The 243,793-nt window shown below is 31.3% G+C and overlaps 20 protein-coding genes across 29 annotated transcripts; 8 read left to right on the top strand and 12 right to left on the bottom strand.

Moving 5' to 3' along the window:
• Positions 1–507: 507 nt before the first annotated feature.
• Positions 508–11,840, bottom strand: LOC130894612 (BTB/POZ domain-containing protein 9). Its single transcript, XM_057801538.1, has 8 exons — positions 11,018–11,840; positions 10,830–10,965; positions 10,517–10,773; positions 10,203–10,464; positions 9,928–10,147; positions 3,443–3,834; positions 3,165–3,379; positions 508–1,001 (listed from the first exon to the last, which is right to left on the bottom strand). Exons 1-8 carry the CDS (start codon positions 11,195–11,197, stop codon positions 822–824), a joined length of 1,842 nt encoding a protein of 613 aa, XP_057657521.1. The 5' UTR covers positions 11,198–11,840; the 3' UTR covers positions 508–821.
• A 1,849-nt stretch (positions 11,841–13,689) lies between these two features.
• On the bottom strand, positions 13,690–23,338 carry LOC130894614 (ribosomal protein S6 kinase beta-2). Its single transcript, XM_057801540.1, has 10 exons — positions 23,207–23,338; positions 21,837–22,970; positions 21,548–21,588; positions 20,141–20,399; positions 19,932–20,065; positions 19,676–19,867; positions 19,533–19,623; positions 18,857–19,105; positions 16,759–16,866; positions 13,690–16,703 (listed from the first exon to the last, which is right to left on the bottom strand). Exons 2-10 carry the CDS (start codon positions 21,918–21,920, stop codon positions 16,356–16,358), a joined length of 1,506 nt encoding a protein of 501 aa, XP_057657523.1. The 5' UTR covers positions 21,921–22,970; positions 23,207–23,338; the 3' UTR covers positions 13,690–16,355.
• Positions 23,339–24,642: 1,304 nt separating this feature from the next.
• Positions 24,643–33,088, top strand: LOC130894602 (homeobox protein H17-like). Of its 3 annotated transcripts, XM_057801515.1 has the most exons (4): positions 24,643–24,769; positions 25,028–25,735; positions 30,851–30,881; positions 31,099–31,537. In XM_057801515.1, exons 2-4 carry the CDS (start codon positions 25,718–25,720, stop codon positions 31,470–31,472), a joined length of 423 nt encoding a protein of 140 aa, XP_057657498.1. In that variant the 5' UTR covers positions 24,643–24,769; positions 25,028–25,717; the 3' UTR covers positions 31,473–31,537. The 3 variants fall into 3 exon arrangements, with proteins under 3 accessions (XP_057657498.1, XP_057657495.1, XP_057657496.1); XM_057801512.1 differs by lacking the exons at positions 24,643–24,769; positions 30,851–30,881; positions 31,099–31,537 and adding exons at positions 32,330–32,547; positions 32,800–33,088 and having other exon boundaries at positions 25,679–25,735; XM_057801513.1 differs by lacking the exons at positions 24,643–24,769; positions 25,028–25,735; positions 30,851–30,881; positions 31,099–31,537 and adding exons at positions 31,580–31,752; positions 32,330–32,547; positions 32,800–33,088.
• Positions 27,558–29,231, bottom strand: LOC130894603 (uncharacterized). Its single transcript, XM_057801516.1, has 2 exons — positions 28,782–29,231; positions 27,558–28,232 (listed from the first exon to the last, which is right to left on the bottom strand). The coding sequence occupies exons 1-2, from the start codon at positions 28,797–28,799 to the stop codon at positions 27,912–27,914; spliced, it is 339 nt and encodes a 112-aa protein (XP_057657499.1). The 5' UTR covers positions 28,800–29,231; the 3' UTR covers positions 27,558–27,911.
• Positions 33,089–40,840: 7,752 nt separating the features above from the next.
• Positions 40,841–45,700, bottom strand: LOC130894601 (stromal membrane-associated protein 1-like). The gene is made up of 6 exons (XM_057801511.1): positions 45,412–45,700; positions 45,010–45,169; positions 44,609–44,958; positions 41,516–41,739; positions 41,151–41,336; positions 40,841–41,095 (listed from the first exon to the last, which is right to left on the bottom strand). The coding sequence occupies exons 1-6, from the start codon at positions 45,527–45,529 to the stop codon at positions 40,841–40,843; spliced, it is 1,293 nt and encodes a 430-aa protein (XP_057657494.1). The 5' UTR covers positions 45,530–45,700.
• A 21-nt stretch (positions 45,701–45,721) lies between these two features.
• Positions 45,722–46,944, top strand: LOC130894600 (RNA-binding motif protein, X-linked 2-like). Its single transcript, XM_057801510.1, is given in 3 exon segments — positions 45,722–45,954; positions 46,010–46,162; positions 46,357–46,944. Coding segments are annotated over 3 exon segments (708 nt in total). The 5' UTR covers positions 45,722–45,940; the 3' UTR covers positions 46,898–46,944.
• Positions 46,888–49,501, bottom strand: LOC130894598 (mitochondrial tRNA-specific 2-thiouridylase 1). Its single transcript, XM_057801509.1, has 5 exons — positions 49,323–49,501; positions 49,108–49,273; positions 48,868–49,052; positions 48,590–48,816; positions 46,888–48,542 (listed from the first exon to the last, which is right to left on the bottom strand). The coding sequence occupies exons 1-5, from the start codon at positions 49,396–49,398 to the stop codon at positions 48,012–48,014; spliced, it is 1,185 nt and encodes a 394-aa protein (XP_057657492.1). The 5' UTR covers positions 49,399–49,501; the 3' UTR covers positions 46,888–48,011.
• A 413-nt stretch (positions 49,502–49,914) lies between these two features.
• LOC130894597 (N-alpha-acetyltransferase 40) lies at positions 49,915–50,947 on the top strand. Of its 2 annotated transcripts, XM_057801508.1 has the most exons (4): positions 49,915–50,043; positions 50,098–50,423; positions 50,478–50,513; positions 50,568–50,947. In XM_057801508.1, exons 1-4 carry the CDS (start codon positions 50,038–50,040, stop codon positions 50,875–50,877), a joined length of 678 nt encoding a protein of 225 aa, XP_057657491.1. In that variant the 5' UTR covers positions 49,915–50,037; the 3' UTR covers positions 50,878–50,947. The 2 variants fall into 2 exon arrangements, with proteins under 2 accessions (XP_057657491.1, XP_057657490.1); XM_057801507.1 differs by having other exon boundaries at positions 49,918–50,043; positions 50,098–50,513.
• A 620-nt stretch (positions 50,948–51,567) lies between these two features.
• Positions 51,568–53,465, top strand: LOC130894596 (trafficking protein particle complex subunit 13). The gene is made up of 7 exons (XM_057801506.1): positions 51,568–51,683; positions 51,736–51,989; positions 52,039–52,163; positions 52,226–52,440; positions 52,614–52,840; positions 52,895–52,995; positions 53,049–53,465. The coding sequence occupies exons 1-7, from the start codon at positions 51,650–51,652 to the stop codon at positions 53,314–53,316; spliced, it is 1,224 nt and encodes a 407-aa protein (XP_057657489.1). The 5' UTR covers positions 51,568–51,649; the 3' UTR covers positions 53,317–53,465.
• Positions 53,466–54,138: 673 nt separating this feature from the next.
• On the bottom strand, positions 54,139–56,074 carry LOC130894595 (tubulin--tyrosine ligase-like protein 12). The gene has a single exon (XM_057801505.1). The coding sequence runs from the start codon at positions 55,974–55,976 to the stop codon at positions 54,180–54,182; it is 1,797 nt and encodes a 598-aa protein (XP_057657488.1). The 5' UTR covers positions 55,977–56,074; the 3' UTR covers positions 54,139–54,179.
• A 1,019-nt stretch (positions 56,075–57,093) lies between these two features.
• Positions 57,094–65,766, bottom strand: LOC130894594 (uncharacterized). Its single transcript, XM_057801504.1, has 7 exons — positions 65,603–65,766; positions 65,357–65,548; positions 65,076–65,300; positions 64,865–65,014; positions 64,680–64,809; positions 61,177–61,291; positions 57,094–61,118 (listed from the first exon to the last, which is right to left on the bottom strand). Exons 1-7 carry the CDS (start codon positions 65,711–65,713, stop codon positions 60,236–60,238), a joined length of 1,806 nt encoding a protein of 601 aa, XP_057657487.1. The 5' UTR covers positions 65,714–65,766; the 3' UTR covers positions 57,094–60,235.
• Positions 65,767–66,205: 439 nt separating this feature from the next.
• Positions 66,206–70,681, top strand: LOC130894593 (partitioning defective protein 6). Its single transcript, XM_057801503.1, has 4 exons — positions 66,206–66,432; positions 67,201–67,426; positions 67,482–68,075; positions 69,916–70,681. The coding sequence occupies exons 1-4, from the start codon at positions 66,376–66,378 to the stop codon at positions 69,969–69,971; spliced, it is 933 nt and encodes a 310-aa protein (XP_057657486.1). The 5' UTR covers positions 66,206–66,375; the 3' UTR covers positions 69,972–70,681.
• Positions 70,682–73,606: 2,925 nt separating this feature from the next.
• On the bottom strand, positions 73,607–123,987 carry LOC130894149 (transcription factor AP-2-epsilon). Of its 4 annotated transcripts, none has more exons than XM_057800756.1 (5): positions 123,617–123,987; positions 79,064–79,387; positions 76,920–77,112; positions 76,465–76,835; positions 73,607–76,131 (listed from the first exon to the last, which is right to left on the bottom strand). In XM_057800756.1, exons 1-5 carry the CDS (start codon positions 123,674–123,676, stop codon positions 75,778–75,780), a joined length of 1,302 nt encoding a protein of 433 aa, XP_057656739.1. In that variant the 5' UTR covers positions 123,677–123,987; the 3' UTR covers positions 73,607–75,777. The 4 variants fall into 4 exon arrangements, with proteins under 4 accessions (XP_057656739.1, XP_057656738.1, XP_057656737.1 ...); XM_057800755.1 differs by having other exon boundaries at positions 76,465–76,856; positions 123,617–123,964; XM_057800754.1 differs by lacking the exon at positions 123,617–123,987 and adding an exon at positions 88,181–88,452.
• Positions 123,988–204,914: 80,927 nt separating this feature from the next.
• On the top strand, positions 204,915–205,811 carry LOC130893820 (RNA-binding protein pno1). Its single transcript, XM_057800223.1, has 2 exons — positions 204,915–205,401; positions 205,450–205,811. The coding sequence occupies exons 1-2, from the start codon at positions 205,030–205,032 to the stop codon at positions 205,792–205,794; spliced, it is 717 nt and encodes a 238-aa protein (XP_057656206.1). The 5' UTR covers positions 204,915–205,029; the 3' UTR covers positions 205,795–205,811.
• Positions 205,812–206,044: 233 nt separating this feature from the next.
• On the bottom strand, positions 206,045–206,584 carry LOC130893944 (vesicle transport through interaction with t-SNAREs homolog 1B). The gene has a single exon (XM_057800404.1). The coding sequence runs from the start codon at positions 206,497–206,499 to the stop codon at positions 206,149–206,151; it is 351 nt and encodes a 116-aa protein (XP_057656387.1). The 5' UTR covers positions 206,500–206,584; the 3' UTR covers positions 206,045–206,148.
• A 234-nt stretch (positions 206,585–206,818) lies between these two features.
• On the top strand, positions 206,819–214,785 carry LOC130893938 (integrator complex subunit 8). The gene is made up of 12 exons (XM_057800398.1): positions 206,819–207,038; positions 207,093–207,284; positions 207,338–207,554; positions 207,604–208,048; positions 208,487–208,717; positions 209,845–210,082; positions 210,139–210,321; positions 210,373–210,588; positions 212,374–212,616; positions 212,668–212,896; positions 214,058–214,176; positions 214,305–214,785. The coding sequence occupies exons 1-12, from the start codon at positions 206,921–206,923 to the stop codon at positions 214,754–214,756; spliced, it is 2,883 nt and encodes a 960-aa protein (XP_057656381.1). The 5' UTR covers positions 206,819–206,920; the 3' UTR covers positions 214,757–214,785.
• A 608-nt stretch (positions 214,786–215,393) lies between these two features.
• On the bottom strand, positions 215,394–216,647 carry LOC130893939 (dehydrogenase/reductase SDR family member 4). The gene is made up of 4 exons (XM_057800399.1): positions 216,221–216,647; positions 215,919–216,164; positions 215,623–215,864; positions 215,394–215,570 (listed from the first exon to the last, which is right to left on the bottom strand). The coding sequence occupies exons 1-4, from the start codon at positions 216,386–216,388 to the stop codon at positions 215,456–215,458; spliced, it is 771 nt and encodes a 256-aa protein (XP_057656382.1). The 5' UTR covers positions 216,389–216,647; the 3' UTR covers positions 215,394–215,455.
• Positions 216,648–218,184: 1,537 nt separating this feature from the next.
• On the top strand, positions 218,185–232,943 carry LOC130894494 (terminal nucleotidyltransferase 4B-like). Of its 4 annotated transcripts, XM_057801375.1 has the most exons (7): positions 218,793–218,963; positions 219,240–219,311; positions 221,934–222,127; positions 223,315–223,904; positions 225,032–225,262; positions 225,325–225,537; positions 232,378–232,943. In XM_057801375.1, the coding sequence occupies exons 2-6, from the start codon at positions 219,274–219,276 to the stop codon at positions 225,520–225,522; spliced, it is 1,251 nt and encodes a 416-aa protein (XP_057657358.1). In that variant the 5' UTR covers positions 218,793–218,963; positions 219,240–219,273; the 3' UTR covers positions 225,523–225,537; positions 232,378–232,943. The 4 variants fall into 4 exon arrangements, with proteins under 4 accessions (XP_057657356.1, XP_057657355.1, XP_057657358.1 ...); XM_057801373.1 differs by lacking the exons at positions 218,793–218,963; positions 219,240–219,311 and adding an exon at positions 218,185–218,649; XM_057801374.1 differs by having other exon boundaries at positions 218,795–218,963; positions 225,325–232,943.
• Positions 232,944–233,640: 697 nt separating this feature from the next.
• LOC130894493 (phosphatidylinositol-3-phosphatase SAC1) lies at positions 233,641–238,154 on the bottom strand. The gene is made up of 5 exons (XM_057801371.1): positions 237,807–238,154; positions 237,524–237,747; positions 236,092–236,491; positions 235,628–235,911; positions 233,641–235,578 (listed from the first exon to the last, which is right to left on the bottom strand). The coding sequence occupies exons 1-5, from the start codon at positions 237,848–237,850 to the stop codon at positions 234,785–234,787; spliced, it is 1,746 nt and encodes a 581-aa protein (XP_057657354.1). The 5' UTR covers positions 237,851–238,154; the 3' UTR covers positions 233,641–234,784.
• Positions 238,155–238,270: 116 nt separating this feature from the next.
• LOC130893942 (protein FAM136A-like) lies at positions 238,271–239,055 on the bottom strand. The gene is made up of 3 exons (XM_057800403.1): positions 238,833–239,055; positions 238,512–238,730; positions 238,271–238,452 (listed from the first exon to the last, which is right to left on the bottom strand). The coding sequence occupies exons 1-3, from the start codon at positions 238,917–238,919 to the stop codon at positions 238,333–238,335; spliced, it is 426 nt and encodes a 141-aa protein (XP_057656386.1). The 5' UTR covers positions 238,920–239,055; the 3' UTR covers positions 238,271–238,332.
• Between the last annotated feature and the right edge of the window lie 4,738 nt (positions 239,056–243,793).

Here is a 243,793-nt window from a genome sequence, read left to right as displayed (position 1 = left end):
TTTAATGTTTTCATCCATAAACATTGTCATATTAATTGATTGTCAGGGTAGAACTCGCCCATTTAGGTCGAATTGAAGATTGAATATTTTCATCTATAAAAATTGTCAAATTATTTGATATTGTCAGGGTAGAACTCGCCCAATTAGGTCGAATTGAAGATTAAATATTTTTGTCTATAAAAATTGTCATAATAATTGATTTTGCCAGGCTGGGACTTGCCCATTTGGATTAAATGTTTTCATCTATAAAAATTGTCATATTATTTGATTTTGTCAGGGTAGAACTCGCTCATCTAGGTCAAATTAAAGATTAAATGTTTTTATCTATAAAAATTGTCATAATAATTGATTTTGCCAGGCTGGGACTTGCCCATTTGGATTGAATTGAAGATTAAATGTTTTCGTTTACAAAAATTGTATTAAAAAATACGATTTTCCAAACATATGATAAAATCGAGCCCGCTATTTCGAATTTTCAGGTAATAGGCAATATAAATAAAACAAAAATCAAAATAAAAATGATCTTTATTACAAAAAAGAAAATTTCAAACAATAAAAATGTAACGAACGAGGGAAAGTCACGAAAAATAAATCACAGGTCATTATAATTCTGTGGTAACTAGCAAATAATTTAATATTTTTCACCCGTTATGTCGTTATAAATTGCAGAAACGTCGGGTTTCCACTAGACCGTTCAAAACAAGAAAAACTTCGATACCCAAAAAACGCTAGACAGAAATTCATTCGATTAAATCGAACGGTGAGAAACCCACATAAACATTCCCCTAATGAGACCGAGAAACTTTCCGTCGATCAGTTTTTTATTGCAAAACATTATCGATGTCGTTTGGTTGCATTTCTTCGGCCTCGGTCGCGGTTTCAGTCGGTTGATTGTTGTCTTGTTCGGCAACGGATTCGTTTTGATGATTTTGCTTTACGGTTACAATCGGAGATTCGATTTCTTCCATTGACGGACATTCGAAATGTACGCAATGAAATACCTGGAAATAGTATCGGAATTGTTCACGCTGACGGAGATATTGGTGTTTTAAGAAACTTTAGTTGGATTCACAAATGTGCTTTATCGTTAAAAAACTAGAAATAATTTGAGCGATTTACTTATAAATCAAAAATTTCAATGGTCGAATATTATTTTTCTAGTTTTTCGGAGATTTTTTTGGTTATGTTGCTTTTTTTTCTTGGCATTGAAGATTAAATGTTTTTATCTATAAAAATTGTCATAATAATGAATTTTGTCAGGGCAGAACTCGCCCAATTAGGTCGAATTGAAGATTAAATGTTTTTATCTATGAAAATTGTCATAATAATGAATTTTGTCAGGGCAGAACTCGCCCAATTAGGACGAATTAAAGATTAAATGTTTTTATCTATGAAAATTGTCATAATAATGGATTTTGTCAGGGCAGAACTCGCCTAATTAGGACGAATTGAAGATTAAATGTTTTTATCTATGAAAATTGTCATAATAATGAATTTTGTCAGGGCAGAACTCGCCCATTTAGGTCAAATTGAAGATTAAATGTTTTTATCTATGAAAATTGTCATAATAATGAATTTTGTCAGGGCAGAACTCGCCTAATTAGGACGAATTAAAGATTAAATGTTTTTATCTATGAAAATTGTCATAATAATGAATTTTGTCAGGGCAGAACTCGCCCATTTAGGTCAAATTGAAGATTAAATGTTTTTATCTATGAAAATTGTCATAATAATGAATTTTGTCAGGGCAGAACTCGCCCATTTAGGTCAAATTGAAGATTAAATGTTTTTATCTATGAAAATTGTCATAATAATGAATTTTGTCAGGGCAGAACTCGCCCAATTAGGTCGAATTGAAGATTAAATGTTTTTATCTATGAAAATTGTCATAATAATGAATTTTGTCAGGGCAGAACTCGCCCAATTAGGACGAATTAAAGATTAAATGTTTTTATCTATGAAAATTGTCATAATAATGGATTTTGTCAGGGCAGAACTCGCCTAATTAGGACGAATTGAAGATTAAATGTTTTTATCTATGAAAATTGTCATAATAATGAATTTTGTCAGGGCAGAACTCGCCCATTTAGGTCAAATTGAAGATTAAATGTTTTTATCTATGAAAATTGTCATAATAATGAATTTTGTCAGGGCAGAACTCGCCTAATTAGGACGAATTAAAGATTAAATGTTTTTATCTATGAAAATTGTCATAATAATGAATTTTGTCAGGGCAGAACTCGCCCATTTAGGTCAAATTGAAGATTAAATGTTTTTATCTATGAAAATTGTCATAATAATGAATTTTGTCAGGGCAGAACTCGCCCATTTAGGTCAAATTGAAGATTAAATGTTTTTATCTATGAAAATTGTCATAATAATGAATTTTGTCAGGGCAGAACTCGCCCAATTAGGTCGAATTGAAGATTAAATGTTTTCATCTATAAAAATTGTCATAATAATGAATTTTGTCAGGGCAGAACTCGCCCATTTAGGTCGAATTAAAGATTAAATGTTTTTATCTATGAAAATTGTCATAATAATGAATTTTGTCAGGGCAGAACTCGCCCAATTAGGTCGAATTGAAGATTAAATGTTTTCGTTTATAAAGATCGTCATAATAATTGACTTTTTCAGGGTAGAACTCGCCCTTTAGGATCCAGTTTTCGTTCATTTTCGTTTTTTTCTTGTTATTTCTACTTTTTCTAGTTGCGATTGAGTTTAATTTCTTCCACCGTCTGCGATCTTTTCGTTTTTATTCACCCTGTCCCCCCAAATTTCCTTATTAGCTCATACAAACTCATCTCTTTCTTGTTTATTTTTCTTGTTATCGCTTTTTCTTTCGTTCCATTCTCTTCGATTATCATTTTTTCTTCTCTTTTCGCCGATTTATTTTCCATTTTTTTTTCTTAAATTTCCTCTTCATCATTCAAAAATTTTCCACGTCCGTCTTCTCCTTCTCCTCCATTCGAAACGCGGTTTTTTCCATAAAAATAATCTTTCGACTCAAAAAATAAAAACAAATAACAAACCCGACGTATTTAAACACTATAAGGAGGTCGAATAAATCAGTTCGAACGTTTTTTCGATAAAAATATGTCGACGCACTAGATAAACGTGAAAATATTCGTTTTTTTTTTTTTTCGTTTTTGAAATATTTTTACCTCGTTAGCCGTATTGTGCGTCCCGACGATCCTGACGAACACCACAGGCCTCGGCGGGAAACGTACAACTTGCCAAGATTTGCAATTCTCCCTCGTATTATCGACGACCACCTCCCATTCCCAAAAATTTATCGACGATTCTATGTAATAACTGTAACTCCTATCGTCGCAATCCCATAACAGCAACCTCAAGCTCGATATGATGTAAGGTTGACCTATTTAACACAAAAAATAAAATAAAAACACCCTTAGAGGTTAAAATCCGCCGGTGCGATTACCTAATTGGACGAGGATGGCCCCGGATCCCAATTGGTGGCAAGTGTAACCCGAATCCCAATCGTATCTTTTGGTGTCGCCGTTCAAAAGCGTGTTGCGCGATCGACTGACGCCCTCGATGACGACGGCGCTTTTGTCTAACGTGGCAACGTTGTAATTCGGACAGATGACGTCGTTCACCATTTTGGGAAGTTGCGATCGGCACATGGCTTCCAACGACACCAAATGGAATACTTTGTTGACGGTGTTGTGCGTACCGACTACTCTGATGTATTGTACGACTCTGTTTTCGAAATATAAATATTGCCAAGAACGGCAACTGTATTGGCTGTAGTCGATGACGCGCACCCAATCTTTCTGTTCCATCGATACTTCGATGTAGTACGAGTAGGATCTGGAAGTTTGCGATACACACTTGAATTTACCAAAATTCTGTGACCTACTGTTAGAAATACTGTAATTTCAGTTAAAATTATTGTCTCACACTGTATATTATTGAAATTTAGTGAGTTAATGGTACGAAAACTGTGATTTTAGTCTAAATTATTGTCTCACACTGTATATTATTGAAATTTAGTGAGTTAATGGTACGAAAACTGTGATTTTAGTCTAAATTATTGTCTCACACTGTATATTATCAAAATTTAGTGAGTTAATGCTACAAAAACTGTGATTTTAGTCTAAATTATTGTCTCACACTGTATATTATCAAAATTTAGTGAGTTAATGGTACGAAAACTGTGATTTTAGTCTAAATTATTGTCTCACACTGTATAATATCAAAATTTAGTGAGTTAATGGTACGAAATCTGTGATTTTAGTCTAAATTATTGTCTCACACTGTATATTATCAAAATTTAGTGAGTTAATGCTACAAAAACTGTGATTTTAGTCTAAATTATTGTCTCACACTGTATATTATTGAAATTTAGTGAGTTAATGGTACAAAAACTATGATTTTAGTCTAAATTATTGTCTCACACTGTATATTATCAAAATTTAGTGAGTTAATGGTACGAAAACTGTAATTTTAGTAGAAATTAATGTCTCACACTGTATATTATTGAAATTTAGTGAGTTAATGGTACGAAAACTGTAATTTTAGTAGAAATTAATGTCTCACACTGTATATTATTGAAATTTAGTGAGTTAATGGTACGAAAACTGTGATTTTAGTAGAAATTAATGTCTCACACTGTATATTATTGAAATTTGGTGAGTTAATGGTACGAAAACTGTGATTTTAGTCTAAATTATTGTCTCACACTGTATATTATTGAAATTTAGTGAGTTAATGGTACGAAAACTGTGATTTTAGTCTAAATTATTGTCTCACACTGTATATTATCAAAATTTAGTGAGTTAATGCTACAAAAACTGTGATTTTAGTCTAAATTATTGTCTCACACTGTATATTATCAAAATTTAGTGAGTTAATGGTACGAAAACTGTGATTTTAGTCTAAATTATTGTCTCACACTGTATAATATCAAAATTTAGTGAGTTAATGGTACGAAATCTGTGATTTTAGTCTAAATTATTGTCTCACACTGTATATTATCAAAATTTAGTGAGTTAATGCTACAAAAACTGTGATTTTAGTCTAAATTATTGTCTCACACTGTATATTATTGAAATTTAGTGAGTTAATGGTACAAAAACTATGATTTTAGTCTAAATTATTGTCTCACACTGTATATTATCAAAATTTAGTGAGTTAATGGTACGAAAACTGTAATTTTAGTAGAAATTAATGTCTCACACTGTATATTATTGAAATTTAGTGAGTTAATGGTACGAAAACTGTAATTTTAGTAGAAATTAATGTCTCACACTGTATATTATTGAAATTTAGTGAGTTAATGGTACGAAAACTGTGATTTAGTAGAAATTAATGTCTCACACTGTATATTATTGAAATTTGGTGAGTTAATGGTACGAAAACTGTGATTTTAGTCTAAATTATTGTCTCACACTGTATATTATTGAAATTTGGTGAGTTAATGCTACAAAAACTGTGATTTTAGTCTAAATTATTGTCTCACACTGTATATTATCAAAATTTAGTGAGTTAATGGTACGAAAACTGTGATTTTAGTCTAAATTATTGTCTCACACTGTATATTATTGAAATTTGGTGAGTTAATGCTACAAAAACTGTGATTTTAGTCTAAATTATTGTCTCACACTGTATATTATTGAAATTTAGTGAGTTAATGGTACGAAAACTGTGATTTTAGTCTAAATTATTGTCTCACACTATATATTATTGAAATTTGGTGAGTTAATGCTACAAAAACTGTGATTTTAGTCTAAATTATTGTCTCACACTGTATATTATCAAAATTTAGTGAGTTAATGGTACGAAAACTGTGATTTTAGTCTAAATTATTGTCTCACACTGTATATTATCAAAATTTAGTGAGTTAATGCTACAAAGACTGTAATTTTAGTAGAAATTAATGTCTCACACTGTATATTATTGAAATTTAGTGAGTTAATGGTACGAAAACTGTGATTTTAGTCTAAATTATTGTCTCACACTGTATATTATTGAAATTTGGTGAGTTAATGCTACAAAAACTGTGATTTTAGTCTAAATTATTGTCTCACACTGTATATTATTGAAATTTAGTGAGTTAATGGTACAAAAACTATGATTTTAGTCTAAATTATTGTCTCACACTGTATATTATCAAAATTTAGTGAGTTAATGGTACGAAAACTGTAATTTTAGTAGAAATTAATGTCTCACACTGTATATTATTGAAATTTAGTGAGTTAATGGTACGAAAACTGTAATTTAGTAGAAATTAATGTCTCACACTGTATATTATTGAAATTTAGTGAGTTAATGGTACGAAAACTGTGATTTTAGTAGAAATTAATGTCTCACACTGTATATTATTGAAATTTGGTGAGTTAATGGTACGAAAACTGTGATTTTAGTCTAAATTATTGTCTCACACTGTATATTATTGAAATTTGGTGAGTTAATGCTACAAAAACTGTGATTTTAGTCTAAATTATTGTCTCACACTGTATATTATCAAAATTTAGTGAGTTAATGGTACGAAAACTGTGATTTTAGTCTAAATTATTGTCTCACACTGTATATTATTGAAATTGGTGAGTTAATGCTACAAAAACTGTGATTTTAGTCTAAATTATTGTCTCACACTGTATATTATTGAAATTTAGTGAGTTAATGGTACGAAAACTGTGATTTTAGTCTAAATTATTGTCTCACACTATATATTATTGAAATTTGGTGAGTTAATGCTACAAAAACTGTGATTTTAGTCTAAATTATTGTCTCACACTGTATATTATCAAAATTTAGTGAGTTAATGGTACGAAAACTGTGATTTTAGTCTAAATTATTGTCTCACACTGTATATTATCAAAATTTAGTGAGTTAATGCTACAAAGACTGTAATTTTAGTAGAAATTAATGTCTCACACTGTATATTATTGAAATTTAGTGAGTTAATGGTACGAAAACTGTGATTTTAGTCTAAATTATTGTCTCACACTGTATATTATTGAAATTTGGTGAGTTAATGCTACAAAAAACTGTGATTTTAGTCTAAATTATTGTCTCACACTGTATATTATCAAAATTTAGTGAGTTAATGCTACAAAAACTGTGATTTTAGTCTAAATTATTGTCTCACACTGTATATTATCAAAATTTAGTGAGTTAATGGTACGAAAACTGTGATTTTAGTCTAAATTATTGTCTCACACTGTATAATATCAAAATTTAGTGAGTTAATGGTACGAAAACTGTGATTTTAGTCTAAATTATTGTCTCACACTGTATAATATCAAAATTTAGTGAGTTAATGGTACGAAATCTGTGATTTTAGTCTAAATTATTGTCTCACACTGTATATTATCAAAATTTAGTGAGTTAATGCTACAAAGACTGTAATTTTAGTAGAAATTAATGTCTCACACTGTATATTATTGAAATTTAGTGAGTTAATGGTACGAAAACTGTGATTTTAGTCTAAATTATTGTCTCACACTGTATATTATTGAAATTTGGTGAGTTAATGGTACGAAATCTGTGATTTTAGTCTAAATTATTGTCTCACACTGTATATTATCAAAATTTAGTGAGTTAATGCTACAAAAACTGTGATTTTAGTCTAAATTATTGTCTCACACTGTATATTATTGAAATTTAGTGAGTTAATGGTACAAAAACTATGATTTTAGTCTAAATTATTGTCTCACACTGTATATTATCAAAATTTAGTGAGTTAATGGTACGAAAACTGTAATTTTAGTAGAAATTAATGTCTCACACTGTATATTATTGAAATTTAGTGAGTTAATGGTACGAAAACTGTGATTTTAGTAGAAATTAATGTCTCACACTGTATATTATTGAAATTTGGTGAGTTAATGGTACGAAATCTGTGATTTTAGTCTAAATTATTGTCTCACACTGTATAATATCAAAATTTAGTGAGTTAATGGTACGAAAACTGTGATTTTAGTCTAAATTATTGTCTCACACTGTATATTATTGAAATTTGGTGAGTTAATGGTACGAAATCTGTGATTTTAGTCTAAATTATTGTCTCACACTGTATATTATCAAAATTTAGTGAGTTAATGCTACAAAAACTGTGATTTTAGTCTAAATTATTGTCTCACACTGTATATTATTGAAATTTAGTGAGTTAATGGTACAAAAACTATGATTTTAGTCTAAATTATTGTCTCACACTGTATATTATCAAAATTTAGTGAGTTAATGGTATGAAAACTGTAATTTTAGTAGAAATTAATGTCTCACACTGTATATTATTGAAATTTAGTGAGTTAATGGTACGAAAACTGTGATTTTAGTAGAAATTAATGTCTCACACTGTATATTATTGAAATTTGGTGAGTTAATGGTACGAAATCTGTGATTTTAGTCTAAATTATTGTCTCACACTGTATATTATCAAAATTTAGTGAGTTAATGCTACAAAAACTGTGATTTTAGTCTAAATTATTGTCTCACACTGTATATTATTGAAATTTAGTGAGTTAATGGTACAAAAACTATGATTTTAGTCTAAATTATTGTCTCACACTGTATATTATCAAAATTTAGTGAGTTAATGGTATGAAAACTGTAATTTTAGTAGAAATTAATGTCTCACACTGTATATTATTGAAATTTAGTGAGTTAATGGTACGAAAACTGTGATTTTAGTAGAAATTAATGTCTCACACTGTATATTATTGAAATTTGGTGAGTTAATGGTACGAAATCTGTGATTTTAGTCTAAATTATTGTCTCACACTGTATATTATCAAAATTTAGTGAGTTAATGCTACAAAAACTGTGATTTTAGTCTAAATTATTGTCTCACACTGTATATTATTGAAATTTAGTGAGTTAATGGTACAAAAACTATGATTTTAGTCTAAATTATTGTCTCACACTGTATATTATCAAAATTTAGTGAGTTAATGGTACGAAAACTGTAATTTTAGTAGAAATTAATGTCTCACACTGTATATTATTGAAATTTAGTGAGTTAATGGTACGAAAACTGTGATTTTAGTAGAAATTAATGTCTCACACTGTATATTATCAAAATTTAGTGAGTTAATGCTACAAAGACTGTAATTTTAGTAGAAATTAATGTCTCACACTGTATATTATTGAAATTTAGTGAGTTAATTGTACGAAAACTGTGATTTTAGTCTAAATTATTGTCTCACACTGTATATTATGATGAAAAATAGTGACTTGCAGCAATAATTTCTAATCTCACCTTGTATTTTATTGAAATTCGGTGATTTACTGATACAAATGCTGTATTTTCAGTAGAAATTAATGTCTCACACTGTATATTATTGGAATTTAATGAATTAATGATACAAATGCTGTAATTTTAGTCTAAATTATTGTCTCACACTGTATATTATATACATTTGGCAAATTAATTGATGAAAATTGTAACTTACAACAAAATTGTCATGCCACACTGTATATTATTAAAATTTGGTGAATTAATTGTAAAAAATCTGTGATATTAGTCGAAATTTTTGTCTCACACTGTATATTATATACATTTGGCAAATGTTCGCCCCACACTGTATAATTTAGTGAGTTGATGGTGTATAAAAAGTGTGATTTTAATCAAAATTGTTGTCTCTCTCTGTATATTATTGATATTTGGTGAGTTAATGATATAAAAGCTGTAATATTAGTCGAAATTTTTGTCTCACACTATATATTATATACATTTGGCAAGTTAAATTATAAAAAAATTGTCTTTCAATCAAAAATGTTAATCCCACACTGTATGTTATTGAAATTGTATGTTTTACTTGTAAAAAAGTCGAAATTTCAGTCGAAATTGTTGTATCATACTTTATATTATTGATATTTGGTGAGTTGATGATATAAAAGCTGTAATATTAGTAGAAATTCTCAAAGTAATTGAAAAAACAAAATAATTTCCCTTACCTTACATCTCTATCCCACAATAACATTCTTATATGGTTAATAATCGAAGGTTGCCCTAATTTGACGATAATTCCATGATCCCCGGGTCCGTTTATCCCATGCCTTGTATATCCTTTTTCCATATCGTAAGAATAATAATCCCCATCCAATAAATATTCCATGAGTTCTCCAGAAACAACTTTCGAACCGAACCTTGGCGAAGCCACATTTTCATCCAAAACTAAAAAGAAATTCACCCTCATAACCAAAGATTTCCATAATGAGGAGAAACTCACTCAATTGACCTCTGTGGGGCAAACTGCTAAGTCTGATATTAGTTCTTTCGGCTATAGCATCTAGTAAAGCATCAGGTTTCACTAGCCCCGCAGGCCTCACAACAGAAAGTAAATCCGCAACGCTCATCAAAGGTAATCTAACACATTTCATAACCAAATCGTTTTTATCTTCGTTAACTTTACACCAAGAGCAAACTCCTCTGAATATATCAACTTCTGGTGCAAAAAACGAATGTCGTTGTAGGAGTTTTACCAGAGAAGTCTAAAATAATCAATTGTTATAACGCTCCGTATATAAAGAAATATTATTGTACCTGTGAAAGTTGGACAAATGTCTCGTGCGTTAATATTTCAGATGCGTGTCTGTCCAAAAAACCATGACAAACCAAAACTAATTTTTCTAAACTATATAAGTGAGCGGTATCCAAAATAGCACAAACGTTATTTAACGCTAATAATTGTTTTAATATCTCAGAAATGGCAGTTTCTAACTCCTGAAAACCGTATTGATGGGCCAAGCCCAGTGTGTCGAGTATAACATCTTCTTTTAACGTTGTTAGAAACATATGACCTAAATTAATATCATTAAAAATTTATTATACAAATAAATAGAAAAAACAATCTAACCTGTATAGATATATTTCAACAGTACTTTGAAAGCTTTTAAAGGAGCGTCAGGTAACACAATTTCGTTTTGCGATGTTTCTTTAAGCCCTCCATACAAAAGAGCCCGAAAATAATCGCTTCTAGCAGCTAATATAACCTTTAAAAATAACAATAAAAATTTATATAAACTTATATATTTAAATACTTACTTTATGTGCATTTAATTTATGACCCTCGACTATTAATACGACATCAGAATGTTCTTGATTTAAACATAAGGCTGCTAAATGTTCAGACAGTTGCGATACATGTTCAATATCATTTGGTCGAACATTAGAAGAACTCTTTGAACTTGGACTTTGTAAATATTGGTGGCTTCCACTACTCATTTTCAAAACAAAGAATATTTCTTATGTAAACAGTATCGTCGTGCTATAAATTTAGATTTTACAGCAGTGGTTCTTCAATGCATTAAAACGTCAACAACTCCACGTAAAATATACATTTTCACACTACATTTAAACGTTTAATAAACTTTTATATTTCACAAAAATATTTGACCCGACTTCTACTTTTGGTTACTGAAAACTGATTGTTGATGATGACGGTTGTGTCTTGTGTCACAGATGGCGTGAAATAATTTAAAAAAAAAACCAATCACTTTTTTATTTATATTGAAAACTGCTGTCAATAAAGTAGATTTTGCGTTATAAATATTTTGGCTACTTGTTTCTATTGAATAATTTGAATTGCACACTATTATTGTCTGTTGTCAAAATTTCAAAGGTCAACTCGACTATATTTACTTTGGATAATATATACGATTTAACGAAACGAATATTCGTTACTCGATAATTGTCGAACGATTGTACTTATCAAAATTATTACAGGATTTTTTCCTCCTAAACAGAAGTAATTTATATTTTATTTGGTGTGATTATTCAGATTTCTTTGAAATATATTCAATATTAATCCCAACGGAACGCAAATCATAACCAAATTGTTTCAACAGAACTCGACTATGTTGCTTTGCTGTAAAAAAATAAATAAATACACGGGATTTTTTTTGAATATTTATTTATTTCGTATTAGAAGATTTTCGTGACGCTGTTTTTGCTAGTTGTTCCAAAATAAAATGGAAATGAACAAATTTATCGATATCTCGATTCATTTTCGAAATATCGATACATAAACAAACGTTAGTTCTTTCGAATATCTAATTAAACATACAAAAAGGTTTGTATGTAGATTTTTTATAATTTACCCTAATATTCCAATAATATATTAAAAAAAATGGTTGAAGCAAAATGAGTAATTGTAAACAACTTTCATCTCCTCGTGAATATTTACGATTAATATAAAAACGGTTGTTAGGTTAGACGAAGTTTCAGTAAGGGTGATGGGGCGAAAACAAAATATTTTATGTTTTACATCTCTACGTCAGCAAAATTATTAAAAACAGGAAATCTTAAAGTGTGGAATTTTTATTCATAATTTTTTGTTTACAACATTTGTATACAATATACACAATGAATTATTAAGATATTGTCTACAATCCCAAACATGTTTTTTTTCGTCAGCACTATTATCATAAACTAAATTTTGTTTATTGAATCGATTTTTAGAAAAGAATTATTGTATTGTATTTGAGGGGTATACGGGAACAAAAAATGATACAAAGTGTTGATTATTAATTCTCAACCACAACTATAAAATAACAAGTTTTGTAAAATATAACTATACTTCTTCTGATTTATGCACATAAATTAAATCTTCTTTTTCTGTGACCTCAGTTCGTATTAGTTTTTGTCTATCACAGTGACGCTTACGACAAAGCTTCTAATTTAGCAATCTTATGAATTGTCAAAATCAGCTGATTCCTATTTAAAAATACCTGCCTTATTTTTTCCAGTTTTATTGCAAATTTGCATATTAAAGAGTTACTGCTGAAAGAAGTGCGAAATGTCTTCTCGGAAACTTAGCTTGGTCGATTTTTTTCACTCTGCACTGTTTTGGTCAGGAAATGAAATCCAAAACGGATACTTGTGAAAAATTAACAGGATACTGACTAAACTTCTTTTGATCTAATGAAAAGGTATTAACTTGTCCTGAAGCTTTAATGTTTTCCTTGTACCTTTCAGCTGCCACTGGGTTATCACTTTGCAACCTACTCATAAACTTGAACCCAACAATGAAAATTAATGTTCAAAAAAAGTGTAAAAATACTCAGTTTCAGCTGTTTTAGTTTCACTGAAACTGATCTAAAAAGTATTTAGGTAGTTTTCTTAGCATCATGAAATAAGAAAAAAAAAACATATAAAACAACTTTTATTACCTGAAAAACTAAAAGCTAACACGAGTATATACGAGAAAATCAATTGTTTACCCCACGGCCGCTAGATTGACGTAAATCAGCTGTTTCCTTAGATTCCCTAATAGAAAACTGTCAAACTTCAAAATTGCGTATTCTGTAGTCTTTACCCTGCTCTGTGCTGCAACTATAGAGATATTATCGTATTATATTTGTAGCTGTAACCATAGACAAATACTAGATTGAGCTTTCAATAAAATTCATGTACCAATAGATTCAGACTGTTTATAAAATCGATACAACTTTTCAATAAAGAAATTATATATAGTGTATGCTGATATTATTATAATATGTCTATGGTTCTATCTGATCTAAATGTGATATCTCTATGGTTGTAGCCAATATGGTTTCAGCTGATGGCGAATGAAGTATTCGATTGACAGCGAAGACTTAGCGGGAAAATTCAAATAATTCAGTTAAATTTCTATATATTTCAATATTTAAAATACTTTTATCAATAAAAACATTTTTTAATTGTTATTGTTGATTGGTTCGGAATAAAAAGACACATTATTACATAATAAATTGTTTTATTTGTAATCATATATATGTCGCATCAAAATGAGAACATAAATTAACACGTTGATGGACATTTAATGCTACAGAGTAATAATACAAAATTATTTCTAACTTAACTATGACTGCAATAGCAGTAATATGAGAAGTGTTCATGAATGGATAGTCTGCCATAGCAGTAACGTGATTCAATTCTAAAACTCAAACAATAAACGAAATCTGTTACTTCCACATGACGATTTAATCATTCAATTTCAAAAAATACAAATTTTCAAAAAACGACTACTAATATATCGGTTTTGAGTTTTACGGGGGATGACGTACATTTAGGCAAATGTGGCAACATGATATCGAGTCACAAATTGGTGCCATAAACTTCTTGGGAAATATTTTCTCTAGATGTGTTGAGGTTATGTGTGAAAATCGACGAATAATTAATTCGTCATACGTCAAAAATCTCCTTTTAACTTCTGTCATTTGTCTCCTGTCAATATCATTTTACTTTTGACAGACTAAAATTGAAAGTGAGAGAATTTTGTGTGCTACTTTTGTATGGAAACCAACCATTACTAAATTCTAGAACCATGTACTATCAATTTAAGTGGTGAATTGAATTTGTTGTTGGTTGGGAAAGCTGTGGGGAAAGCAATTTGGTGCCAGAGTGTTTGGCATTGTTCAATTGGAATATAGATGAAATTTTAAACAGTTTTGAAGCCGTATATCCACCAAAACACCCCAGAGAACAAGAAGCAGTTAAAACATTTGTTTTTTAGAGTGAATCAACCCCAAAGTGAGATTTTTGTTAAAGCCACTGTGTTTTATGGGACCCACACGGTATTATCCACTTTCACAAATGTACCATAAACAATTTTGAACATTATTTCAATGTATTGAATCGGTTCAATGAGAATTTGAATTTCCATTTCGCAATTTGAAATTTGGTACCGATAATACATATTTAGATACCTTCGAAGAAAAATCTTTGGTTTAAATGCTTATAGACTTATCCAACTCCCCTCGTACGATAATTTTCCAATTTGGGGAAACTTTTTCGCGTTTTATTTGATTTTTAATAATGGAAGACTTATTGATGATTTGAAAATTTTGATAAAGTGTTTTTTAGGCAATCTGAACCTGATAATTTGAAATTACTGCTACGGCAATAGTTTTCGGGATTATAAACATACAAATTTCCTGCTAAGGCAACTAAAATACGATAAAAATCTACCCCCAGATTATGAAAATATCAATAAGTAAATCAAACACGTCCGTCAACGTGGTAAAATTACAAAAAAATGTTTTCACGACATAAACAATTTTTTTTTCAATAATTATATATATATAAATGGTTAAAATATGTTAATAAATATCTTTCAAATAACTTAAAACGACGTCCCGATGAGTAGCTCAAACGAAAAGAAAAAAAATGCCTTCCCAAAAAAGTAATGAAATTTTTTTCAAGCGTTCAAGTAAAAAAATATAAATAGGAAATTAAATATTTCTGGTAACAGATTAACAAAACGGATATTTGCAGCGGCGGTGTCAAATTTTCAAAAAAGCAATATTTTACCTCGCATTTTATAAACACGGCAACATTATTATAAACGAATACGCGACGTTGCCAAGCTTACAATCGTTTTTATGAAGAGTAGTTCAAATGTACCGAAACCACTCAATCAATAATAAGGGAGAAAGTTTTCGATTTAAACCTGTAAAAACCCACTAGAATAATTTATTTTAAACTTTTTCATCATCTATATATTTTCTGCCAAATTATATATACAGGACGTCCCTTAATAATATATCCACACTGTATAGAATATTCGAAAAAAATATAATTTTATAAACACATGACTATAAACGAATACGCCACGTTGCCAAGCTTATAATCGTTTTTATGAAGAGTAGTTCAAATGTACCGAAAGCATTAAATCAATGATAAATGAGAAAGTTTTCGATATAAACTTGGAAAAAGCGACTAGAGTAATTAATTTTTGATTTTTTTATTATCTATCTATTCTCTGTCAATTTATATGTACAGGACGTTCCATAATAACGATTCATGTATTATATACACATGGCAACATGACTATTGGTATTGCCGAGCTTATTTCTATTATATGAAGAAGAGTAGTTCAAATGTACCAATGATAAACAAGAAATTATTCGATTCAAAGTTGTAAAAAGCCCCTAAAATGAAAATTCCCTCAAGAAATTATTATATATATTTAAATATTTTCTCTTATCTATATATACAGGGTGTTCGAGACTAATATATCAAAGTTATACCTCTCAAACCAAAACAAATATTCGTACAGGAGATATAGCTCTGATAAATAAGTCTGGGACACGCTGTATATACAAAAAATGTTTAAAAATAAAACACAAATTGTTATTTTCACCTGTCAATGTCATTAACCGGCCCTACTAGATAAAACATGATCAACAACAATTATTTCTAATAATAAACTTACATTGCCAACATATGACATTGACAAATGACAACAGTCACTGAATTTAGATCACAAATTGAGATAAAATACGAGAAGTTTTGACACCTCCGGCCAAAATAATATTAAAAAAAAAACAATTGAACTAAAAAAATTCTATATGACTAATTTATATTTAAAAAAAAAAAAAAAAAAGATCTAGCATATATGCTATACATGAGGTAGTCCGGTACTAACTTCCATTAGTTCGTCGGTGCACGTATTCTGTGGTACGTTGAACGCCATCTGGTGTGTAAATTGATTGTGAGCCGCTAGCGGTAAATGCGTATTCATGATTTGATGGTGTCCGTGCATCGGATGCGGCACGTGATTGACTTGTACCGACGACATACCGCCGGAATAACCGCAATTTTGATCGGGGATATGGTGTAATTGTTGATGGTGAGTCGGAGTAAACGCGAAATGCGGTCGGAACGAGCTTTTACGCGGCGAACGGGCCTTTACGATCGTCGGTTTGTAAATTTCTTCCAATACCGATGGAGCTATATACGTAAATCCCTGAAAAACGATATTTTCAAAATTTTTTTTTACACTAATTCATTAAAAACATCACCTGGAAAATTAGATTGGCACTTTCGCTTAAAGTGGACTCGTCCGGCGAATCTACTGGAGTTTGTTTCGTAAATCTCGTATCGAATTGAGATACGTCATCATCACTAGCCTAAAAAATTAAAAATTTCGTTAAATTATACCGTCTAATAGATGTCAGTGATTTGACGTTTTGAAATTGCGCCGTTGCCAGTTATTTTCATCATCAAAATATTGATTTTCAGCACTGGTAACGTTCAACAGATGTCGCTACTACATTTCACTATTTTGACAAGATTTTTTGACAGTTAAATGTCGATTTTAGTTTGACGTTTGGAAATTGCGCTGTTGCCAGTGGTTCTCATGATCACAATCTGGCTTTTCAACACCAGTAAAGTTCAACAGATGTCGCTACTACATTTCACTATTTTGACAAGATTTTTTGACAGTTAAATGTCGATTTTAGTTTGACGTTTGGAAATTGCGCTGTTGCCAGTGGTTCTCATGATCACAATCTGGCTTTTCAACACCAGTAAAGTTCAACAGATGTCGCTACTGAACGTCACTAACTTGATTGATGTCGGTAGTAGTTTGACGTTTGGAAATTGCGCTGTTGCCAGTGATTTTCATCATCAAAATATTGATTTTCAACACTGGTAACGTTCAACAGATGTCGCTACTACATTTCACTTCTTTGACAGGATTTTTTGACAGTTAAATGTCGATTTTAGTTTGACGTTTGGAAATTGCGCTGTTGCCAGTGGTTCTCATGATCACAATCTGGCTTTTCAACACCAGTAAAGTTCAACAGATGTCGCTACTGAACGTCACTAACTTGATTGATGTCGGTAGTAGTTTGACGTTTGGAAATTGCGCTGTTGCCAGTGATTTTCATCATCAAAATATTGATTTTCAACACTGGTAACGTTCAACAGATGTCGCTACTACATTTCACTTCTTTGACAGGATTTTTTGACAGTTAAATGTCGATTTTAGTTTGACGTTAGGAAATTGCGCTGTTGCCAGTGGTTCTCATGATCGAAATCTGGCTTTTCAACACCAGTAAAGTTCAACAGATGTCGCTACTGAACGTCACTAACTTGATTGATGTCGGTAGTAGTTTGACGTTTGGAAATTGCGCTGTTGCCAGTGATTTTCATCGTCAAAATATTGATTTTCAGCACTGGTAACGTTCAACAGATGTCGCTACTACATTTCACTTCTTTGACAGGATTTTTTGACAGTTAAATGTCGATTTTAGTTTGACGTTAGGAAATTGCGCTGTTGCCAGTGGTTCTCATGATCACAATCTGGCTTTTCAACACCAGTAAAGTTCAACAGATGTCGCTACTGAACGTCACTAACTTGATTGATGTCGGTAGTAGTTTGACGTTTGGAAATTGCGCTGTTGCCAGTGATTTTCATCGTCAAAATATTGATTTTCAGCACTGGTAACGTTCAACAGATGTCGCTACTACATTTCACTTCTTTGACAGGATTTTTTGACAGTTAAATGTCGATTTTAGTTTGACGTTTGGAAATTGCGCTGTTGCCAGTGGTTCTCATGATCACAATCTGGCTTTTCAACACCAGTAAAGTTCAACAGATGTCGCTACTGAACGTCACTAACTTGATTGATGTCGGTAGTAGTTTGACGTTTGGAAATTGCGCTGTTGCCAGTGATTTTCATCGTCAAAATATTGATTTTCAGCACTGGTAACGTTCAACAGATGTCGCTACTACATTTCACTACTTTGACAGGATTTTTTGACAGTTAAATGTCGATTTTAGTTTGACGTTTGGAAATTGCGATGTTGCCAGTGATTCTCATGATCGAAATCTGGCTTTTCAACACCAGTAAAGTTCAACAGATGTCGCTACTGAACGTCACTAACTTGATCCAATGTATTCACCGCTAGATGTCGGTAATAGTTTGACGTTTTGAAATTGCATTGTTGCCAATAGTTTAAATTATTGAAATATACCGTCCTAACGTCAATAGATGACGTCTGTCATTTGTCACAATTATTATAACGTAGATAATACATTTAACGTCATAAAATCGATTAGTACTTGAAGCAATGTTGCCAAATGGAATATATGTTATTTTAATTGTTACTTACGAGGCTCGGTTTAAATGGAGGTTCGTATTTCCTTCTCAACACGTCATCCCAAACGATGTGCTTGAAAAATTGATGACGTTTGACGGCTGCAGCGTCTTCGGGAGCAGCACCCAATCTCGAAGGCACCTGTCTCTTTAGGAGTTTGCGCACCAAATCGCGCGCATCGGCCGTTAAATAAGGTGGTAAGTTTAATTTTCCTTTCAGAATTTTTTCTATTGTCTTTTTACGATTTTCCGCCGTAAAAGGGGGCTGAAATTAAAATCAATTTGATTTTCCCGGTCATACAGGGTTCAATAAAACCAATAGATTCATTACAAACAGAGCAAAAACACCTTTTATTACCCCCGGAGTCTTTGTGTAACACAAAAAAATTTCCAGAGTTTGGAAAAAAGAGGAAAATGGAAGAGAAACACTTTGGCAATGTCTTACGGTACTGGATCACTTCAAAAAGTATTCGGAACCCAGTTAAAGCCTCCCTTACAGGTTATGGCTCCCATCCCGAAGTGGCTATCCTCCTTACTGGTTCATTATACAGATATCGGGGGTTCAACTAAACTCCGGAAGTGAAACTAGTGCTTCATAGAGCATTTCTTTGGTTTTTTTTCTTCCAACCCCCAATTCTACCCACTATAATTGGAAATCCTAGTCGATTTAACAAATAAAATGGATTACTTACTGCACCAGTTAACATATCGTACATGAGAGCACCTAAGGACCACCAATCGACTTCTTTTCCATGACCGTGTCTAGTTAAAATTTCCGGAGCCCTGGAATTCATTCAAATTGTAAGCGGGTTTCCTATCAGACATAATAACTTACATGTATTCGATGGTACCGCAAAATGTATGGGTTAAAATACCCTCGTTGATGTGTTCTTTACAAAGACCGAAATCTGTCAATTTGACGTGACCGAGGGCGTCGAGTAAAATATTTTCAGGCTTTAAATCTCTATAAATAATTCCCTGTCCGTGCAGATGTTCTAAGGCGAGTATAATTTCAGATAAATAAAAGCTAAAAATGAAAAAAAAAAAAAACTGATAGTTTTCGAATGAAAATGAGAAAAAAGTTTATTTACCAAGCAGTGTCTTCTAAAAATATGCCTTCTCTTTCTAGGTGCATGAATAATTCACCACCGCTGAGGTATTCTAGTATTAAGTACAGTTTCCCACCCGTTTGGAAAGCGTATATCAAGTCTACTATAAAAGGATGCTAAAAAAAAACGGAATTTATTATTATTATTTAAAAAAATAATATTGTACCACACTTTTTCGTTTGACGCTTTACCTTAACTTCTTCTAAAATATTTCTTTCCGCTTTTGTATGAGCAGTATCTTTTTGGTTTCTAACAATGGAAGCTTTTCTGAGTACTTTCATGGCAAACACCGTATTGGCATCCTTTCCAGTTAATTTCCTAACCTGGAATACTTTTCCATAGCCGCCTTTTCCTAAAACTTTACGGAGTTCAAAGTCTTGTGGACCAGTCTTCTCTTGACCCTGGTTCACAATTTGCTCAGTAAGATGAACTGTCTCCGTATCATCTGTTCTGAAATAAAAAAAAAAACCACCATGAACATACGTCGTATCAAATTTATAGGAGAGCTCAGCGGAGATGCATCCGGAGGGCCACTGGTGCTTGCCTAATGACATCAAAAGGTTTAATCAAAAGCGCCTGATTAGCTTTTCAAGGACATCATCCTTTGGTAATGTCAAGTGGGGTACGACAGGCCTATCAGAAGGTTTATATCCTTAACGCCCTTCATCAGCCCACAATGCTACTATGAATAATTGTTTTGAAGAGTTAGAAGTCACATGGAGCAACTTATTCCATGGTGGATTGTCCATTTTCTGATATAAGCTCTCGAAATTGTACACTTTTTGCACATATGCATGGTATTTTGAGGTCTAAGGATGATTCTCAGTCTCCTCTTCTTTAAATGACTCATTTTCACTTTTTAATTTCCCATAAAACTTGTAAGCAATCTTCAAAGTCACATCCATAGGTAGATTTTAATATTTCGGAGCTTCACAGAAGCTTTTTTGTCAATTTGAAACAAAATTGTCAATGTGTTGTAGAAGATCCTTCTTACAGTGCAAGCATGATCTTACAAGTGCAGTTATAGTAGCAGACTGACAAGATCGTAGTTATTCAAACTTATCACTCATCACATATTAGTTAAAATAGATGAACAGTACTAGTAAAAAAATCATTCATTGTAGTTTATATCTCCCCTAGTATGTTTGATTTTGATAATTTGGCTTCAACATTTTTTATAAAGGTGATTTTAGGCACTATTTTCGCTTATATTTTTTCAATTACAAATTAATAATTTTAAAAATACAGGAGATAACTCAAAAACTAACTTTTCAATTTAATTAGATACTTAAAAGCAAGTTTAAGAACCCAAACAACCAATTAATTTTATTTTATATTTAATAGAGTTTTAATTGTTTTCAAATTGTGGTAAAATGCTCAATAATGAACATTCAAGCATTATTAATACTATTAAGGTGAATTAAACAATAAATTAATTCATATTTATCTTAAAGTTTATTTATTTCACTTTGCAGATTAGAATATTTGTATTGTAATTGACATTGCACACAATAAACTGTTAATATAAATCCTAAGTAAAAGCCACTGACATTCAAAATATTATTTTAACAATACTTATATATATTATAGGTACTTACTCCACAATTGCATTGATATTTGGATTCTGGTCATATTCATCCTGAAATAACAATGGAATTGTTAAAACGCAAAATAATCGTCGCCAATAAAATTTGAATATTAATAAAGAACATTAACAATGGACTAATTCATATACACAATAAAAGAATTTCGAACGTATGTTACCCCAAATCAGTGCAAATCTAAGGTGTGACATTGAATAGTTAAAATATCTTCCGAGATAACCTTTTTTTCAATAATAAAAGATGATAAAAAATAATTTGAATTTTTAATAATTAGTTCGTTTACCTCTTCAATTTCGATTGCATCGTCTGAATCATCCACTTCTACAGTTTCAACATCAGGCAGTTCTAAATCGAATACACCAGCCATTTTGACATGAAAATTTAATCTTACATCTAGAATTATAGTTTTTGGGCAATGTTTCCTTAAACCGTTCACAACTGTTACGAAATTTCGAGATAACTACAAGTATTTTTAAAAATTTGTGCTAGCACGACACCATAAAATAAGGTTATGTCTAATCAGTGTCACCAACTATCGCGAGTATTAAATATCATAACAATTTTAACCAACTGAGTTCGATAAAATATACTAAAATCCTGTTTTAAAAAAATTATTTATTATTTTATTGATATACAAACTCTTGTTCTTATAAGATGCAAGCACAAATTGATAATGATTAGCTTAATGTATATTATTTTCATATTTATTCCAAGTTTTTGACAATGATTGATGGATGAGAAAGAAATAAACAGTATCGTATTTTGTAGTAAGATTATATTGACACACTATACACATAGTTTTACATTTCATTATAAATATTAGATAAATTAGAAATTAATTTGCGGTAAAAAATTTCTTTGAATTATAAGTTAAAAACAATTGTATAAAACACCTTATATATATGCAACATGGAATTCAATGTAAGTGATGTTGTGGTTGCATACTAGTTAGTTATAATATAAAAATTAGTTAGAAAGGTTGGAATTAATACCAGCAATATTTGACTATATTATTTATTAATCAATTAACAATTAGTTTTGTACAAGTTAACTAAAATAATTGTAGTAATACTTTAAAAATGCTGTGATATTCACAAAATGTTAGATTCCGCCCCCTTCAAACCTTACATATCACAGTTATAGATAATTAAAAAATACAAACGTTATAATGTTTTTAAGCAAGGGTAGGAAATCTATCGTCGTCTCTAATGTAGTTAACAAAATGTCCAACTTGCGGGTTAGCTGCTCTGGCAACTCTGTGATGTTCGCCATCATTTTCGCTAATTTTTAAAATTTTCGCTTCGTTATCGGGTAAATCTACAGAAGGCTTAAGAATTGTAGATTTTTCCTCATCTTTAACGGTTTCCGGTGCTGGAAAACTAACTGCGAGAAAAACAGCAGCCCACAGAAAAACAATCTGGAATATAAACAATCGAATCCTTTATTGTTTCACCTAGTTTTTAGATCAAAAAAATATATTTTTTTGTACAGAAAACACCAGATATACAGGACTAATGGAAAGAGTTTTGATTATGGTAATAAAAATATATTTTAGGTGAATTGCATAATAGGCAACCAGTAAAACGCCTCAACGCGCGAAAATTCTTGAAATACAATATTTGAATAAAGTTAAATGGTTTGAATCTCACTTACCACATGTACCAATCCCATTTTTATAATATTTGTAGTTCTTAGGATAACACTGACAAAATAGAATACTTTTTACAAGAATGCCGAACTTTCCCTATGTTTTATATGATTTCTCTGTATGTCTATAATATTAGCACTATTGCATTTGTTATTGAATAACTTTAATATCAGTGTCAATAATTTTATTGAAATAATGTAACCTCTAATTAGAAAACCCTACAATTGCTTATTTACAAGAAGATTCTTGACGTGGATCAATATATCAATATTTTGTATTAAAATTTACAGAATTCTTAGTTTCTTCAACTATATTTAGTTTACCATGAAGTATGCTACAAGTTTTTAATATAAAATATGACATTGAACCAGTTGTCAATTTCGCTGCAACTTCTGACTTATTATTGTTCAGAAAAGCCAATTGTGAAATCGTGTACATAAATTAACAAATAAAATTTTATACTTTATTTAGAAAATCAATTGGTAAATGACCTGTTTACATATCAATTTAACATTGAACGAATTCGTTTTTAAATAATAAGTAATATTACAAAATCATAACAAAATGTATTAAACAATTTTTACTGAAATATTTAAAAATAATTATAATAAGTCACGATCGTATCGTCAGAGACTGGAATAGATGAATAAATGATAAAAATTATACATAAACATTATGTTTTTATTTAGAACGTTATGTCAATATTTCTTTGAAAACAGGATCTCGTTTAAATTGATTGAACACGACTGAACATTATATCGAATAGTATTATTAAAAAGCATTGGTATAGCATTGGGTTTAAATTAATATTTATATATAAAATATTGAAAACAATATTGAACTTTGTAATATTTTCATTAGTAATTTCAATATTAAAAGATTAACTACTCTATAAAAAAATATTTATATAGCAGCATACTATTAACGATATATCGAAATATATTGTATCGATCTTTTTAAACAGTATCGATATATTATGTATAATAAATGTGGTTAACTTTAGTCGTTAGTGTTATTTTGATGTGTAAGTGAATTAGTTTTGTGTTCTTTACGGCTTTGTTAAATAAAAAAATTGAACAATAAATTTTATTACATATACGAGGTTGGATCGAAAAGTTCATTTTATCGTGTTAAAGTTTGTGGTTGTTATGTATTAGTTTTGAAAAAATGTGTTAGAACGATCGCGACGTCCTTCGATTTCTAAAACATACGAAAATGTGCAAAAAGTGTACGAATATTTATCAATTTATATCGATATTTCGTACCCTTTCCTAACTACAGTCTATACACTCATCACAATTATTAGTGGGGGAAGAAGTTATTAGAAATGTTGCTCTTATGAAGGTATTTTGTAGGTTATTTATATCGTAAGGTATATTATTTGAATTAGTAATATCCTTTTTGATATATTCATAATATACGCCCATGCTTGACAATCGTAAAAAAAATGAAAGGTGAAGGTGCAAATTTTCTAGCATCTTCATTCGCAAACTTATACATTCAAAAACATCATCAATTCAATCATTGTTTTTACAATATAATTTTGGGAAATGTTGAAGTTTTATCAGGTGAATTTTTTATTTTTTATAGAATGTGTGGATGTGTGTGAGTGAATTTCGAGAATAGAAATTAATTTTCCTATCTTTATATCTTATTCATTGTTTTCAAACGTAGAAATTTTAATACTTGTGTGAAAAAATTTGATTTTGTTACATCTGGACTAACTATTCAATTACATAAATAACTGAGTCAACTGAGATAAACATCAAAATGGTTTCCTTTCCGTTTCCTCACGTCATATTAACTTCATTACTATTTTTTTACAGATATGTATTATACTGTTGATTTTTGAATCCTTTTTGGAGGCGCAAAAAATCGAAGAGCCTCCTTCTTACGAACCGAAGGATATTCCATCGGATTACGAAAAAGCTAGATCAGTTTTAGGGTACAGTCATTTCAAAAGATTACCTAAAAATGGTCAGAATTCAAGTGTCAAATATCCTTGGGAAAGTGATTTTCCTAACGTAAAATATAATTTTTAGAAGTTGATATATATTTTAAGGATTAATTAAAATAGTTTTGAGTTTATGTTTTTTATTTTATCATTCACGAGAAAATGTCTTTAACAGGATGAATAATCTATTCCGAAATCAGTTCATATAAATAAAAAACAATTTTGAATATAATTAACATAATTATCTCAAGTTTATTTAGATAGCAACAAAAAATTAAAATTCAAACAGTTTAAAATAATATTTAAAACTAGTCTTGTCTACCGGATGTAGGTGTAAATTCTCATATTTCTATAAATGTTGCCACAATTATAATTCGACCTACTTACACTTACTGATCAAGTAACCAAATCTGTATAGTTTAATACATATGTGTTTATCTTATGTATTATTATAATCAAGAAATATTATGAATCTGGCAACTCCGCTTAACCTTCATACAAACATCAACTGTCAACAAGAATATCGTGAATATGAAAGTGAATCTATAAATATATATCTAAAATGTCTTTAATTATTGAGGTATTTATCTTAATTTTTTTATTCTTTTTTTTGTATAAAACCACATCACGACTCTTTCTAAACATTTCTTAACGAAAATTTCTCACTGTTGCTAATATTCATTCAATTAAACCACTGTTACAGATTTGTCTTTAATTACTTTTTAACAAGCTCGTTTGATACTAATCTCTCCGAATTATTCCGTTTTCCACAATAGAAATCTTGAAAGTTTGACAACAAACTAAATAAAAACATCTGCCTATCTTCCAATCTAAAAATTATACAGTCGGTAGCCAAAACGAGATTGTCATCGAACAAAAATAGTACGGGATTGAAGTGGTGTTTTACCTATATAGTAAACGTTATTAGGTTACAATAAGATAGTGAATCTTTCTGCTTATTTTATTCTATTTGTCCATCCCTTTTCGAATGTTTCATGTTTATCAATTATGTCGATCTTTCCGGTTTTAAATACAACAGCATTTCGATGGGTTTCTACATACACAAACTGAATATTTTCTATAGAATTGAATGTTTATTTAAAAATTAATTTTTGTGAAGACGATTCATCAACAAAAAATCTACTATTTAAATATATACAGGGAGTATTCCAACAGTTAAAACTTATATAAACTGTGACTGCTTCGAAATGTGTTGACTAGCATGTTTTCGTTATGCATAGTCGCCATATTTAAAATAATACTCGCTCTAAACATTATATTAATAAAGGAACGTATAGAACAACCTAAATTTTAATGAGATTTTGCTTTTTATTGTGAAAATTGAAGAGAAACAATCTAAACTGTCACAATTATGGACGCCATTATTTTAAAATTATCTATGGTATTACGTCACAATATGGCGTCGGATTGTTGACGTAAGCACAATGAACTAATAAAATAATAATAATGATGCATACTATTATTAAAAATATATAGTGTACAGCGTTTTTTTTTAATACGAAAAGGTATTTCATCAGCTTTAATTCAATTATCATGAAAAAAATTGGTTATTTTCCAAAATTGTACACAGCTAACAAACTATTTATCATATTGTTTATGTCTTAACATTTTAAATTATTGGTGTTGTATTTAATATTTCAATTATCTAGTTCTACTGAATAAGTTGTGTAATATATTGCCTCGAAATTGTATTAGATTTATTAGTGCTGCATAATTATTATCAAAAATATCAATATCAAAGTGATCGACTTAAACATATATATCTCATATGAAAAGTTATTTTTAAGTTCCACCCTGTAGAAAGTATCGTCACTTTGGGAAACAAATTTAGAATGCGCAGACAATTTGTCATTTATTACGCATAGTTGTCGGTTGTTGTAATAAGTTTACAAATCCTTGAATTAGTCAAGTGATTTATCATACGTTGACGTAATATTTCTAGCATTCTCTAATATAGATAGATGTTTCTAATTATTTGATAATATAGTTTATCTTCTTACATTAATTTTAATAGAAACGTGAATTTTTCAACTTTACTATAGTTATATAAATAATTATTATGCGGAAAGAAAAACATTTGGCAACATCGTTACCTTGTTAACTGATCTGGTCCTTTCATATATTTTTTAAAGCTATTGTTTTGAATATAGCGAACAGCATGTTCTTTCATGGGCATAAATGAAGTTATAAAAACAGTCTATTACATTTTACGAGCTATAAAGATGTGATATTTCTTTAATAAAAATAATTTGAAATGTCATAATGATACTAATAACAAGTAATTTGTCGCCATCTATGGTTTAACTCTTGAATTATCGTAGATAAACCTTTTTTTACTGTAATTTTGAAGTGTCTGGTTTGTAACAAATAAAAGAAATAGAAAAAATATAATATTTTATTAAACAAATGCGTAAAAAGTAAAAAAAAATACAATTATATGTTAATAATTATAAATAATAAGTCTTCCGTAAAACATATTTTAATATAAGTGAAAATAACTGTCAAAAAAGTACGTGTTAGTAAAAATGTTTAGGTGAATGCTTCAAGGAAATAAATATTCTGAAATTATAACCTTGTAATACATACAGGATGTTTCAAGAATTTCGTAAGGAACCTCTCGCATCACACTAATACTAATACTCCGGAAAATATGCAACATTTCATCTGCACTTTTTCACTACACCCTGTATAAAAACATTTTGCTTAATAACTACGCAGTCGAATATTAATCACTCTTAAGCTAGAGTAGGAAATCTGTCGTAAGAATCGGCATAATTGGAAAGTGGATACTTGGGTTGACTGTAACGAGTCCTATAAATTCGTCTGACGCGAAAATACGGATAATAACGTCTGGTATGTGCCCTGTATAAGTCGTCTTCATCACTAGATTCAGATTCATCCGAACCGATGTCTGGTTCAATTTCTCTTTTCGTTATTACGTTTGGATAGTGAACTTCTCTAGGGTATAATTGATAGTACGTGTTTACTAGTTCTACAGGAGAACGATCTTCAAAAACTGGTAAAGAATACACTGATACGCACGCAAAGATAGCGAACTAAAATGAAAATAAAATATTTTCTCTAAAATTCAGTAAATTTTATTGAGATAAAATGATTAAATAGCCTACAATTTCCCACTGTTAGCCTCTGTCTTGTCAACAAAATGACACTAAGCACAGAACATTAAATAAAAGAAATGATTATCACTATAGTTATACAGCCAGTACAATAATTAAAATCAGGTACCTAATATATATTTTGTGAAAAATTTTTATATTTTCATATTTTTTAATATGTATAAGTAATTATAAAAGTAAAATATATTGAAACGAGTTCGTAATTTGATTAAATATCACACATATCAGGTGATAAAATGTTTATCGATGTACAAAAAAATCTGGCAACAGCGCCGGTAGCTATAAATGACTGTTAGTATCAAAACTAAAAAAGAAGTTACACAGAGGACAAATAAAAATTATTTGTATATTTTCACTAAAAATCGAAAATATAAATTCGAAATGTTTGTTCTATAGAATAATAATTATAAATTAATGTAACAAAAATGTATAGTTAAATTATACATTGAACCTTTGAATAATACTCACAATATAAATCACGTCCATATTTAAAAAAAAGTAAATTCAAAATTATAAATAATGTTACTTGTGTAAGGGTTGAACATTAACTGATGTTTTCCGTAGTTGTTGATTAATATTTATACAACATAAAAAAACATCTGGAAAATACTTAGTTAGTAGAAAAGAGGAATTATTGGTAATGTCTACAAAGATGAGGAATTCAGTTTACTTAGTATTTTTATTTTGATATACAGTTATTGTAATATACATTTACGACTTGTTATTTTTCGACAACTTAATTGTTTATTTAGTATGTGTAAAATAACTGAAGTCGTTAAAATGATCATTAGAGGAAATATTTGTGACCGTGGGATTATTTGTGACCTTGAAACTCGAAACAAATCTCATTTTTGATGACTAATCATCTAAAAAATGGAAAATTTACAATAAATCCATTCAATTTTGAAAAAGGTTCAATCGAAGAGACTATTAATTATTCTTATATGTATCATAAATGAAATATTATTAAGCAACTGTGTTTTAGCATCTATTATTATTTACATTGTTGTCAGATCGAACTATTCTTTATTTTTAACTACTGTGCGGTTCAACATGATATTATGGGAATTCCAATTATATAAAGACTAATTTTTTGACGTGTTTAACAATACCATACCACCCTTGTTACTTGCAGACGCCCCACTGCGTTTAATAGACTTTATGGTAGATCCAGTTGTATGTTTGGTTTTCTAATTATTTGCATGGACAATCTCTATTACATATAAGTATAGTTGTACGCCTACAGTCACAATTAATTAGCATTAAACTACTAAATACTAATTTCTTGTTTTAAACATTCATATTTTCTTATATTATATTCGTTTTCAATGTGTTTTATATTTAAAATGCTTTAAAAAAGTATTTAAAAATCTAAACATTCCATTACATGTGGATTTACTAGTTACGGTATTAAAGTTAAAAATATCTATGTGATATTTACTCATCCTTTCACACATCATATAGTACGAGGAATCGTCATGAGTCTAATTACAAATATAAATAAACTGTTATGATTAGACTGATTCACAGTCCACACAATATAAAAAAATTTCCACTATATAACCTAACCTCTAATATCCATGTTTTCAAATTGGGTCATTACTCTAAACAGTGCAATTATACCAATCTTTTATTATTATCATGATAATCATTATATTAAAATCTATTTCAAAATAACAAACAGGGTGGTCTATTATATCAAAATACTTTTTTATCCCATCCCATAAAAAAGAACCCGACGAATAAGATTGAGATAACATCTTTTGTGGGGTGCTCCATAAACGCAATTAGCCGTTCAACCACCATGCTACCACGTCTCGGTTTGTAAGGGACACCAAAGGGCGTTTCTCAATGGCAAACAAACAGGCCACTAGATTTTCCACCTAATTGCCCAAAAAGATGAAGATCTGGGGGATTAGTGTTACAGTTTAAACCATAGGTGGAGCGATAGGGGCAAATAGGACAGTTTTAAAATGTATATTTATTTTATTTCATTTAAAATAAAGTTTTATAATTCAATTATTAGTTGCTATATATCGAAATTAAATTATTGAAATCATAAATGATTCTTCTTTTTTAAATACTCGTATATATGTATAACACTAATCACTACAATGATGAACCACTTAGAACAAGGCCATTGGGAATTCATAAGTCGTTCTTGTTAAAAGAAGAAGATTAATTAGATACATTTATTTTTTCTATATTTATATAATTGGGTTACTTATTTAAAAGACGATAAATTCGAAGAAAAAAAGAAACCCTTAAAATAGAGATGATTCGGAACGGCATTGGGCGTGAGAGTGGGGTAGCACTCACATATATAATACAGGGGTTGAATGTTTTGACACAGTTAAATCTTTCCGAAAATAAGCAGAGGTATGATTTTGAAAATGGAAAACGATGGTGATATTACAAAACGTCACAGTGATTTTAGTATTGATCATATTCTAAATAAAGCTGGAGTCAATTTAAAAAATAACGACAATTGCGAAGATGCGTCAAGAAGAGATTCAAATAGTTTTTCTTGGTTGCAGTGTACTAGATTTTGTCCCCCGAGGGTACCAAGTGAGTATAGAAAATATAATTTTTCGAATATTTCAGTTCAACCATTATGTATAATAAAAAAAATTGATGGATTATATTTAAAATAACTGTATTTAGTTTTTGAGATGAGAAATGCATATTTTATTATGATTTCAAAGTACATGAATGGTAATTTGAAGTTTTTGATAGGTTATGTTTCCTCCAGTGGCGTGGTATCATTTTTTTTGTTTTGTTTAAGGAGTCCAAAAAAAAGAGCCTCCTACTAAGAGACAGCTTGGTCGATATCCAAGAATACCCTTCACCAACGAACAGATCGCCATTTTAGAAGAAAAATTTCAAGAGAGTCCTTATTTGAGCAGCGAAGAAGCTTCTAATCTCTCGAAGAAACTACAACTGACGGACGTCAAGGTTAAAATTTGGTTCCAGAATAGAAGAGCGCGAAAAAGAAGAGAAGAAATGGGACAAAGTAGGAAAGAAGAAGTGACTAGGCGCGAAAGTAGGGAAATAGTGGAAAGTACGACCGGTACTAGTCATTTTGAACGAAGAAGCGCCGCGGCGACTCCATTTTTTTACGTTAGTCCTTCAAATGTGCTTGAATTGGGACATCGGTGATATAATATAAATGTATATATGTAAAATTGTATATAATTCTTGTAATAAATTCCGTTTTTCAATAATTATTTGACGTTTTTCTTAACCTAACCTCACTTTTCAACTATACGTTTCAAAATAAATTTTGATTTAAAAAAGGCTGTAAATTAATATTGTACACCACTGATGTATTTTATTATAATCTTCTAAACAAACTTAACGGCTTTAAGTAATTCCGTTAAGAAAAGTATGTTAACTACATACAAAGCTCAATAGCTACAATCGTTTATTACTAAACATGGTAAGTACAATAATTTTACGTTTCATTTTATAAGAAAATTTCAAAGTACAATCATAACTTACTTTATAATCAATAATTACAAATAAATATACAATATAAATACCAATTGGGCATGTATGTCAGATTCTAAATAATTGGAAAATACAATCACTCTGTATACATCAAAGTAGTATCCGGTAATTAAAGTTTATATTCCAAATTTATATCAACATTTCCAACTTGATTCATATTTACAAAATCGTCACAGTTTTTTCATATTTTCCATTAGTTTTACTCGTATTTATCACTATTTGAATCTTAAATTAAAACTAATTTTACTGGTCTATTTTCCGATCTTCTTTTTTCATAATCAAAAAAGTCTTGTACGATACTTTCACTTAGTAATTATAGGTAATCAATCAAACAAATTAAAAATAACTCTTTTGTTTTTAAGTCTCTATGGATCACTCTACTTCTTTTTTATGTCTTTATATCATATTTCTAATAACCTCAAAATAGGTATTGGAATATTTTATTTAATTTTTAATTATGTATTTATTACATATACATATTTTAATTTAACAAAAAATAAATGTAGTTACAGATATCATTTGTTGTTCAGTTGATCTCGTTAATTTTATTTGTGGTTTGTGACGAAAAACTTGCAAAAGAAAATGAAAAAACGAATTTTAACAATACAAATATTAGTGGACAAGAAAGAGGAGGAAGACAATTAATCTATTACAACCCCATTGAGGCAGATCATAAAAGATATACGGGATGGGCAGTACCTAATAACAAACGGAATGATAACAGGTAAGTACAGTAGGATTTGTTGATTGTTATTATGTAATTATGTCATTTGTTAAATTTGTTCAACAAACTACGTTAAAATAATAATAATTTTGATCTAGTTAGTTCCGTATGCATAAAATTCGAGTAATATTCTACCATAAGTTCACGACCTTATTTACAAATGAAATACATAATATTTTTATTGCTTTCCTGTATACTACATCAGCGTCATATCAACTTCAATTATCATATGCAACTATAAATATATTTTAGATACAATCCATACAATCAGCTAAATTCTTATAGAAGACAAGCTTTTTTCCCAATAAAAAATAGAAATCCCGTTAGTTCATATACTAATCAACAAAACACTTTTCAAAATCGCATTCCTTCCAATCGGCGGCGGCCGACGGTTATTAGAAGACCCAGTGGAAACATTGATAGTACCAGGACAACGAAAAAACCCGTTTCCAAAAAGAAATTTAAACCTTCATTCATTATGATGTGAGATACTATTCTTATAAATGAGTTATTTCATATAATATATACAAATCAAAAAGAAAATATCGAATAAATTTAATGTTATGAAAGATAAATGTTGTTTTTTTTTTCAACACCCAAATTCAATTTATTCAATCATTACTATCATCATTTTATTTTCGTAGTGGTTGGTTTTACAAATTTTAATTAATTTATAGTTGTTTTCAATACATTTTTTGTTTTGTATTTATGTATATGTCAATATTATATTGGAAACAAATTGGTTAGTTGTATAACTAGCAATTTCTCTAATACTGTAGGCATAAACTGTAAAATAATTTTTACATAGTACGCCTATGGTCAAGCGGATATTGCCATCCGCCATTTACAACAGCCATCTTGGTCAACTCACTTTTAATCATTCATATTCCTTAATTTTTAATTCAATGGAATTACTATTGTTATAGATCATAGTTAGGTTTGTTTCACTGTAAGTTCTGTCCCGTTAATAACTCTGTGGTTTTGTCCAGTATTCAAATTTGTAAGTTTTGTTTATTTTCGTAAATCAAAAGGAATGAAATCCATAATTGTTTATTTTAGTAACGCGAATTCCACACAGTTTTATAGATAATTTTCATTTTGTTGTGATTAATTTATATTTTTAAGTAACATAGTTTCAATCTATTACATTCTGAAGTCGTATGTTTTGTGATATAAATAATTAAGGTTACGTATACATTTTACTCAAACTTGTTATAATATATTATCATTTTTCAACATTTTTAAAAAAATTCGTTATCAACACTTTCCAAAAGTACAAATACAAACAAAATTTCATTTTACTAAGAATTACCAGACACTTACACCGTAAAAGCTACTTAAAGTAAATCTGCTTCAGTATTATAAGTATTATGAATACTGGAATAAACAGATGCGAAAAGATCGAGTCTGTTTTCACAACAAACGGATCAAGTAAACCAAAAAATGAATAACTGCTTTTATTGAGCTGTCTACATCTTTACGTCTCATACTTTTCTCATTATCCTCTGCCGTAATATACTGATGTCATCCGTCAGTGACGGTACATCGACATTTCTAAAGGAATTTACCATAACGCAAAAATATGTTACAAATGTGGGATATTATCAAAAAATTTATGGCGTAGGAAACGTAATATACTTTTAAGTAATGTTTTGTATTATAAGTATATTTCCAATAATCTCGGAGATAGAGTTGAACTTGGTATTTGTAGAAAATAAAATTAGTTTTCACGGAACACACGAAAATAACCTCGCTACATATATCATAGAGTTATAGTTTCGGAGTACACGAAGTATATAGTAGAATTTTTTTTCTGATAGTTGGTACAATTGATTACGTTATTAATAGAATAAGTTACAGCGTTGTCAATGTGAGACTAATATATAAAATAATGTAACTTTTATAATTTTCATCCAAATATTTTATTCATTATGAATATTTCTAAAACTTAATCCTCAAACAAATAATTTGCATACATTATTAAAGTTTTAAAAAGTAATACTTTATAAATTCATATATTTTTGTCTTTTAAATTTATTATAGTACGCCAATGGCCGGCGGCCAAAAGGCTATCAATTACTTTTATTTAAAATTAATGTATGAATTTAGTCGGTAAATTGTTGTGATCATTCTTGCACAAAATCATGTTTATTCTTTATACAAAGTTGTTTTGTACTAGTTTGTAATTCGACACCACAGGGTGTACGTTACATAAAGAGGGCCGGTGGAACGTAATCACGGGATAATAAGGTTTAGCTGAGTGGATGGTCTCGTGCCTGGTGGGATTATACCTAGTATGTAATAAACTCTTAACAATTTTGTTTGAACGTTTTGATTTTCATGAGAATTAATAAGATATTGAAGAGGGTAGCATAATATTATATGAAAATGTTTGCCTTATCGTTATAACTAATTATAATAATCCCCTAATGATCTGAGTCGTTTCTGATCAAATGTAAATAATTCCGAATGGGGGGAGAGAATGATGTCTACTAGTACTTGGAATATTATCTGAGTCCATTTTTATGTTTCAATGAAATAATAACGAGAATACAAGAAAATACAAAATGGATACTATTTGTTTACAATTTATAGAATTGTCATTCATAATATATGTCAAAAGTGCTGTGTGAAACCGGCTGCGATTTGACCAATCAGGAATCTACAGAATTGCCAGCTTAAATAAAAATCAGTCCTCGTAGTTTGAAAACAGGGTATAGTAGCGTTCCTTCTACGTCTCAATTAATTTAATTCAAATCGGTTGAAATAACTGAGCTTATTTGACTGTTGACTGAAAAGGATAGATTTACTTGTTTTTTTTTATAGTGTGCATAGTACTTAGAATCCAAGGATTCTTCTATAAGGAATAGGACGGTCTACTTTCATTAACACTTCACAATTCAATTTTGTGACGTCACAAATTACAGCGAACGAGTAGCGATGACATTGACAAGAACAATAGTGATTTGAATTAATATATCGCGTTGATTTAATGTTTTAAGTGAGAGAAATCATATTACTTATTACCATGTTCATTATTTGCATTCTACTACAAAGTAATGTCATGTAATTTGTGACGTCAGAAGACAGTGTAACAGATTTGGTTACTTACACCGTCCTTTATGGAAGAATCCTTGGTTAGAATCGTAGTTAAGATTTTATTTTCATTTCACTTCTGTATTGACAAGTGAATTTTAGTTTAGTATACAAAGAGCTGAATGAATATCAGTTTGTCATTACTGAGAGCAGGTTACTGACAATTTCAGCTTAATTTGCACAAGGAAAATTATAATTTTCACATTTCCTTTTTCAGTTCTTAGTTTTATTTCGTTAGTAAGTTTCTAAACAATAATTTTTTGTTGTATATAACGACATAAGTAATTACAAAAATTGTTTACTATGATATATTGCCGTTTGATTTAGATATTTTGACGAATTAGGATAAGATTCATAACCAGCTGAAGAGGGAGAAACTAGCTTGAGTCCTACTGCGGGTGCAATTTTACAGCATTTGAACCCAACTCAATAGATGTAGAACCACGAGTTTTTAGTTTCTTAACAAGCATTGCCTCGACCTCCAGTTGAGAGCCCTGGGTAGAGGAAAGTTGGAGGTCGACACAACCTTAGAATTTCAGGTATTTATGCCATGAACTGCCTCAGCAGCCTCTCTTCTTTTCCACACCACTGCTGTTGCGGCATTTAAGTTGGGCTTTGTCAAAAGAACCAGTTGGAAAGTTTAAATAGGTAGAAACCAATGGTTTGGGGGCTAATGGTTTCTGTTTGTTCAAAATCCTCGGGAGTAGGGGAGGGTTTGTGATAATCCTTGCTCTTACAGGAATTAGGCCTATTAAAAATGAACTGTCCTTTGTAGCAGCCCTCCTCATACCCAACTAAGCTCCAGATGACGGTCACTTTAGGATAAAGGTCCAACAGTTCCTTGAGGGGGTAACTCGTGATGTTAAAGTCTAAGATCATGATTAGATATCACATTAACTAGTAGGTTCAGTTGCCTTTTGTTTGTTTCCGTATTTTTTACTGGGAGTTTTTTAGGGGGTAGTCGAAATAATTTTCAAAAAAATACTTCAAATTTTTTATTTTCAATATCAGCGGGTTGTTTTTAACAAATCCCCGTTCCATATTTTTGTTTCATACAATATATTCATATATGATAAAGAAAAAATTACATACAATATACATAAGCATTCAATATTTTCCATCATTCAAAAATTTACTTATTTTTTATCATATTCATAAAATAATTTGTTTAATACAAAGATCTTCACAAATATCAAAATAATAAACATAATTTGCCATAAATAATTGTACAGGGTGTGACAATACAAAATTTGATAATAAAAAAAAATTTTGTTTGAAAGCTAACCCTGCATACTAGATTCTAATATTGAAAAATTCGTTTAAAATAATACATCTGCATCATAATTTTGAAATGTGTATCATATTGCAACAGTTCCCTCGAAAAAAAATTCCCCAAACAAAAATACAAAATACATTAACCTTCGATGAAGTAGTTGAGATCCAAAATTCGAAAACAAAAAAAGTTTTTTTCGTTTTCGCAGCATTTAAAAGTTTTCCAATTAATTTTCAACAACTTTCCGGACTTGTAAACGTTATAACTGTACCATAATGTGAAAATCTTGTTGGAAATTACTTCGATGTACCAAATTCAATCAATCCGATGACTTGTAATTATCAAAATGTCAAAATTACACAAGAATAGGTATAATAATAGATATCTGCATGGTATAATGATGAAAATATCACAAAATCTATAGAATTATCAAGATATTAGACACAATCATCCCTTCAAACATCAAAAACCTTCACAATGACCCGGAAGAACCTTTCGTATCAACAACAGTCAATCGATTGTAAAGAACAGAGTGAAAAATTTCCAAAATTCATAGTGCAATTAACGGATCCATCTCCAATAGTATTCTATATATATATATATAAAAGTGGTTGCACTCGGTTTTTACAAACTAAAAAATAAAAAAAAATAAATAAAATATTCCATTTTAAACCCGAGCACCTTATAATATCTCATGTCACGCTCACTTATATTTCCTAAATAAAAACAGCAGGAAACAAATAGCAATTTCGTTTAATTTATAAAGAATCCATGAGGAATTACCATTTAAAAAAATCTACCCTGTCGACAGACATAAAGAACGTCAACGAAAGCAAAATTTCAATTCTGGGTCAAACTGTAACAAAAAAAGTTACACAAACGTCCGAAAATGAGGTTTCTTCACTGTAAAGTACAATTAAATTTTTTTTAAAATAACAACACTCATTAATCGATTGCTTATAAAAGTTTTTTCAAAAATGTAGTTAAATGAATGAATGAAAATCAAATATATGGAGGTAAAAATGGAATTATTCAAATTAGGGATGAAATTAGTACACTAAATACAAAAAAATCTACTGTATAACTTTCAGAAATAGTTAAATTAGTTTCAATAGAAAAACAATTGTAAAAATCAAAAAATTTTTACATAAATATAAAACCATATTCAAAACTTAAGTTTCATATGAAATTTGAAAATAAAATTTTAAGCCATAACAAATTTTTTCAACTACAAAACGCATTATTAGTTACTACAATTCCACTTCGTGTCAATATATGCACTTTTTCTAAACATATATATACAGTGTGATCCAAAAATGTTTGGAATAATTTGTGAAAAGAAAATTCTATACCTATCGATGATAAACGTACTTAAATAAATTTTCGACGTAATAGATACAATAATATTGAATCTTAATCTAAAGAAATAACTGAAATTTAACTTTCCCTTAAATAAAAAAAAATGTATATTCCTAGAATTAGATAGAAAACCGAATCCTAACCTAACTTTTCGTTTGTACGCTTGACCAAACAAAATAGTGAAAACTTATTTAAACTACAACAGAATAAAAATTTTATTTGTAATAATTATTTTATTTACGCTTTATTAGCCTAAATCGAATTAAACCTGTAAAACTAATTAACTAATTTTAGTAGGAATATCAAAAATGATTTTCAAATTATTACTACTGCTACTAAATTTAAATCGAGTTCAAGTTTAACTCGTAGTCGATGAAATAACCACAACTTAAACTATAAACAAACTTTTAATCCGAATATACTTTGTGGAAATTAGTTTTTGGAAAATTTGGTTGTTTTTGGATCACACGCAATTGGAAATTGCTGTCCGAAACAGACTATCGACTAAATTATTTATAACGAAACGAAAATTTCAAAGTTTAACTCTTAAATAATCGAAAAGGAAACTTTTGAATATGGACAAAAACATTTTAAACGTTATTTTTATTATAAAAGCTGTTGAATTGAAAAAATCATAGATAACAAAAAAAAAAACCAATTCGAAAAGTTATAACAGTAAGTATTCGATAGAAAATTAATGAAAATAAACCAAAAACTAAAAAAAAATAAGTAAGAAATAGAAAAGTGAATTTGATAAGATATGAAAATGTTTGCCAGAAATAGAAAAGCGTGGAAAAATTATGAATACCCTAATTGAATCTTGGAAAAGCATAAAAATAAGACGAAAAGAATTTTATGACCAAGTAGATCGAAAAACTAAAAGTTATACTAGTAGATATCAAGTAGAAAAATGAAGTAGTCAAGGAAACTCTGGAGGAAATGCATGGAAAATAGATGTAAGAGGATACATAGTCCCGGACCCTTGGGGATAAGGATAACAAGTATATGTAAACTCAATAGCTATGAAGGTACATATCGGTGGAAAAATAAGAGGTAAGAACCATCCAGGGGAATTCCCAAGCAATATGAATGACAAAAATTGTCAAAAATATAAAATAAATCAAGCAGATTTATACTCAAAAGTTAACAAAGTACCTTTCGGTCAAAAAATAAAAGTTAGGTCTAGCTAGGAACCGTCTAGAGACAAAATCAAGGGAAAATGGAAAGAATTAGAAAAAATTCTTTAGAATACATGAAAAATTTTATCAAAATCAAGACAAAAATGAATGGAAGTTGACACGGTATCAATCAATCACCTAAAAAAGGCAAAAGGGAAAGATAAGACAAAGAAAAAGTGTCCAAATGAAACTATCAATTTCAATTTCTTGAATTAAAGTTCAAGCTCCAACTTATTTTGTAAATTTGCAACTGATCCAAGAGGAAACTCTCAAAGTTTTGGTGAAAACCTACTTTTTTATCGTTTATTTTGAATCTAAAAAGGAAAAGATCAAGTAGATGTATACTCAAAAGCTATCAAGTACATATCGGTCAAAAAATAAGAGGTAGGTCTACCTAATAACCTTCCAGAGGAAATAGGGACAAAATAAAGGGAAAATAGTTGAGAACAAAAAAAGTGTCGACTCTGATTTTTTAAATTAAATCAATCAATAACAAAATTCATCCTTTAGAGTCTATATTAAAATCATTTATTGAATTGATGCAAATTTAATTACTTGAACAAGTCATTTTAGAATAAAAAATTTCCAAAAATTATAAGCGAATCGATACAAAGCAAGTTGATGGAAACTTCAAACTTAGTTAACGAATAGATAAACCAAGGAAAAAGCAAAAATAACAACCAAAAATTCAATACTTGTTGGGGGGATAAGAACAAAGTGGAAAAAAATCCTTGGAAGACATAAAAATATTCACTAGGGGTATAAAGCATGGAAAAATTAATGGAAAAGTATCGATAACTATAAGACTTTCCGACTAAGTAGATAGGCACCTAAAAGCTATAATAATAGACAATCTACGAAATGTTTATAGAAACCTGTCGTTATTTTAATAAAAAATCATTCTTGTTACCTTACAATTCGAAAAAACCAACCATCTATAGACAATTATACGCGCTACAGTTTCTTGACATGATTATTAAATACCGTAACACCCACACGAACTTTTTTCTTCTAAATTTAGTGTTGCAGTTACCCAAAATATACTATTTAATGCATTTCGTTAACGTCCTGTACATTTGATTTATCACCCTTAATACCTATGTCGATAATGTCGATTTTATAACTTGGAATCCTTAATTTGGAACAAACATAATTGGTACCGTCTTTTATCCCTTTCAGAAAGACTTCTAGTATTGTCAAATAGCCTAAAAAACGTGAAAAATTAAAAAAAAAAATGAGTAACGATCTTATATGAGATTAAAACAAAAAAAGACAACACAAATAACAAAAATTGAGCAAATAAATACATGACAATACCCTAAAAAATGAATATATAAATTTTAAATGATTAAAAATCGACATTATAGAAAAAAAAATGGTAATTTCCTCAGTTACTCCACAAATTTCCCATCGATGTCTGTGGGTGAGGGGATCTCATGTTCAAATTGCTAAATTGCTGCGGTAAAGTTTGATTAAAAAATGGATTTGGTGTTGATTGTTGACCCACTAGATTAGGCGATTGGAATTGTTGAGGAGGGTTGAATTGCGGGAAGGTCTGATGCGGCTGTTGTTGAGGGAAACCTCCGAATGAGTTATTAACAAACTGGTTACCCGGCGGCTGATTGGAGTTAGGAGTGAAATGCTACAATAAAACAAACATTATAAAACCATAATTGATAAGTGGTAAAACGCGTTACCTGGACTTGATTTTGTGGCGGGCCTTGCGGATACTGCTGCTTAAACCAATTTTGTTGCTGCTGTTGTTGAGGCCACTGACCAGATCCAGGCATTTGATTCATTCCGCCACCGTTTTGCAAAGGAAAACCAGCATTTTGGAAATTAGGCGAGCTTCCGAACCCTTGGAATCCCCCTTGAGGACCAGGCTAACGATAATAACAATACAAACCATTATTCGATAGTAGGGTTCATTACAATTTGATTTACAAATTTTTCTTTAAAGAAAATGATCAAATCATAAATTGAAACGCTTAGGAGACTCATGCAAATGATTTTGTTTGAATTAAAGAAATCACAATACGATAAATGACATTTAAATCTTCACCTGTGGAAATTGGTTGAAATTGTTACCGCCTGGTCCATTACCATATAAAGCCATAATACTATCTTTATCTAATTTAACTTTTTCCTTTTCAGTAGGTAATACTTGGTTGAAAAAACTTTCTTCCTCCTTTTTGACAGAATCGACTGTGTCTTTTTTTTCTTGTTTAACCGCCGATGTAGGTGCAGACACGAAATTACTAAAATTATCTTCGGGATTTTGTAAACCTAAACAAATAATATATTATAGTAGTGGTCGGTAAAACGCGGCTCCAGATCTCTTTGGTTCCTTTGAGTGCGGCTTTGGTACCCACAGAATGAGCAATATTTTCATATAGAAAAAAGTTGGTAAGAAAAAATCTTATTTTGGTAAATTGAACATGTTAAGTTAAAAATTGTTGTAATGATTATATTTGACTCTTTGGCTAATAAGTTTGCCGACCACTATGTTATAGGTATGAATAATCAGTAATGGGTGTCTCATAACATATATTTTTATGTACCGTTGTGGAAAATCAATTATTAACAAGAAAAATTTTAACCTAAAATAACTAAAAACCTTACCTAAAATTTGGGACAGTTTGAAACACGCACACAAAAATTTTTGATGACATAACGACACAACAAACAACTTTATTTAGAAATTTATTTTTAAGATGACTTGATTTTCACTAATAAATGCCATGGAAACTAATACAGCTGTAGTCTGTTTTTACAGAAGAAACATATCATATCACAAAAAATCACTAAAATAGTTATTAAGATAAAATACTAGCTATGATAAAATTATAGGATCTAAAAATGATTAATTAATCAATAATTAACATAATAAACACTTTTTTCGTTACGAGTAAGAAAGTCTATTACTTGAATTAGTATGTGAATCAATTTTTTTAAACTAATGTTTGAAAAAAACTAACTAAAAACGACAAATATATGTTAATACAAAATGGACACTGTTTGTTTACAATTTATGCAGTTCGATTTTACGTCAAAAGTATTGATTGCAAATGCTACGATCTGATTAATCGGGAATCTACAGGAATACCAACTTAAAAAATTCTGGTTTAAAAATAATTTAGTGATCAAATTCATTTTAATGTCTGCAGAAAATATCGATTTTTAATATATCGAAGTGTTCTATCGATATATTGTAGAAATGTATCGATATATCGTAAAAAATGTATTTTTCGTGTTTATAATTAGTTAATCTATAATATTAAATATTCGACAGGGATTAAGTTGTTTTAACAAGACGTCGTATAAACAAAATTTCCGTAATCCGGGGTTTTATGTTTACTCAAGTTCACGATATTTGGTATATAAATGTAAAAAATAAATAGATGAAATGTATCGATTGTATATATCGAAACTAGATTATTCGATATCAGGTGGAACCGATATATCGTATTCATATATCGATATTTCTTTATATATCTCCTATCTCCATAACCTCAAAATCCCTTATGTCAAACTTATTTATTGGGGGGATGATCAAATTTTTATTACTCATAAATATCAATTTGAAATGTGATTTTAGCCAATAAGAATAATGTTGTACTTGTTCATTTCCTTCACTTTTGTAACAAAAATTCAATACAAACAACGTTTTCAACTTATCACAAAAGCTATATTAAAACAAATGCATTTTCCAAACGTTTATTCGCGTTTTTTAAGTTAAGGATTGGTAGTGCTGCAAATAAGTGCTAGATATGTTCAGTAACAGTTGGAAAATATAAAAAATAGAATAAAATAAAAAGGAAATTAACGGGAAGTTGGAATAGTGTAACACAATTTAATAAAATCATCACGAAATATTAAAAGGTACATTTAATATTATTTTCTCAACTCGACAGCTAATTTTAACGTTTTTGAATATTAAGTTTATAATTAACGAACCTGTAATATTCTTTTTTGTAAGATTCAATTACTCCTGATAAAAATATAATCAGGAATATGACGTTTTTAATAAAAATTTACAATTAAAACAACTTTTATCAGATTTCCTAAAAGATAAAAATAATTATTGCTAGCAACAATAATTATATTCCAAGTTAGTAATATTTTTAATATTTCAAATGATTAAATAATCTTATCGCAAGTATATATATGATTAATAACAAGATATGTGTTATAACGAATAGAAAACTCTACGGGTGATTAACAATTACCTAACAATTAGAAAAAATTAAGAAAACTTGTAGTTACGTTAAAATAAAAATTTTATAGTATAGAACAATAGTATAAAAAATTATTGTGGCTGTTTAGGAGTAAAATATGATCATCTGTTCTATATATAGGAAACTGGTATATATACAGGGTGACAAATGGGACGTTGTCTAAAGTATATGCATCTTTTTCCCCTCTATTTTATTGTATAAGTCTGGGTAGGTATATTCTAGGTTCTACCAACAAGGCCAACGACGAAGGGAACGCTCTCGTCAGAATTAGATCAACAAATCCACTAAAGGGCATAGAACCCATTCTAGGTGTAGCCAAAAATGTTGCTCTCAACCATCTGCTCACAAGGCAGACTCCCAGGAGATGGATAGAGGGACACCTGGCATGAAACAAGCTACAGCACACATAAATAAACCTTCTGTCTATCTTTTACCAAACAACTAAGTACAGGTCCTCGCCCCCTACTTAGCTCTCACACATGTCTCATAAATGAAGAATAATTAAGAAACCATATGAAGCAGCACTGCTTCATATGAAGCTTAGTAATACTTTGTACAGATTTAGCTGGAAAAATTATTTCAAATTCGTACTAAATGACTTCAGTAAAAGTTATGTCAAAAAATTAATTAGTTAAGTTACAAAATAACAGGTTTTTTCAAATACATACACACTGTACATTTATATCTTTTATAATCATATAAAAACATGTTTTGTAGCAAAGATTTATTAGACAGATCTTAGAAATGGGGCCTTTTTATTAAATACTATATTAGTACAAACTGAACCACTATGTAAATGTGTTCAAACGTCTTACCATGTGAATTGCATGTTTTTTTTTCAATTTTTCTTTGTTTATTAAATTAAAATATCAATTTTTTTCTATTTAAAGGATGTAGAACGTAGTACAAACACTTACCTAATAAATCACTATCTTTCTTCTCCTTCTTCTCTTGTTTATTAGTATTATCTACACTATTGGCAGACCTGGTAGGTTTGGGACTGGGGTTTGTAGGTTTAGGTAATTGGGGTACTTCTACAGCCCCTAGGGGCTTCTTTTCAACTATAGTTTTCTTTTTACGTTTGTTCCTTTCGATTTCCTCATCTATCTCCTTTTCCCAATTGACTTTCGGTAATGGGGGAGCTACCCATTCGCGGGCTATGTACTTTTTATGTTCATATTTTGCTCTAATGAACGTCTCTAAACTAGAGTCACTTTGAGGACGTCGAAAATTATCTGGAAGATTTGCTTCATATACTGCTCGAGCTCTAAAATACTACATTGAAAACGGAATATTTATTTTAAAATTTATTATTTACCTAGAATTTCCCATTTGTTGTAAAGAAACCACTTGTTCAGGGGTCCAAGAATCTAAATTTACTGATTTTACCTTTGAAATATGTACCCCTAAATTTCTGTGGATTCCTGCACATCTTATACATAAGAATACCCCTATATTCCAAGAAGCCCATCTAGGTCCTGAAATTTAAAGCTTCCTAAATCAATTACCTTATGGTTATACATTTGAAAATTGAAAATTTTCATTCAAGAAACAATATAAAATGAATATGAACGCCCCCCAAGTGGTAACTATATTATTTACACTGATATCTATTCTTTAGTCAGCACGATGTATAATTTAATATTGAATATTTTAAATACTGATAACATTCTGTTATTTGATACCAAAAAAAAATTATAATTAAAAATATTAAAATTACCTTTAGAGTCGCAATCCACGCAATATTTATTATCCTCGTCCCTTAATAGAGTATTTAAAACTGACTGGCATTTATCTTGTAATTGTTTAGCTTTATCTTTTTCTGGTTTGGAACCCATTTTTTTTATTTAATTATTTATAAACACATAAAAAAGTTCATAAAATTGACAACTACGGGGTGGTTGCCATTCACTAAACGTCACTGATCAAAATACGCTTGCGTCATCATTTCGATTTCAATAAGAAGGGTGGGGAAGGAATGTGTTCAACAATAACCTTGGTTATCTTGTGGACCAATATTACTTTGGATTTGTTGAAGAACAAGTTACAATTTTATAACAAAAGTTTGTAGAATGAAAAAACCTCAGATATTATCGAATTAATTGTAAATCGAAATAAACATTCTAAACAATTTTATATAAAACCTGGCTGACATCATATACTTCTGAAGCTGCGTACAGAAGAAGAATTTATTTTCATATTGAATTTCAAAAATATAATAATATTATAATAAAAAATATTAAGTAAAAATGAATCCTTTAACGTAAGTTTTTCCCCATTAGATTCAATAATCAATATATTTAATATTTATTTTTTAGTAACATGAAAAATGTCTTGAAACTGAGCGAAAATGAACTGGTTACAAAAAACAAAACTTCTTGGCATGATCAGTATAAAGACAGTGCTTGGGTTTTTGTAGGCGGCTTACCATATGATTTAACAGAAGGAGATATTGTTTGTGTTTTTTCGCAGTGAGTATTCTATGAATTTTTATTTAAAATTAGCTCAAATTTTCATTAGAGATTAAAAAACGCTATAATGCATAAGTTTGTGTTAATATTTAATTGTGAACTGACAAAATTGAGTAATACACGTGGATTCAACTACGTAAACATTAATTAGAACCGCACAAATATGTCCAGTTATGAACGAGAATGTTTTTAAGGTATGGTGAAGTAGTGAATATAAATCTTGTAAGAGATAAAGACACAGGAAAATCTAAAGGATTCTGCTTTATTTGTTACGAAGATCAAAGATCAACGATATTAGCAGTAGATAATTTCAATGGTATAAAGTTATTAAATAGAACAATAAGAGTAGATCATGTATCAGATTACAAAGTACCTAAAGAAGGTAAAAAAACTGACGAAGAAACCAAACAATTGTATATTGAAGGCTGCGCCCCTAAACCTATTGCACCGAAAATAAGTGAAAGCCCTCCAAGAGACTTTAGAGAAACAATCGCAGACTAAATTGAAGCGGATATTAAACTACCTCAACGTTTACCTATTTATCCTATAAAAAAAGAAAATGAAGATGTAAAAGTTGAAAATGAAGATGATGGTGCTCAGAGAGATAAAAAGAAGAAAAAATCCAAGAAGAAAAGTAGAAGTTATAGCAGTAGTTCTAGTGAGGAGACATCTAAGAAACACAAACATAAGAGGAGAAAAAAGGATAAATATGAATCAAAAAAACAAAGGGCTTAATTATTTTATTATCGTTTGTATTTGTCTGTATTATAATTATAAGAAAAGCATGGACTTTGGCGTTTTTTTTTAATTTTAGCCACCCCTAAAAACTATATTATTTAACACCCTTTCCCTCCTCATCGAAGAGACTGAAAATTACCAAAAACTGATAAGAACTACCATGAAGCTGTTAAAAAACCACCACATGAGCTTATATTGGAGTATTTGAGGCTGGTACTGAATCCTCATCACCCCTAAGCACCCGAACTCCAAAGTCATTGAGTAAAAGCTGATATGGGAGTGTGAAAGAGAACATAAGAAGAATTATAGTTTCTTTAATCCGGGTTTTTTGGTTACTCGTGAATCAAAAAAACAAGAGGCAAATAGGTACACCAGGAAAGGATAATAAGTGACTTTCTTTGATGTAAGAAAATGCCTCTACAAGATAGGATATCGAAAAACTGGTAGAGAAGCAGAAAATGAGCTTTCAGAAGAACGTTGCCAAGTTGTTGAATAAGAAAGGAGACAAAATTATCAAAACTGAGAAGAACTAACACGAAATGATATATGGTTGATTCAAAAAGCAGCACATGAGCTGAAGTTGCGAGTATTTGGGGCTGGTACTGAATACTCATCATCCCTAAGCAACTAAACTTCAATGTGATTTAGTAAAAGCTTATGTAGGAAGGTAAAAACTCCTCACCAGGAGGAAAAGACCAATAGATAATTACACTGGTGTCTTTCCAAGCTGAATTTCTCCAAGAAGTTTTTTGGTACCAAAAAGTATCCACCTACCCTTCTCACTAGCTTCCTTGCAGGACACTACCACATCAAGAAGCAGAGTGAAGATTCTGTGGGGAGGAAGATAAAGCTTTGGTTCACCTAGTCCTAGAAAGCTTGGAAATTGCGAGCACACATAGAGGTAAAAGAAGGAAATACCAAACTTCTTTGAATCCTACAGGCACAGGTACTGGAATTTAATAGACTTACTAAACTGGAAGGTAAGCTGTAGATGAGAACAATCAAATTGGTGGAGTACAAAGAGATAAGATGAAAATAGAAGTTATAGTAGCAAAGATACCAAAAAAAAAACAACATGGACAATGAGAAAATGAGATAAATTAAATACATTTCAAATTTGCTCTGTAATTATTTCAGTTTCACTTTTTTCTTTATATTTATTTACATCATAATTATAAGAAAACCTAGAAATTGGTGTAGTTTTAATTTTGGCACTCCCTAAGCATTCCCCATTTTTTGAAAACACTGCATATTGTCCATTGGTTAAGGCTCTCATTTCCTCATCAAGTTTCACCACTAAACCATTTTCGATTTTACAAATTTGGCAACGTTTCCAATTTTCCGTGTGCTGAAATTTGAAGTTACATTCCAAAATATAGTTACATTGTAACTCCGAAGGCTCTGAATGGATCCAGTGAGGCTCTCCAGTGAAAAATAAATCACTATGGAGAAGAGAGTGGTCAGTACCGGATGCTACGTATATTATATTATTTTCCACATATTTCCTTCCCACGAAATAAGCTACAGGAAGTCCAGATATTCTCGTTCTTTGTCCTAAAGTCCATTTGTGTATACCTTCATGTTTTCCAACAACTTTCCCTGTATCTATATCAACGAAATCCCCTGATTTATCTGGAATATACTGGATACATTATTGGTTATAAATTAGATCAACTTTTATTCACTTACTTCTTTGATGAAGTCTTGAAAGTTTCTCGAGCCTATGAAGCAAATACCCATACTTTCAGGTTTTGAAGCAATTCTTTCTAAATCATTATCTACTGCCAATTGTTTTACTTCTAATTTCGTCAAATTTCCTAATGGAAACATTGTTTTTCTTAACATCTCTTGCCTCACTTGACAAAGGAAGAAAGTCTGATCTTTTTTACTATCTTTTGCCAACAATAGTTTAACAGCTGTAAACATTTGATTGAATACTTTCGGTATCATATTTTATTACAATTCACCTTTATTTGATTCATATTTTTCTAAAAATCGTCCAAAACTACTATTAGCGTAGTGACCGGTTGCGATTGCATCACATCCTAGTTCTCCAATTGCATATTTGTAGAAATAATTAAATTTTATATTTCTGTTACACAGAATATCCGGATTCGGTGTATTACCCGATTCATATTCTTTAATTAAATCACTAAAAAGCACCACGGATTAATGTATAAAAACTATTCTCCAAATAGATATTTTACCAAAACACTTCATTCCAATACTGTTTCACAAAATTTACATGATTTAACTTAATTCCCAGCTTATTACATACAAATTGAGCATCTTTAAAATCTTCTTCGCTGCTGCAAACTCCCTTTTCGTCTCTAATGTCCCAATTTTGCATAAATACACCCTGTACATTGAATCCTAAATCACATTATGGTGAAAAACCTGTTTTTTAACAATGAAAATTTACCTTTTCTTTTCAAAAGCAACGCCGCTATTGAACTATCAACACCCCCTGAAATTCCCACAGCAACTTTTTTAAACATGTTTAAAATATTTTCATATTAAATTCAAATGAAAACCCTATTTTCATACCCTAAGTCGATTACACATGCTCAGTCTTTATTGTCAGTTTCAATTGGCATATCTAATTGTCAGAACTGACGTAAGTCACGTTCATGATTATTCGTAAACTGATCACTGATCGAGTTATAGGCATGATCTTTTTGTTAGAATATTAAGTAAATGACGGGATGTTTCTTTTGTCTATCGTCTTTTGAACTTTAAAAATTATTTATTCCCCTTAGCTCCCTACTATTAATTTTCATGAGTAGCGTCATTTTTTTGGCTATGAAAAATATAATGTTAGTATCAGACTTTAATAACAATTATTAAACATCTAGAATCTATTACACAATCAAATACGTATCATGGAAGAATTAACGCAGAAAAAGTAATAAAAATCAAAAGTTTTTGTAGATCATTTAAATTTTCCACCGAAAACGCGACGTTTTCAACTTACTTTTATTAGATGATCAAGGCCATTACAGTTTAACCTTGAATTTTCTACTTGACATGAGAACGACAGCTAATTTTTTTTGTGGTGGTATTGGTGTCGTATTACCGCGCTTATTTTTATGTTTACTAATTAATTTTATTCAAACAATTGGTAAACAAATATAAAAATGGGGGTATGTATTAACATTATGTTTGTATATAATGTATCTAATTAATATATTTAACAGAGAAAAACAGCAGCTAGTAGTGCTAAAAGTAAAGAAAAACGTATGCAAAGAAAAGAGGAACAAAATCGGATAAGTCAAGCTATGGCCGTTGTTGCCCAAGCTAACAAATTAGAAGATCCTTTACAACCGTTCCCCGTATTTAGAAAATTTAATAAGAATGGTTTAGAAGCGGAATTATTTGCAAAGAAATCTACGAATTTAGATGAATTTATTAAAGAATGGAGTTTCAACTTGACTAAGAAAAATATGCAACTGAAGTATGAACAATGCTCTTGGGGTTGGTGTGATTCCAAGAAGCGCGAGGAATTATTTGACGAAGCTGCTTGGTATCTTGTAGCCAAAGGTCTAGATGGAACTTTACTCGGTTTTTCTCATTTTAGGTTCGATATAGATGAGGGTCAGGAGGTATTGTATTGGTAAGTCCAAGTTTACAATTTCGAGTGACTTGTGCAGAATATTTGCGTTTTTAGTTATGAATTACAATTGGATCCGTCTTATCAAAGAAAAGGTTTAGGTAAATTTATGATGCAGGTGTTGGAACTTGTAGCTTTTAAGAATAGTATGAAAAAAGTCGTTCTAACAGTTTTAAAAAATAATCAATCTTCAAAGTTCTTTAAAGCACTAAATTATGAATTAGACGAATCATCTCCTATAGATGATGAAGAGGAATCTTACCCCTACGAAATTCTTAGTAAAATAAATAAACGATTAGTGCCCCATCAGTCTCCGATGAAGGTGAATTCTCATCATTGTTGTTCAGGACACGATCACCATCACTGACTCATTTTTAAAAACTTATATAATTTCAAATTGTAATTTTTATAAAGTAAACATATTTTAACTTTGATAATTTTTATTATGACTACAGAAATTTAAATGGCATGAAAAAAATGTGTAGATTAAGATACTATTCAATAAATAATTTACAAAGGTCCGCCGTTATTTATAATAGCAATTTCTTGTTCATCGATGGCTTTCCTTCTAAACCTAGCGGGTAATTGGAAGTCCCACAATTCTACCTGCGATTGCTGCTGTTGAAGATTCCCCCGATCTTTTTGTTTCATAGCGGCTTCGGGTTGCGACTGCTCGAGTTTAGAAGCCCCGTATCTAAATTTAATCAGTCTATGCGATAATTTTGGGGTAAAAGATACCGATCTTTTTGCTACGTATGTCAGCATTCTCTTTTTAAACTTTTTTTACTTAGATTAATGTTTTTAATTATGTCACAATTACCTTGATCATATGTCATTCTTCTTCCAACGTAAGTATTTTGTGTCATACTTATTTCGTGTATAGACGTAACATAGACGAATTATAATAAAAATAAACAGGAATACAGTTTAAGTGAAAGTAGATATTATAAACTGCGTGTATTAATAAGTCAATAATCGTTTATTAACTCAATTATGTTAATTGTAAAAAAATTGAAATTGTATTTCCTCTATAATAATTGTAGTCATAGTAGATCATATCGACTCAATATGAATCAAATAGAAGAGGAGAATTTAACCTAAAAAAAATTATAAACTAAACTATACTTAAATAAAAAAAAATGGAATCAGAGGAACATTTATTATCATTGAAAGGTAAAAATTAAACACGCTCAAGGCTTTACAATAAGATTTTAATATATTATAGTTATGAGGTTAACAAGACCTACTTTAGCAAGTCCGTTTCCCATTACCTGTGACAGCAAAGATTTACCAGGAAATTTATTAAACAATGCATTACAACAAGATCCTACATCTGTAGAAGGTACAGAGACACTATGTGCAGGACAGTTTTTACTACTACCACAAACACCTGTTAATATATACTTGGGGGAAACATTTTCTAGTTACATTTGTGTGTATAGTGAAGATAATAAACCTGTGAACAATATAATGGTTAAGGTAAATTAAAAAATGTTGTATTTCAATTAATATCAATAATTTTAACTAGGTTGACTTGCAAACGAGTGTTCAAAGAATATCTCTGTCTTCTAACCCTCCAACTCCTCAGCTTCCACCTGATAAGACTGTAGATATTGTTATACATCATGAAGTTAAAGAAATTGGAACGCATATGTGAGTCTCTAATAAAAAACGTGTTCTAAATAATATATTTTGAACTTTTAATTTATATGTAGATTAATTTGTGAAGTTACATATCAAACAGCAACAGGAACACCTATGTCATTCAGGAAGTTTTTTAAAATTATGGTTTTAAAACCATTAGATGTTAAAACGAAGTTGTATAATGCTGAAAATGATGATGTGTATTTAGAAGCTCAAGTACAAAATATAACTGCCGGTCCTATTTGTCTTGAAAAAGTTGCTCTCGATGCATCACATTTATTCAATGGTGAGGAGATTATATTGATTTAATCAATTATTAATATAGGATTAATAAAACTCATGAAATTAGATTCCTTTCTAGGATTATCGAACATATTATTTACTACAACTACCTGATTCATATCTATCGTAATTGTATGAATATTAATGATGGTTATAGAACCTAGGAAATTGTTTTAGTGACATCTTTGAATTCAGATACGAAAGGTGACAGTATTTTTGGTAAAATGACAATGCTTAAACCGCAAGCAATTTGTCAGTTTCTATATTGTTTAACTCCAAATGAAAAATTAGCGTCTGATTTAAGATTATTAAGTGGAGCAACAAATATTGGTAAATTGGATATTGTTTGGAGGTCTAATTTGGGGGAACGGGGCAGGTTACAAACTAGTCAATTACAAAGAATGGTAAAAAACTTCTATATGGAAATTATGTTACACTACTTTTTTTTTATCTTTTAGAGCCCCGAGTATGGTGATATCCGTATGACTATAATAGAACTTCCTAATTTTGTATCCTTAGAAAAATTATTCACATTCAAATGTAAACTTATCAATAATTGGTAGGTTCATATTCATCTATCACAATTATTTTTTTATTAATGTTATGTTGTAGTGAACGGACTGTGGATTTAATGATTTATTTGGAAAATATTGAGGGTATTGCTTGGTGTGATATATCTGGTCGGAAATTAGAACCTTTGCTACCTTTGTCACATACCGTTTTAGAATTTAAATGTATACCTTTATTACCAGGACTAAGAACTATTTCAGGAATTAAATTACTCGATACATTCCTCAAAAGAACTTATACTTACGATGAATTGGGTCAAATTTTTGTTATTGTTGATGATGGAACAGAAAGTACTGAAAAATTTAACTAATATTCAATTTTATACATCAAAAGATATATTTTTAAATAAGCTTTTTTTCAGCATTAATTTTAATTATATACATGTATATATTAAATAAAAACTAGAATTTAATATTATAATTGTAAAATAATTATAAACCATTAAAAACTTTGAATTTTATTGTTAGTTTTGCAATAAAACATTTCAAAATCTTTAGTTTTCATGTAATAGTGTCGTGAAAGGCTAAGAAGAAATAGTTTGATGAATAAAATGCTGGAGTAGCAACCTGAAATGATCTCAGAAGACCTGAAAAAATTTAAAACTTAAAATGGAACATAGAGCTGTAAGAATCAGAAGTTACTCTCTGAAAATATGGCAAGAAGATGTGAAGAAATTTGAAACTTGAACGGAAGCTGTAATAAGCAGAGGCATACATTTTAAAAAATGCTCCAAGTACTGCAGAAATTTGAAACATAAATGGGAGCTGTAAGGAGGAAAGACAGACATTTAACAAGATGACCTGAAGAGATTTGAAGCTGTAAGAAGCAGAGGCATACATTTGAAAAGATGATTATAAATCCTGAAGAAATATAAAACTTCAATGTGATATAAAGCTGTAGAAAGCAGAGGAAATCAATCAACAAGATGGATAAATGCCCTGAAAAGATTTGAAAATTCAAATAGGACAGCATTCTCTCAAAAGAGTTTCATCAATATGAAAAAATCTAAAGAGATTTAAAGGAAATTTATTTTAAATATGTCAGAAAGTTTTTTTTCATGAATCTACCTCAAAAACAAATATTTAAATAAAAAAATTACACAAATAGGATGATTTAAGAAAAACACAACATGTATCTCAAAAAAATGTTAATATTTATGAAACAAAATATAATTTATAAAGGTAATATAGTATCACATTTACGATCCAAAAATAAAACCCCAAAAATATCATCATAAAAATCTGGGTAATAGTCGCAGGCCCTAGCACAATCAGGAACGAAGTTAACTTCTAAAATTTTCGGCTGAATTTCTTTGTCTTCCGTCCACTCCAACATAAGATCAACAGCGTACAGAGACCTCGATTGAGGACTGTGTGCTATTCCACAAGGAGGTTTTTCAATAATAGCACATTCTAATACTTCCTTCAACATTTTAAATATGGATTGTTCCACTTTGTTCCAATCATTATCTGGATATTGAATTTTCCAATTTAATATGAAATCGTTACATTTCATGTGTTTCAATTGAACGTTTTCAGTATAGTTCATAACAGTAAAATGCTTTTCGTAATCTTCAAATTCGTTCAACTCGAAAGGTTTATTTGCAAATCTTAGAAAGAAGTTTTTGTAAACAAAACATTGAAGCGGTTCTACACTTTTGAGTAATATAACGTACCTAATATCGAATTTAACAGTACCTTCACATTCAGGTCTGTAAAATAACACTGGATTTGTTATATATTTTTGAACTATTTTCGGACCTGTTATAGAAATTCTTAAAATATAATCTATATTATCTGTTATATGCATATCTAAGCTTCTGGCAAGATTGTAAGGTTTTACTATCCAATAGTTTTCCATACCGTCCGATTCCCTTTTTTGGTAGTAGCTTAAAAAGTTTGGAAGTTCTGTTAATAAATTGTAAGTTATTGGTAACCAGTTTTGATCGGTTTTTCTTCTACAAGTTATACATAACAGATCTTTTACTGTTAAAACGTATTCGAATGGAAATTGATTAATAAATTTGTGAGGGGTTTCACTTAACTTATTAAAATCTTTAAAATGCTCCGTAAACCACATAATATCAGTATCATCTTCATTATCTACTATTTGAAATCTATTGCTATGTAAATGTGAAGTAACTAAGCTATACTGAGAATACACTTTCAAGACATCACTTACATTTTTTTTGTTTTGTAAATTATCTAGATTTGGTAAACTTTCTTCACTATGACCGCTAAGAAAATATTCTTTTGAAGGTACCGGAGGGGTTATACTAAAATCTTCAAACGATTTATGTACCCATGGTAATAAAATAGCTTCTTTTCTACTTGAATCTTGTACACCTTCCGCATAATCTCTACATATTATATCATCTTCTTCAATATCTGTTATAGGAAATAGTAATGAATATGTAATTTTTTCATTTATATACACAAAAGGTACAATTCTACAATTTGGTTTATCACTATGTGTTACAGCAGTCCCGACTTCATCCATTATATACCAAACTGGCAAACTATCTTCCACATTAACAGTATTACGAATGGAGTAATAATTATTTATTTTCCACATAAGATTGAAGAGTTGATCGACGATTTCATGTTTATCTTGACTGGTATCCAAACCAAATACGTCGCAAAGTCTTTCTCTAAGACCGGTGTGCGATAAAAGTTGATTTCTTGCATCTTGGATTCTGTAGGTCCATGCGTGATCAATGAGATATATATGTTCAGATTCTGTAACTTTTATATGTCTTGTTGCTTGAAGAATTAACCTTGATTGGATAACGTCTTCTCCTCCATCGCTATCATCTTCAATTCGTAATAAATCAAAAGCGGAGCTGGCATCAAAAGTTTCATTCATTAATTTTATATATAAAGTTCTCCACAAGTATTTTGGAATCCCCGAGGACACTAACTGATCTTTGTGAATGTTAAGAAAGTCTTCCATTTTGGAAATATGGACCATTTTTTATTATTTTTTTTTCTGCAAATTTCAGCAAAAATAATTTAAATGTTAGCCATGTGTACAAATCTTCTAGTTTTATAATAATGGTCTCGATAGATGTGACGTAATTAGTTAGCTACCGAAACCGAGCCGTGAATTTATCGATGGACAGTTATAAAGATGAAAGTGCAATTTAACAACTGGAAATTAAACTATAGTTCAAACTAAGAATAAGCAAAGTTGCTGTATTTTATGGGTCACAGTTTAAACTGACGTTTTCGATTAAACTTCACTTGTAAAATTCAGTAAATAACAGTTCTTATTTAAATAATTTCGATATTGTTCGAGTAAAAGTAAATAAAATAAACATAGCACGCCAACAACAAATTCAAACAATATAATAGAGCGAATAACTTATTTTCTCGAAGCGTCGACAATATTAATAATCGTGGAGTTTAGGTTAGTTTAAACTACGTCGGTAAACGTTATCTATAAAATGCGAAAAAAAAAAACGGTATCTGTGGCTTACAGTGATGTTTGAGGTTAGAACTTTATTTGTAAAATTGAGCCTAATAATGTAAGTTGGCTTTTTCCAAAAAAGGCCAAATTATAAGTCGTTCCTCCGTACTTAAATGTTATCTATGTTCGTTTCAACTTCATGTTATTTTTACGTATAATTTTAGAAAGTTCATTTTAAATTTGAAGTAATTGTGAAACTGTAATTTAAGTTTGTATTGGTATATTTAAGGATATGTAATAATAATAATCCGAATTTATATTTGTTTCAATTATCATAATAATTATTTGATTTCAAGTCATGCTGTTTAAGGGTTATTACACCAAAGTTTACTCTACTAAATGGTGAAAAGTCAGTTATTTAACGCGATAAATACACGAAGGGGATAGTTTTATTAATTTTGAGGATGAAGCTAAAAAGTATCGGCTAAAGGTGCATTGCCTGGTTCTGGCGCACTTACCTTATATTGAACTCCGTAAAAAGGTTAGAAAGAAGCATATAAATTCAGCTCATTTTAAAATTTTCAAAAATAATTTTTTTTCGTGTATTCAATATCATTTCGATATTATATAAGGGATAAATAGGGAATAAATAAGGGATGATAAAGAAGGAAATAAAATATAGTTTTCAAAATTATTTAATTGAAATACGTGCATGTATCAACAGTGTTCAAAAGTAATATATAAGAAGTAAATCATAACAAAAATGAAAATAGTTTAAAAACTACAAGAAAAAAATTATTTTTCGTAATTTCATATTCAATTAATAACTAGTTTGAGCACATTATTCAATATTGAATAGTTTATTTCCTTAAGAAACATTTTGAACGTTTGAAAAATTAATTGTGATTCTTGGAATGGAAAAATTGAGTTACGTTAATCAATGGTGAGTACTGATGAATCAGTCACAAGAAGGCAAAAGTTTTTAACAATTATAAAAGATAAAGGAAGACAGTGTCAAAAGTATTCTTGGTACCACTGAAATTTGTGGCAACCAATGGATTGGACGAATTAATTGATATTAAAATTTTTTATCACCTAGTAAAAAAGAAAACCTTGTTTCAACATCAGGAAAAATAACTACCGTTACTAAGTTGGAATTTTTGGAACTTTGTTATCGAAATGTGTATCACATGGTGTAATTGTGAGTGTTGGTGTAGTGGTGGTGTAAACAGTGTGTTCAGTGCTACAGTTACTGTAATATATTGATAATTTTTGTGAGGAATAGTTGAAAAATACTAAGTAGAAAATTAGTTAATTGTGGAGTCGATATAATCAAATCAGATTAATCTGAAGAAAAATTTCAAATTATCAAAGAACTCATCAAATGAATTACAGACTTGAGAGGATCAAAAAGAAACTAATGTCAGTAAAAATTTGAAGAAACACCGAATGTAATAAATACAAGGGTCGGTCCAGAAGTATTTAATGAGAAAAATCGTCTTTTAGACAGTTATCCTTCAACTTATTATAGGTGGAGAAGATTAAGAAAAACTTCTGGAAGTAAGAATGCAATTTGTCAGTTAAAAACCATTTGAAATCAGTTAAAACTGGACAAGAACCAAATGTCATAAATACAAGGATCGATCCAAAAGTGTTCAGTGGAAAAATTAGCTTTTTGAGACAATTATAGAGTTTAAAATCGTTTAAAAAGAGATAAAATTTGATATAAAACGATTGTCATAAATACAAGGGCAAATCCAAAAGTAATCAAAGAGAAAAATATTTTTTTTATACACAAATTCTTTAGCTTATCGATGTACTACTGTAAGTACGAATGCATTTTTACAATTAAAAACAACTCCGATTAAACACAAATCGAATGTTATAAGTACAAGGGTAGATCGAAAAGTATTAAATCCGAAAAGTCCTTATTTAGACAGTTTGATAGTATAAAATGTAACATTTCTAAAACCTTGACGTTAAAATTATGGAAAAATGGACTATCAATAGTACAGGGGTCGATCCAAAAGTTATTAAAGAGAAAAATCTTCTTTTAGACACTTACACTTCAGGTTATCGCATCAATTAGAGATGTAGAAGATTAAAAACAAAGTACAGGGTGTAACGACGGCAATTTCTCGGTCAAAAATCGTTGAAAAACAGATGAAATTATGGAAAAATCGATTATAATGAGTACGAGGGTCGATCCAAAAGTATTTAATGAACAAAGTCCTTGTTTAGACAATTTGATGGTATAAAATGTAACATTTCTAAAACCTTGACGTTAAAATTAGGGAAAAATGGACTATCAATAGTACAGGGGTCGATCCAAAAGTTATTAATGAGAAAAATCTTCTTTTAGACATTTACATTTCAGGTTATAGCATCAATTAGAGATGTAGAAGATGAAAAACAAAGTACAGGAATGTAACGACTCAATTTCTCGGTCAAAAATCGTTGAAAAACAGTTGAAATTATGGAAAAATCGATTATAATGAGTACGAGGGTCGAACCAAAAGTATTTAATGCGAAAAGTCCTTGTTTAGACAATTTGATGGTATAAAATGTAACATTTCTAAAACCTTGAAGTTGAAATTATGGAAAAATGGACTATCAATAGTACAGGGGTCCATCCAAAAGTTATTAAAGAGAAAAATCTTCTTTTAGACACTTACACTTCAGGTTATAGCATCAATTAGAGATGTAGAAGATGAAAAACAAAGTACAGGAATGTAACGACGCAATTTCTCGGTCAAAAATCGTTGAAAAACAGATGAAATTATGGAAAAATCGATTATAATGAGTACGAGGGTCGATCCAAAAGTATTTAATGAACAAAGTCCTTGTTTAGACAATTTGATGGTATAAAATGTAACATTTCTAAAACCTTGACGTTAAAATTAGGGAAAAATGGACTATCAATAGTACAGGGGTCCATCCAAAAGTTATTAAAGAGAAAAATCTTCTTTTAGACACTTACACTTCAGGTTATAGCATCAATTAGAGATGTAGAAGATGAAAAACAAAGTACAGGAATGTAACGACGGCAATTTCTCGGTCAAAAATCGTTGAAAAACAGATGAAATTATGGAAAAATCGATTATAATGAGTACGAGGGTCGATCCAAAAGTATTTAATGAACAAAGTCCTTGTTTAGACAATTTGATGGTATAAAATGTAACATTTCTAAAACCTTGAAGTTGAAATTATGGAAAAATGGACTATCAATAGTACAGGGGTCCATCCAAAAGTTATTAAAGAGAAAAATCTTCTTTTAGACACTTACACTTCAGGTTATCGCATCAATTAGAGATGTAGAAGATTAAAAATAAAGTACAGGGTGTAACGACGGCAATTTCTCGGTCAAAAATCGTTGAAAAACAGATGAAATTATGGAAAAATCGATTATAATGAGTACGAGGGTCGAACCAAAAGTATTTAATGCGAAAAGTCCTTGTTTAGACAGTTTGATGGTATAAAATGTAACATTTCTAAATTCTTTAGGTTAAAATTAGGGAAAAATCGACTATCAATAGTACAGGGGTCCATCCAAAACTCATACTTCAGGTTATGGCATCAATTAGAGATGTAGAAGATGAAAAACAAAGTACCGGGAGTAACGACGCAATTTCTCGGTCAAAAACAGTTGAAATTATGGGAAAATCGATTATATTGAGTACGAGGATCGATCCAAATGTACACACCAAAGAAAAATTCCCTTTTTCCAACACTGGACTATTGAAAATCTTGAAAAAATCGAATCTACTTTCGGTTTTGGTCTAATTAAAAAAAAAAAATAACTCCGAATAAATGGAATATTTTCACATACCATCGACGTAATTGAAATCAGTCGTCGGTAAAACTCTCAAAGGAGTACTCCTAACCGTTCCCTTCGGAGTACCGCTTATCCTTTTCGGTATCCCTTTAACCGGCAAAGTTTTCTTAATCATCGGTACCGGCGTATTACAAACGGGATTATTTTCCTTATTAACCTCCGAAAATTGCCGTAAATCGTAATTGAAACATTTCTGTTTGACGTACGCTCGTTTCGGGGTCGAATTTCCGCTCCTCCTAACCGCCCTCCGTTCCTTCCTCAAGGAAGAATGCCTGGAGAAACTCTTATCCGAGATACCGGGCGAAGAGGAAATTTCCTCGGAACTATTCGGACCGACATTGACGCGGGCGTCATCGCCGTCGTTTTTGGATCGATTTTGTCGTCGTACCGAATTATTCCTCATCAATTCCCTGGATCTCCTTCGAATGTTACCGATTTTTCTAGCGCTGGGCGAGCGTATCATCTTCTGATCGCAATTTCTGATCCTCAATTCTCTGCTGAGTCTTTTGGCCAATTGGTCGGTGCCGGGACTGAGCGGTTCGCTGTTTCCCAAAGTTTTTTCGTATTTCGTTTGAATGTCTTGTATGACGTTCGCTTCGCGTTTCGCCGCACTCTCCAATTCCAAACTCAGTCGTTTTTCGATCGCGCTGACTCGGTTTTTGATCGCTTCGTATTCCACTTTGGGTACGCGCACGTAATTTTCTTGGGACGAATTCAAACTGTCCTCGCGCGATTTGTAAACGTACGAATTCCTCTTTTTCCTCTTCATATTCGTTACCGAGGTGATGGCGGACCATCTGCGTTGGAGGAGGGGTTTTTTGCCGGGTCCCGCTTCTATTTTCGGTTTCGAAAATTTGTGATCGTTCGAGCTGTAAAAAATTTGTCGTTAATACGATTATTTCGATAAACGGTTATCGGTGTACTTACTTCTTTTTTGTAACGGTTAGTATTGGAGTTAGAAGTAAATCTGGCGTGACTGTATTGACCGCTTGGTTGTCGTCATTTTTGTTGCCGACTATTTTTTTGAGGCCGTTTAAGATTCCTGGAAATAGAATTCTAGTACAACAACATTGTAATTAACCACTTTTATTGATATTCGCGTTGTTAAACTCCTTTTTACTCTAGACACAGTGCGAGCAAAACACGGTGAACTGGTTCTTTTGCACTGCTACTTAGAACAGCGACTCTAGCGATGGTTCTGCTACAAAGAACGCTTTAGTGTACACTGTTTCATCTATTATAACGGTAAAAAACCATTACCACAATTATTATTGCAAATAATATACAAAACGTCTCAAAACTAAATACCTAACCTAATACTTTTGAATCGACCCCCGTATTTGTGCTGGTTTGTAACGTTAACATTATTTTTTTCAGTGTATCTAGTTGTAATGAAATTGTTTCATGAGTAAATTTCATATTTCGCTTGATATTTAGAACCAAAACAATCTGGTGAAATTTTTTTTTCTTCATTTTTTATCAACATACTTTTCCGACAACACTCAAGACATAATTTCCGCTATGAAAAGACGTTTTTGATCCATTATAACAATATTTTCGTTTAAAAAAACCATTACTACAATTATTATTGCAAATAATATACAAAACGTCTCAAAACTAAATACCTAACCTAATACTTTTGAATCGACCCCCGTATTTGTGCTGGTTTGTAACGTTAACATTATTTTTTTCAGTGTATCTAGTTGTAATGAAATTGTTTCATGAGTAAATTTCATATTTTGCTTGATATTTAGAACCAAAACAATCTGGTGAAATTTTTTTTTCATTTTTTATCAACATACTTTTCCGACAACACTCAAGAAATAATTTCCGCTATGAAAAGACGTTTTTGATCTATTATAACAATATTTTCGTTTAAAAAAACCATTATCTCAATTATTATTGCAAATAATATACAAAACGTCTCAAAACTAAATACCTAACCTAATACTTTTGAATCGACCCCCGTATTTATGCCGGTTTGTAACATTAACATTATTTTTTACAGTGTATCTAGTCGTAATGAAATTGTTTCATGAGTAAATTTCATATTTCGCTTGATATTTAGAACCAAAACAATCTGTTGAAATTTTTTTTTTCATTTTTTATCAACATACTTTTCCGACAACACTCAAGAAATAATTTCCGCTATGAAAAGACGTTTTTGATCTATTATAACAATATTTTCGTTTAAAAAAACCATTATCTCAATTATTATTGCAAATAATATACAAAACGTCTCAAAACTAAATACCTAACCTAATACTTTTGAATCGACCCCCGTATTTATGCCGGTTTGTAACATTAACATTATTTTTTACAGTGTATCTAGTCGTAATGAAATTGTTTCATGAGTAAATTTCATATTTTGCTTGATATTTAGAGCCAAAACAATCTGTTGAAATTTTTTTTTCATTTCTCATTAACATACTTTTCCGACAACACTCAAGAAATAATTTCCGCTATGAAAAGACGTTTTTGATCTATTATAACAATATTTTCGTTTAAAAAAACCATTATCTCAATTATTATTGCAAATAATATACAAAATGTCTCAAAACTAAATACCTAACCTAATACTTTTGAATCGACCCCCGTATTTATGCCGATTTGTAACATTAACATTATTTTTTTCAGTGTATCTAGTCGTAATGAAATTATTTCATGAGTAAATTTCATATTTCGCTTGATATTTACAACCAAAACAATCTGTTGAAATTTTTTTTTCATTTCTCATTAACATACTTTTCCGACAACACTCAAGACATAATTTCCGCTATGAAAAGACGTTTTTGATCTATTATAACAATATTTTCGTTTAAAAAAACCATTACCACAATTATTATTGCAAATAATATACAAAACGTCTCAAAACTAAATACCTAACCTAATACTTTTGAATCGACCCCCGTATTTGTGCTGGTTTGTAACGTTAACATTATTTTTTTCAGTGTATCTAGTCGTAATGAAATTGTTTCATGAGTAAATTTCATATTTCGCTTGATATTTAGAACCAAAACAATCTGTTGAAATTTTTTTTTTCATTTTTTATCAACATACTTTTCCGACAACACTCAAGAAATAATTTCCGCTATGAAAAGACGTTTTTGATCTATTATAACAATATTTTCGTTTAAAAAAACCATTATCTCAATTATTATTGCAAATAATATACAAAACGTCTCAAAACTAAATACCTAACCTAATACTTTTGAATCGACCCCCGTATTTATGCCGGTTTGTAACATTAACATTATTTTTTTCAGTGTATCTAGTCGTAATGAAATTATTTCATGAGTAAATTTCATATTTTGCTTGATATTTAGAGCCAAAACAATCTGTTGAAATTTTTTTTTCATTTCTCATTAACATACTTTTCCGACAACACTCAAGAAATAATTTCCGCTATGAAAAGACGTTTTTGATCTATTATAACAATATTTTAGTTTAAAAAAACCATTACCACAATTATTATTGCAAATAATATACAAAACGTCTCAAAACTAAATACCTAACCTAATAATGTTGAATCGACCCCTGTATTTATGACAATTCTGAAAATTGTACACTGTTACAAAATCAAACTCTAACACGCATTGACAAAATTCTTGTATTTGTCAATTATTATAAATCAATATTACGCCTCAGTAAAACCATTTTCATTGGTATAAAGGGACTTCTCTGGTAAAAGACAGTCTTTCTATTCACTCCGAGCCTCCCTAATCTCTTTATCGCCATCTATCACTAACTAAACTAAACCAGGTTACCTTAACGGTCACCTAGATCTCAAATTACATCCACATATATATGTCCTGGAAATGAATCGATTAAAATGAGTTCCGGCAGCTATGACTGTTTCGGTTGGATGCCCATGTATAAAACTTGCTACAAACAGACCAGCGCTTGTATTAATCACCTTAGTACGCCCTTTTCCACGTTTCCATTTAACCCTGTTAGTTTCCTGGTACAAACACATTATCCCAAAGACTCTTATTATGAGAAACACGCTTAATCAACATGAAAATTGGTGTCTAAAGTTGTGGGAAATTGTCTTTTTCAATTATTTTTGGTTAGGTATCAACGGTAAAATGAATATTGTACAAAATAGGAATCGTGTTTTGAAAATTTACGAGGGGGATTCAAGAATTTTGGCTATTTAAGAATGTAATGACAAAAAAATTTATACACTGATTTATAGTAGATATTTTCACATTTTAAAGATGTAAAAATTGGTAATATGAATATAATACAATGAAATCAAAGATTTAATCAATACAACCATCCAAACTTCCCTTGTATGTTTTAAATATGGAATAGAATGCTATAAGAAGAAGTGCTAAAGTTAAAATATTAACTGTAAATTAAAAATAATTTTTTTTATTAAATATCCATTTTTAAACAATATTTGAGGTGATAATATGATTACTTACTTGTTAATGATGCACTACGTCTTCTTTTAACTTTAGTTTTAACTGCCAGTTCTCCAGGTTGTAAATTTCCAACTTGTTCCAAAATAGAATCCGGAATCAAACCTATTTTATTAGCATTTTCAATCATTATCTAGAAATATTCATTTATTAATTATCATAATGAATTAGAACCTCTAGAAACCTACTTTAGTTATTTCGCATGTTTTTTTTATCATTAGTTGATTTTTCGGGACCATTTTTTCATTCAAAGGAAATATATTTGGTGAAATTAAAAGAGATAAGTTGTAGGAATTCATTTTGTTGGATTTAGCGTGAAGGGCAATTTCATTAAAAAACTAAAACAAAAATTACTTATAGTTATAATAAAATAAGTGTAAAATTTTTTTAAAGTCTTACCTGCATGAGAAAAGTAAGTACGTTCAAATGCTCTGTTGGTACTAAAAGGCAAGCTAACAAAATTGCTTCGATTTTTTTTTCTATTATAGAACATCTTAAGAATAATTCGTGAAATGAAAAAGGGATTAAAGGTTCGGGTAATTCTCTCAAAAAACATTTTAATACCACAGCCACGTCTATTACGTGGTGATCTATACCCAACATACATCCCCTATCGAGTAATAACTAGAAGAGAACGTTAAATTATGATAAAATTTAATAATTATTTGATTTTAACGTACTTTTATTTCATTCTGTCTAGATCGGGAGCCTTCTTTTCGAAATATACCTTCAGTATCTACATTTGATAATATAAATGAACACATTTCGTACAGCCTTTTAGGTATAACCAATTGTTGGCCATTTCTAAGAGTAACAGTCTCATTTTCGAGATTCGCGAGTGGGACTTTAAAAAGTTTTTTTGTTTTTATTGTCTACAAAAGTAAATTATTAAATGATTATTATGAATGGGAAATTTAATATTTTACCTGTGTAGACGGCCTAAAACATTTTATTCGCTGTTTAACATCTAATTTACGTAAATTTTTTATTGCTATGTTTCTAATTTCCTCTTTTTTGTTAACATCGTTAATAAACATTTTCGAAAATTAAAACCATCACAAATCTTCACAGCACCACACCTGGCGATGACATTGACAACTGACTTATTCAAACGTTTCTTTCAAATTTTATTTTTCATATCTAAATCTACTAAATTATCGTTAAAATACATCTTAACTTTATTCTAAATATTGTGTAATTATTTTAAACGAATTTTCAGTATGTATATTGCATTATTAAATATATAAAATTAACATACTATTAATGGTGGTAAAGGCCATTCTATAACTAGAAGAAATAATGACATTACGCCGGACGGTATTGTCAATGTGATTAAAATAACTAAGAATTCCAGAATATATTTTAAATAATTCTTCTCTAAATTAAAATATCAAGTGGTGAAATATTTTCATATTTCACTGAAAGCATAGGATCACAATAAGAATTAACATTTTATTCATTTTCCGGCTTTCTGTTGATTACTGTACTTTTTTCATGAATAATTCATAACAAATATTGATGAGAAGCGTGGCAACAATGATAAATACTTATGGCTGATGGCGTAAAGTATGAGGTACAAACGTAAATAATTTCGAGATACATTTTCATTTTTCATTAATTTTTTATTGTTTTAATTGTGATTAAGCTTTATGTAAGATTTTAATAAATAGTGGTGCGTATAGTTGTTAATGTTACAGATATGTCTAAAAATAAGATAGTGAGATCCTGTGACACAAAAATTGAAGTGAAAAGTAAAGTAAGTGAATTTTCTTTTAATTTTAACGTATATTTATGTTCTTTATGAAACATTCTGTTTATTTTGATCACATTTTTGTTTAAATTTTTGCGAGAAATATTTCATTTTGTCGAAAAAAATGATTTAACATGTATTTTTAAGGTAGTAGAAGAATGAATCATTCATAACGTAGGATTAGATTTTTAATTACTATTTGTTTATAAACCTGTACATAGTTCATTGTTTAGCAATAATGTTCTTAATATTACTTATCGATTGTGAGCTAAATTCCAATTGAATTTCTCACATTTAATGATATTATTTTGCTAATATCAAGTAATAAATTATACGCTTTGAAACATTAATGTTAATTAATGTACCATACTAATTAAGGTGAAATTATGTTAATAAATTAAAGCAACATATCTTCCAAATTTTATTAATAGAAGCAATAAAATGTATACAATGTTTAAGCAAATATATCTATTAACTTTTAAAAAAATATTTACAAGGAGGATTATATAGATTAGTAGATATTTAAACTTCACATATTTAAGAATAATTACAACAACAGCATAGAAAATATTTTAATTGTTCTTGCAACGAGAATTTTGGGAAAGTAGATAATGTAGACATATAAAACAATGCAATTTTATATTCATTATAGGACACGTTTTTTTTTTCATGTTTTTGCGTGAAAAATAAGGAAGTTATCATGTATTTTAGTGTGTAGAAACAACATTGAAACTATTATTAATAACTTTTCAAATTCTTTCATTTTTTTACTAGTTTGATGCGGAATTTAGAAGATTTAGTGTGGAACGTAACTCCCAAATAAAATTTGAAGACTTTAGATCTCTTATTGAACGTTTACACGGCCTGAAAGAGACGCCATTTTTAGTTTCCTATATAGATCCCAGCGATCAAGATTTGCTTCCTATAAATAACGATGATAATCTAAGGAGAGCGCTTTTCAATGCTAAACCATTGCTCAGAGTTATAATACAAAGAAAAGGTGAATAATGAATATTTACAAATTTTATTTTTATTGTTTTAAACTTGAATTTTAGGAAATAGTTTAGAAGAACTGAATGGTTATGGTACGCTGAAGCCTAGAAATTTAATATCTACCATATTAGGTGGAACACCAGCTAAAACGAAAACACTTCCTATTTCAAATCCCCACGATTTTAGGCAAGTTTCAGCTATTATAGATGTAGATATTGTACCAGAAACATGCAGGAGAGTTAGGCTACTGAAGCACGGGTCAGATAAACCTTTGGGGTTTTACATAAGAGATGGTACAAGTGTAAAAGTTACACAAAACGGTCTTGAAAAGATTCCCGGTATATTTATCTCACGATTAGTGCCCGGAGGTCTTGCAGAATCCACAGGACTTTTAGCTGTTAATGATGAAGTCCTGGAAGTCAACGGTATAGAAGTTGCTGGTAAGACTCTTGACCAAGTCACTGATATGATGGTAGCAAATAGTTCAAATTTAATAATAACCGTCAAACCGGCAAATCAAAGGACAGTGGGGCCTCCAAGGAGAGGAAGTTTTGGAAGAAGTTCACATATGTCCAGTGGATCACATCACTCAAATACTACAGCCGGTTCAGATCCAGAAGATAAGTATGATCAGGATGAAATTGTCGATCTTACAGGTAAATCATTACATTCTATTTTTCTAAAAAAGTCCTTCTGGCAACTTCTTATCACTGCTTTTATAATCAATTTGTTTCTCAAAAATGCTTCTTAGCCGGAACAATGTAAAATTCTTAGGAATATTTAAAGTTAATGGAAACCAATTAATTGTTCAAAACGTTTTATATCTGGTCCTTATAAACCTTTACATTTGTCTTTGAAGAACTTTCAATTGCAAGTAGGTATAGTAACTTTTGGTTAACACTAAATATAAAATAATGTCTCCTGGATACTCAAGTCTTAATTACTGTAATAAACCAGTTTATATTGTTCACAACTCCTACAGACCAATTAGCTACTTTTCCTTTCTGCAGGCGAATTTAGTGTTCATGAGCAACGTCTGCCTGTCGTGCAGGTCTTGCAAATACTGCTCTAGCTGGTATCATAGCTCACAAAAGTATTTGCCTTGGTAGTATCTGTAAAACACAGTCAGGTTAGCGGCATTTCTTCTACACTCTAAGCTGTCCAAGTTTCTAGTCAACTCTGGATTGCCAATAAGTTGCATTGTACCATAATATCAATTTGGTTTTTGAAAGGAACACAGTGTTAGATAATTGTGAACAAAATCAAGTTGATCCTAGAAGAGAAGAAAATGTGCATTGCAGTTTTCTTAGATATAAAACAAGCCTTCAATAAAATATGAAGGTTCAAATCAAGCATAGGAAAATCTTGAAAACCATCTAACACCCCTGGAATATTGGATAAAAATTGAAAATACAAGAAAATCGATACTTTAGAGGTGAACTTGACGAAGAACTAACAGATTATCATGAAATAAATTCAGGTGTACCACAGGGCAATGTTTTGGGGACATTCTCATTCCAACCGATAAACCATCCACTCTAAGGACACTCATAGCAACATTTGCAGATGATACAGTAGCGATTTCATCAAATAAAAATCGAAATCAAGCCCTGGAAAATCTTCAAAACCATCTGACATGCCTGGAATCTTGGTTTAAAATGGAAAATACCAGTAAAAATAAAGAAATCAAGGCAAATTACGTTTATCACAAAAAAAACAGTGACCGTCTCCTAATTTCAATCAAAAACTCTGCGAATACTTCTCCACGCTTGTCTCAAATTTAACCACAATGATCTAAATATACCATTAAAAACAATGTCATTAGAATTAACTCAAAAAAATATAAAGACTATTGTACAAACAATAGCAAATTAAGACTTAATCCCCCATTCAAGACTAAAAAGACAATGACCAGAAGATCTGTAATATACTCTCAGAAAAACGATGAATGCTACCTGCCACGAGATACTCATCTGAATCAAACCATTTACTTATTACTTGATAGAAGTAGATTGTAAATTTGCAAATTAAGAAAAAACTAGATCGTTGACGATGGTTATTTTTTGTTTGTATCTAATTGCCACTTCCGGACTCTATGCTTTTGAATTCATAAAATACATTTTCATATTGGAGTCTTAAAACTATGACTACACACAGAAACAACTCTACAAATTTAAAACAAAGAAACGTCTTGAAATATTCAAAATTGAACGGTTATAAATAGGCATCGATGTTTGTTTATACTATAACGATTTTTTGAGGTTATGTTCGACAATGTAGAGTAGATAAAATGTATCAAAATATAGGGAAAGAAGAGAAGAATATATGGGACATGTAAACAGTCATTATTGTGTGTAAATAAGTTAATAATAATAAGAAAATAGTTAATTTGATGTTCTAAAAAATTCCAACCAGCAAATGTATATGTTGAAAATTACTTAGTACAATTGTGGTGGCGGTTCGTCAATTTTCGGGTAAATTTAATGTTTCTTTCAGCTGGAATAACTATAGAAGAGAATCAAACGAAAGATGATGGAATTCTTCACCTATGAGACGAGAAGATTGATGAAGATAAATTGTACATTCCAATTACACTGGCAATTATATCTTAATAGGTATTATAATTAGTAATATTTAAGACTTGGTATTTTTTTAACAGTATTTATATAGTGTCTTGACTTGACGATCCGTCCCTTATGTGCCTCTTTCGTGTACAGGGTGTTTTTATTACTTCGCCTTTCGTAAAAAAGATATTCCAAGCGCATTTTATTGAATATGTAGATGCTTGTGGAAGTTGATAACAGTCTGATAGCTTTTTGAATTTGAACGTAGTACATGATTATTCAGATTATTACTGAAGCTTATAGTTTTAAAGAATTTGTATTTTATAACTTTCTAGTTGGCTTACACACAGAATCTACAAAAATAATTGAATAGAAAAACCAAAAATCAATATTTTATGCCCCAATTTTATTTAATGTGTCTATTATTTGTTTATAGTATATTCGCAGTCGAATATGTACTTAATATATGTTATGAAAAGTAATTTTAATAATTCTTTGAATGTGAATGATTTTTAAATTTGTTTCTGGGGCATTACTTTTTTGTAAATTTTTAGTATTCAATTCAAATAAATATTATGAATACTGGGCGAATCTAAATTATATTATACTGCTGCTATATTACCACCTTGTACGTTTACAAAATTTTAAACTTGTGACGTCCTCTAATCCTTTTTATTTATTATATTGAATTTTAACTGGATGTGCCTTTCAATACGTAGATGTCACAATATCTTATGAACCTCGATATTTTCGAGGAAGTTGTTTACAGTTTACATAATCTCATTATAAAAAAATTGTTAGTAACGATCTTTGTATTAGTTTGATATGATTGAATCATAAAAATAAATTTACTTTAAATAGGAGGGTAGTTCGTTATTACACAAAAACAAAGACTGTTAGAACTAAAAATATTTCTGTTGATTAGTTAGAAATGAAATTTTCTAATTTAATCAATAATACATTACGGAATCTCAATGTTTCTTAATTTTGAATATTAATCAAGTCCTGAGATTCTTTTGTATTCAATTTTATCCATTAATCTTTCCTTGGAAATTTTATATGTGATCTGTAGGTATTCCAATTGTAGTATTGATGTCGGATGAAGACTCATGCATCTTCATCGATTAGCTTTATCGTTTGCTATAGTGAAGCATATTAAATAGTGAAACATTGGAAATCTGTAAAGTTATTATATTTTTTGGCTGAAAAGTGTCAATTTTCTGTCAAGTTCCTTAATTTGATCAGTAATATCCTAAAAAATATTCAAGCGTCTTAATTCATAATATTATTTATGCTTTGAGATTCTTTAACACCTTATTTTGTTTAATAATCTGGCTTTGGGAATTTCATTTGTAAACTGTAGCCAATCCTATCACTGTAATTGTACCAATTTTTCAAAAATTCATTTTTTTTCACTAGTTTTTGATTTTAAGCTTTCAAAACTTATGGTTTACTGTAGTAAAGCTTGTTAATTACTAAATACATTGAAAATCTGCCAAATTATTATATTTTTGAGCTCAAAAGTCATTTTCCAGTTTCCATTTTCTGTTAAGTTTTCTAATTTTAGCTATAACCCTTTACGGAATCTTGACGTTTCTTAATTTTGAATATTATTTCTCTTCTAAGCCTCTATTACCCTCTATTTTGTTTATTAATCTTTTCTTAAGCATTTAATCAGTGTCTATAATCACTTTTTTTACCCCAATAGTAGTATGTTCCACAATTAATTTTTTTAAAGACTTATTTTGCATATTTAATAATTAATTTTTGGTTCGAAGCATAGGAAACTCTAAATTTATTATAGTAAAGCTTATTAACTACTAAATACATTGAAAATTTGTCAAATTATCATATTTTTGAGTTAAAAAGTCATTTTCCATCATCAATTTTCTGCCAAGTTGTCTAATTTTATCAATCATACTCCATCGGATCTTATTTATGTCCAGGGTCTCTTTTGCCTTTTATTTTGCTTATTAATTTCCTCGTAGAATTCTTATACTTTTTTATTAGTGACCTGTAGACGTTCCTACTTTGTGTTTGTAGTATTTAAAAAAAAATTCATTGTTTTATATATATTTTCTCATGAATTAATGATTTTTATATCTATTTTAATAAATAATATTTTTTTATCCAGAACTACTGGCTTTCAAAGTTTACCATCCATTATAACGGATACTCTTCATGAAAATTAAAACATTTTAAATGATTTTAACGTATCAAACTTAAATACTCATGATAATCGGCATTAGAACCTTAATTTTTTTAAAAATATATATTAAGTTTTAGTTAGTATTTTATATAATTGTTATATATTGTTGAGAGTGTAAATTTTATGAAAAACCTTTCCAAAATGAAATTAAAAAGCAGGGTTTGCGAATTCAACAGTATATGTTAGTAATTTTTAGAAAAAAATTGTGTTCGATGTCAAAAATGCATGACCATGATGGTCATATTACTCTGGTTTTTATCTACTATCGTTTATAATGAATACTCACACAAACTCAAATGGTTTTATCGTTTTGAGTCTTATCAGTATTGTCAAGACCCCGTAATATCCACTTAGTCTAAGATCTGTTCTTTGGTTAACTCGAAATTTTTATTAAGTGATTTTATGAATTGTATTTTTGACATCGTATAATTGAATCTGTGAATTATCTTGTACTTAATTATATTTTCTCGCAGCTCGTCTGTTTTAAGGACTATTACATTTTTTTGTATCTTTATTATATTTATATCCATTGCTATTACTATTTATTATATTTTTCACAATTATATATGGAATAAATTGTTTTAGAATTAACTTGATCATACTGTATATTTAATATGGGGCAGTATATTGTTCTGCGAATTCCAAATACAAGAAACTTTATTTTTAATTTGTGTTTTATTTATTTTTTAAGCATTCCTTCTTCCTTTTCTAAATAAAACATTTTTTTTCATCTTACTTCAAAGGCATGAAAAAAAGGCTTCATTAGCAAGTAGTTCAAATGTCCCCTTATATATTAGGAACAGTTCATCTTCATGGGAACCAGCAGATAGGAACTATCATCTATTTAACCAAGAGGCTTCATCAACGTGTGAATATTGAAGCAATCTTGCTGTTAGACCACAAAGGAAGAGAAAAAAAAGACTTAAAAGGACAAAAACATTTGAATTAGTGCAGTGAAAATGTTAGCATGATGCTTACTTAATTTGGGTGTAACCCCATCAGACAGCTGTTGTTCGAGAAAGACATGGAAAAAGGCTTCATCAAAAGTAATTCAAATGTACCCTGGTTTATTCGTAACAGTGATTTTCATAGGAACCTGCATATGGAAACTAATGAACAAACTATCATCAATTCATCCAAAAGGAATGAAATTAAGCTTCATCATCAAGTGAATATTACAGCAATCTTGCTGTTAGACCTCACAGTAAGAGAAAGAAGACTTACTTAATAGGACCAAAATTTTGAGTGAGGATAATTTTACTAAATTGTACCTGTTCAAAATAGTCAATTTCTATGAAAACGATAACTTTTGACCTACTTTAACTAGAATATAGTCGATTTTAATTGCAAAAAAGTCTCTTTTTAGTCGCCGTTGGAAGTCCTATCCGGAGGGATTGGGAAATGAAAAATTCGGTTGAGATTTTTAATAATATAATTTTCCAAAATGTATATTTACACTGTTGGTATTGGCACTGTTTGAAAAATATATATTTATAAATATCTATGTACATAAATAATTAATTACATAATAAACAAAATAATACTCATAACAGTTTTAAACAAATTCAAGTTATAAGTTGACTGAATAATAAAAATTTAATTTATGCAAAAAAATCGATACTGTTAGTGAAATTACTATGATTAAAAACGTGGACTATAATTTGCACTAAAGACTAACCTTTTATTAATCTCGTATCTTAAGTATGAAACAAGATTTTGAACTGTTTATGATGTTAAATAATTATACTGATCATCGTATCATAAACCTTATTAATGGTTTTCCATTTAATGTACACCTGTTGTATAAATTGAAACTAATAAACTTAATTGCCCCCTAGACCAAATAATAAAAGTACAACTTTTGTAATTTTAAAATAAATTCGTTAGGAGAAAGTTATCTAATATTTTTAATCGTTATTAAAAAAAAACACCACACGTTATAGGGCTTTTACCAAATCGTATTGACCTAAAAATTTCGTATACATCAAAGATTATTATTTTATGAAAAATGTTTCATAATTCAATCAACTTAAACTTAGATACCAGTCAAACGCAGTTTTCAAGTATACATTCTGATTAAAACAGTTTGTTTTTTGGCACTTAAGATCATTAAAAAATTAAATTAACTAATTTGGCACTATTCAATAAGTGGCTTAATTGAGCTATTTTAACAAATGGCACTGTTTAAAATGTATTTATATTAAAATCCTTGTACTTACCTATTCTATAACATTGCTATGAACTTTTTTAACCTAGATATTATATGTGAAATCTTTAAACTGTATAATAACCCAAAAAAAAAAAAACGAAATTGGTGTTAACGGTTCGTTGAAAGAATAAGCAATCTGTTTAATACAAAACTAAAAGTTTTGACATTTGACAATCGAAAGCTAATTAGCCATTATTTCGAAATACACTTCAATATCCTGGCCCGCTAGTAATGACGTAATAAATTGACGCCATACTGTTGACTGATTCTGAAATATCAACCATCTTTTAATTCACATATTGGCGCCAAATTTGAATTTGCTCTTGTTTACAATGATAAATATGGCTGTCAAAGTAATAGAAAATTCCAACTATATTGCACAGAGTTTTTGTTTTACTGTTGTGGAATTCATGTGATTGTGTCAAATTTCTTGTTTTTCTGTTTGAGATAAAGAATGGTATAATGATGTTTTTTCCCTTTCTACCAGCAGTTCTCATACCTCACTCTCTATATATTTAATATTTTCTCTATTTTTTGAGTTCGGATAATCCAATATGGCGTTGCTTTACGTCGTTGCCACGTTCTAATTTTTTTCATGGTTTTGGTATTAAATGATATGGTAACAATATTATGTTTAGGTAATGGAAAACAGGCAAAAAATTCCGTCTGAATTACTAATTTTGACACCTGAGAACGATCTCACACGGCTGGCGCTACACTTTTGGTTAAAAGTATCTAATTTTCACAAAAATAAATTTTACAACGTCGCAGACCGATGTCACAAGGTTGCCAAAGTTCACAACGTATTTCAGTGATACTTTTGATATTTAGATTTTGTTCTGTTACGTATGAAAAATGACAGCTAGTTAGTCAGTTTTCTATTCATAGATGGCGAGAGAAGGAAATCTGAATTGAACTGCCAACTTTTCGATTATAATTTCCCCTGATACACGAGTAATGATTTCAGTCACACTTTTGTCATATCAATTTTGTTCTGTAGCTCCCAATTGTCATTACGAATGTCAAAATTGCTAATTTCAGGTAAAAGCTCCTCAATTACAGGTTATGTATGAAAAATAACAGCTAGTTAGTTAGTTTACCAAATATAGATGGCGAGAGCGGGAAGATTGAATTGAATATAAATTCGTTAATATACTGTATGAATCAATTATTGTGGTCCGTAACGTAATATTTTATATACCAGATTAGATTAAACGAAAAACCTTTATCAACAATGGAATTTTCACTAAAATATTGCACATATTTTTGCATATTCGCTTTAAAAAAAAACCTGCGTTTGACCACAACCAACTTTAGATATAAAAAAAAAACTAATCCGACGATTAGATCACAACATACAAGAGATTCTTAAGTCGTCACTTCTTGTCCTCCAGCTTCCCCTTGTCCAACGAAGACGTCACTAACATCGGCTGAGCGTTCTGGTTAGGAAACACTTTATCCAAATGTTTCAGGGATTCGTTTAAGAAATTCTGTATAGCTGTGAGAGCTGCGACAATAGCAGGACCCCCGAATCCGTGACTGATCAACGAAAAATGCGTCAGGTGTCTTTGGATGGATGGATCTAAGATTATTTGCGGCCTAGTATTGCATAGCGGCGAACGGTCCTGGTTCAGAAGGTCCATGAGCTCTTTCGTTATTTGTTTGGTGGCTTGGAGAAGTTCCTTTCTCCTCAAAGTCTCTCCATTTTGACGTAAGAAGTATTCCGCTACCTAAAACAAGTTTACGGTTAATTATTTACTGTTCGATCCATTATTTACTGTTTGGTTCAAAATTTACTGTTCGTTTCCACATTTTGATTCATTATTCACTGTTCGGTTCAAAATTTACTGTTCGTTTCAACATTTTGATTCATTATTTATTGTTCGGTTAAAAATTTACTGTTCGATTCAACATTTACTATCCGGTTCAATATTTACTGCTTGTGTACAATATATTCATTAATATTTTTTAAATGCATGGAGATACAAGTTAAAAATTATGAGAAAGATAATTAAAACCCCAAATAAATGAAAAAATAAAAGTTTAGTGTGTGTTATACTAACCTGCCTAGCAGGAAACTCAGTCTCGCATACATATCCGAAGTCTCTAGCTAAATGTACAGCTTCCCCTTCAACTAAGGAAGTAAGTAACGTGACATTGGCAGCTTTTCGCCTTCCGGCTGGTAAATTCAAACCGATTTTCTCCAATTTTTCCCTGAGGATGCGTCCACCGTTCTTACTTTTCGCTCTCCTGAGTACTCCTCCTAAAAGAGAAGCGTTGAGGCATTCCGGTGGAGATAATCGGCGTTGTACTTCCCCTACGGTTACTTTGTACTTTGACGTTGATGATAATAGTGATAATCTACCAGGTACCGAACAAAAGACGTCGTTGGACGAAACCATGGATCCTCCAGCATGGTCTTTTCCTTTTATGTCTGAAACAAATAGGTAATGTTCTGTTTTTAATTAAAACGATTTAAAAAAATATTTCAAAATGATATAACAAAATGTATACTTACTTTTAATTAGAGGTAAGTCGGTAATAAAACCCGCATTGTCATCTAGACCTCCTTGTGCGTCTTCTACTGCTTGACCAAGGGCTTGATGAAGTGAAAGTGGATCGTCGTGTCGTTGAGACGCTGTCGTATAATCGGGTCGTCCTCCTCCTGGACCGGTACTGTAGGGAAAACTCGTTCCATGACCTAACTGACTCTGAAAAAATGAAAAAAAGCATTAAATTAATAACAAGCACATTTTATTCAAATAACCAAATGCATAATTGTATTTTTTATCATTATAAATGAAAATCATTGAAATCAAATTAAAAAAAATTATATAAATACTTCCATACACTCTGTATTCTAATGAAAATTAAACCAGGAGTGCTTAATCAATGTTTTTGATGCATTTACATCATTTTTTGGAATAAATGAGAATGTTTATATTGAATTGTCTATAATTTTCATTTATTTATCAATAAATGTCGTCAACAAAGCAATAGTAAAACATAAAAAAGGAAAAAACTTAGAACAATGCATTATTTTATTTATTTTCGTAGTTTTAGATTGAGATAATTTCTTTTTTAGCCGTTCTTTTATGTTTTATAACATCTCTTTTATAATTTTTCAAACATTATTAAAAGAAAAATTAAAAAGCTAAGGCATAAAAGTCTCTGTATACGAAAAAATTACAGTAAGATGAATAAGGACGACATAACATAAAAATGTAAAACATTTACCACTTCACTAAAATCATTAGGTATAATTAACATATCACCTATATTTAAATGGTTTATGACTAAGCAGTTAGTTAATACATTTTCAAATGCATATTTTTTCTTAAAAAAGATCTCAAACTATATTCTCGTAAAAACGAAACTAATTGAGTTTGAATTTGATAACGTTGTTTTGAGTCAATTCCTCATAGTCGCTATTCAATATTTTCTTTCAGAAATTATCTTCTTTTTGTTAAAAACATAATTATATTTATATTGAAACATCAGTATACGTTCTTTGTTAAATAAGACGATTTTTATATGAATGTTAATAATTATAATAAAAGCTAAGGTATAAAAGTCTCTCAAGGACGACATAAACTAGAAATGTGAAACTTTTACCACCTGTAGAATTCATTATAATCAACAGATCACCTAAATTCAGATAGTTTACGACGAAGCTGTTAATATATTTTTTAATTAATCTTTGTTTTAAAAAGATAATTATTTTGAAAAATTGTAAAAGTATAACCTAATTGAAATCAAATTTAGACAAATAATAAAATAATTCTCAAATTAAATGTGATAATAACCCCAGAAAGGTATGTTTTGTTTATTTATGAGGTTGAAATGAAGCAATAAATGTGAAAAATTACAACCTTAATTCACCTTTGTTTATATCCAGCAGCCATCTTGTAGAAAGATTCAGACCAATATAATATCGAAATAAATGTACCACGTAATTTATTTTAAAAACTTCACAAATCTACAAACAGAACAGTAATCACCAATGCACTATTAATAAAAAATTATTTACTTTCGTGCCATGTTTGCCAACTTGATGTCTATTAATATTGGCAGACCCATCTAGAGCTCTTAATTTGAAATAAAAAAATAACTTGACCTTGATGGCTCGTAGGTGATTTATGTTATAAATGTTGCCAAATCTCAAGAAATCCTCGATTGAAAAAGTAGTTTCTTAACATGAATAATGGCTAGGATCCATACAAAAAAAAATAGATCTCAATGTAAAAATTCTAATCATATAATCAGAACTATCTTAATTATAAGATAGCGAAATGGTAAATAGCCGAAATTTGTGATGACCAGTTTCACTAAGATATCGATCTGGTTGTTATAAGAAGCTACTCAACTATTTACGCTACAATCCCGACATATTTCCAGCGTCTTGACATAGTTTCATCATGGAATATTTTCAAGAGAATTCCAACTATCTTTGGCCTCGTTTTAGATACACGATAGCCAAGACAAAATAGGAAACGGATTATGAATACACAGTGTTGCCAAATCAATCAAATAATTTTAAATAATACACTACAGACATTTTTAAAATATATAGAATAACATAAACACATATAAAGTTCACGAAGTTGATTAATTTACGATCAGAAAAAAAGGAAAATATTTAAAGATGGAATATTAACTTACAACGTGTGTATGGCTACCATCGCCATCTCTCGGCCTTAAACCCAACTGGTTGTAATGGTGTAGCCCCGAAAGACCCCCGTAGGGATCCGTGAGGTACTCTAAGTGCTGTTGTGGCGGTGGACTAGGTGCGTGATGAAATGGTGGTGGAAAATAAGGGGGTTGGAAATCCGGTTGCGGTAATTGATGCTGCATGGCTGCCGCTGCCGAATGGTGAAGGCCTGAGGCGGCTCGGTGGTGGGCGGCTGAACCCCCCGCGGAATAGCCGCCACCAGGCGAGCCGCCGCTGAGTGTCAGGGAACCATGCCCGGTAGCTGTAAGCCGGTCCTGCAAAAAATAATTAGCAATTTATAATTTTTCGTTAATTTCTAGTAACAAAAATTCATAATAAATATTTTTTGGTTTAGTAAATGTCATTGAATCATCTAAAATGAATAATATAGTAGAAAATCGAAAGTAGCTGGACTAAAAATGGCGTCGTCACAATTTACAAGCTTTTTTGACAATTTTTAGTGACCAAAATGATGATAAGTACCATTTAAAATAACTTAAAATATTTGTACTATTAGTAAATGTAATTGAATTATCTAAATGAATAAAAAAGTAGAAAAAAAACTAAAATGAAATTGGAGTAAAAATGGCGACGCAACAATGTATAATCTACAAGTGAAATAATTATTATTCATATCGACGATGAGAGTGAATGGGAGGTAGGTATGTTCTTATTGCTGATACTCCTCCTATATGAAACATTTTCAACAAATAAAAATAACATCCTTCATGAATAATTTATTTTAATAGCCTCTGTATCAAAGGTATTCGTCAATTTTTTTTAATCGTAATGTTATCCGCATACAGGACCGAACTCTTACACGTTTAAATGAAATGTCTCAATATATTATATGGAAATAAGTATTTAACACGAAACGTGTATTTTTCCGCATACTTTATCATCTGGTATCTCAGAAACTGATGAGAATCGAGAAATCTTGTATTTGAATATTTCTAACAGCTTCGTAAAATCAATTTACTTCACTTATTTGATTCACTCTGTAAACGTATGATTCATGAACGAGATTAATTTCTATTTTTACAACTTATAGAATCATTGATTGTAATAAATGATTCTGAGGTTATTTGATTTTGAAACCAGAAATATAAACGCATATTTTACTATTAAAAACATTTAGAGGATAATCGAATAGGATTTAGTTTGTGTAGATATTTATAAATTCTTCGTTTAAGAACGGCGTTAATCGGTCAATCTCGTACTTTCTTCTAAACAAATTTGTTTCCTGATTAGGGAGGAGCATTTTAAAAACCCGAATCACACCACTAAAAATCCCTACAAAAGTTATTATATTTGAAACGACGATATAAATTTAATATTAGTGATAATTGTGATTTATTTTCACGTATAATAAGAACTGTTTTTATTTACTTTTAAAACACTTAAAATTATGAGCACAAAACCGATCTTAAAAAGTGTTATGTAAAAACGGATGTGATATATTTAATCAGGAATCTTCAGAACTACCAACCTAACTTCAAATCATTTCTTGTTCAAAAATTCATACGAATTGGTTACAATTAACAAAAAATGTCGAGTGTGTTTTTATTAATACTAATAATTCTACAATATGTTAACAAAACAATTTTCAATTTTCTTTTTTACATTTTAATAAGTGTAAATGTAAACAACGGAATGACAGTAGATACAAAATTAAACGCGCAGGTTCAGTAACCTTGAACTAAACGGAAATCAAATTTTTACTGCTCTATGCTAATTGTTTCAAAAACAACGAAATTACCTTCTCAATATACTTTCCGACGAATTGATCTGTTTATCTATATATTACATATTTATCAGGCAGTAGGGAACGGGGCGAAGTTGCCAAAAGAGGGAGAATTCTAAGGATAGTTTCCTTGCAAGATTTTAGATAAAGGCATTCCTTCAGTTGCCTTTAGACGTAATACATTTCAGTATGTTACGTATATTTAAGTGTAGAAAAAGTGACAAGTTACATCAGATTATATATTTGGGTTATGCAAAAGGTGAGTATTTTCTTATTATAAATTGTGATAATATTTAAAACTATTTTTTTTTATAATTTGTTGTACTAAATTTGTAGTATGTGTCTAGTGGAAAACCTGAATTATTTACATTGTTATTAAGTCATATAATCGGTTATTGGAATCGAACGTTGCCAAATGTATAACTTTGTCGCTTTTAGTACCACACATACCGAGTTTTTATGTAAATCGTTTTATTTTTTTTAATAAAATAATATGGATGCTGTTTTCACTTAATGTTAATTATTTTCTATGGTTTTGAACCCACGTGTTAAATAATTTAATTAATATTTATTATACAACGAAATAATTATTATGTAGTATATATATATATATATATATATATATATATATATATATATATATATATATATATATATATATATAGGTATTACGTTTTAATCTTTTGATTAAAAACCAATCTACGTAATTCGTAATTTCATTACGTAATTGTATATGGGATTCTAACAAAAAGTTATTTATTAAAAAAAATTGTTTCGTAACGATCCAAGTCGAGATGGAAGTTGTATAAAAAAAAATTAATTAACGATAGAATTAAAAAAAATGCCACCATTAATGTGTTAGTTTAAAGAAATCTCATTACAATCAAAATTACTCGTTTCGGCATCGCGTCTTCTACGTATAACTGTTGGCTTTTCGTTTCAAGACAATTATTTATATTGTTTACCAGAAAGGACACGAAGAGAACGAGATATGTAGAGGTGGGAATCTACATATTGTATTTGCGATAAATAATTTGCAATAATCTGGTTTATAAATGAACAATTTATACTACGAAACGATTAATATTCATAACCTATTAGAAACCGATACAAAAATCGAGGTTATGTGACAGAATAAACAGAATATTTTCTTCTTATAATTGCAAAACAAGCCCAGGTTAATTTTGGTTTTGCATACGTGGTTTTGGACTTGCATAGTCCGAGCTTGGTCTTGGTCTTCCTGCCTCAAATGTGGTCTTGGTCTTCCTGCCTCAAATGTGGTCTTGGTCTTGATCTTGGTGCCTCAAATGTGGTCTTGGTCTCGATCTTGGTGCCTCAAATGTGGTCTTGGTCTTGGTGCCTCAAATGTGATCTTGGTCTTGATCTTGGTACCTCAAATGTGGTCTTGGTCTTGATCTTGGTGACTCAAATGTGGTCTTGGTCTCGATCTTTGTGCCTCAAATGTGGTCTTGGTCTTGGTACCTCAAATGTGGTCTTGGTCTTGATCTTGGTGACTCAAATGTGGTCTTGGTCTTGATCTTGGTGCCTCAAATGTGGTCTTGGTCTTGGTGCCTCAAATGTGGTCTTGGTCTTGGTGCCTCAAATGTGGTCTTGGTCTTGGTGCCTCAAATGTGGTCTTGGTCTTGGTGCCTCAAATGTGATCTTGGTCTTGATCTTGGTACCTCAAATGTGGTCTTGGTCTTGATCTTGGTGCCTCAAATGTGGTCTTGGTGTCTCAAATGTGGTCTTGGTCTTGATCTTGGTGCCTCAAATGTGGTCTTGGTCTTGATCTTGGTGCCTCAAATGTGGTCTTGGTCTTGATCTTTGTGCCTCGAATGTGGTCTTGGTCTTGATCTTGGTGCCTCAAATGTGGTCTTGGTCTTCCTGCCTCATATATGGTCTGGGTCTTCCTGCCTCATATGTTGTCTTGGTCTTGGTCTAGCTGCCTCATATATGGTCTTGGTCATATTAAGGAAAATAGAACGTAGAAGTTTCTCATTTGATCACCCAGATCTCCAGACCCAACTTGCTCGGATTTTCATAAATAAAAGATCTCGTTCACCCCAATACATGTGGTTTTCTTTCGAAGTTTTTGAAAATCGGCTAAGCAGAACCGGACTTACAGGTATTCCGGTTCCCACTCTCCCCCTCGCCATTTATTTGATGACATTTGTGGAATATGGCCGACATCCGTTTTCAGTTGCTCACCCCGTACCTTTTTTTTTTTGATAGCACCGCGTATTTGGAAAATTTTTTAGAGTATTATACGTCGAAATACTCCAGACTCTAAGCACCATATATCTTTCGTATTATTTTTTCTTTAAATCAAACGGTATCATTTAGAATGGCTACCATCAATTTGTACTCATTGTATTTAGTTGGCGTTTCCGATTAACAGTTCCATCTTAATAACAGAGATTCGTATAGTGAATCGAGCATGTGAGGCCCTGGGGGGGCAATATCTGGGTGTGCACTTGCCTGACGGCATTCCAATCTGCTCGGGGCGACTTAGTAAACCTCCGCACAGAGATAGAGAGAGAGAGAGAAAATATATACGAACGGACGGTCAGGTCGTCGTTATTAACTCGGTACTGTTATGTTTATGCTGTGATGTTCAAATCAAGATCCAATTTTACGAGGTTAAAACATTTTTGAAAAATTTATTTGTCTTTCATTTCGGTATATACTATGAAAATAAATACTAACTGATATCTAGTTTACTGTGAAAACCTAGACATTTGTTTTGTTTTCTTTGACCAGGTGTCTGTTTTATGTGATGTTACGATACTAATTGCTATCACAGCGCTGCTGGCACAGTTAATTGAATCTTTGAAAACTGTTTAGTTTTTAGGAACTACAGTTATTTATAATATAATCAATGAATTACCCTTTTTTTTCTATTTTTCTAATAGGAGCTTCTACAATGATGTGATTATAAAAAATATCTTTTTGTGAAATATAATACAGCGCGTGATCTATATGTCAACATTTGTTCCTGTAAATAACGCTCGGTTAAATGAAGGAACTTGTCATATGTCATTAGTATAACCCAAAGAATTTTCTTGCTATTTCTGTAGTGTAAACTTTTTCTAATTATTCTTATCTTTTTTTAAATTAGTTCTAAATAATTTTTTTCGAAAATATAGTTGGACATACCCACCCGATATATCTGTAAGTTTTCTATTTGTTTGTCCCGTATTAACACTAAACAAATCTGAAACGTCAAACATAAGCTAGTGATGAATTCTTTGAAAACTGTTTAGTGTTTAGAAACTACAGTTTATTTATAATATAATTAAATGAACCACCCTACTTATTCTGTTTTTCTAATAGGAGCTTCTGCAATGATAAGATTATAAAAAATATCTTTTGTGAAATATAATATAGCGCGTAATCTATATGTCAACATTTGTTCCTGTAAATAACGTTCGGTTAAATGAAGGAACTTGTCATATGTCATTGTCAAACTATAAAGAATTATTGAATGAAATATGAAATTTAATAAAAACCAAGTAATTTCGTTTGTTATTTCAATCGATACAGTACGCGTTAACATCTAATCATTATTGTGGTGAGAAAATTCAATATGGATTGGCCACTATAATTACGTTCGCCCGGTAGCTAATTGAGAACCGCGTGGCTCGAGCTGGGGCTTCACCGCCGCCATCGGGGATGACCTAAGGCGATGCGTGAGGCGTGTGCCCCGTTTATTTTGCTACTTCTTATATACGGTTCAGCTCGCGCTGAACCGCCTCAGGTACTTATTGCTACTTTACTGGAAGCGTTGCTACCGCTTCTGGCTATTAACGTATATCTTTTTAGTCCTTTTGGTCCATTACGCTATCTTTACATTTCGATGATTAGCGAGATCGATATCAATAAACTTTCCGTATCAAATACGGGGATCATACGATATGTTTTATTTTTATTTAATTACAATATGTTTATTGACAAATACGAGGATCATACGATAAGTTTTATTTAATTACAATATGTTTATTGACAAATACGAGGATCATACGATAAGTTTTACTTAATTAGAATATGTTTCTTGATAAATACGGGGATCGTACGATAAGTTTTATTTAATTAGAATACGTAGTTTGGGATTAGTTATTTGCAACGTTGTCACGTTTATTAGTTTTTCGAAAAAGTGGTGTAATGAGGATTAATTAGTTCTTAGACGATTTAAATTTTATTTACATCACTTTCTATCGAGGAAAATAAATTCGTGTCAATAGAATTTATTACAAATACTGGTGTGAATTGAAATAGTCAATAAAACATTAATATATTGCTTGAAAGTCTCTTTTTCGGATTGTTTAAACGAATATATTAATATTGGTGAGCGAAGAAAAAAGTTCCTAATGAAATTTTCAAACATTCGGTTTATTTTTAGACATAAATCGAATTTAAAACTATTTTACGATCGTCTTGAAGTTGAATGAATTGAATACGGTCACGAAATAACGACGGTGAACAGGTAGAGAAATACCTTTTGGTTTTTAATGCCGCCCCAGGTAAACTGGGGAACCCTCCCGCAGGGTATACGATCCAGACGTTGCCACAAACAAAATTCCGCGTGAAATACCAAATAAAGTATTCGTATTAGACAGAAAGGACACAAAATAAATATAATAATTAATATAATTAGATACAAATTCGAGAGAAATTACAAATAACACGAAATACGAGGATGGATCTAGGAGAAACTAGTCTGCAGGGTCGGATTAAGGTGGGGCTTTGGGGCAGCGGCTACAGCACCAGGTCCAAGAGGGTCCCATCATTTGGAAAACCTTCTGTATTTTTTTTGTGTCGATATGACACGGCCTAATCAAAATTAACCACCCTATTTGCCGGATTTAGCCCTCTCTGATTATTTTCTGTTCTTGGAGTTGAAAAATTAGCTTGGTGGTTAAAGATTTTCCAAGATGTCGGAAGTTAATGGTTATTTCGAGGATTTTTACGATTTTTAATATGAAAAGGGTATAAAACGTATTGAACATCGTTGGGAAAATTGTTAAGAGCTAAAAGGAGATTACGTCTAAAAATAAATATATTTTTTTCCGAAATTTTTGTGTTTTCTTTGTTGGACCAGGTACTTCTGGGATCATTTTGAATGTTTCCTATCATTTCCGTGTATAGAAAAAATTTTATTCAAGGTCAAAGGTCAAAAAATGAGTTTTTCGCGATTATCACCGAAACGGTGAGTTTTATCATAAAAATACATCAGATAAAAATTGTAGATAGTAAAATTATCTATAAAAAACGTATTAATACTTTTTTTCTACGAACCACCGTTTCTGAGATATAATGATTTAAAAAGTTGTAAAAGTTATAATCCGGTCAATTTAGACATTCGAAGTTACATAAATTCTCATCAAGTTGAAATTCAGTAAAATTGTTTGAAAATACGATTAAACGTAGATTTTGAATGTTTTCCATCATTTCCGTGTATGGAAAAAATGTTATTCAAGGTCAAAGGTCAAAAAAATGAGTTTTTCGCGATTATCTCCGAAACGGTGAGTTTTATCATAAAAATACTTCAGACAAAAATTGTAGATCATGAAATTATCTATAAAAAAAGTATTAATACTTTTTTTTCCTACGAACCACCGTTTCTGAGATATAATGATTTAAAAAGTTGTAAAAGTTATAATCCGGTCAATTTAGACATTCGAAGTTACATAAACTCCCATCAAGCTGAAAATCAGTTAAATTGCTCAAAATACGATTAAACATAGATTTTGAATGTTTCCCATCATTTCCGTGTATGGAAAAATTTTTATTCAAGGTGAAAGGTCTAAAAAATGAGTTTTTCGCGATTATCACCGAAACGGTGAGTTTTATCATAAAAATACCTTAGAGGAAAATTGTAGATCATAAAATTATCTACAAAAAACGTATGAATACTTTTTTTCCTACGAGCTACCCTTTCTGAGATACAATGATTTAAAAAGTTGTAAAAGTTATAATCCGGTCAATTTAGACATTCGAAGTTACATAAACTCCCATCAAGCTGAAAATCAGTTAAATTGCTCAAAATACGATTAAACATAGATTTTGAATGTTTCCCATCATTTCCGTGTATGGAAAAATTTTTATTCAAGGTGAAAGGTCTAAAAAATGAGTTTTTCGCGATTATCACCGAAACGGTGAGTTTTATCATAAAAATACCTTAGAGGAAAATTGTAGATCATGAAATTATCTATAAAAAAAGTATTAATACTTTTTTTCCTACGAGCTACCCTTTCTGAGATATAATGATTTAAAAAGTTGTAAAAGTTATAATCCGGTCAATTTAGACATTCGAAGTTACATAAATTCTCATCAAGCTGAAATTCAGTAAAATTGTTTGAAAATACGATTAAACATAGATTTTGAATGTTTCCCATCATTTCCGTGTATGGAAAAATTTTTATTCAAGGTGAAAGGTCAAAAAAATGAGTTTTTCGCGATTATCTCCGAAACGGTGAGTTTTATCATAAAAATACTTCAGACAAAAATTGTAGATCATGAAATTATCTATAAAAAAAGTATCAATACTTTTTTTCCTACCAGCTACCGTTTCTGAGATATAACGATTCAAAAAGTTCTAAAAGTTATGTTTTAGAGTTACTTTTACAACTTTTTGAATCATTATATCTCAGAAACGGTGGTTCGTAGGAAAAAAAGTAATAATACTTTTTTTATAGATAATTTCATGATCTACAATTTTTGTCTGAAGTACTTTAATGATAAAACTCACCGTTTCGCTGAAAATCGCGAAAAACTAAATTTTTTGACTTTTAAACTTGAATAAAATATTTTCCATACACGGAAATGATGAGGAACATTCAAATTTTGATTGATGGGGATTTATGTAGATACACTCTCATTTTTTGGTCTAATTAATGTCAGAACCAAAACATCTCCATTAAAAGTTTCAATAGTCCAAATAAATCGGAAACCGAAGAAGAGAATCGAAAAGAAGTAATCGAACAAGGAGAAAAGATAAATGAATCGAAAACAAAATCCCCGTCTCCAAATATTCAAATCCCACGTTTTTCTTGTAAACAATAACAATTTTCGACACGATTCAATCGAGAAAATCCCTTCTAAAATGTAGTTTACAAATTATCGATTTTCTTCGCGTCTCCCTCATTAAAATTTTCGGAATTTGAAGAATGTACGTAAAAGAAGATTATCACTTCCTGTTGTTTTAGAAAATATCTCGCCATCCAACCTGATTATCTACCAGCTTTCTAACCACTTGTACAACAAATCTAATCAAAATAATCATGATCGTTGTTAATATTTAATTAAATAATCCATCTTTACTTGCCTCTTCGTCGCCGTTCTCTTGATGATCACCATCCATAAGCACGAAATCGACATCGTTATTATTATTTTTACTAGTTATATCCGGCGATCTTCTCGCTTCGTTTACCGCGATCCTGTTTCTTTTCCTTCTGGAATTCAACAAATCAACCGTTAGCTGGTCGCTAGCCAGGGAATCGGGCGAATCTGGATGACTGTCCATATTTAACAGAGACACATTTTTCGTATTCGAAAGAGAAGAAGAACGACTCGGATTGATGGCAAGAAAGCTCGAGGCAAACTGACTATTGCGGTGCCCGCGAGCTAATGACCACTAGAGGGGGAGAGGTACACCGGTACCAGGACCGGACTCGCTCGATTATCATGGTCAAGGTAGTACCGGAACGCGGAGGTCATGTACCAGAGATGATGTCGGAGAAGTTTTTAATTCGGTTTCGATTCTTATCGATCGTAGGTATCTTTTAAAATTTGGCGGGCGCGCGCGTTATTTTTAAATTGTTTCGGTTAAAAAAAATTGTCGCACATTTCAATCTAACGGTACAAGATCCGGTCTAAACGATGGATGTGGATTATTTACCGGAAATTGGCCCAAAGTTCCGAAAAATCGATTTTTCGCCCATAACCGGCACTTGGGGGGTTCTTTTTGTGCTTAAAACGAAAATTAGTTCATTGTCTGATGATTTTTTTAGCAAAATTAATATTTTTCGCGAAAACGGGGCCTCGAAAATCCCCAATTTTAACAATGTCACTTTCTTTTCGAATTCGAGGACTAAGAGTTTGAAAATACACTGATTTCGATGTTTTGAAGTGTAAAGACCGATTGTAGATGGCGCCCCCACGTTCCTCCTGTTCGCGAAATTATAAGAGGGCCCCAGGAATATTCCGGGGTGCAAATGTAATTATTTCCTTCGGGAATAATCAATTGGAGTGATGACATGAGAACGGGGCGGAAAAATTGGTAAAAAAAAATTTCAAAAATCTGCTTTCCGCCAATAACTGTCGAAATATTCCAGAAAGAGAACTTTGAGCGGGATTTTCAATATTAAAAACGAATTTTTCGAAAAAATAATCAGTATGTCGTGATAGCTACGGATTTCCCCTTTCAATTGAATTTTGAATCATGAAAAAATATCAATTTTTACACGAGTTATCGAACAATTTGTCCGTCCGCTTCTACGACAACGCGTGGATACCAAATACCGGGATGCGTTTTGGGTTTGTTATCTCGAAAAAGATCAAATTTTCGAGAAAAGTTGTCAGAACAATTTTTGTAGATAATGAATTGACCTTGATTTTAAGCTCAAAAAAAAATTCCCTAAATGCCATATTTCGCCGAATTTGGACGACCTTAGTACGAGGGTTGCTACTTAATTAACTTTCTACGTGGACTTTCGATTTTTGCCGATCGAGCACCGTCTCGAACCACCGCGTTACGCTGGATATCCGGATACAATCGCGACCGCACTTCGCTACATGATGAATTCCGTTAAGGTCGTCCAAAATCGGCTATTGTGCCAGAAAATATCGTAATAGCTGAAAGAAAAAGCTCCGGTTCATTAGAGCAACGTAGAACGGTCAATTCTGAATGGTATACCAGCTAATGTTTGCCGGAATTATTAAAAAAACCCAGGGAAACAAATAGCAGAGTGAATCCGGATATTCAGCGTAACGCGGTGGTTCGAGACGGTGCTCGATGCAACCCTCGTAGTTTAATCACGTTTCTAATATATTTTTTTTTGTTATTTTGAATGTATATTTTCGATAGAATCCGATATTTTGAAGATAGTCGACGTCGAAGTCCATACCTGCCAGGTACCTCGCCTTTTTCTGTCCTGTCCGTTAGGAGACCTGTTCGTTTCGTTTCTAAAATTCTGTACCTCATTACATAATCTTTCTCTCTTCTCTACTCTTTGCTTTGATTGAATTTAAATACAAAAACGATCCAAGATGACTACGGCTGTTCTTAAACGAGTACCGGTGATGGACGTACTCGAGATGTATACGGTAATTGGTTGTAGTTTTTTAGACCAAGCAATTTCACCAAATTTGAGGAAAGTTTTTTTTTTTTTTTTTTTAATGAAACTTAAATTAGCTCATTCCACCTCAGGTTATCGCTTAAAAATTTTAAACTGTCTCTTACGGATTTAATTTATTTGATACACTATACACTACACTTATAATAATTCACTTGTCACTATCACTATCAGTAATTTATTTATAGTCTATTTCAGAAAGGTGTAGAGTAATAAAATGGGAAATTCCGACCGGTTCGGCTCGATCATAGGCGTGGTATTGTTTGTGATATTAAAATTTCAAGTGATCGCGTAATTTTCCGGCCTGAAGTGTCAATATCGAAATATTGTGTAGCTTAGGTAGTAGATTAGTGCCTCTGTCTAATTCCGACCCTAATTCATAAAATTATTTTTTCTTTTTACGAGTATCCTACCGGCACACTATTTTCAGTGTTTGTGAATAGATAAGGCTAAACCCTTATATTGATCCCAACCTGTCAAATTTTACAATAAAATCAATGCCAAACTATGAAAGTGACTTAAATATTCGTTGGGTCACTCTGTGATACCTTTGTATGCCTAATGAGGTTTTATTACTCTATAACTTTCTGAAATAAACTATAAATTCTTTGACTTTGCTAATTCGTTCTTTTCACTACGACTATTTATTTAAAACAAACTAACTGCGTTTACTCAAATCATTTATATACCTAAATAAAAATCTAGAAGGTTCTAGAACGGACAGAAACAAAATAAATTAGATTAGAAATTATTTAGAAGAAATACTGTAAATAAACGGCCTGATATAATAAAAAGTAGTTAAAAAGTACTGCGAAATTATTTAGAAGAAATACTGTAAATAAACGGCCTGATATAATAAAAAGTAGTTAAAAAGTACTGCGAAATTATTTAGAAGAAATACTGTAAATAAACGGCCTGATATAATAAAAAGTAGTTGAAAAGTACTGCGAAATTATGTGGAAGAAATACTGTAAATAAACGGCCTGATATAATAAAAAGTAGTTAAAAAGTACTGCGAAATTATTTAGAAGAAATATTGTAAATAAACGGCCTGATATAATAAAAAGTAGTTAAAAAGTACTGCGAAATTATTTAGAAGAAATACTGTAAATAAACGGCCTGATATAATAAAAAGTAGTTAAAAAGTACTGCGAAATTATTTAGAAGAAATACTGTAAATAAACGGCCTGATATAATAAAAAGTAGTTGAAAAGTACTGCGAAATTATGTGGAAGAAATACTGTAAATAAACGGCCTGATATAATAAAAAGTAGTTAAAAAGTACTGCGAAATTATTTAGAAGAAATACTGTAAATAAACGGCCTGATATAATAAAAAGTAGTTGAAAAGTACTGCGAGATTATGTGGAAGAAATACTGTAAATAAACGGCCTGATATAATAAAAAGTAGGTGAAAGGCGCTGCGATATTATTTAGAAGAAATACTGTAAATAAACGGCCTGATATAATAAAAAGTAGTTAAAAAGCACTGCGAAATTATTTAGAAGAAATACTGTAAATAAACGGCCTGATATAATAAAAAGTAGGTGAAAAGTACTGCGAAATTATGTGGAAGAAATACTGTAAATAAACGGCCTGATATAATAAAAAGTAGTTAAAAAGTACTGCGAAATTATTTAGAAGAAATATTGTAAATAAACGGCCTGATATAATAGAAAGTAGTTAAAAAGTACTGCGAAATTATTTAGAAGAAATACTGTAAATAAACGGCCTGATATAATAAAAAGTAGTTGAAAAGTACTGCGAAATTATGTGGAAGAAATACTGTAAATAAACGGCCTGATATAATAAAAAGTAGTTAAAAAGCACTGCGAAATTATTTAGAAGAAATACTGTAAATAAACGGCCTGATATAATAAAAAGTAGGTGAAAAGTACTGCGAAATTATGTGGAAGAAATACTGTAAATAAACGGCCTGATATAATAAAAAGTAGTTAAAAAGTACTGCGAAATTATTTAGAAGAAATATTGTAAATAAACGGCCTGATATAATAGAAAGTAGTTAAAAAGTACTGCGAAATTATTTAGAAGAAATACTGTAAATAAACGGCCTGATATAATAAAAAGTAGTTGAAAAGTACTGCGAAATTATGTGGAAGAAATACTGTAAATAAACGGCCTGATATAATAAAAAGTAGTTAAAAAGTATTGCGAAATTATTTAGAAGAAATACTGTAAATAAACGGCCTGATATAATAAAAAGTAGTTAAAAAGCACTGCGAAATTATTTAGAAGAAATACTGTAAATAAACGGCCTGATATAATAAAAAGTAGGTGAAAGGTGCTGCGAAATTATTTAGAAGAAATACTGTAAATAAACCGCCGGCTATAATAAAAAAAGTTCTAAAAGAGAACATCAAAGGCGCGTTCACCATTTATAAAAAGGAACAACGCGAATTCGCCGAAGTTTAAAATTCCATCGCAGCTGTACAGGGCCGGCCAAAAGACCCATTTCGCGAACTTTTTCCAAAAAAACTATATTTTCTCAATTTAATAAGGATAATAGTGATTATTTCTTGTCGGTAGGAATATTATTAGCAAAATTACAAAGTTTTTGAATCTGAGGGAGGCACCGCGCGAATACGGCCATCTAGAAAGTACTTAAACAAACAAACTGACCCAAATTTTTGACAAAAATATATTCATTTTTCCACGAAATCTTCTTTTAGCTCCATACACTTTTCCCAGCGATATCTGGGAACAGAAAATGATTGCAGGGAGCCAAATCTAGCGAATAGGGTACATTGGGAATGTATTCGAACTCTAATTAATTAATTTTGGCCATTACAATAAAGGATTTGTCACCTAGTGGATTGTCTTTATAAAACAACATTTTCTTAGCCAAATGTGGCCGTTTTTGATTGATTTCTTCGTTCAAACTTTACAATAATACTCGACGAGATAGTCAATGAAAATTATCCCACGGGAATCCCATAAAACCGACGCCACGACGTTTCCTGCTGATGGAACAGTCTTCGGAGCCGGTTCTCCCTTTTCAGTCCATTGTTTTCTTTGTTCTTTTGTCTCGATACGTGCAGTTTTAATAATTTTTCTTCTTTTTCGCGACTATTTTGTACGAAAACTTTTTTTTTTAATTATTGCCTGGACTATTTACGTCCAAGTAATTTTGTTTTCGGTGCCTTTTTCAATCCTGCGGTTTCAAGTTTGTTTATCAAGTGTTCTGCTCGATTCTATACAGTATAGTATAACGAGATTTTTTTTCAAATAACTTCCTAATGATTCGTTTCAGTTATTTTCTAATTCGTTTTGGTATTGCTCTCGTGTAAATAACAATTTTTTTATCATCATCATCGAATTAACGATTTAATAGCAAAATTATTTATATTCGATTCAATTAAGAAGATCCTTTTGACCTTAGAGTACGTTTCTCAACGTTTTATTTAGATATTTTTACAATTTATGATAATTTTTTTCAGAATGTTTCTTTATGGCGAACGATCTAAACATCCGAATATCTCCTAAACCATAAATTCTATCGAGTTTAACAAAGAGTAACGTTTTGTTGGAAATCGATTGAAAAATTCATTTTTGGTATCTTTGGATTGTACAGGTTGTCCTTGTAAAAGTTACCGATGGTTAACCATTGGGTATGAGCCGCCCCTGCACTTCAGATAGTACTATAGAATTATTTATTTCGTCAAACACGCTAAATACACGTACATAATCATCCATTAAAAAATGATAATGTTCGAATGTATAATTTTGAAAATATACTTGAATTTTGCAACTTTAGATGCCTATAATTCAAAAACGAAGGGTCGTATGAGAAAAGTGACAGTAGAAAATACCGAATTTCCTATTTCAAACGATACCTTACCTACCATAATTGCCCGACTAAATCGCCTGGATTGCCACCTCAAAATTTGCAGTTTAAAGTCATTATCACGAATAACGTCATCAACAATCATAAAAAGAAAATACAAATGTCTTTATCTCGCGTATACCGATGATCTACAATTCGATTTTGGACTTTTACAATTCCCGGTACGTCTGGCCTTTGCGTTAACTATAAATAAATCGCAAGGCCAGTCGTCGGAAGTTTGCGGAATCTACTTGGAGTTTCGCGTCGGAAAAAAGTTAAGATTTTTCATTTATCGATTGAGGTAGGACGAAGTTTGTCGGGTCGGGTAGTATATACGAGGTCTGGCTATTAAATAAAGAGACCGCGTGCCTAGAGGGCGCCCTAGTGCGTCGGGTATCTAAATATCTTGTCTGTGCACGTTGCAAAACACGTTTTCGTCACTATTCAAGTATTTGTGCGGTAGAAGTTTGAAAAAAACTCCCACTGAGTGCTATAAATTGTTGCAAGAGGTCTTTGGGGACAATTCTCTATCTCGTGCGCGTGTTTTTGAGTGGAGTAAACGCTTTAGTGAGGACCGATAGAGCGAATCAAAATTCAAGGCAATGTTTATCGTTTTTTTCGATATTAACGGTATCTTGGTGACCAAATGGGTTCCAAAAAGACAGACAGTCAACCAGACTTACTATTTGTCAGTTTTGGCGACGTGTTCGTAAAAAACGGTTCGATTTTGCACAGGACAACGCACCAGTCCATAACGCGCTATCTGCGAAGCAGTTTTAGGCGTACTCCATCCGCCGTATTCACCAGATTTGGCACCGTGCGACTTTTTTTGTATCCGAAGATAAAACCTGCTTTGAAACGTACTCGATTCGAGTCGATGGAAGCGGTAAAGCGGAGCTTCTCCAAAGAAGACTTCCAGCACTGTTTCGATCGATGAAAAAAACGTTTTTTGGCGAGGGGAAGGGAGTAAGTTGAAGAGGAACATTCGATTGTAAAATAATAACCATTCTTCGTAACCAGTCTCGTTATTTAATAGCCAGACCTCGTATATATATATATAAATATCTTTTTTTGGTTTCAACAATTTTTCATCGTTCGGAATTTCGTAGATCGTAATTTTTCTATCGTTTCCTTAAATTTATTCCGATAATATAAATCTTTTTATCGATTCTATAATTAATTATTAAATAAATAATATTCATTTTAATTTTATAAAACTTTCGACTGGTTATTACGATTGACATTCAAAATATGTCAAGTGGGCGCGGTTTGTTGTATCGAAGACAACGTTTTCTTCTTCTCTACGCCGGTCAACAACCGGCCAAATCGCCGCGGCCCACTCGATCATCGTTTGGCTTCTTCTTTACTTTGGTGGCTTCTTCACAGACCGCTCGCTATCTTCTGATGACCCACATCTTCATCTCCCGGAGATATTTTTTTGCGCTTTACCTAACAGTGTACCGAATCCCAATAACAGTACCGTACTGGGGGTATTTATATTTATTTCGTGATTAAATGCTCTTTAAATCTAACATTAACGGATCTCCTAGTTTGCCCAACATACTGTCGTTAGGAAGTTAGAAAATTAGTTCTACATGGTGTTATTTCGATTAAATATATTAAATCTCTTACGAGGGGCTTTACCAACAACGATTTCGTACATTTGCCGCGCCGCCCTCGTATAAAACAAGTGATAAATTTGCTAGATGTACTAAAGTCATTTCGAAATGATATTTCGAAAAATTTATCTCGCCTCGACTTCTTTTTTGAAAGGAATATGTGAACACGTCCTGGAAAGGACGATACACACACTCATCCAGGATATTGAAATATCTATAAGAACGTCCAGATAAGGGGTTGAATGCGAACAAGTCGAAGGGAGCTTCTATCGGAGATTTATTGATCGCCTTAAGGGTAATTTAGAACTGGGACTGTCAAAAAAAAATCGTGGAGATTAGGGCACCGAAAGGAAATGATTTCAACATAGAAATATCGATTACGTAATATTCGGTGCTTCTAAAACGAATTCCAACCGACCAAATCTTTATAATTCGCAAATAATTGCGGATATGTTGATTTTATGATGAAATTCGTCCATTGCGCACGTAAATTACCGGCGATAAACTCCTTGGACGCTTTTTAACTCCGAAATATCCTCAAACCATCGACTTATGTCAAAATTTTGACTCATAACCTCACAAATTTCTATCCCGTTGTCGGTGCGGTTAATTTTATGTTATTCCGTCCATTACAACCTCTCAACTTTATTTTGATGTCTCCAAACAAATTGGAAATTGGAAAAGGACGCTCAAACCATCGACTTATATCAAAATTTTGACTCATAACCTCACAAATTTCTATCCCGTTGTCGGTGCGGTTAATTTTATGTTATTCCGTCCATTACAACCTCTCAACTTTATTTTGATGTCTCCAAACAAAATGGAAATTGGAAAAGGACGCTCAAACCATCGACTTATGTCAAAATTTTGACTCATAACCTCACAAATTTCTATCCCGTTGTCGGTGCGGTTAATTTTATGTTATTCCGTCCATTACAACCTCTCAACTTTATTTTGATGTCTCCAAACAAAATGGAAATTGGAAAAGGACGCTCAAACCATCGACTTATGTCAAAATTTTGACTCATAACCTCACAAATTTCTATCCCGTTGTCCGTGCGGTTAATTTTATGTTATTCCGTCCATTACAACCTCTCAACTTTATTTTGATGTCTCCAAACAAAATGGAAATTGGAAAAGGACGCTCAAACCATCGACTTATGTCAAAATTTTGACTCATAACCTCACAAATTTCTATCCCGTTGTCCGCGCGGTTAATTTTATGTTATTCCGTCCATTACAACCTCTCAACTTTATTTTGATGTCTCCAAACAAAATGGAAATTGGAAAAGGACGCTCAAACCATCGACTTATGTCAAAATTTTGACTCATAACCTCACAAATTTCTATCCCGTTGTCCGTGCGGTTAATTTTATGTTATTCCGTCCATTACAACCTCTCAACTTTATTTTGATGTCTCCAAACAAAATGGAAATTGGAAAAGGACGCTCAAACCATCGACTTATGTCAAAATTTTGACTCATAACCTCACAAATTTCTATCCCGTTGTCCGCGCGGTTAATTTTATGTTATTCCGTCCATTACAACCTCTCAACTTTATTTTGATGTCTCCAAACAAATTGGAAATTGGAAAAGGACGCTCAAACCATCGACTTATGTCAAAATTTTGACTCATAACCTCACAAATTTCTATCCCGTTGTCCGTGCGGTTAATTTTATGTTATTCCGTCCATTACAACCTCTCAACTTTATTTTGATGTCTCCAAACAAAATGGAAATTGGAAAAGGACGCTCAAACCATCGACTTATGTCAAAATTTTGACTCATAACCTCACAAATTTCTATCCCGTTGTCCGCGCGGTTAATTTTATGTTATTCCGTCCATTACAACCTCTCAACTTTATTTTGATGTCTCCAAACAAAATGGAAATTGGAAAAGGACGCTCAAACCATCGACTTATGTCAAAATTTTGACTCATAACCTCACAAATTTCTATCCCGTTGTCCGTGCGGTTAATTTTATGTTATTCCGTCCATTACAACCTCTCAACTTTATTTTGATGTCTCCAAACAAAATGGAAATTGGAAAAGGACGCTCAAACCATCGACTTATGTCAAAATTTTGACTCATAACCTCACAAATTTCTATCCCGTTGTCCGCGCGGTTAATTTTATGTTATTCCGTCCATTACAACCTCTCAACTTTATTTTGATGTCTCCAAACAAAATGGAAATTGGAAAAGGACGCTCAAACCATCGACTTATGTCAAAATTTTGACTCATAACCTCACAAATTTCTATCCCGTTGTCCGTGCGGTTAATTTTATGTTATTCCGTCCATTACAACCTCTCAACTTTATTTTGATGTCTCCAAACAAAATGGAAATTGGAAAAGGACGCTCAAACCATCGACTTATGTCAAAATTTTGACTCATAACCTCACAAATTTCTATCCCGTTGTCCGCGCGGTTAATTTTATGTTATTCCGTCCATTACAACCTCTCAACTTTATTTTGATGTCTCCAAACAAATTGGAAATTGGAAAAGGACGCTCAAACCATCGACTTATGTCAAAATTTTGACTCATAACCTCACAAATTTCTATCCCGTTGTCGGTGCGGTTAATTTTATGTTATTTCGTCCATTACAACCTCTCAACTTTATTTTGATGTCTCCAAACATATTGGAAATTGAAAAAATGTTGTACATAACTCGCCGATTATCCTCACACATATTTCGGTCATAAATACGATGGCCGTTCGGCTTTAATTCCCGCGCAAATTCAATATTTCGAACTTTCAAGGTCAGATCCACTAAACGGACAGCTGTCAAACTTGAGTTGCGTCAAAAAAAAGCAACGTTGCCAAACGAAAATTGTGAATCTCCGAATAATAAACAAATAATATATTTCGTAGAGAAATTATCGAATTTAATATCAAAAATATGACATGTGTGAAAGGCGTGAAAAGGTATTTATGGAGCCCGTTAGCTCCCCGGGGTGGTCCGACGAAGGGTGACGGCACGCCGCGGGTGATTTCCTCCGAGCACGCCAATTAGAAGACCCCTCGGGGGTAATTCAACACAATTCTTTATTTGACTAATAATTAAAAAAAAAGGCGCTAGGTGATGTCGGACATTGTTCGGTGCCGTAGCATTGTATTTCAATAGCGAACGGGTGGGGAATAAATAATAAGCACGTATACTGAGTTCATTATATATATATAATATTTAACAAAATCCATAGAATAAAAATAAAAAAATATATTTGGTTATTAGCATATTTAACATTTCCATGCAAAGCCGGCTCTGTGTAATATATTGAAAAACGTTTTCTGTATGCACACGTACTCCATCTATCTAAAGGCGAGGAAATTGTGTCACTGCTAGCAGGTGACATTGAAAAGCGTTGCCACGAAAGATGTGATCTCGTAACGTTGCCTTCGAGCTAATCGTAAATTATCGAAATCTATGTACCTTATCTTTCTTTTACCGTCTATAAATCCATAAATTTGTCTTTATCTATAAACAATTGGAAATATATAATTCAATTAAACGTCGTAATTAATTATATACAGCATCAATAGCATTAGTGACATCTGTCCGTTAATAGCACAACTATTGTGATTAATAAATGGAGTGAAGGTGGAATCCATAATTAATTCAATAAATATATCAAATTAATGACGGACTATGATGTTTGTTTGATAATATCTCTGTTCGCAGTTTGAAATTTGTAATAATTAAATATATATTCAGAATTTAAAGTCCTTTGTTCGTGGAGCACAGATTTCCAATACAGGAGTGCTGACGTCATCCGCCGCCATTGTTAGCGCAGAACAGGGATTACTTTCCAAACAAAGTTTTAATTGCGTTGGCGATCGTATATATGTATAGTGAATTTTTTAATAGATTTTTCGAAAAAAATTATGCCCTCTGGCACAAAATTTTTGTTTTGAAAGTGAACTATAATCATATGACGGCCGTGACGTCACGTTCTGGATGTCTATTCTGAATAGGTACGTCCTGGAACACGGGTGTGGATTTTTAACCTGGCGCATGTGCATTCATCCTTATTGTGATATTTACCACGAAATAACCTCTAAACTATGTGGTTTTGTAAATAATTGTATTTAAAAAACGTGGTAGTTGACTTTATAGTTACAAATATCAAGAATTAACCTTCGGGTAGTTAATTATATATTTTATCTTGCTAGTTAGTTTGGAACTCGAATTATAATTTTGTTTGTTCATCAATAGTTCGTTTTTATACAAGTAACACGATGTACGAAACTATGCGGTTTATTTAGAAATGTTTGTGTTTTAATGTCTCCTGTAAGTATTTTATATAAATAATTACTATTTATGATAATTTTCTTCGGAATGTCTCTTTATGTTGAGTAACTTTTTGTTAAAAAATCGATTGAAAAATTCATTATTGCTAACTTTAGATTGTACAGGTTGTCCCTGTAAAAGTTACGGATTGTTTAAATCTGTCAAACATACGTCATCATCCATTATTATTATAATGAAACTGTCATTCATTTTCGTAGAAAGATTTTCTGTTTTCTTTTGCCTCGTACCCAACGTTTGGCCATTTTCAAGGTCTTTCTATAAACTAGCGACCGTTTTGTGGGAAAAAATATTGGCCAATATAGACCACGTTTGCGTGTCTAAGCTTATTTATGTTAATTATCTAAATTTTCGGTTATGTAAAATGAGGTATGCTTTCCAGAATTCCGGTCGTGTATAATCAAACACAGTTGGGTAAACTATGAAGATTATTGGGTGTCTTTATGGATATAGGGGGTTTATAGAAACATGCGAACGCTAATTTTACGTGAAATCGGTTAGAAACGATACAAAATTCGACAAAAATAACAGCGGGAGATGGGAAAATGGATTTTTGATCGAAATTTTTGCATACACAGTCGAAATTCGGTAATTGACGCGTATTAAATATAGATATTTGACAGTTTCCTAGTAGTTTATATTTAATTGAAGCTGTAATTATAATAAAAACGCATGAATAGACATTTGGAGTTTCTTTTTCGAGTTGGTCATTACATACTTCTATAAAATTGGCTAGACCAAGTCAAAAAGTGTCATTTTAGGTGTCGAAATTTGAAAAAAAAGATCCGATAGGTTTTCCTTATTCAAAATTCAACCGTTAATAATTTTTTGATTGACTTGTGCCGTCCGCGTTGCATTTAAAAAATACTTAATACAAGTAGACGTTTCTCCGAACGAATTCCGTCGATAAAACGATACCGATTTTAAGAAAAACCAAAATCTTCTACGTGTTCTTTGTTTCGAAGTCGAAACCTCGGTGAAGCTACGCTGTTTCCAGAGATTTAGCTCGCGCGACGCAGTTTAATATTCCGATGTATATGGTTTTGTCAATATCCAAACAGGATGTCCTCGATCCAAATAGAAAGAAGTGATATCGAGGTCTGGTTATTAAATAACAAGACTGCAGGTTACTAGAGGCCTACGGGGACAATTATCTATGTCGCGCGCTTGTTTTTGAGTGATTTACACACTTTAGTGACAGCACTGAAGATGACCAGCGTCCAAATCGTCATGTAACTGTTTCAACGCCGATAAAGAAACGGTTGGAAAGATTTTACACGAGGAATAACACATTTGACCCTGACCTAAAGCTTTTGCGTCAACGGGTCCGCTCAGAAAGGGACCCGATTCGAGTCGATGGAAGAGGTAAAGCAAAAAGCGGTTTCCGTCAATTCTAGACGTATAAGTCACGGTACACGGTACTAGAAGCGCTTTAACGAAGTCCTAGAAACCTCTGAAGATGACCAGCGTCCAAATCGTCCTGTAACTGTTTCAACACTGACCAAAATCAACCAAATCGTGCGTGCAGATCGTCGAATCAGCATCCGGATGTTTGCCGATGATATAAACGCCGATAAAGCAACGTTTTGAAAGATTTTACACGAGGAATAACACATTTGACACTGACCTAAAGCTTTTGCGTCAACGGGTCCGCTCAGAAAGGGACCCGATTCGAGTCGATGGAAGAGGTAAAGCAAAAAGCGGTTTCCGTCAATTCTAGACGTATAAGTCACGGTACACGGTACTAGAAGCGCTTTAATGAAGACCTAGAGACCTCTGAAGATGACCAGCGTCCAAATCGTCCTGTAACTGTTTCAACACTGACCAAAATCAACCAAATCGTGCGTGCAGATCGTCGAATCAGCATCCGGATGTTTGCCGATGATATAAACGCCGATAAAGCAACGTTTTGAAAGATTTTACACGAGGAATAACACATTTGACACTGACCTAAAGCTTTTGCGTCAACGGGTCCGCTCAGAAAGGGACCCGATTCGAGTCGATGGAAGAGGTAAAGCAAAAAGCGGTTTCCGTCAATTCTAGACGTATAAGTCACGGTACACGGTACTAGAAGCGCTTTAACGAAGTCCTAGAAACCTCTGAAGATGACCAGCGTCCAAATCGTCCTGTAACTGTTTCAACACTGACCAAAATCAACCAAATCGTGCGTGCAGATCGTCGAATCAGCATCCGGATGTTTGCCGATGATATAAACGCCGATAAAGCAACGTTTTGAAAGATTTTACACGAGGAATAACACATTTGACACTGACCTAAAGCTTTTGCGTCAACGGGTCCGCTCAGAAAGGGACCCGATTCGAGTCGATGGAAGAGGTAAAGCAAAAAGCGGTTTCCGTCAATTCTAGACGTATAAGTCACGGTACACGGTACTAGAAGCGCTTTAATGAAGACCTAGAGACCTCTGAAGATGACCAGCGTCCAAATCGTCATGTAACTGTTTCAACGCCGATAAAGAAACGGTTGGAAAGATTTTACACGAGGAATAACACATTTGACCCTGACCTAAAGCTTTTGCGTCAACGGGTCCGCTCAGAAAGGGACCCGATTCGAGTCGATGGAAGAGGTAAAGCAAAAAGCGGTTTCCGTCAATTCTAGACGTATAAGTCACGGTACACGGTACTAGAAGCGCTTTAACGAAGTCCTAGAAACCTCTGAAGATGACCAGCGTCCAAATCGTCCTGTAACTGTTTCAACACTGACCAAAATCAACCAAATCGTGCGTGCAGATCGTCGAATCAGCATCCGGATGTTTGCCGATGATATAAACGCCGATAAAGCAACGTTTTGAAAGATTTTACACGAGGAATAACACATTTGACACTGACCTAAAGCTTTTGCGTCAACGGGTCCGCTCAGAAAGGGACCCGATTCGAGTCGATGGAAGAGGTAAAGCAAAAAGCGGTTTCCGTCAATTCTAGACAGTCGTCCGGCCAGTGATTGGTAGTTTTGTGTAGAGGAATGTTACGCAAAACGAAGCTTCCGAATCTGTATATATATACAGCAAGCAGCCAACTTAAACTTGTGACAGAAATGTGTCGTGCTCCGAAAATCGGCTGTAGTTTATTAACCAATTGTCGTGGGATTTAGAGTGAGGGCTTAAAAGTTGTCTCTTACTGTGCGGAATAAAATGGCGCTGCTTTTTTTTCGGAAATATTTAGTCTTCTTTGCACGAATGGACTATAAACAAATTTGACTATTGAAATTCTGTCTTCCGAGTGTTATAAAACTGTTCCGAATGCTTGAAAATGTACGCACGAAGGGTCGTTTTGAAGGGAAAAGTATTTTCTTTGGAATGGATCCTCAAAAGTCCCAATTGAATTTGCACAGGTCGAAATACGACCGATCGAAAGAAAAATCAGCGCATTTTTCCATTTTTTTTTACATTACTTTACCTATAACTTTGGTTCTAACGAATATTTTTTCAAAATTCAAAAACGGAAATATTCGTTAGAAGATTTGCAACCGGACTGTTTTATCAGGAACCCCGTAACTATTGTAGGTGATAAATTACGGCCCCGTTTAGACAATTAAAGTGTTGGTAACAAAAAACTGACCAAAGTGCCGGCCCCGCAACCCCCAAAAGCTTTTTCCCTCGGATTTTTTTAAGGGTGCAAATTATTTAAGTATTTTCATGTTTTGTAGTGATGTTTCGAAGTGTACAGAAAAAGAAAAAAAAAACAAATTGCAAATACATCGTGGACTATAAAAATTTTTGTGTTATCTATTGTCCAAAAAATTTTTTATTGTTTTTACGAGGCCACCGTGCACCGCTCCAATTATCGTGGCGTGTATAAGATACTAACAAAAAAAAAGAGGAACGAGCTCGACGATCGTTAAAAAATTTCAGAAATATTTGTGAGGGCGACGCCCAAAACCTCCTCTATACAGGGTGTATCGCACAAAAACGTTTTCACGAACTAATTCATTCGATTCGATTCGATTGAATGTTGAGACCCACAGTTAAAGTTGTTTCTTCAATTTTGGTATTTATACATTCAGTTTACCATTTTGGGTTTCGTTCTTTCTTTGACCTGCGCACAAATACTCGTCTCTTAGACTCAAAAACCCGAATTTTTGACTCCATAAAACTCTTTCGTGCGTTCTTTGTGTGATAACTAGATATTTCAAATGAAAAAAACGAAGAAAGAATGTTTTCTGATAGATTAGATGATGACCAATACAGAAACACGCCACGTGAAAGCTTAAAAAAGAAGAATTTGTTAATTGCTTGACATTTTTCGCTGTATGGGGCGTATAATGAACGAAATACTTTGAATTACGAAAAAACCCGAATTTGTATTAATAAAAAAAGCGATAAAAAGATATTTCAAATGAAAAAAATGAAGAAAAAATGTTTTCTGATAAAGTAGATGACGACCAATACAGAAACACGCCACGTGAAAGCTTAAAAAAGAAGAATTTGTTAATTGCTTGACATTTTTCGCTGTATGGGGCGTATAATGAACGAAATACTTTGAATTACGAAAAAACCCGAATTTGTATTAATAAAAAAAGCGATAAAAAGATATTTCAAATGAAAAAAACGAAAAAAAAATGTTTTCTGATAGATTAGATGATGACCAATACAGAAACACGCCACGTGAAAGCTTAAAAAAGAAGAATTTGTTAATTGCTTGACATTTTTCGCTGTATGGGGCGTATAATGAACGAAATACTTTGAATTACGAAAAAAACCGAATTTGTATTAATAAAAAAAGCGATAAAAAGATATTTCTAATGAAAAAAATGAAGAAAAAATGTTTTCTGATAGATTAGATGATGACTAATACAGAAACACGCCACGTGAAAGCTTAAAAAAGAAGAATTTGTTAATTGCTTGACATTTTTCGCTGTATGGGGCGTATAATGAACGAAATACTTTGAATTACGAAAAAAACCGAATTTGTATTAATAAAAAAAGCGATAAAAAGATATTTCAAATGAAAAAAACGAAAAAAAAATGTTTTCTGATAAAGTAGATGACGACCAATACAGAAACACGCCACGTGAAAGCTTAAAAAAGAAGAATTTGTTAATTGCTTGACATTTTTCGCTGTATGGGGCGTATAATGAACGAAATACTTTGAATTACGAAAAAAACCGAATTTGTATTAATAAAAAAAGCGATAAAAAGATATTTCTAATGAAAAAAACGAAAAAAAAATGTTTTCTGATAAAGTAGATGACGACCAATACAGAAACACGCCACGTGAAAGCTTAAAAAAGAAGAATTTGTTAATTGCTTGACATTTTTCGCTGTATGGGGCGTATAATGAACGAAATACTTTGAATTACGAAAAAAACCGAATTTGTATTAATAAAAAAAGCGATAAAAAGATATTTCTAATGAAAAAAATGAAGAAAAAATGTTTTCTGATAGATTAGATGATGACCAATACAGAAACACGCCACGTGAAAGCTTAAAAAAGAAGAATTTGTTAATTGCTTGACATTTTTCGCTGTATGGGGCGTATAATGAACGAAATACTTTGAATTACGAAAAAAACCGAATTTGTATTAATAAAAAAAGCGATAAAAAGATATTTCTAATGAAAAAAATGAAGAAAAAATGTTTTCTGATAAAGTAGATGACGACCAATACAGAAACACCCCACGTGAAAGCTTAAAAAAGAAGAATTTGTTAATTGCTTGACATTTTTCGCTGTATGGGGCGTATAATGAACGAAATACTTTGAATTACGAAAAAAACCGAATTTGTATTAATAAAAAAAGCGATAAAAAGATATTTCTAATGAAAAAAATGAAGAAAAAATGTTTTCTGATAGATTAGATGATGACCAATACAGAAACACGCCACGTGAAAGCTTAAAAAAGAAGAATTTGTTAATTGCTTTATATTATTCGCTGTATAGGGCGTACGCGTACTTACAATGAATAAAATGTGATAATATTAAAATCGCCATTCGAAACAAATATTTAGAAATAATTTACGTTTTTAGTAGCGCCGCCTTGTATATAAACAGGTGCTCTTTCTAAATTTGTTGGGCATTTGAGAGACCAGGTATCGTCAGTAATATATGCAGATTAAGGTGTAGTTGTTGAGTTATAAAAGGTAATTACAGTTTCGAGATTTTGTTCTTTTAGCCGCGAGAATGAACATAATAAGAAATACCCGAGGAATGATCTTTTTGTATGACGTTTCGCGTTATACCAACTGTGTAGGTATCGCCGATCTGTCATAATAGCATTATATACTGGGAAATCGAAACGAATAAATTAATTCGACTCAAAATAGCCGTTAAACACCTTCCGCGTCTTCAATTCTCACAATATAGTTCTTTCGATGTGTCAAAATGACGTGTCCACCTTCTGCGCTGTCAATTTGTCACAATTAGGTCGGTTGATGATAGATTCCCACATTTCGGCGACATTTTGATGTGGTAATTGTCAATAAATCTCACCAAACGACGCCACTGCTTATCGCTGACTGTCTGGCAGGAATATTTCGAGGAAATCGTGTACATACGCGTTCCGACGGCTTCGGAACAATTATACGACGAACAGATACTTCTAGATACAAAATTAGCATTTTAAATTTGTCGCAGAGTGGAGTAGATTGTTTGTTATTCATCGATAGTCAAATTCTAGCTGATCAATTTCATTTTTAGTTTGTTATACAAAAACTATTCGACGTATATGTTAATTTAATATACGTACGAGTTATAAAACTCTTGTAATTAACAGATGGCGCAACAAAAAATATAGTTTTAATAATATAGCTATGAATGTACGTCGAAAAGGAACTAAAGACCCAAACAAAAACGGCCGTTACGAAGTTATTGCCGCTTTTTAGCTATAGCTAGATAATTAACCTACTCAAGTTTATTATTAAATTATGATGGTTACTACTAGTATCTCAAAATTAACGGTTTTAAAATGAAATTCTTCATATGAGGCGGCCGTGGGACGTTTTTCTCCTTTTGTAGACGATTCAAAATTTCCTCATTCATTCGATGACCCCCATCTTTCAATCCAATTAATCAGTCGTCTTCGGAATGTCTCCGCATCCTGTTTTTGTCCGTCTGACGATCATAGTCTTGCGGTTTTCTCACTTAATCGAGTCGGAACTTAATATTACGAGGTCTCGTAATATCGAGAATTTACTTGGGGAAGCTCCGCTTCACCGCTTCCATCGACTCGAATCGGGTCCCTTTCTGAGCGGACCCGTTGACGCAAAAGCTTTAGGTCAGTGTCAAATGTGTTATACATCGTGTAATCATCACCAGAAATCACCCGGACGGTGATTCGTCGATCTGCACGCACGATCTGGTTGATTTTGACGATTTGGACGCTGGTCATCTTCAGAGGTCTCTAGGTCTTCATTAAAGCGCTTCTAGTACCGTGTACTTCTTGAATACCAGTTTTTTCGTGATTTATACATTAAAAACTAATCAAAATTTGGAAAATAAAGAAGTTATATAGGGCGGTGAAATGTTTCGTGTCGCTTTTTTCGGTTCGACTTGACGGGGGCACTGTGGGGCGTGCCCCCATACGGAAAGACAACTGTAAAGAATATGAAATTTAAAAATTTCTTTTTACTAATCGACAAAAGCTTGTTGAACTACCAATGAACGAAAAAAACATCTGCTTTTTAATAAATGTATTCGTTTATCTCCCCGAGGGACATAAAATACCGCCATGTTGTTTTTTCCAGTGACGGATCCAGTAACTATTGTAAAATTTAAATATTGAAATCGTCGATTGTTTATTAATGTATTTACTAGTTCAACGAATGATATTTTTAAGATTTTGTTTGTAATTTAGATCCGAAACGTACTTTTCATAAATTACTTGTAGGGAGGCTTCGCAATTCGTAAAACCTCGACTCTAAATGGCCGAAAAGGTTAAGCATCATCTGTTGCACTCCAACATTTGAACTTCGATGATTAAGCAATGTTTGGAACCCTCAGACTTGATCTGCAGGGCTTAGCTTGTGCCTTGGCAAATCAATTATAGCCCAAGCTTGTTTGAAATGTTGGTAACTTAGCTCCGGCCATGTTTAAGGTCTGGTTTAGGCGTTGTTATCATCCCAGAGTCCCATCAAGTTTGGACCAATAACGGCTCCGAAGCTAGGGCCAGAGTTGTACATACTTGGCCCAAATCTGTACCTAAACTTGGCCCTTGTTAAAATCCTGTATGGGAACTCAATATTTACGTAGATTCCTCACAGGAATTCCAAAATACTCTGGATATCATTTTTAGAAATGGTTCACTAAAATACAAAGCTCCATTTTGTGATGGGTTTGTACGCGACAGTACAAAATGGCGTTCACGCTGCTATTCGCGGCGAATTCGCTGCGCGTTCGCGGCGTGCTCGCCCCGATCAAAGAAACAAAACAAACAAAAACTTTTTAGAACGTTTGCCATCCAATGATTTCTTCTTGAAGAAGCGGCCGGAGCGTTCAAATCACTTTTTTCGGAAGTATCTCAATCGGAATGGGAAAAAATGTTTCCGCGATTGGTTCAAACGCATACAAAAGACATAACCAATCATGAATATTTATCTATTTCATAATTTGAGTAGCAAAATTCGTAATCGTGAATAAAAATCATCGTAAAAACTGTGTTTACCATTATTGTTATGTCTGAACTGAATTTTCTTGATTGAAATACAATTTTTTGAACGAAAAATATCGTGTAAGTGTTTTGAGCTTTATAAAGTTTTGAATATCTCTATATACAAATAAGAATTTTGTATCAAGATTGCGTATTCCATTTATAAATGAACGTCGAAGCAAATTGAATCAAAATGATGTAATAACGCCTCATTTTATTCACGTTCTTAACATTTAAAAACACAGTTCTCTCAAATAATATCTATTTACTTAGTCACTAACTTTTTTAAAGATAATTTTAGTACTGTTGGTAGACATGCAATGATCGCATCATGTATATTTGGTATCGCGTGTTCAAATGGAATGTCTTAATTGTTTAACGCACGAAATTTGCGCAAAAAAACTCAGGAAACATCAGAATAATGAACTCGTTACAATGATATGGTTAATAACGATGGTTAAACGTAATATCGGACTTATAATTGAGAATAACCGAAGAAAAACGTACGTTCGATCGAATTCTAACCTACAAAACTTGTATTTGATTGTTTAACGCACGAAATTTGCGCAAAAAAACCCAGGAAACATCAGAATAATGAACTCGTTACAACGATATGGTTAATAACGATGGTTAAACGTAATATCGGACTTATAATTAAGAATAACCGAAGAAAAATGTCCGTTCGATCGAATTCTAACCTACAAAACTTGTATTTGATTGTTTAACGCACGAAATTTGCGCAAAAAAACCCAGGAAACATCAGAATAATGAACTCGTTACAACGATATGGTTAATAACGATGGTTAAACGTAATATCGGACTTATAATTGAGAATAACCGAAGAAAAACGTACGTTCGATCGAATTCTAACCTACAAAACTTGTATTTGATTGTTTAACGCACGAAATTTGCGCAAAAAAACCCAGGAAACATCAGAATAATGAACTCGTTACAACGATATGGTTAATAACGATGGTTAAACGTAATATCGGACTTATAATTAAGAATAACCGAAGAAAAATGTCCGTTCGATCGAATTCTAACCTACAAAACTAGTATTTGATTGTTTAACGCACGAAATTTGCGCAAAAAAACCCAGGAAACATCAGAATAATGAACTCGTTACAACGATATGGTTAATAACGATGGTTAAACGTAATATCGGACTTATAATTGAGAATAACCGAAGAAAAATGTCCGTTCGATCGAATTCTAACCTACAAAACTTGTATTAGATTGTTTAACGCACGAAATTTGCGCAAAAAAACCCAGGAAACATCAGAATAATGAACTCGTTACAACGATATGGTTAATAACGATGGTTAAACGTAATATCGGACTTATAATTAAGAATAACCGAAGAAAAATGTCCGTTCGATCGAATTCTAACCTACAAAACTAGTATTTGATTGTTTAACGCACGAAATTTGCGCAAAAAAACCCAGGAAACATCAGAATAATGAACTCGTTACAACGATATGGTTAATAACGATGGTTAAACGTAATATCGGACTTATAATTGAGAATAACCGAAGAAAAATGTCCGTTCGATCGAATTCTAACCTACAAAACTTGTATTAGATTGTTTAACGCACGAAATTTGCGCAAAAAAACCCAGGAAACATCAGAATAATGAACTCGTTACAATGATATGGTTAATAACGATGGTTAAACGTAATATCGGACTTATAATTGAGAATAACCGAAGAAAAACGTACGTTCGATCGAATTCTAACCTACAAAACTTGTATTTGATTGTTTAACGCACGAAATTTGCGCAAAAAAACCCAGGAAACATCGAAATAATGAACTCGTTACAATGATATGGTTAATAACGATGGTTAAACGTAATATCGGACTTATAATTGAGAATAACCGAAGAAAAACGTACGTTCGATCGAATTCTAACCTACAAAACTTGTATTTGATTGTTTAACGCACGAAATTTGCGCAAAAAAACTCAGGAAACATCAGAATAATGAACTCGTTACAATGATATGGTTAATAACGATGGTTAAACGTAATATCGGACTTATAATTGAGAATAACCGAAGAAAAACGTACGTTCGATCGAATTCTAACCTACAAAACTTGTATTTGATTGTTTAACGCACGAAATTTGCGCAAAAAAACCCAGGAAACATCAGAATAATGAACTCGTTACAACGATATGGTTAATAACGATGGTTAAACGTAATATCGGACTTATAATTAAGAATAACCGAAGAAAAATGTCCGTTCGATCGAATTCTAACCTACAAAACTTGTATTTGATTGTTTAACGCACGAAATTTGCGCAAAAAAACCCAGGAAACATCAGAATAATGAACTCGTTACAACGATATGGTTAATAACGATGGTTAAACGTAATATCGGACTTATAATTGAGAATAACCGAAGAAAAACGTACGTTCGATCGAATTCTAACCTACAAAACTTGTATTTGATTGTTTAACGCACGAAATTTGCGCAAAAAAACCCAGGAAACATCAGAATAATGAACTCGTTACAACGATATGGTTAATAACGATGGTTAAACGTAATATCGGACTTATAATTAAGAATAACCGAAGAAAAATGTCCGTTCGATCGAATTCTAACCTACAAAACTAGTATTTGATTGTTTAACGCACGAAATTTGCGCAAAAAAACCCAGGAAACATCAGAATAATGAACTCGTTACAACGATATGGTTAATAACGATGGTTAAACGTAATATCGGACTTATAATTGAGAATAACCGAAGAAAAATGTCCGTTCGATCGAATTCTAACCTACAAAACTTGTATTAGATTGTTTAACGCACGAAATTTGCGCAAAAAAACCCAGGAAACATCAGAATAATGAACTCGTTACAACGATATGGTTAATAACGATGGTTAAACGTAATATCGGACTTATAATTAAGAATAACCGAAGAAAAATGTCCGTTCGATCGAATTCTAACCTACAAAACTAGTATTTGATTGTTTAACGCACGAAATTTGCGCAAAAAAACCCAGGAAACATCAGAATAATGAACTCGTTACAACGATATGGTTAATAACGATGGTTAAACGTAATATCGGACTTATAATTGAGAATAACCGAAGAAAAATGTCCGTTCGATCGAATTCTAACCTACAAAACTTGTATTAGATTGTTTAACGCACGAAATTTGCGCAAAAAAACCCAGGAAACATCAGAATAATGAACTCGTTACAATGATATGGTTAATAACGATGGTTAAACGTAATATCGGACTTATAATTGAGAATAACCGAAGAAAAACGTACGTTCGATCGAATTCTAACCTACAAAACTTGTATTTGATTGTTTAACGCACGAAATTTGCGCAAAAAAACCCAGGAAACATCGAAATAATGAACTCGTTACAATGATATGGTTAATAACGATGGTTAAACGTAATATCGGACTTATAATTGAGAATAACCGAAGAAAAACGTACGTTCGATCGAATTCTAACCTACAAAACTTGTATTTGATTGTTTAACGCACGAAATTTGCGCAAAAAAACCCAGGAAACATCGAAATAATGAACTCGTTACAATGATATGGTTAATAACGATGGTTAAACGTAATATCGGACTTATAATTGAGAATAACCGAAGAAAAACGTACGTTCGATCGAATTCTAACCTACAAAACTAGTATTTGATTGTTTAACTCAAGAAATTTGCGCAAAAAAACCCAGGAAACATCGAAATAATGAACTCGTTACAATGATATGGTTAATAACGATGGTTAAACGTAATATCGGACTTATAATTGAGAATAACCGAAGAAAAACGTACGTTCGATCGAATTCTAACCTACAAAACTAGTATTTGATTGTTTAACTCAAGAAATTTGCGCAAAAAAACCCAGGAAACATCAGAATAATGAACTCGTTACAACGATATGGTTAATAACGATGGTTAAACGTAATATCGGACTTATAATTGAGAATAACCGAAGAAAAACGTACGTTCGATCGAATTCTAACCTACAAAACTTGTATTTGATTGTTTAACGCACGAAATTTGCGCAAAAAAACCCAGGAAACATCGAAATAATGAACTCGTTACAATGATATGGTTAATAACGATGGTTAAACGTAATATCGGACTTATAATTGAGAATAACCGAAGAAAAACGTACGTTCGATCGAATTCTAACCTACAAAACTTGTATTTGATTGTTTAACGCACGAAATTTGCGCAAAAAAACCCAGGAAACATCGAAATAATGAACTCGTTACAATGATATGGTTAATAACGATGGTTAAACGTAATATCGGACTTATAATTGAGAATAACCGAAGAAAAACGTACGTTCGATCGAATTCTAACCTACAAAACTAGTATTTGATTGTTTAACTCAAGAAATTTGCGCAAAAAAACCCAGGAAACATCAGAATAATGAACTCGTTACAACGATATGGTTAATAACGATGGTTAAACGTAATATCGGACTTATAATTGAGAATAACCGAAGAAAAACGTACGTTCGATCGAATTCTAACCTACAAAACTAGTATTTGATTGTTTAACTCAAGAAATTTGCGCAAAAAAACCCAGGAAACATCAGAATAATGAACTCGTTACAATCATATGGTTAATAACGATGGTTAAACGTAATATCGGACTTATAATTAAGAATAACCGAAGAAAAACGTACGTTCGATCGAATTCTAACCTACAAAACTTGTATTTGATTGTTTAACGCACGAAATTTGCGCAAAAAAACCCAGGAAACATCGAAATAATGAACTCGTTACAACGATATGGTTAATAACGATGGTTAAACGTAATATCGGACTTATAATTAAGAATAACCGAAGAAAAACGTACGTTCGATCGAATTCTAACCTACAAAACTAGTATTTGATTGTTTAACTCAAGAAATTTGCGCAAAAAAACCCAGGAAACATCAGAATAATGAACTCGTTACAATCATATGGTTAATAACGATGGTTAAACGTAATATCGGACTTATAATTAAGAATAACCGAAGAAAAACGTACGTTCGATCGAATTCTAACCTACAAAACTAGTATTTGATTGTTTAACTCAAGAAATTTGCGCAAAAAAACCGAGGAAACATCAAAATAATGAACTCGTTACAATGATATGGTTAATAACGATGGTTAAACATAATATCGGATTTATAATTGAGAATAACCGAAGAAAAACGTACGTTCGATCGAATTCTAACCTACAAAACTTGTATTTGATTGTTTAACGCACGAAATTTGCGCAAAAAAACCCAGGAAACATCAGAATAATGAACTCGTTACAATCATATGGTTAATAACGATGGTTAAACGTAATATCGGACTTATAATTGAGAATAACCGAAGAAAAACGTACGTTCGATCGAATTCTAACCTACAAAACTAGTATTTGATTGTTTAACGCACGAAATTTGCGCAAAAAAACCCAGGAAACATCAGAATAATGAACTCGTTACAACGATATGGTTAATAACGATGGTTAAACGTAATATCGGACTTATAATTAAGAATAACCGAAGAAAAATGTCCGTTCGATCGAATTCTAACCTACAAAACTAGTATTTGATTGTTTAACGCACGAAATTTGCGCAAAAAAACCCAGGAAACATCAGAATAATGAACTCGTTACAACGATATGGTTAATAACGATGGTTAAACGTAATATCGGACTTATAATTAAGAATAACCGAAGAAAAATGTCCGTTCGATCGAATTCTAACCTACAAAACTAGTATTTGATTGTTTAACGCACGAAATTTGCGCAAAAAAACCCAGGAAACATCAGAATAATGAACTCGTTACAACGATATGGTTAATAACGATGGTTAAACGTAATATCGGACTTATAATTAAGAATAACCGAAGAAAAATGTCCGTTCGATCGAATTCTAACCTACAAAACTAGTATTTGATTGTTTAACGCACGAAATTTGCGCAAAAAACCCAGGAAACATCAGAATAATGAACTCGTTACAACGATATGGTTAATAACGATGGTTAAACGTAATATCGGACTTATAATTAAGAATAACCGAAGAAAAATGTCCGTTCGATCGAATTCTAACCTACAAAACTAGTATTTGATTGTTTAAACGCACGAAATTTGCGCAAAAAAACCCAGGAAACATCAGAATAATGAACTCGTTACAACGATATGGTTAATAACGATGGTTAAACGTAATATCGGACTTATAATTGAGAATAACCGAAGAAAAATGTCCGTTCGATCGAATTCTAACCTACAAAACTTGTATTAGATTGTTTAACGCACGAAATTTGCGCAAAAAAACCCAGGAAACATCAGAATAATGAACTCGTTACAATGATATGGTTAATAACGATGGTTAAACGTAATATCGGACTTATAATTGAGAATAACCGAAGAAAAACGTACGTTCGATCGAATTCTAACCTACAAAACTTGTATTTGATTGTTTAACGCACGAAATTTGCGCAAAAAAACCCAGGAAACATCGAAATAATGAACTCGTTACAATGATATGGTTAATAACGATGGTTAAACGTAATATCGGACTTATAATTGAGAATAACCGAAGAAAAACGTACGTTCGATCGAATTCTAACCTACAAAACTAGTATTTGATTGTTTAACTCAAGAAATTTGCGCAAAAAAACCCAGGAAACATCGAAATAATGAACTCGTTACAATGATATGGTTAATAACGATGGTTAAACGTAATATCGGACTTATAATTGAGAATAACCGAAGAAAAACGTACGTTCGATCGAATTCTAACCTACAAAACTAGTATTTGATTGTTTAACTCAAGAAATTTGCGCAAAAAAAACCCAGGAAACATCAAAATAATGAACTCGTTACAATGATATGGTTAATAACGATGGTTAAACATAATATCGGATTTATAATTGAGAATAACCGAAGAAAAACGTACGTTCGATCGAATTCTAACCTACAAAACTTGTATTTGATTGTTTAACGCACGAAATTTGCGCAAAAAAACCCAGGAAACATCGAAATAATGAACTCGTTACAACGATATGGTTAATAACGATGGTTAAACGTAATATCGGACTTATAATTAAGAATAACCGAAGAAAAATGTCCGTTCGATCGAATTCTAACCTACAAAACTAGTATTTGATTGTTTAACGCACGAAATTTGCGCAAAAAAACCCAGGAAACATCAGAATAATGAACTCGTTACAACGATATGGTTAATAACGATGGTTAAACGTAATATCGGACTTATAATTGAGAATAACCGAAGAAAAATGTCCGTTCGATCGAATTCTAACCTACAAAACTTGTATTAGATTGTTTAACGCACGAAATTTGCGCAAAAAAACCCAGGAAACATCAGAATAATGAACTCGTTACAACGATATGGTTAATAACGATGGTTAAACGTAATATCGGACTTATAATTAAGAATAACCGAAGAAAAATGTCCGTTCGATCGAATTCTAACCTACAAAACTAGTATTTGATTGTTTAACGCACGAAATTTGCGCAAAAAAAACCCAGGAAACATCAGAATAATGAACTCGTTACAACGATATGGTTAATAACGATGGTTAAACGTAATATCGGACTTATAATTGAGAATAACCGAAGAAAAATGTCCGTTCGATCGAATTCTAACCTACAAAACTTGTATTAGATTGTTTAACGCACGAAATTTGCGCAAAAAAACCCAGGAAACATCAGAATAATGAACTCGTTACAATGATATGGTTAATAACGATGGTTAAACGTAATATCGGACTTATAATTGAGAATAACCGAAGAAAAACGTACGTTCGATCGAATTCTAACCTACAAAACTTGTATTTGATTGTTTAACGCACGAAATTTGCGCAAAAAAACCCAGGAAACATCGAAATAATGAACTCGTTACAATGATATGGTTAATAACGATGGTTAAACGTAATATCGGACTTATAATTGAGAATAACCGAAGAAAAACGTACGTTCGATCGAATTCTAACCTACAAAACTTGTATTTGATTGTTTAACGCACGAAATTTGCGCAAAAAAAACCCAGGAAACATCGAAATAATGAACTCGTTACAATGATATGGTTAATAACGATGGTTAAACGTAATATCGGACTTATAATTGAGAATAACCGAAGAAAAACGTACGTTCGATCGAATTCTAACCTACAAAACTAGTATTTGATTGTTTAACTCAAGAAATTTGCGCAAAAAAACCCAGGAAACATCGAAATAATGAACTCGTTACAATGATATGGTTAATAACGATGGTTAAACGTAATATCGGACTTATAATTGAGAATAACCGAAGAAAAACGTACGTTCGATCGAATTCTAACCTACAAAACTAGTATTTGATTGTTTAACTCAAGAAATTTGCGCAAAAAAACCCAGGAAACATCAGAATAATGAACTCGTTACAACGATATGGTTAATAACGATGGTTAAACGTAATATCGGACTTATAATTGAGAATAACCGAAGAAAAACGTACGTTCGATCGAATTCTAACCTACAAAACTAGTATTTGATTGTTTAACTCAAGAAATTTGCGCAAAAAAACCCAGGAAACATCAGAATAATGAACTCGTTACAATCATATGGTTAATAACGATGGTTAAACGTAATATCGGACTTATAATTAAGAATAACCGAAGAAAAACGTACGTTCGATCGAATTCTAACCTACAAAACTTGTATTTGATTGTTTAACGCACGAAATTTGCGCAAAAAAACCCAGGAAACATCGAAATAATGAACTCGTTACAACGATATGGTTAATAACGATGGTTAAACGTAATATCGGACTTATAATTAAGAATAACCGAAGAAAAACGTACGTTCGATCGAATTCTAACCTACAAAACTAGTATTTGATTGTTTAACTCAAGAAATTTGCGCAAAAAAACCCAGGAAACATCAGAATAATGAACTCGTTACAATCATATGGTTAATAACGATGGTTAAACGTAATATCGGACTTATAATTAAGAATAACCGAAGAAAAACGTACGTTCGATCGAATTCTAACCTACAAAACTAGTATTTGATTGTTTAACTCAAGAAATTTGCGCAAAAAAACCGAGGAAACATCAAAATAATGAACTCGTTACAATGATATGGTTAATAACGATGGTTAAACATAATATCGGATTTATAATTGAGAATAACCGAAGAAAAACGTACGTTCGATCGAATTCTAACCTACAAAACTTGTATTTGATTGTTTAACGCACGAAATTTGCGCAAAAAAACCCAGGAAACATCAGAATAATGAACTCGTTACAATCATATGGTTAATAACGATGGTTAAACGTAATATCGGACTTATAATTGAGAATAACCGAAGAAAAACGTACGTTCGATCGAATTCTAACCTACAAAACTAGTATTTGATTGTTTAACGCACGAAATTTGCGCAAAAAAACCCAGGAAACATCAGAATAATGAACTCGTTACAACGATATGGTTAATAACGATGGTTAAACGTAATATCGGACTTATAATTAAGAATAACCGAAGAAAAATGTCCGTTCGATCGAATTCTAACCTACAAAACTAGTATTTGATTGTTTAACGCACGAAATTTGCGCAAAAAAACCCAGGAAACATCAGAATAATGAACTCGTTACAACGATATGGTTAATAACGATGGTTAAACGTAATATCGGACTTATAATTAAGAATAACCGAAGAAAAATGTCCGTTCGATCGAATTCTAACCTACAAAACTAGTATTTGATTGTTTAACGCACGAAATTTGCGCAAAAAAACCCAGGAAACATCAGAATAATGAACTCGTTACAACGATATGGTTAATAACGATGGTTAAACGTAATATCGGACTTATAATTAAGAATAACCGAAGAAAAATGTCCGTTCGATCGAATTCTAACCTACAAAACTAGTATTTGATTGTTTAACGCACGAAATTTGCGCAAAAAAACCCAGGAAACATCAGAATAATGAACTCGTTACAACGATATGGTTAATAACGATGGTTAAACGTAATATCGGACTTATAATTAAGAATAACCGAAGAAAAATGTCCGTTCGATCGAATTCTAACCTACAAAACTAGTATTTGATTGTTTAACGCACGAAATTTGCGCAAAAAAACCCAGGAAACATCAGAATAATGAACTCGTTACAACGATATGGTTAATAACGATGGTTAAACGTAATATCGGACTTATAATTGAGAATAACCGAAGAAAAATGTCCGTTCGATCGAATTCTAACCTACAAAACTTGTATTAGATTGTTTAACGCACGAAATTTGCGCAAAAAAACCCAGGAAACATCAGAATAATGAACTCGTTACAATGATATGGTTAATAACGATGGTTAAACGTAATATCGGACTTATAATTGAGAATAACCGAAGAAAAACGTACGTTCGATCGAATTCTAACCTACAAAACTTGTATTTGATTGTTTAACGCACGAAATTTGCGCAAAAAAACCCAGGAAACATCGAAATAATGAACTCGTTACAATGATATGGTTAATAACGATGGTTAAACGTAATATCGGACTTATAATTGAGAATAACCGAAGAAAAACGTACGTTCGATCGAATTCTAACCTACAAAACTAGTATTTGATTGTTTAACTCAAGAAATTTGCGCAAAAAAACCCAGGAAACATCGAAATAATGAACTCGTTACAATGATATGGTTAATAACGATGGTTAAACGTAATATCGGACTTATAATTGAGAATAACCGAAGAAAAACGTACGTTCGATCGAATTCTAACCTACAAAACTAGTATTTGATTGTTTAACTCAAGAAATTTGCGCAAAAAAAACCCAGGAAACATCAAAATAATGAACTCGTTACAATGATATGGTTAATAACGATGGTTAAACATAATATCGGATTTATAATTGAGAATAACCGAAGAAAAACGTACGTTCGATCGAATTCTAACCTACAAAACTTGTATTTGATTGTTTAACGCACGAAATTTGCGCAAAAAAACCCAGGAAACATCAGAATAATGAACTCGTTACAATCATATGGTTAATAACGATGGTTAAACGTAATATCGGACTTATAATTAAGAATAACCGAAGAAAAACGTACGTTCGATCGAATTCTAACCTACAAAACTTGTATTTGATTGTTTAACTCAAGAAATTTGCGCAAAAAAACCGAGGAAACATCAAAATAATGAACTCGTTACAATGATATGGTTAATAACGATGGTTAAACGTAATATCGGACTTATAATTGAGAATAACCGAAGAAAAACGTACGTTCGATCGAATTCTAACCTACAAAACTAGTATTTGATTGTTTAACTCAAGAAATTTGCGCAAAAAAACCCAGGAAACATCGAAATAATGAACTCGTTACAATGATATGGTTAATAACGATGGTTAAACGTAATATCGGACTTATAATTAAGAATAACCGAAGAAAAACGTACGTTCGATCGAATTCTAACCTACAAAACTAGTATTTGATTGTTTAACTCAAGAAATTTGCGCAAAAAAACCCAGGAAACATCGAAATAATGAACTCGTTACAACGATATGGTTAATAACGATGGTTAAACATAATATCGGATTTATAATTGAGAATAACCGAAGAAAAACGTACGTTCGATCGAATTCTAACCTACAAAACTAGTATTTGATTGTTTAACTCAAGAAATTTGCGCAAAAAAAACCCAGGAAACATCAGAATAATGAACTCGTTACAATCATATGGTTAATAACGATGGTTAAACGTAATATCGGACTTATAATTAAGAATAACCGAAGAAAAACGTACGTTCGATCGAATTCTAACCTACAAAACTAGTATTTGATTGTTTAACTCAAGAAATTTGCGCAAAAAAACCCAGGAAACATCAGAATAATGAACTCGTTACAATCATATGGTTAATAACGATGGTTAAACGTAATATCGGACTTATAATTAAGAATAACCGAAGAAAAACGTACGTTCGATCGAATTCTAACCTACAAAACTTGTATTTGATTGTTTAACGCACGAAATTTGCGCAAAAAAACCCAGGAAACATCGAAATAATGAACTCGTTACAACGATATGGTTAATAACGATGGTTAAACGTAATATCGGACTTATAATTAAGAATAACCGAAGAAAAACGTACGTTCGATCGAATTCTAACCTACAAAACTAGTATTTGATTGTTTAACTCAAGAAATTTGCGCAAAAAAACCCAGGAAACATCAGAATAATGAACTCGTTACAATCATATGGTTAATAACGATGGTTAAACGTAATATCGGACTTATAATTAAGAATAACCGAAGAAAAACGTACGTTCGATCGAATTCTAACCTACAAAACTAGTATTTGATTGTTTAACTCAAGAAATTTGCGCAAAAAAACCGAGGAAACATCAAAATAATGAACTCGTTACAATGATATGGTTAATAACGATGGTTAAACATAATATCGGATTTATAATTGAGAATAACCGAAGAAAAACGTACGTTCGATCGAATTCTAACCTACAAAACTTGTATTTGATTGTTTAACGCACGAAATTTGCGCAAAAAAACCCAGGAAACATCAGAATAATGAACTCGTTACAATCATATGGTTAATAACGATGGTTAAACGTAATATCGGACTTATAATTAAGAATAACCGAAGAAAAACGTACGTTCGATCGAATTCTAACCTACAAAACTTGTATTTGATTGTTTAACTCAAGAAATTTGCGCAAAAAAACCGAGGAAACATCAAAATAATGAACTCGTTACAATGATATGGTTAATAACGATGGTTAAACGTAATATCGGACTTATAATTGAGAATAACCGAAGAAAAACGTACGTTCGATCGAATTCTAACCTACAAAACTAGTATTTGATTGTTTAACTCAAGAAATTTGCGCAAAAAAACCCAGGAAACATCGAAATAATGAACTCGTTACAATGATATGGTTAATAACGATGGTTAAACGTAATATCGGACTTATAATTAAGAATAACCGAAGAAAAACGTACGTTCGATCGAATTCTAACCTACAAAACTAGTATTTGATTGTTTAACTCAAGAAATTTGCGCAAAAAAACCCAGGAAACATCGAAATAATGAACTCGTTACAATGATATGGTTAATAACGATGGTTAAACGTAATATCGGACTTATAATTAAGAATAACCGAAGAAAAACGTACGTTCGATCGAATTCTAACCTACAAAACTAGTATTTGATTGTTTAACTCAAGAAATTTGCGCAAAAAAACCCAGGAAACATCGAAATAATGAACTCGTTACAATGATATGGTTAATAACGATGGTTAAACGTAATATCGGACTTATAATTGAGAATAACCGAAGAAAAACGTACGTTCGATCGAATTCTAACCTACAAAACTAGTATTTGATTGTTTAACTCAAGAAATTTGCGCAAAAAAACCCAGGAAACATCGAAATAATGAACTCGTTACAATGATATGGTTAATAACGATGGTTAAACGTAATATCGGACTTATAATTAAGAATAACCGAAGAAAAACGTACGTTCGATCGAATTCTAACCTACAAAACTAGTATTTGATTGTTTAACTCAAGAAATTTGCGCAAAAAAACCCAGGAAACATCGAAATAATGAACTCGTTACAACGATATGGTTAATAACGATGGTTAAACATAATATCGGATTTATAATTGAGAATAACCGAAGAAAAACGTACGTTCGATCGAATTCTAACCTACAAAACTAGTATTTGATTGTTTAACTCAAGAAATTTGCGCAAAAAAACCGAGGAAACATCAAAATAATGAACTCGTTACAATGATATGGTTAATAACGATGGTTAAACGTAATATCGGACTTATAATTGAGAATAACCGAAGAAAAATGTACGTTCGATCGAATTCTAACCTACAAAACTTTTTCGAATAGCCAGTAGTCACTGTCGCCAGATCTGCACTATACGGTGGATGTATGTCGTTCAATTTAACCATCGACTTGCAAATCGATGTATTGTCTGTCAATTTTTTCTGACAAATCGAAATGTCCTTAAATTTTACGCATATTATGTCGAAAGTTGGTACTTCGTAAACGTCATACGAATTTAACAATTTGCAGCGCCATCTGTGTGTCAGTCACATTATTGATGATCCAGATCAGAGGTTTTCTAGCGCGAACGATATGGATTTTAATTTATCGGAAAAAAGACCGAAATACGGCCAAAAAACGATTTAAATTGATAAAATTCCTCTCGAAGATAAGCCCATCAGACCTGAAAGAATGAAACTCGATCGGTTCAAGGCGTTGGTCATTAGATCATCAACTTCCTTAGTGCCTTTTACTCCCGAACCTCTACTTCCTTGTTAATTAATTTATACGAATGTCTGATCTGAGTTGTTGTATCGTTTTAATGCAAAAATCAAGAAAAAAACGGCCTCATATACCGGAAAAAAAACCACTTCGTCAATACAATACACCGATGGTTAAATTGAACGAAATACAGTTCGAATAGCTCCCTAATCCACCGTATAGTCCAGATCTGGACTCTAGTGACTAATGGGTAATCGTTGATCTCAAAAAAAGTAAGAAATTCATCTCAAATGAGACAAAAGACAAATCCTTCTACAACTACGACATCGAGAAGTTATAGAAACGTTTTAATGATTATCGTTTATTTTTTTGTTAGTCAAACGACTTACTCATATAATATTTTAATCAATTTTATTCGAAAAATTTAAGACTGGGTTTCTAAACTTACCGAATAACCAAAAATTCGGTGTCTCCACCTTCTAATAACCCAAATTTCCAAAATAAATCGACTTATTTGACAGTTCAACTGTCAATTGAATAGTTTAGTTGAAACTTAACCTAAAAATTATACGTCAGAAGTGATTATACTTATATTTGATTAGTTCGTTTCTGGAAATGGTTTTGAAGATTTATTTGATGAAGAATTGATTGAGAAAATACAGAAAATTACCAACAGCTTCAACATTAACCTCAACAAAACACGTGCAAAAATATATTTAAGCACAAATCTTTGTCACAAACACAAATCAACCGTCAATAATAGAAAGTTTTCTTAGTAAAACTTACCTCATATTGTTGATAATTAGCCAACGAAGAATTGGAATTAATGTAAAAACGTGACATCATTCCATATTCCAGAAAGTTAGTTCGTAAAAAAACCAATAAAATTAAACACAATCACTCACAAGATTTAAAAACACATCAGTCTCTATACGAATTTAATTATCACAGCTTTCCTATTAAAAAAAAAAGAATAAGTACCTAACCTCGTAAACAAAACCGGAAATTCACCTCAACAAAAATCGATTTACTTCGATTATTTATAAAAATACTACGACGGAGGATGATTGTTTGAATCTTGTACAATACAATCGCGATATGTTGGATTGAGGCGTTCTGTTAGAGGCACTGCGTGTGTGGAGATATGTTGTCGAGTCGTTTGGCTAGCAGCCGTGCTGCCGGGGGTAAGGCCAACGGCCATTGGCTACAGCGATAAGATACTCGCTTTGTGATTGGCTTACCGAGTTACGCGCCCGAGGGGACTGCGATTATAAACCTTCAATTTCATCTTTTGATTTACTTCTCTGGTCTTGCCGGTGCTGTGGGTGTATGCTGCTAGTAGAGAGAATATCTCTCTGTGTCCGTGTGGTTATGCACGAAGCAATAAGAAGAAGGGAGGATGAGAGATAAACATTGGCGGAATATCGGGTAGGGGATATTGTAATACTCGACGAAAATAAAAAGAATTTACTGAATACACCGAAAATCGTATCGACCGCTTATCTAAACGATTGTTTTTATTAGTTTAAATTTGATAAATTTATAACTGACAGTCGCCATATATGTCATATGTCAAATTATAATCAGTAGCGGCTCGCGAAAATATTTTTATGGGACTATTCGCTTTTCGAACAAACTTTTTTGTTTATTTTATAATTTCCTTCCAATTTGGCAACAAAGGCGGCTTTCTGAATGTCAGTTAAGTGAGGAGGTTCAATTAATTAATGAATTATCTGTCACCAGCGGTGGATTTAACTGCAGGTTGGTTAGGATGCTGGGGCTAGGGCGGCTGATTTGAGGAGGCGGCATATTTTGCTCAAAAAATTTTCGAAATGAAAAATAATTCATCCGCTACAGGGGGAAGACGAGTTTTGGTAATATTTGATCAAAGTTGCTGATCTTTATCAATCACAAAGTTTTTCATACAAGAAAATTTCGAAGAATAGGATTAAGCGTGAAAATTAGAAAAAAAACTGGAGGAATTGAAAAAAGGAGATTTGATGAAACAACTGATGAATTTTCATTTATTATAGATTTGAGTGAGTTGTTACTATCGGTTCTATTGGAGAAACAGACTCAGTAACTTTCAAAGTTACCTTTTAGCACGAAATCCCAAAACCCCCTAATCTCGTCAAAGCTATCCATCAAGGTATCCCGGAAAGGGAGGAAATTGATTTTGGCCAATTTTTTTGAAACTTGTGACAAAATGTAACCTCAAAGCTTCCTCAACGCTGCTTAAACTACTCCAGATGTGCCCGAAAGTACCCTGGGATGAAGGGAATTGGTATTGGCCAGTTTTCCTGCAGCTTGGTACCAAACTTCTAGTTCAAAGCAAGCTGATTAATAGTCTCGATGGACAGGCAACCACAAAGCTCCCTCAACGACGTTTAAACTACTCCAAAAGTACCTGAAAGAACCCTGAGATGAAGGGAATTGATTTTGGCCAGTTTTCCTGCAGCTTGGTACCAAACTGCTAGTTCAGAGAAAGCTGATTAAAAGTCTCGATGGACAGGCAACCCCAAAGCTTCCTCAACGCTGTTTGAATTACTCCAAAAGTGCCTAAAGGTACCCTGGGATGAAAAAAATTGGTTTTGACCAGTTTTTCTACAGCTTGGTACCAAACTGCTAGTTCAGAGCAAGTTGTTTAAAAGTCTCGATGGGCAGCCAACCACAAAGCTTCCTTAACGACGTTTAAACTACTCCAAAAGTACCTGAAAGTACCCTGGGATGAAGGGAATTGATTTTGGCCAGTTTTCCTGCAGCTTGGTACCAAACTGCTAGTTCAGAACAAGCTGATTAAAAGTCTCGATGGACAGGCAACCACAAAGCTTCCTTAACGACGTTTAAACTACTCCAAAAGTACCTGAAAGTACCCTGGGATGAAGGGAATTGATTTTGGCCAGTTTTCCTGCAGCTTGGTACCAAACTGCTAGTTCAGAACAAGCTGATTAAAAGTCTCGATGGACAGGCAACCACAAAGCTTCCTTAACGACGTTTAAACTACTCCAAAAGTACCTGAAAGTACCCTGGGATGAAGGGAATTGATTTTGGCCAGTTTTCCTGCAGCTTGGTACCAAACTGCTAGTTCAGAACAAGCTGATTGAAAGTCTCGAAGGACAGGCAACCCCAAAGCTTCCTCAACGCTGTTTGAATTACTCCAAAAGTGCCTCAAAGTACCCTGAGATAAAGGGAATTGATTTTGGCCAGTTTTCCTGCAGCTTGGTACCAAACTGCTAGTTCAGAGCAAGCTGATTAAAAGTCTCGATGGGCAGCCAACCACAAAGCTTCCTCAACGACGTTTAAACTACTCCAGAAGGGCCTGAAAGTACCCTGGGATGAAGGGAATCGGTTTTGGAAAATTTTTTTGCAGTTTGGGACAATGATAGTTTGAAGCAAATTAATTAAAAGTTTCAATCAACTCGAAATACCTTAACTATTTAAAGGTACTATAAAAGGAGGGGAATTAGAGGGGAATTTCATACACCTTTCCCCTTATGGTACCCTTGGACCCTTCAGGAGTAGTTTTGACGGGGCTTTGGGTTCCGTGCTTATAGAGAATAATCAAAAAGATTCTTTCATCCAAAATTTGATATATCATTCCGTATTGCTCTGTATACACCAGCGACAAATTGTCCACGTGAGAGAAATTTACTTATCTTACTTTTAAAATTATAAAATTGAATTTTTTTCAATATTAAATCTAATTTAAATAATTGTGAACTGAGGTATCGAATACCAGAGGACAGAAGAGGTTGAAAATCTGTACGTACGCCACTGTCTGTCACTGACAACGACAGTGACATAAAGTCTTCTTTCCACATTTTTCTTTCTTCTTTTATAGTATGCTCAACTGGTTATTTTTGAGGTTAGACTTCATCTACAGCCTCCGAAAACAATATTTTAACAACAGAATTATCTCTTCTAGAAACAAACATCTTCTAAATTCAGTGACAAACCCGGCACTGCCACGAGGCGTGATTTCTATAAAGGGTAGGGGGAAATCGATGGTTTCGAATCTCGTTCTGAATATATCTATATCATGCACACATTAAATATCTTCACCGTAAACGGTCACATAAATTAATTACTTACGATGCCAAATGCACAAATACACTTCGTATAGAAACTGTTATCAGATTGTAAAATTGCGAGTATCTACGATTCGAATGGTTATTGAAATATCGTTTCCTTTTTTATCGATAATAACTATGTAGGTATCTGTCAGTGGCGGCGCCACAATAACCCGTCTACTAAAATTCAAATAATTAGTTTTTTTTTTACGGTTCCACGCTATTATCAGTTAGATATCGTCAAAATAATATACGAGGTGTGATAAAAAAACTAAAAACATTATAATAGCGTGAAATTTTTTCCAAATATCACATTCGGTTTGGTAATCCAATTATTCTAACACGAAAATCCATTATCTGTTCTTTCATCGTATCTACTTATCACGCACACCTCGTATTCTCAACATTGACTATACAGGGTGATTGTTTAATGTAATAAAATTCGATTCCTTTTTTGTCCTTCGTGATATCGATTTGAAAATTGCAGGGATTATAATCGTTATTAGTCTTTACATTACAAAATTATTTACAATATTACAGGGTGTTCCAAAATGGAAAAATTATAACCGATTTTCCATAAAAATCGTAATACCCTGTATAATATAAGAGAAATACAAAAATGATGATTTGTAGCGGTCAAAATAGTATTAAAAATTCCGGAAAATTATTTATTTTAATTTATAATCATCGAATTTGATACAGGGTGAATCAAAATACTATTACATCATTTTCTAGGTTTTTTTTAATGAATCACCTTGTATTTTATGTATCGAATAGTACTACCAACGTGCGAAAAGTGTTATAATCAATCACTCAGTACAATTAACCCCAAAGGATCGATCTCGAAGGATATTTATAATATTTAAGTCGATGTCCTGGGACCTGTCCTGTTGGCGCATACTTCAGGCCGTATCGTTAGCGATGATCTTCAGAATGTTCAGTCCTCAAGAAGTTTGAGTCCAGGCTAACCGAGCACTCGACCACGTGTATAATTAGTTATGGTAATGTCCGTTGGGCGGCGAGGGCGAAGCCCTAATGAAGGGGCCCGATCACGAGAAAGTCTCAATCGCCTCCGGCTAAAACAGCACACGCACGCGATATGCACCGTCTATTTCTTCTTCTTTTTTTTTCCTTAATCGTATTTTTTCGGACAATTTGTCGTACCTTTCGAAAATTATAATTTTTTTCTCGACGGCTTTCTGAGTTGATTTATCGTTTACCCTTCGTAAAAACTACCACCTGCTCATTATAATCCTTTCGATTTTCTATAAACCCTTACAATAGAAAAAAAAACGTGGTACTACTTTTTTTTTGATATTATTTACTTTGAGGTACTATTATTGAATGTGATACACAGACTGTTGAAATAATTCGTTCCACTTCTAAGAATATAAAAAAAAAACGAGATACAGTTTGTGTTTGTGCGGTTTATGTTCGCGTAAAACATTAAAATATACGAGGGCGAGTCATAAATTAACTTCTACGATCGAAGTTCTTTCCGACGTAGTTAAATCTTCCGCCAGAGATTTATACTGCCCAAAATAAGGTTTCTGTTTGTTTTAATTTTGCAATACCGAAATAAAGGTCAAGATGACCTTTTCGTAGTAAGCCAACGTCATTACTGACTTTCTAGGATTTAAGATAGATCGAAAATGAACCTTAGAGGATTTTATGTTATATCGAAATATTTTTGGTACAAATAAAATCATATTTCTTCCATAGTGAAGTTCCTACGTACGAAAATGGTTCCAGAAGTACCGGGACTGATCTATAGATGGCGGTAGTTGCTTGGAAAATCCCACTGTATTAGAAAGTACACTCAATATGAAATAAATCGTTTGAAACTACATCAGAATCATAATAAATCTGGTTGTTGGTACAAATAAAATCATACTTCTTCTATAATGAAGTTCCTACGTACGAAAATGGTCCCAGAACTACTTTGGCTGACCTATAGATGGCGGTAGTCGCTTGGAAAATCCCACTGTATTAGAAAGTACACTCAATATGAAATAAATCGTTTGCGAAAGGAAATCCATGTAAAAAAGAAAGTAAATAAAATGGTTTTTCGATTATTTCATCGCGTTTTACCCAAAATGGCACCAGCAGATCAAAATATATGTTTCCATCGATGACATGATTAAACTGTGAAAAGGGATGTTTGATATACGCGAAGCATAGTCCACATACTCTAAAAATATCAGGTAAATAAACCAAATTATAAATATATAAAAAAAAGGTGAGTCAAATAGAGATTCTTCGGAATATAATAAAATTTCACGGGGATCGTTATGGTGAATGTTAGAAAAAAAATTCCGATGCAGGAACAAGTGCAAGTACAAAAGACTTTTCAAAAGTTCTTAATCCCTTTTATCGATTGAATGGGATCGATCGTGTTTTGATAGTAGAGGGTGGATTGTTCGCATGGACGAATCGGATACCGAAACGAAGAAAATTTTGACAATTGTGGGAAATATCTATTTTTTTTTTATAACAAATATTCTTTTACCGCCGTTTTTGATCCCCAAGAAGGTTTCTTGTACATCGTGGAACATCTTGTTCTTGATTTTCGAGCAACTGATTACTTGAAATGAGTTTACGAGGGGTACACCGAAATTTTGTTTAAAAACAAAATTCTAGAACTGAATTTTTTCACAGTTTCCGACAGTTTTCGGACGCTTTTTTCGTAAAAATCTCTCGGCTTGTCACTTGGCAACAAATCGGGACTATAAAGGGGATGTTCCTAAGTTTCCTAAAGCGCGTTTACTCTCTGAAATACAAGGTGTCCCACGATGAGTTAAAACTATGTGTATATCGTAAAATACTTATAGTAAAATTTGGATTTTCGGATATCTGGATAACGGTAAGGCTTAGGTATTGGAAAGTATACATGAATTTACCTCATTTTTACTCCCAAATGTATTAAAATAGAAAAAACCGGGTGGTTCTATTTAAAAAAATAAAGAATTTTAATATTTATGAAGTTCAAGTTTGAACACTTTTTATACACACCCTGTATAAAATGAAAAATTTTTCAACATAGATTCATATACGTCTGACCTTGCTTAAATTAATCGAATAAAAAACATTTCCATAAATTTAAGGGTATCCTCGTAAAAAAATAATTTATGAGGGTCTGCAACGGTAAAAAAAAATCAATAACTAAAAAACTGTGCATTTTTCGAAAAAAGTTTTCAGATAAAAGTATACTAAATTTCTACGTAGATTTCAAAAATTTATTAATACACTGAGTGTTGTATTCAAAATAACAAAGTTATAGTCAACTTCCGGTAGAACCGGAAGTCGGCCATATTTGAAAATATTTTGGTTAAAAAGATCGTATCCGAAAACCCAAACGTACAAATTTTCATGATTTTACTATAAGTATTTTGCCATATACAGATAGTTTTAACTCGTCGTGGGACACTTGACATTTGATACTTGACATTTGACACTTGACATTTGACACTTGACATTTTACGCTTGACATTTGACACTTGACATTTGACGCTTGACATTTGACACTTTTCCCTTTATCTGTGCCCATACAAAATTTAATTGTGTGCATGAAATACCTTGGAGAGTTAGTACAAAAAAATTAGTAGAAATTTCAGACAACTACATAACCTATGTTAGAGACTCTAGACGCTAGTTTATACGGGAAGCTATGAAATGTGTAAATAAAATAATTTTTTCGTATTTGCCATTTAGTTCCGTTGATTTCTATTATAAAGTGAATAAAATTTCATTCGTAACCATCCCTAAGTCCACTCTATTAACACGTTTGCCTTAAGGGAATGAAAACCGCCAGAGCAAAATTGATTTGAGTACGTATCTACCCTTAAGTTTTGACGAAGGGGTGAATTCTAATAGAGTTTCTCCCTACGTGTATTCCACATTAAATAACCGTATATTAATTTGGCAAAGGATAAATAATATTTTTGTTAATTTGTAATTGTGGAGAGAAAGAAAACTTTCCTTCGGCGAATTACTACTAAAATAATAAGAATTGCCGACTTTCGTCGTGTATAGGCTCCACAAGAAAATTAAACAGACCTCGAAGTACCAAATTACATATAAATCGATATTTAAACTGACATCTGACAACTGACAATTGACAACTGACAACTGACAACTGACAATTGACAACTGACAACTGACAACTGACAATTGACAACTGACAATTGACAACTGACAACTGACAATTGACAACTGACATTGTTGTATTAGGTAGTTAATTTCGATACACAGAGTCAATTACCAATGAAAAAAGATCTATGGAAACATAGAAAATGTGACAGATCAGATAAACGTGGAAAAATATTGGGAACGAACGAAATAAAAACCAAATAAATGATAAGCAAAGAGAGAAAAAATAACGGGATGATTATAAAAATAGGAACGTTCAGTTTTCAAAATCCTCCTTCGTTATCAACAGTAAAATATTGGGAGAAACGAGAAAAACTCCCGCGTTTGACTAACAAAAAAGCGTCCAATGCACCAAATCACACATCCGTAATTTCAATGGCCAAAATTCGTGAATTAAAAAGTCCGAATTGCTATTTCATACACCCTCTTCGCCAGATTTAGCCTCCTCGGATTGTTTTCTGTCCCCAGACTTGAAAAAAAATGACTCGGCGGTCAAAGATTTTCCAGAAATGTAGAGGTGACGACGGCAGAGCTTGACCATTGGAGATTACGTTAAAAAATATATTTTTTTCCAAAATTTTTGTATTTCCTGTGACCATCCGCTTAATGGAAGGTCAGTAAATCATAGAAACGACGGCAGAATTAAAATGCGACGTTGCCACGTCGTACAGAAAATCTTGTTGTCTCTTGTTTTTTTTATTGTTGTTTTTTTTGAGGTTAATAACATTTTCTGTCATATTTATGACGGTTTATAGTTGAATTCGTAAAGAACTGATCATAGTTTGGAACTTTTAACTTAATTCAGTAAACTGTAAGGCTATTCTCTCTCTTTAGAGTCGTTTTTGCTAGCAGATCACTTAGAGATGTGGTAGCTAAATCAAATATAAGTTTCTGGATACTTAAACGGTTGTGTCGGATCGAATTTCGCTAGCAAATCGTTTCCCGTTGCTCGAGTATGATGTAATATGTGAAATTGAAAATATTTCGGGTTTGTTTTTTCAGAAAACTCACCCGAACTATACTAAGTTTGTAACTGGAACCATTTCGAATTTATAATGAGTCCAACGACTGGAATTTTTCGGTCGGATCTATGAATAAATATTTAAAATTCAAAATTTTATGATTTTATTCGAGATAAACGTCTCTCAACGTTGTAATTAAGAAATTTCAAACAGTACAAAATTATAGGTATTGTTTCTATAAACGCGTCTGGGTCTACGACATACACTCTAAATATTTATAACGCGTCATCCATCTTATAATCGAACGAATTTTTATTATTTTATATTCTCTAATCCAGCCGATTTCTTATTGACTGCAGCGTCGATGTCGGTCGATTCTTTTTCTTCTTCTTCTTCCCTCCCGCCTTCCATTCTTCTTCTGTTCTTCTTGCCCCGTGGCTAACTTCGTGGTACCGAACAAAAACTGTATTGATCAATCGAAGTCGGCCGTGGAATATACCGGATTGAGCTACGGTAAAGCCGGTAAAACGTTCTTGTGATCAAGTACTTTTTCGTAGGCGTACGTCTCGAATTGCCCAAGGATAAAACATGGCTTCTTGAGTAGTCAACATGGCCGTCTTGGCATTGTCTTCTTGGTCTCGTTCCAATGCGACCATAAGCAACCACAAGTTCAATATACCCGGCTGACATTTTCTTTAAGGGCAGGTACGGATTCTACTTAATTTTTTCTATTCATTGAGGAAATTGTTACGACTAATTACGTCTTACCACGAAATTTATTTAACCTTATATGCAAGACATTGTCAAACTTCGATTTGCGGCATCTCTTTTTACGAGTATTCATTCATCTGACACTACGATGTCCGGACTAAATTTTGAATCAATACCATCGATTCTACTACGAATTATTCTTATGTAGAGTAATCTAGATATGAAAAAAAAAAGATGTTTACAATCAACGTCACGATCTATATACCGAATTTCGAAACTATAAATAAAAAAATAAGTTAATAACCTCAAATTAAAATCAAGTACGAAAGCGAGGACGCTTCAACTTCTGACGTCATATGTACAACCTAACCTAACCTAACCTAACCTTGTCCGAAGCGATCGAAAGCCGTTTCTTATTAGAATTAATAGAAATAAGCTTTATAAGGCGATCGCATTGGAAATATCGAAGGCTTTTGACAGGGTTTGGTATGTCTACTATCTAGATAAATTAAGATAGTATGGTTCGTCGTCCTATGTTTAAAATTATCGCTGATGTGCCCCAAGGATGCATTTGGTCTTTTTTTTACTGTAATCGAGTACTGCCTACAGTATTTATAATCATACAGGATGTCCTTAAAGTAGTTAAACCTAACCTAACCAAAAGTGATAAAAAACTCGAAGAATTTGTTCAATATATAAATCACCCTGTACGCACATTAGTCAGAATTTTCTGCTTATAACAGTATGAAAATCAATCACAGCATCATCTAAAATCATTTCCAACCATACAGGATGTCCCTAAAGTTGTTAAAACCCAACCTAACCTAACCAAAAGTGATAAAAAACTCGAAGTATTTGTTCAATATATAGATCACCCTGTACGTACATTCGTCAGAATTTTCTGCTTATAATAGTATGAAAATCAATCACAGCATCATCTAAAATCATTTCCAACCATACAGGATGTCCCTTAAGTTGTTAAAACCCAACCTATCCTAACCAAAAATGACGAAAAAACTCGAAGTATTTGTTCAATATATAGATCATCCTGTACGTACATTCGTCAGAATTTTCTGCTTATAATAGTTTGAAAATCAATCACAGCATCATCTAAAATCATTTCCAACCATACAGGATGTCCCTTAAGTTGTTAAAACCCAACCTATCCTAACCAAAAATGACGAAAAAACTCGAAGTATTTGTTCAATATATAGATCACCCTGTACGTACATTCGTCAGAATTTTCTGCTTATAATAGTTTGAAAATCAATCACAGCATCATCTAAAATCATTTCCAACCATACAGGATGTCCCTTAAGTTGTTAAAACCCAACCTATCCTAACCAAAAATGACGAAAAAACTCGAAGTATTTGTTCAATATATAGATCACCCTGTACGTACATTCGTCAGAATTTTCTGCTTATAACAGTATGAAAATCAATCACAGCATCATCTAAAATCATTTCCAACCATACAGGATGTCCCTAAAGTTGTTAAAACCCAACCTATCCTAACCAAAAATGATGAAAAAACTCGAAGTATTTGTTCAATATATAAATCACCCTGTACGCACATTAGTCAGAATTTTCTGCTTATAACAGTATGAAAATCAATCACAGCATCATCTAAAATCATTTCCAACCATACAGGATGTCCCTAAAGTTGTTAAAACCCAACCTATCCTAACCAAAAATGATGAAAAAACTCGAAGTATTTGTTCAATATATAAATCACCCTGTACGCACATTAGTCAGAATTTTCTGCTTATAACAGTATGAAAATCAATCACAGCATCATCTAAAATCATTTCCAACCATACAGGATGTCCCTAAAGTTGTTAAAACCCAACCTATCCTAACCAAAAATGATGAAAAAACTCGAAGTATTTGTTCAATATATAGATCACCCTGTACGTACATTCGTCAGAATTTTCTGCTTATAACAGTATGAAAATCAATCACAGCATCATCTAAAATCATTTCCAACCATACAGGATGTCCCTAAAGTTGTTAAAACCCAACCTATCCTAACCAAAAATGATGAAAAAACTCGAAGTATTTGTTCAATATATAGATCACCCTGTACGTACATTCGTCAGAATTTTCTGCTTATAACAGTATGAAAATCAATCACAGCATCATCTAAAATCATTTCCAACCATACAGGATGTCCCTTAAGTTGTTAAAACCCAACCTATCCTAACCAAAAATGACGAAAAAACTCGAAGTATTTGTTCAATATATAGATCACCCTGTACGTACATTCGTCAGAATTTTCTGCTTATAACAGTATGAAAATCAATCACAGCATCATCTAAAATCATTTCCAACCATACAGGATGTCCCTAAAGTTGTTAAAACCCAACCTAACCTAACCAAAAGTGATGAAAAACTCGAAGTATTTGTTCAATATATAGATCACCCTGTACGCACATTAGTCAGATTTTTCTACTTATAATAGTATGAAAATCAATCTCAGCATCATCTAAAATCATTTCCAACCATACAGGATGTCCCTAAAGTTGTTAAAACCCAACCTAACCTAACCAAAAATGATGAAAAAACTCGAAGTATTTGTTCAATATATAGATCACCCTGTACGTACATTCGTCAGAATTTTCTGCTTATAATAGTTTGAAAATCAATCACAGCATCATCTAAAATCATTTCCAACCATACAGGATGTCCCTTAAGTTGTTAAAACCCAACCTATCCTAACCAAAAATGACGAAAAAACTCGAAGTATTTGTTCAATATATAGATCACCCTGTACGTACATTCGTCAGAATTTTCTGCTTATAACAGTATGAAAATCAATCACAGCATCATCTAAAATCATTTCCAACCATACAGGATGTCCCTAAAGTTGTTAAAACCCAACCTATCCTAACCAAAAATGATGAAAAAACTCGAAGTATTTGTTCAATATATAAATCACCCTGTACGCACATTAGTCAGAATTTTCTGCTTATAACAGTATGAAAATCAATCACAGCATCATCTAAAATCATTTCCAACCATACAGGATGTCCCTAAAGTTGTTAAAACCCAACCTATCCTAACCAAAAATGACGAAAAAACTCGAAGTATTTGTTCAATATATAAATCACCCTGTACGCACATTAGTCAGAATTTTCTGCTTATAACAGTATGAAAATCAATCACAGCATCATCTAAAATCATTTCCAACCATACAGGATGTCCCTAAAGTTGTTAAAACCCAACCTATCCTAACCAAAAATGATGAAAAAACTCGAAGTATTTGTTCAATATATAGATCACCCTGTACGTACATTCGTCAGAATTTTCTGCTTATAACAGTATGAAAATCAATCACAGCATCATCTAAAATCATTTCCAACCATACAGGATGTCCCTAAAGTTGTTAAAATCCAACCTAACCTAATCAAACATGATGGAAAAAACTCGAAGTTATTGTTCAATATATAGATCACCCTGTACGTACATTCGTCAGAATTTTCTGCTTATAACAGTATGAAAATCAATCACAGCATCATCTAAAATCATTTCCAACCATACAGGATGTCCCTAAAGTTGTTAAAATCCAACCTAACCTAATCAAACATGATGGAAAAAACTCGAAGTATTTGTTCAATATATAGATCACCCTGTACGTACATTCGTCAGAATTTTCTGCTTATAATAGTATGAAAATCAATCACAGCATCATCTAAAATCATTTCCAACCATACAGGATGTCCCTTAAGTTGTTAAAACCCAACCTATCCTAACCAAAAATGACGAAAAAACTCGAAGTATTTGTTCAATATATAGATCATCCTGTACGTACATTCGTCAGAATTTTCTGCTTATAATAGTTTGAAAATCAATCACAGCATCATCTAAAATCATTTCCAACCATACAGGATGTCCCTAAAGTTGTTAAAATCCAACCTAACCTAACCAAAAATGATGGAAAAAACTCGAAGTATTTGTTCAATATTTAGTTCACCCTGTACGTAAATCTGTCAAAATTGTCGAAGCATTTTTTTCACACCGATTGGGATACTTCCAAAACACGTGATTTGAACGTATTAACCGCTTCTTCAGGTGTAAAAAAACGTTGATCTCGCAATTTATTTTTGACCAAGAGTCTGAGTACGTTCACAATTAAAAATGTCAAATATTGACATTTGTCAGATATGACATATTCACATCAGCGTTGCCATATGTCAAAACTTAAATAGCGGACTCGTATATTTGATTTCTCGCAATTTAAACCGTCATTTCAAATTATTTTAAGTCGGTTTTAATCTTCATTTTAAATCAAATTTACATAAAAATTAGATTAAACGTATTCGGTGGTTCGATACCCGCAATTAATCTTTAAAAAACAAGATGGACGCGATCACTTTTGACAGATTAAATTCGTTTAATCAATTCAACCAGTTGAAACTAATATTCTAAATCAAACTAAGACGTGCATTTTGTCATTACGTTAATCAAAATGGTGGCAAGCATTTTCTTGATATATTTCTATCTACGTGGGACTCTGGACCTTGAATTTAATTTTTTGAAAATATCCACCATCAATACGACGATGCTGAAACTATTTTCGAGTGGGCTGGAAGCGATTTGATTGAGTTGAATGCTACAAAAAACTGACACTGCAGTTGAGGAGTAGAATTTGAATATTCATAATTAACATTGATAAACAAGCTAAAATATTTCCAATAGCATATGTTATCAGAATAATCGGACGTTTTTCCTATATTTTCCATCGTTGGGTATAAATTTAAAAAAAATAAAAAAAGAATAATAATAATCGTTCGAACGAAAATGCCCTTTTAATTCAGGTTTACAGACACTCCGACGAAATAAGCCAAAAGATTTACGACGATAGTGTCAGATGGTACGGCGTTACGTTGTTTTTTAAGTGCCTTACTCTTTGATAGATGTCTGTTTCGAGATATAATCAGGTGTTTTATGTTTGGATTCTTTTGGTCGTATATTATTACAAAGAAAATGCTATTTATTATACGTCATAAATCATACTTTCATTTGTTTCAAAACCGGCACGATCGTTTGCTCTTGTTTTTGTTTATGGGAGATTTCTTCGAATTATTAGAACTACAATGTCACTAGAATCAATTTGGCGGTTTGACGAATAAGTGACTATTTAAAAATTTATTTCCGCCATATTCCTCGTGTCACATGTCACATTTTTTAATAAATTGACATTTGATAAGTGACAGTTCGAGGTGAAACGTTCTACGATGTTTTTAAACAAGTTTACCTCGTAAATTATCGAATTTCTTTCGATTTTATCGATTTCTATGATAATTTCGTGATTCATTCAGTTATTCATCGATCTAAATGCATTTCGTAATGTTGATTTTTTGTATTAAATGAATTTCTTTCAATTCGTGCATTCTGTTAATCAATCAGCTCTTTTTTTTTGGTATTCCGTAGCAGCGGTTATTTCGTAGTTGTACAAGGACGGTTTGACGAATAACTGAATATTTAAATTTTTATTTCCGCCATATTCCTCGTGTCACATGTCAAACTTTTTTAATAAATTGACATTTGATAAGTGACAGTTCGAGGTGAAACGTTCTACGATGTTTTTAAACAAGTTTACCTCGTAAATTATCGAATTTCTTTCGATTTTATCCATTTCTATGATAATTTCGTGATTCATTCAGTTATTCATCGATCTAAATGCATTTCGTAATGTTGATTTTTTGTATTAAATGAATTTCTTTCAATTCGTGCATTCTGTTAATCAATCAGCTCTTTTTTTTTGGTATTCCGTAGCAGCGGTTATTTCGTAGTTGTACAAGGACGGTTTGACGAATACCTGGATATTTAAACATTTATTTCCGCCATATTCCTCGTGTCACATGTCAAATTTTTTAATAAATTGACATTTGATAAGTGACAGTTCGAGGTGAAACGTTCTGTGATGTTTTTTAAAAAGTTTACCTCGTAAATTATCGAATTTCTTTCGATTTCATCGATTTCTATGATAATTTCGTGATTCATTCAGTTATTCATCGATCTAAATGCATTTCGTAATGTTGATTTTTTGTATTAAATGAATTTCTTTCAATTCGTGCATTCTGTTAATCAATCAGCTCTTTTTTTTTTGGTATTCCGTAGCAGCGGTTATTTCGTAGTTGTACAAGGACGGTTTGACGAATACCTGGATATTTAAAAATTTATTTCCGCCATATTCCTCGTGTCACATGTCACATTTTTTAATAAATTGACATTTGATAAGTGACAGTTCGAGGTGAAACGTTCTACGATGTTTTTAAACAAGTTTACCTCGTAAATTATCGAATTTCTTTCGATTTTATCGATTTCTATGATAATTTCGTGATTCATTCAGTTATTCATCGATCTAAATGCATTTCGTAGTTTTGATTCTTTGTATTAAATGAATTTCTTTCAATTCGAGCAATCTATTAATCAATCAGCTCTTTTTTTTTGGTATTCCGTAGCAGCGGTTATTTCGTAGTTGTACAAGGTCGGTTTGACGAATAACTGAATATTTAAATTTTTATTTCCGCCATATTCCTCGTGTCACATGTCAAACTTTTTTAATAAATTGACATTTGATAAGTGACAGTTCGAGGTGAAACGTTCTACGATGTTTTTAAACAAGTTTACCTCGTAAATTATCGAATTTCTTTCGATTTTATCGATTTCTATGATAATTTCGTGATTCATTCAGTTATTCATCGATCTAAATGCATTTCGTAATGTTGATTTTTTGTATTAAATGAATTTCTTTCAATTCGTGCATTCTGTTAATCAATCAGCTCTTTTTTTTTTGGTATTCCGTAGCAGCGGTTATTTCGTAGTTGTACAAGGACGGTTTGACGAATACCTGGATATTTAAAAATTTATTTCCGCCATATTCCTCGTGTCACATGTCACATTTTTTAATAAATTGACATTTGATAAGTGACAGTTCGAGGTGAAACGTTCTACGATGTTTTTAAACAAGTTTACCTCGTAAATTATCGAATTTCTTTCGATTTTATCGATTTCTATGATAATTTCGTGATTCATTCAGTTATTCATCGATCTAAATGCATTTCGTAGTTTTGATTCTTTGTATTAAATGAATTTCTTTCAATTCGAGCAATCTATTAATCAATCAGCTCTTATTTTTTGGTATTCCGTAGCAGCGGTTATTTCGTAGTTGTACAAGGTCGGTTTGACGAATAACTGAATATTTAAATTTTTATTTCCGCCATATTCCTCGTGTCACATGTCAAACTTTTTTAATAAATTGACATTTGATAAGTGACAGTTCGAGGTGAAACGTTCTACGATGTTTTTAAACAAGTTTACCTCGTAAATTATCGAATTTCTTTCGATTTTATCGATTTCTATGATAATTTCGTGATTCATTCAGTTATTCATCGATCTAAATGCATTTCGTAATGTTGATTTTTTGTATTAAATGAATTTCTTTCAATTCGTGCATTCTGTTAATCAATCAGCTCTTTTTTTTTGGTATTCCGTAGCAGCGGTTATTTCGTAGTTGTACAAGGACGGTTTGACGAATAACTGAATATTTAAAAATTTATTTCCGCCATATTCCTCGTGTCACATGTCAAATTTTTCAATAAATTGACATTTGATAAGTGACAGTTCGAGGTGAAACATTCTGCGATGTTTTTAAACAAATTTACCTCGTAAATTTTCGAATTTCCATTGAAAAAGTTTTTTTTTGTGTTTTGCTATAAAAATTTTGGAAATTTTCGATTGATAATAAATGCGTTTACATGTGTTGAGTGCGCCTCATAAATTTCAAGTCATTCGATCAAACCGTTTTTGAGATACGATGCAGGAAAGTTCGAAAAACACAATTTTGAGAAAAAAAAAGTTTCAAGTCGATTTTAAACTATGAAAATCTCAATTCACCCTCAATCGGCGATGCCTTATCCATTATGTATTCCTTCCTCTTCTTTTTCCTTTCTGTTTAAACAATAGACCCGGACCCCAACTGCCAATTCAGCGCTCCGAACAGCTCTTTCTTCCACCTGCTGTATCTTTAAAACGACTCCAAAATTTTCAAAAATCACTTTACCACCATATTCTAGACATGCTAAGAACGAAATTTATGAAAAAAAAATCGATTTTTTGAGCCCATAATGTTGCGAATCGCAAAGGAAATCGTCTGGTTCGATTACGAGCACTAGTTTCGAAAAAAATCTCAATAGTTTCATCCGTTTGATTCGGATCAAAGTATGCGAGACGAAAACCCGTTACCCCCGAGGGATTTTCAAATAAAAATATTTGAAGGCGCCCGTGGCGGACACCAACCACCAAAAGGCCAAAAGTTGAACTTTCGCTCTCCGATTAAACGCTAACGTATCATTATTTTTAGTTATGACTTTGTTTAAAATATATGTTTAAGGGATTCCAAATTTTGTGGGAGTTGTATACTTTGTGCTCGTGCACGAAACTAGAGTCGCCAAACATGGGCGGCTCGTTAAATAAATAATCCGATTTCCGATTAAATTGCAATATATCCGACAGAAAAAAATCCGAATTTCTAGCGTTAAAAGGTTTCATTTCGGTATTAAATACGAGTGCTGTTCTAAAAGTACCGAAGAAAACACTTTTCCAAGCTATATCGCCGGAAAATATTCAACCACGAAGTCTGGAAACAGAAAATAATCCAAGAGGACTAAATCTGGTGAATGGTTGCGAGATAATCAATGGAAGTTATTCCACGCGCTTCCCAAAATACCTACTCCATGTCCTTGCTCGCAGATGGAGTTGTCTTTGATCGGAAACGGTTCTCCCTTTTCAGTCCATTGTTTTGATTGTCTCGTCCATGGTTATGAAGCTGCACAGCTTTCCCTACTATGTTTGCCGACTCGCGAACTTTTAGCCGACGATCGTCCAGTGGATTTCTGGAGTCGTCACCTCATTTGGTCGACCACTACGTTGCTTGTCTTCGGATGTCGAATCACCTCTATTAAATCTGCTACCCGATATATTAGAAGCAACCATACCTAGACTAGAATGTAGTTCAGGTTGGGTTAGCCCTTTACAAATAAAAATTCGACCAATTTTTCACTGAAAACGCGGAGTCTCCAAACTTTGATCCAAATCGGTTCCATATCAAATAACCTTCTAATTGGTTATTGAGCGTATTCAGCTATTCGGAGCGAGGTATGTCAATTGGTATCCTGTTTTTCGATAATTTAGTCTCTTTGGATGGTTTCTTGTTAAGCGTCGAGGAGTTTGAAGAAACTGGATAAATCAAAAAAGCGTCAAAAATCTTCTAGAACTGTAGTGAAGGTAAACAGTGTTGAACAGTCTGTTCCAGACGATCCTGACTTTTCTAATCGGGATTGTGATGTTTTTCGATTGATTCAAAGATACCTAGATCATCGTATTTTACTTTTTTTTTTCTTTTTTTTCACTACACAGCAATAAGAGAACGTCTATAAGCCACGTATCTAGTCGAAAATAATTTTTTTCTTGAGTTTTTTTCTAACAAATGTAATTGCAGAAAGGACTCGTGATATTGTGAAAGAAAATCGTGGAAAAGGCTACGTTGGACTACACTCTGTTAATCAATCATATCATATTGTATGGTATTCCGTAGCAGCGGTTATTTCGTAGTTGTACAAGGACGGTTTGACGAATAACTGAATATTTAAAAATTTATTTCCGCCATATTCGTCGTGTCACATGTCGAACTTTTTTAATAAATTGACATTTGATAAGTGACAGTTCGTGGTTAAACGTTCTGTGATGTTTTTAAACAAGTTTACCTCGTAAATTATCGAATTTCCTTCGATTTCATCGATTTCTATGATAATTTCGTGATTCATTCAGTTATTCATCGATCTAGATGCATTTCGTAATGTTGATTCTTTGTATTAAATGAATTTCTTTCAATTCGAGCAATCTATTAATCAATCAGCTCTTTTTTTTTGGTATTCCTCAGCAGCGGTTATTTCGTAGTTGTACAAGGACGGTTTGACGAATAACTGAATATTTAAAAATTTATTTCCGCCATATTCCTCGTGTCACATGTCAAACTTTTTTAATAAATTGACATTTGATAAGTGACAGTTCGTGGTTAAACGTTCTGCGATGTTTTTTAAAAAGTTTACGTCGTAAATTATCGAATTTCCTTCGATTTAATCGATTTCTATGATAATTTTGTGATTCATTCAGTTATTCATCGATCTAGATGCATTTCGTAATGTTGATTCTTTGTATTAAATGAATTTCTTTCAATTCGTGCAATCTATTAATCAATCATATCATATTTTATGGTATTCCTCAGCAGCGGTTATTTCGTAGTTGTACAATGACGGTTTGACGAATAACTGAATATTTAAAAATATATTTCCGCCATATTCCTCGTGTCACATGTCAAATTTTTTAATAAGTTGACATTTGATAAGTGACAGTTCGTGGTTAAACGTTCTGCGATGTTTTTTAAAAAGTTTACGTCGTAAATTATCGAATTTCCTTCGATTTAATCGATTTCTATGATAATTTTGTGATTCATTCAGTTATTCATCGATCTAGATGCATTTCGTAATGTTGATTCTTTGTATTAAATGAATTTCTTTCAATTCGTGCAATCTATTAATCAATCATATCATATTTTATGGTATTCCTCAGCAGCGGTTATTTCGTAGTTGTACAATGACGGTTTGACGAATAACTGAATATTTAAAAATATATTTCCGCCATATTCCTCGTGTCACATGTCAAATTTTTTAATAAGTTGACATTTGATAAGTGACAGTTCGTGGTTAAACGTTCTGCGATGTTTTTAAACAAGTTTACCTCGTAAATTTTAGAATTTCCATTGAAAAAGTTTTTTTTTGTGTTTTGCTATAAAAATTTTGGAAATTTTCGATTGATAATAAATGCGTTTACATGTGTTGAGTGCGCCTCATAAATTTCAAGTCATTCGATCAAACCGTTTTTGAGATACGATGCAGGAAAGTTCGAAAAACACAGTTTTGAGAAAAACGGCGATGCCTTATCCATAATGTATTCCTTCCTCTTCTTTTTCCTTTCTGTTTAAACCCAACTAAGAGTTTCCAAAATCGGAGATTTCAGTTTTTAAATGAAATTTCTACAAATTTATATCGCGATTAGATTTTTATTTGGCTGCGACGCTGGCCGATGTTCCACCTATCATTAAGGAGATTTCATAGAATCGCTGGAATTTTTCGGATATTTTTCTCACACGGCGTGTTATATTTTCTTGTTTTTTCTTTTTTATATTTATTTCTCCACGCCACGTCGGCGTACCTACACACGGCAACGAGGCGGAGGACACGAAATATGTAATTTCGAATATTTTTTAAAATAATATAGATTTCGAAATTAACGATATCCGATTCGAAAAATAGGTAATATGTAGTTTTCGGAATCGAAATAACTATTTGATATACAGGGTGTCCCACGAAGATTTCAAAGATGACCGGTAGAACCTGAATTCGATTGTAACTTTGTTATTTTAAATGAAACACCCTGTATATTAATACATTTTTGAAATCTACGTGAAATTTCAGTATACTTTTGTCTAAAACTTTTTTTCGAAAAATGCATTCTTTTTTAGTTATTAATTTTTTTGTAAAAAATTTCATCAGTTGCAGACCCTTACAAATTATTTTTTTACGAGAATATCCTTAAAGATACGAAAATTGTTTTTATTCGTTTGTTTTAAGTAAGGTCAGACGTATTTGAATCTATGTTGAAAAATTTTTCATTTTATACAGGGTGTGTATAAAAAGTGTTCAAAGTTTAACTACATAAATATCAAATTTCTTTATTTTTTTTAATAGAACCACCCGATTTTTTCTATTTTAATGCATTCGGGGATGAAAAATAAGGCAAATTCCGATTTTCTTAAATTACAACGTTGCCATTCCACAACTGTAGGTACCATAAATTTATGTTGTTTTTCAAACTAAAATCACTTTTTCAACTTCTTTTATTTTAACCCTGTATATTTCTTACAAATAAGAAACTGAACGAATCCAATATAAACAATCGATAAATCACACGTTCTGTGAATCGATTCATGTCAAAAAGAAATCGATATTTCAATCGGCTTCGAATATATAGAATTTTTTATACAAGCATGTCAAAATTTTTTAAATTTGTGGATTTTTCAACAGAATTGTTGAAAAAACACTTTTATGGCAAAAATATTTGAAAAACCATGGTATATTTTGTATTTTTGTCCAAAATAATCGATAATCACACGTTCTGTGAATCGATTCATGTCAAAAATAAATCGATATCTCAATCGGCTTCGAATATATAGAATTTTTTATACAAGCATGTCAAAATTTTTTAAATTTGTGGATTTTTCAACAGAATTGTTGAAAAAACACTTTTATGGCAAAAATATATGAAAAACCATGGTATATTTTGTATTTTTGTCCAAAATAATCGATAATCACACGTTCTGTGAATCGATTCATGTCAAAAATAAATCGATATCTCAATCGGCTTCGAATATATAGAACTTTTTATACAAGCATGTCAAAATTTTTTAAATTTGTGGATTTTTCAACAGAATTGTTGAAAAAACACTTTTATGGCAAAAATATATGAAAAACCATGGTATATTTTGTATTTTTGTCCAAAATAATCGATAATCACACGTTCTGTGAATCGATTCATGTCAAAAATAAATCGATATCTCAATCGGCTTCGAATATATAGAATTTTTTATACAAGCATGTCAAAATTTTTTAAATTTGTGGATTTTTCAACAGAATTGTTGAAAAAACACTTTTATGGCAAAAATATTTGAAAAACCATGGCATATTTTGTATTTTTATCCAAAATAATCGATAATCACACGTTCTGTGAATCGATTCATGTCAAAAAGAAATCGATATTTCAATCGGCTTCGAATATACAGAATTTTTTATACAAACATGTCAAAATTTTTTAAATTTGTGGATTTTTTCACAGAATTGTTGAAAAAACACTTTTATGGCAAAAATATTTGAAAAACCATGGCATATTTTGTATTTTTATCCAAAATAATCGATAATCACACGTTCTGTGAATCGATTCATGTCAAAAAGAAATCGATATTTCAATCGGCTTCGAATATACAGAATTTTTTATACAAACATGTCAAAATTTTTTAAATTTGTGGATTTTTTCACAGAATTGTTGAAAAAACACTTTTATGGCAAAAATATTTGAAAAACCATGGCATATTTTGTATTTTTATCCAAAATAATCGATAATCACACGTTCTGTGAATCGATTCATGTCAAAAATAAATCGATATCTCAATCGGCTTCGAATATATAGAATTTTTTTTACAAGCATGTCAAAATTTTTTAAATTTGTGGATTTTTTCACAGAATTGTTGAAAAAACACTTTTATGGCAAAAATATTTGAAAAACCATGGCATATTTTGTATTTTTATCCAAAATAATCGATAATCACACGTTCTGTGAATCGATTCATGTCAAAAAGAAATCGATATTTCAATCGGCTTCGAATATACAGAATTTTTTATACAAACATGTCAAAATTTTTTAAATTTGTGGATTTTTTCACAGAATTGTTGAAAAAACACTTTTATGGCAAAAATATTTGAAAAACCATGGCATATTTTGTATTTTTATCCAAAATAATCGATAATCACACGTTCTGTGAATCGATTCATGTCAAAAATAAATCGATATCTCAATCGGCTTCGAATATATAGAATTTTTTATACAAGCATGTCAAAATTTTTTAAATTTGTGGATTTTTCAACAGAATTGTTGAAAAAACACTTTTATGGCAAAAATATATGAAAAACCATGGTATATTTTGTATTTTTGTCCAAAATAATCGATAATCACACGTTCTGTGAATCGATTCATGTCAAAAATAAATCGATATCTCAATCGGCTTCGAATATATAGAATTTTTTATACAAGCATGTCAAAATTTTTTAAATTTGTGGATTTTTCAACAGAATTGTTGAAAAAACACTTTTATGGCAAAAATATTTGAAAAACCATGGCATATTTTGTATTTTTATCCAAAATAATCGATAATCACACGTTCTGTGAATCGATTCATGTCAAAAAGAAATCGATATTTCAATCGGCTTCGAATATACAGAATTTTTTATACAAACATGTCAAAATTTTTTAAATTTGTGGATTTTTTCACAGAATTGTTGAAAAAACACTTTTATGGCAAAAATATTTGAAAAACCATGGCATATTTTGTATTTTTATCCAAAATAATCGATAATCACACGTTCTGTGAATCGATTCATGTCAAAAAGAAATCGATATTTCAATCGGCTTCGAATATACAGAATTTTTTATACAAACATGTCAAAATTTTTTAAATTTGTGGATTTTTTCACAGAATTGTTGAAAAAACACTTTTATGGCAAAAATATTTGAAAAACCATGGCATATTTTGTATTTTTATCCAAAATAATCGATAATCACACGTTCTGTGAATCGATTCATGTCAAAAATAAATCGATATCTCAATCGGCTTCGAATATATAGAATTTTTTATACAAGCATGTCAAAATTTTTTAAATTTGTGGATTTTTCAACAGAATTGTTGAAAAAACACTTTTATGGCAAAAATATTTGAAAAACCATGGTATATTTTGTATTTTTATCCAAAATAATCGATAATCACACGTTCTGTGAATCGATTCATGTCAAAAATAAATCGATATCTCAATCGGCTTCGAATATATAGAATTTTTTATACAAGCAAGTCAAAATTTTTTAAATTTGTGGATTTTTCAACAGAATTGTTGAAAAAACACTTTTATGGCAAAAATATTTGAAAAACCATGGCATATTTTGTATTTTTGTTCAAAATAATCGATAATCACACGTTCTGTGAATCGATTCATGTCAAAAAGAAATCGATATTTCAATCGGCTTCGAATATATAGAATTTTTTATACAAGCATGTCAAAATTTTTTAAATTTGTGGATTTTTCAACAGAATTGTTGAAAAAACACTTTTATGGCAAAAATATATGAAAAACCATGGTATATTTTGTATTTTTGTCCAAAATAATCGATAATCACACGTTCTGTGAATCGATTCATGTCAAAAATAAATCGATATTTCAATCGGCTTCGAATATACAGAATTTTTTATACAAACATGTCAAAATTTTTTAAATTTGTGGATTTTTTCACAGAATTGTTGAAAAAACACTTTTATGGCAAAAATATTTGAAAAACCATGGCATATTTTGTATTTTTGTCCAAAATAATCGATAATCACACGTTCTGTGAATCGATTCATGTCAAAAATAAATCGATATCTCAATCGGCTTCGAATATATAGAATTTTTTATACAAGCATGTCAAAATTTTTTAAATTTGTGGATTTTTCAACAGAATTGTTGAAAAAACACTTTTATGGCAAAAATATTTGAAAAACCATGGTATATTTTGTATTTTTGTCCAAAATAATCGATAATCACACGTTCTGTGAATCGATTCATGTCAAAAAGAAATCGATATTTCAATCGGCTTCGAATATACAGAATTTTTTATACAAACATGTCAAATTTCAGTATTTTTCGAAATCTACGAGAAACCATGGATTCTTATGAATGAAATTCGTGCTTTATTCATAAGGCACCCTCAATATTCCGTGTTAAATCGCGTGGGGTGAATGCGACGATTAAATCATTACATCAGTACCTCTAAAATAATCTTTGCACAGCTCCGAGGAACGTTTGGAATCGTTTTTATCAATTTTCTGACCTCCTGCAACTTCTAAAAAGACCAGCTCCTTTTCCCTTAACACAGATCCTTAGATCCATTGATCTGAGCTGCTATCTCAGAGCTCGAGTTTCAACCGATACTTCCCGGGTTTTACCCATTTTAAAACTTACAAAAAGGGACTAAACTACAATCATAAACACGGCGGACGAATTAACATTCCAAATAAACCGCGTCGAATATTTTATAAAAGTTTTTCGAAGGGAAAACGTTCAAAAACGAATGTTTTCCATGCCAAATAAATCTGGGCGACACTACAAACCCTTCGATTCGATCTCTAGTTAATAACGTCGTTTTCTTTTCGAGGTAACAGCATAAAATTTAATATATTAACGCCAATTGAAATATCAGCCGGCCGCGGCGTTAAAAACTAATCGTCTTCACCTGTTAAAGCGTTAAAAAACGGTGAAACGGTCCTTTGTAGTTTTGACTTTACCTGAGGCCGTACGGCGATCTTACGGACCCGTAAATTTCGATATAGACAAACCACTCCGAAAACAAAAAGGTCAAACGATGATGCTTGGTCTGACCACCCTCACTTTGGCGGACTCCGTCCAATTCCATATAATTTGGAACGTTTGACCTGTGATTAGACGGTCAGATCTTCAGATTTCGAACTTGAGCTCCATTTTTAGGCCAGTCGTTCACGTGTTATAAACCCCTCAATCGAATACAAAGCTTTTTGAAAAACTTTAATCGTCCGTATGCAGAAAACTGCATTTTAGATCGTACTTGGGTGTCTAAAGGTTCATACTTTTATCAAGGCTAAAAATATAAGATGGTAGAACGGTGTAGTTATATTGGTTTTTCCTAAAAAGTGTTTGGAATACAATAATTCGATTATTAGAACGTTAAGACGGTTACTTTGAATTTCCCGCGTCAGGTATCGGTCAATTAAAGGTGGAAGGTTTTATTAAGGAAGTTATTCGATGGAAACAAAGTTGTTTATAAAAAAAAAACAGTCTAAAAAGTGATTTCAAAGTTACGTTAAGAATATTATATAAAATATCGAGAAAAAAATGGATTAAAACTCGAAAGGAAGTTTGTGTTGATTTCGTTAATGGTTTTTTATAATTCGGACCGGATTTTTGATTTTTTTCCGAATCTCCAAGGACTGTCTTAATTTGTAGCGGCGCCGATGCCGCTAAACGTCTATTTATTAAGGTAATCACAGGGTGTGCGTTGATATCTGCTCCGAGTCGTCGGAAAAGAAGAAGAGAAAACAAGTGAGTGCGGCGTGCTCGCTATGGGCGGATCGAGAAGGCGGACTTGGGGGGAAACGCCCATACGTCACGATGGTACTAGTACATACTATATATTTAACTTTTAAGGATATTTTCGGTACTACCAATAAAGCGACTATAAAATATAATAACGGTTCCGAAAATTCAAGCTGAGATCCTTAAGGAAACAAGAAAGGACTATTGCAGCATATATCCATCAGATATTTCGATTTTTTTCTGTTATTTTAGGGAAAATTAAGTTTAACGATCCTTCAGAATACAAAAAATATAAAATTTTAACATGGTTTAATTCAAATACGTCGTCTTAACGCTTGTGGATGCTTTTAGTTACAAAATGTTTCTTTCCGGTACTTAATTGGAGAAAAAACTGCAAGTATAGGCTATTGTTTAATGCTGATTAAAAGTTCGCTTCCGTTAAAACCTTCCTAACGAATGTTTAGTTATTTATACACATGTTTGAAGTGAATTTTTGAATCGTTAATTCACTCGATTACACGTTTCATCTCCCAATAAGATTTTCAAGTTTTAAAAGTTTCATTTTCAAATCAACGATTACGACGAATGAAATATGGTGAAATAATAGAAGAAATGCAATTTAAAGTGTCCAAAGGGACAAAACGAGATCAAATCAAATAAAAATCGAGAATATTTTGAAAAAAATAAATTCGTATCCATTTATAATTATTTGTTTTCATTGGTCTACGTCAAAACTTATGTGGTAACCCTCGTAGTCTATTCGTTAAGCATCGAGGGATTTATTTGGCAGTTTTTAACCACATGAAAAAGAATAAAATGTACGAAAATTTCATCAAAGAAATTTATTATGTTACTATTAATGATACCGAAAAAAATAAGACAGATACTACGAGGGATTGTCCGTAAAATACAGTTACCACCTCGAAATATTTATAAACCAGTCTTACTAACTTTGATTCTAACCTTATTTAATCAAAGGGGCAGGTAGAATGATTGTTTCAGTGGTAAGTCCTCTCGTTTGTTGTGTGAAGTTACCTCGAAGTTTGCTTACCAGAAGGAAACGTGTCTGGTCGAAATTTCCTCCTCCTAGAATGACGTACCATGATTTTCTCTTTATGATCTTTCCTTATGAAGCACCCGATACCCATATTCCGTTCGAGTACCCAGTCCTTAACGCTTCTGATTATCCTGGAGGTCCATCGTCCTCCGGTTTCGTTGTTTGATCAGAGAGTTTCTTTCCTTCATCAATAACATTTTGGAAAAGTCGAAATGACGAAATAAGAATTAAGAAATGACCTTTGTAACATATATTCATCAAACAATTCGATTTTTTTCGCGGAATTCTGGTTATTTTAGGGAGGTAGTTTCATTGATGGACGTCTATTTGATGTCTTTACTCCGATCAACTCCAGTTTTGTATTTGGCAAAAGAATGAATCTTTTTGATAACTTTGGAAACATCGAGTTCCTATTTTATGTAAGGATAGATTATAGAAGATCTAAACAACTGCTCTGGATTTACTGAGACATGGGTGATTCCGTTCTAACTGTGATATTCAATGTCCTGTATTGTTTTTTTGTACTAGTCATTAATTAATAATCAATTAATAAAAATTTTGTGTTAATTGAATAATTCTTAAGATATTTAAACATTATTTTTATACAATATAACTTGCCACTTAAAGAAAACTTATACTACATCACTTGAATGTCAGTACCGTGTCATGTCCATTCCTAGAATTTACCGATAAATTATTAATTTTTTTTGTCGTAACAAATGATTTAAACTAATTACCTTATAAATTCTAATGTTTATGATCAAACTGAGGAAAATTGATGCACTTGTTGTTTAATATCTTAAGTTACCATGTCAGTACCGTGGATAAATGAGTCAGTACCGTGGAACTCAAAATTCGACATTTGTGTCTTGCTCGTGATACTTTGAAGTTGTAGTAAATTCCTCTTAGAGTTTTATTTTTACAGTAAAATAGATGAATAATATGCATAAAAAAGTTAGAAAAGTTAAATTTTAAAATCTTGAAATTTTGAATACAAAAAATCACAGTTAGAACGGAATCACCCACATTCCCTTTGGTAATGTCGACTTAGAATTATCTAAATTCATATAAACACTAATTAGTTTGACGTTCGATGCTGGTCCTTTCGAGTGGATTAAAAGAAACTCTGGTCCACTAAAGGAATACCTTCGAGGATGGTTCTGGTAAAGAAAACACAACAAAAGGGCGCAATTCAAACTTGAATTTATGAGTTTTGTCCATCGGAATGTGAACCGGTGCATTGTCTTGATGACACGAGACTTTCTTTTCAGCTCAATGCGACCGTTTTTGCTTGATTTATTCCCTAAAATGTCGCATAATCCTCGCCGTCGATGGTTTATCCTTTTTCAAGATAATCAACGGAAATTATCCCGCGCGCATCCCGAAAAACCGACGCCATGATCCAGTGGTAAAATTTATCTGTTTGGAGAAGATGCTAGTTGATTCTGTAACATATTTGGGGTTTGTTGTAGATTGTCTTGCATCTGAAATATTGGTTCAGAACATCAATTTCTTTGGAGAAGTCCGATCCTCTGGAATCAACTACCAAGGCTCTTTCTGGAGTAGTACAACCTTCAGAAGTTCAAGATCAATATCCACAGGCATCTCCAGGTGGTAGGTGTCACTAGAATGTAATTGGAGACAAAAAAATGAGAAGTTCTGAGTCGTTTGCCTCATTTTCATAGAAATAGACAACAAATATTAACACGATCAACAAATCGCGCTTCCATATCAAGTCTTAACAGATCTAGAGCAGTTTTCGAGATCCACTCGACGAGTAGACGTTGCTCTTGAACATCGATTTCACCTGCAGACGTCCAGAACATCAATTTCTTTGGAGAAGTCCAATCCTGTGGAACCAGATACCAAGGTTCAAGTTTACTTGAACATAGCCACCGTAAAATTGTGATTTAAGACTTTTCGACTAAATAAAATTAAACGGTTTGTTCCCAAAAAGAGAGAGAGAGAAAAATCGACGTGGAATCCACGCGAATCCACGTCAAGTAAGTGAAAAACGACGTAAAACAATTAAGTAATTTCGTAGTATTTTAATTTGTGGGGCGCTAGGCGTGAACAGGTAGCAATCAAATGCTGATTAAAGTTAAGTAACAGAAGGCTACCGGTTAATTAGGGGTTCACTAGAGGGCGTAACTACATCAGCAATCACTCCGCCGCACTCTCCATCCATATAGGACCTTCCTCTTTCTTTTCCTCACGTATTAGTTGTACGCTTGTAATTATTAGATTTTGGGCGGTTTTCGGGTTGCAATCTTAAATTGCTTTTATCAATTTCGTCAGTTCGGACAGTGGCGCGCCAGTCATTTAGAGACAATTACATTATGCAGTTCATAATTTTCTAATCGGACATCCTGTTGATATAATGACCATCATTTTGTTACACTTGACTGTATTCATCGTTTGTTGTAGTCATCGAGTTTTTTTGAAAAAGTGAATCTTTACTTTTGAAATTTAACTGGCGCTGCGAATAGGATAGTTTTAAAAAGACAATTACATTAGTACTCGAAATTTCGTCTTAAAAACTATCAATTTCATCAACGATTTAAGGATTTTTACATCGAAAATTCATTTTCAAACATCCAGGCAGAACTTTTGATCGATCTTTGCTGCTTAGTTTCGATTGAGTTTAATTATAAGTTTAGTAATGGACAGAATTGGACTCCTCCAAAGAAATTGTTGGTCTGGATGTCTGCAGGTGAAATCGATGTTCAAGAGCAACGTCTGCTCGTCGAGTAGATCTCGAAAACTGCTCTAGATCTGTTAAGACTTGATATGGAAGAGCGATTTGTTGATCGTGTTAATATTTGTTGTCTATTTCTATGAAAATGAGGCAAACGACTCAGAACTTCTCATTTTTTTTGTCTCCAATTACATTCTAGTGACACCTACCACCTGGAGATGCCTGTGGATATTGATCTTGAACTTCTGAAGGTTGTACTGCTCGACAAAGAGCTTTGGTAGTTGATTCCAGAGGATCGGACTTCTCCAAAGAAATTGATGTTCTGAACCAATATTTCAGATGAAAGAATTGTCTACAACAAACCCCAAATATGTTACAGAATCAACTAGCATCTTCTCCAAACAGATAAATTTTACCACTGGATCATGGCGTCGGTTTTTCGGGATGCGCGCGGGATAATTTCCGTTGATTATCTTGAAAAAGGATAAACCATCGACGGCGAGGATTATGCGACATTTTAGGGAATAAATCAAGCAAAAACGGTCGCATTGAGCCGAAAAGAAAGTCTCGTGTCATCAAGACAATGCACCAGCTCATAATCCGATGGACAAAACTCATAAATTCAAGTTTGAATTGCGCCCTTTTGTTGTGTTTTCTTTACCAGAACCATCCTCGAAGGTATTCCTTTAGTGGACCAGAGTTTCTTTTAATCCACTCGAAAGGACCAGCATCGAACGTCAAACTAATTAGTGTTTATATGAATTTAGATAATTCTAAGTCGACATTACCGAAGGGAATGTCTCAGTAAATCCAGAGCAGTTGTTTAGATCTTCTATAATCTATCATTACATAAAATAGGAACTCGATGTTTCCAAAGTTATCAAAAAGATTCATTCTTTTGCCAAATACAAAACTGGAGTTGATCGGAGTAAAGACATCAAATAGACGTCCATCAATGAAACTACCTCCCTAAAATAACCAGAATTCCGCGAAAAAAATCGAATTGTTTGATGAATATATGTTACAAAGGTCATTTCTTAATTCTTATTTCGTCATTTCGACTTTTCCAAAATGTTATTGATGAAGGAAAGAAACTCTCTGATCAAACAACGAAACCGGAGGACGATGGACCTCCAGGATAATCAGAAGCGTTAAGGACTAGGTACTCGAACGGAATATGGGTATCGGGTGCTTCATAAGGAAAGATCATAAAGAGAAAATCATGGTACGTCATTCTAGGAGGAGGAAATTTCGACCAGACACGTTTCCTTCTGGTAAGCAAACTTCGAGGTAACTTCACACAACAAACGAGAGGACTTACCACTGAAACAATCATTCTACCTGCCCCTTTGATTAAATAAGTTTAGGATCAAAGTTAGTAAGACTGGTTTATAAATATTTCGAGGTGGTAACTGTATTTTACGGACAATCCCTCGTAGTATCTGTCTTATTTTTTTCGGTATCATTAATAGTAACATAATAAATTTCTTTGATGAAATTTTCGTACATTTTATTCTTTTTCATGTGGTTAAAAACTTTTAAATGACTTTTGTTCTGCCAAATAAATCCCTCGATGCTTAACGAATAGACTACGAGGGTTACCACATAAGTTTTGACGTAGACCAATGAAAACAAATAATTATAAATGGATACGAATTTATTTTTTTCAAAATATTATCGATTTTTATTTGATTTGATCTCGTTTTGTCCCTTTGGACACTCTAAATTGTATTTCTTCTATTATTTCACCATATTTCATTCGTCGTAATCGTTGATTTGAAAATGAAACTTTTAAAACTTGAAAATCTTATTGGGAGATGAAACGTGTAATCGAGTGAATTAACGATTCAAAAATTCACTTCAAACATGTGTATAAATAACCAAAAATTCGTTAGGACGGTTTTAACGGAAACGAACTTTTAATCAGCATTAAACAATACCCTATACTTGCAGTTTTTTCTCCAATTAAGTACCGGAAAGAAACATTTTGTAACTAAAAGCATCCACAAGCGTTAAGACGACGTATTTGAATTAAACCATGTTAAAATTTTATATTTTTTGTATTCTGAAGGATCGTTAAACTTAATTTTCGAGTTCGTTACCTCGAATTTGATATGACGTGGCGTGTGTGTCTCGTTTTACCTATCATGAAAACATAAACAACTTTCAAGGATCTCGCGCCGTCCGATCGTATAATTTTTAACGAAGGACACGTGTCAGAAGCTTTTTTCAGCTTTTTAACGTCGAGACGATACACGTGACTATTGATGGATACATTGGTTACTTTGTACGTATTACGTAGTTCGTTTATTAGTCGAGAGTACTTGAAATTTGAGCCGTTAATTTCGTTAATGGATATATCGGCAATTTCGACATATGAGAAAATAGTTTTTTTCCATAGATTTTCCAAAAGATATTCCTTATGATTCAAAATAATCTTTTTTTGGAATATCCAGGTTATTATTTTTCATAAATATCTCTTGGAAAGTTATCAAAACCATTCTGGTTCCAGGCCAGCGAGACAAGCCATCCATACAAGTCAAGCAAAATCTTTTTCCTCCTCACATATTGATATTGATGTGTACGTGCTAGATACTTGCTTAAGGTGATGCAGAATCGCTTTTCGATGCATAAATTCGAACACAAGCTTTTGCTGAAGTTGGTAAATCAATGTACACGTTCCAACAAGTTAAAGAAATACCTGGTTAGCGACAAAAATCGATTTAAACCAATCAAGCAGTATCTTGTCTCTTCTAGAATCATTATTCTCCTTCTTCTGTCATTTCTTATCTATTTTGTCTCTTCTAGAATCATTATTCTCCTTCTTCTGTCATTTCTTGTCTATTTTGTCTCTTCTAGATTCATTATTCTCCTTCTTCTGTCATTTCTTGTCTATTTTGTCTCTTCTGGATTCATTATTCTCCCTCTTCTGTCATTTCTTGTCTATTTTGTCTCTTCTGGATTCATTATCTTCCCTGTTCTGTCATTTCTTGTCTATTTTGTCTCTTCTGGATTCATTATTCTCCCTCTTCTGTCATTTCTTGTCTATTTTGTCTCTTCTGGATTCATTATTCTCCCTGTTCTGTCATTTCTCGTCTATTTTGTCTCTTCTGGATTCATTATTCTCCCTGTTCTGTCATTTCTCGTCTATTTTGTCTCTTCTGGATTCATTATTCTCCCTGTTCTGTCATTTCTCGTGTATTTTGTCTCTTCTGGATTCATTATTCTCCCTCTTCTGTCATTTCTTGTCTATTTTGTCTCTTCTGGATTCATTATTCTCCCTGTTCTGTCATTTCTCGTCTATTTTGTCTCTTCTGGATTCATTATTCTCCCTGTTCTGTCATTTCTCGTCTATTTTGTCTCTTCTGGATTCATTATTCTCCCTGTTCTGTCATTTCTTGTCTATTTTGTCTCTTCTGGATTCATTATTCTCCCTCTTCTGTCATTTCTTGTCTATTTTGTCTCTTCTGGATTCATTATTCTCCCTGTTCTGTCATTTCTCGTCTATTTTGTCTCTTCTGGATTCATTATTCTCCCTGTTCTGTCATTTCTCGTCTATTTTGTCTCTTCTGGATTCATTATTCTCCCTGTTCTGTCATTTCTCGTCTATTTTGTCTCTTCTGGATTCATTATTCTCCCTGTTCTGTCATTTCTCGTCTATTTTGTCTCTTCTGGATTCATTATTCTCCCTGTTCTGTCATTTCTCGTCTATTTTGTCTCTTCTGGATTCATTATTCTCCCTGTTCTGTCATTTCTCGTCTATTTTGTCTCTTCTGGATCCATTATCCTCCCTGTTCTATCATTTCTTGTCTATTTTGTCTCTTCTGGATTCATTATTCTCCCTGTTCTGTCATTTCTCGTCTATTTTGTCTCTTCTGGATTCATTATTCTCCCTGTTCTATCATTTCTTGTCTATTTTGTCTCTTCTGGATTCATTATTCTCCCTGTTCTGTCATTTCTCGTCTATTTTGTCTCTTCTGGATTCATTATTCTCCCTGTTCTGTCATTTCTCGTCTATTTTGTCTCTTCTGGATTCATTATTCTCCCTGTTCTGTCATTTCTCGTCTATTTTGTCTCTTCTGGATTCATTATTCTCCCTGTTCTGTCATTTCTCGTCTATTTTGTCTCTTCTGGATTCATTATTCTCCCTGTTCTGTCATTTCTCGTCTATTTTGTCTCTTCTGGATTCATTATTCTCCCTGTTCTGTCATTTCTCGTCTATTTTGTCTCTTCTGGATCCATTATCCTCCCTGTTCTATCATTTCTTGTCTATTTTGTCTCTTCTGGATTCATTATTCTCCCTGTTCTGTCATTTCTCGTCTATTTTGTCTCTTCTGGATTCATTATTCTCCCTGTTCTATCATTTCTTGTCTATTTTGTCTCTTCTGGATTCATTATTCTCCCTGTTCTGTCATTTCTCGTCTATTTTGTCTCTTCTGGATTCATTATTCTCCCTGTTCTGTCATTTCTCGTCTATTTTGTCTCTTCTGGATCCATTATCCTCCCTGTTCTATCATTTCTTGTCTATTTTGTCTCTTCTGGATCCATTATCCTCCCTGTTCTATCATTTCTTGTCTATTTTGTCTCTTCTGGATTGATTATTCTCCCATTTCTTTTATCCCATTGCTCTCGTCGATTGTTTATATATTATAGATAATAAGCATTCGTTAAAACTTGTTTATTCCAAATAACAAAGTGAACGTTCAAAAAAATTTCATAAATATCAATTTGAACCATCAAACCGATTATTTTCCAAGATGGAATTTATAGTGTGATTCACCCTTAGAAGTACGTACCCTTGAAGGTCGAAACTAACAGCAACACAGTTCTATCAATCATAGTAATTGGGTAATTGACCAATCCAACTAATTCTGCTCCACAAAAGTAACTAAAGAAAATTATCTTTTGACAGAGATGTATTGCCGATGATGTTCCGAGAATGTTTTATTTTTTTTTTCTCCTCTTAGTGGGCTCAGGTATTTTCGTCTCTAATCATTGTTTATGACTAAAATTATCTCTTTGTATTAAATTCGGTTTCGTCCACGCGGCGTTCAAGTTTGGTTTTCTACAAACTTCATTTTAAACCAAACAAATTATTGTAATATCTAATTAAAGACCTTTTTTTCCTTTTTTTAAACCTGCAGGTACAATTCTAAGACTTGAGAACTACATGTAGACACAAGCTGCTGTAGATGTCCACCAGGTAGTGACCAAACAGCATCTGCGACTGACACCGATCTAATAAGGACTTTGAGTGCATTCTATCGACAGAAATCAGTGGACGGCAGACTCTAGGCCTCCAATACTAAATAAAGAAGCGACCTGGTACCTGGATGGATCATGGATGAATGGGTTTGCCGAAGTAAGCGTTTGGGAAACTTGTTTTCCTCTTCACAACCAAAGTATTCGCTTTGATGGATCTTCTAAGACTACTATGAAAGCAATAACGTCCGAGGTGGTGTGCTAGGGCGCAAAAAAGTCTTATAGGAGCTGGAGCTCTTTCTTGGGGTAACCAACTACGTTTCTCAACAGTCTGCTTGAACAAACTCTACGGATTTGGGTTGTATGAGGCGAAACAGTCCGATTCTTTCACCAAACGAATTTTCTACTTAAACAGATGGAAAATTCGACTGGTTTTAACAGAAAAAGTGTTTTTTAGGAGGGTAACGTACAGGGTAATTCACGACGAATTGAATCGATATGTATATGCGAATAGTTTTTGAAAATTTGCTTGCATGGGACGGAATGTTGTGGTTTTTATTAAATTTTCGGAATCTACGCGAAATTTTAATATAACTTTATATAAGGCATAGTATGCCTAAAGTCAACCATTTTTTAATTATTTCACATTTTGGAAATTTTTTGACACATGCAACCCTCAACTAAAAACAATTATACTTCCAAGTTTAAGTAAGTCAGGTCTAATATTTTTGGGATTTGGACAAATAACACTTACAGCTTTCAAAGTCTGTGAAAACATTGATAAAAATTTATATAGGGTGTTCAGAAAATGGTGCCGAATTTCGCCATCATAAAAGCTTCGAAAACTCAATTTTTTCAAATGGCAACCCCCATTTTCTCTTTACCATTGGATCCTACGCTTTTGAATTAAGGGTACTTTGTTGATAAATTCATATATCTCAAATTAACTGTTTTTGTAGAAACTTGTATAACAGAAAACTGAAATTATTTTAGTTGAAACTTTCGGAAAACCCATAGGCCCCAGTATGATTTTCGTGGTGGATTTGACTATGCTATTTTATAAATCGACCCGAAATGAGTCGAAAATAAAGAATAAAATTTTTCGATATCTCGCTTCGTTTTCGAGATATCGATACTTGAAGTTGGGAAAATTTATTTTTATTTAATATTTGTATATATCAGCCTAACCTAACCTAATATAACCTAACCTAACCTAACCTAACTTTCTCGTGATGCACTTTGAGTGTAAAAAGTTCAAAAATCGTGGATTTTTTACAGCCAAAATTGTCTAATTGTGTTCGCGTGAAAATTATTTTAGTTTTATTTTATTATTTTTTTCTTATGGGGGGCTTCGCCCCAAAAGACATAGGCCACGAGGGACGGATGAGTTTCGAGAAGGGTGATTGGGGGCAGATAATTCGGAGCGGGTAGAATTGGGAACGAATTTTTTAGCCATTTTTCTTATTCAGTTGATTTTGTTATAAAAATCTGTTTTTTTTATTATAATTTTGAAATATCAGGGTAAATAATAAAAAAATTAAATAAAAAATCTTTTGTTTATTGAATTACAAGATTCATATTGAATTTGAAGTTATAAAATATTAATTAGAAACGAAGTATTCAACGCCATCTGTTCGAATTTTGAACTAACGTTTGATTATAAATTTAAGTATCGATATATCGAAAACGAAGGGAGATATCGAAAAACTTCATTCTTCATTTTCGATTTATTATAGCGTAATTAAGCTAAATCCGTTATCAAATCGTGGAAATCGTACTTTTCTTGACCCATTCAAGCAAATTTTCAGAACACTAGTCGCAGTACTACCCTGTACAATGTGACACAAAAAAATCTATTGTATTGGAATTATTAATACATCGTTGCAGAGGCCTTCTAGGTCCATACCGTGGTAATAATTGTCTTCCATTGTTTTCTATTTTTTTTATTTCGTGTCTTCTTGTTCTCTGGTGGTGTAAACAGTCTTCAGTCTCGTCGAAACGCGCGTCAGAAAGTCTAATTGTGAGTTATGGTGTAGTAGTGATGTAAACAGTCTTCAGTCTCGTCGAAACGCGCCTCAAATAATGTAATCGTGAGTTTTGTTATAGTTGTAGTGTAAACAGTCTTCAGTCTCGTCGAAATCCGCGTCAGACAGTGTAATCGTGAGTTTTGTTATAGTTGTAGTGTAAACAGTCTTCAGTCTCGTCGAAATCCGCGTCAGACAGTGTAATCGTGAGTTTTGTTATAGTTGTAGTGTAAACAGTCTTCAGTCTCGTCGAAATCCGCGTCAGACAGTGTAATCGTGAGTTTTCTTATAGTTGTAGTGTAAACAGTCTTCAGTCTCGTCGAAACGTGTCTCAAACAATGTAATCGTGAGTTTTGTTATAGTTGTAGTGTAAACAGTCTTCAGTCTCGTCGAAATCCGCGTCAGACAGTGTAATCGTGAGTTTTCTTATAGTTGTAGTGTAAACAGTCTTCAGTCTCGTCGAAACGTGTCTCAAACAATGTAATCGTGAGTTTTGTTATAGTTGTAGTGTAAACAGTCTTCAGTCTCGTCGAAACGTGTCTCAAACAATGTAATCGTGAGTTTTGTTATAGTTGTAGTGTAAACAGTCTTCAGTCTCGTCGAAACGTGTCTCAAACAATGTAATCGTGAGTTTTGGTATAGTGGGGGTGTATTCAGTATGAATATCACCAACGGTTCAAGAAATTCCAAGCTATCTGATGTTTTCTGTTATAATTTTTGTGTGGGTATTTTCAAATGTGATTTTCGTGGGCCTGATCAGTTTCATTGGTACTTTGAGGTGTTTGATTGTGTCATACGCCTTTCGGAAGTCGATAAAATTGCAAATATCGTACCGCATTATTTGTGTTTGTTTAGGAGTGGAATTATAAAATTATAAAAAAAAAAAAGTTCGTTGAATTTATAAGTTAGTATAAACTCGAGATGGAATAATCGGGAACGAAAATAATTAAATTACTTCTAACAAAAGCGAAGTTTTTGTTTTCCAAAGGTAATATCGAATATTTTTACGCTCCGGTGAGTTTTTTTACTCCAGTGCTTCTTTGTACTTTGTAAAACTTGTTTCTTTAAATTACATTCCCATTTTCCAATTCGAATTAGACAATTTTTGTTCATGTACACGAAAATTTCGATTTAATTCAAAATACGAGGATTGCCATGTCAAATCTGACATTGACGTTTTTAATGGTGGACGACAGCACGTTCTAAGTACGTTCGCCATTATGTCAAACTTCATGATGTCAACGTCAGATTTGACATATTCACATCAGCGTTGCCGTATTTTAAAATTTAAGTAGCAACCCTCGTACGAAACTAGAAATTCGTCTGTTGCAAAATTTTAAATGGTATACTCGATAAAATTGGTCCTGGCCGTAGTACGCCCGCGGCAGGGCTAATAGACCTTTTTTTTCAGATTTTTTTGATGTGTAAACATGGGCATGGGTATTATATGGCAGGGAACAGCGCAGATTTCCCTTTTAAAACCATGCCCTCGAGAGATGAGGGATGTTTTAGACTGTTTGGCGACTTGCAAATGAAGCTCGTACTGAATTTTTTGAAACGAAAAAAATTATTGTTGCTACTAAAATTACGTATTATTCACTTCCACTATATAAAAAACAGACTGTCGTCGTTTGTAAAATGACAGAAAATAAATTTGGGATTCACCAATACAATTCGTTTAAATAAAATCATTTATTGAATAATTGTATGAAAGGATTTTCGAAAACCACGTTTTTGAGACGTTTGCGAAGGGAAAAATTCCCAGAAATGTTTTTCAAGAACAGTTTCTTAATCCTGAAGCCTTTCTACCTTTTCAGGAGTATGGCATCTTGTCCTTTGTCTTTTATCCTTATTTTATCGTACTTTATTATTCACTTGTTTGAGCTCTTGATGATCATAAATCATTTAATGTAGTTCGATTGTAATATTTTTTTTTTTCGTTGACGAGTCGCCTCTGCGCATTATTTTCGTACCCCAAAATTATTGTTGTGGTAGTTAGCGTGTAAGAATTCATTTCGAAAAAAATAATGTGAGGGTGTTTGGAGGTATTCGTGATTGTCCTTTAGGCGTGAGATCAATTGCTTCGTTCTCTGCGTGCGCCCCGAGGTCGTACTTTTCAATCTAGTCCGTACCAACATAACCATTGTCCACTTTTATTATTTACCAACAGTGTTGCCATTTCAACACATTTCAACTTCAAGCACTAGACTTTTGAATGCAGACCAAACCATTGAAGTGTGCATCGAGAATTTTGATTGTTGCAAATAACTCGGAATCTATGCCGAATTTCGAAAAAAGTGAGGGGATCAAAATTGTAGTACAAAAAATTTCCTACAAAAAAGATTTTTTGTAATTTTTTCCAAATTTCAAAATTACTCTTACAAAAAGCAAATTATTGTTACTGGATTTTTACAAAAATGCAAGCGATATATTTTTAAATTTTCATCATTTTGAATTTTGCAAATAACTCGGAATCTATGCCGAATTTCGAAAAAAGTGAGGGGATCAAAATTGTAGTACAAAAAATTTCCTACAAAAAAGATTTTTTGTAATTTTTCCAAATTTCAAAATTACTCTTACAAAAAGCAAATTATTGTTACTGGATTTTTCAAAAATGCAAGCGATATTTTAAATTTTCATCATTTTGAATTTTGCAAATAACTCGGAATCTATGCCGAATTTCGAAAAAAGTGAGGGGATCAAAATTGTAGTACAAAAAATTTCCTACAAAAAAGATTTTTTGTAATTTTTCCAAATTTCAAAATTACTCTTACAAAAAGCAAATTATTGTTACTGGATTTTTCAAAAATGCAAGCGATATTTTAAATTTTCATCATTTTGAATTTTGCAAATAACTCGGAATCTATGCCGAATTTCGAAAAAAGTGAGGGGATCAAAATTGTAGTACAAAAAATTTCCTACAAAAAAGATTTTTTGTAATTTTTTCCAAATTTCAAAATTACTCTTACAAAAAGCAAATTATTGTTACTGGATTTTTTCAAAAATGCAAGCGATATATTTTAAAATTTTCATCATTTTGAATTTTGCAAATAACTCGGAATCTATGCCGAATTTCGAAAAAAGTGAGGGGATCAAAATTGTAGTACAAAAAATTTCCTACAAAAAAGATTTTTTGTAATTTTTTCCAAATTTCAAAATTACTCTTACAAAAAACAAATTATTGTTACTGGATTTTTTCAAAAATGCAAGCGATATATTTTTAAATTTTCATCATTTTGAATTTTGCAAATAACTCGGAATCTATGCCGAATTTTGAAAAAAGTGAGGGGATCAAAATTGTAGTACAAAAAATCTAACATTAATAAAAGTAATTTTTTTCCTATCACAGAGTGAGGTAAAATTGAACTCATTTTAAAGGTAATCGTCTAATTGATAACCCCAAGCAAGGATTAGCTGCTGGGTATAGCAGAGTCCCAGATACATGTGTTTTAAGTACACCCAGGCAACCAGTAAAAGCCAATCTCGTTCGTGTTGTTTTTTAAGAAAATTTCACAAGTCCGAATTTTTTTGCAGATGCAGTTGAAAAGTAGAGACTCTAACGAGTAAAATGTTGAGGTTTCGAGGAGATAGAGCAGTTTCCTTTTCAGCCGGGGACGTAATTTCCCTCAAACTCTAAGCGGCGCGAAAACTTTTCAGTAAAATGCGACCCCGAAGTTTGAGCGCATTTTACAAAGAAATGACAGCTCTTAGAGAAAAATCACTACAAACCTTTTTTGTAGAAAATTTCTTAAACTACATTTTTTATTCTTTCACTTTTTTCGAAATTTGTCATAAATTTCGAGTTATTTGCAAAATAAACTGTAAAATTTCATTGGCGTTTTTCCAAGAAAATCGTAGATGTCTCTATTTTTTTTGCAGATACAGTTGATAAGTAGAGACTCTAAAGAGTAAAACGCATTTTCTTTCGTCTCGAAATGTTGAGGTTTCGAGGAGATACAGCAGTTTCTTTTTCAGCCGGGGACGTAATTTCCCTCAAACTCTACGCGGCGCGAAAACTTTTCAGTAAAATGCGACCCCGAAGTTTGAGCGCATTTTACAAAGAAATGACAGCTCTTAGAGAAAAATCACTAGAAACCTTTTTTGTAGAAAATTTCTTAAACTACATTTTTTATTCTTTCACTTTTTTCGAAATTTGTCATAGATTTCGAGTTATTTGCAAAATAACCTGTAAAATTTCATTGGCGTTTTTCCAAGAAAATTGTAGATGTCTCTATTTTTTTTGCAGATACAGTTGATAAGTAGAGACTCTAAAGAGTAAAACGCATTTTCTTTCGTCTCGAAATGTTGAGGTTTCGAGGAGATACAGCAGTTTCTTTTTCAGCCGGGGACGTAATTTCCCTCAAACTCTACGCGGCGCGAAAACTTTTCAGTAAAATGCGACCCCGAAGTTTGAGCGCATTTTACAAAGAAATCACAGCTCTTAGAGAAAAATCACTAGAAACCTTTTTTGTAGAAAATTTCTTAAACTACATTTTTTATTCTCACACTTTTTTCGAAATTTGGCGTATATTTCGAGTTATTTGCAAAATTCAAAATTATGAAAATTTAAATAAAAATATATCGCTTAGAGGCCAAAATTTCGGTGTTAACTAATTTTCGTGTGTCAGGAACTATGATTACTGGACTAGAATGTGAAAAAGTGAAAATAAAAATAAAAAATACATTCCAAAGTATGGTAATTTCAAGAATTTCATAACAGAACTGACCCTATTATAGAACATATCGGTGTTTCTACTAATTGCGTGTGAAAACCCGAAGAAATCTGTTATTCTTTATTAGATTAACATAATGCGTGATAAGGTGCAATTTAAGAAGCATTAGTCCGTTAATTTTATGCCGCAGGTGGGGTCCACCCTACCAAAATTTGCGAAATTCCATTACCACGATTTCGTGAAGTACGATTTTTATGAGAATCAGAACTCGATTGTAGTAAATTACGTTTTTTTTTCAAAATTCTTCGGAATTCGCCAATGGAACGTTATTCGTGGGACAAGAATTTCGATTCTAACAAACCCACGCGGTCCATGAAATCCTTACAAACCGTTTATTACAATTTAATTATTTCCACTTTACTCTACGAAACATTTGTTACTAATCTTCGACCACAGAGCCGTTTCTTCAAGTCTAGGAAACAAAAAATAATCCGATAGGGCTAAATCTGGCAAATGAGGTAGCTATTCATTCATTTTTGCGATTGCATTAACGCCGTTGATGGTTTTTTCCTTTTCAAGATAATCAACGAAAAATTATTTCGCGCGAATACCAAAAAACCGTCGCCACGATTTTGCGTGCCGATGGAACGGTCTTTGTCCTCTTTGGAACCGATTCCCCCTTTTCAATCCGTTGTTTGGATGGTTGTTTTTGTTTCAGGCGTGAAGTGGTGGCCCCGCGCTTGATGGAAACATCTTCACCAAGCCGTTTTTGTTCTACTACGAGCAAACGCGGCGTCCATCTTGCACACAGCTTTCTCAGGGTCAAATTTTCAATTAATATACGATTTACCGCGCTTTTTGAAATGTTTACATGTCCGCTAGCACGCGTACTTTCACTCAACTTCGCCTAGTATCTAGTTCAGCTTTTATACGCCCGATGTACTTTGTAATACAGTGGTTAATTTTTCGAGCAACTACCGCCATCTCTAGTTCGGTCCCGGTACTTCTGGAACCATCCTCTTGGCTCTTTCAGTCGAGAATATGCAACTACACATAAAGTTTATTGATTTTAAGTGAGTATTCGACACGGTTAGATAACAAAAGTCGTATGAAGAAAGATCAAAAAGAGAAATTCAAACGAACACGGACTTCAAGTTGGATAAACTTCCGAACATTATTGGATTGAAAATTCGATCAAAAAAGGCCTATTCGTGCCAGGAAAAAGGAAAGAAAACTAGAAATACGGTAGTCAACGCATTGGACATAACCTAGACGTGACTTAACCTAACCTAAACTAATCAATTGACGGAACATTGGATTATTTAATGATTATTTACATTTTTGAAAGTATTCCTTTTGATTTTAACTCAAAAAACCAAACCACAAAAGATGTTTTAAACTCGCAATGTTTTATTTACCACTAATAGAATGAAGTAGCAAAATGGCACGCACGAAATGACTGCGATTTTCAACCTTGCGAAGTCGCGGGAATTTCAAAAATATCGGCGACTCCGAAGTTTGAACGCATTTTACAAAGAAATGACAGCTCTTAGAGAAAAATTGCAAGGAACCTTTTTTGTAGAAAATATCTTAAACTACAATTTTGATTTTCTCACTTTTTTCGAAATTTGGCGTAGATTTCGAGTTATTTGCAAAATAACCTATAAAATTTCATTGGCGTTTTTCCAAGGAAATTTTAGATGTCTCTATTTTTAGACAGATACAGTTGAAAAGTAGAGACTCTAAAGAGTAAAACGCATTTTCTTTCGTCTCGAAATGTTTAGGTTTCGAGGAGATAGAGCAGTTTCTTTTTCAGCCGGTGACGTAATTTCCCTCAGATTCTACGCGGCGCGAAAACTTTTCAGTAAAATGCGACTCCGAAGTTTGAGCGCATTTTACGAAGAAATGACAGCTCTTAGAGAAAAATCACTAGAAACCTTTTTTGTAGAAAATTTCTTAAACTACATTTTTTATTCTTTCACTTTTTTCGAAATTTGTCATAGATTTCGAGTTATTTGCAAAATAACCTGTAAAATTTCATTGGCGTTTTTCCAAGGAAATTTTAGATGTCTCTATTTTTAGACAGATACAGTTGAAAAGTAGAGACTCTAAAGAGTAAAACGCATTTTCTTTCGTCTCGAAATGTTTAGGTTTCGAGGAGATAGAGCAGTTTCTTTTTCAGCCGGGGACGTAATTTCCCTCAGATTCTACGCGGCGCGAAAACTTTTCAGTAAAATGCGACTCCGAAGTTTGAGCGCATTTTACGAAGAAATGACAGCTCTTAGAGAAAAATCACTAGAAACCTTTTTTGTAGAAAATTTCTTAAACTACATTTTTTATTCTTTCACTTTTTTCGAAATTTGTCATAGATTTCGAGTTATTTGCAAAATAACCTGTAAAATTTCATTGGCGTTTTTCCAAGAAAATTTTAGATGTCTCTATTTTTTTGCAGATACAGTTGAAAAGTAGAGACTCTAAAGAGTAGAAAGCATTTTCTTTCGTCCCGAAATGTTGAGGTTTCGAGGAGATAGAGCAGTTTCTTTTTCAGCCGGGGACGTAATTTCCCTCAGATTCTACGCGGCGCGAAAACTTTTCAGTAAAATGCGACTCCGAAGTTTGAGCGCATTTTACGAAGAAATGACAGCTCTTAGAGAAAAATCACTAGAAACCTTTTTTGTAGAAAATTTCTTAAACTACATTTTTTATTCTTTCACTTTTTTCGAAATTTGTCATAGATTTCGAGTTATTTGCAAAATAACCTGTAAAATTTCATTGGCGTTTTTCCAAGGAAATTGTAGATGTCTCTATTTTTAGGCAGATACAGTTGAAAAGTAGAGACTCTAAAGAGTAAAAAGCATTTTCTTTCATTTCAAAATGTTGAGGTTTCGAGGAGATAGAGCAGTTTCCTTTTCAGCCGGGGACGTAATTTCCCTCAGATTCTACGCGGCGCGAAAACTTTTCAGTAAAATGCGACTCCGAAGTTTGAGCGCATTTTACAAAGAAATGACAGCTCTTAGAGAAAAATCACTAGAAACCTTTTTTGTAGAAAATTTCTTAAACTACATTTTTTATTCTTTCACTTTTTTCGAAATTTGTCATAGATTTCGAGTTATTTGCAAAATAACCTGTAAAATTTCATTGGCGTTTTTCCAAGGAAATTGTAGATGTCTCTATTTTTAGGCAGATACAGTTGAAAAGTAGAGACTCTAAAGAGTAAAAAGCATTTTCTTTCATTTCAAAATGTTGAGGTTTCGAGGAGATAGAGCAGTTTCCTTTTCAGCCGGGGACGTAATTTCCCTCAGATTCTACGCGGCGCGAAAACTTTTCAGTAAAATGCGACTCCGAAGTTTGAGCGCATTTTACAAAGAAATGACAGCTCTTAGAGAAAAATCACTAGAAACCTTTTTTGTAGAAAATTTCTTAAACTACATTTTTTATTCCCACACTTTTTTCGAAATTTGTCATAGATTTCGAGTTATTTGCAAAATAACCTGTAAAATTTCATTGGCGTTTTTCCAAGGAAATTGTAGATGTCTCTATTTTTAGGCAGATACAGTTGAAAAGTAGAGACTCTAAAGAGTAAAAAGCATTTTCTTTCGTCTCGAAATGTTGAGGTTTCGAGGAGATAGAGCAGTTTCTTTTTCAGCCGGGGACGTAATTTCCCTCAGATTCTACGCGGCGCGAAAACTTTTCAGTAAAATGCGACTCCGAAGTTTGAGCGCATTTTACAAAGAAATGACAGCTCTTAGAGAAAAATCACTAGAAACCTTTTTTGTAGAAAATTTCTTAAACTACATTTTTTATTCCCACACTTTTTTCGAAATTTGTCATAGATTTCGAGTTATTTGCAAAATAACCTGTAAAATTTCATTGGCGTTTTTCCAAGGAAATTGTAGATGTCTCTATTTTTAGGCAGATACAGTTGAAAAGTAGAGACTCTAAAGAGTAAAAAGCATTTTCTTTCGTCTCGAAATGTTGAGGTTTCGAGGAGATAGAGCAGTTTCTTTTTCAGCCGGGGACGTAATTTCCCTCAGATTCTACGCGGCGCGAAAACTTTTCAGTAAAATGCGACCCCGAAGTTTGAGCGCATTTTACGAAGAAATGACAGCTCTTAGAGAAAAATCACTAGAAACCTTTTTTGTAGAAAATTTCTTAAACTACATTTTTTATTCTTTCACTTTTTTCGAAATTTGTCATAGATTTCGAGTTATTTGCAAAATAACCTGTAAAATTTCATTGGCGTTTTTCCAAGGAAATTGTAGATGTCTCTATTTTTAGGCAGATACAGTTGAAAAGTAGAGACTCTAAAGAGTAAAAAGCATTTTCTTTCGTCTCGAAATGTTGAGGTTTCGAGGAGATAGAGCAGTTTCTTTTTCAGCCGGGGACGTAATTTCCCTCAGATTCTACGCGGCGCGAAAACTTTTCAGTAAAATGCGACTCCGAAGTTTGAGCGCATTTTACGAAGAAATGACAGCTCTTAGAGAAAAATCACTAGAAACCTTTTTTGTAGAAAATTTCTTAAACTACATTTTTTATTCTCACACTTTTTTCGAAATTTGGCGTAGATTTCGAGTTATTTGCAAAATAACCTGTAAAATTGGCGTTTTTCGGAAATTCATCCCTAAAGTTTTACCATTGATCCCAAATGAACGTGATCATTTAAAAGCTTTTCAGATTATAGAATCGGTTTCAGTAAGAAATCGGCTATTCTCTTAGTAAAACCATCAAAAACTTGTTAATAATTCAAAAATTAACCAACTTTGTAATATCAGTTAATAAGTAGGTAGTTTTCGAAAAAGATATGTTATTTAATCTTCAACAAACAGGGTTTTCGACCACTCCAAACCTTTTTAATTGTTCCGTGTTGTTTAAAAAGTCCATTAAAAACAATTTCTTTTCGTGTTAAATATTTCTTAGTTTATAAAATAAAGTTGTTGTTTACCATCGACTAAATATCTAAAATCTTTTCATCGATAGAAACAATGATGAATCTGTTGTCGGTGTATTCGTCGATTCTCGAGGTGCGATTCAAGTTTTTGTGTTCCGCGAGACTCGCCGCCAGTAGCTCGGAGCCCCACAGCGTCGGTTGGGGTCCCGCTGCGACAGTAGGAGAGCCCCCCGCTGATGCGACACCGCGCATCGATCGCGCCCCGAGGCCGCTCTCCTTCCCTCTCTCTCTCTCTACCCTCCTACACCTCTTCTCGTACTAAGAGAATTTCCCGGTTTCGCCAATTTAGGACGTTTACTGGATTTCCACCGCGAATTACTCTCCGGAATTGATTATAGCGATACACACCCCGCGCTCCGGGTCTCTATATAGTCGAGTCCCAAGGGTCGACGGCTCCGGCTCCAGCGGACGGAATAGTTGTAAGTTTGATTGTTACGAATTTTTTGTTGTTTTCATTCGATGCCGTCGAGTTTAGAAAAGAAAATTTTTAAAACAAAACTTTCAGGCCAGGTATTCAAGCATTTCCCCTCAGAATTCTTTAATGCGGCGCCGATTTATTTGAAATTTTTATAGGTGTGTATCCAAAAAGCGAGATCTACATGGTCCGAAGCGTGCAACACCCCCCGGGGGGGATGCAACCCCTTTTCCGGGGTGGAAAATTTTTTACACAGAAATCGAAATATCAGAAAATTTTAAGTGAAAAATGTTATATAAAGTTTTTTTGCTAGATCAATAGTTTTTGAGTTATTCGCAATTGAAAAAAACGATTTTTCGTCAAAAAACCGCATTTTTTGATAGTTTTTTAAGTATAACTCTGTAATGATGCATTTTATCGAAAAAAGTGTGATGAACAAAAATGAAGCTTATAAAAAAACAAAGAAATTGAGATATATTTTAAGATTTTAATTTTCTACCTAAAGCAAGTTATAGATACTTGAATAACTTTTGTTTTACGTAATTGAGTATTTAACCTCAAATAACTGGAAAAGGGTACATTTTTCAACAAAAAGTCATAGAATACTTTTTAAAGAGCTTAAAAAGACCTTCCAAATGACTACTGATAAAAGTCGTTTCGACTGAAATTTCAGTGAGATATGATGTAAAATAGTTGAAGTTGAAAAAAATAATTGTACTAAAACTAATGCCATTTCATTGAAAATCAAAATTGAAATTATTCCTCATCACAAATACTTTATTTGGATGTTATTCACGACATCTGAAAATTTGGCTGATTAAAAATGCATAATTTCCAAAAAAATGTGCATTAAATTTTGATTTTTTTAAAAAATTTTTTTTGCTCATTATTTTTTCTTCATCAGTATAAGACATACAAAAACAAATAAGGAGTCAAATTGAAGCATTTTTTATGACGATTATTTTGCTTTTTTTATTTTTTTTGTAGCTAAAAAATTGACGGAGTTATAACCAAATTTGTCACTATAGTGCGAGAATTGTTTATCCACAGCCCTTTGACCCTTTATTAATAAAATGTGGAGGACCTCAAACCGTTCTAACATACATAGGCTTGTAGCCCTTAAAATAACCTTCAAAATAGTTTTTTGTAGTATGTGATAGCTTCAAAATTAATGGAGTTACACGAAAAATAAGAATTTGATTTTTTTTTGGGAATTATAGGTTATGAAAAAATTTCAAATCTTGTGCACGGATTTTTTCTGTTGATACCTGTAGGTACATATGAGTTAATATACTTATAATCTCGGTAAAGGGGTGGTTCTTAAGGGTTGTCAGGGTGTAAAGAATGAAAAATCACTTGAATACCGAAAGAATTCAAAATCAAAACATTAACAGCCATTAAAAAATGTTTTTTTTCTTTTTATCAAAGGTTAAGGTTCTTAAGGGTTGACAGGGTGTAGAAAATTAAAAATTATTTCAAGTAGAGTCAAGAAACTTCAATACAAGGTATGCGAAATCTAAAATTTGGCAATCATTATATTTATTTTTATTTCATTCTCTGCAAAGGGGTAGTTTTTAAGGGTTTGGTAATAAAAATTAAAAACCAATTAAATTTTGTTAAAATGCTATGAATTTTCCACAGGAAAAATGAAATTGCAACGTTTTAAATCGTTAAGACTATGCAAAATCATCGAAGTGAAACTGTCAACTGTCAACATTGAAGTGGTTACTCCAGAGCGTCCCGGAAGTGTTTTGCAGTACGTAACTGTCAACTGTCACTTTTATTACATAGAACAGTCAAAACGTAATTTTCGATATGTAAATAAATACAGAACGAACTACTTTTAGATGGCGTCGTCTAATTATAACTATTTCTTTTCTAATTTTTACGAAATCGAAAAATTTAAACAAGAATCATTATGGAGTTTCGCAATTATATTGTCGGAGCAAGCGTCAAGCGAGAACAATCTTACGTCAAAAGATTTCCTGTGGTATTTTTAGCAAAATATTCATTAGAATCTCTCTCATTATTATTAATAGTATTCTGAAAACAAAAAGATATTTTCGAATGCCCCGAAAACGATTTGCTCACAGCCATAAAACATAAAATCCATCACGAGTTATGTTGCGAGAGTTCATTGAGGTACGCGGCGCGGCACTCTTGATTACGTCCCAGTCAAACAGAACAACAGACGATCAACAACCACATCAGCAGGTCACTCAGAAATGGGTTAGTTAATTAAAAAATGAATTAGTAAAAGGAATCTGTCATAGAGCAAATGAAATGCCAACCGAGGCTATTACATATAAACGCCGGGCCAGGTATAGATGTATACAGTGTTCGTTCGTTATTATTTCAATTATTACAGTGACGTACGCTCTGAATATTCAGCGAAACTCCAACATATTCGTTTCTCACAAACCGTCTTCCATGACACGTAAGTCTTTATGCAAACGCTTCCCCTGATCTTTTCTCATATCTCCTAAATGTTCCGAAAACTATACGAGAATACGAATGATAGTGAGCACGCAGTCCCAGAGGATAAATATCGAAATGCAATCGTCAACACAACTATTTGAAATAGCATCAACAAATCAGGGTCCATCTTGGGCTGACTTAAGAACCTCAGCGACTGCTACTTGTAAAAACTTGAAAAAACTTGTAAAAACTCGTAAAATCTCGTAAAAACTCGTAGAAACTCGTAAAAACTTGTAAAAACTTGTAACAACTGATAAAAACTCGCGAAAACCCCTAAAAACCCGTAAAAACTTGTAAAAACTAGTAAAAACCTGGTAGAAACTTGTAAAAACTCGTAGAAACTCGTAAAAACTCGAAAAAACTTGTAAAAACTCGTAAGAACTTGTAAACATCGCAGAAACTCGTAAAAACTCATAAAAACTTGTAAAAACTGGTAAAAACTCGCGAAAACCCGTAAAAACCCGTAAAAACTTGTAAAAACTGATAAAAACCTGGTAGAAACTTGTAAAAACTTGCAAAATCTCGTAAAAACTCGTAGAAACTCGTAAAAACTCGAAAAAACTTGTAAAAACTCGTAAAATCTCGTAAAAACTCGTAGAAACTCATAGAAACTCGTAAAAACTCGTAAAAGCTTGTTAAAACTTATTAAAACTCGTAAAAACTCGTAAAAACTCGTAAAAGCTCTTAAAAATTCGTAAAAACTCCTAAAAATTTGTAAAAACTTGTAAAAATCCGTAAAAACTCGTAAAAACTCGTAAAAGCTCTTAAAAATTCGTAAAAACTCGAAAAAACTTGTAAAAACTTGTGAAAACATGTAAAAGCTTGTAAAAACTTATAAAAACTCGTAAAAACTAGTAAAAACTCGTAAAAACCCGTAAAAACCCGTAAAAACTCTTAAAAACTCTTAAAAACTCGTAAAAACTCGTAAAAACTTGTAAAAACTTGTGAAAACTTGTAAAAGCTTGTAAAAACTTATAAAAGCTTGTAAAAACTTATAAAAACCCGTAAAAACTAGTAAAAACTCGTAAAAACTCTTAAAAACTCGTAAAAACCCGTAAAAACTCGTAAAAACTCTTAAAAACTCGTAAAAACTCGTAAAAATTCGTACCAGAAAAAATCTGACTGAAAAATTACCAACAGATTAATAAAAGATCAAGTCCTTAAAATATTAACCAAAGAAATAGTGGAAATCGAAAGGAGAGTTGTGTGAATAAGGACTTAAATTTTTTAAATTTCCTTTGCTGACGGAAAAAACTAGATCAATTGGTGGTTTTTAATACATTTTCCATTGAAATTCAAAATTTTCTTCCTAAAATATCAAAGCAGTTCCTTTATAATGATCTTTAAGCTATATAGGTATCCTTTTAGTACAAAATTAGTACTAGCATCGCCTTTTTTTATAATACCAAGCAACGAAGTCCATCCATCTTCGAACAATTTCAGATTAAACGTTTTTCACTTTCTGAATAGCCCTAGTGCCCTAGAATATTGAGTAAATTCATATCAATACATATAATGTAATGTTTTTCCTTAGACTTAATAAAACCGAACAGAACCGGCTGCACGTCCGTGTCGTGGACGAGTCCTTAACAATAAGAAACCATGTATGTCATCAAAACTAATACAAATTGCGTACAGAATCACAATTGCCAAAAAAACGTAGCTCAAAACTGTCTTCTTAACCCTTTATCCCTTTATAGGGATTAATAAACGGTTGTTCAACACAAAATTTGTGGTAGCGAGCAAGGAAGCCATCCAACAATTCAACAACTATAACTACCAATCCGTCTCAGTCACAATACTCCATTTCCATACGAAGCATTTAATTTCCAGTATTAAAATGACAGATAATCATTAATAAAATGTTCAATAATTCATACCAACTGATAAACTTAGCTGTCAACTGTCAGTTGCCGCTAAAACGTCAACACGATAACCGACCGAATTAAACTACGCCACTGATTCGAGTTAGTTCGCGTTGGTGGATTGGAATTAGATGTTTCTTCTTCGTGAAGTGTGGCCGTTGAATACAAGGATACGCGGCCGGCTATTCCGGTAATTGCCTGGCTTTAAATTAGCTTCTATGAAACATTTTAATGAGTTCCTATGTGTTTTTAATCTAAACACATTGGCCGGTATTAATTTTTAATGAAAATAACGAGAGGACTTTCAAAACGATCGTTAATAGTTATCGAGAGATTTATATATACACAACGATATTTCGTAATTTTGAATAAATTTAATATTTTAAATACTATTCTAAATAATCGATTAGTATTTCGAATAGTAATTCGATTGGAATGTATCAAGCTTTATGGTAATTTGGAAATAAAACTTCATCGTCAAATAATGACTAAAAGAGAAGAAGACAACAGCGGAAAAAGATGATAAGTTCAATATTATAACCAATCAACGTGTAAATTATGAAATAAAAGTAGAAATTGTAGTGGAAACTGTGGTTAAAAAATAATAAAGTCAAAAAAAATGAAAAGGGCATTTGGGGGGAACTTTGTTAATGTTGTAGTGAGATTCCGAAGGGTAGGGAGAAGAAGAACAATCTGTTTATATGTTAAATAGAGATAGACGCCATTTTAACATCTTAGTATATCTCTTTTAGGTTATATTTACTAAATTATTTCGTACAATATAATTAATAAAAATTATCAATAATAAACTGCTGATATTAAATTTTTTAACCACACAATTGCTCTAATTGTCTACACCAACGCCATTTTGGAAGGTTTTTGAACTGTTCTTCCATAAGGGAGATCCAGGAAGTGAAAGAAGAAGAGTAGGGCTCGAATCAAAGTGGTGTAAAGAAGAAGAAGTAGACCTGATTAGAATGAGGTTAAAACGATTGATATAGTAGACTAAGGATTGAACCGCAGAAAAATAATAAACTATAAGGAAGGTTGTAAAGAAAAAAAGGGTTGACCTACCCCCCAGACATGATGTTGAACGCGTTGGAGTGAAAAAGAGAATACAATCAATGTAAATTCGACTTTCTGGATAATATTTTTGAACTTTGGAGCTTTGGAAACACATTATTGGTGAAGAAAAAAAGGTTTTGCACTGTTTTTAGGGTATGCAAGGGCTGCTATTCAAGTTTTGAGATATGGCAACACTGATGGGAGTATGTCAAATCCGATATCGTCATCATAAAGTTCGACATTTTTAATGGTTTCGACTTACAAGATTGAATTTCGTGAAGGTCGTCAAAAATCGGCCAGAAAACATCGATGCAGTGTGGGTATACTTGGACATTTGGCTGTCAAAAAGATTTATTCGCGTTTTATGCCTCATAATTTGACAATCGCTCGTGTCGATTGGTGCAAAAAAAATGCAGAGTATGAGTCTTTCAACACGAACCAAATAAGAGCAGAAAACGAATCATTCAAACGAATGTAAAAATGTATTTGATTTGGGAGAATATTTTGAAAAATAATAAAGCCATATGCTATTTTAAATATTTGCTTTTATTTGTCTATCTAAAAAGTCGTAAAAACTTTCAAAAACTTGTTAAAACTTGTAAAAACTCATAAAAACTTGTAATAATTTGTTAAAACTTGTTGAAAACTTGTGAAAAATTGGCAAAAAGTTGTAGAAATTCCTAAAAACTTGTAAAAACTTGTAAAAACTCGTAAAAACTTGTAAAAATTCGTAAAAGCTTGTAATAATTTGTTAGAACTTATTAAAACTTGTGAAAACTTGTAAAAACTCGTAACTTTTATTGATTTGGGAGGATATTTCAAAAAACAATAAAGCCATATGCAATTTTAAATATTTATTTTTATTTATCTATCTAAAAACTTGTAAAAAATCGTAAAAACTTGTAAAAACTTGTAAAACTTATAAAAATTGTAATAATTTGTTAAAACTTGTTGAAAACTTGTGAAAAATTGGCAAAAAGTTGTAGAAATTCATAAAAACTCGTAAAAACTCATAAAAGCTTGTAATAATTTGTTAAAACTTGTTAAAACTTGTAAAAATTCGTAAGAACTTGTAAACATCGTAAAAATTCGTAAAAACTTGTAAAAACTCGTAACTTTTATTGATTTGGGAGGATATTTCGAAAAACAATAAAGCCATATGCAATTTTAAATATTTTTTTCTATTTATCTATCTAAAAACTTGTAAAAAATCATAAAAACTTGTAAAAACTTTTAAAACTTATAAAAACTTGTAAAAGCTTGTGAAAACTTGTAAAAACTTATTAAAACTTGTTGAAAACTTGTGAAAAATTGGCAAAAAGTTGTAGAAATTCATAAAAACTCGTAAAAGCTTGTAATAACTTGTTAAAACTTGTTAAAATTTGTAAAAAACTTGTAAAAACTTGTTAAAACTCGTAAAAGCTTGTTAAAACTCGTAAAACTTGTTGAAACTTGTTAAAACTTGTTGTAACTTGTTAAAACTTGTTAAAACTTGTTAAAACTTGTTAAAACTTGTTAAAACTTGTTAAAACTTGTTAAAACTTGTTAAAACTTGTTAAAACTTGTTAAAACTTGTTGAAACTTGTTAAAACTTGTTAAAACTTGTTAAAACTTGTTAAAAACTTGTTAAAACTTGTAACTTTTATTGATTTGGGAGAATATTTCGAAAAACAATAAAGCCATATGCAATTTTAAATATTTGTCTTTATTTATCTATCTAAAAAGTTAAGTAGCAACCCTCATAATGGTATAATCAAGTTCATATCAATAAAAAAACCATTTGAAATAGAAAAAATAATGATCCCTATCCTCTACCATCAAAGAACGATTAATAAGTTTTGTTAGCAAACCGATCATTTTCGTGGTTCGTTTATTTTTTTAATACAGTGCACACATGTCACTATTTTTTGCCGAAGTAAAAATAGTCACTTAAATAACCGTAAAGACCGAAGTAAACAGACGTTCGGCACGAACACACACACCCCCTCATCTTGATACATATCAAAATTACGCATTAATTGTCAGTCGGTGGTTAAAAGAGCTTGAAATTGTCCCTTGTCGATATTTACATTGTAGAATAGCTATAGCAGGACAGTATCCAGGAATTTTACCTATAAATCTAGTTGTATATTTAAAAAAAAACACCGAATAACGATGTTTTGACATTTCTAGGTTATGTTTTTGACGTGAATTGCCAGTTAACATTTCGTTTTTAGAAACTTTTTGACAGAAGACTTTCAAACGTTTATTTTACATCTTTTCCGATTGATTTCGATTGGAAAACAAGTGGATAACAACATTTAGTTATTTTCATCGGTCACAAAAACACCAGGCTAAAATATACGCTTTAAAATCTCTGTAGATACTAGAAACAATCGATTATCGATGTACAACTTGATATATCGAGAAATACGAATCGATTATTGATGCACAACTTGATATATCGAGAAATACGAATCGATTATTGATATACAACTTGATAGATCGAGAAATACGAATCGATTATCGATATACAACTTGATATATCGAGCAATACGAATCGATTATCGATATACAACTTGATATATCGAGCAATACGAATCGATTATCGATATACAACTTGATATATCGAGCAATACGAATCGATTATCGATGTACAACTTGATAGATCGAGAAATACGAATCGATTATCGATATACAACTTGATAGATCGAGAAATACGAATCGATTATCGATATACAACTTAAAAGATCGAGAAATATGAGTCGATTATTGATATACAACTTGATAGATCGAGAAATACGAATCGATTATCGATATACAACTTGATATATCGAGCAATACGAATCGATTATCGATATACAACTTGATATATCGAGCAATACGAATCGATTATCGATGTACAACTTGATAGATCGAGAAATACGAATCGATTATCGATATACAACTTGATAGATCGAGAAATACGAATCGATTATCGATATACAACTTGATAGATCGAGAAATACGAATCGATTATCGATATACAACTTGATATATTGAGCAATACGAATCGATTATCGATATACAACTTGATAGATCGAGAAATACGAATCGATTATCGATGTACAACTTGATAGATCGAGAAATACGAATCGATTATCGATATACAACTTGATAGATCGAGAAATACGAATCGATTATCGATATACAACTTGATAGATCGAGAAATACGAATCGATTATCGATATACAACTTGATATATCGAGCAATACGAATCGATTATCGATATACAACTTGATAGATCGAGAAATACGAATCGATTATCGATATACAACTTGATATATCGAGAAATACGAATCGATTATCGATGCACAACTTGATATATCGAGCAATACGAATCGATTATCGATATACAACTTGATATATCGAGCGATACGAATCGATTATCGATATACAACTTGATAGATCGAGAAATACGAATCGATTATCGATATACAACTTGATATATCGAGCAATACGAATCGATTATCGATATACAACTTGATATATCGAGCAATACGAATCGATTATCGATGTACAACTTGAAAGATCGAGAAATATGAGTCGATTATTGATATACAACTTGATAGATCGAGAAATACGAATCGATTATCGATATACAACTTGATATATCGAGCGATACGAATCGATTATCGATATACAACTTGATAGATCGAGAAATACGAATCGATTATCGATATACAACTTGATAGATCGAGAAATACGAATCGATTATCGATATACAACTTGATATATCGAGCAATACGAATCGATTATCGATGTACAACTTGAAAGATCGAGAAATATGAGTCGATTATTGATATACAACTTGATAGATCGAGAAATACGAATCGATTATCGATATACAACTTGATATATCGAGCAATACGAATCGATTATCGATATACAACTTGATATATCGAGCAATACGAATCGATTATCGATGTACAACTTGAAAGATCGAGAAATATGAGTCGATTATTGATATACAACTTGATAGATCGAGAAATACGAATCGATTATCGATATACAACTTGATATATCGAGCAATACGAATCGATTATCGATATACAACTTGATATATAGAGCAATACGAATCGATTATCGATGTACAACTTGAAAGATCGAGAAATACGAATCGATTATCGATGTACAACTTGAAAGATCGAGAAATATGAGTCGATTATCGATGCACAACTTGATATATCGAGCAATACGAATCGATTATCGATATACAACTTGATATATCGAGCAATACGAATCGATTATCGATATACAACTTGATATATCGAGCAATACGAATCGATTATCGATGTACAACTTGAAAGATCGAGCAATACGAATCGATTATCGATATACAACTTGATATATCGAGCAATACGAATCGATTATCGATATACAACTTGATAGATCGAGAAATACGAATCGATTATCGATATACAACTTGATATATCGAGCAATACGAATCGATTATCGATATACAACTTGATAGATCGAGAAATACGAATCGATTATCGATATACAACTTGATAGATCGAGAAATACGAATCGATTATCGATGTACAACTTGAAAGATCGAGAAATATGAGTCGATTATCGATGCACAACTTGATATATCGAGCAATACGAATCGATTATCGATATACAACTTGATATATCGAGCAATACGAATCGATTATCGATATACAACTTGATAGATCGAGAAATACGAATCGATTATCGATGTACAACTTGAAAGATCGAGCAATACGAATCGATTATCGATGCACAACTTGATATATCGAGCAATACGAATCGATTATCGATATACAACTTGATATATCGAGCAATACGAATCGATTATCAATATACAACTTGATATATCGAGCAATACGAATCGATTATCGATGTACAACTTGAAAGATCGAGCAATACGAATCGATTATCGATATACAACTTGATAGATCGAGAAATACGAATCGATTATCGATATATAACTTGATATATCGAGCAATACGAATCGATTATCGATGTACAACTTGATATATCGAGCAATACGAATCGATTATCGATGTACAACTTGATATATCGAGCAATACGAATCGATTATTGATGTGCAATCATTTAAATTAATAAAAATAATGACAAAAAACGCAGTTTTTAGAAACAATCTCAAAATGATCAACGTAATAATTATAAAAACCGTAATTTACTCAAATATTTTAAGATTTTGGAAAAACAAATCCAACGACATACGTTACGACATAACCTATAAAAATTCAACGTCATTTGTATCGATCTAAACAAACTTAACTTTCAATTTGACGAATTCCAATTTTAAAAAACAATCAAATAGCAACTAAGATCAATAAAAAATTAATATTTATGTAAATTGGAATGAAATATTTGCGAACTAGTTAATAAACGTTATTATTGTGGAACCGTGGCAACAAAACACCAAAGTGTACTATGTTTAATGTATATTACAAGCTTTCGAATAACTACGTATTCATCATCAGCGATTTATATGCATATACCTGATGATACAAGTTGAAAAATCCGAAAAAAAACAAATATTACGAATCCATCCCTGTAATCGAGCGTCCCCCATGCTTTTCCCTTCTGATCGGTAAATTAACCATGAGATGATTTTCTCTCCCGCCTCGGATCCCAAAGGACTTTACATTTGATATGGTTATTACGAAAAATGTCACGGTCTATGATATGGAAATTCATGCAGATTGCAGGCTACGCACCTATACCAGTAAATCATATCCAATTAGCGTCAGATCAATTCAGATCTTTCTTTATAATGAACTATATACTTTCTATAATCTATTTACTCTTATCTGTGACTAATTTATATAAAGAAAACTCCGGTTTCCAACTATAATTTGCTTAAAAGATACGTACAAATTTATTTAGGTTAGGTACGTCGATAAATGGATTCCGTCACTTCGAAAACGCGCAATTAACACATTAATTTATTGGAAAATTCGTTATTGAAGCTCGTCCCATAGTATACAATCTTCTGTATCCGAATTAGAGTCTCTACGGTTAATCTTTCAAGTATATATACCGCCATCTCTAGGTCAGACCAGGTACTTTTGGTACGACCCCCGTACTATACAAATCGAAGGCCATCTCACCACATATTAACTCATAACTTAACAAGAACTTTATGAAACTTGAGTAACCACCAATTGGATAATTAAGTGAATCATTTTTTGTTGATTTTTATACAATTAGGTTAAGTTAGGTTATGTTATTTAGCCGATATCTCGAAAAAAAGATATTTTTCTATGGAATGCGATATATTTTGACAATTAAGAAGAACTGTCGTTTCGTAAATCCGTTTCAAAAAGTTTACGAATCCAATTATTGATAAAAACGATTTATCGACTACGTGGTAGTCGATAAATGGATTAGGTCATCTCGAAAACGCTAAATTAGCGTGTTTTTTTTTAATATAATTTGATATGAATCCAAACCAAACACTTTTTACTTGCAATAAATTATATTTGGGCGAGTTTATGCGAAATTTCTGACTCGTACGGTATAATATCGGTCGTTTTTTTACTAATACCGCCATCTATTTTCCTATAAAACAACTGATGAGTAATAATGAGGTCGTGTTGTGACACAATTTCGAACGGTTGTACGCGGTTGAAAATTAATGTTCAATTTAGGGTCAAAGCAGGTAGATCAAATCCAAAACCCGTCCAAAAGAGCGAAACGAACCCCAAAAAAGAAAATATGCCCGACATAAATTATCGAACAACAATTAAATTCAGCACCATCCATTATAGAACCCAAATAAAATTTTTAATGGCTCTTGTCATAGGCAACATCATTTTGGGTTATTTTTTTTTTTTTTGTTTTAATTTCGTTTCCGAAAGGTAATGAATGAACCGAATCAAAATGTGCCATAAAGAATCGGAATTAATTGGTTATTTTATTTGTAATGAAAAACGAGTCGAAATTTTGGGATTTATGTTTTTTATTTTGAATTTATAGCGTTAATCAGTTTCTAATTACAAATTCCTCACTACCGCAAAGCGTTTTTATCATAATTTTTAATTTTATATCCGATCACTTCGATCCGAAATCGAAACTATAATCATCCGAATGGATTTCGGCCGGCGAACCACGTCGAAAGTCATTCGGGAAGGTTGCGGCTTCGTATTTTTGAACGCGCATGGTATATTGGTCATGACCATCAATACAAAATGGATCAATGCAAAAAACAACGCACCGATTCACAAAACGATGGTTAAATCGCTTCCTCATCCACCGTATAGTCCAGATCTAGCCACCAGTGACTACAGTGACTGAAATTTAGTTGAAATAAACAAGCAATTGATGAAATTGAAGCATATTTTGATACCAACGACGAATTCTTCTAGAAATCACGACATCGATCATTTAGAGAAGCGTTAAAATGATTGTTTGTTATTAAAATATAAACAAAATCGATTTTTTATAAAAAAAAAACAATGTTTTTCTTAGTTAGTCACTCGATTTATCAATTTATCTATTCTAGTTTAAGATCTGATAATTTTGATTGAAGAAACGATTATTTTTCTCAGTGTATTCGTCTTAACTTCGCCAAAACAACGCACCGATTCACAAAACGATGGTTAAATCGCTTCCTCATCCACCGTATAGTCCAGATCTAGCCACCAGTGACTACAGTGACTGAAATTTAGTTGAAATAAACAAGCAATTGATGAAATTGAAGCATATTTTGATACCAACGACGAATTCTTCTAGAAATCACGACATCGATCATTTAGAGAAGCGTTAAAATGATTGTTTGTTATTAAAATATAAACAAAATCGATTTTTTATAAAAAAAAAACAATGTTTTTCTTAGTTAGTCGCAAGATTTATCAATTTATCAATTCTAGTTTAAGATCTGATAATTTTGATTGAAGAAACGATTATTTTTCTCAGTGTATTCGTCTTAACTTCGCCAAAACAACGCACCGATTCACAAAACGATGGTTAAATCGTTTCCTCATCCACCGTATAGTCCAGATCTAGCCACCAGTGACTACAGTGACTGAAATTTAGTTGAAATAAACAAGCAATTGATGAAACTGAAGCATATTTTGATACCAACGACGAATTCTTCTAGAAATCACGACATCGATCATTTAGAGAAGCGTTAAAATGATTGTTTGTTATTAAAATATAAACAAAATCGATTTTTTATAAAAAAAAACAAAGTTTTTCTTAGTTAGTCGCAAGATTTATCAATTTATCAATTCTAGTTTAAGATCTGATAATTTTGATTGAAGAAACGATTATTTTTCTCAGTGTATTCGTCTTAACTTCGCCAAAACAACGCAACGATTCACAAAACGATGGTTAAATCGCTTCCTCATCCACCGTATAGTCCAGATCTAGCCACCAGTGACTACAGTGACTGAAATTTAGTTGAAATAAACAAGCAATTGATGAAATTGAAGCATATTTTGATACCAACGACGAATTCTTCTAGAAATCACGACATCGATCATTTAGAGAAGCGTTAAAATGATTGTTTGTTATTAAAATATAAACAAAATCGTTTTTTTATAAAAAAAAACAATGTTTTTCTTAGTTAGTAACACGATTTATCAATTTATCAATTCTAGTTTAAGATCTGGTAATTTTGATTGAAGAAACGATTATTTTTCTCAGTGTATTCGTCTTAACTACCTAATTAAATAAATTCTTATGGGTTACCTACTTATAATACACCTTCATCATCTTCATTAACATGATTTTCTTCCCACAAAATGAATGTATTCATCAAAATTGATGCTAGCTTTCGGGATTTTTTCTCTTCGTTTCGGCAAAAATGAAAAATTCATTGTCCACTCGCCAACACGCGGTACTGTGTGTTAAGTACATCTTGACACGCAAACAGAACCGTGATTTCGACCATGTGAATTGTTCCACGAGAAAAATACGAAAATGGAATGATTTGAATATTTTTTTTTGTTTTAGGGAACATTCCTTTATAATAAGAGGCTCGCGAGTAAAATTTTTCGTTTTGTTTGAGTTCGTTTACATATTACAAATATTTATCTTCCTACTCGGTTACAGGGTGTTTCGAAAACATATAAAAATGTAGAATGATTGAAAACTATGTAAAGAAGAAGACAAGACTAAAGAAATAGACAGGTACATTTCCGAGATGGTCGTAACCGCCATCTTAAACTTTTAACAATTTTTATATTACTGTATATTATAATATTTAATTAATTTAACGATCGGTACCTCAGGAAACTGCAAAATCTAAAAAAATAGAACTACTGCCATAAAGTGACAGCGTTTAAATCAAACATCAACTGTTACAAATATGATAAACTACTCCACGACGACCATTATTAAACTCTACACAAATACTATCGATTATACGAGAAATCGATTTATCATATCTATTCGATGCGTAAACATCCACTTCCGGTGATACCGGAAGTGGCCATTATCTCAATAACAGATCTATCTATGTGTAAAAAATTATGATGATTGACGCATGCGCAGAAGAGTTTCTGTGGAAAAAGTATGCAAATGCATTATTTTCACGAAAAATCAATGGATACAGTGAAATATTAGTAATTTTTGTAAGGCTAGGTAATTTTATGTCACTCGAAACAACTTCAGATATCACTAATATGCGAATGGACAACCCAAAATGGCTGAAAATTTGTTAGGTTAGGTTAGTTTCCATCTAAACGTAATGACGATAATTTGACAGTTATGGGAAGGCGTGAGGGGTGACCTTGGAGATGAAGTACAGAATTTCGATAAAATATTTTGAAATATTTCACGAATAATGACGATTCCTCATTTTTTAAGATAATAATTTTATATTTTCGCTTATTGTTTTATATAAATTACAATTAACAATTTTATGTCACTCGAAACAACTTCAGATATCACTAATATGCGAATGGACAACCCAAAATGGCTGAAAATTTGTTAGGTTAGGTTAGTTTCCATCTAAACGTAATGACGATAATTTGACAGTTATGGGAAGGCGTGAGGGGTGACCTTGGAGATGAAGTACAGAATTTCGATAAAATATTTTGAAATATTTCACGAATAATGACGATTCCTCATTTTTTAAGATAATAATTTTATATTTTCGCTTATTGTTTTATATAAATTACAATTAACAATTTTATGTCACTCGAAACAACTTCAGATATCACTAATATGCGAATGGACAACCCAAAATGGCTGAAAATTTGTTAGGTTAGGTTAGTTTCCATCTAAACGTAATGACGATAATTTGACAGTTATGGGAAGGCGTGAGGGGCGAACTTGGAGATGAAGTACAGAATTTCGATAAAATATTTCGAAATATTTCACGAATAACGACGATTCCTCATTTTTCAAGATAATAATTTTATATTTTCAGATATTGTTTTATATAAATTACAATTAACAACTTTATGTCACTCGAAACAACTTCAGATATCACTAATATGCGAATGGACAACCCAAAATGGCTGAAAATTTGTTAGGTTAGGTTAGTTTCCATCTAAACGTAATGACGATAATTTGACAGTTATGGGAAGGCGTGAGGGGCGAACTTGGAGATGAAGTACAGAATTTCGATAAAATATTTCGAAATATTTCACGAATAACGACGATTCCTCATTTTTCAAGATAATAATTTTATATTTTCAGATATTGTTTTATATAAATTACAATTAACAACTTTATGTCACTCGAAACAACTTCAGATATCACTAATATGCGAATGGACAACCCAAAATGGCTGAAAATTTGTTAGGTTAGGTTAGTTTCCATCTAAACGTAATGACTATAATTTGACAGTTATGGGAAGGCGTGAGGGGGACCTTGGAGATGAAGTACAGAATTTCGATAAAATATTTTGAAATATTTCACGAATAATGACGATTCCTCATTTTTTAAGATAATAATTTTATATTTTCGCTTATTGTTTTATATAAATTACAATTAACAATTTTATGTCACTCGAAACAACTTCAGATATCACTAATATGCGAATGGACAACCCAAAATGGCTGAAAATTTGTTAGGTTAGGTTAGTTTCCATCTAAACGTAATGACGATAATTTGACAGTTATGGGAAGGCGTGAGGGGCGAACTTGGAGATGAAGTACAGAATTTCGATAAAATATTTCGAAATATTTCACGAATAACGACGATTCCTCATTTTTCAAGATAATAATTTTATATTTTCAGATATTGTTTTATATAAATTACAATTAACAACTTTATGTCACTCGAAACAACTTCAGATATCACTAATATGCGAATGGACAACCCAAAATGGCTGAAAATTTGTTAGGTTAGGTTAGTTTCCATCTAAACGTAATGACGATAATTTGACAGTTATGGGAAGGCGTGAGGGGCGAACTTGGAGATGAAGTACAGAATTTCGATAAAATATTTCGAAATATTTCACGAATAACGACGATTCCTCATTTTTCAAGATAATAATTTTATATTTTCAGATATTGTTTTATATAAATTACAATTAACAACTTTATGTCACTCGAAACAACTTCAGATATCACTAATATGCGAATGGACAACCCAAAATGGCTGAAAATTTGTTAGGTTAGGTTAGTTTCCATCTAAACGTAATGACGATAATTTGACAGTTATGGGAAGGCGTGAGGGGCGAACTTGGAGATGAAGTACAGAATTTCGATAAAATATTTCGAAATATTTCACGAATAACGACGATTCCTCATTTTTCAAGATAATAATTTTATATTTTCAGATATTGTTTTATATAAATTACAATTAACAACTTTATGTCACTCGAAACAACTTCAGATATCACTAATATGCGAATGGACAACCCAAAATGGCTGAAAATTTGTTAGGTTAGGTTAGTTTCCATCTAAACGTAATGACGATAATTTGACAGTTATGGGAAGGCGTGAGGGGCGAACTTGGAGATGAAGTACAGAATTTCGATAAAATATTTCGAAATATTTCACGAATAACGACGATTCCTCATTTTTCAAGATAATAATTTTATATTTTCAGATATTGTTTTATATAAATTACAATTAACAATTTTATGTCACTCGCAACAACTTCAGATATCACTAATATGCGAATGGACAACCCAAAATGGCTGAAAATTTGTTAGGTTAGGTTAGTTTCCATCTAAACGTAATGACGATAATTTGACAGTTATGGGAAGGCGTGAGGGGCGAACTTGGAGATGAAGTACAGAATTTCGATAAAATATTTTGAAATATTTCACGAATAATGACGATTCCTCATTTTTTAAGATAATAATTTTATATTTTCACTTATTGTTTTATATAAATAACAATTACCAGTGTATAAATTAAATTTTTATTTTGATAAAACATCGATTTGGATGGCATAAAGGAACAGGTGATGTAATTATCGCGTAAACGTTCCCGTTTCGGTGGAACGAGCCCTTAGAACGCGACACAAGTATGTTGACTCAAATTATAATTAGTCGCGCCCCGTTGGGCGCTTCACGACTCTTTGCCGGTGTTTTCTAGCGGAAAATTACTGTTGCATCGCCCTCTTCTACTCCACTGCCGATTTCTATTCTACTTAAGCGTTGTAGGTGTCGATGATTTTCAAGTGGAAACCGAATCGAAAGTTTAAACAGTTTCTACGAACTTTTCGTTTGTTAACGTATCATCTTAAATCTAATTTCGATTTGGGTAACTAGCCCCTCCGTTAATGATGCCTAATAAGCCTCGATTTTAATCTTTAAAACCGAAAAGGGGGCTTAAAGTGATTACCAAATAACACTTTCTGTAAATCAAACAAATGTCGTATAGAGTGCTAGGTGATGTGACCATTTGTAATTGAAACGCGGCCCTTTGTGTCCTTTATATTCACTCCATTCTTCTTCTATTCGCGTTTTAAAACCGCGCTGTCTACTCATCCGCTGTGGCGATTATTGTGCACTAAACAAAGTAAAAGATGATAAGTTTATGTAGGTACCGGTAAAAAAACGTCCTAGAGACCAAAAAAATTAAGTTATCCTCCTATTTCGGATTATATAAAACTCCCGTTCATTCAGGTTTAGTTATAACATTGAATTTATGTGACGGCTGTTTGGAGTAGTAGACACTACGAGTTTAAAATCGCGATCGGCGAACCGAACCCTTCTGTAATCGCCTATTGAATTGTCATTCATCGTCAAAAGGAAGGGCAAAGGGGCTTTCGACAAACAATTTTCAGAAAGCCCTTTCATATGCAATAATTGTAATTTTGGTTTGGTTTTTAAGCACAGACCTAGACAGAGACAAATGCAGGCCCTGCTTATTTTTTAACGTTTGATGTTGGGGTTTAAATACGACATTCAATTAGTATGAAATTTGACGGAAAATGAATAATTTATATGGAAAATGGGCTTTCGATAGGTGCTAGTATCTATTTTTTGAATGTAGTTTTTTTACTTTTTATTTGGATGTCGATATATTTTGAAGAAATAGGGATATTTGGGTAGAGCTGACAACATTGCTATAATTAAAATATTTTGACGTAAGAAATTAGGAATGAGAAATTGTTTTGAGGAATTTCACAAATTTGAAAATGTTGAAAAAGGGAATTTGAAAAATTTGAAGATAATTATGGAAATTTGAATAATTTGTGAAATATCTGAAAAATTAACTGAATTAAAAATTTTGTAAATTTCCAAATGATTAAGAAACTTTTGGGAATTTAATTTCCCAAACTATAGAAATTGGAAGAAATTTAGGAATTTCAATGATTTTGAAAATTTTAAGTATTTTGACAATTTGAAGATTATATAAAATTATAGGATTATTTCGAAAATTTGAAGAAAATTAAATTAATTTAAAAAATTTGGGAACTCGGAAAAAAATTTGATAAATTTTGAGAAATTAAGTTTCCAAAATGTGGAAATTGGGAAAAATCCGAGGTATTTGAAAAGTTACGAGATAATTTAGAAAATATTAAAAATTTAGGAAATTTTGAAAATATCTGAAAATTGTACCCAATTCAAAATTTCGTAAATTTCCAAATAATTATTTTGAAATTTTTGGAAATTGGAAAATATTTTAGACTTGAGGAATTTCAATTATTCTGAAAATCATGAAAACTCTTTAAATCTCCATAAACTGGAAAAAATCGAAGTTTTTTGAAAAATTTTCAAAATATCTGAAAATTAAATCTAATTCAAAATTTCGTAAATTTCTCAATAATTATGAAAATTTGAAATTTTTGGAAATTTGAAAAAATTTAGGAATTTCAATGATTTTGAAAATTTTAAGTATTTCCAAAATTTGAAGAAAATTAAATTAATTTGAAAAATTTTGAGAAATTAAGTTTCCAAAATGTGAAAATTTTGAAAATATCTGAAAATTGTACCCAATTCAAAATTTCGCAAATTTCCAAATAATTATGAAAATTTTAAATTTTTGGAAATTTGAAAATATTTAAGACTTGAGGAATTTCAATTATTTTGAAAATCATGAAAACTTTTTAAATTTCCAGAAATCGAAAAAAATCGAAGATATTTGAGAAAATTCAAGATGATTTTCAAAATTTTGGATATTCGAAAAATATTAAGAATTTGGGAAATTTCGAAAATATTTGAAAATTGTACCCAATTCAAAATTTCGTAAATTTCCAAATAATAATGAAAATTTTAAATTTTTGGAAATTGGAAAATATTTTAGACTTGAGGAATTTCAATTATTTTGAAAATCATGAAAACTTTTTAAATTTCCAGAAATCCGAAAAAATCGAAGATATTTGAGAAAATTCAAGATGGTTTTCAAAATTTTGGATATTCGAAAAATATTAAGAATTTGGAAAATTTCGAAAATATTTGAAAATTGTACCCAATTCAAAATTTCGCAAATTTCCAAATAATAATGGAAATTTTGAATTTTTGGAAATTGGAAAATATTTTAGACTTGAGGAATTTCAATTATTTTGAAAATCATGAAAACTTTTTAAATTTCCAGAAATCCGAAAAAATCGAAGATATTTGAGAAAATTCAAGATGATTTTCAAAATTTTGGATATTCGAAAAATATTAAGAATTTGGGAAATTTCGAAAATATTTGAAAATTGTACCCAATTCAAAATTTCGCAAATTTCCAAATAATAATGAAAATTTTGAATTTTTGGAAATTGGAAAATATTTTAGACTTGAGGAATTTCAATTATTTTGAAAATCATGAAAACTTTTTAAATTTCCAGAAATCCGAAAAAATCGAAGATATTTGAGAAAATTCAAGATGGTTTTCAAAATTTTGGATATTCGAAAAATATTAAGAATTTGGAAAATTTCGAAAATATTTGAAAATTGTACCCAATTCAAAATTTCGCAAATTTCCAAATAATAATGGAAATTTTGAATTTTTGGAAATTGGAAAATATTTTAGACTTGAGGAATTTCAATTATTTTGAAAATCATGAAAACTTTTTAAATTTCCAGAAATCCGAAAAAATCGAAGATATTTGAGAAAATTCAAGATGATTTTCAAAATTTTGGATATTCGAAAAATATTAAGAATTTGGGAAATTTCGAAAATATTTGAAAATTGTACCCAATTCAAAATTTCGCAAATTTCCAAATAATAATGAAAATTTTAAATTTTTGGAAATTGGAAAATATTTTAGACTTGAGGAATTTCAATTATTTTGAAAATCATGAAAACTTTTTAAATTTCCAGAAATCGAATAAAATCGAAGATATTTGAGAAAATTCAAGAAGATTTTCAAAATTTTGGATATTCGAAAAATATTAAGAATTTGGAAAATTTCGAAAATATTTGAAAATTGTACCCAATTCAAAATTTCGCAAATTTCCAAATAATGAAAATTTTAAATTTTTGGAAATTGGAAAATATTTTAGACTTGAAGAATTTCAATTATTTTGAAAATCATGAAAACTTTTTAAATTTCCAGAAATCGAAAAAAATCGAAGATATTTGAGAAAATTCAAGATTTTCAAAATTTTGGATATTCGAAAAATATTAAGAATTTGGGAAATTTCGAAAATATTTGAAAATTGTACCCAATTCAAAATTTCGCAAATTTCCAAATAATAATGAAAATTTTAAATTTTTGGAAATTGGAAAATATTTAAGACGAGGAATTCCAGTAATTTTGAAAATAAGGAAAACTTTTTAAATTTCCAGAAATCGAAAAAAATCGAAGATATTTGAGAAAATTCAAGAAGATTTTCAAAATTTTGGATATTCGAAAAATATTAAGAATTTGGGAAATTTCGAAAATATTTGAAAATTGTACCCAATTCAAAATTTCGCAAATTTCCAAATAATAATGAAAATTTTAAATTTTTGGAAATTGGAAAATATTTAAGACGAGGAATTCCAGTAATTTTGAAAATAAGGAAAACTTTTTAAATTTCCAGAAATCCGAAAAAATCGAAGATATTTGAGAAAATTCAAGATGATTTTCAAAATTTTGGATATTCGAAAAATATTAAGAATTTGGGAAATTTCGAAAATATTTGAAAATTGTACCCAATTCAAAATTTCGCAAATTTCCAAATAATAATGAAAATTTTAAATTTTTGGAAATTGGAAAATATTTTAGACTTGAGGAATTTCAATTATTTTGAAAATCATGAAAACTTTTTAAATTTCCAGAAATCCGAAAAAATCGAAGATATTTGAGAAAATTCAAGATGGTTTTCAAAATTTTGGATATTCGAAAAATATTAAGAATTTGGAAAATTTCGAAAATATTTGAAAATTGTACCCAATTCAAAATTTCGCAAATTTCCAAATAATAATGGAAATTTTGAATTTTTGGAAATTGGAAAATATTTTAGACTTGAGGAATTTCAATTATTTTGAAAATCATGAAAACTTTTTAAATTTCCAGAAATCCGAAAAAATCGAAGATATTCGAGAAAATTCAAGATGATTTTCAAAATTTTGGATATTCGAAAAATATTAAGAATTTGGGAAATTTCGAAAATATTTGAAAATTGTACCCAATTCAAAATTTCGCAAATTTCCAAATAATAATGAAAATTTTGAATTTTTGGAAATTGGAAAATATTTTAGACTTGAGGAATTTCAATTATTTTGAAAATCATGAAAACTTTTTAAATTTCCAGAAATCCGAAAAAATCGAAGATATTTGAGAAAATTCAAGATGATTTTCAAAATTTTGGATATTCGAAAAATATTAAGAATTTGGAAAATTTCGAAAATATTTGAAAATTGTACCCAATTCAAAATTTCGCAAATTTCCAAATAATAATGAAAATTTTAAATTTTTGGAAATTGGAAAATATTTAAGACGAGGAATTCCAGTAATTTTGAAAATAAGGAAAACTTTTTAAATTTCCAGAAATCCGAAAAAATCGAAGATATTTGAGAAAATTCAAGATGATTTTCAAAATTTTGGATATTCGAAAAATATTAAGAATTTGGGAAATTTCGAAAATATTTGAAAATTGTACCCAATTCAAAATTTCGCAAATTTCCAAATAATAATGAAAATTTTGAATTTTTGGAAATTGGAAAATATTTTAGACTTGAGGAATTTCAATTATTTTGAAAATCATGAAAACTTTTTAAATTTCCAGAAATCCGAAAAAATCGAAGATATTTGAGAAAATTCAAGATGATTTTCAAAATTTTGGATATTCGAAAAATATTAAGAATTTGGAAAATTTCGAAAATATTTGAAAATTGTACCCAATTCAAAATTTCGCAAATTTCCAAATAATAATGAAAATTTTAAATTTTTGGAAATTGGAAAATATTTAAGACGAGGAATTCCAGTAATTTTGAAAATAAGGAAAACTTTTTAAATTTCCAGAAATCCGAAAAAATCGAAGATATTTGAGAAAATTCAAGATGATTTTCAAAATTTTGGATATTCGAAAAATATTAAGAATTTGGGAAATTTCGAAAATATTTGAAAATTGTACCCAATTCAAAATTTCGCAAATTTCCAAATAATAATGAAAATTTTGAATTTTTGGAAATTGGAAAATATTTTAGACTTGAGGAATTTCAATTATTTTGAAAAGCATGAAAACTTTTTAAATTTCCAGAAATCCGAAAAAATCGAAGATATTTGAGAAAATTCAAGATGATTTTCAAAATTTCGGATATTCGAAAAATATTAAGAATTTGGAAAATTTTGAAAAAAAATTAAAATTGAACTTAATTGAAATTTCCAAATAATTATGAAAATTTTAAGAATTTGAAAAATTAAATTCCCAAACTTTGTAAATTGGAAAAGCTTCAAAATCTTTAGGTAATTTCAAGATAATTTAGAAAAATTTGATAAAATTTAAATTATTCAAAAATTTCGGGAAATTCACGAAATAATTGATTGATAATTCTCATTTCGATTTTCTTCATTTTTCATTTCAACTTTTTTCTAATATCTTTCCACGTTTTCGAGATATTATCAAAAAAGTTACATTTGTGATAATTTCCAATTATATATTTAGGAGGCGCCCACTATTTAAAAAATACTAATTGCAGATGAATATCCAGCAAAACGAAAATTTCAACAAAAAATTATCAAAAAAATATCATTCGGGACTATAAATACGTCAAAAGTGATGAACGATCATTTTTTAGAAAATTTCAACCCCTAAATATTTTATTCGAACGTTTTCTCCATATATTTCGTTATTTTTGAGATATTTTCAAAAAACTTGTTGTTAAAATGATTATTTGAAATTTCGACTTTCTCCGCTTTCCTTATGGAAATAAATCGTCGTTTTAGTCCTTTTTTTCCTTTCAAATAAAACCTTATTTAACGAAATTATTTTTATTTCTTTTGTTGGCGCATATAAAATTAAAATAATTACGTACATCAATCCAACAATTGATCCGACCGAAAACCAACACAAAAGTCCATTGTCGCCACGTTAAAGCAAAGAAAAGAACAAGACTCAACCACATAATATTATTTTGTAATTTTTGCTACCACCCCCGCGGCAGCCGGTCGCGTGTAGGGACTCGAAGAGGCTGAGTGGAGTCCGATCATGACGGCCCCGGGCCCTCATGACTTCAACACAACTATACAACGGACCCCTTCTTGTACAGCAGACCACGAACGTCCCCCCAAGCCAAATCGTCGTGCCCCCCCGCTTATAAGACATTCCATCGGTTCCCCTACCCCACCGTCGCATATACATTACGATATACTGAACCAGTGCCGGCGAAATGGGGCTCTACCTGAAAACTTTTTAAGGTTATGTCACTCGAAGCAACTTCAGATAAATAGATAACCCAAGATGGCTGAAAATTTGTTAGGTTAGTTTCCATAATTTGACAGTTGAATATTTCGATTTTTCATTCCGAATTCTACGTTGTTTATGTTGAACTTTGTTTACAAAAAACATCTACAATGAAGAAATATTATTTCTAATGAATTTCTAAAATAATTCGTATATATTATAGGAACCTAATTAATTGGAAATAATAACAAATTTCAACTTTATGAATATCTCTTTTTATCTAAGTTTAGAGGGCATACAACAACGGCCTAATCGTCAACACTATCAAAGTTATGAAATATATTTTTATATATATATATACATAACACAATAGTTTTTGGGTCTTTATTACCGTGTACTTTCATTTTGTACCAAATATTCACACTCCGAAATTTTCAGTTTACTAAATAGAAAAAAATACGATTAGTTTTTGGACCATAACTCCTTTAATTTTGATGCTATCACAACTTATAATATACCATTTCAAAGGTAATTAAAAGGGCTACAACTTTTTTTATTACAATATATAGTGAAAAACCTTTTATTTTAAAACGGCGAAGGGTCAAAGGGATCGAGAGAGATTGTGATTGCGCTGCCGCGCGCTATTAAAACAATCATATCTCCGTCAATTTTTGTGCGACAGAGAAAAAAAGGTTACCGAATTGTTTGTCAAAAACAGACCTACATTTTTTATCCCTATACTTTTTTACGTATCTCTCATCATTTTTGAGATATTATTAAAAGAAAATGGTTTTTTTAAAAATTCGAAAATTTTTTTTTATTAAAATCGTGATTTTTTTGAAAAATATATATCCTAAAGCAGTCAAACTGTTAGAATCCATCAAATTCTTCATATTGAGGTTAATTCTAGTCGGAATACGATTAATTTTGACTTAGGTGGGAATGGCATTTATGAAACCCATTAATTTAAAAAAAAATCATTAGATGTTCCTCTTATTTGCATTACAACTCACTCATTTTACGTGCAAAAGATTTTTAATTATACTCATTTTAATGCTTATTTCAAGCACTACAAAACCTTATTTCAATAAATAGCATAAAATGTATCTGCTCGCCGCTAGATGGCATTGAATACATCGATTAAATTTCAGACAAAGTAAAAAACCGACTTCGATCTTGAATATCTCGCTTAATATTGAACTTAGAACACTTTATAAAAAACCAATTTATTCAGTTTTTTATTTGCTACAATTTTTTCAGTATAAAATTTTCGTTAAAATGCATATTTTTGGAGATATTTACAAAAAACCGAAGAAAAAATTACGAATTTTCAATTGCCAATAACTTGAAATGTATTGGGTTTTTTCAAAAACTTTATACAACATTATTGTCTCAAAATTAGGTCTTCTATCGATATCTGATAATGATTCTGATAATGATTCAAAAAATTGTAAAAGTTATAATCCGGTCAATTTCGACATTCGAAGTTACATAAATTCCCATCATGCTGAAAATCAGTTAAATTGCTCAAAATACGATTAAACATAGATTTTGAATGTTTCCCATCATTTCCGTGTATAGAAAAAATGTTATTCAAGGTCAAAGGTCAAAAAAATGAGTTTTTCGCGATTATCAGCGAAACGCTAAGTTTTATCATGAAAATACCTTAGAGAAAAATTGTAGATCATAAAATTATCTACAAAAAACGTATCAATACTTTTTTTCTACGAGCCACCGTTTCTGAGATATATTGATTCTAAAAATTGTAAAAGTTATAATCCGGTCAATTTCGACATTCGAAGTTACATAAATTCCCATTATGCTGAAAATCAGTTAAATTGCTCAAAATACGATTAAACATAGATTTTGAATGTTTCCCATCATTTCCGTGTATAGAAAAAATGTTATTCAAGGTCAAAGGTCAAAAAAATGAGTTTTTCGCGATTATCAGCGAAACGCTAAGTTTTATCATGAAAATACCTTAGAGAAAAATTGTAGATCATAAAATTATCTACAAAAAACGTATGAATACTTTTTTTCTTACGAGCCACCGTTTCTGAGATATAATGATTCAAAAAATTGTAAAAGTTATAATCCGGTCAATTTCGACATTCGAAGTTACATAAATTCCCATTATGCTGAAAATCAGTTAAATTGCTCAAAATACGATTAAACATAGATTTTGAATGTTTCCCATCATTTCCGTGTATAGAAAAAATGTTATTCAAGGTCAAAGGTCAAAAAAATGAGTTTTTCGCGATTATCAGCGAAACGCTAAGTTTTATCATGAAAATACCTTAGAGAAAAATTGTAGATCATAAAATTATCTACAAAAAACGTATGAATACTTTTTTTCTTACGAGCCACCGTTTCTGAGATATAATGATTCAAAAAGTTATAATGTGAAATACCAAAGCTGCAGAACAAAATCTTCGTACTTTAGCAATATCTTCGTCAATTGATAATTTATTTGATGAATTTATGACAGTTCCAACCAGTCAACAGAAATTTTTTACAAAGTCTGCTGAAAATTGTGAAACTATTAAATACGACAACTTTTACAATTTTTTGAATCATTATATCTCAGAAACGGTAGCTCGTAGGAAAAAAAGTATTGATACGTTTTTTGTAGATAATTTTATGATCTACAATTTTTGTCTGAAGTATTTTTATGATAAAACTCACCGTTTACATGATAATCGCGAAAAACTAATTTTTTTGACTTTTGACCTTGAATAAAATTTTTTCCATACACGGAAATGATGGGAAACATTCAAAATCTATGTTTAATCGTATTTTAAACAATTTTACTGATTTTCAGCTCGATGGGAATTTATGTAACTTTGAATGTCGAAATTGACCGGATTATAACTTTTACAATTTTTTGAATCATTATATCTCAGAAACGGTAGCTCGTAGGAAAAAAAGTATTAATACGTTTTTTGTAGATAATTTCACGATCTACAATTTTTCTCTAAGGTATTTTCATGATAAAACTCACCGATTAGATGATAATCGCGAAAAACTCATTTTTTTGACATTTGACCTTGAATAAAATTTTTCCCATACACGGAAACATTCAAATTCTATGTATTTACTGATTTTCAGCTTAATGAGAATTTATGTAACTTTGAATTGACCTGATTAGTGATTAACCTTTTCCTTTTCTTTTGCTTGTTCTGCTCAGTTCTGTTTCGGAATGGACAAAACATTTTTTAGAGACAAATAATGAACTTTTTACTGCTACATCCGTCATCCAAAATCATCGTGGTAGATTTGACCGTCCATCATTCATAAATTTCGAATAAACCTCTTCGGTAATTTCCTTATGGAGTTCTTTGTAAACATCTGGATCTTGATCGACCAACTCAAAGTTTGTTGTAACCGCAAAGAGAAAATCGTATTTTCTCTCCTTTTTATTTACTCGAAACCTAGGTACCTACGCCACTGGATTAAAATAAGAATCGAGCGTAGCGGTCAAGCTTTAAGGCTTATAGATAACAACGGTGATATTTAACCACGAACGCAATTACTGCAAAAAGAAATTTCTAGTTGTTGTAGGTATATGGAGGCTTAGTAATGACGTACACGCCTACGCGCTTCAGTATGGACAAAAGAAATGTCTAAAATATACAATTATAACATTTATATCGAGATTACGTGTAATAAATTAAATTCCAACCGTAGTCGATTCTAAAATATTTTGTGTACCCCGTATATATGAAGATTAACTAAAATTCAACGAAGCATCGATGGATACAAATAATCCAAACCACCCGGAGCGAAACAACCAATGCACATACCCCGTAAAACAAACACGAATTATACAATTGAAAAATTACAATATGTTCGTCCCCTAGTTCAATTCGGCATTGTGCATCAAGATACCCGCCGACAAACATCTGAACTATGCCCCTAGGGAAGACCCGAGGGCGAGCCAAGTCTCCGCCCTCGGCGTACCCAGTTACCAATCACGACCGTAAGACACGCCCTGCCTCGGGCACTGCCCCCCTCGTCGTTTCCGTCGCCCCTGTTACCAACCTATTTATTGGGAAGCGACAGTGTGTATCGAGGCATAGAGAGACGATTTTTTTTTGTTGCTAGTTATACGACTTTCGGCTCCGTCCGAATTTTAATTTATAATTTAATTCGTCTTTTTGAGAATAATAAACAAAATTCTAAATAAAACAAATCATATAAAGCGAACAAATAAGGAAACTATCATAACTATAGTTAGCTGCCAACTTACTATTGATGAAAGTGAAAAATACCTAAATAAGACGTAGTTTCTTAGCATCTGAAGTTTATTTCATTGATTTGTCTATGTTCTATGAGGATTAACGTCATTATCATCATTCATTTTCATAATTATAACTCAGTTAATAAAATTTTTCGGTCTATTATAACCATAAGCTGTACAAAACATTAAAAAAAAAGGTTTGGACTGCTCAAAAGCATTGTGTACGTATTAAAGATTGCATAGCTGTATCGTAAGATCTATAAATAAATAAAAAGATTTTTTTATTCAATAATTTGGCAACGTTGTAACTCATTAGACTAATACGAACCACGTGATTGTTATTATTACTAATATCGTAGATATTTGAAATATTTTATGTCACAACAATTGCATGATGTATTAATTAAACTGTTATACGAGGGAAAATAATTTTTCCCCGCCGAATATGATTGAAAAATCGTTACAACGTTTGATTAAAAAAATAAGGTTATGATCAATAATACCAACAATTTAAAAATGATTTTAACCATACCGTATTGCCAAATTTATTGCTATTTCAGTGTATTCTATTATGATATCAAAATATGTGATTTAATTTATGTTACAGTCGAAATTTGTAGGTTATAAACTGATAATTGTGATAAAATCGAGTTTACCGAAAGGAAAAAAAAAGAAAGGGGGTCTTTAATTGAATAACGCCCTTTTGTTTGTGGTCGAACATCCGAAGTTTCGCCGAAAAAGTAATAAAGTGATCATGTCATATGTCAGAGTCGTAACCGAACTTATTTGTCAAAAGGGACAAAGCCTTTTGAAGTGTATTATGTTGACAGTAGACGCGTGTTGAGCGTTCAGTCAAAAACCACAGAATTGTATTTGAGAGGGTGCGGGTGGAGGTGGACTAAGGGTCGGTATATCATTGACATCCGCTATCCACAATATCCGGTTAATGTTTTCAATATTACGAATCCAATACCAGGGGCGTCGATAATTCATAAATTTTAACGTAAATATATTTATTGAGGTTATGTTACTACAGGTCACGCACTATACAATTCAGATTACTCAAAGATTCTTTTTAAAGTCGTACTAGAACTTCCGAAAATGTAATTCCGAAAATTATTGAGGTTAATAATGAAAATAATTGAGAAACAAGTGATAATTTCGATTAAAATAAATTATAAACAATATTGAATCTAAATTTCCTGAAACCTGTACTGGTAAAATTGTTCGTAATAGAGAAATTAACAATTCATACTATGGAAATATATTTGCATTAATTTCCATAATTATAAATTGCATAAAACAAACGTTTAACAAGAAATAAAATAATAAAAAAATATCAATTACGAATTTTCTTCTATGTATTTAACATATAAACCGTTTCAATGGACTTTACCCCGGAGGTATCAAAGTTTTTATTTTAAGTATGCAGGCTTCGTTTTTTCAAAATTCTATTTTATGTTAATACTATTTGTTACGATGTTTACTCAAATGCAAAAGGCCAATAATGAAAAAAATGTAGACAACCAACATTACAAACTGTATATTATTCCGACGAGAATCGATTTTGTATCGATTCCATATATCGATGTAATATGTCATATGTCAAGATCTCGTTTAATAAAAATAATTTCGATATTATTTAGTTCTAATGTACCTTTTGTAAAATAATTAAATTTTCTTTAAGGCGAATATACACCTGAAAATACTGTATTTTTTATTTCTCCTTCTACAAAAAGGAAAATCAGAAACATACTTTATCATCTTACAACAACAACTGATTTCTTATTCAAAAAGAAAAAACAACAGATGGAAAATCCTTCACAAAGGAAAACGTTCCGAGACGGTAAATCAAGCTGGAAATGTGCGTAGTATACGTATTTCTGTAGGCCGGAGGCAGTTGGCTATGGGCTTTGAAAGCGCACGCGCATTCCGTATTGACCGCTGCCCCGGGGGCGTCGTAGCGGCCTCCACCGTCTCCCTGCCAACCCCGAAAACTTCCCCTTTGGAGAAATCTCTACCAACAGTTTATTACTGACTGAGACACCTAACATACATGCATGGATAAATAATTTCTGGGGTATAGCCGTCTCGCTCTATTTAAAAAACATTGGCGGATTACAAAGTTTTCTTTCGGGGCCTATTAACTTATATAGTATCAGTTTTAAACGAAATGTTGGATTCAAATAACTTTTTTATACCTTAAACGAAACGCTATTTCATATAAAAAAAGTTCTATTATCATAATTATTAAGAAATTAAAATAAAGTCTGTAAGTACAAACATAGTGAGAGAGAGAGAGAGAGAGAGATTCAAAAACATTGGAAATCGACCAAAAAAATCCTTGTCGCTGTGATAAATTTCATAATTCGGACGAGAATAGTGGATAACGCGAACGAAACAACAAAACTCACTCAACTTCTCATCGAGTAACAATACTTGAATAATTATCTTTATACCTACAAAAAACAAAAGACGCCGTACTGATGCTTACAGTTGAGATATTGAAGGGCTGTCGAAAAGAGCTCGTTTGCAGAACAAACATTCTGACACGTGACAATAGCGACAACGTATTCCGCGAATCAGGGGCGGAGCACTAGGAGGAACAAAATTAGTAAAATTATTTTTGATTTGTAATAGTATGGAAAAATTATACGTTTTCATAGAAATAACATTAAGAAAATAAATCTAGGAATCGTATTTACGAAAGTTATCTTCTCTAATAACAATCGTTATGGTCTCGCGTCTCATTAAAATACAACCACACCAACACCGCATGGATTCGTACAATGAAATAGATGTCATTTATAAATAAGAAGAAGAGAAATATTACGGCTGATGTATATACGAGGGGTGATCCGTTCTTAATGAGAAAATATGTAATATATATTGAGTTTGAATATAAATTATGATTCTACATTTCGTACATATTGTATATACTTAGTAAAAACTTATATGTTGATTATTAACGTTGAATCCGAACATTTTTATACATTTTTTACTATCTATAGTTAATGTAGTGTCAAATTCACCGCCGTATATCAATTTTTAGACTAGAATCTCCAATTTTTTTATCATTTCTGTTCGCCGGTTGCTATTTAAATAATCTAGGCCGTAGAAAAGAACCGCATTCAGTATTGAAACAAAGGAAAAACCTCCGGAAAATTGTTAACGATTGTCAGTAAGATGGGGTGTCGTTTTAATCAGCGTGTTCCATCGAGCGAGCATAACAAACGAAACATCTCATTAAAGTTGGGTTAGAAAAAGGGCCACAGACGGTGACACACGCGTTCCGTGCGTTATTTTCTTTTGATACCGACACGGATTCGTGAAGGGTGGTCTCTACAATTTGTTAATCATCCCAATAACGCGACTATTGTGGAAACAATTAGTCCATAAAACTTAGACGTCGTATATACCGCACGCCATGCGTAGGACTCGTGATTCTAATGAGAAATATTCCAATAACGGTTATATATTGACACAAATACGAAAAATATTGAAGAGAATTTAATAATTAAGAGATAATATCATACTTTGTCGATTTTATGCACCAAAAAGAAGAAGAATTATACAAACAACTCCTCACTATGCTCCCAAGGTCATATTTTATTATAGAAATAGTTAATAGTACTACAACTCACTGACTACAGTATTAATCGCATATAAAAACTATGCATCTCAAGATTACTTGAAGAATCGATCACTATAATATCTTACCTCACTTTAAAAACACCCCGTATAACAAGTAAAAGTATGGAAACCAAAAAAACGGTCAAATTAAAACCGGTTATTTTAAAACTGGAAAAACAATTGCAAATAGTTATTCCCATCTCTATGCGTTCACAATATTTTCCAATTTTATGTAAAAAATTTATGAACGTCTGGTTTTATAATGTTTTATAGTTTAATTTTAATTACAACTGATAATATATTAAATACATTAAATGCGTTCTAATGAGGATAACGTTATCATCAAGATAACTTATTTGAATATGCAGATTTCCAAACTAACTATAGATAACATGACTATTTGCATAGTAATGTTACGTCAAACTTGAACGAAACGTAATGTGAGGATTTTAAAACAGTAGCGTGCATTAAGATATTTTTAAACAATAACATAACGTAAAAAAATATTCAAATCTAGTCATTTCTTTTTTCGAAAATGTATTCAAATATTGTATATTTATTGGATTAAATTGTAACAAAATTAAAAGCCACGGCATCTACATTTTCAATTTTGAATCTGAAACGTCAATTATGTTTGACTCAGGAAACTGTATTATCGGCGTAGATATATATGTGTAGAGGTGTGATTTTCACATATTACAAATAACTACTCAAACGAGTTTTTTGTTACTATATCCATGGGATAGGAAAACAGTGAACAAAATACATGTTCATCATTTTGTAATTTTTCTCTTGATTAAATACTACGCGACTTTTCTCTCTCGCACACATTAAAGAGTCGCTTATGTATTGAAATCTTTTTTGTACACCACTGTTTCTAGTGAAGATTAGTAAAGGACAACTATACTACGTAGTATATTGAAACTCCATAGAGACAACGTTACTTATCCCAACAGCAAATATTAAGCCAATTTATTTATTTAATCTCTTTAACAAAACACAATAGGCCGCTCTTACGGGATTATATGGAAATTCCTTTCTCATCACCCCCGTAACGTAATTCGTGACCGCTTTCTGTAACTTTTCGAAGCAGATGTGACCTTTATAGCGTAATTAGAACGCTGATTCTACATCGTCGAATAAGACAGCTCAATAAAATATTGATGGAAAATAACTACAGAATCATTGAATAATGAGGTGCTCTACTAATTTTCATCCTTTACCCTATAGGTATTAAGATAAGCCGGCGATTTACAATAAAGTTTATTTTCGTGTCACATTATAACTTTTCATCAGGATCTTTTCCAAATTGTGGCATTTTTTTCTGAAGTTTGATTTAGATATTATCGAGATCCAATAATAGGAATTGGTCATTTTCAGTCGTGTTTATTAAATTTGCTCGGCATGTCCATAAATGTGGAAATTTGATATCAAACAAAGGGAAGAATAATTATGAAAGTTTGAAGTGACCTTATTCGATACAATGTGTAAAACACATAGGGTTTTGGATATAAAATATAAAAATATGCGTCTATTATCACAGAAAAATTAATATTTTTAATAATAAATATTAGTAGAACAAACAGTATATTACTAGCAATACATCATAATGTATATGTTGTTGTCTACTTACTGCACATTTAATATTTGAATAGCTAAATAGCTTTGTCATATTAGTCCACAAAAAAGAGGTTTGAAATTTGATACCTTGACAGGTCTTTTATAATGTGAGGTTACTTGGTGAACACATGTAAATATTTGGAAATTAAACAATTTCAACAATTCTCATTAAGTTAAAGTCTACAGTATCGATTCATACCAATAAAATGGCGGAAATTAATATAGATACAGACAATTTTGAACCAAAGAAGGCTAAAAAAAGAACAGCTACAACAGGAGAAGATATGGAAGTAGAGATAATTAATGGCATAGAAGGAAGTAACAAAGTTAGACCGCCAAGAAAGAAAAAAACGAGGTCTCTATCTTTTTCGGAAACAAAAGATAACATGAGAAAGATTCCAGTACCATCTCACAGATATTCTCCACTGAAAGAAAACTGGTTGAAAATATTCACGCCTATAGTGGAACATCTTCAACTTCAGATTAGGTTTAATCTTAAAACTAGAAATGTTGAGATCAAGACCTGCAAAGAAACTCAAGATATCGCAAATTTACAAAAAGCCGCAGATTTTGTAAAGGTAATTGAATCAATAAAATTGATAATTTGAATAACATCTAAATTCTAGGCATTCATTTATGGTTTTGAAGTAGAAGATGCTCTCGCACTTATTCGTCTTGATGATCTTTTTGTTGAAACTTTTGAAATTAAAGATGTAAAAACTTTAAAAGGGGATCATCAATCTAGAGCTATAGGAAGATTAGCTGGAAAAGGAGGAAGGACGAAATTTACAATAGAAAACGTCACGAAAACTAGGATTGTTTTAGCTGATAGTAAAATACACATTTTGGGTAGCTTTCAAAATATTGCTTTAGCTAGGAGGGCCATATGTAATCTGATTCTTGGTTCACCGCCTTCTAAAGTATATGGACAGTTACGAAATGTTGCATCTAGGGTTTCTGAAAGATTGTGATTAAATTATTTGAATTGTCCTGTTGTTTTATTGATATTTGTATTTTGTGCCCCAATGTTATAAAAAATAAAATTGTGTTGATAATAATTGATGAATTAAAAAAAACAGTTTTTCCCAAGGAAAATCGCACTAGAATCTATATTATTCCCAATTTCCATAAAGCTCTTAAATACATTAGGAAACATCTAATTTTCTATCTTCAAGACAGAAACTGGAGAATTCATTAGTTAGCTATGGAAATAAAAAAATATTAACATGGTTATTAGTTTATTGCTACTTTTATATAGATTATTTTTACTGTACAAGAATATATTTTAATTGTTAAATTTATGTAACACTGTATAAAAAATAAGATTAATGTTGCCTTAAAAATTTCAAGTAACATATAGCTGCTAATATTGCTATTTCTAATATGATAATTCCAATAAGTAACAATTTATTATATACAACATTTCTGCCCATTTTTTGTAACGTCCGTCTGGCACTGGTTAATTGTTCGTTAGCGTCTTCTAATCTATTTTTTGAACGTAATAGTGATTGTCTTTGAGAATCCAATTCTGAAACTACTTCATTGCCGATAGTTTCAGTTTCGATAGCGATTTGTGTCGATCTCGCTAAACTTTCACTTGTTCTTTCAAGAGCTGCTGTACCTTGAAATAAAATTTGTCGATTTTGTTCTTCAAAATCATCATCACGACCGTACATATTTTTTACGAAAAATATACAATTTATTAAATAATAAAAACAAATTTGAGGGGCGAAATCTTAATGACAATAATAAATATATTTATCTTTTTCTTCTTTTTATAATTTTGAACTTTTACAAAATGACTAACCAGTAAGGATATTCATTAAAATTTTAATCCTTAATTTGAGAATCACTTATTTTTGGTAGTAGTTTACCCTATTTCAAGAATGCTTATTTTGATTCTTAGTCACGGATGAGTTCTCAAAAATCATATATTTATAAGAATTGATAAATTTATGTGGATTCCGATTCACAAAAGACAAGACCAAAATAAAAATTCATGAAGAAGTATAATGTTTGGTTATGTTTAAATTTTGATTTATGTAAATAATTTATTGTAATATATGTGAATTCTGATTTTATTTATTTATTATTATCATGGAGGTAGAATTATTACGACCCGGAAGTATCCCCATTTCCCCAGAAACCATTTTATGGTTTGAATTTTTATTGGATCCCGATTTATTACTAAAACATTTAAAAAAGTTATCAGCAGGTAAAACTTGTGATAATCTCCTCTATTATATTTTTGATTAATCATTTGCTTTAGATCCTCCACCTTCGGAGCTTATAACAAAGTTCTATGACGTTATATCAGAGACACTTAGAAATAATCCCGATACAGAAAACGGGGAAATACTTAATGTAGAAACAAATATCACTAAAACGAAACCTCCAGCTAAAACAACTGCATTAAAAATTTTGTCTTTAAAAGTAGGAGCTTTCTTAAAATGGAATTTAGGTATAAGTTACTTTTGTATCTCGTAATTTTGTACATATAACATTAATTTTTAGTTCAAATTAGGAATCTCCCATTTAAAACCCAAATTAGTTTACTGCAAGATTTAATGTATTTTACTAATGACAAAAAGACTGTAGAAATTCCAAATGTTGAAGAAGAAGATGTGAAAACAGCTTCCCCACCTTATCTTTTTGCACTTTTATTGTTCCACCGATGGTTATTAAGTACCTCAATGCATAGAATCACTTCTAATTGGCAAATAAGATACGGGTAAGTAAAAAATCCGACATTATTTTTGTTTTAAGATTATTATTTTCAGTATAAACGATATATCAATGGCAGATGAATCAATTATCTGCTGTCCTGAAAACATAAACAAAACTGTAAACTTTCTAACCGAAGCTCTAGATTGGGAAATAATTCCTGCTCTCTTAACATTCGATTGCTTCAAGTTACCTACAGAATCTAATGACTGCATCGAATTCGACTGGACCAAAAGTGAAGAACTGAAAAAAAACGAATTTTGTACCCAAATAAACTACGATTTGGGCGTATTTTTCTTTTACAGGGAACAATATGATTTGGCAAAAAAACATTTCTCTGAATGTTTGAATTTGTTCGCCGATATACCTAAAATTAACGGTTTTTATGATGTTGATAAGCAAATGATTGATGTTTATATCAAAGCTTGTCACGGATCCGCCGATATTCAAAAAGGAAACTTATTAGAACAGCTAAATTCTTCAATAGTCAATCAATATATGGTGAGTAAACTTTTTAAATATTACTTTCAAAATATTCATATCTTCTTATATGTTTTGTGTTTTCAAAAATTTTCATATGTATAAGAATAAATTTGAATTCCGATGAAGTTAATTGGAATTTTTGTAACCAAGATAAACTATTTACCTTAGGTCTCTGAAGATGATAAATTAATCATCGAAACGTGTATCAAACGGTGTAATTATGAGTATTTGTATAGTGAGTGTTGAAAATATTCAGATACCCATAGATTTTTTTAGTTTTAAGTAATTTTCGTAAAATGAATTGGAATTTTTGTAACCAAGTTAAATTATTTACCTTAGCTCACTGAAGATGATAAATTAGATATCGAAACGTGTGTCAAACAGTATAATTTTGTTTTTGTACAGTAAAAGCAGTAAATAGTGTGTTCATAATTGATACTTTGTGTAATATTATAGGGAATAACGAATATCCTTCAACAAGATAATGTTAAGAAAGAAATACCGTTGATGCATAGAATCAATTTGGAATTAAATATACAGGGAGCTCTATCCAGTGGAGTTTTTACTGTAGCTAGAGATTTGATTCAAAAAATTAAAGCACTTAATATTATTAGATGCGTTTTGGATAGGAAACCATTGTATCAATATACCTTATCGTTGTTTAAAAATACAGATACTTTACTATGGGTAAGTCATTTTATTCTTAAGATACTGCAATGTTGTAGCATTAATATTTAAACTTTGTAAAGGCATTTTTTTAAAGCTGGGGTGGTCCTTAGAATAGTTTAAATAATGTTTGGTTTTTTTACAAAAAATTTGGTTTTTTATTATGGCGTTTCATAATCCATATTTATAGTCCAGGAGATGTATTTTTATCTCTTGTTGATTCAAAATACTCTAGAATTTTGATATTCTTTCTTTTTTAAGTTAATATTCACGCAAAGCAAGTTTTTTGCTAATTTTTTGTATTATTAACCTCAAATCTTGTGTGTGCACTAATATTTCAAGTATTTTTTGGATGTTTAACAAAAAAATTGGGTTTTTATCATGGAATTTCATATCTGGTGTTTCATAATCCAAATTTATAGTCCAGGAGATGTATTTTTATCTCTTGTTGATTCAAAATACTCTAGAATTTTGATATTCTTTCTTTTTTAAGTTAATATTCACGGAAAGCAAGTTTTTTGCTAATTTTTTGTATTATTAACCTCAAATCTTGTGTGTGCACTAATATTTCAAGTATTTTTTGGATGTTTAACAAAAAAATTGGGTTTTTATCATGGAATTTCATATCTGGTGTTTCATAATCCAAATTTATAGTCCAGGAGATGTATTTTTATCTCTTGTTGATTCAAAATACTCTAGAATTTTGATATTCTCTCTTTTTTAATTTATTATTCACAAAAAGTAGTTTTTTATGCTAATTTATTGTATTATTAACATTGACTCTTGTGTCTCCACTTATTTCTCAAAGATTTTTCACAACAAAATTGTTTTTTTCATGGTGTTTTACCTTCTAATTAATTTATTCACCACAAATTTAACACTCCTGCTTCATTTTAATATCGATACATGTACCAAATGAGAAGCCCTGATATAATTATCGTTTAGTGGTGATTATTGATACAATTTCTACGGGTAACTTATTAAATTTAAGAAAACCACCTTTAACTATATATTTTCATTGCATGGAGTTACTAGGACTCAAATTATTAGTATATATTTAACTAAGATGTGAATTAATGATCTATCAGTAGATTAAAATAACTGAAATTGAGTTTGAATTAATAGGGAAGTTTTAATATCAATTTTAGGCCATTCAGTGTACTTGGAAATCATTTTCTTTTGCCGATAAACAGGCTATAAAAATGTTTCTTCTCGAAGAGATCATTAAAGGAGATATACCGGATTTATTACCAAAAGTACAATCGAATAAAGAAATATCCGAAGTATTCGACAAATTCGATTTAGCTTATATACAAAATTCAGAAGTTAATTTCGATATACCAGAAAATTTAATCAAATCCGAAGCACTGGAAACAAACAAAAGAAGTAAATATATTAAATTTGATATATTTTTAATTTTTTTTAATTTTTTTTTTATTTAGGAAAACCGAAATTGGAAATGAGGCAATTAGAAAAGCAATTAATTGTTACAAATGATCACGTTGAAATAAAAGAAATTTTAGTAAAAATAGCAATGATGAATTTAGGGAGTACTGTATGGTCGATAAACCCCCAATGGGAACTACCGATTCCTTTACAAAGCGTTATAAAATCTTTACCGAGGGGTTAGTCGAATGAATATTTAAAAAATTTATTTAAAACATGATTTTTTGTAGGTTTCGTCCAGGATTTTTCCTATGTGATTTTAGCTAAATCGAAAGAACAATTGTTGAGTAAAAACTTCAACTTATCCTTGGAATTTTTGGTAATATTAGAAAAAGAATTGCAGGCTTCGAAATGTAACGTTTCCAAATTATTCAAACTGGTCAGTTGGGAAATTCTATTGGTACAAATCGCTCAAATACTAGATCAATGGCCTGTTAATTCAATCGGTAAGTTGAAATTTTTTCCTACGACCACACTTTTACCTAAGAAAGTAGTTTATTTCACACATCAACTAAAAAATAACAAAACATACATGTATTGAAATGCTTCTTTTTCTTCTGTTATATATGGTCCTGAATGATACAGAGAATACAATATGAATTTGGTTGGGTGCCGAAAGGCACAAGGCCAAATTTAAGAAGACTGATGAAGTAGACAATATGATTTTTTGAGGTTATATTAGTGTTTACAATAAAAATTGAAAGTTTGTTGTGATTTGTGCTCAAGATAATTTTAACGTTAAAATTAAGTGTTTTGGGGTAATGTATAAAATAGTTGAATGAAAATTTATTCTCCATAGTGAAGAAAAACATTCTTCATGACTGTTTTGATTTGACTAATAGGTAAGTTAAAAGTTTAAAAATTATATTAAGGAGGCTGTAGTATTAATTGTCAAACACACAAGCAGTTATTTTGTAAAATTGTGCTGGCAAAAAAATGGATTCTAGTGATTTTGAAAGTACCCCTCCAAAAATAATGAAAATATGCTGAAAACACTTCTCTCAAATTATTGCCAGCAAAATCTAGAGTAAGGTGTCAATGTGCTTATGATCAATTTATTAAATGGAGACAAAGGAAACAAATAAAAAGTTCGTTTTCTGAGATTATACTTCTGACCTATATGAATGAATGAAGTCCGACTTTATGGACTCGGTACTCAATGTTGAGAACTACTTTATCTATTGAGCATAATGTTGATATTTCCAAAAACCTAAAATTACATGCATTTTTAAAAAGAAAAAGTGATGGCTATAAACCTGTAGCAGCAAAAATTGGCTATAAACGATATAGAGTATTTGGGTACAGCTGTTGTAATAAAAATAAATAACACAAAAAAACAAGGGGTCCAGAAAACTCATAAATAATAACTGGACAGTTTTATAATATGTATATTTAAAAAATATGCCAATCTTAGGTCACCAACCACTCAACTACGATTTTCTTTAAATTATAAAAATGCACCCAGCAAGTAGTGGGTATAAACAAAATAGGTAGAGTGCAAAAGATAGTGGCAAAGTTTTTAAATATTCCAAATCCAGAAAAATATACTGACCACACCTTTAGATGTTCCTCTGCAACAAATTTGGTAGATGCAGGAGCAGATTTTAATGCGTTAAAACGCCACAGAGAATGGAAATCCTCTACCACGGCTGAGTAGTACATAGATGACTCTGCAACTAGTAGAATAATGACTTAAACAAAGAAGTTGAAAATAGTGTTGAACAAAATGCTGACAGTGCACAACCCAAAAACAATGCAAGTTTTTGTACTTCATCTATACAGCAACAAGAGGCAATAAACACATATGTTAGGGATACCACCAATAATGCAACATTACAAAATCAACTGCAATTTAGTAATTGTTATAATAACAACTTTACATTTAACTTTTATAACGTCTCGGAAAAAAAAGTCATCAATAATTATTTAGTTTTATTATTATTATTTAGTAATTTATTGTTCTATTTTTTTCGTTTTTGTCATCTCTACTATTACAAAATAAAAAATATTTTGTAGGATTGTTCAACTTTTCGGCCCACGTGTTTATATACTTTTCACATGTGTGATATTGTTTAATTGACTGTCTTATCTAAAAAATACGTTTTTTTTTTTGAAGAATTTTTTACGTGGTCGTAGGAAAAGTAGAATACACAACTCGTTGGAAAGTGTATTTCACACTGTTTTGCACAATTAAACATTTTCAATAGGGTTAAATTAACATTTTTTTTTAGATAAAGCTGCTTTAGCAGATGCCTGCGAGGTTTGTCTACAGACCACCGATTCAGTACTACCCCGAAGTGAAGTCGTGGAACAGTGCGTTATCTGTTTACTAAATTTAGGCCGTTGGGAATTTTTAACGAATCTGGAAAAAAAATGGACCACCTTCGAAATACCATCCGCAGTAGCTTTGGCATGTCAAGAATTAACCAAACAAAAATCTATGAAGAAATTATCGAAAAATCTATGGGATTTAGGTAAAATTAATTGAATACAATCATCATTTATTATTTGGGAATATTTTTTAGTTTTACCAATGTTTGTGTCAACTTCGCAATCAAAAAGGAACAATTCCGGTTTCAATGATAATTTCAACGTAAAAACTAACGTTGTGACGGTATTTTTCAAATTAAAGGATACTTGGTGTTTGACTGCCGTTATATCTATGTTAACGAAAATGTTTAATATCATAAAAGATGAAAACGGTTTGGAATTACAGACCGAATATTGTAATTTGTGGCCTGCAACCGTAAGCAAGTAAGTAATTAAAAAAATCTACTAGAATTTAATTTTATTTAATTTGATTTATCAAAATTCCAGTATTTTAAATTTCTTTGTTCTAGCTCTAAACCTTGTCGAAAGCTTTTTCAACATGTGAGAAATTATTAAGCTTAGAAGCTTTATATACATTATCCATTGTTTAGTTAATATTTTAAAAATTATTTTATTTTGAAGATTTGACCTACTAAATTTTGTTATTTTTGTATTATTTATGTTTAATACTGTGTTAAGAACCTTTTTGACAAGTTTTTTAAAACCTATTTGATTATTAGATTTCTATTTATGTGTTATAGGGTTTGATTATTTTTTTTTGTAATACTAGATTTCAAAAATTGAATTTTAATCTCAAAATATGTCGAAAGTTTGGTTAACGTCCTAAACTTTGAATATTTTAGTGATAAACATTATAAAAGCTTCTATTACCTTTTCGAAATCAATTGTTGGACTGTAGTAGGTCTTTTCGAAAACCAAATTCGTCCTGAAGTATCTTTTATAATCTTTTTTTGAGTTTGAGGTATTAGAAAAATTATTAGATCTTGAGGATATCAGTGTTACACCTTGTCAGAGGCTTTGGTAGCATCTAGGAAACCAAATGTGACTGTAATAGTTGTTTTAGAAAACCAAATTTGTCCTGAAGTATCTTTTACAACTTTCTGTAAATTTCATTCTCAAAACTTGTCAAAAAGTTGGCTGAAATGCCACAAAATTACTGGACTTTGAAGATTTTAGTGTCAAAACCTAGTCAGAGGCTTTGGTAACATCTAAAAAAGCAAATCTGACATTAGTAGTTCTTTTTTAAAACCAAATTGATGCTGATGTATTATTTACACTTTTTTGTAAGAAGACTTTTTCAAAATTGAACATGTTTCTCAAAATGTGTGAAAAGGTTGGTGAACGTCCTTGAGTTTTGAATATTTTAGTGTCGAATTTTGTAAAAGCTTCGATTACATCTTCAAAATCAATTGTTGGACTATAGTAGTTCTTTTTGAAAACCAAATTGGTGCTTTTAACTCTTTTTTAGTTACTTTTTTTGTAACAATCCTTCTTGAAAATTGAACTTGCTTCTCAAAACTTTTGTTAGTATTTTTAAAAATATAACATGTAACAAAAAAGTTGATCTTAAAATATAATTTTTAGCTCTAGCTCTTATAACGTAATGGCAATAAGTGAAATTTTAATGGAACTTGTTATGCACGCCTTGAAACATTATCCAAATAATGTAGCTTGGTTGAGATTAATGGGTGATATTAATTTTGGTAAGTTGCACAATTCATATGTAGTTTTCTTAACTACTACACTGTATATATTGAAAAAAACATCCATTGTACTCTAAATTAAAACCAAGTTTCACAATAAACAATATAAAAATTGATTTTATTTTCAGCAAACGGTCACTACCAAGTTTCTTTAAACTACTATTTGAAATCTTTACTTATATTCCACGATTACTTCAATATTCCAATTAGAAATGACGATCACGTGTTTAGAAGAATGATAAAATGTTGTATGACACTTGGAGCGAATACTCAAGCTGCCGTATTATGTCAATTTTTGGAAGAGACCGATTACATGTTGGCATTTAGGATTTTATCCGAACCTAAAACTTGCAACGACGCCGTAGACGCTTATTACCACTGTTTTTGGGACACCAGTATTTTGGAATACCTGATATCAATACATAATAAAAAAGGTGAATTTCAGAGAAGGAAAATCGCCATTCAAGTTATCGGTATGCTGGAATTGAATTCGAATAATAACGAAGAGATACAAAGGGAGGCTAGTAATTTGAGGAAGAGTACATTTTTAAGAGCTATGTGTAAGCAATATGTGTTTTAATTAATAAATATTTTTAAGTTTAATGTTAATTTTACTGTATTTTGAAGAAAAACATCCATTTTACTTCCTACAGAATCAACAACACTCTGAAATCCGTCCCCATGTCCTCACTTTTGTTTTTACTCAATTTACTCCATAGTAGGTCGTTTTTCCATACTGTAGAGAAAAGGATATTATATCAGAACCATAGTAGGTAGTTTTCAATACCATAGAGGAAAAGAAACTGTATCAGAACCAACAACCATCAAAGACAACACTCTGAAATCTGTCTCCATGTCCTCACTATTATTTTTACTCAATTTTCTTCATAGTAGGTCGTTTTTCCATACTTTAGAAAAAATGGTACTATATTAGAAGCATAATAGGCAGTTTTCCATACCGTAGAGGAAGGGATATTATATCAGAACCAACCGTAGAGGAAACGATCACAATTGTTGTTACTTAAATTTCTTCATCTCTTGTTTTTCTCGGTTTTCCATTATATTTTCTTCCTCTATTATTCGTTTTTGTCCTTAGCCTTTTGGAATTAATTACATCCATTAATGTTTGTTCAAACTCATGTTTATCTTCCTTACAGTACATTGGTCCTTATAAAGGTTCTATTTATATCCTTATTTTCGTTTTTTATAGAAATCTATTTGGATTTATTAGTTAAAAATATATTTCCCACAAAAACTACAATGAAAATCGAAAAATAAATTATAATCTTGAGCTCATTCCACCGGCTATAATCATATTTTCTCCTGTAACATAAGATCCGTCATCTGAAGCCAAATATGCTACTATTCCAGAAATATCTCGTGGTTTACCAACTCTAAAAAATTCAATATCAGATATTTATTATATTAATATTTTTATTATTTTACCTTCCCATTGGAATCATTGGTACAGCTATTTTTACCACTTCTTCATTGGATGTAATCGGTTCTGCGAATTTAGTCTCGATTAAACCAGGAGCTACACTGTTTACCGTTATGTTTTCTCTAGCTAACTGAACTGCTGCGGCTTTTGTAAGCCCCAGTAACGCAGTTTTACTCACACTGTAAGCTCCTAAGAATTCCGAAGGATGAAAACCAGCAATTGAAGATATAAAAATAATCCTTCCGGCCTAAATAAAATAAAAATAATGAAAAAAAAAACAAACAGTTATTCGATTTATTACTTTACTCTTTCTAAGTAGAGGCAAGGCTTCTTTGGCTAACAAAAATGAAGATTTGACATTAACATCGAATATTTTATCCCAATGATCTTCAGTACAATCAAGTACTCCTCCTACCGTAGTACTTACGGCTGCGTTGGAAACTAAAATATCAAGACCTCCGATTTTAGTAGCTTCATCGAAAAGTTTTTTTCTGTCTTCTGCTTTAGCTACGTGACAAACTAAACCACGTACATCTAAACCTTCATTCTGGAAAATTTATATTTTTGATCGAATATTTGAATAGAGGCGGTACAAAGTCCTACCTTTAGAGATTTCGTCGCCTTCTCAACATTATTTTGTTTTCTACTACTTATTATAACTTTTGCTCCTTCTTGGGCTAATCTCTGTGCAATGGCAAATCCAATTCCATCGGTAGAAGCGGTCACAATGGCAATTCTTCCAGTTAAACGTTTCAAAGGTGCATATGACATGATGGAAAAAATTAAATATTCCGAAGATTAGTTAATGTATTCGTTCACATTATCACAATCGCGTATGAAAGTTCAAGGAGAAATTTAATCTTTAGAAATGATTATGCGTAATTTTATAGGTACCGAAGTAAGGTCATTTGTATTGGTACTAATATTTTTATTCTTCATAAAAATATAAGTACCGATAATAAAATCAAGTATTATAAAAGTTCCATATATGTAATACTCCTATATGGACAGTTGGTATGGGAAAAAAAAAGTCCCTGTGCTACAGTGCCGACAACATTAATTTTCTCTCGTTCAGAACATTTTATCTATACTGCGCATGCTTAAGAATGCTCAGAACCGAGCTGAAACAACTTCCACTTATAGAAACTGTCCATGTGCACAGGGGCGGCCCAGGAATATAAATATTTTCATAAAAATAAATCTAATCAAGTTATCATTATACTGAAAAAAAGAGTAGCAAATCTTCTACTTTTATAAAAGAAATTAGAGTAAAACAGGTTATAGTTATTTTTAAACTTTCCGGTATAATTCATTTAAATAACTAGTTTCTGGGATGTTACCAAATTGGAATCTTTAAAAACGTATATTTCCTAATATATCGAATATTTTTACCCCGTTATCCTGCATTATCATAAATTCGAGAGGTTCGTTGCTTTTTTTGTTGTCTGGATGAAGACATTATTCCTGTGAAGAAAGGGATTTATTAGGTTTGGCCTTGATATAGGGCAGATTCCTCTGCAAGACTGGAGTTGAGGTAGAGTTATGTCTACTGCAATAGAATAAAAAGAAAATGGCTGATCGTATGGATACTCAAGACGAAGTACGAAGACGTCTGTCTCATTAAGGCACGAACCCAACCTCTTATCTTACTTCATACTCTTTACTTGAACATACAAGCGCTAATTCAGCTCCAGTAATCTGGTGAACCGGTTCATCTTATTCCCAACATTTTGCGTAAAACCGTCTCACCAACTTAAACGTGAATAATTTTATGAACCGGTCCTGTCGTCAGGCATACCAACTACTAAATTCATTAAATGTATTTTTATATAATCTGGTATCTTTTGTCAAAAATAGTTGCTCTGACGTATTTTTTACAGTAGATGTGACATTTCAGTTTGTTTTTACTTAAAATATATATTTTTTAAATGAATGTACTAAGCTTACAAGCAATAATAAAAAATACACGTCTATCGGTCTATCGATATGAAATGCAAGCAACTAACATTACACGATCAAATTTATTAATTTAATATGTATTATAATGAAGATAAATATTTTTATTTATATGACAATCATGACAATTAAATTAGTAATTTGGAAAATATATAATATTATTATAATTAAAATGAATATTATCCATCATTTTCACAAAAAATATTCAGAGAAATAACTATTATGTCATATAATTAAAAGGTTGCTAAATTCGTTTCTGTGGTGGAAATAACAATATACAGACGTGTATCTGTAATAAAATAAATATTCGTATTGAATTTATCATGTAGAAGGTTTCAAAAATGGATCCTAATTGTTTAAAAGCCTATTTTGACGTCAGCAATGTTACCACGATGTGTGTTTATTTTCACCAAACCTACATTTAAACGCAATTCATAAAATGGCTCATCTAAAAATATTTTTTCAATAGAACATATTTGCTACGCACTATTTTATGTTGTACATATTTATCTTATCTAATTTTAAAGAAACAAAGGAATGCGAGTTTGAATTTCGCGGGTGCGAATTCTGACAGCGACTCCCTCATGTGGTAAAATTGCAAATATGTGACATAACCAGTGTCAGTTTTTTTTCAGTCGTGTGATATGCTCAAGGTGTGACTTTAGCGTGTATTGTAGTTGCATCGAGATTAATAAATGAAATAAACTGATGGTGGCGAATTTGTGAAAATTTTCTCCTCAGCGTTTGATGGATCCTTCCATATCTTGGCTACAACCAGAGCAAGAAGGACCTGCAAAGCAATTGTGGCTTCGTAGTTGGCAGACTACTCAAGAATCCTATAAGATGAATTTAAAAGAAGGCGACAGTGAAATAGAAAACATCACGAATGGGTATACAACCCACGGGAATCACAAATTAGGACTCATGAACGGAAAAACTGATAAAAGTGCCACTCTTTCTAGAAGGCGGAAAGATAGCAGACCCGCCAGTAGAATCGTACATCGGAAATTAAGTAGTGATTACGGAGGGTGTCCATGGAGGCCGCACAAATTTCCCTATCAAAAGGGCGTTATGGGGTAAGCAAATATTAAATATGTTAAACGTGTTCTCGCTTTCCTAACCATAAAATTTTCATTCGACTTTCCATTTAATTCTTTAAATTGTCATTAGATGGCCTTGAGAGTGTCGATTCTGACATTAAAAATACCGGGAGCCTCCGAAATTTGCAAGGTCAAATTGCCGAAAATTTATCAACTATCTTCATTAAGTTTATTTCTTATCATAAACAAATACCTCACTTATGTTTGATTGTGAAAAAAGTGAGATTATTAAATTTTAACATGGAGTTCGACGTGACCATCTGTAATTCTAGTTTATCCACATTCTAAACGCAAGTAAAAGCTTAACATAAATGTTCATTCACCTAGTTGAAAATTTCTAATAAGAGAAAAATGTTTGAGACGTAAATACTGCTTTAATTATACTTTTAAATTACTTATTGATTCATATCGACATATGGATGTAGGAAATTGATTGTTTTAAAGCTCTTTTTATGTATTTATTTTAAAAAATTTAAAATGAAAATTTTTCGCATATGTTATAAATATGTACGCATTTATTATTTTACATAAAAACACCATTTTGATTTCTAATTATTCCTTGTTAGATCTTAGCGGTTTGATAAGAATTTTTAATAAATAATGGATATGGGAATCACAGATGAGATATTTTTTAATTGGTGAGCATCAATTATATACTTTAATAACAACAGGAAAAGTATATATGAAAATTTAACTTGTCTGTTAATTGAGAAAGTGTTTTATAGTTTCATTACTGTTTATAGAATATCATATTAGCATTAATTATATAAAAAAATGTTCAAATACAGTAAAGATTCATTTATAATGAATAAAAAACAAATACAGTATGAAAAATACTTATCACAGTGACCAAATTTTTCATTTATCAACTTATCAGGAATTCTAGGCTTTCTAGTTATCAATTTCTTGATGTAATTATCATCTAACTTGTTTAATTTACTTACTATTATATATACCACATGCATTTTGAGTTTTTATATTTCGCTCTCTCTCTATTAGTTGAATTTTTTTTACTTTTAAGCTTGTCAACAGCATACTAATAAATCCCTAATAATGAATAAATATTTAGCTTCCTTATTAGTCTCAATATATTTCTAAGTACTGCTTCTGAAGCTCTATCTGGTTAACAAAAACATATATCAATTAAATTTCCATTGATTTGCTATTTTTTTTTTCATTTGTATTGTGCAGTTTTTTTATATATTTTTTTCAAACCAAATTATTGGAATGTTGTGATTAAATTATTTCTTGTTTATTTGTGGATTTTAATCATTTTGTAGTTTAATTTTACTTCGAGACAATAGATCTTGTTTTAAAACTTTACTTTGAGAAGTATATGTATTTTCAAATTGAAAATTTGATATGAATCATCTTTATTTATAATTCTTTACTTATTAGTCATATTTTGACAAATTCTATGTCATTGTTGATGCTTTTAATTAATTGTTTTGTAATAAATATTATGTATTGTGCTTCCAGAGTCTTAATTAATACCATTGATAATTTATTTTTAGCTGTCTTCATTTTCATCGATCATTGCTGGTTGTTGTACTTTTTGTCACATCAATGAAGTAAAATATTTCATGAAATATGTAGTGTATTGTTCATTTACTTCTTTTGGAAGGTGCTTTAATTAATTAATATACACTACATGTGAAAAGTTTTTGCTTACCCCATAATCAATTCAAATGTCTCTTTGATATTGTCAAATGAAGGTCAAAAGGGAGTCTTAGAAATCAAAAATGATAGCATCTGTTTATTTTCTTTACTTTATTACAACCTCATGTTTATATTTTGTTGGTTAGTGTGACAAGTTGAAGTTTATGATTGTGGTTTAGTCACAGTTACCCTTTCATATATAAGAACATGCTGTGATTTATACTTTTTGGACCAAAACATTTTTTTGTGAAATTCGATTACAAATTGAAAATACCTCGACGTACAGTGAAAAAATATGCATCTACCAAGAGCTTGGTAATAGAAAACGTTCAGAGCGGTCTCCAAAAACCCACCATTGAAGATAAACTCATTATATTGATCAGTAAACTTGATTGATGACTCACAGGCCTAGAGATAGCAGCAGAGATTAATGAATCTAACGATTAGTTTCAAAGAAGCTGGTCATTTTGGAAGGTCTTTTAAGACGTCAAAATAAAATTAAGTAGTTGTAGTGGTATAACGAACATAAAAATTGGAAGTATGAAGAGTGGTAGAAAGTTTTATGGAGTGATGAGTTTAAGTTTGAGATTTTTTGGTATTTGTGTTCAGCTCAAAGGAATTATAAAACACTGCAGAGGTTCGGTAATAGTTTGGAGATTGCTGGGGAAGCAGGTGCAACTGGAGACCTAGTAAATATTGAAGGGATTATGAAGGGGGGCTCTAGCCAGCCCCTGATCGGCAGAAAATGTATCTTCCACCAAGACAAAAATCCCTCGAAGCTATACAATAAGTACTTGAAAGATATGGAAAGGAAGAATTTACTGAAAGAAATGATCTGGCTGATCTCAACCCGATTAAGTTGTTCTGAGACAAATTGGACAGCTTTTACTTCACACCATGACGTGAAAAAGTAATATATATAATTTTAAATCGTATCGTCTTTATTTGTTGTGTATCACGCAAACTATAGGGTGAGCAAAAACCTTTGACCGGTAGTGTATGCTTATAGTAGAAAATTAATAATTTTATCTTTTTAAATAAATAAATATATTGACATATCATTTGAAACCATAGTAATAAGATAAAATTATTTTTTTATATTCGTATTACTTAAAAGAATGTGGTCGGGCTTGTTCTAGATTGAACGGAATCATTTTTATACTTTCCATATATTTAAAACTCACTGTTGTCCTTGCAAATATATCTTTTGTTGATTTAGTGTTAATATTTATATTATCATTGTGTATACAATCATATTATGTAATTAAAAAAAATGTGGGCTACTGTTCATTAAATAAGTCCTGGTTTAATGAACTTGTATGCAAATTAACACGACCAAGTTGAAAAAAAATCCGTTGGAAAGTTTCATTTTCAATATTTGTACTGCGGAATGTGGCATTTTATTTTTAGTATTCAATACTAAAAACCTGATATTTATAATCTATTGTTATATTTAGATGATTTATGGTGTTCATTTTTTTAAATCTCTAAATCGTATTATAGAATTGATAAATAATAAATATCTATTAGATATGATTTGGTGCTCCATGATAAGATTTAATTTTTTTACCTCAACGTAATTTATTATGAATTTTTTTAAGCCTACATCAAGAGATAGAACACTTTTATCATTACATGAGTCCTACTCAAGCCGAAGATAAAATTCGGGCAGAAGTGGTAGCTCGCATCGAAAAAATTATCACGTCGAAATGGAGTGAAGCGAAAGTAGAAGTTTTTGGGTCGTATAGAACTGGTCTCTATTTACCTACCAGTGATATTGATCTCGTAGTTATAGGTTCGTACAATTTTATAGAAAAAAACCTTTTTTTCATATATCCTTTCTGTATGCTCATTATTTTCGTTGAATTTTGTTTAATACATATAATATTCATTTATTTATCATTCAATAGTTTTTTATTCAATTTATTAGTTTATCGTAAATAGATAAATTTTATATTGATACAAAAATTTTGCAATAAATATGGTTATCATTTAGTTTATGACGCAAGTTCCTCATAATTATAAATATTCATTAGATTCCAAAAGAAATTAACGGAGAAAAAAATTTTTACAAGCTGTACCTACAATTATTCAATCTGATGGAAGTTAATAAACTTATAAAAATGTTAAATATTATTATTATTATTATTATTTTAAAAGATTGTTTGTTGAATATATATAGTGATATTGATTACATTTGATAATTTCATTGTCAGTTTTGTTTTCAGTCGATTTAAACATTCGTAGATTGCTTCGGGGAGTCGTTTCGGCTTCACAGCCACTCTACACCTATACCAAAAAAATATTTTCTACAAAGCTCTACATCTTATTGTTCCGCTTCAAAAATACATAGACTCCTCCTGTAGGAGGCTATTTTTTGGGGGGTTTTGTGTCCCACTAGGTATTACTAGTACTCTTACAAGCCTTTTAGTAAAATTTGCAGGATATTCGGAAAGTAGATTCTCTTACTTCCTGCAGAATCTGCAGTTTAGTCGTTTTTTTTGGGACCCCTAAAAATTCTAAAGCCTCATACAACTTTATCCCCTTTATTGATTGGTAAGCTTGTTTATAATCTATGAACAGTAGTTGTAGGTCTAGATTTTTGCTCGGTATTATTTTAAAGGTAAAAATCTGGTCTGTTGTGCTTCCTTCTCCCCCAAAACCTCCTTGATATTGACCAACTTCTTGGCTATGATTATCCCAAATATCAATCTGCTTGCCCAAATATTTTTAATATCTCTGCTGTGATATTGTGTTGTCAATTTTTATTATTTTTCTTTTGTCATCTTTCACATTTTATCTCTGTATCTGAAGGTTCTTCCATCATTCTTCTCCATACTGTAGTTATAAATATAATTTCAGTGGAAGTTTTCCTTTAATCTTGGTCTGATTTATTTGATTTTGGTATTGTTAGTGCAAAGTTGTTTGTTTGTCGGATAAGTCATTTTATTTTTGGAAAATTATAAATAAGTATTTTTGTAGGTAAATGGCCGAATCTTCCTTTGAGGACGTTGGAACAGGAATTTCTAGAGAAGGATATCGCCGATCAGGACAGTATAAAAGTATTGGACAAGGCGTCAGTGCCCATAGTAAAACTAACCGACAAAAAAACGGACATCAAAGTGGACATTTCTTTTAACATGAGCAACGGTGTTAAATCAGCCGAACTAATAAAAACGTTTATAGAAAAATTTCCAGTTTTACCGAAATTAGTATACGTTTTAAAACAATTCCTTTTAGAAAGAGACTTGAACGAAGTTTTTACGGGCGGCATATCGAGTTATAGCTTAATATTAATGTGCATAAGTTTTCTACAGCTACATCCTATACAGGATACGGCTCGGAATAGTAGTGCTAATTTGGGGGTGTTACTTATAGAATTTTTCGAACTCTACGGTAGGAAATTTAATTACGTTAAAACTGGTATACGTATAAGAGACGGTGGTAAATATTTAGATAAGGACGATATGCAAAAAGAAATGGTCGACGGTCATAGACCTAGTATGCTATGTATAGAAGATCCCCTACAACCCTCCAACGATATCGGTAGAAGTAGCTATGGTGTTCTACAGGTAAATTTTCTTTCTTATTTAAATATTTTCATTCGTTTTTTTAAACAGCTCGTCGATATTATTGATTGAAACCTTCAGGAGGTTACCTTTTATAGAAAATACAAAATGTAGAGGTTCTAATATTGGTAAAGTCAAAGTAAAAAGTGCTGCCTCTTGGTTAAAAATATACCTAACCCGTTACCAGGTCCATGAAATCATGCCCAGAACTGGATTCTAAATTTCCAACCTCTCCACATAATATTGGAAAGCGTGGCAGATCAAAACATCACTGTTTCGATATGGAATTAACTGGCATATAGCCGGATAATTGGGTAAAAAGGTCCTTATTGAGGAGTGAAAAAAATGTATAAAAACATGTGAAGAAGATCTAGGAATAATAGGGAACTGGGGTGAAGTAGCCGTTTACGGAAATATGGGAAAAGGCAGTACAGCGACTCCAAACCTTGGGGGCTTAAAAGACCTGTTCAAACACGTCTTCCATATTCATTAGATCCAACTCCACTTCATTCTGTACATATGAAATAACCAAAAACTCGAAAACTAAAGCTGCTTCTGATATAGCACTTTGTCATGAATTAATTTTCTAAATCTTTTTGTTCTCACATTATTTCGCAAACGTTCTAATATCCCTATTGCATTTTTCAATTAACATCCTGTCCTTTTTTTTTAATCATTTTCTTCGATTTTTGAAATATAGGAACGTCTTGACAGTTTTTCATCTTTAGATCGGCAATTTCCTTTGTAAACAGTCTCTAAATTTGTTATATAAACACCGTATACAGATTCTAACCATTTTTAGAACTCATTTAATATTATTAATGACAGATACCGTACCTAAACAGCTATAGTAGCAACCTATATGAATATATATTATTATATAATCACCGTATACAAATTCTAACCATTTTTAGAACTAATTTAACATTATTAATGACAGATACTGTACCTAAACAGCTATAGTAGCAACCTATATGAATATATATTATTATATAATCACCGTATACAAATTCTAACCATTTTTAGAACTCATTTAACATTATTAATGACAGATACTGTACTAAAACAGTTATAGTAGCAACCTATATGTATATACATGGTTATAAATAAACGTTTGATATTTTTTTTAGGTAAAAAGAGCATTCGAATACGCTTACATAGTTCTTACGAATGTAGTTCATCCGTTTACCATTTACAACAATTGCGCCCATCAATCTATACTCGGTAGGATAATTAGAGTTAGGGAAAATGTGATAAGACAAAGGCAGATGGTGGAAGATAATCTTCGGATGAGACCATCTCGTTCTTCGAGCGTTGGATCTACTGGATCGAGTACCGAAGAAAGTGCAGTCAGTTCAGAAGTAAGATACCCAAGGTGGAATATTTAGATTTGATAATTTTTTTTCTTTTTATTGTGATACAGGGTTCGGACGTACCATCCAGGGACAATTCGCCCAATATTAATTACACTCCATCCCGTCAGAGCGCGCCTAAATCGAGGAGCGTCGGTTATAGGAATAAAGGGGGCTACAGGAATAATCACAACGGCAACAATCACGTTACCAATCAGAATACTTTCCACAATAGCACCATGAAACGTAAAAAACCCATGAAGCAATAACGATGATGGGTATATGTAGGTTGAAACTTTATATTTTCGGTTGATTCGTTGTTATAATAAGACCATCGGGTGGGTTATTTTTGTTTTGTATGTATACCCGGTGTTTTGACGAAAATTTGACGATTTTTTTGGTAGGATTCCATTATGTTTGTGGGAGTGATCATGTCGGATATAAAAAATATGGTTTACAACAAAAAAAAAATGTATAAAATTTAGTTAAGCACAAAAAAAATATAAAACGAAGAAAAATTCGACATGTTTGGATACTTGATGTAAATTTTATTTAATTATTCAAAATTTTGTTCTGTAAACTACTTCGGTTTTTGTCTCTTTTTCTTTATAATGTTTGAGTTATACAAAATTATTCTTTTTGTTTGTTGAAATGTTGATAAATTGGTATTTGTATTTTTTTTCTAGTGTATTATGTGAGATTAATTTTTTTGTTTTTCAAAAATTGATAATTTCATCTACTGAGTTTGTTTTTTTATGATTATTAAACTTATATTCGTTTTAGAAGTGGGGCAATATTAAAAACTATATTTTTCTTGTAAATAGATGTTTCGACACCGAAATTGACAAAAATGTTTACACAGATTGATCTACAACAAGCGTTGTGATCTTTTTAAAAGTTATTTAAAGAAATTTTTTAAAATTTCCCAGTAAATTTTCAACAGAATTGAGATTTTAACCAACTCGTTCAAAAAAGTTGTCAAAATAACTTTCAATATATCACTAATTTGCTATTCAACAAAAGTTTGTAGATTTTTTCTTAGTGTATTGTAATAATGGGTAAAATCGAAAATTTTCTCTGAGGGGTTGGTTTTTTTGGTGATTATTAAAATTGTGGATATTTCATAAGGGGGGCAACAGTACAAACAATATTTTTCTCAAAAAAAGTTGTTTCAATACCGAAATCGATCAAAACATGAAGAAGATTTGAATTATTACAAACGTTGTGATCTCTGATAGACATTTATCGAAATTTTTCAATAAAATTTCAACAGTAATGAGCTTGTTCCAAAAATGGTCGAAAAAACTGAAAAAAAAATGTTCCAAGTGTTTGAAAATGTAGTGGAAAGATCTTAATTCGTCATTATTTCACTAATATGCTATTTAATAAAAGTTTATAGGTTTTTTCTTAGGGTATTTTGAAGAAATAGTTTGAAAAATTGAAAATTCTCTTAGCAGAGATACTTTTTTCTGATTTTTGTAACATTTATGAACGTTTTACGAGTGGGACAACAGTGCAAACTTAATTTTTCTCAAAACCAGGTGTTTTAACAGTAAAATTGACACAATTTTAAATACGGGCTGAATTGTGTCAAGCGTTGTGATCTTTCCAACAAACATTCATTCAAATTTTTCAAAATTTTCCAATAAAATTTCAATAGAATTGGGAACTTGTTCCAAAAATGTTAAAAATATATAAAAAACACTTCAAACTATGGACTAAAGTGATCGTTTTATTTTTTACATGACTTATTCGATCAGAATTGACACAAAAATAGTTCAAAATATTTGAAAAAATAATAGTAGGAAGAACTAGATTAATCTTTTATTTTCAAAAATAGTTTTTACTTCCATTCTTTTGTTATATAACATAAATTCGTAGTTTTTTTTCTTAGTGTATCGTAAAGAATTAATTTTTTAATATATCAAACATGAAAATTTTTCTCAGCACAGTAACTTTTCCATTTTTTCTGATTTTTGTTACATTTATGAACGTCGTAGAAGTGGGGCAACGGTGCAAACTTAATTTTTCTTAAAATCAGCTGTTTTGGTACTGAAATTAACACAAATTTAAATACAGGTTGACCTATAACAAGCGTTGTGATCTTTTTTATCCAAATTTTACAGAATTTTCCAATAAAGTTTCAACAGAAATTGGATTTTATCAAAATTATACCAAAAAAGGTCAAAAGGAACTTGAATCGTTACAAACTATTAATCGAAGTTTCATATTTGAACAAAACTCACATAAACAAACTAGAAATTCATATTGTATTGTCAATATTTCAGTAATTTGTTATTTAACACAATTTTTTCTTAGTGTATTGGAAGGAATTCATTTTTTTATTACAACAATTGAAAAAATTTCTGTTTCTCTTTTTTAAATTTATGTGTTCGATATTTAATTAAATTTATTTGAGTGGGGATATAACATGAACTTTATTTTGCGTTTACGCAACAAATTTTCTAATATTTTTCACAAACTAATCTGATTTTTCACAAATTACTAATATTTCAACAGCTTTTGGATTTAATCCAACATTTTTTTTTAAATCAAACATTTTTTTTATAAAAAAAAGAGACAAATTGAAGTTTTTAGTAAAGGGATGCAGTTTAAAGTAATTTATGAATATCGGTTCCTTTATGCTCTTAATTTGAGACACGCTATAGCTCTCACCTTGGTAATTCTATAGATTAGAATTTTTTTTTTTTTTGAAAAAAAGGAAATTTTCGTCCTGTAAACACTTGGTATATGTATGTGTATTATAGATAATATTAATTGAAAAGATATGATGGTTGCTATATAATAAATAATTTAAATTATTTCGCAGTGAATAGAGGAGAAATGGTTAATACCATAATTATATATCATAATACGAATAATATTTATTTTGTATCACTGTGTATACTATTTTTTTACGTTTACATACTTCATATTCATTTATATAAAAAAATATATATATATACAATTGAAATTTTATTAGATATATAAAAAAAACCAAAAAAAAAAATATAAAAACAAAAATTTAAAAATATTTTTTTACTTATAAGAATTTTATTTAATGGAAAAATACGTATTAGAAGGAAACTTCTATTGAATTGGGTGTTGGAGTTTGTAGGAGAATTTTTACAAACTTTTAGGGGAATTTGAAAAGTTTAAAATAATGCAAAAAAATATCTAAAAAAAAAATAAAATTGGAAAAAACCTGACCGTCCCTTATCTGTAAGGGATGCATGATACTTGATTTACTGTATATTATTTTAATTTTAATATGAGGCGTAAATCAAGCACAAGTTTATTTATTTACAATACTAAATTGGACGTTAAATAATCTAAGTGGTCTTGTAAATATGAACATATGAAATAGGACGATAAAAAATCGATTTTTTTGATATTATCCTAGTTTTTTCCTTATAAATATCTTGTAATTTAATTGTTGATCCTTCATTTTCATTTTTGTATCATTTTGAACACAAGTTCTAACATTTTCTCAGTGCAAACCAAGTAAATTGCAATTTCTCCATGATATAATATCTTCAAGTCTTTAACATACTTCTAACTTTGTTATTGTGGTAAAATTTGGTAATATTGTGAACGGTGAATCTTTTCTAGCCCGAAATATGCCCCTGTCACTTCTTTTTGATACTTTATTGCAGTAATAAAGTCGATAAAAATATTTGATATCAAATAAATTGATTTTAGGAATGATTTGAACATATAAAAGTCTTCAACGTACTTCTAACTTTGTGATTCTTGTTAAATTTGTTAATATTGTGAACGGTGAATCTTTTCTAGCCTGAAATATGCCCCAGTCACTTCTTTTTGATACTTTATTGCAGTAATAAAGTCGATAAAAGTATTTGATATCAAATAAATTGATTTTAGGAATGATTTGAACATATAAAAGTCTTCACTGTACTTCTAACTTTGTAATTCTGGTTAATCATCAATCGTGGATCCTTCTTCGACATTTTTAATCACAATCTGTCGACGTGGACTATTCTGAATAATAAAAATTTGTTTTCCAGACTATAATCTTCATTTTTGTTTCAATTTGGACCCAAATTCCGATATTTCCTCATCAAGTGCATTCCAATTTCTTCGCGAGACAAAAACTTTAATTTTGAGATTCTGGCTAAATTAATTAATATTGTGAATGGTACATTTTAACTAGTTCATAATATGATCGTTAGAGTAACAAAGTAAAGAAATTAATTTCGGGAATGATAGTCCACATTACATGAATAAAAAATTGAAAAATCCACTTGAATTTTGTGTATTTGGTAAATTTCAGTTGGAAAATAGATCAGATGCAAAGAAACATATTGCTACATATTTATTTGAGTATACGGTATTGATTTAATATTATTTAAACATCAATTATTACATTTATATGTTTTTTTTCCAAAATTATTTGCCCTCTATTTACTGTTTTCGAAATATGCCCTATCATATCACCATATTTATAACCCGAAGTATATACATTGTCAGTCATGATTAATTTTTCATATATAAGCAGATTTTCCTTTAAATCTTTGTATTCATTCGATATTTATGTTAGATTTATAAGAGTGAGTTAAAAATATAATCAACGAATGATTCATGTCGTATATAAACATCGATTTGATGGTGATTCTTATGAGAAATCATGGTTGAATATTTATTTCGTTTTATATGATGCTAATTTTATCATTTTCTTTTATTGTAGATCTTTTTATAACAATCTGAATCCTTTCATTGATTCTTATCGGTTTTAGTGATACCGTATAACAAAATCTAAATTCCTGTGTTGCTTTATAAATTTGATCCGGGGTTAATTGTAACATTTTTGAAAATTTTACTACAACAAATTTTCTTATAAAAATTTTTTTTTTCTTGAAAAATTCTCCCGAGGTGACTTTTCTCCTGAAGTAACCAGTAGTAGAAACAATCCTCTACTTAGGAGAATTCTGCACCATCTTTCGGGGGTTATTCTTTTTTTTCTTAAAGCCTCGACATTGTCCCTTGCAACCCATATTCGGGAGCAAAGCCAATCATCCTTTTTTCACAGCTCTTGAATGTCAAACACACAAAAAAACACTACTGTAATAAAGAGGGGATTGTACATGCAAGACCCCACCTTTTCAGGAAGCTCCGGAGTAGAATTAAACCGGATTATAAAGGGACTACTGTATGTCTAAACCCTTTCAGTTTTCGTGGTCTTACTAACATTTGGAGTTTATTACATTTTAATAAATTCTAAGAGCCAACTCTGTATTTTGAATCAATGATAGTATTTAATATTTTAATAACGGATTCAGTTTTTTGAAAATCAATAGATTTGTATACAAAATCTACCGTAGAGCCATCAGAACAATAAATAGCAAAAATTCAACCAAATACATTCGAATTAACCACTTTATCGATTATTTTTGACTGACATTGTATGTGATCTGAACTTTTTTTTAAACGAAATCGACCTTTACAATGTATATATGCCATGTACTATGTAAAAAAGTGAAAAAAATGTGATATAATTCATAATTAAGTGAAATAAGTTTTTTCGTTAATTTTTTTTTATTTAAACATGGGAAACGAATGGGATATATATTTACTACTTTATTTTTATTACCAAAGTGTATATAATTCTAATGTAGAACCGTTTAGACAAAATTTGAACTAACTGCAGGATTTTTCTGTCAAGTTTTCCTCGATTCCTTTCATAGTGTTCAATTTACCACTGTTTTAGATTATGTATATTGTCTCATATAACCTATTCATATTTTATCCCAGTCGTTTCTCACTTTGTATATAGACAATTCTTCCAAATTTTCTTTATCCTCCTTCGGAAAGAACCTTTCGATACCAGAAATGGCCAACAACTACATTTGCAACAGAATTGATCCAATATTTTTCGCTTCCTTCAATCAGAAACAATCTTTCGATACCAGAAATGACCAACAACTACATTTGCATCAGAACTGACATACCAAATGCAATAATTGTATCTGAAGAAGGATAATATCGTAACGAAACACCTGTAAGATGTAGTGTAGGGGTAGTGTACAGTGTTTTAATCAGAACTGATTAACAGTAAAAGATTTTTCGTCATCTGGCAATTTTCTTCCTAAAGACTGATCAACTGGACCCTGTTAAATATCCGATGATGTCCTGAGAATAGGATTTTCTTGATCTTTTCTTATATAATTTTTTTTTTACCTAAATGTTGATAAAATCATTTGGAATTATCTATTTTCCTTTCACTGATTTATCTGATTATCTTGAGCGTTTGTTTTCTTTTTTACCACCCAAAATGTCCTCATTTTCCTCCATCTTCACTTGTTCATTTTTTCCTTTTCACTAATACAGTTTGTCCCAAAAGTAGTAATTATACTGCAATACAATTATACAATCCTGAAGGTGTGCAAAATGTCAATTTAAACATTGATATATTCTTGCAACTTATCCCTTACAGTATCATATACAGTGTGATACAAAATCAAGCTACAACGAATGTTCTTACAGGCATTATCGATTTAAATATTAAACTGTTGTGTTGTGACTGATTTTATGGTATAAATATTTTCCATTGGATTTAAATGTGAAGAACGTAGTGGCCACTCGTTTCCTCATGTAATGATCCAGGTTTTAAGCAAAATTTGATCATGTTGAGACACTTCGATCAGAACATAACAGATGTGCTATCTGGAGGATTCAATTGCTGAGTCGAAATGACATGACCGTTCAGTACACAGTCACTTGAAAGCAGTTTAATTAGTTTTGAATGTAAATCTTATTTCCATGTGTCTCAAATTTTCCGATATACTAAACACTAGGTTTCAAGGATATCCATGTCGATGCGTGTATAAGTGGAAAATGTCTTTTTTGGGGTTTGTAGTTTCTAATGAAAATCAACAGAAAAGTTACTGCAGTGGAATTGTGAAAATTGTATATTTTTTTTAAATAAATTTTTTTTATGAAAAATTAGTTTTTCTATACCATTGATCTGTATTCAAACAGGAAGTTGTCTAGACGTAACTTTATTTTGAATAAAAGTAGCAATAACATTTGTTAAGTCTGATTATACAGTTTGGTGAGCAGATATTTTTCGCATCATTGTTTATTTATTTTTTTTTATATTTTAGACTTGGAGATTCCGATTGTTTTTACTTTTATTTTGGGTATTAAAACAGATATAGAATTGACAGCACGTCAAAGAAGCAGCTAGGCTTGGAGTCGGAGCAAATTTGAAATGATTCTAGCTCTACTCGAAGACAATATATTTAGTCGTTATCAATTAACAGAGATTCAATTATATTTTGAAGACTTTGTACCAGTTTGGTATGTTTACTCCTCTATCGGTGAGATGTGGCTTGAAATATACTATCGGAATCAGATCTGGTGATTACGGTGTCTATTTCAGTGGTAGTTTTAGCTAGATAAACATTTTAAATTTGCTCCTTTTTAAATTTGACGTACCTATCGTGTTTATTGTCAGTCTGTATCGTAATATTTTTATTCTCAGGACAAAAAAATTGTCGACAAACTTAATTTTTCTTTTTTTGTTGTTGTTGTGTATATTTGTTAGTAGATTTAAGTATTTATGTTAGATTTATAATAGTCGTTAAGGTGTTGTCTATATTTGTCAAATATCTTATTCAAAGTTTTACATTTGTAATAATATAGACATGTAAGTCATTTTAAGTACAAATTATTAAAAAAAAAAATGTGTAAAAAATTCTTTAATATAAAGTTTAAATATAACAAGCGCCAAGATTTTATTGTAAATTCATTAAACATTAATAAAAATAAATATATTTTGTATCTTTGGCGCAAATGTGTGTCTTATTTTACCCCTTAACACTATTTCCTTTTATGCTAGTTAACCCTTGATCACTTGCGGGGTGTTGTGACCACCCCGATCAAATTTCTGCACCAGTATACGTCTCCCCATCTCATCCCAAATGAGTTTAATTTAAGTCTGGACTGCTAACAGGCCGAACAAATTACGTGCACTTCCTAGAAGCTCTGTTAGGTACCAGTCAACGTCCCAGATAAAGACTCCAGCGTCAATTGGTTTATTTGGTAGAAATTCATCGATGATTTTCCTAGCATGTTCATATAAATATATATTTCAGCCCTTAGAGCATTTGCAACTTTCCTGCTGAAAAATTTTTATTAACATGACAGAAATTAAATCTCATTTTCACTGGAAAATGTCAATGGAATTTCAAGGATTTTCCAGAAATCGTAAGTAATTTCTACACTCTATTTAATTATATATAATGCTATAAAATATTGAGTTTTTTGTTTCGAAAAATCATTCGGAATCATAGTGGTGGTGATTTATCTGAATTTTTGACTTTCCCCCAAAATCCTCCGCAATCATTTATAAATAAAACAATATATTTATAATAATTTTTATTATATTTGCAGGTTCACTATAAGAAAAGCTACTATTAAAATAATTTGGTTGAGTTGCGACACAAATTTAACGATTAAATTAATAAAATATAAAGTACATAATCACCATTTATAAACGTACAAAGAGCAAATGATTTTCTTATATAAAAAAACAATTATACACGATTCGAAAATACCATCTCGATGTTGCAGAAAGAATTAAATTACAATTTTTGAAACTTCTGCGATATTTCAAAATGTAACTTTCCCTAACCATAAACAAATACTATTTATTAATACGTTTTTCCTTCTGGTACATTTTTAATTTCATCTAATAACAATACAGTGCGTTACAATACTAAGGCAGTTATTATTCGACAATTTTTAAATGGAGGAAATTATATAAACCAGTGAAATTAACGCAGAAATTTTTATTCCGATAAAACTTTTGATAAAAAACTTTCCTTTACCCTTAAATTGGGGGTAGGAAATGAGAATAATGTTAACAACGTTATGAAATATATGTATGTATGGAATTAACAAAAAAAGTTTAAATATTTTGAAGAAAGTTTAAAAACAGGGAAATCTAAAAATTATTCAAAAATTGAATCAGAGATGATAGGAACAATTTTTTTATCATATTAATAACAAGTTATGACTATTAAAAAATATACCAGATGTTTATACAAGAAAATAACAACAAAAAACTAGTCTTAAAGGTATATTTTAACACACAGTTTAAAATTTCTTTTTAGTTATACGAGAATGGACACGTGTAGTACTTGTGATACTTATTTAGCCAAAGCTGTACTAAATTATAGCTTCCGGGACCGTTGGAGATACATTTTACACTACGACAAATAAGAACTGATAGATAAAAGAATGACAGTTAAATATATAACATAACATATAAATATAAACAGTTTTTTTAAGTTAAATTGTTTTTTAATTTCACTGGAAAGTATAATTTGAAAACTATATTTCAAGTTATATAAAAAGAAGGAATGTAGTAAACAAATTGAAATATATATTATAAAAAAACATTTTGACCATCCTCAATTATGTATTAAACGTAAACCACCCTCTAATATGATCCGTGCATCAAAAATACCAATATCTAAGTAACTACTAAAACGACTAGACGAAATGCTATGATTGCGTAAGCCTCGGTCTATCGACAAACTCTTTACCGTATTTGAATATAGTATGTAATGTAGCGTACACCATCGAACCCCAAAACAATAAAAACAACAACGATTCCGTGGAATATTCGGAAGGAAATACAGCGGAAGCGACAAACATTGCAACGGCAACAAGAAGAACAGAAGGATAAGTGATATATCTCCAAGATTTATCTACCCTTAATGGAGTTATAGGTTTACCGTAACCCAAAAATAAATCAATGGAATCTTGTCGAAAACCATCAGTTAGATTATTCTTGTAATACCTAGTTAGCGAATTGATTCCATCCCTTAAAACACCGCTTTTAGTTCTTTTTCCCGTTCTAGTAAAGTCGGTTTTTAAAGCTCCCGTTCCAGAATATTGTGTACTGATAATATCAGCGTTATCCGCCCATATGTTCTTAAACAACACCTCAAACGAATACTGAAACTCTAAATTTTGATTCTGATGTAGAATATTGAGTTTCCTTAAAACAATTTCTAAATTCCTGTGTGCTAACATACTTTGTACTACATTCGTTCTGTCGAGACAATCTATACAGTTAGTTCTGAATACTCCATCTTGTAAAGAACTTATAGTACCATCTCTGAGTAAAAGGAAAAATCCCATTTCATCTTGATCTAATGCTAAACGATCGATGAGTATTTTTAATCTATCCCATCTCATTTTACTGCATTCTGAATGGAAGTCGAACGGTTCATAACGTATAGTAGGATAAGCAATTGCAGTTACTGCGTTCTTAAACGATTTTTCCATGTTACCTACAAAAAATTGTTATTTTATATAATTAGATTTAAATATTTCATCTACCTTCAGCTCCTTTGTGATCTATGAGATTCACCATAACTGTTTTCCCATATAGAGTTACTAACTCATCAATATGTTTTATACAAGTATTGTATTGTTCTTGAGGATCCATATCTATCATTGTAGGAGGAGGTTTAAGTCGTAAATCTGGATTTTGATGCCAGAAAAGTGGTATGGAGCCTCTTATTTGAACGAAACTTGCATGGTCACCTTGATACTCTACAATCTGTTCTGTTTCAACAAAATTTGCAACATTACCTTCCCTATCTATTCCCCTTCGAAATAGTCTGAAAATATTACCAGTTTTTCTTATATATACTAGATAAAACTGATTTCCTATTTAGAAGATATTTTTTCTTTCTTTAATTTCTCATTTACTACACCTTGCTTTGATTTTAGATAAATTAGTTAAAATAATTCAAAAATTTCAACAAAATGAATATATATTGATAAAAGATAAGACTCACCTTGTACCAGCCCTCATTACGCTTCTCCTTGAAATTATTATCCAATTGAGGCTATGTCCGTTAACAACACAAAAATTAATAGAAATAAATCCGTGGATCAAAGGAAGACAAAATTTCTTGCACGTTTTTAAAAAAGGACTCAATAAATATCCATTCCAAACAAATCGTTGATCAGCTCTTTCACAAAGAGACTGTTCCCAAAAATCCGGTGAAATATCATGAAGACGTTGTAGAGAATGTGTTAGATCATAATCATAACAGAAATAGTGGAAAGGAGTAGCTAGAACCTGTTCTATCATACTGAGATACACTTCATTGTCGGCTTGTTTTTCTGAACTTAGATTTAAAGAGCTACGAAAAGGGATTAGTTCTGCTTTTGCTAATCTCCATACTGCACACCCTACAAAAAAAATAACATGAATTCTTCAGTATGTATTAAAACAATCATTTGGTTCATAAGAATGTGAAACGACAAATTTGAATTCCATTCAAAATATACAATATGACAGAGTAAACAGAACAGAAACTTTATTTAAAGAACTAAAAGCTGGACATAATACTACAGTTAAAGCATTAACTTTATAATATATATAATATATAATTTAAAATAAGACTATAAAATCTAATAGAAACATTACTATATCCATGTCTCAAGTTAATACATAACTATTAACCATAAGAACAAATATATGTTTAAATAATGCACTTATAAGAACCACTAAAGCATAAACTATAGATAAGTTATATAAAAAAACTAAAGTAACACTTAGTTATATAGTTATGAAGATGTCGTCATAAGAAGATTGTAGGAGAGTAGAAGATTTAATCATAAATGTTAAAATGTTCGAAGCACACAAGTGGTAAAGTGGTAAGCTAATGGGAAAATGAACTAATAATAAAAAAATCTACAGGACACTAATAACACTAATAGTAACTTATGGCAGTGAATGTCACAAAACAACCAAGAAAAATTATCAAAAGAGTATATGGAGCAATTAGAATTGAATAAACAGACTGAAGAATCAGGAATAATAGAGAAATTGATGATACACCAGGCAATGAATACCATTAAAGCCCAGTTGAGATGGTTTGGCCACACTCAAGGAGGACAAGCAGGTACCTAAGGGAATCATGAATCCCAAAATATACAGCAGTAGAAAAAGAGGCAGATCCCTTATCAGATCAAGTTCACTTACAAACAATTAATTTAAGGGGAGGAAAGACCAGTTTAGGGGCGGATTGTCGAGGAGGTCATGGCCCAAACCAAGCTGTAGTGCCAATTTGTAAGGTATAGGTTATTTATGAGAATATTAAAGTTTATATATTATATTCATGTGATATGTCAATTCAATCTAATTCTTATAGCTAACTTGAGAATATATGTAAACATAATAATTATGTATATAAAAAATGGACATTTTCCGACATTTACCTGACAAATATCCTACCAACTCCCGCTGTGTAGCTATGACTAGATAAGAACCTGACAATAATTGTATGGTGCCTAAAAATCCACAAAAATCTTTTCTGCTGCTTGCTGCTGGTATGATAATTCGATGATTTTGATAAAAACTAATATCCTCTGTCATCCTTTCAATTACAACTAGTTCATTACCATTTTTTGGTTCTAAATAGAATTTGTCTGGTGTTGTAAATCTACAATATTTTTAAATAGAAATATAGTGTTTTGAGAAAACATAAATATTTAAACTTACAGAGTAAGATCACTGTACACTTCCTGCAATTTCAAGTTATTCATTTTCGCGAATTATAATTATTATTAGCGATTAAACCATATCTTAATTAAAAATAATTGTTCTTTAACCTTTTGACAGCGAACACTGCGATCATCATGACATTTTATTCTTCTTTTTTATGTAACTAACACTGTAATGCTCGTATATAGAAGCATTGTATTTATATTATATCGACGATAATAGAAGTAAAAGTGTTTTGCATTGAATGATTGTCGTTGTAAACCATATATAAAATATATTTTATTTGAATATTTTTGTTTCGCTTGACATTTTAAATTTTTTTTTCTGCGCAACGTATGTTATATTGATTCTTCTTTTTTTAGACAAAAATTACGGTACTTTGCACCTACTTATTAGTAAACATCTATTTACAACATTCTAAAATTTCACCATTTATTTTAATTTAAATGAATAACCTGTAGTAATAATTAACTTTTATTAATAATTTGTAACTCTACAAAAAAAAAATATTCGACTCAAAAATTCATGTTTGTTGTTTCGAAATATTTGCTTTCATTCTATTTAATAAAGAAGGAATATACTCGACTTGGGTATCTACACATTTTGTAGCGCATGTTTCGAATAATGCAGTAAATTTTTGTACCTAAAAAAATAATTTAGTGAGTAATAGAAATAATAAAAACTTTATATTCTTATAATTACTTCAGAATCACTGGGGTTGGGTCCCATTTTGAGTTTAACATCATCATTACATTCCATAACACACCTTTGTAATTTATTTTGAAGGTGATCCATTTCGGTTTGTACATACGATTGGGCCCAATTTATTCTTACAGAACAGCTTTCTACACATTTCTGAACTTTTTCTAGAGACGCTTCTTTATTTTCACAACAAACAGCAGCACAACGATGCATATCAGCCTTATAATTATTGTAATTAGCATTTCAGTCTAGTTTTTTAATATTATTATGAATTTCACACATTTTAGAGAATGATATAATGTACAAAACCTCATGACTTACCTGCATTTTTCTCAAATAATGTAAATCCAAATCATTCAGTAGTTTGGTCATTTCTTGTTCGATTCTTTGCCGTTGTATCTCAACCATTGTGAACAAATTTTGTAAAATTATATTTTACAAGTGTTTGATACTTATTTTGATTCAAAATTTAAGAATAAATAAAAGGCAAACTAGTGATAAAATTTGAAATTACATAACCTCTATGATTTCTTCTTCAACCATAATTATATATAAAACACCGTATATTTTTACAGTCATCAAGTGACGAGTTTTTGTTTAAAAAAGTAAATTAAAGACAAAGTGAACTGATATTTTCATGATCGTTTATATTCATTAAACAATAAAATCTAATAATAATAACATTATTAAATAAAATAATGAAAATACGGTACTGTAGTAGTTGTTGCATAACTACTAGTAATTGAATAAGTTCATCATGTTCTGATAGATGTCTTTTTTGATATAAGTAGGAGTTAAAGACAAAAAATTTGTTTTATACATTCACAACTTGCAACTAAATTTTATTATCGGTAATCTTCAAATCTATTGGTCCCGGTAAATTGGAAAAGAGATAAGGAATTGTAAATAACATGTTTTGTGAATGAATGTCCCCAAGTCATACACGATCAAATAGAGAGCGAATTCAATTTCGTGACTTTGCAATCCCGAAGCTTTGATTTTAAAATAAGGTCATTTTGTACTTGATATACAATTTATTGCGTTATAATTCTATATATTTCTTATTTTTGAATTAACAGGTTATGAATTTATTTACTTTCTTTTTTCTTCATAGATTTTTATATTTAATACTAGTTTTGTAACACTTAATTTACTTTCATTACTTTATATATATATAATTAGATATTGTTATCAATTAATATTGAAAATATTAATATATGTCGGAAATAGGCTCTGTTTCCTATAAATAGGTTAAGACCAACTGTCGACGTAAAAAGAGGTACATCTATCACGTCTTGGCAACAGTGTAGTTTCTATACGCGTGTCAAAATATCTTTGTGGTGGACCTTTTACGATGCACACACAACCCCATAAAAAAATGTGAATGGACGATATAAAAGATTATATATCGCAACTTGATTTTGACCTTTATAATTGAATATATGTCCAGCCTACGTTTCCTCACCTTTATTAATATGTCATTATAGAATGACGTCACAACCTTATTGCATTTGGGGACAAATATTGCGTTATTTACATTAAATTTATGGTTATGTTGGTGTTTTATTTTCGTGTTTTTTGGCCAACGATTCATTTTAATAAAAAAAAAACCGCTCAAAGTAATCAATTCTCTATTCACAAATGAAATAAAGTCTTTGTACACTTATGCAACCAGCATTTCTTTTGCATTGTTGTATGCTCCCAAAATAATTTTATATTATACGAATCTCTTTTTCTTTTCTCATCGTCATAAATAAATCTTTTCTTATTTGTACGTCTGACATACGTATCCAGAGAGTCCTCAAAGTAAAATACGGTTCTAAACTTACAAAAATATAACCTTCTATGATCAAAACACCGTGCTAAGTTCTGATGGCGTATACCCTTGTAATAGCTTCTGGCTGTGTGTATAATAAGGATATATTATTTGACGTTTGAGAAGACCGTGACAAATGTAGAAGTAAAAGGGGATCCGCGTCTCGTTTGTTGCCTACCATCCGATGACGCTGTTTATTTATGGTTTCCTCTCGCTTAGATTCATCCTCGGAATTGATATCAAACGATATTAAAGCAGCTGCAACTTGACGGAAATTGGATGGAACGTCAAAATTTTTGCTATTCTGTACTTAAAGAAACTTCACGAAACGGAATTTTAATACGTTTATACGAGGGATGTTTAATATTGTCGTAAAAAGGTTTCTTCAAATACTGATTGTACATTGTTATTTTTTTATTTATTTAACTTTGTGTGTTTTATACATGTGTACAAAAAGCGAGTAATTAGTAGGAAAATTTTAATTGAATAAGCAGTGTTGCCGTTTGGTTTTAAATTTTATTAGTACGTGCTGGAAATATCAACTAAGTAGCAGAATTAAAACAGGCATGTATAGATTAGGTATTCTGTGAATTTGAGTTAGGCCAGTTACTGGGTTTTTTACGTTCATTTATTTATGTCAGTAATACATTTGACATATTTAATGTAATTACATTATTATACTATATGGTACGCGTTTCCATAACCAAATTAACCTCTTCATATATCAGCGTTTATACAGGAGGTAGTCTGAAATTTAGTATTTCGTTAGATATACTTTTGAGGATACTTTACATTGATTTGTATTGATGAAACTTCAAATATTTTTCTTAAATGGATATATTTGTTTATATATTATATCGTTTTTATTAAAAAAATTATTTAATTAACGTTGTTTACTGGGTTTATATCAAGGAATGTTTTATCAGGATTTTTATCACACACGAATTGATGGTGCTAAAAATTTCGTGTATTATTATAATACGGAAAAGTTTTGATCGTTTAGTAAATTGTTGGCATTAATTTGAATTCTCGCCATGCGAAAAATAAGCCAGTTATGTTAACGCGATTTTATAAATTACGGGGAAGTGATGTTTATTGGTTGAATCAATTTGAGCCTATAAAAACGATTAATTCATTCATTTTTTTTTTCATTCGAGTTAATGAATTGAATTTATACATAAAAAAGCAGAAGTGACATTTTGTTGACACGTTTTCTCTATTAGATATTTCGAAATTTATTCCATTTCCAGAAATGGCTTTTCTAAGTCTAAATTTATCAAAATTGTCTGCTTTTAGGTTAGAATAGTGAAAAATTCATTTTTCAATTTTAATGTGGATAGAAAATAGTTTCTTTGAGTTATATTTGGTAGAAAAATAAGTTTTTAAGATTAATTCTGACTAAAAGTAGCTTTTTTGAAATAAAATTTATCAATAAAGGTTTTTTTTTATTCAGTTTGTTCAGAAAATGCTATTTTTAAATTCAAAGTGGCTTCTATACATTTAATTTTATTAAAAAAAGCTTTTTTTTCTGTTTAGATTTATCAAAAATCTACGTTTCCACATTTATATGGACAATAATGAATTCTCAGATTGAAATTTAATCAAAAAAAGTCTACTTCCTTCAATTTGGTTCAAAATTGTATTTTCCACATTAATATGGACAAAAAATGGCTTCTACGACTTTAACTTTGTCAAAAAATGACATATCTTCTTATGATTTGAAAAAAAATTTATTTTTCCACATTAATATGGACAAAAAATGGCTTCTATGACTTTAACTTTGTCAAAAAATGACATATCGTCTTCCGGTTTGATATAAAATGTATTTTCCACATTAATATGGACAAAAAATGGCTTCTATGACTTTAACTTTGTCAAAAAATGACATATCGTCTTCCGGTTTGATATAAAATGTATTTTCCACATTAATATGGACAAAAAATGGCTTCTATGACTTTAACTTTGTCAAAAAATGACATATCGTCTTCCGGTTTGAAAAAAATGTATTTTTCCAAATTAATATGGACAAAAAATGGCTTCTACGACTTTAGCTTTGTCAAAAAATGACATAGCGTCTTCCGGTTTGAAATAAAATGTATTTTCCACATTAATATGGACAAAAAATGGCTTCTATGACTTTAACTGTGTCAAAAAAATGACATATCTTCTTCCGGTTTGAAATAAAATGTATTTTCCACATTAATATGGACAAAAAATGGCTTCTATGACTTTAACTTTGTCAAAAAATGACATATCGTCTTCCGGTTTGAAAAAAATGTATTTTTCCAAATTAATATGGACAAAAAATGGCTTCTACGACTTTAGCTTTGTCAAAAAATGACATAGCGTCTTCCGGTTTGAAATAAAATGTATTTTCCACATTAATATGGACAAAAAATGGCTTCTATGACTTTAACTGTGTCAAAAAAATGACATATCTTCTTCCGGTTTGAAATAAAATGTATTTTCCACATTAATATGGACAAAAAATGGCTTCTATGACTTTAACTTTGTCAAAAAATGACATATCGTCTTCCGGTTTGAAAAAAATGTATTTTTCCAAATTAATATGGACAAAAAATGGCTTCTACGACTTTAGCTTTGTCAAAAAATGACATAGCGTCTTCCGGTTTGAAATAAAATGTATTTTCCACATTAATATGGACAAAAAATGGCTTCTATGACTTTAACTGTGTCAAAAAAATGACATATCTTCTTCCGGTTTGAAATAAAATGTATTTTCCACATTAATATGGACAAAAAATGGCTTCTATGACTTTAACTTTGTCAAAAAATGACATATCGTCTTCCGGTTTGAAAAAAATGTATTTTTCCAAATTAATATGGACAAAAAATGGCTTCTATGACTTTAACTGTGTCAAAAAAATGACATATCTTCTTCCGGTTTGAAATAAAATGTATTTTCCACATTAATATGGACAAAAAATGCCTTCTATGACTTTAACTTTGTAAAAAAATGACATATCTTCTTTCGCTTTGAAAAGAAATTGTATTTTTCAAAATAATGTGGACAAAAAATGGATTCTCCGACTTTAATTTGGTCAGAAAATAGCTTTTGTTGTTGCAGTATGTCTTCCGTGGCTATAATTTGGTCAGAAAATGGTTTTTCTTATATCCGTTTAGTAAAAAAATGCCTTTTTCAAATAAATTAAAATAAAAATGACTTTTCTGAATTAAATTGGACAAAAAATGTCTCCTCTGAGTATACTTTGGTAAAAAATTAACTTTGTCTAGGGAAAAACACTTTTTTTTAATTAATTTGCACAAAAAGTGACTTGCTTAGAATAAAATTCACATTTTTTGAATAATTTTGATAAAAAATACATCTCTAATTTGATCAAAAAGCCACGATTTTTATTAGATTCTCAAAGATAACACAAAATGGATGGACTTAGAATGCATTCTCATAGACAGAACTAAATTTGAATTCGAAGGATTCACAATG

The sequence above is a fragment of the Diorhabda carinulata genome, chromosome 5 (genome assembly GCF_026250575.1).
Source record: "Diorhabda carinulata isolate Delta chromosome 5, icDioCari1.1, whole genome shotgun sequence".
NCBI lineage: Eukaryota > Metazoa > Arthropoda > Insecta > Coleoptera > Chrysomelidae > Diorhabda > Diorhabda carinulata.
This window is presented reverse-complemented; position numbering and strand designations above follow the sequence as displayed.

What these genes read in the sequence shown, in the direction of transcription:
- LOC130894612 (XM_057801538.1), bottom strand. Translation starts at nt 11,197, where the DNA reads ATGAGTAGTGGAAGCCACCAATATTTACAAAGTCCAAGTTCAAAGAGT. An exon ending in GGCCATCCTCGTCCAATTAG is followed by an intron (nt 3,380 to 3,442) that starts GTAATCGCACCG and finishes TGTGTTAAATAG; the next exon opens with GTCAACCTTACATCATATCG. An exon ending in CGCACAATACGGCTAACGAG is followed by an intron (nt 1,002 to 3,164) that starts GTAAAAATATTT and finishes TACTATTTCCAG; the next exon opens with GTATTTCATTGCGTACATTT.
- LOC130894614 (XM_057801540.1), bottom strand. Translation starts at nt 21,920, where the DNA reads ATGGCTGGTGTATTCGATTTAGAACTGCCTGATGTTGAAACTGTAGAA. An exon ending in AATATCAATGCAATTGTGGA is followed by an intron (nt 20,400 to 21,547) that starts GTAAGTACCTAT and finishes TTTTTATTTCAG; the next exon opens with AACAGATGATACGGAGACAG. An exon ending in TGCGGTACCATCGAATACAT is followed by an intron (nt 19,624 to 19,675) that starts GTAAGTTATTAT and finishes AATGAATTCCAG; the next exon opens with GGCTCCGGAAATTTTAACTA.
- LOC130894602 (XM_057801512.1), top strand. An exon ending in AACAAACGGAATGATAACAG is followed by an intron (nt 32,548 to 32,799) that starts GTAAGTACAGTA and finishes AATATATTTTAG; the next exon opens with ATACAATCCATACAATCAGC.
- LOC130894601 (XM_057801511.1), bottom strand. Translation starts at nt 45,529, where the DNA reads ATGGGTTCCAAACCAGAAAAAGATAAAGCTAAACAATTACAAGATAAA. An exon ending in CGTGGATTGCGACTCTAAAG is followed by an intron (nt 45,170 to 45,411) that starts GTAATTTTAATA and finishes TTTAAATTTCAG; the next exon opens with GACCTAGATGGGCTTCTTGG. An exon ending in GAAAGATAGTGATTTATTAG is followed by an intron (nt 41,740 to 44,608) that starts GTAAGTGTTTGT and finishes TTATTTGTTTAG; the next exon opens with GTTTACAAAATCCCGAAGAT.
- LOC130894598 (XM_057801509.1), bottom strand. Translation starts at nt 49,398, where the DNA reads ATGTTTAAAAAAGTTGCTGTGGGAATTTCAGGGGGTGTTGATAGTTCA. An exon ending in AAAATATGAATCAAATAAAG is followed by an intron (nt 48,817 to 48,867) that starts GTGAATTGTAAT and finishes AAATGTTTACAG; the next exon opens with CTGTTAAACTATTGTTGGCA. An exon ending in TTCAAGACTTCATCAAAGAA is followed by an intron (nt 48,543 to 48,589) that starts GTAAGTGAATAA and finishes TAATGTATCCAG; the next exon opens with TATATTCCAGATAAATCAGG.
- LOC130894597 (XM_057801507.1), top strand. An exon ending in GGTCAGGAGGTATTGTATTG is followed by an intron (nt 50,514 to 50,567) that starts GTAAGTCCAAGT and finishes TTGCGTTTTTAG; the next exon opens with TTATGAATTACAATTGGATC.
- LOC130894596 (XM_057801506.1), top strand. Translation starts at nt 51,650, where the DNA reads ATGGAATCAGAGGAACATTTATTATCATTGAAAG. An exon ending in TGAACAATATAATGGTTAAG is followed by an intron (nt 51,990 to 52,038) that starts GTAAATTAAAAA and finishes AATTTTAACTAG; the next exon opens with GTTGACTTGCAAACGAGTGT. An exon ending in TGTAAACTTATCAATAATTG is followed by an intron (nt 52,996 to 53,048) that starts GTAGGTTCATAT and finishes GTTATGTTGTAG; the next exon opens with TGAACGGACTGTGGATTTAA.
- LOC130894595 (XM_057801505.1), bottom strand. Translation starts at nt 55,976, where the DNA reads ATGGTCCATATTTCCAAAATGGAAGACTTTCTTAACATTCACAAAGAT.
- LOC130894594 (XM_057801504.1), bottom strand. Translation starts at nt 65,713, where the DNA reads ATGTTTATTAACGATGTTAACAAAAAAGAGGAAATTAGAAACATAGCA. An exon ending in AAACATGCGAAATAACTAAA is followed by an intron (nt 64,810 to 64,864) that starts GTAGGTTTCTAG and finishes GAATATTTCTAG; the next exon opens with ATAATGATTGAAAATGCTAA. An exon ending in CTAACCGTTACAAAAAAGAA is followed by an intron (nt 61,119 to 61,176) that starts GTAAGTACACCG and finishes AATTTTTTACAG; the next exon opens with CTCGAACGATCACAAATTTT.
- LOC130894593 (XM_057801503.1), top strand. Translation starts at nt 66,376, where the DNA reads ATGTCTAAAAATAAGATAGTGAGATCCTGTGACACAAAAATTGAAGTG. An exon ending in AGTTATAATACAAAGAAAAG is followed by an intron (nt 67,427 to 67,481) that starts GTGAATAATGAA and finishes CTTGAATTTTAG; the next exon opens with GAAATAGTTTAGAAGAACTG. An exon ending in TGAAATTGTCGATCTTACAG is followed by an intron (nt 68,076 to 69,915) that starts GTAAATCATTAC and finishes TGTTTCTTTCAG; the next exon opens with CTGGAATAACTATAGAAGAG.
- LOC130894149 (XM_057800753.1), bottom strand. Translation starts at nt 88,378, where the DNA reads ATGGACAGTCATCCAGATTCGCCCGATTCCCTGGCTAGCGACCAGCTA. An exon ending in CGACTTACCTCTAATTAAAA is followed by an intron (nt 76,857 to 76,919) that starts GTAAGTATACAT and finishes AATTAAAAACAG; the next exon opens with AACATTACCTATTTGTTTCA. An exon ending in CTGAGTTTCCTGCTAGGCAG is followed by an intron (nt 76,132 to 76,464) that starts GTTAGTATAACA and finishes AACTTGTTTTAG; the next exon opens with GTAGCGGAATACTTCTTACG.
- LOC130893820 (XM_057800223.1), top strand. Translation starts at nt 205,030, where the DNA reads ATGGCGGAAATTAATATAGATACAGACAATTTTGAACCAAAGAAGGCT. An exon ending in AAGCCGCAGATTTTGTAAAG is followed by an intron (nt 205,402 to 205,449) that starts GTAATTGAATCA and finishes TCTAAATTCTAG; the next exon opens with GCATTCATTTATGGTTTTGA.
- LOC130893944 (XM_057800404.1), bottom strand. Translation starts at nt 206,499, where the DNA reads ATGTACGGTCGTGATGATGATTTTGAAGAACAAAATCGACAAATTTTA.
- LOC130893938 (XM_057800398.1), top strand. Translation starts at nt 206,921, where the DNA reads ATGGAGGTAGAATTATTACGACCCGGAAGTATCCCCATTTCCCCAGAA. An exon ending in ATACAGATACTTTACTATGG is followed by an intron (nt 208,718 to 209,844) that starts GTAAGTCATTTT and finishes TATCAATTTTAG; the next exon opens with GCCATTCAGTGTACTTGGAA. An exon ending in AATGGGTGATATTAATTTTG is followed by an intron (nt 214,177 to 214,304) that starts GTAAGTTGCACA and finishes TTTTATTTTCAG; the next exon opens with CAAACGGTCACTACCAAGTT.
- LOC130893939 (XM_057800399.1), bottom strand. Translation starts at nt 216,388, where the DNA reads ATGTCATATGCACCTTTGAAACGTTTAACTGGAAGAATTGCCATTGTG. An exon ending in AGGCGACGAAATCTCTAAAG is followed by an intron (nt 216,165 to 216,220) that starts GTAGGACTTTGT and finishes TAAATTTTCCAG; the next exon opens with AATGAAGGTTTAGATGTACG. An exon ending in CCAATGATTCCAATGGGAAG is followed by an intron (nt 215,571 to 215,622) that starts GTAAAATAATAA and finishes TGAATTTTTTAG; the next exon opens with AGTTGGTAAACCACGAGATA.
- LOC130894494 (XM_057801373.1), top strand. Translation starts at nt 218,321, where the DNA reads ATGGATCCTTCCATATCTTGGCTACAACCAGAGCAAGAAGGACCTGCA. An exon ending in TATTGATCTCGTAGTTATAG is followed by an intron (nt 222,128 to 223,314) that starts GTTCGTACAATT and finishes GTATTTTTGTAG; the next exon opens with GTAAATGGCCGAATCTTCCT. An exon ending in AAAGTGCAGTCAGTTCAGAA is followed by an intron (nt 225,263 to 225,324) that starts GTAAGATACCCA and finishes ATTGTGATACAG; the next exon opens with GGTTCGGACGTACCATCCAG.
- LOC130894493 (XM_057801371.1), bottom strand. Translation starts at nt 237,850, where the DNA reads ATGAATAACTTGAAATTGCAGGAAGTGTACAGTGATCTTACTCT. An exon ending in GTGTACAGTGATCTTACTCT is followed by an intron (nt 237,748 to 237,806) that starts GTAAGTTTAAAT and finishes AAAATATTGTAG; the next exon opens with ATTTACAACACCAGACAAAT. An exon ending in GTTGGTAGGATATTTGTCAG is followed by an intron (nt 236,492 to 237,523) that starts GTAAATGTCGGA and finishes TTTTTTTTGTAG; the next exon opens with GGTGTGCAGTATGGAGATTA.
- LOC130893942 (XM_057800403.1), bottom strand. Translation starts at nt 238,919, where the DNA reads ATGGTTGAGATACAACGGCAAAGAATCGAACAAGAAATGACCAAACTA. An exon ending in ATTATTTGAGAAAAATGCAG is followed by an intron (nt 238,731 to 238,832) that starts GTAAGTCATGAG and finishes AATAATTATAAG; the next exon opens with GCTGATATGCATCGTTGTGC. An exon ending in CCAACCCCAGTGATTCTGAA is followed by an intron (nt 238,453 to 238,511) that starts GTAATTATAAGA and finishes TTATTTTTTTAG; the next exon opens with GTACAAAAATTTACTGCATT.